This window comes from Paroedura picta, chromosome 13 (genome assembly GCF_049243985.1).
Source record: "Paroedura picta isolate Pp20150507F chromosome 13, Ppicta_v3.0, whole genome shotgun sequence".
Lineage (NCBI taxonomy): Eukaryota > Metazoa > Chordata > Lepidosauria > Squamata > Gekkonidae > Paroedura > Paroedura picta.
Window position 1 is genome coordinate 34,822,091 of NC_135381.1, and position 288,358 is coordinate 35,110,448.

A 288,358-nucleotide genomic window follows, 5' to 3' on the forward strand; every position below is an offset into this window, starting at 1 on the left:
GGCAGCGGCCCTCCCTCCGACTGGGACGGGGGCGGGGGCGGCAGTGGTGACAGCGGCGGCCCTCCCTCCTTTCCTCCCTCCGACTGGGTGAAAAGGGTGTCCCTTGGCATTCTTCTCTGCTAGGGGGCCACCCCTACTGATGCACCCCGTTTTCCCCCAGGCCTGGAGAAGGCGGTGGCCTTGCAACGGAGCCAAGCCAAAGCTGCAAGCCAGGCTTCCCCTTGAGCCCCACCATCGGCCCTCCGACTGCTTCCTGGTCCGGGGAGGGAGCTCCATTACTTCTGCCCCCCGCCACCCCTGCCCTGACCTGACCTTGGCCAAATGCTTATCGCTGCTGCCGCTGCTGCCGCTGCTGCCGCCACCTCCTCCTCCAGGCACCCCAGCGCTACCACCAGCCCACGGCTTGAGTCCTGGCCGATAAAGTGGGACTTTTAAAGACCTGGACGGGACGCAGGTCAATGTCCTCAAAGGCATGAGTATTCCACGGAAATCGGGATGGATGGGCAGCTTATCAATGAGGCTTACTCCTGGAAAAGTAGTTGCAGGATTGCAGCCTAACATGGCCACCCAATCTATAATTAAAGGAATAAGACACTCATGAGAAATGCCCTCAATAAAAGGATCTAGCTGAACGCGGCTACATCCCTTTTTTTATTTCCCTTTGAAGTTTGCATCCCAGTTGCTGCTTCTGTCTCGGACAACAAACTGCTAGGACCAATGGCTGGGCATACCTTTTATTCTTACTTGTAGGAAAACACCTTCTGAACTCCTTTGCATGCCACCGAAGATGTCAGCTGAGCCAAACCTCACAAAAGGAGCAGATCGATAAAAATGCAAAGGCCTGGCTGCTCTTGTTTCATGGCTTGGAATTCCTGGTTTAAATGAAAATGAGAAAGGAACGGGAAACCGAGGCAGCACAAATCTGCCCATTGAGTAGGCCAGCGGCATAGCAGAGCAATTCTGAACAGCACAAATTTGGCCTTGGGCATTTCAATCCAGCTGCTCCAGAATAGGCGACACATTCTGCAGATGAAGCTGCCACCGTGGGTGGGGGGGTGAGAATGGCAAAGCTGTCACAGAGCGCCATGCTAGCAATAGCAAACAACGCCAGGGTGCTTGGCTTCCAGAAAGGGTGCTCATGCAAGAGAACCCTGGATATTAAGCCCCTGGCAGACACCCCTGTGATGGTTGCTTGAAGCCAGGGGTTTGTTTTCTGCAGTGGGTGCTAAATGATACCAAACGACCTAACTATTGCAAAAGAGCTAATTTGGCAGGCATTATTTGTGGACTTCTATTATTTGTCAAGGTTTTTACTGTGTGCCTTGATGGTGTTTTTGTTTGTAAGCCATCTTGGGACATCTTACCACTCAGCACTCACCTCTGCCCATCAGTGGGCCTCTTTCCACTGCAGAGTCGAGCCCTTCTATGGCAGAGCCGGAATGAGGCACATGGTCACTCCTAGCATGACCACAGGCAGGATCATGTGGCCATGACTTCTACTTCTGTGTGATGCATATAGCGAGGGGTGCTGACCACCAGGCACCTCGTGGCGTGCTGGGGCATGGTCCCTCCTGGCCAGAGCAGCAGGTTGCATCCTCTGAGGTGTTGGTGGGATGTACTCTGGGAAAAAAAGGTGGTCAGACATCAGAAACAGTTCAGAGCAAGCAAGGAGGAGCACAGTTTAGGTTTTGTCAAGCCTTCCACTCAAATGGAAGGCGTCCCCTAAATACAGAATCCTGCCTTGTGAGCTTCCAACAGCTTTGTTGAGAGACCAGGAGAACCAAGACTTTCCCATCCCTCTCCCAATGATAGCCAGCGAACACCAGTACCTATCACTGCCCTGGAGGTCCTCCCTGCAAGGAGACATCTCCTGGAATCCAGGGGGTGCCAGATCAGGGTGAATTTAAAGCAGAGATTGGGGCCAGCAGTCCAGAAAAGTTCCCTGGGCTGCCAGCTGGACGCACGGAGGTGGGGAGAGGTAGGGAAGATGAGGGGGACTGTCTCAAGCGACCCAAAATGTGCCTGGGGATGGAGGTGCCTTGGATGGGGAGGGGCTTCTCTTTCAGACTGTCCCCTTTAAACGCAGCAACGCAGCCGCACAGGTGCACAGGGAACGTGTCGAAATGTCCGGCCAACGCAATCCCGACCCAGCAGCTCCCATCTAACCTGAGGTGAGAGGCATCAAGCACCAACATCCCTGGAGTTCCTCCTGCTGGATTGGCACTAGGGTGAGAAGATCAGCCCCTGGGTCCATCTCCAAGGCTACTGGACTCTGTGGCAGCTGATGGGACGTGGAAGGCTCTGCACACCTGCTGGTTGTATTCACAGCCAGGGACTTCTCTGGCTGCTGCTGAGTGCTCTCTTCCATGGTCGACTTCCTGCCCTTGAGTTTCAGGCTGCAAGCCATGTGCTTGGGGTGACCAGTGCCATCCCCCTTGCTGTAGACTCCCCACAGCTTCTTGTAGTTGGGGCAGGTCACTGGGGTGGCTCTGGAGACCTTGTTGTGGCTCACACAATGAAAGTATTTCTGCCGTAGGTTCTTCATTTTTGTCTGGCACTTGAGCCCTGTACGGTTGTGACCATCAAAGTGAAAGAAAAGCAATGTGTTCAAAGCATGGAAGAAATACCCATAGCATTGATGCCCGGTCTCCCACTTGAAATCCCCTCACACCTGTACATCACCACCCAACACAATAAAAATGAATAAAATGTTTCTCACAGGTTGCTGCCACCCACTACCACTATATACATGTGCCCTTTGATGAGAACATGCTTATAAATTAATTTTCTTTACAACATAATGTTGTAAATGTGCACTTTGTGTACCTGTGTAATATTATAATAAATTGATTTCTCGTCAAGTTGTGAGTACGCAGATGCGCGTACTCATTGCCCCATGTATGGCAGTATTTTAAATCTCCCCCTCCAATCCGGAAACAGGGAGAGGGAGGTGAGGACGGGACAAAGCTAATGAGACTATCACACCTTCCCTCCTCCATACGGGGTTGCTCCTTGATGATCCCCCATGGGATGCGCAATAGGAGGTGGCAAATCATGTTTTGGAGATTTCCCATATCTCAAGGCAAATCGGGTCAAAACTTGAGCCAGCCGCAGGACAGCCTCAGGTTGCAGATGACGTTGTGTGGAGGGGGCTCTGAAACCAGCCAGCAAACAGAGTCTGTCTTGGGACAGATTCCTTGTGCAGAAATGGTCTCTCTCTCTCTCAGCAAACATCAACCAGTTCCATACTTCAAAAAATCTCATTTTTAAATTTTCTGTAGGCTTGTACAACTGTTTCTGAACTGCAGACCTAAAGTCGTCAGGGGGTGAAAATCATACACACACGTTATCCTTGGGTGTGTTTAGAACTAGAATAGATAGTCTGAAGAGTACAGACTCTTCTAAAGCATTCCTAACAATGTACTTGGTGTACATTAGTCTATGAAGTCTTTTTCTTCTGGCAGAATGAGAAGAGCTTTGAAGCGGGGATGAATGTGCACCATTCAAGACTGACTATCATGAGGAAATATTCCCTGGCTCATTTACCATTTTAAAAATGTTCGTTAAAAATTGATTTCTTCTCCGTCTATCGTCCACAATTTACAATTTGCACTTCAAGCCAGTGAAATATTTAAATATATGATGGAATGGATTTAAATTATGCATTGGATCATTAAAATGTGCATAAAAATTATATCAGGCTGGGCAAACGATTCTACCACCCCTCCCTCTTTAATAACAAAGCTCCCTCAAATTAATTTGGACAAAGTTTTGTTTTTTTTAATCACTTTTGTCACTTGGAATGGCTTCCCCAGAAATGTTTGTTGCTCAGGTCTAATCATGGGATAACTAGTAGAGGGGTGTGTGAACTTGTGGGTGTTGACTTCCAGAAGATGGGGTGTGATTTGTCGAATTGTCAATTTATGGATGGTTTCAAATTTCTTATCCCTGGTGTTTTATCCCCATTTCAATTTTAGTTCTTCCTTGCATGAATGAAAACAGGATATTCTTTATTGTCGCAGCATGTTCTGATTTCTGGCCCCAATGTTTTCCAGTAAAATATACATTTTCTAGAATTATTTGTGCATCAATAATTTAGCATTAGACAAGATATGTATTTTCTATGTGTGAATTATGCACCTCTAAATAGTATCTAAGCTGCATATGAAAACTGGTTGGCATGTGCAAGTGAGAGAAATGAATCTATAAAACCAAACAAAAAGGCTGGAAGTCGAATAGGCTAAGAAATGAAAAAGGGAACCCCCACACACACAATTGTGATGAAAGATATGTGGTGACCCACTTTTCTATTTATTTATCTGTTTATTACTAAATTTATATACTGCTGACTCCCAGACCAGCCGGCTTGTGGCAGTTCACAAAAGCAGGATAAAAGCATAGGATGGCAAGATTACGATCTCGCCAACAGAAATACAATACAGTCCCAAACAGTTAAAAATGGTGAGGATGGCTCTCTGCAGCAGATTCCAGCTCTGATAGCCCTCCCAATTGAGGGCCCCCAGCATGGAAGATCAAGTTAATTCATACCTTAGTAATCCCCATTTCTATGTATCGGTGTGAAAGTTGAACAATGAAGACAGCTGGCAGGAAGAAAATAGATTCTTTTGAAATGTGGCAATGGATAATTTTACAAATACTGTGGACTGCCAACAAGACAAATAGGTGGGTTCTAGATCAACTCAAGCCTAAAGTCTCCCTCAAAGCTAAAATGACTAATCTGAGGTTATCATACATTGAGTACCTTATGAGAAGACTCACTAGAGAAGACAATAATATTAAGGAAAGCAGGCGGCAGCAGGAAAAGTGGAAGACCCAACATGAGTTGGGTTGACTCAATAAAGGAAACAGCAGGCCTGAGATTGCAAGACCTGAGCAAGGGTGTTCATGATAAAATGTTTCGGAGGTCATTAATTCACAGGATCACCATAAATTGGCAGCAACTTGATGGCACACACCAGGGCTGAATCCACACGGAGCTTTTATTCCAATCCCAGGTCGATTCAGTCCCTGCCATCTCCACTGAATGCGATTTCCATTTTGATATTATCTGATATAAATTTTCCCTCTGCAACAAGCATGATTGATCCGGAGTGACCCTGCCTTTATCCTGCAATATCCTATAGTGGATATAACCCTCAATATTTGAAGAATCTGATTGAGAAAGCATGAAAAAGCATGCGGAGCTCTGCTTGCTTTGAATTTGTTCCTGAACTCCGTGGTAGAGAAGCCCTGATTGGCCAGGGCATCTAACTTAAAAGGGAAGCCCTAACTTCTCTCAGCAAAAGCTCCAGAAGCCCACACTTCTCCAGGAGAGATGTTTTTTTCTCCCTCCTCTGCTGTCTCCAATCCTCCCACCCCTCTCATTCAAGAAAAGAAAGAAAGAGGCTCCTGCTGGGCCTGCCCCCTCCCCCGCCTTCTGAGCTTCCTTAACCATGTGCAGAACACTTTTCTGTTTCAGTGGGGAGGGGAGGGAGAAAGACCCGAGTTCAAATCGATCTGGATTCAGCAGGATCCACAACGGAATAAACAAAGTAAGTGCAGATTCAGCCCAGGGCTGCCACAAGGAATTTTAAATGACTGAGATTGGGTTAAAAACTGCCTGGGTCCAGCCCATTTGGTTAAAAAACATTTCTCTGAGTTGTGAGAGACTCTGTGCAGTTCTAAGCTTCCATTTCCTTCTACGCTCTGGCTTCTTTTTGGGTTTTTATTATCCCCTTAACTACAACTATATTTTAAATAGCGGTGGTAGTGACAATCCACATTTATCCAACAGCTTTTACTGCAACGTATTAAACTGCTGGGAACGTATTTCCTCACTTTTGGAAGTTAAAAAAATAATCTCATCTATTTCTGATAGGCTTATTGCCAAGAAATTGAATCTGAACTTGTACGTCTCTCCTCCCTGGCAATGGTGAATAATAAAACACTTCATGGGTCTCATTTGAAAAAGCCTTGGCTTGACAGCTCTCTGAAAATGCTTCTGGCTTTCTCTGGGATTGTTACTAGGTTGCGCGAACAAAGAAAACTAAACAGCGGCCTGTCCGCGTGAATATTTTGCTCTGCACCCCGCTGGTTTATCGAGCAGGTTCCGGGGTGGGGTGGGGGAGCCGAGAAAAATCACTCATGTGGTTTCAGAGCTTGCTCATCCCCCAAGGCTCTCTGCCTCCACACCCTTTGAGCTTCCCTGGGCCAGACTAGGAAGGCTGCCTTCCTCCTGCCCCTTCCTGCCCTGCCACTCCCAGCTTTCTTCCACTTTGCAGAAGCAGTTGTTTCAGAAGAGGCCAGAAGGCATCAGTGGTTGTGTCTGCACACACGGCATCCATTTGGAAACAGCTGCCCCTGCCACGGGACGACGTGTTATGTGAAACTTCCTACACCTTTTGTGGAACCTCCCTATGTGTTGTGATTGCTCCACCCACCTGTGGCAGCCATTTTGTAACTAGTCTTCTCCCACGGCTGCCATCTTGCCACCCTCAGAATGCCAGAAGTGGCCACAGGTTCGACACAGTTGGGCACCCCTGGTCTGAATCATATGGTTAGGTAGTGCGTGTGAATAAAGCTGCCTCGTGCTGAGACCACTAACCTCATTATTATCAGCAGGGTCTCCCAGCCTCTTGTGGCACAGAGTGGTAAGGCAGCAGACATGTAGTCTGAAAGCTTTGCCCATGAGGCTGGGAGTTCAATCCCAGCAGCCGGCTCAAGGTCGACTCAGCCTTCCATCCTTCCGAGGTTGGTAAAATGAGTACCCAGCTTGCTGGGGGGTAAACGGTAATGACTGGGGAAGGCACTGGCAAACCACCCCGTATTGAGTCTGCCATGAAAACGGTAGAGGGCGTCACCCCAAGGGTCAGACATGACCCGGTGCTTGCACAGGGGATACCTTTACCTTTAGTGTAGTATAGGGTCAGAGTTCCAGGCTTGGATCTGAGAGATCCAGGTTCAAATCCCCACGCTGCCATGGAAATTTGCTAGATGACCTTAGTCCAGTCATGCTCTCTCAGCCTAATCCGCCTCACAGAATTGTGGATATGCAAGGAGTCCAACTTGTCCTTGTGGCAGATGATTGTCTCACCTTTCAAGTTTTTTGTTTGTGACTCTCAGAAACTATTACTATGTTATGCCCTTATTAAGCAATGACTTACCACGTTACGCTCCAGAAGCTACTTACTCAGAGACTATGATCCAAAAAGTATATCAGGTGTGACTTGGTTGCAAACATGACATCTAGAAATGTCTTGATGTTTAAGATTATGCAGAGCTCCCAGCATGGAAGAGAAAGATAAGGAAAGATAACCTTTTTTTTGCAATAAGAAAACCTAAAACAGGATTAGAGCCAGTTTGGTGTAGTGGTTAGGAGTGCGGACTTCTAATCTGGCATGCCAGGTTCGATTCTGCGCTCCCCCACATGCAGCCAGTTGGGTGACCTTGGGCTCGCTACGGCACTGATAAAACTGTTCTGACTGAGCATGAATCTCAGTGCTCTCTCAGCCTCACCTCCCTCACAGGGTGTCTGTTGTGGGAAGAGGAATGGGAAGGCGACTGTAAGCCGCTTTGAGCCACCTTCTGGTAGATAAAAGCGGCATATAAGAACCAACTCTTCTTCTTCTTCTTCTTAAATATATAAAAATTCTAGGAAGGTGCTTGGTGCAATGTTTGGCTGTACCAGATCAATCTGTAGTTGAACACTATTTTGTATATGCTGCTTCTAGCTCTTTACAAAAATCAACAGCTCTTCTTAGCTATACCTTTGCCTTTTGCTTCTAAATTCCAGGTGAGAGATCATGGAAACCTCTTCCTTTTTATTTTCAATAGTTCATGTAAATTAGTTGGCAGAAGGTGGAATAATTAATTTATAATGCAATCCTATGCAAAGTCACTTCAGCCTATGCCCCTGTGCTCTGAGTTGATTCCCGAGGCTGTATCACTTGAGTCTGCAGGTGTAAGACATACCATTTTTGTACACTCCCTGGTTTCAGGAAGAAAAAACAGCTGAACATGGGAGAGGTTCTAGCTCCACCTGTATCCTAGTGCCCTCATTTTATACTTGTATGGAGCTATTCAGACTGCTGCCATTTCAGGGTCAAATTAGATATGACCACTGATATGATATCCTCCTGGCTTTGGAAGATAATGTCTTTAACAGTCATAGTGGGAGATCTGGATCAGGGCCCTGGGAAGAGATCTTGATCAGACCTTCCATGTCAAGAGAAGAGGAGGGGGAGTGTTCCATTCCTTATGCCATTTTCGCAAACTTAATCTCTGCCTCCGCGTGGCGCTATCGGCCCTGTTGGATTAAACACCAAACCTCCCATAAGGGTCTATGCATTTTCACCATGGCACATGAAGAAGTCCTGTTTGGGGGCCAACACTGCAGAAATGGCATGGGTGATGGCCTGGTTGTAAAGAAAATGATTGCAACCTTCTGAGTGATCATACAGTTATTAGAGATTGGCTATAATTTCTACATCCTGTCCTGGTTCAAGTCTTTGGTTATGACCCGGCAGAGAAAACGGCTTGCTCCTCTCTGGAATGTAGTTTTTGATAAGCTCTCTCACAAGACCAAAGTTTACGCTATAGCTGAGATAGTCATTCTCAAGGCTAGAGAAATGGAAGAAGAGTGTGTCACTACCATTTATGTAAACAATTGGAGGTTGGGGGGGGGAAGGATGCAAGCAGCTTTTTGGACCTGCCAGCAGTCCCTGGAAGGCTGGCGTAAGAGCTGTAGGGAGGTGGAATGGGGTGGCAGAAGCCCCAGGCTATTGGCTCATCCTGCAAGGCATCATCTCTTCCTGCCTCCAAGGAAATTGTATTTAACACTATGCAATCCTACTGTTCTCTGCACAGATTTGAGAATCCCCCTGTGTCTATTTCTTCTGCAGTAAAAATAAAGGTTTTTCTCTCAGTGTGCAGTAAAGGTTTTTCTCTCCGTGTGATTCATTGGGGATGAGCAAAAGAACCCTAATTTGGCTGTTTAGCTATCATGGGGGTGGAAGGGATATCTCCTCTTCTCCGCTATATTTGGCACTGACCTATACCAGGTCTTCAGAGTTTCCTATTTACCCCTAAGAGAAGAGAGGGGCCACCTGGTTGTACTTCATCCCACTGCATTCTCCTGCGTGTGTTGTCAAGATTCAGCATGTACAATACGACTGGCTTCATGTAAGACATTGGGGTTGCAATCCTGCAAACAGCAAATTCAGTAAAATGTAAGGAGTCAGTATGTAGGACTGCGTCAGGAAAGCCAGTCATGCGGACACCCAGCGTTGAAATTGCTGTTTGCTTTTCATGAATTGGGAGGGGAATTCCGCAACATTCTCTTCAGAGGACTGCACCCAAGCAAGTGTTCCTGAAATACAAAAATGCCACAACTTCAGGGAAGTACACAAAGGCAAGGATGTTTTGCATTGGCTCGTTCCAATGGGCTGGCTTCCCTTGAAGTCCCTAGTACCTGCAAAATAAAAACAAACCTTAATTACAAAAGAAAGAGGGTTACATTTCTAGGTGATGAGAATTTTTGTTCCTATTGCCAAAGTGCTGCCAGGTGTGGAAAGCCCAATTTCCCATCCTGAATGAATATTTTGACTTTGTTTGCTAATTTCTTCTTTACCTTTGTGCTTATGTTTTCTTTTCTATTTTCTTAGGTCCTCAAAGACAACAGAATTAATCAGAAAGACAAGAGTAAGATACTTAAAAGCCAATTTTTTGTGGTTTTTGATATGGGACACATCTTCTGGCGTGGCCTCTGGAATGGAAATGGTACCGACGACATCAAGTCCGTAGCCCTTTCCCAGGGAGAATGCCAGAAGAGGCTGGGGCAGCTGTGGGGCACTGCAGCAAGAGGCCGCCCGGGGCAGCACAGGACACTGGGCCACCGCAACACTGCCCAGGGAGGCCTGGGCAGTTGCAGGGCAGTGCCACCCTGCTCCGCCAGGGGACATTGTGAGGCACCGCTGAGGCTGGGTGGGCCCGCACGGCTGCGAAGGTGAGGATAGGGGGGAGGGAGCAAGAAGTCTTGGTGGTGGGTCGGCCTTTGGGGGCTGGGGCGGAGGCCATGCAGCTCCCAGGGGTGGGGCAGCTGCCCTCCAGGCCTTTGGTGCGCAGGCCACAATGCCAATGGAGGCCCAGGCGCTGCCTTCCTGGCTGGAGGAAGTCAGGGCCCTTCTAGGAGAAAACGTGAGGGAGGCGGGAGGACACTTTGTGTGCATTTGTTTGTGTGTATGTGGGTGGGAGGGACAGGGAAGGAAGAGGGAAGGAGAGAGAGGAGGGGTTTGCGTGCGTTTGTGTGTGTGTGTTTGTGTGTGAGAGAGAGGGAGGGAAGGAGGGGGATGGATTAAAGAGCTCCAGAGCAGATATGCGTCCCGCATACTTGTGAGAGCCTGGGTGTCACTACTTTAATTTTTTTTTGGTCGCATTATGCTGCGTAATTGTGATAATTAGACAGGAGCAGTCTGCCAGACCTGGTTTTAACAGTGCAGTATGATTTCAGAGTTAAAATCCCTTATTAAGTAGCAATAAAGGCCTGGGGCAATGAAAACGTCAAGGTTAGTGACTAATGGGAGACGATTTCCGAGGTGTGAAAAGAAGTCATTAAAAGCGACTTGTTGCTAGCCCCATCCGTCTCCACCCAAGCGTGGAGGCACCCCCACAAATGGCAAGCCCTGGTGAGTCTGTTATGGCCCCAACGTTTTTGTGAACGACAACTGAACCCAAAGTACTGTTTTGCTTTTCTGGCAAAGAATGATCATACTGTGTATTTTGGACAATGTGATGAGAATGACTTTTCTGGGGTACAGGAAGAAACGGGTATGTTAAGGCCTATCCTGATAAGTTTAGCTAATTCTGGTAGTCGTTTATGCAGACATTTTGTTTTCCGCTGAACAGATCTTTTTCAAAGCACAGATTCAACTTCCTATAATTTGAATCCACCGACTGTAAGGAAGCTGGCGGAAGAGCTCCGTTTTGCAGTCCCCTTGCAGTCCCGTTTAAGTTCCATTATGACCCTGATCTCATTGGGCAGCTTGTTCCTGAGGGTCTAAGTCCCCCGCCCAACCAACCCCGTGGGGGGGCGGGGGCTTGAGCTCCTCAGTCCCCCAAGTTTACACCTCTGCCCGAGACCTACTGCAAATCAGTGTAGAGCCCCAATCTTGACGAATCATGTTTTGACTCAGTATAAGGCAACATAATGCATTTCATGTGCTAATTGCTCCAGGTTAGACTGCTAAGAAAAGTGTTGACATGGAAGGAAAACAGAGCAGGACTTCTGAAGATCTTAACCAATGGGCAGGAACACACGGGAGTAGGAGGGAGTAATTAGGCCTGATTCAATATGAGGCAGGTCCATGTGATCTGGTTCCTTCTGCAAAGCCACAGCAGTTACAGGCTGGTAACCCAGACCGGAGTCCCTAGCATTCTTTGTAATTGGGTTCTCAGCCTAAGGCTAAATTCACGCAGGCTCTTCTACTGCTGGGAATCAATGCATGTGTAAAACCCAGAAAGGCAGATCTCAAATACACTGGTGACAGGCATTGACAGGTTGTCGGCTCCTGGTTGAGAAATACCTGGAGGTTTTCAAGTTAGAGCCTGAGGAAGGTGGGGTTTGGGGAGGGAATGCGGTATAATGCCATAGAGCCCCCCCCCCCCAGCAGCCATTTGTTCTTGGTTTTGTTCTTGTTCTTGATCTCTGCCACCTGGAGATGTCATAATCCCAGAGGATGCCCAGCCGCCACCTGGAGGTTATGAGAAAAAAAGGAAGGCAAACATCCTCAGCAAAAGTATCACCAGCAAAAGCAAAATAAAAGTCGAACAAGCTGGCCAGGCTGTTTCGGGCTGCAGGAGTCCATCCTCAGTTTTGCCTGTGACAAGATTTTCCTGCTATCAACTAAGGTGTATATTGAGATCAAAGTCAACTTTTATTTTGCTTTTTGCCATATTAGCTGACCATGTGATTTTTTTCCTTGTTAATATTGTTTATATATACCTGATGTCTATTACAGTGTACTGCTTTCCTGAAAGCTTCAAGTGGGTAGCATAGTCTGACGAAGAGTGCTTGCACTCGAAAGCTCACAACTTGAATAAATCTTTGTTGGTCTTAAAGGTGCTCCTGGACTCTTGATTTTGTTTTGTTGTGCTTTCCTGAAAGCTCCAGTGTAAACCGTCCTGAGCCGCAAGGAAGGGTGGTATATAAAACAGATAGATAGCAGATTAAAATCGCCATTGCATAGATGGAGATTTTTGGGTGCCATTACATGGTTTCTCTTTGTTCGTTTTCCACTTGGAGATTGGCAGCTCTAAAGATGGACCAGGCACTGTGCTTCCTTACAACAGCATCCTAATTTGCCTGTCCTTTGCAAGGCATGTGTTGTTTTGACCTCTGGGGCTGTAAGCAACAGAATTAAGACCTGCAGCCCTGTTCACATGGGCAGGATACTGAAGTGGCAATGAAGTGGTTGAATGGCTTGCTCCAGACTGCAAGCGGAGGATCATGATGAATCCCAATTTGGAATGCTCCCCTATATTGAAAATGTTCTGCCGCTAGAATATTTATGCAGCCAGCAAAAGAGGAAGAGTAGAACCTCTCATTCTGTTTCTTACTTTGTTTCATTTGAAGGCGGACTCCCCTACTCTAGATGAAGTCTGAAAGTGGTATAGTCCATTCTGCCATCACAGGGCTCTACCACCCTCATTCTCCTAGCCCTGAGAACCAGGCTCTGGTCTGCTAAAATACCAATAACAGTAAAATGCTTATTGCAGAAGAGGAAGGGGAATGCAAAAAACAAAAAACAAAAAAACCCGAACCACTGCATTATGATTGATTCAAATGAGTAGCCGTGTTGGTCTAAAGTAGCACTATAAAATCAGAGTCCAGGAGCACCTTTAAGACCAACAAAGATGTATTCAAGGCGTGAGCTTTCGAGTGCAAGCACTCGAAAGCTCACGCCCTGAATAAATCTTTGTGGGTCTTAAAGGTGCCACTGGACTCTGATTTTATTGTGCATTATGATCGGTTTCTGAAAGTTTAGCCGTTGCGCAGATGGCCGCAGCCCGCGGCGCGCTTCTCCGGTTCCTCCACGAGCAGTTCAGGAAACAAGATGACCGGCATTCGTACGAGAAGACGCGTCCTTCTGCAGTTCGCCCCCAGGAATAGAGGTCACCCAGGTCAAAGGGAGTCATTTCTACAAAACATCTGCATGAGCCGTAAGATGTCACTTTGTCACGCGCGGTGGGCGGCCGAGAAGGATCGGCGCTCCTCCGGGGCAAGGCGCCCGGGCCCCGCCGCCGCTGCTTCCCCGCCTCTCGCACCGGCCCTGGGAAGCCGCCCCTGAGCTCCGGCCTCCTTCCCGGCCCTGCCGCCGCCCGAGCACGTGGAGGGCGGCCCCCTCGGCCGGCTCCCGGGCCCTGGCCATTGTCCGTCTGTCCGTGCGCGCTCGGCCCGGGCCGCTCCGCTCCGCTTCGCGCTGCCACCCCGCCGGAAGGAGGCGCCGGGCCGGAGGAGGGAGCCGAGGAGGTGGGCGGGCGCGGCTGTGGCTCCGGCTTCCTTCCCTCCCTTTCTCCTCCCCTCGGCCGGGCCAGCCTCGGCTCCCTCCCTCCTTCCTTCCCTCCCTCTCTCCCCGCCCGCCCGCATACGCGCCTCGGCCGGCAGCTCCGCGTTCTCCGCGCCCGGCTCCTCCTCTCCGCGCCTCCAGCAAGATGACAGCCGGGCGGCGGCGGTGGCGGCGGAGGCGGCGCGGAGGCTCCTCGCACCGGCTGGTAGGTCGGGGGGACGATGTCGCCGCCAACGCCGCCTGGCTGGCAGGCTGGCTGGCGGGAAGGAAGGAATCCTGGACGGGTGGGGAAGGCGGCGGCTCCTGCCTCCACCGGAGGGCCCGCGGTTGGCGCAGCAGAGGCGGCCTGAGAGCGCACCCTCCCCCCCGGTCTCGGCCAGCCCGACGGCGTCCTCTTCCAGCAGGGCAGAGAGAGAGCGAGATGACACCCAACCGGGGCGGGGTGTGGGTGCGCACGTAGAGGGGGAGGCGGCCTGCGGGGCATGCTCCTCGCCTTCTCTCGGTCGGAGTCGGGAAGGGGGAAGGGGTCTGCACCAATGGGGAAGGGGGGCGCCTTGGGGACCGTGTCCGCTTGCGCCGTCGGGAAGGACGCGACGTGCGGGAGAAGCCAGAGGAATGTGGGGCCGGAGTGGCCTTGCTTGCTTGCATCCCTCCCTCCGCCGGCCCTGGCCCTTCGCCTCGCTGTTTGTGCTGTGCCGAGTTTGCTGGCACAGAGCTCAGGTGGAAGGCGGCTGCTTCCGTGGGCAGCGCTAAGCCCCTCTTTTCCCAGGGCCTGGGCTTGGCTACGCCCCCACCCCACCTAGACTCCCCCCTGCCGGCCCCGATCCCCCCTCCCCGGTCGATCAAGCGCCCCTCTCCCGTCTGCCAAGCGGCGTCTGGAGTGCAGCGTCCCGCCTTGCCAGGGGATTAGGCGAGCTGGGAGCTGGAGCCCGGCAGGCGCAGCAGTAGCAGCAGCAGCAGCCGGGCAGGTGTGGAGCCAGGTAGCACCAGTTGAAACAAGTTTTCTTTCCCAGGTGGTACCGCCGGCCAGGAAGGCTACAGTCGGCGCCGTTGCTCCATCCGCGCTCTGGCTGTTGCGCGCCGCGTTCCCTTGCCTCTTTCCCCAGCCGGCCCGGCCGGCACATGTCGGGGGAGGGAAGGGGGAGGCCGCCGCGTTCTTGCTCCGCCGCCGGAGCCTCCAGATCGGAGCCCGTTTGCAAATCCCCACGTTGCGTCAGCCGGGGAGCTCGGTGCGCCGGGTCAGCCGGACGCGCTGGCAAAAAAAGCCAGCCTGGCTGTTAACCACCCTGGACGGCTTCTGCAGATCAGAGCTTTCCATCGCCCTGTTGAAGTTAAGGCAGCTATAAGTTTTTTTTTGGAAGGAGGCTTGAAGAAATGGCGGTACAAATCTGAGGCTTCTGCATGGAGCAATCTGTCCCCTCCCCCCAGCTCCTGCCTCTTGGGGTGCTCTGGGGACTTTGCTAGGTCTGTTGGCATTTGCTCTCCCTTGTGTGTTATCTGGCTATACAAGCCCCTCTAATGTAGAAGGTACCTGAGATCTTGCAATCCCCCAAATGCTTCTGGGGAGCCACTCAGGACATAGGAGGCTTATCCACCCCCTGTCTCATTTTCATTTTTGCATTTGCCAGCAGACATTCTTACAGTGGCCCAGAGATGTTGCTGGATTAGCTAGACTTGGCTTCATGGAGTTTCTCCATGTTCTGGCTACTGCAGGTAAGGCCATGGTTGATAATCGGGTGACTTCAAAACAGTCCCTCCTGTCTTTTGTCTGGCTGGCTGTCGCCTGTGTGAAGTTCTCTGTCCTTGCATTTGTGACGTGCACTGCCAATGCTGCATCCCCAGCTCAGTGTCTTGAGAAGCATTGTCCTTTGGGCTGGACCTAAGATGTCTCTGCATTTGTTTGTTCGTGGCATTGTTGTGGGGGGGAATCTCACTCTGTGGGGCACCTTTATTTATTTAGATTTAGATTTCTATACCGCCCTTCCCTACAGCTCTGGGCGGTTTACATAGAACGTTGCTGAATGCTTACATGGAATATTATAACAATGCAATAACAGTCATAACACAAGGTGGTATAACATTGTTGTAAAATAACATGACAGCCTGAGCAGTATTATTAACAGAACAACCATGACAATCCCTGGGCAGGAAAGATTGGTCAATCATGGGAGGGTGTCTGGGGGGGGGAACACCAGCAGATGTTTGAGTTGGTTGGCCTCATGCAAATGCCTGGTGGAGGAGCTCCCCTTTGCAGGCCCTGTGGAACTGTTTGAGTTCTGTCAGGGCCCTGATCTCTTCAGGGAGCTCATTCCACCAGGTGGGGGCCAGGACCGAGAAGGCTCTGGCCCTTATTGAGGCCTGACGTGCCTCTTTAGGGCCAGGGATCCGTAGCCAGTTGGAGGTGGCAGAGCGTAAGGTTCTTTGGGGGGGGGGTATAGGCAGGGAGGCCCAAACCACGTGTGGCCTTAAAGGTGATTACCAAAACCTTAAGCTTAATCTGGAATTCAACTGGAAGCCAGCCAAGTTGTGTTGCAGGTTAGAAATTCTCTTGAGGGCCCGTGGGCAGCTTGCAGCTTCCCTTCTGGCCTAACTGCAAAGGATTCCTCCTTGAACCTTTCCCTGCAGCCACAAAGATCTGAAAGCATTTCTGAGTGTGGGTGGATGAGAATTACTCTAGAAAGTTGCTGCCGTATAAAAATGGCTTGTGATCATGCACAGGTGTGGAGGACGGTTAATGGTCTTCCACTGAGCTGTTTTATTAGGAGCCCATGAGGAGAGCAGAGTTCTTGATGAGATTTATTTATTCTGTTATGGTTCAAAATAATGAGGAAATGAAAACAAGTGGTGCAGAATGTTCCTGGGCGTTTAAGAACAGTTGAGGCCACAACCCAAAAGAAAACACCACCTTGCAGAAAGGAGAATAGTAGAAATCAAAGTGCTGGTTGGAGAAAAACCAGGGGCAGTGAATAGAGGAGATAAAAGAAAGTCCTTTGGCTTGTAGATCCTCTCATTATGGTTGATCACTCACTAAAGAAGCTGTTCTGTAGGTGTTGATACCTGTAGGTGTTCAGACTAAAGGTTCTGGTAATTACCTTTAAGGCCATGTGTGGTCAGGGCCCAGTGTACCTGAGGGACTGCCTCCCAGCCTATGCCCCTCAAAGAGCTCTACACTTGGCCACTACCAACCAGATAATGATCCCTGACCCTAAAGAACCCCGCCTGGCCTCAACCAGGGCCAGAGCCTTCTCTGTCCTGGCCCCCACCTGGTGGAATGAGCTCCTGGAGGAGATCAGGGTCCTGACGGAACTAAAACAGTTCTGCAGGGCCTGCAAAAAGGAGCTCTTCTGCCAGGCATTTGGTTGAGATCGAGCGAAGCCAGCAACAACCACATGGCCCCTGCTCCCTCCCTCCCTCCCTCCCAGAAATCCATTTATGCATTTTGCCCCTGGACCTGTTTGCACTATTATAGCCCGTTAACTCTGTTATAATTATTAACTAGAAATTAAGCCCGCTGTAGCTAAAATACAGCGGGTGCTAGTGGATAGGGGGGAATAAGGGGAGAAAGGAAGGTAGAAGAGGGAAGGAGGGATGCGAGTGAGAAAGGAGGAGAAGGGGTGGGTGAAGGGAGAAAGAAAGGAAGGGAGAAAGGGAGAAAGTCAGGCAGGTCGAAAGAGAGGAAGTGAGAGGGAGAGAGAGACAGGCAGGAAGTAGATAGAGAAATAGAGGAAGAAAGGAATGCATGAAGTAAGGAAGCAAGAAGGAAAGAAGGAGGGAGGGAGGTGGACTCGGAGGGGAGGGGGGAAAGAAGGAGGGGTCACCAGCGAGAAAGGAGCAGGGCCGCCGCATTGAAGATGCAGTGGCCCTGCTTCTTTCCCTGCGGTGAACCCCCAGAATGGCCAGTCCAGGGCGGGGCAAGTGGCCAATGGGGAGCCGCGCGAAGCACGGCTCCTTATTGGCCACTTGGCCCCCGAGTGGCACTCGGAGGGGCCAGTCAGGAGCTGCAGAGATTGGCCCCTTCGAGTTTTTATCACGGACAGGCCCCGCCCCTTTCTCCTCCCACCTACCCCTTAGGGCTTCATTATTACCGCAGTTACAGATGTTCATATTATAATTATTGTTGTAGTTATTTATATGTTATGGAAAAACTATGTTCCATGTAAACTGCCCTGAGCCTCCGGGTATGGTGGTATCTAAATAAAGAAATTAAATAAATGAATAAAATTACATTCATACATATATACACACATACAAACCCCATATTCAGTGCTTGACATCTTCAGTCGCAAGGATTAGACAGCGGGTGAGGGCGAGCACCTCCACTTGAAAACCTGGAGCATGGGTAGTCAAACTGCGGTCCTTCTGATGTCCATGGACTCCAATCCCCATGAGCCCCTGCCAGCATTTGCTGGCAGGGGCTCATGGGAATTGTAGTCCATGGACATCTGGAGGGCCACAGTTTGACTACCCCTGAGCTGGAGCGCTGATGCCAGTCTGAGAAGGCAGTACCAGCCTCGGTGGACTGATGGTCAGATTCCGTATAAGGCAACTTCACAAGGCTAGCTGGGGCTGTCTGGCGAACTGGCAGTCTTGTCTGCCCACTATGCACACCTGTGCTTTGGAGTGGTGATACCTGCTTTCTGCGCTTGCGTTGGTGATCCTGGGCTGTCAAAAGACCCAGGCCTGCAGAACAAATGGTGCAATTTGGTGCACACCGGGAGCTGGGGACCTGCTCATTCTGGCGGGATTGTAATATTTCTATCCTTTGTGGGGACTTTTGCCCAGTTCTGAAGGGGGAAGATTGGAATTAGTACAGGGAAAAGAGCCCAATATTAACAAGTCTAAAAGCAACGCTTGTTCTGGGTTGTTTTTCTATGTTGTTTTGCATGTCCTGTTTATTTCTCCCTTGACTGCAGATGTTTCTGACGTGGGGAGGGGAGACGTGCTGACAAATTGAGGATCTCAGTTCTGGCTGGGGATGCCATGGCACCCTAAGAATCCCCCTGCTTGGGGAGGTCCCGGATCAGTGGCTTTCTTTGCCGGGGAAACGTAAACCTCTGACATTGTTGGCTTCTGCCAATTCCACAGAAGCAACTCTGCGGCTGACAGCTTTGAAGGCACAGCTAAAGATGAATCCTTATAGACGCCTGGATCTGTGCTAGAAGCATAGGCCAGCTCATTCAAACTGCAGTTCCCTCTCAGTGGCTGCCAGGTGCCTGTCCCCTGAGGCCTTGTTAGAGACACAGAAATCTGAAATGATATTCCTAGGACAGCAGCAGGAGCAAAGATGCTAACTGGGTTCAAGGTAGTCTTTAAAAAAGGATTCTAATTCTATCTTGAGCCCTCCCTCCAAATGCCATTAGTTATCCCTTTGGGAGTCTCCGAGGTTGTTCTCTCTGCCTTGGATAGGCTGCTCGGTTTCAGTGTCTTCTCCATCTTCCGTTATGAGCATTAGGAGCTGCAGCAATTAGCAAAATGAAATTGCCTTTTCACTGGCGAGAGCAGATGGAACTCCAGACTTTGGGGGTCTGGGATTAAATCCTTGCTTAACCAAGAAGCTGCCTCGCAGAAGCTGCCTCCCTTGTTATAGGGAGCCGTGCATTTTGACTGACCAGTATTTTTGCTTCCCCATTGAGGACCTGAACTGCGATCTGTCTGGAGAACGTAAGAAGAGCCCTGCTGGTCACCTCAGTAGTTCATCTAGTCCAGCGTCTTGCTTCTTGTGGAAAGTGCACCAGCCAAGCAAGAACGTGGTAGCTACTGTGGTCTTTTATTATCTGCTCTTTAGTAGAAGTGCTGCCTCTGGAACCTGCTGAATTCTGGAAGCTTTCTTGAGGAGGGCTAAGGTCTTTCACAGTTGCAGGCTCCTGTTTGTGCTGGGCCTCATGGATTCGTGGGAAACGGTGCCACCTGTCCTATCCAAGCTCAGGAGACGGGCTGGGGTGGATCTTAATAGACATCCTTGCTTGGGCATTAGAATGGTATTAGAATGACCTGATGATCCACTGTTTTGACTGGCCGTTGGTAAGGCAGGTGGTGGGACACATAAATGTTAGCAGGGTAAAAAAATCATAGATATGCACATGCTGTTTTTTAGGTTAAAGGAGGTAAAAGAAGGTTTATTTATGGAAGGACAATTGCGATAGTGGAGAGAGAGATAGGATAGCGTTTGCTCTACATGGCTACCTAAGCAGGAGAGACTGAGAACTTCCGAGAAGAAGCCGGATATTGCCCTAAGAGTAGCAATCTAGGGACAGACAAGAAAGCACACTTAACAGGGTAGAAAGGTCCTGAACTCTCTGATCTATCTAACAGCCTTCTTGCTGCCCCCTTCAGGGTCTTCTTCTCTTCTTAACTTTGTACACCAGACATTGCCTATCCTTATCCATTGTTGCTCCTCTATATATTTATGAAACAGCCTGGGGGGGGGAATGCGTCCGGCTGTCTAAGTTAGAATAGGGCCAATTAGGGTGCAGCCAGCTTTGCCCTGATTGGCTGTGCCCCTGCAGCTCCCGCCCTCCGTCCCTGGACTCTAGCCTTTTTGCTCTAAGATGCCTCAGTGCCTGGAGCCAGCAGTAGGTAAGGGGAAACAGCCCTGGGCAAAGGGTCGTGGTGGAGGGCCTTCTAACGAGGGCCTCCTGGCCTGCTAGGCTGCTCTTGCTAACGAGGGCCTCCTGGCCTGCTGGCTGCCTGCTAAGGAGCGCTGTCCTGGCCACCGCCTGCCCCACTTGATCTGGCTGCGAGCTGCAGTCCAAAGCTACCTTAAGCTACCTGGGCAGGGGGCAGGGGAGGGAACCCTTTCTTATGAACGGGCTTTGAAGCTAGTTCCAACAATAAACAGGGAGTTCAGGTGGATAGTCTTTCTCACTTCTTACTGCAATGATTCTTTGGACCTATGCTCCTGAACTGTCTCTGCATTTGGTGAGGAAGGGTTATTCTTCAACAAAAGTCCTTTTGGATTTTCTGCTTTTCCCGGGCCAGAAATGCATGCCTCATTCTGGAGGTGCTTTGCAGTGGAGCAGGCCTTGTCTCCATTTTGGTTTGACCACACTGGATGACGTTGGGTTCCCTGCAGTACTCTGAACAGTAGAGGTGCTCAGGTGTGGGCGGGCGGCAGCTGCCTCTTTCTACTCTGCACCTGGAGGTTTGTGTTTTTGTAGACTTGACTACGGCACAAGTTAGCGGCTGTTGCTTTTCCTCCCAGAAAGCACTTGTGTGCTTCTGCCTAATGAGGGCTGTGGCTTATTCTGTTTGAACGAACAGCTCCATTAAGCTGTGCTGATTAATGAGCAGAAACCCAGTAGGAGAGGCAAAAGGTCTGAGCCTCCCATATGTGGCGTTTCTGCGTCTTCCGCAAGCAGCATGAAAATGTAGGTTTGGGACTTGAAGCCCACAGAAAACTGGGAAAATAGACTGATGTCAGCAGGGGGGGAACGTGAAGCTCTGTTGGCATTGCAATAATTTGTAGATGCCGATAAATAGGGTTCATTCACCTAGCTTTTCTGAGCTAGATCTTTCTGATTGCATGTCATGGTAGCTGTGGGAAAATGCATGCCCACGCCAAGTCCCCCGGAGAGGCTGTTGTGTGCACTTTGTGCCATGTGCTGGTGGAGGATTTGACAGACTATTGCTTATCTTCCTTTTAATGTGCTTTGCAGTGGTGTGCCTTAAGCCGGTTCCCGTGCACACAAGCTGCTTTTCATGGGCTGGGATTGTCTTGTGGCTGCCGTCCTTGGAAACGGTGGTGTGAAATGGTGGTGTGATGGGAGATCCACGCTGCTCAGATCTCGGCTGTGGACTGTCCGCTTCTGCTTAGTTACACGTGGCTGTGGCAGAGCATCAAATCAGCTGCCCCTTGACGGCATCAGATGTTTCCATGCTGTTATTCTAGATCTGCGGTAAAATGGAAAACGAGAGGGAGATTCTGTACCCAGACGATTCAGATTTCGGTGACCATATTCTTTATGCAGGTTGGGAATTTGCATGATTTATGATTGATAATTATTTTACATAATTCTGCTTTCAGTAGTCTTGGGGCAAGGGCCGAGGAACTTGGTGCGGAGCGAATGGAAATCTTATTGAGCTTCTCATTGGTGGTTGGTATTTCCAGCATATTTTTGCAGCCATAAACACTAGAGATGTTTTTTTAAAGAAGCGAAATTTTGATTCTCAGTAAGCTGAAGGTTACATCCAGACTCTACTTAACTTCATGGTATATCTGCAGCCCTGATCTTCTACATATATGAACATGCTTTATCATCAAGAGATCATAACTTTGTCTGTCCTGCACTGTCCTTTCTTGACTGGCAGAGGCCAGATGGTTTGTTAAAGCAAGGGGCCCTTTCTTTTGAACCGAGATCCTTTCAACTAAGCAGGTTGGGAATCGAACCTGGGACCTGCGTGTAAATGAGTGCTCAGCCATGGTTATGGCGGTGAGGAGGATTACTGAAGGCTGTGCTTACGACCACAGGCCATATGGTTTCTGGGGGCAAACATTTGGTACAAGGCCATACGTTGAGTCTTGCACATGGTGTGTGTTTGAGCGGCAATTAAAATGTTTTTCCTGCTCCCTCTGTGCCTCTGCCCAAGTGAGAAGCAAAGTAATTCAACAGACTGCAGGCATCCAGCGCCTTTTCTCTTGCATCTGAAGTCCTCTGTTTGCTTATGAGAGGTGCTCAGCTTCTGTAATCAGCAAGCCCAGTTCATAGTGCTTTGAACTGGGGTATTTATCCCTTCCCTATTATAACAGCGCAGTGTACTTATTTCCCTATCGTAATAACGGTGGTCCTTAATATTCACGTAGTGTTATTCCTCTGTGTTGAAAGCAGTTCACGTACATAAATCTGACAGTAAAAGTGGCGATATGCAGGTAGCAGAGCAGCAACCGTGAACCCTTCCGGGAAAACTGGTTCCCCTTCTCCAGCAAAATCCTTCAAAGAGAGATTCCAGCACAAAACTGCTGAATTAGGATTAATCTGGAAGCTTGACATCAGCTTATGAGGATTGTAGCAAAGATTTGGGATTCCTCAGCCATTACACTTGGGGAGGGGCTGTGACTCAGGGGCCAAGCATCTTCTTTTCATGCAGAAGGTCCCAGGCACCACCAGTTAAGTGAATCAGGCAGCTGGGGACAAAAGAGAGTGTTACCTGACATCTTGGAGTTGCCAGTCAGCATGGAGGATCCTGACATTGATAGACCAAGAATCCAGAAGCTTCATGGGTTTGTAACAGGCGTGAACTAGCTTAATAAAATGAAGGCGAATGCATTTGCCACCAACTACTCCTACTGGAGAAGACTCTTGCGAGTCCCTTGGACTCCAAGGCGAACAAACTGGTCAGTCCTAGAGGAGAGCAGCCCTGACTGCTCCTCAGAAGGCCAGATCCTGAAGATGAAACTCAAATACTTTGGCCACCTAAAGAGAAGGAAGGACTCCCTGGAGAAGAGCCTAATGCTGGGAGCGATGGAGGGCAAAAGAAGAAGGGGACGACAGAGAATGAGGTGGCTGGATGGAGTCACTGAAGCAGTAGGTGCAAACTTAAATGGACTCCGGGGAATGGTAGAGAACAGGAAGGCCTGGAGGATCATTGTCCATGGGGTCGCGATGGGTCAGACACGACTTCGCAACTAACAACAACTTCTACTGTGAAACTGACCTCTCTGTTCATTCTTCAATTACTTTTCCCTTGTGTTTCCTGCATTTCATGGCCTGGCTTTGACTTTGGCGTTAACAACACCCCCCTCCCCGTAATCTCATATAGAACATGTCTACTGAGGACCCATCTGATGAAGTGCCTTTTAGTCCATGAAAGCTTACACAAGAATAAAAGCTTGACAGCTTTTAAGCTAGTGTAGAACTCCTGTTTATTACATCTCAAGAATCCTTGCATAACTCTGCAATGTTTTAATGTCTGTGTTATTAAACCCGTATTGCAGATTGGGACAGGGGGAGCGTACAGGGCGTGCCTTGCCTAAGGCAGCCTTGCGAATCTGTGGCAGAGGTGAAATTTCACCCGGCACTTTATATGTTAAGGTGCTTCCAGGTTCATTGAAACAAAAGTCGCATCTATTATTTACAGCTGAATTGTTGCTTGCCAGCCGGAGCCCCCCCAAAGGACATTACTCTACAGACCATAAACAGCCAGAGGAAATGGCTGCTGTTCTCTTGCCCGTTGTTGTCTTTGCGGGGAGGGGAGGCACTGAAAAAGTCACTCTAGCGGAAGTAGCAGTCTCTTTTTCTTATGTGGAGTTGTAAGTCATCAGCAAATCCTGGGCAGCCAGTTGACCTGGTGTCCAAAAAATGGGAGTTTCAGAGCTGTTCTTCCAGCCTGAGGTGAGATCAGGGACTCTGATGCTTCCGTTGATTTGTAGGATCCTTTCTACTGAGTCAGGCTGGTCCACGGTCCGTGTTTTTCTACTTAATACTTCAATTGCCTGACCAGATGAGCTACCGGAGAGCCAATGAGCAATGATTACATCGTCCATCTTTTCCTCTTTCTTTTAAAAGCTGAAGCAAGTTGCATCAGGATCACCATATGGAGAGGGAGAGATCATTTCCCCTGATGCACATCATATGGTTTCCCTCCACTAAGTGGTTATCTCTCCCAGGAGAACTCACAGGCAAGAACTATCCTATGCCTTTGCCCTTATGCAAAGGTTTGGGGGGTTGGTTGGGGACATTTTGAACCATAAGGAAGCATTTGATAAGTGACCCCTCACCTACGTTCATGTGGGACAATCCCAGGAGAGCCCTGCATGCTTCATTGTTTTTGGAATTCCTAGATGGAGCTCCTAGATCAGGGGTAGTCAAATTGCGGCCCTCCAAATTGCGGCTTTTGGGAATTGTAGTCCATGGACATCTGGAGGGCTGCAGCGTCCCTTGGAAGTAAAACTCTCTCTCAGAAATTATTCCACCCATTAGCAGGCCATTGCCAACTTCCTCTGCAATTTCTCTCTGGTCATCAGCAAGTACCCTGTATTACTTGCATATAAGCCGAGGCACCTAGTTTTACCGCAAAATCTGTGCAAACGTATTGACTTGCATATAAGCCGATGGTGGGAAATGCTCCATCATCACAGGCTCTCCCATCCAGCCTTGCCATCTGAGTCCCTCAGTCAAACCGTTGATGTCCTACAAGCTGCCAGAGCAAGCTCAGCTTGCAGTACACATTTGCAAAAGAATGCAACAATTGGCTGGCTGGAGCACCTTTTATTTCAATTACCATATATACCCACGTATAAGCTGAGAAGGGCTTTTTCAGTGTGAAAAAGGGGCTGAAAAGCTAGGCTTATATGTGAGTATATAGGGGAATTCTTGCTTGCCATAAGTTTCCTGCTATTTATGAGCTGGTTTAATTTTTTCCTTTTTCTGTCTTGAAGCTGGTAGGAAAAAGAATCATAGAATCATAGAGTTGGAAGGGGCCATCCAGGCCATCTAGTCCAACCCCCTGCTCAACGCAGGATCAGCCCTAAGCACCCTAAAGCAAACTTCCTATTAAACTGATAGGACTTCCTATTAAACTGATAACATTGATACATGCTTAGGGCTGATCCTGCGTTGAGCAGGGGGTTGGACTAGATGGCCTGGATGGCCCCTTCCAATTCTATGATTGCTGATAAGCCAGTGCTGTAAAGCTCTGGTAGGCCAGCATCCAGAGCAGTGGAATTAGTGGCTGGCTCATGAAGATTTGGTATCTTGGATGGATGTGCCATCTACCTACTGAATAGTTGTGCGTAAGTTCTTCTCCTGGCGGCCCTACGAGCAGGGTCAGCAGTGAGTTTGCTCTGTTTAGCCTGGAGAGGAGACGATTGAGAGGGGATCTGATAAGCATCTTCAAGTATTTAACAGGCTGCCATATGGAGGATGGAGCAGAATTGTTCTCTCTTGCCCCGGAGGGACAGACCAGAACGAATGGGATGAAATTAATTCAAAAGAAATTCCATCTAAACATCCGGAAGAAGTTCCTGACAGTTAGAGCAATTTCCCAGTGGAACAGGCTTCCTCGGGAAGTGGTGGGTTCTCCATCTTTAGAAATTTTTAAACAGAGGCTGGAGAGCCATCTGACGGAGAGGCTGATTCTGTGAAGGCAAAGGGGTGGCAGGTGACAGTAGATGGGATGTGAGTGTCCGGGGATGTGAGTTGGGATGTGAGTGCCCTGCGTAGTGCAGGGGGTTGGACTAGATGACCCATGAGGTCCCTTCCAACTCTATGATTCTATGAGTTCTCCTTAGTACAGAGACTACCTCCTGCATCCCCCTGTAGCTGCAAAGGGTTAAATCTACCTGGCTGGGTTTTCATAAGGAGCCCTGTAAATGGCTGTAATGGACTGAAATTCATTTTTACCAGCAGTTAATCGCCGAGTCTCCTCATTGATTCTCTGTTTTACAGCTATATTAGCTAGGCGCTGCTAGTGCTAATGGCCTAGAAAATCTCCTTTTAATAAAGCAAAGCTGTTTTTTGAGATTGTTAGGCCTTGGAAGGGAGGGGACGGAGAATGCAGGCAGAATATGTTTAAGGGAGGGATGTTTCAGGTGGCAGAAGAGGAGCCTGGCAATGGGTTTACATTGGAATAAGGAGTAAATATACCCAGGCTGAGTTTTCATAACTGCAGTATCAAGAGATACTTTCTGCTTGATACGGTATTTGGCTTTCTCGGTTGGATAGAGTGAATTTGTACCCTGCTGAGTAATTGGAGAAGATAGTGCTTTGTTTGTACCTTGAAGCTTGGGGAAGAAAGTCCAATTAGCAAAAGGAATGGCTGGTGAGAGATTGCTCCCTTTGGTGGGGCGTTTGGAATTTCATCAAATGCCAACATAAACTCTGGCAAAATATTTGGCTGCTAGGGCTGGGTGAAATGCAGTTTGTTGTCATCTGGTTCAGTGATGAGCTGATTGCATGATGACTTTTAAGTGCTCACATCATCCTGTTTAGCTCTGCAACTCTGTTCTGGGCTACCATTCAATACACACACACACACACACACACACTAGGGGCCAAGCCCGGTTGCATTCAAGAATACAACGGGCGCTAGATTGGGAGGGGGGGTAGAAGAACTCTGCAGACAGCCTCCCCTTCACCCCCAGGACCTGGAAGGGCTCCAGGCAGCTGTTAGGGAACTCACCAGCAGGAGCAGCTCTCATGCAGAAGGGATCTGCAGCCTCCGAGCCTCAGAGAGAAGTGGAAGGAGGAGGGGCGTGGTCAGGGGTGGGGATGGAAGGCGATTGGCTGGCTGCTGGACAGACAGTCAAGCCAGTTGGAGGATGAGGCACTCAGGGGTGGGACAGCAGCCCTGAGTAGGCGTTAAGTGCTGAGTGACACTGAAGCCAGGAGACACGCTCCTCCTCCAAGCCCTTACCAGAAATATTAAATGGAACAGATATACACATTTTTATAGTGATGTAGTAAATCTGGTTCTGGGAATGCAGGAAAGTATGCAAGGTATGTATAATGTATGCAAGGTAGCATTTCCCCTCCTGTCCGCTCTGCTGTCATTTTGCTGCTTAAAAATGATAATGCGAATTGGCTTTACCTTGTCCCAGTACAAAGACCATACTCTGCTCCCAAAGGAAATGAGATGGTAGCTTTCCCATTCCCAAGCTATGAGTGCAACAAATATTCATAGAATTGCATCACAAGAAGATTTTGCTGATGTTTAAAAGCCAGCAATGCAAAAGTTTCTTACTCTTTGTATGCAGCAAAGACTTACTTGTACTGTCTTGGAGATGATGGAATTTGACTTATTTTTATCCCGTCAGAACTGCTTAATATGCGCAGGGCTGTCAAGCTTTTACTTGGGCTGGTGGCAAGCAGCCATGCTGAATGGCTCCCAAACCCTTACATAGTCATGCCTTATGTGTGGGTTGTAACCATGGGTTTGTGGTTAAAACAGCCTGCTGGAGGGTTTTGTGCTGCTTGTCATCAGGAGTAAACAGCAGTGACCACAAGTGGGAAGAGAAGAACGTCTGTCAAAAATCTCACAAAAGGGGTGGGGAGAATTGGGGGTTACCAAGTATTCCCTGAGTCTTTGATGGAACGCCAGATTTATTTGTGGATGTTCTATCATTTTGAATTATGGTGTTGGAGACGAATGCTGCAAATACCATGGACAGCTAAAGTTACCAACAAGATAGTTTTAGAGAGGAGCAAACCAACTATGTCATTAGAAGGGAAGATATTAAGGGTAAAGCTCACTTACTTTGGACACATCGTGCGATCAAACTCGCTAGAAAAATCATTAATGCTCGGCATGGTCAGCGGCAAAAGGAAACGTGGTCGCCAAAGGATCCGCTGGTTCGACACGATCCAAGCCGATACAGAGATGACCACGAACCAACTAAAAGAAGCAGTCAGAGACAGGGGCGCATGGCAATGAGTTTCCTATAGAATCGCTGAGGGTCGGACATGACTGAACGGATAACATCATCATAGCATCTGTGTTCTGACCTGAGAGCCAGTTTGGTGTAGTGGTTAGGAGTGCGGACTTCTAATCTGGCATGCCAGGTTTGATTCTCCGCTCCCCCACATGCAGCCAGCTGGGTGACCTTGGGTTCGCCACGGCACTGAGAAAACTGCTCTGACCGGGCAGTAATATCAGGGCTCTCTCAGTCTCACCCATCCCACAGGGTGTCTGTTGTGGGGAGAGGAAAAGGAAGGCAACTGTAAGCCACTTTGAGCCTCCTTCGGGTAGGGAAAAGAGGCATATAAGAACCAACTCTTCTTCTTCTTCTACTGGTGATTATTTGATAATCTGAAAATGCTAACTAAACAGAACAGCAATATTTTCAAGGACACTTCTCTCTGCAGAAGTATATTCCCAACCTGTTCTCCACAAAGAGGATTATGTTTGGGGAAGATTTGGGGAAGACAAGTGAATAGAGCTGTGGTCTGGAGCATGTCTTGGCTGACTTTACTCTCGCATTGTCTGTTTTTATTAAAAAACTGTCTTCCGTGTGATGCACCAATGTCCGTTATCCTTTACAAAGCAAGCCTGCATGTAGTCATAGAATCATAGAATCATGGAGTTGGAAGGGGCCATACAGGCCATCTAGTTCAACCCCCTGCTCAATGCAGGATCAGCCCAGAGCATCCTAAAGCATCCAAGAAAAGTATATATCCAACCTTTGCTTGAAGACTGCCAGTGAGGGGGAGCTCACCACCTCCTTAGGCAGCCTATTCCACTGCTGAACTACTCTGACTGTAAAAAGTTCTCTTAACAAGGGAGGCATAACTGATCTGGAGTCTTGCTTTTTGTTTGTTTGTTTTTTAAGTGCTTTAATGGTTCATATCAGGGCTGTCAACTTCAGAGTAGAAACATGAAGAGATTTTGGGGTGGACCCTGGATTTGGGGAAGTAGAGAACCTCGGTAGGAAGTTTGGCACCTGGCGGGACGAGGGGGTGAGACAGTAGATTTTTTTCCGCCTGCCACCTTAGTGGTTGCAATAGTATTTATTAAGATATGTTATGGGGTTTTATTGTGTGATATCTGTTTATTATTGTAAACCGCCGTGAGCCCACTAGGGAAAGGCAGTATATAAAACCAATGGATGTCATCCGTTCAGTCGTGTCTCTGAAAACCGTTTAAGGTTATTTGTAGTTTGTTGGAGTAGAATCAGAAAATCCCAATTTTGGGGAAATCAAATCTCCTTTTGTCTGCGAAGCGAAAATAGGATGAACTTGTGCTAGTCACTATGTCTTATCCTAGTCTACCTTGCTTAGTTTTTGTGAGTAATAAAGCAGGGGGGTAGTCCAAGTGCGGCCCTCCAGATGTCCATGGACTACAATTCCCATAAGCCCCTGCCAGCGAATGCTGGCAGGGGCTCATGGGAATTGTAGTCCATGTGCATCTGGAGGGCCGCACTTGGACTACCTCTGGTATAAAGTGTGGGGCAGGGGGCAGCATACCTTGAGCTACATGACACATGAGAAAGAAGTAAATCAAACCAAGGGCTTGTTACGGATGGGAATGTTGATCAAGAGGGGTGTGCTAGACCAGTGGTAACGGTGGCCTTAATCAGTGGGCTTTTTAGGATCAGTGGGAGCAACTTGCTACGGTCCTTTGGGAGAAGGAAGCCCGAGACTGCAAGCCGTTACGGGAGATTTACGGTCTCAGTCTGTGTAAAAGTATTTTGTTTACGTTGGAGGCATCTGACACATACTTAACGCTGCCAGCTTAAAGACTGGGGGATTCTTCCCAGGCGGCAGCGTTCCCTGGAGTCGCATTGGCTCGCATCTTCTCACTCCTAAACGTCCTCCGCAAACACTGAAAGCTGATTGAAGAAACTGCTGCAGGAAGACCTTCTGCCGTTTATTGGCTCCTTTGAAGTGCTGGCATGCTGCGGTCCCTGCCCTTGCACCGTTTGGTTTTGCATCTGCAGTTCAAGCTTGCCCCCCTTTCCCCCCGGGCCCTGAGCTCCTTCCTCCGGAGCGAGGACACGTCTTTGTTCCCCTGGAAGTTGGAACTCGCTGGTGGAAGGTGTTTGGGGCCTGCCTGAGAGTGCCTCATGCTGACGCATCGCTCAGAAACTTCTCCTTCTGCCTGTTGCTTTGAACAAGCTGGGGCCTGCCCTGTGCGAAAGAACGGGCAAACGAGCCATGAGGAATTTCATTTACAGTGCCAAGTTGGCCCCGAATCTTTGGGGAGGGAATGTCTCGCAGCCGGGATTGACTGCTACAGGCTTTTGTTCGGCCGGCTTGTTTTTCTCCAGAAACGTCTTTTGACTTCATTTGGGAAGCTCTGCTCCCCTATTGAGGGAAACTAGTTCCCCCCCTGTTTTTGCTCCTCGGTGAATTGGGTGCTTTATTCTACTCCCCCCCCCCCCCCCAATGTGGGTCTGGAAATCAGGATGCCTGTGCTTCTGAGAAAGTGCATATGTGAAGAGTCCTTGGAAAGTCTGATAAAAGGACCCAGTTTAGGTCTTGGCCTAAAGCAGTGGTTCTCAACCTGGGGTTCGGGACCCCTTTGGGGGTTGAATGACCCTTTCACCGGGGTCGTGGCAGGGCAAGCAGCTTGGCTGGGGGAGGGGGGTGCCATCCACACAACAGCCTTGTGGGGTAGATCGAGATAGAGTGTTCGTCTGTCTGGAGCAGCGGAAAAGAGTGAGATCGGCATGGTGGGAGAAGAGGCAGAACTGAACTGAGAAACCCCGGAAGAAAACCAATTTATATACAGTCCTGAACCAGGGATCTTCACGCCATTGGTCAGTTTCGGTTTAATTTCTGTGCAAGAACACTGGCATAATTCTATGGTTGGGGGTCACCACAACAGGAGGAACTGTATTAAAGGGTCGTGGCATTAGGAAGGTTGAGAACCACTGGCCTAAAGGGTAACACACGAAATTTTACTTTCCCGACTGACACATTGCCAGGATCTATCTCCTGGTTGTGTGGGGACGGGAACGTCCAGGTTGGCCAGGCTCCAGGGGGTGACTGGAGCTCACCTGGAAATACAAACAGCGACAGAGATCTGTTCCCCGGGAGAAAATGGCTAATTTGGAAGTTGATCTCTGTGGCGTTCTACCCGGCTGAAGTTCCTTTCTTCTCCATACCCCAACTTCCCCAGGCTTCACCCCATTCCCCATATCTCCCAGTTCACCCTATGGGGAAGGCTCCCTGCCTCCAGGCCTGGCAATCTACCTGAGTGAACCAACAGGACTTTGCCAGCAGAGGGCTTCTTTTAGCTCCCAAGCCTGATGGTTGGATCTTGTCCTGAAGGCCTCACTGAGAACAGAAGCTCCTGGTTTCAGCGGAATGCCAGCTGCCCTTGTGGCTGAGAGTCTGTGTTTGCTCCTTTGCTTTTTCTGAGGCCTGTGCTGCTGGCCTTTCCCCAAATCCTTGCCTGGGGCTGCCTCGGGTTGTGAGGTTGTTCAGCCTCCAGCAGCCCACAATACCAAACTGGTGGGTTATGCTTGACTTGGAGGGTCACAGGTTGTGCAGGTCTGGTTTAATTATTTCTCAATAACCATTACTCCTAATGTCCTAAGAGTCCACGGCCAAAGGGATGTTTGCCATTTCCCCCAAGATACCAGTTCATTAAATTCTTCCCCTCCCACCCTGGTTTTTTACAAAAACAAAAACTGACAACACGAGAGTGACCTTGTTGCATTATTTACAAGCCACCAATGCCCGAAAGCTCTGGGATGGACAGAGCATTAATCACGTCCTTCCTGTACAAGCCTAAATGCTTGCCGGCAGAAAGGAACCGGGAAGCACTTTGAGAGAAGAAGCCACTAAAAGGTTCTTCTACAAAACAGATTTCTCTTTCCCTCTAAATCTCACATTCTAAATTGTGTGTGTAGCTAAGGAGAGGGAAACAAATAGATGGTAAAGAGTTCTCATTATGTGCCTTCCCCCTTGGATTTATGGGCAAGATTGTTAATGGTGGGGTTATGGATCGGTTTGCAGAGCCAGGCCTCAGATTCATCACTCTCCCAGGGACCAATGAAGTTATACCATCCTTTCTTGTTAAGAACTATTATAAAGATTCCACAGCATTTTTCTTAAGAAAGAGATGATGTTCAGAACCTCTTTGGTATTTCTCCACTCTCTGCATAGTATTCAAGTCTAGAATCTTAAGGAGCAGGTCTTACATTGGGGTTCCTACTTTTCCGGGTCTGGGTTAGCACAAGGTTGATAATTTTCTCTGTCTTTCTTGAATCCTTCCTTTCTTTCAAGGCATTTAAACCAATAGCACCTTTAAAACCAATAACAGTTTATTCAAGGCATGAGCTTTTGAGTGCATGGACTCTTCCTCATGCAATATGGAGCAAGGATCATAAGAATACAGATATAACGCCAAGGTAAATTAGCGGCAAATTAGTAAACTGTGTCATAATATCCAAATTTTGCCATATGATATTTGCTAATTCTTTGCTAAGCTTGGTGTAGTGGTTAGGAATGCAGACTTCTAATCTGACAGGCTGGGTTCGATTCCCCACTCCCCCACGTGCAACCAGCTCGGGCTCGGCACAGCACTGATAGAGCTGTTCTGGCCGAGCGGGAATATCAGGGTCTCAGCCTCACCTCCCTCACAGGATGTCTGTGGTGGGAGAGGACCCAGGAGGTCTCTCCCAACTCCATTATTCTATGATTCTCCATTATTCTATGATTCTGTTCTCCTATGCCCCCCGCAGGGATTTACGCTCTGTTGGCACCAACTTACTGCTTATTCCTGGCCCCAGGTAAGTTCACCTGCCCTTGACCAGGGTCATGGCCTTGTCTGTTCTGGCCCTTACTGGTGGAATGAGCTCCCAGGTGAGCTGAGGGTCTTGTGGAAACTTCCTGCATTCCGCAGGGCCTGCACGATGGAGCTTTTCTGCCAGGTCTATGGTTGAGGGCAGGGCATGGAAGATCAACTGGGCCCCCCTGGAAGATACTGCCACCACATTCTGGATCATCTTGGTGGTGGATATTGGGCTGGAGAAGGCCCCCTGGTGTACCGAGTAGCAGCCTCATAGGTTGGGGGGAGGGGATGGTAATTTTGCTGCCTGAAATTGATTTGATGTAACTTTTAATGGTTTTTTTAAATAGGGATCTATGTGTTTTATGTGGGTTTTTATTTTGTAACCCTCCACGAGACAGCTTTCACATTGCATTCACATTGCTGTGAATGGCAGGATAGAAATCTAAATAATAATTATTATAATATAATAATTGGCATATGTAGGTAAGTGTTTGTGTGCTTTTTTATAAGTGTGCCTTTTTACGAGATTGTGCTGCCAACGGATCGGGTCCCGTGATCTCTCACCAGAAGGTTCTGATCCTCACCAGTCTTTTTGGTTTTCCCTTCCCTCTCCACAGCCCTTTCCAAACCTGGAAAGTTTATTCCTGTGGCTGAGAGACCTGATTCAGGTAATAATTATACAGGTCTCGAGAAGGAGAGAGGTGAAGTGGTTCCTTCCTTTCTCCTCCATCCATTGACAGGAGGAGGGAGTGACTTTTTCCCGCTGCAGTTTTCTGACTGTGTGGCTGTTACTCCGTGTAGGTCCCGTGTTCTCAGGAATAAACTTTAACTGGGATTGGAACTGGCTACTCGAAGGAGTAGGGCAGGGGTAGTCAAACTGCGGCCCTCCAGATGTCCATGGACTACAATTCCCATGAGCCCCTGCCAGCGTTTGCTGGCAGGGGCTCCTGGGAACTGTAGTCCATGGACATCTGGAGGGCCGCAGTTTGACTACCCCTGGAGTAGGGGAATGCTGGGGAAAGTAGTGGTCTTTGTCAGGCTTCATACAGTCTTTGTGTGAAGTCCTGATGCAGGGCATGAAGCCAACAGCTATTTCATGTACTCTGAACATGGAGGTTCTCCTTAGATGTCTTGTCCAATAGCTGTTGGTAGTCCTACCCACTCTGAATGTTCTTGACCCGTTTTAAAAGCCAGCGGAGCCATGACTGCATCCTTGCACAGACTATGGTTTTACAGCCTCCTCCCACCCAAGGGAGAGATGCTTCTTACCTCTAATAGGTTGGCTTCCCTTGCTCATGTTTACCAGCACTGAGAGGCAGAAAGAGTGGACAAGCCCGTCTCTGGGCAGACGCTGGGAAGCTGCAGGAGCATCTGTGTCTCTGCTTCCATCTGCCCTCTGGAGCCCTTGGCCATATAATTTCTTCCTTCCCTGTGCGTCATTGTTCTGCCTCTGTATAATAATATTTTTATAATGCAGTTTCTAAGCCCATTTCAAATGCCAGTGTCCTGGCTCACCGCTGGATGATTTACAGACCTGTTTATAAGCCTCTCTCCTTTTGTCGGAAAGGCATTTAGAGAACAGCTATTTGTTTCTGTCACTTTTCCATCCTGAAGACGAATGGCTGATGTAAAAACAAGGAAATAAAACTAATAATGCTAATAATACTAATAATACTACTACTAATAAGTTGCTGTTGTTGGTTGTTGTTGTTGTTTTTGTTTGTGACTGTCGGGAAGCGACCAGTTTCTCCTGGCATGTGAATACTTCATCCTGCGGGTAATGCTGTGCAGAAATAAGGCACTTGGGTCACAGCTCTAATCTGTGCTCCACACTACCATAAAGGTGTGGCTATTGCTTCATTTCTTCCCCGTGTTCACATCTCCCTAGTAATATTTTAGATGAAAATAAGGTGTGCTGGGGCAGTGGTCCCCAACCTTTTTATCACTGGGGACCACTCAACGCCTTTTACTGAGGCCCGGCGTTTAAACATCCCTTCAAAATGTTTAAACATCCCTTTAATGTTTAAACATCCCTTCAAAATAAGATACAGACACGCCACAACAATGAAGTGTGTTGTAAAGGGCTGGGGGGGATGAAGTAAAGGGCCAGGGGGGGGGAGAAGGCGTCCTTCGGGGCCCACCGCCAATTAGTCGAAGGACCACATGTGGTCCGCGGCCCACAGGTTGGGGATCGCTATGCTGGGGTGTCAAAAAGCTGGGGAGGGGCTTGCCCACATTCCACACTTCTCAAAAAACCTTTCCAGTTTACAAATTTGCCCCCCACGCAATAACACTAAAACCATTTGTTGTCTTTTACTGTAATTGCGGATTAATTAGTAAAGCATTTTTAAGCAGAGGCCTGTAGAGTTACTGATCAGGAGCAGTTACATATTTATGGTATCATATGTAATTTAGGGTGATATGTTGTAGTATCTTATTTAGCCACCAGAAGCTGGAGATTTTATTTTTCAAAAAAAGGAAGCTTATTTATATTTTGAATGCTATGTTACATTATGACTGTGTTTTATGCCTATGACGTTCTGTGTAATCTCCCACGAAATTTTATGTAAACCAATCTGAACCCTAGGGGAGGGTGGTATAAAAATGTAATAAATAAATAATAAATAAGTCCATGTTTCTTAAGGTTACAAAAATAAGCTTTGGAGTTTGCAGGTGATACTTAAGGAATCTTGGAAACCTGAAGGGTTAAACAGAACGTTGTATGGTAAACAGAGCCTTGACCTGGATCGCCAGAATGGAGCAATCTCATCATATCACAGAAACTAAGGAAGGTTAGCCCTGATTGGTGTTTGGATGGGAAACTAACAAGGAAATCTAGAGTCATTAAGTCTGCTTAATGGCAAAGCAGTGGCAAACCAACCCTAACATCTCTTGCCTTAAAAACCCTAGGGCAGGGGTAGTCAACCTGTGGTCTTCCAGATGTTCATGGACTACAATTCCCATGAGCCCCTGCCAGCAAATGGAGGACCACAGGTTGACTACCCCTGCCCTACCCCTGCAACCTCAGCCAAAAATATGTCAAAGGAAGGAGGAGGTTCATTTCTCTGCCCCATGCCTAGCAGAATCTTCTTAGAATCATAGAATCATAGAGTTGGAAGGGGCCATACAGGCCACCTAGTCCAACCCCCTGCTCAACACAGGATTAGCCCTAAGCATCCTAAAGCATCCTAAATCTTAATTAATGCAAGGTGATAGTGGTTCTTGTCTTTATGCTGTGCTCCTCCTCCTTAGGTATGGTTCTTGGATGGCCTGCCATTTGGGTATTATTCAGAATACATTGACTGAACTGTGTTACACGCCTTTCAACTATTCTATGGGTGGGGGTGTGCTTGCATGCTTTTTGCACATTGACTGAATACATTTTTTTCCTAGCTTGTAATTTGGGTTGCCTGAGTACAAAACTGAACTTTTTTTTAGTACATAGTATGCATTATTGGCACTATGAAAGGCCTGGGGCTATGTCTGGTCCATCAAACCGTTATCTCTTACTCTCTTGTGCCATTGGCTGCAGTTGACGGTGGTGTTTTTCCAGTGCTGCTTGTACTGTCTGTTGGTACCCTGCCATGTTTGTGTATGCGACTGCGCATTCTTGAGCAAGAATAGAATAGTAAGGGTTGCACAGCAGCCAAGACTGGGTATATTTTGTCCTTGGAGATCACTGATTGCAGTACTGAAAGTATCTCGAGGTGGATGTCACTCTCAAACAAGAGAGTTGAGGATCTTGGCCATAGAGACAATTGATGACAATTCTACCCATTGTGATTATTGAGGTTGAGGGACTTGGGAATGTTCAGCCTGGAGAAAAGGAGGTTGAGAGGGGACATGATAGCCCTCTTTAAGTATTTGAAAGGTTGTCACTTGGAGGAGGGCAGGATGCTGTTTCTGTTGGCTGCAGAGGAGAGGACACGCAGTAATGGGTTTAAACTTCAAGTACAACGATATAGGCTAGATATCAGGAAAAAAATCAGAGTAGATGTCAGATATCAGAGTAGTTGAGCAGTGGAATAGGCTGCCTAAGGAGGTGGTGAGCTCCCCCTCACTGGCAGTCTTCAAGCAAAGGTTGGATACACACTTTTCTTGGATGCTTTAGGATGCTTTGGGCTGATCCTGCGTTGAGCAGGGGGTTGGACTAGATGGCCTGTATGGCCCCTTCCAACTCTAGGATTCTATGATTCTATGATATGAGGGAGTGTTGAGTTGCAGCTGACATAAAAGGTAAAGGTATCCCCTGTGCAAGCACCGAGTCATGTCTGACCCTTGGAGTGACGCCCTCTAGCGTTTTCATGGCAGACTCAATACGGGGTGGTTTGCCAGTGCCTTCCCCAGTCATTACTGTTTACCCCCCAGCAAGCTGGGTACTCATTTTACCGACCTCGGAAGGATGGAAAGTCAACCTTGAGCCGGCTGCTGGGATTGAACTCCCAGCCTCATGGGCAAAGCTTTCAGACAGCTGCCTTACCACTCTGCGCCACAAGAGGCTCTGCAGCTGACATAGTCCTCCCATAATGTTTTCAAGGCAAGAGCCTTTTAGAGGGAGTTTGCCATTGCCTACCTCTCTATAGAATCTCTAGACCTCCTGGGTGGGCTCCCATCAAAGTGCTAACCAGGACTGGCTCTGAATTTTTTATTTATTTATTTATAGTTGGATTTATATATCACCGTTCGCCAAAAGGTCTCACGGCGGTTCACAATAAAATATAAAATCACAGTAAAATCCCATAAAATCCCATAAATACCCCATTATTACAATAAAAGGATGGCATTCTATTCCATAACTCACCCCACTTTCCCCGCTTGTTCAGAGAGAGGTTGGGCGTTAATTCTGTAGAGAGAGAGGAGAGAAAGACTGGCCGATGGATTAGGGATCTTGGATGGAACCCGGGCTCTGCCCTGGCCTCAACCATATGCCTGGCGGAAGAGCTCTGTCTTACAGGCCCTGCGGAAAGATGGTAGTTCCGACCATCTTTAATTTGCAAACCTTTTTATTTGTGCTTTATGAATGATAGAAGATATAACGATGTCCTGGAATGTATTTTTGTTGATTTGATGTCTATTTATAAATGCACTTCAGATAGATTAAAAACACACATGCAAGACTGCAGAAAATATTCCTAAATGCTGTCTCAATAAAAACTGATTTTACATGGCGTGTCTCTGGAATGGAAGTATATTGGTATCAACAGGATTGTGTAAGTGTTCTGCACCAAGGGATTCCCACCGTTGTTGAACCATTGGTTGTTTTCGGAATCTAGAGAACAGATATTGAGCGCTGCAGCCAAATGGCTGCCATGCGGTGCTGGGTCCAGTCACATGACATTGGGAGTATCGACCATGGAGGCAGCTGCTTCTAAATTGGTATGCTCTGCAGGCACAGAGGGAAGGCTTTATGAGCAATTCTGGAACACTCTCCTACACCAATGCACTGGAGAAAAGTCAGGTTTGGCTTTTAGCTTTGGGCAAAAGATGGAGAAGAAGCAAGTGGGCACCAGGAAGTTAACTTTGGCAAATACAAAACATTTTCATTTCTACACTGATAATTTTGAGAAGGTGGGAGGTTTGTTGTTAAATGGGACGGAGGATAGCCGTGCTGGGAGAGACTTGTTGAGCCTGGCCATTCCTGCAGTACAGATTTATTGACTAAAATTATATGGTCCTTCTCTTTTACTGTGGAACTCAAGGTGGTTTCTGCAGGGGTTCTCCAGAGTTCTCTTATCCAGGCACTGGCCTTACCCAGACCTGCCTACGATTAGTGGGGTTGTATCTGCTGTGTGATGTGTATCCTTCTTCCATCTGTATTTAGTGGTGGCTCTGGCCATCAACTGGATTTCCAGAGAGCTGCTGATGGAAAAGGAGCGAGAGGCTATACTCTTCCCTCTTCCCTTCAGAAGTAACTTATGGGCAGGTTTGGTTTTCCTAGGCACTGTTACGTCTCCACTTTCTTGCTGCTGGGGTAGCAACTGTTATTATGGAGGCGGCTTGCAGGTTCCTTGGGGGATGGAGGTGTTCCAGAGGCCATCAGTTGTTGGCCCATTGGGTTAGGAGCTTCAGCTGATGTGGCTGGCTTTTTTGCAAATTTTTATTGGCAACATTCCAGTGTGCTCTTGATGGCAGAGTCAAATTAGTGCTTTAAGCAAAGGTTGAAACAAGGTGCTTTCTGCAAGTATTTGAAGAGGGAAGAAACCATATTCTCCTCTCACCATTTCCCCCATAAATCTTTCATGTGCAGGTAACTGCTGTCAAGTACCATTTTGTTCTCTGTCTGAGAGATGCCACTTGTGGATGTTGCTTTCTTTGGACATTTACAGATTTTTCTTGAAATTCTGACAAATGTACTGCAGATTTTACCACCTGAGACTGTAAAAAAAAAGCAATTTTTTTTTTGGGGGGGGGGGTTTAACCGCACATGATTGTGCATTGCTCTTGGGACTTGTTAAGTGGCATATCTTGTATACCGAGTGGTATGACCTACTTAAAAATAAATGCCAACGTCTTCTGCTTTCCCAGCAAGCAGTAATCCAATCAGGCTACCAAACAAAACATTAGCAGTGGGTGCTTAAACATTAGGCAAAACATTGTATTGATGGAAGCCCCCCCCCCCCCAGCAGATTTTCCAAACCAAAGGAGTATTTCATTTCACACCAGGATGGATACAAAACAAGATGGCCACCAAGGGAAATGTTTGATGTCATTGGAACAAATGACTTAATCGATTTTGCTTTGCTTTCTGAGCGGTAAAAGAAAGGAAGGAAATGGCACAAAATGTTTAACTCTTAACCTGGTGGGCAGAAGGGGGCCTGCTAACTGTGACCTTCCATTTCAAGAGTTTGTACGTGTGAATGGGTTTGTTTGTGCATCCTTTCGCCATTCTGTAAATGAAAGGACCCCCAATAGATTAAACAGACGCTTCTGTCCTCTGACTGGTTTTCTCCTGTCTTCCTTGCTAGAGGATATAGAATAATAGATTCTGAGGTAAATGTTCACATGTAATGCTCTTAAGCTTGTGATATAGAGCTGCAGAATTTGAACAGTAATACCTCCTATAGAACGGCTTCATTTAACTGTCATCATAGGAATATATTACAAAAAAATAAAATGTGTGCGTATTGAGGTGGTGGTGGTGCTGGGTAACAGTTCCACAGCACAATCAGTCCAACCAGAAGAAAACAGTAATGAGTTATCAGTGACCCTACCTTTCCCCCACGATATCCTGGAGTGGATATAACCCTAAATATTTGAAAAATCGGCATGAGTAAGCTGCAGCTGTCTGCTTTCCCCAAAATAACTTGCTGCCGAGCCTCCAATGCTGTAGAAAAGCCCTGATTGGCCAAGGCGTCAGTTCCTAGTTCCCAGGATGCAAGGCTTCCCTTAAAGGGGAAGCCCTAACTTCTCTCACCAGAAGCTCCAGAAGCCCTAACTTCTCTTGGCAGAGATTTGCCTCTTGGATTTATTCCCCCTCCTCTGCTCTCTCCAATCCTTCCCTACCCACCCCCGCCCCCTGGTTCAAGAAAAGGAAGAAAGAGGCTCCTGCTGCGCTTTGTCCCCCTCATTCTGAGCTTTCCTAATTACATGCAAAACACTTTTGAATGGGGGGGGGGGGGGATAGAGAAAGATGTGAGTTCAAATTGATCTGAATTCAGCAGGATCCACACAGAATAACCAACGTAAGTGCAGAATCAGCCCAGTTTGTTTCCAGCCCCAAAGTCCTACATCTCTGTGCTGTGCACATAGGGAAGGGAATGTAGGGATCCAAGAACTTTTGGCTCCATGATTAAATTGAGGTTTGTTTGTGACATAATACAGCTACCAGCTTTCTTGGCTTAATGGAGTACAATAGCTGGTCAGTTGGCCATCCTGGATCAGGTTAAATGACAAGTATACCGGTGTCTTACTTTAGGCCAGGTGTAGTCAAACTGCGGCCCTCCAGATGTCCATGGACTACAATTCCCAGAAGCCCCTGCCAGCATTTGCTGGCAGGGGCTTCTGGGAATTATAGTCCATGGACATCTGGAGGGCCGCAGTTTGACTACCCTTGCTTTAGGCAATAAAGGATGATGGGCCAGGTGATAGTGAGGCAGAAGAAAAGACAGCATCTGTCATTTAGCACCAGTTGTCTCTTGAATATGAATGAATTAATGTGCTTTCCATGGGCTCGGGTGGTGGTGGGGTCACTGCCGTGGCATACATGGAAAACACGTGACTTCATAAACCTCCTTTGGGTGACTGATGCACAAAAAGGGTGAGAATGGAGAAATGGAAAAACCATGGTGTTGGGTTAAGTGCAAAGACTTGTGAAGTGTAAATGGGACACAGCTGGACCATAACTACCACTCTGTGATTTGCTACGTCTGGTTTGCTGGAAATACCCAGAATCATGACCCTTGCTCCTATACAAGTGTCAACATGCTGGGAATCCAGGCTGAAATTTTAGTCTATCTCAGAGTTGGAATATTTCCTGGCTAGAAACAAACTGGGGCAATTGAGATGGTTATATAAGAGCCTGGTTTGAAGAAAAAGTAATCAACAAAATAGGATAAGACAAGTAGTAGTAGTCTTATGGGAAAGCTTCGTTGGTGCTGTGCAATTGCTGTTTATCCCTTCTGGTAGGCTCCAGAGCCTCTCAAGAATGTTGTTGTTTCTAAAGCTAAATTTCTAGCAGCCTGAGTTATATTGAGGGATTTGAAATATGACAACTGTATGTGCTGAATGTTCAAGAGATCAGAAGGCAAGCCAAGCAAGGCTGATATTCCTTTATGTTTTTGCAGACTGTAATTTTGTGCTCTTTTCTTATAGTGGGCTAATGTAGGGGGTTTGTTGGTGAAATATACACATCACAGAATTGTTGGCGTATGCAATGTCTGGTGTACAAAGTTAAGAGGAAGAAGAAGACCCTGAAGGGGGCAGCAAGAAGACTGTTAGATAGATCAGAGAGTTCAGGACCTTTCTATCTTTTAAGTGTGCCTTTTTTCTGTCCCTAGACTGATACTCTCAGGGTAATTTCCTGCTTTTTCTAGGAATCTTCTCTCTCATTCTCCTCCTCCTCGAGCTAGGATGTAGATCAACATCTATCCTCTTCTCTGCACTACCCCAAATGTCCTTCTATAAACTTCTTCCTCCTTTAACCTAAAGTTAGCATGTGCATATCAATGACTTACCCGCTCTGCTTATCCGCCCCAAGAATGAGGACCAGGATTCTATCTTTGGATTATGACCTCTCACAGCACATTCATGAAAATTGCATTTGTGTAAATCTGTGATTGACCGCTGGTCCTTGGTAATTTTTTTTTTTTAGAATTCTGTTTTCTCTTTGAGGTTTTGGATGACACTACAATTGATGGTGTTTTGACCTTCCCACGACCATCTGTGACCTTGCTGCTGCTGTTATCTCCGGTATTTTTTCAGGGTGTTAGAACTTTTATACTTCGACAACCAAGCCATGGTTGTCAGCTTTAAAATATGCAGGGAAACTTTGGTTTACAGCCGTGTGTTTGATCTTGCGGCTGCCGCCACTGGCAACAGCTTGCTGCTGCTGCAGCGGCGGCAACCAACCTGGGGACCCCCGAGAAGGGGCTGGGCGACCCCAAATGGGGTCCCGACCCACAGGTTGAAAACCACTGCTCAAGAGAATTCATGGCAGAGGTTACCAGAACAGGAAGATAGTTTCAGAGGGTAGCCTTAGAAACAGGGTTCTGGGATGTCAAAAGAAACTGAGTCTTACGTTCATCCGAATGCAGTTCTCTTTTACACAGCAGTGAGTTAAGAAATTTAGCTCGGGTCGAGGAATAAAATGGACAATGTGTGTAATTGATTCTATACAGCAGGGGTAGTCAACCTGTGGTCCTCCAGATGTTCATGGACTACAATTCCCATGAGCCCCTGCCAGCAAACGCTGGCAGGGGCCCATGGGAATTGTAGTCCATGGACATCTGGAGGACCACAGGCTGACTACCCCTGCTATACAGCATTGTCCACATGGGCACAACCTAGCTGAATACGGGTTCTGTTGAAATCTCCCAGAATTTATGATAGGTCCCTTGAGAGGAGGGGGCGGGAGGGGGGGGGGAGGATAAAAAGCACACAGCCTTTGCAGCAGATGCTGAGTTGATTCAGCGATTGCTCTGACGAGCTGTCTGTGCTCTGCGATGGCAACTGTTGATAATTATTTACGTCTTCGGTGTGTTTGTCAATTCCTCTAGAGAAGGCTGCACTGTTCATTTGTTGGTGAGGGATGAAACGGCGTTGGTACTTACAGACCGTAAGTGAAAAAATCTCTGTCCTAGTTTCCCTCCCCAGAGGCTGGCTTGGTGAGGTCAGGGAAAGGCCTGTGCCTGCCAGAAGGATAGTTAAAAGCCAAAGAGCCAGTGCGTGGGAAGTGATCTTGCCAGTTCTGCAAGGAAGGCATTTCTGAGTAGGGTAGGCTGACTGCTAAGAGAAACGGGGAGGGGGTGCAGCTCTGTGGTGCAAGCACATGATTTGCATGTGCAAGGTCCCAGGTTCAGTCCCTGATGTGTTGGGGGGAAAGGATCACAGGCCTCAGAAATGCTTTGGAGACTTGCCTATCTCAGTAGCTTTCACTGGGCTGTAAGGACTACTGGTTTGACTCTGGTTTGTGTATGCACATAGCATATGCCGTTGAATGCAGGTGGGGGGGGGATTCTGTCAGACTAGGACTATTTACTTGCAAAATGAAACTGGGTGCCCAGTGTGGCATCTTGCCCAGAGTGCTGCCACTTGAGTTAGGCATGGCACAAAAAGATGCTGGCAGCTTGCGATGGTGACACTGAACAGAAGAGATCAAGTAATCATCTCCCCCCCACCCTTCTGCTTTTCCTGCCATCGTTTGGCTGCTGCTTTTAATATGCATCTGACAAAGTGGAGTGCAGCTCACAGAAAGCTGCCGCCGCTGTAATAAATTCCCTTGTCTTTTAGGTGCCACAAGCCTCTTCATTGCTTTAGCTTTAATATACTTCCCTGGGAAAGGTTTCCACGCAGGAGTTGATCTTGGCTGTATACTACGTCCTGTTGCCGTATAGGCCTTGTTAATATTTTATCATTTTGATATATGGGGAATTAATTACTGTCAACAGAGCAGGTTTTAATCTAATCAGCTATTCCGTACACCACATCAGTTGAAAACATCAAAGTGAGCATCAAAGCGCCGGGAATGAAAGCGTTGGGTGAGCTTTCTGAGCACGAGCAGTGGCTGTAGAAAGGCCTCTCTGCTTGGCTGCTGGCCCTGGGTCTGCCCTCCTCCTGTTCGCTCTTCTTTGGTTTATGATTGTTTTCTGGTGTTTCTGGTGCAAATGGGGACTCCAGTGTCTGGCAGAGAAAACCCAAGCACCCTTGCTTCCTTTTAAGGCCACTGATTTGAATGGGTTTAGCAGGGCTTCAGTCTGTTCAGGATTACTCTGTCAGAGAGGTGAAACTCCTGGAAATTTTGAAGCTTTTGGGTGGGAGTTGGAAATAATTGCAGTACGTACTTTCGTATCAAAGAAACTTATTTTACTGCTTTAACAATAGAAAATGCGTCATTTCCAAACTGGACCACAGAGGATATATATATAAGATCAATAAAAGAGTAAAGTGAAACTCAGGACAGATGAAATGGATTTCTCTATAAAATCTAAGGGATCACAGGAAAATCAGAAATGTGAAGGGAAAAAAATGGGGCAGTGGTTCCCAGTATGGGGGTCTGGGACAGGGAGAGGAGGGGAACATGGTTCTATTGCAAGATGTCTGTGAATCCCTCTGCACTCATAGGATTATCACTAAACTTTTTGACTTTGTACATTTCCTCAGTGAATGGCACTAAAAGCACAACTACTATTATGACAGTGGGTTGGGAAATCTTTTGGTGATAAAGGGGTCTGTTCTGCATACTCAAAAAGGCTGAAATCCAAAGTCAACAAAACAATGGCTGCAGTTTTAAGAAAAGTGCCCACTGAGCTCTCAATGACTGTTTAGGGCTGCTAGGCAACTACAACAATATTGCCAAGCCTTTCCAGCCTTGTTTTTTGCAAGGGAAATCCATGGGGCTGAGGGAGAAGGAATGGACTCAATGGGGACAGACCCAGCTGCACTTCCTGGGCACTCACTACCCGTATCACTTGGCCTGGTGGTGGCCACCGTACAACTAAGCCTGGCCTGGTACTGCCTGTCATGCAGCTGTCAAGACTTCTCCTGGGAGTGGTTGACAAGGGTAGGGGAGGAGGGAAAACTGAAGATGGGTCAGAAAAAGGCAGATTGGCTGATGAAATAGAAAAAGAAGGAAGCAGATCTGACATTGGCGGCAGCCACTTTCCTGGGCCTGGCTTGGCTCAGAGGTGGAGGTGGATACTCGTTGGTTGGTTGGTTGGTTCATTCATAGAATCGTAGAGTTGGAAGGGACCTCATGGGTCATCTTGTCCAACCCCCTGCGCTATGCAAGACACTCACATCCCAATCGCTCATCTACTGTAACCTGCCACTCCTTTGCCTTCACAGAATCAGCCTCTCCATCAGATGGCTATCTAGCCTCTGTTTAAAAATTTCCAAAGATGGAGAACCCACCACCTCCCGAGGAAGCCTGTTCCACTGAGAAACTGCTCTAACTGTCAAGAACTTCTTCCAGATGTTTAGATGGAATTTCTTTTGAATTAATGTCTTCCATCCATCCATCCATCCATCCATCCATCCATCCATCCATCCATCCATCCATCCATCCATCCATCCATCCATCCATCCATCCATCCATCCATCCATCCATCCATTCATTCATTCATTCATTCATTCATTCATTCATTCATTCATTCCCTTTATTATCATTCCAAAGCATTACAACATATAAAACAGAAGGATCAAGCAGTTGGATATATGTATAAACAGTAGCAACAAAAGAAATTGCAATAAAAAGGTAAAGGTAAAGGTATCCCCTGTGCAAGCACTGGGTCATGTCTGACCCTTGGGGTGACGCCCTCTATCATTTTAATGGCACACTCAATATGGGGTGGTTTTCCAGTGCCTTCCCCAGTCATTACCGTTTACCCCCCAGCAAGCTGGGTACTCCTTTTACCGACCTCGGAAGGATGGAAGGCTGAGTCAACCTTGAGCCGGCTGCTGGGATTGAACTCCCAGCCTCATGGGCAGAGCTTTCAGACTGCATGTCTGCTGCCTTACCACTCTGCGCCACAAGAGGCTCTTAAAAATGCTTAGATCTAACTTTTAAAACTTCCACCAAAAATTTTGCAACTGTAGATGAAATTTCAGGTGAAAAGGCACTTAATAAGTATTGAAATGCACTTTTCCCTTTTACAAATCCCTTAGAATGCAGCAGAGGGATAAGAAATTCTTCATGAGGAACCTCATGCATCTGGAAATCAAGAATGATGTGTTGTATTGAATCTGGTGAATTTGCAGAGCCTAAACATAACGGCCCTTGAAATGAAATGGAATCTTCAGATATTGGCCAGGGAGCACCTTAGAGGGGACAACATTCATCCTAGCCATCATGAAAGCTCCACACCAGGGGTAGTCAACCTGTGGTCCTCCAGATGTTCATGGACTACAATTCCCATGAGCCCCTGCCAGCAAATGCTGGCAGGGGCTCATGGGAATTGTAGTCCATGAACATCTGGAGGACCACAGGTTGACTACCCCTGCTCTACACTGTTAAGGGTTATCAAGGTCATAGAAATAATGAGCCATCTTTCCATGATGGATTTGTAAACCAAATTTGATAGGAGAAACATATAGGAGAGGTTGAGCAGGAATTTTTCTTTGAAGATTCAAGATCTGATAGTCTTAGTTTTAAAGCACGAAGTATGGCTGATTCATTTGACAGTAGAAAAAAATCTACTGAAAATCCAATTTGGGTGATTTTGGAGGTGCATGCTTGAGCAGACTGTTACAGGTAGGGAGAGAGGGTAAGTTCAAAATAGTGGGACAGATAAAAGTAAGTGTTGTGATGTTCAAGAATGAGAAAAGGAAACATGAAAAGGGAAAAAGCTACTAGGAGGGTTATTGGGAAGTAGTAGCTTGGGTGGGGGAAGAAGTACAGGTGAGTAGTGGGATGCCCCAGGAAGTCCCTACTTGTATTAAAAAAAAAAAACAAATGCCTTAGTTTTCAAAATGCAAAACTGCAAATATACCGGGGGATAGCACAGGACAACCCAATCTCAGAATCTAAACAGGATTGGCCCTGATTAGTATTTGTCCAGGGTTGTTAACACAGAGACAGGGAAAAGGCAAAGCACCCTTGAATGTCTCTCGCCTTGAAACCCCCACAGCAGCGGTTCTCAACCTTACCTGCTCGGCAACCCCAACTTCGGTGGCAGTGTGCGCATGCATGGTGTGTGCGCGCGCACAACACTAGAGGCAGCGTGGAGGTGGCCAGTGCCATGCCACCGGCCTCTGCCTGCCGCTGCCACCACCCACCGTTGTCGTCTGCCGCTGCGGCAGCCAGCAACCTGGGGACCCCAGGGAAGGGGCCAAGTGACCCCAAATGGGGTCCCGACCCACAGGTTGAGAACCACAATAATTCATTGGTGACTTTAGTGCCAGAGAGAGAGGAAGGGGAGGATATGCAAACCACTGTATCCTGTGCTTCCTTAGTATACAGGCATTCGTATCTATCTATCTACCTATCTACCTATCTACCTATCTACCTATCTACCTATCTACCTATCTATCTCATACTTCTATACCGCCCTCCCCGGAGGCTCAGGGCGGTTTACATTATGACAGAGAACCATACATAAAACAGTCTGTAGAACATGTACATCGATAACCAACAATTGCAACCAAACACAACACAGTATAACAGAAAACAATCGTAATACAAACAGGTCCAGGGCTTGTTGATGGGATTCTGAGGGGGGTGGGGGGGGAGCAGGGGCCTTTGGTCGCTGTAGATTACGTCTGGTCTCGGCCAAATGCCTGGTGGAGGAGCTCCTTTTTGCAGGCCCTGCGGAACTGTTTAAGCTCCGTCAGGGCCCTGATCTCCTCTGGGAGCTCGTTCCACCAGGTAGGGGCCAGAACAGAGAATGCTCTGGCCCTGGTCGAGACCAGACGGACTTCTTTAGGGCCAGGGATCCTTAGCTGAGTAGAGCGTAGAGCTCTTTTGGGGGCATAGGCGGGGAGGCGGTCCCTCAGGTACACTGGGCCCTGATCATGTATGGCCTTATCACTTTATCACATGAGAGTAGAAGACCATATGAAGTTGAAAATAGCACACAAACAATTCGTAGAAAACAATAACAACAAAGGGTGCTGTTGGATTTGAAACAGTTTGATCCATTCACAATAGCCCTAGCAGCAAATTTGGAGGTAAGAGATCCATTTTATCACATCAAAATCAATGAACTCTTCAAAAGTGTGCTATACATATTACAGCATATTAACTGTAGACAAAGCTTATTTCCTGTGGCAATGGCCGTATGCACTCAACCTGATTTTCTTACAATTAAAGGTTATAAACCTGCTTTGTTTAAGCATGAAAGAGAGTTTGTCAGAATATGGATTTCGGCCCCCAGTTCCCAAACTTGTGTGAGCTAAAAGATTGTGATAAAGGCAGCTGATGCACAGCTGACGGGAAAGGGGATGAAAAGAGACCTGCTGAATGTTTGGAACCATTTTGAAAGAAAGCTGAAAGGTTAGATTCTCTCTCCCAACCGATTGAAGACGAAGTGAGAATGTAAAGACTTTGAAATTACAGGAGGGTAGGTTCCGGCTGAATAGCATCCCAGCAGCGGGATGACTAAAGTGCACAAGACGTGAGTTTTCAAGGCAGGTTTCCATAACTGGTTGCCAGTGTGAGGTGATTAGTAAAGGGGTAGAGTGTATAGCAGCGGTCCCCAACCTTTTTATGGTTGAGGACCAGCTCCAAGGGTGAGGAAGAGCCGGTGGCCCGGGCACCGTGCATGTGCGTTAGCGCCCCCTGGTGCTGAAAATGTGCATTCGCGGTAGCTATGTGCATGTGTGTTTCCAACACCAGGGGGCACTAACGTGCATGCGCGGCAGGTCTGCGCATGCGTGTTTGAGTCCGCCAGCATGCCGGCGGCCATGCCTGCCTCTTCCCCACCCCCTCTTGCAGCAAGAAGCTAGTCGGGCCGTGAGCGAAGCGGCTGCTCCTATCGCAGCCTAGTGAGCTTCTTGCTGTGGGGGTGGGGGAGAGCCAGGCATGGCTGCCGGCGGCCCGTTAACGGGCCGTGGACCGGGGGTTGATGACCCCTGGTGTATAGGTATCAAGCTAATGTCAAGTGGAGAGACCCAAGTTCAAACACTCTAGAATTATAGATTTGGAAGGGATCTCCAGGGTCATCTAGTCCAGGGGTAATCAACCTGTGGTCCTCCAGATGTCCATGGACTACAATTCCCACGAGCCCCTGCCAGCGTTTGCTGGCAGGGGCTCATGGGAATTGTAGTCCGTGAACATCTGGAGGACCACAGGTTGACTACCCCTGATCTAGTCCAACCCACTGCACAGTGCAGGAACTCACAACTACCAGCACGGTGACCCCAATTTCATGCCCAAGTGATCCCTCTATCAAAAATCTACAGAATCCAGCCTGGCCTGGAGGAAATTCACCTACCATCCCACAGGGGAGATCAGCAAGGTATGCAAGGATGAAATGGAAGAGTAATGATGTTCAAGAAATGATCCGCATTGTGATACAATTGGTCGTCCCACTCTCCCTCTTCCAACCTAACTTACCTCACAGGGCTGGTGTAAGGGCAAAGATGTTGGATTGCTGCTTGGTACTTGTGGAAGTTTTGAGAATGGGGGAAAGGCAGCAGGCCCTTAGACTGAGATACTTTGTTGGATGGGCAAATTCCTAACGCAGTAAGGGGATTTTTGCACCTGGAGTTGCCAACCTCCAGGTGAGGGCTGGAGACCTCTGCCTACATCTGGGTCCATAGCTGGAGAACCTGGGCCCCTGGGATCCCCATCCAACATGGCATGGCATCTTTGCCTTAGCCTTGGCTTCCATCATGCACCTTTCAGCTGACACCACCCGGGGAAAGGTGGAGTAATAGTTGGTCTTGTGCCCTGTGCTGCTGCTGCTGCTGCCTGGCTCCATTTATTGCCTAGCCTCCATCATCGCCTCTTGGGCCTCTCCCAGCTCCGCCCCTGCCGCACCTATGACAAGCCTATATATGAAGAGGGCCAGCCTATTAGGACCTGTCATCATGGAGACTGCCTTTGCCCGGTGTTTTAAACCCTAGGAGGGAGGAATGGCACTGCCTCTGGCCCTCTCAACAGCCACCACAGCACCTGCCTTGGGTCGTGACTCAGACAACCTTTATTGGCATACACCATCGCAATCCAAGGAAACAAGATGGATCAGACAAGACTATGTTCCCGCACTAGCAAACATAAGTAATTTATTTGGACCATGCTTCCAAGGGCATCGGCTACCCTGGCAAGTTTAATGGGATAGAATCATAGAGTTGGAAGGGGCCATACAGGCCATCTAGTCCAACCCCCTGCTCAATGCAGGATTAGCCCTAAGCATCCTAAAGCATCCAAGAAAAGTGTGTATCCAACCTTTGCTTGAAGACTTCCAGTGAGGGGGAGCTCACCACTTCCTTAGGCAGCCTATTCCACTGCTGAACTACTCTGTGAAAAACTTTTTCCTGATATCTAGCCTATATCGTTGTACTTGAAGTTTAAACCCATTACTGCGTGTCCTCTCCTCTGCAGCCAACAGAAACAGCATCCTGCCCTCCTTCAAGTGACAACCTTTCAAATACTTAAAGAGGGCTATCATGTCCCCTCTCAACCTCCTTTTCTCCAGGCTGAACGTTCCCAAGTCCCTCAACCTATCTTCATAGGGCTTGGTCCGTTGGATCCTTTTCTGAAAGCATTAATTTGTCCTGGGTCATGGATAGCTCAGCTTACCAGGCATCCTGCCCTTCTTCTAGCACGTGTGAGCAACGGCTGAGAAGAGCCATTGGGAGACGGAGAAGGCTGAGCTCCAGGTGCCCTATGGGGGTGGGTGGGAGGGGGGCATGCTGGAGACCCTCACCAGAGGTGAGTGGTCCATGTGCAATTGCATCTGTGGTTGAGCACAAATTGAGAAGACCCTCTCCTCTAAGTCCTCTGGCTTCTTTTACTTAGTGTTGGGTGGGAGAGATCCATGTCTTCCGTCGTGGGTGGTTGGGGGGCACACACAGGACCAGAGAAATAGGATTGACTCATCTTGAACACAGCAGAGAGATGCAGAAAAGTTAGCTCTTTGGGTGCCTCAAAATCCCAGTTGCCAGGAACTTGCTGGGGAGTGGTCATTCTCCCATTTCACACTGGTTCTGGTGAGAAGAAGCTAAAGATTCTGTTCCTTCCATGTCTCCTGCCTAGGGAGAAGTAGATCCCTGACAACTTAAGCCCTTTGCAGAAATGCTAATTTCTTTCAAGCTTGTATGCAGGCTTCTTTTGAGGGGGAGGAGCTGTGCTTTGTAGTTACAACCTTTGCCAAGTGCCCTGCTTGTACCCATGTAGGTTTCAATACAGAAAATTATTTGAACCTGGGTGCTCTGCTGGAACAGCCATTCTGTTTTGCAACAACAGCCCTTGAGGCCAATGCCAGCTGCCCACATTGACAACAAGATTGGAGTCATGCAAGGTCGCTCTGGACTGGAGGTGTGTGTTCCTGCAGCCAATCTCTTGGAAGGCAAATAAGTCCTTGGGGCTTTCTGGCATCAGGCAGTCTCCTGAGAGGTCCCCCCCCCCCCGCCTCCTCTGTCATGCTTGAGAAGAGAAGGGAGTGCAAAATCTGAGTGTCTGTTGAGACTGCAGAGACTCCTCTTGAGGAATTGAGGCAGAGATGCTGATGGGAAGGCAGCGGGAATCTTTCCAGTTCATCCTGAGGTCTTTGTTCTTTTTAATCCCTTGTTAGCATTACTGGGAAGTCAGGCATGGAGTACTTGGGCCTGTAGTTGACCTTGCTTAGCAACAAGCTGTGATGAAAAGGGCTGTTGGGTTAGATTCTTTGGGGGCAGCGCCTCTGTTGCTAGCCAGCTCTTTGTGGTGTTTTGAGAGGATGTGGAAGTAAGAATTTAATTAGCGCCGGGTTCTTAAAACAAAAGGCTGTCTGGTCCAATTAGGCTTTTCCAGCAAGGGTGCATGTGGAAAGGTCAGGGTCAAATGGCACTCACAGCCCGTGTCGGAAGGTTGTGGTCTCTGGAGGGGTTACTTGTGGCAGTGAAAGTGTGGAAACTTTTGTTTTGCACACCAGTTTGTCAAGTCTCAGACTGTACTCTTCGCTGCTTGGCTAACGCAAATCGCTCTGCAGAAGAGGCACATTCAAGACAGGAGCATGTGGTTCTGGGATTCCTAAGGATGGAAAAAGGAGGTAGATTTGAGTGGGTAGCCGTGTTGGTCTGAAGCAGCAGAACAAATTTAGAGTCCAGTGGCACCTTTAAGGCCAACAAAGGTGAAAGGTATGGGCTTTTGTATGCCTGCACACTTCCTCAGATACAATATGATGGAATGGAAGGAATCCTTACAGACTTATAGGTAGAGTGTGAGAATAAATTAACATGCAGCATAATGAAAATTAGATTCAAATGGGTCGCTGTGTTAGTCTGAAGTAGCACAATAGAATCAGAGTCCAGTAGCACCTTTATGACCAACAAAGGTTTATTCAGGGTGTGAGCTTTCGTGGGCAAGCAGTCTTCCTCAGACTAAGAACTCCTTACATGACCGTGGGAATATATAGCAAAAATTCATTCTGTTACATTAGTAAACTGTGTCACACATCCAAACACAGCCAATGATAATTCTTTGCCAAAACAGCCAATCAATCCCCTTGAAATTCAGTTGTTGTTCACACAAACATGGGAGAAATAAAACTGTCTGTGAAAGTGATCAAAGGCTATCACATCACCATATGTTGCTTGCCCCACCTGTCTCCATACCAGTGTGAAACTTTCTTACAAGGTAATAGCCGGTAACTATCTTATCCCAAGGCCAGGGAGGAAACTCAACATACCATAACATTACCATTACTTTACAGTCACATGAAGAGCCTCTTGTGGCGCAGAGTGATAAGGCAGCATACATGCAGTCTGAAAGTTCTGCCCATGAGGCTGGGAGTTCAATCCCAGCAGCCGGCTCAAGGTCAACTCAGCCTTCCATCCTTCCGAGGTCGGTAAAATGAGTCCTCAGCTTGCTGGGGGGTAAACGGTAATGACTGGGGAAGGCACTGGCAAACCAACCCGTACTGAGTCTGCCATGAAGGCGTCACCCCATGGGTCAGACATGACTCGGTGCTTGCACAGGGGACACCTTTACCTTTACCTTACAGTCACATTATCACAGTATGACAAATAAAATAAGTTGTGAGGAATATGGATACACAAGTTGAACAAGGTTAGCATGAATAGTGAGATAAAAAAAACCTTTGTCCCTATTGAGTCCTGGATACGTTGTAGCATTGACTGTTGTAATAACTTGCATTTCTGAGATTTGTCACCGAACCTCATCGGGTTAGTCTTTTGTAAGTCTTTTTCTCAGCCTCCTGCGATGGTTTTGAGGTAAAAATTGCTGCCTGGAGCTCCCCAGAGGAAGGGTGGGAAATGTAGGTAATAAATAATTCTCCCCCTCTCCTTTACAGGTGGCTGAACTGCCTCCCTCGTTTTCAATGCTGAAGCCAGATTGTTTTATCTAAAGATGGAAACACTGGAGTCCGAACTGACTTGTCCAATTTGCTTGGAGTTATTTGAAGACCCCTTGCTTCTCCCGTGCGCCCACAGCCTGTGCTTCAGCTGTGCCCACCGCATCCTGGTCTCCAGCTGCCCCTCGGGCGAACCCCTGGAACCTATCACCGCCTTTCAGTGCCCCACTTGCCGCTATGTCATCTCCCTCAATCACAGGGGCCTGGAGGGCCTCAAGCGCAATGTGACCCTGCAGAACATCATCGACCGCTTCCAGAAGGCCTCGCTGAGCGGCCCCAACTCTCCCAGTGAGAACTGCCGTGAGCGGCTGTACCGCCAGAGCCCGACCATGTCTGCCGGTGACAGGATATCCTGCCAGTTCTGTGAGCAGGACCCTCCTCGGGATGCTGTCAAGACCTGCATCACTTGCGAGGTGTCCTACTGTGATCGCTGCTTGCGGGCCACCCACCCCAACAAGAAGCCGTTCACCAGCCACCGGCTGGTGGAACCTGTGCCCGATGCGCACTTCCGTGGCCTCACTTGTCTGGAGCACGAGAACGAGAAAGTGAACATGTATTGCGTGGCTGACGACCAGCTCATTTGTGCCTTATGCAAACTGGTGGGGCGGCATCGAGACCACCAGGTGGCATCCCTCAGTGACCGGTTCGAGAAGCTCAAGGTAAGGATTGAGGGCTTGGCTTGGTCTTTTGTATCTTCACGACTTCCAACTGGTCTTCGGTATTCAGAGATTTATCACTGTAGAACGGGGGTAGTCAAACTGCGGTCCTCCAGATGTCCATGGACTACAATTCCCAGGAGCCCCTGCCAGCGAATGCTGGCAGGGGCTCCTGGGAATTGTAGTCCATGGACATCTGGAGGGCCGCAGTTTGACATTTCCCATGAGGGTCTTGAAGGAAAATGGAGGAGACAGAAGGGTAAGGACTGTAAGGAAATACCTGTTTTAAATTCTCCCAGATATGTCTTCTCTTGCTTGTGGAAAGGCATGAAAACTCGGTGTTTTTGCCCTACCGACATATTTGCAACTATTTGTTGGTCACTAGATCCCACAAGGTTTTGTCAACCAGGAGAGAACGTGAGTCTGCCTTATTTGGGCAGTAGCTGTTTTACCTAGGTTGCATCTTGTGTGTGTGTCTACCATTGGTCCATTTCCTTTGGGCAGCTTTTACAGGTGAGCAGTAGACGTGGACGTAATTTTGCATGTACAGAGCGGTTTCTTTGCTACGTTTCTGCTATGTGTTATGTGAATCGGCTGTCGACCTAAGTAGGAAACTGGGATCCTAGGTTTTATGGCATGATGCGTACCTGGTGTTCTCAGCTGTTTCTGTGGGCGTAATATTGCTTGTAGCAGTAGGGGCCATGAAATTGTAGGCAGGCGAAAGGATTAGGTAGAGAGAGTCAATTGGATAGGAAGGCACTTGTCTCTTAGGAATTAATCTGCAGAATTCTGGTTATGTGAAAACTGGGTTATGTGAAAACTTGGCCAAGGGGAAGACTCCAAGCATAATAGGAAGGAAGAGTTGGTTTTTATACCCTGCTTTTTTCTACCTTAAAGAGTCCCTTGCAATCTCCTTCCCTTCCTCTCCCCACAACAGGCACCCTGTGAGGTTAGTGAGGCTGAGGGAGCCCTGATATTACTGCTCAGTCAGCTTTATCAGGAGTCTCAAAGGGGCTTCCAATCGCCTTCCCTTCCTCTCCCCACCACAGACACCCTGTGAGGTAGGTGGGGCAAAGAGAGCTCTGAGAGAACTGAAACTGGCCCAAGGTCTCTCAGCTGACTGCATGTGTGTGGGGGTGGGGAGTCAAACCCAGTTCTCCAGATTAGAGTCTGCCATTTTTAAACACGACTCTGGCTCACAGTGTGTAGTGTGGTGTTCATCACGCCAGGCTAAGTTCTGGAAAACCCAGATTCATGGAAACTTCTGAGGGAACCAGTCCCATGTCCCCAGCCACACCCTACCTCAAAGGGTTGTTGTAAGGATCAAACGGTGGAGAGGAAAATGACATAAACCGTTTTGGGTCTCTATTGAGAAGAAAAGGGAGGCATTAATGAAATATATAAATCTGGAAGGGGATTATAAAGGTGTGAGATTATATAGGTGTAACTGCCCTGTGGGAGTTAAACAAAACCGCAGAACAAGCTGGTGAAACAATTCTGAGCTTACTCATTCCCTTTCCAGCGCACCCAGCCCTCGGCTGTTTTTGCGAGATCCGAGACCACAGAACGCTGTAAGCCTTCAGGCTCTCTTCTAGGCAGCTTGTCTCATTTGAGCCCGAGATTTCGGCTGAGGGAGGCAGCGGAGATATTGAAGTTGGAGAATGTGGTGTCCTTGGGGGGGGGGGGGAGGGACAGGAGGTGGTCGCTGCACACTGCCAAGGAAGGCCAGAGAGGGTGCTGGGGTGGATGGGAAAAAAGTGGTGGTAAACAGGTATAAATACAGACAAATTGAAGGTCTGTCCTGAATTGCAGGACAATGGGGGGGGGGGGGGGAAGCAATTCGGAAATCCCAGCACCCTATTCTCCTCCTTCAGGATACAAATTCTCAGGGCGTTGAACAGCACTCCTTACACACCGCCCCCCTCCCTTGCCTATTTAAATGGATTATCAGCTGTTGTCGATGTTCCATGATCAGGAAGCTTAATCATTCGTCCTCAGGCTGGTTTTTGTCTGCCTGTAATTTTGTACAATAAAAGTCCAGTAGCACCTTTAAGACCAACAAAGATTTATTCAGGGTGTGAGCTTTCAAGTGCAAGCCCTCTTTGTCAGACTATGAACTCCTTACACATGTAGTTAAATAAATCTTTGTTGGTCTTAAAGGTGCTACTGGACTCTGATTTTATTGTGCTACTTCAGACCAACAGGGCTACCCATTTGAATCTGTAATTTTGTGTGAGTATAGTCATAATTTTCTGCATGCTTGCAAAGTGTCCCAAATACACAGATCTCCTTAGCTTTGCTGCTGGTAGCCAGACCCGCTGTTATATGGTGATGGGCTAGTGGGGGAAAATTTATAGGGGTTGGGGAACCTGGAGAAGTTCATATCGTCACAAGCGGCGTGAAGAGACTGAACAGGGGGGAAAACCCCCTGTCTCTCTCAAAATGGTTAAACTGACAGTAGCTAATCTACCCTGTCGTGTAGTAGATAAAGCTATGGACTAATCATTGCCACAGGATATTTTAGTGACTGTGGCCAAAGACAGCTTTAAACTGAAGAATCGCGGTGCTGCACTGCCTTGTGACAAATTGGAAGCCAGTGTAGATGGACCAAGACTCCCTATGACCCTCTCTGGTCAACACTCTGGCTAAAGCATTCTATACCGGTTGTAGCTTCCAGGCAGTCTTCAAAGGCAGCCCCAGGTAGAGTGCATTGCAGTAATCTAATTTAGATGTTACCACAGCATGCAGCACAGTGGCGAGATCTTTTCTTCCCAGGAAGGGCTGCAACTGATTCACCAGGTAAAGCTGATAAAAAGCACCTGTGTCCACCCCTGCAACCTGTTTTTTCCGACCAGAGGCCCTTGTCTAGGGGTATCCCAGGGCTATGAACCTGTGCCTTTGGGAGAGAGCAGCCTTATCCAAAACAAGGGATAACTCATCAGGCTCCTGTTTGTGGTTTCTACAGCCTCCCTGGGATCTGCTGGTAGCACAAGATAGACCTGAGTGTCGTGTGTATTAGTGGCAGTTCAGTCCAGATCTCTGGTTGACCTTTCCTATTGGCTTTACGTAGATCAGTGGTTCCCAACATGGGGGTCGGGACCCCCTTTGGGGTCGAACAGCCTTTTCGCAGGTGTTGCGGCAGGGTGAGCAGCTTGGCGAGGGGTGGTGGTGGTGCAGAACTGAACTGGGAAACCCCAGGAAAAAAACCAGTTTACATACAATCATGAACCATGGATCTTCATACCATTGGTCAGTTTCGGTTCAATTTCAGTGAAAGAACACTTGCATAATCTTATGGTTGGGGGTCACCACAACATGAGGAACTGTATTAAAGGGCCACGGCATTAGGAAGGTTGAGAATCACTGATGTAGATGTAGAAAAACATGGGAGTTGAAGAAACCTCAAAGGCCAAGGGGCAGACCAACAGTCCCCAAGTATTCTGAAACCTACCTGCAGCGTAGGACCAGGAGTACCACAGAACGTTACCTTCCAGTCCCAAAAGGAAAACCAAAAGGATAGCATGATAGATTGAGAGGTCCAAGTAGAATTAACAAGGTCATGTTCCCCCTGTCCCATCTCCTGGTGCATATCATCCACCAAGGTAACCAGGGCCCTTTCCGTCCTATGATCAGGCCCGAAACCAGATTGAAATAGATCTAAACAAGCTGCTTTAATTCAAGAATCTTTGAAGCTGGCCAGCCACAGGTGCTGTTCAGTCACGTTGCTTAAAAATGAGACTCAACTGTATTTATCCAACTCTACTTCTATCAGGGTGGGAGACAGGGAAACAGGAAATTATAGGGGTTTGATCCTTCCAGAGGGTTTTGATTCATGAAATCTTTATTGGATTCTCTGAGTGGTGAACCTTCTCCCTGGCCTAGAGAATGATCTTCTAGTTTGAGTGTTGGGAAATCATTGCCTTCCTCCCAGTCCATGCTGCATATTTATTATTAGTTTATTATTGTATTTGTATACCGTCCTCCCCTAAGGCTCAGGCCGGTTCACATAGAATGTAACAGAACAATACATCAAACTCACTGATTATAGTGAATGAAAGGTAACAGTAATAACAATAATAACAGAGAAATAACATTCAGCATAATGAACAGTCTAACAGGCCCATGGTTGGACAGATCTGTCGCATGGGTTCAGGGAGTGAGGATTGGGGCTCAGTTGCTGTTAGTTAGTTTTGGACAACCTCAACCAAATGCCTGGTCTAGGAGTTCCCTTTTGCAGGCCCCGAGGAACTGTTTTAGTTCCATTAGGGCCCTGATCTCCTCTGGGAGCTCATTCCACCAGGTCAGGGCCAGGACAGAAAAGGCTCTGGCCCTGGTCGAGGTCAAGCGGACTTCCTTGAGGCCAGGGATCACTAGCCAGTTGGAGGTGGTGGAGTGTAGAGCTCCTTGAAGAGTGTAGGCAAAAGAGGCAGTCCTTTGGGCACACTGGGCCTAGACCGCGTATGGCCTTGAAGGTAATTACCAAGACCTTAAGCCTGATCCAGAATTCAAACAGAAGCCAGCGCAGTTGTTGGAGAATGGGCCAGATGTGGGACCTCCACAGTGTTGCTGTGAGGACCCTGGCAGCCACATCCTGAACCAGTTTCAGTTCCTGGATCAAAGTTAAGGGTAGGCCTGCGTAGAGTGAGTTGCAGAAGTCTAGCCTGGAGGTAACCATCACGTGGATCACTGTGACTAGATGTTCCGGGGCCAAGTAGGGCGCTAGTAGTTCGCCTTGGTGAAGGTGCTAGAAGGCCAGCCACGCTACCCTTGTGGCCTGGGCCTCCATGTAAAGGGAAGCATCCAGGATCACGCCCAGGTTCTGGCAGAGTAAGCCACTGATAGTTGGTCTCCGTCCAGGCTGGGCAGATGTACTTCCTCAGTTGGACCCTTCCTGCCCAACCACAGGAGTCTTTGTCCACTTTATGTTCCACAAAGTGGGTTTTTAGTGTAGAGGATTTGTTGTCTGTTGACCTGGTGTTGCATAGCATCAGTGTCAGAGGCCGGTTGTTCACCTTTGCCTCCACCCTGGTACCCTGAGGAATGGGACGGAGATTGGAAGGGGCCCGGGTATGATAGTATTTCGAGTCCCTTATCTTGTCCCAACTCCTCCCACTGCTGTCTCTGCCTCTTCCCCTTATAATTGGGATCCCTTGACCCGCTTGGGTCCCCCCTTGTTCTTCCTCCCGCGGTTCCCCTTGATTAAAATGAGGCATCCATGTTTGGTAGTTGTCTTTGACTGAGAGGGGTGATGAGAAATCTCAGCGTACTTTCCAGGCTCCCTCCGGAGTGCTTTGAAGCTTGGCTTTTATGCCATTACTGAGGCTCGGCTGCATCTGACAGGAATTGGAATGTCTGGTTTTGACCTATATAAAGAAAGGCATTTCTTTCCTATGCATTGTATAGAGAAATTGGTAAAATAATATTCAATCCAGAAAGTGTTGGGAAATATCCCCCAAGCTGAATTTCAAATTTCGGTCTTGTACAACTAGGGCTCTGAGGAAGCCAGGCAGACCCATTGAAATTAGGAAGTAGACCAGAGGTAGTCAAACTGCGGCCCTCCAGATGTCCGTGGACTACAATTCCCATGAGCCCCTGCCAGCATTTGCTGGCAGGGGCTCATGGGAATTGTAGTCCACAGACATCTGGAGGGCCGCAGTTTGACTACCCCTGCTGTAGACTCTTTGGAGCCGAGTTGTCCTAGAAATAACCATTTGTTAAGGAAGCATTGTACATCAATATGCCGGAGTGTAGCTGTACAATCAGGCTGCCTGCTATTATTTTAGCTACTTGTGAATGTTTGCAAGTCAGATTTAAGTGGCGCGGTGTGACAAGCGTTTGTTGAGCCATCCGCCTTGAGGAAAGCTGATACCTGATCATCAGATGCCGTTCCAGATCCTGAGGCAGCGGCTGCTCTGGACTGGTTTCATTTTCCTTTTTTTTTGCAGGGAATGCTTGCGTTTCTTCTGGCTGTCGGCGCCCATAATCCGGGCTTTGTCTTGAACTGTTACTGGATTCCCCTGCCTTAGCTTGTTGACCTTTGGTATGGTGTGAATTCACTTGTTGGGGCATTTCTAAAAGGGGAGAGGCTGGGTCGTAAGTCGGTTTGGGCGCTTGGAAGCGGCTGTTCCAGCCTGCAGCAGCCAGCCCTGGAAAAGGAAAAAGATAGATAGATAGATAGATAGATAGATAGATAGATAGATAGATAGATAGATAGATAGATAGATAGATAGATAGATAGATAGATAGATAGATAGATAGATAGATTATCTTTATTGTCACCTTGTGCAGTGGTTGGCAGTGCTGGACTTCTGACTTCATCATCCTACAAGGGGTATCTTTGCCGTATTGGGCAAGTGCCTGAATATCGTGTCTCTCATACTGATCTGTGAGACTTTCAGTTAACTAGGGTAGCCAAAGATTTAGGACTGATCTTTGTTAATGTAGATTAACTGTTGGTTTTATCGGGGTTTTTAGGCATTGGGATTTTATGTATCGGGGTTCTGTTGTGAGCCGCCGCGAGCCCTTGTGGGAGCGGCGGGATAGAAATGTAAAGATAAATAAATAAAATAAAAAATAAAGACAACTGGGCAAAATTACCTTGCCCCTTGTCACTGTGATCCTCAGGAGGGGATACGAAAACACTGGAATAGAGTGCTGGTTTACCGATTCTCTGTGTGCAAAGACTGAGAGATTTCTTTGTCCTCTAGGTTGGGACAAGGACACGGGAAATCTCCCAGGCTTTGGGAAGATCTGACTTTGGAAAGAGCTTTCCAACACTGACATGCCTGTCAGTTTTTTGAATGTCTCCCAGGCGGTGTGAGATTCCTGATAGCCTGAATTTGGCAAATGGTGGGTGGATCTCCCAGACAGTGTCCCCCAGATGTCTCGTAGCTTTATACGATGTCAGGAAGATTTCCCACCATTCTTCAGGCATGGGGTAAGTGTGGGTAATCTAGATGGAATGAAAATACATTTACTAGTTGCAAATTCTGGACCATATTAGAGAGTCAGTGTTATGTAGGAGCTGGTGGCCCATCTGAATTGGGCCAGGGTCATTTGGCAGGGATTTGTTTATTACTCCTCGAGATATATGTTGGGTTGTAGTGCTGCCGCCGCTTGGATTGGTTGGGTTAGGTTGGGGTTGCTGGTTTTAGATGGGTTTTATTGTATTAGGGGTTTTTAAGGGGGTTTTATTGACTGTGACCCGCCATGAGCCTTGAGGGATTGGCGGGATATAAACCCAATAGATAGGTAGGTAGGTAGGTAGGTAGATAGATAGATAGATAGATAGATAGATAGATAGATAGATAGATAGATAGATAGATAGATAGATAGATAGATAGATAGATAGATAGATTGATTGATTGATTGATTGATTGATTGATTCTTATGGCTCCAGTCTTGGTGGTGCCTGAAAAACGAGGATCTCATGCCTTGAAGTCTATTGGGATCCAGGAAGATTTAATTTGACTTGGATGGTCAGTTCATAGTCTGAGGAAGAGGGCTTGCACTCGAAAGCTCACGCCTTGAATAAATCTTTGTTGGTCTTAAAGGTGCCACTGGACTGCGATTTAGTCCTGTTTGCTCTTTGGGAAATGGGTCTGAGGCCAAGCAGACTCGAGAGACTCCTGTGTGAACCAGAGAGTCTGGATCCCTGAAATCTTTCCCAATTTTTTCTGCAGGAGTTGAGCCACTGTGAATTGCCTGTGCTTCCTATCTCTGGAAGCAGCTGCGCGCTGGTGCTTTTTATGGATCATTTGAAGTGCTGCTGCTTTGAGCTCTGAAGAGTCCTCTCTTTGTTTTAAGGGGCAGTGTGAACGGGGGGGGGGGGGAACGCTGAGCCTTCCACTTGGCACCCCCTGCAAAACGGCCCGGGGAAGGCGCAGTGTTCCAGCTGCCTTGGCTTGCTCCGTGTAAGAGGAATGTTTTGCAACCCTCTTGTGTTGACTGCCAGATGCTGTCTTCAGATGGGCCTCAAAAAGCCATTAAGGTTTGGGAATGCTGTCCAAGGCAGAACTTCTATTATTTAAAATGATGATGATGGTGGAAATGAACAGAACACACCTGAGCTATTTACAGTGGTGGCTTATTTCAGCTCACTCATCCAAACAAACAGCAACATGGTCTGCAAACATGTGATTGCAAATCTGTTACCTTATGAATAAATTTGGAATTGCTTTTTAAGGACCGGACAGGTTTGAAAGCTTTTGGGGATAGAATTAAACAGCAGTGGCCTTGTTGTATCTTTTTTTTGGGGGGTGGGGGATACTTCTGTATTGATAGAAATTCAGACAGTCCTTATTCAGGGTCAATAGCTTGAATATCCAAAGTTTAATAGCGTAGCTCAAGTACAGCATGCATGAGGGCTCTGGTCTAGTAATTAATAGTGGAATTTATTGCCACAAGAAGTGGTGTTGGCTATAATCATAGGCAGAACAGGCTTCCTCGGGAGGTGGTGGGTTCTCCATCTTTGGACATTTTTAATCAGAGGCTGGATAGCCATCTGACGGAGAGGCTGATTCTGTGAAGGTTCAAGGGGGTGGCAGGTGACAGTGGATCAGCGACAGGGTTGGGAGTGTCCTGCATAGTGCAGGGGCTTGGACTAGATGACCCAGGAGGTCCCTTCCAACTCTGTTATTCTATGATACAGATTCAAGAGAGAGTTGGATAAAGATACGGAGCAGAGATCCGTCAGTGGATATTAGCCACATGATTTCTGGGGCAGGGCTGTTCTGTATTCTTGGTGCTTGGGCAGGGTACAGTGGGAGAGCTTCTGGCCCTACTGGAAGATCTCCTGATGGGACCTGGCTTTTGGTCACTGTGTGACACAACGGAATGGACCATTGGCCTGATCCAACATGGCTTGTCTAGTCCTAGGCATCTCAGATCAGATAGTGACTGATCTTTCTCTGGCTGAGTCCTCAGAGATCCATAGCAACTGAAAATCAGACTCAATGGGAGAAACCTGGGGGGAGGGGTTGTCAGTATAAGGCAACTTAATATATGTATGGCATTTTGTTCTTTAGAAGAAGAAGAAGAAGAAGAAGAAGTGTTGGTTCTTATATGCCGCTTTTCTCTACCCGAAGGAGGCTCAAAGCGGCTTACAATTGCCTTCCCTTCCTCTCCCCACAACAGACGCCCTGTGGGGTGGGTGAGGCTAAGAGAGCCCTGATATTCCTGCTTGGTCTGAACAGTTTTATCAGTGCTGTGGTGAGCCCAAGGTCACCCAGCTGGCTGCATGTGGGGGAGTGCAGAATCGAAACCGGCTTGCCAGATTAGAAGTCTGCACTCCTAACCACTCCACCAAACTGGTGTTTGAAGATTTCTTTTTTTGGAAGGAAGGAACTCCGTATACACTGAGTTTGCCATCCTGAGGTGCCATAATTTTTTACATAATCAAAGTTGACAGTTTTCCTCCTTGGGTCACATTTTAAATACAGCCAAAGCGGGGAATCATCTTTTTGAGTTGTAGATTTGGGTGAAATGAAAAAGCTTGCAGGAAAGTCAGCTGATTTTTTTGGGGGGTGGGTGATATTTTCTTTTGTGCAGAAAAATCCTTGAACTGTGGATTTTCAAGGAATTTCCTTAACAGCTTCTACTTCTCTCCACACGAAGTCAATACTGTGGCTTCATTTACAGATGGAAAATACAAAGAACGATATATGTTGTAGCATTTCCTGGAAGGCATTCTTGTCAAAATCAAAATTGGGTCGAGGTTTCTTTTCCCCACCTCATCCTTGCTTTTCAAAGGTGTTCGGTAAGTTCCAATTTCAAAGAATTTTTCATTGAACGAAGCCTTAAGTGGTGAAATGCACTGCAATATTCATGTTGGGTTTTGCGGTGACAGGCATGTCATTTTAAACATAAAATGAGCTTTCTATCTGGACTCTCATATCAAATAGTGGTGTGTCCATGAGAGTCAGAGGAAAATACTTGCCCGGCCTCTTTCACATCAAATAAAATTCACATCGCTCCATTTGTGTGTTAAATTGTCCAGCAAATGTGAATGTTGCAAGGGGGGGGGGGAGTATAAGGCTGTGCACGGGCATTAAAGACAGGATGTTAAGGCCACGGAAGAAATCTTTCTGGTTTTTGCAGAATTGATTTAACAAACCGGTTTTACTAGTCTGGGCTCAGCTGCATTTTGCCAAGTGCTTTGGCAGGAAAAATTGATGGGTTTGTGCTCCATTTTGTGACAGATTGAAAGGATCAGCAGCCATAGTGTGCATTTGTATGTGTGTTTCCACATGCCTCCCTTATTCAAGAAATGCTAGGAGATTTGCAGAATCAGGCCAAGCTTCCAAATGAGCAACGCTAACTGACATTTGGCTTGCCTTCTTTGAGCTCTGCCTGCGTCTTAAACCCAAGGGCAGTCTTAGCCAATGAGTAACAGGGGCAGTGGCCCCAGAACCCCATGCTTGGGGAGTGGCTACTGGCCATAGCCCCATCCCCTTGAAGGATGAGGGAAGAAGAAGAGCAGTCACCTGCTACTCCTTGCATCTGCCCCATCTGGAGCACGGGAACTTGGCTTACAGTGTCTGTGGTGGCATTTGCCCTCCTCACCTTGCTCGGTTGCAGCAGTTATGGGGGGGGAGGGATTCTGGGACCCCATTCTGGATTTTTGCTCAAGGCCCCCAGAATCACTAAGACTAACCTGTGCTTAGAGGTTTCTACCCGAATTCTCAACATCCTCAGAATTTCCTCCTCCAGTTCCCAGGAATCTTTGTGACACAACAAGACAGCCGTACACATTTGTAATGTAGACAAGTTGTTCTGTATTCTTGACGGAATTTCCAGGATAGTTGGGAGAAAATTGGATGAAGGTTTCCAGCTTATTGGAGCTTTCCTGCATTCCATGGAAACAACAACAGTATCAAGTCCAACAAGTTGTACTTAGAATCATAGAATCATAGAGTTGGAAGGGGCCATACAGGCCATCTAGTCCAACCCCCTGCTCAACGCAGGATCAGCCCAAAGCATCCTAAAGCATCCAAGAAAAGTGTGTATCCAACCTTTGCTTGAAGACTGCCAGTGAGGGGGAGCTCACCACCTCTTTAGGCAGCCTATTCCACTGCTGAACTACTCTTGACTGTGAATTTTTTTTCCTGATATCTAACCTATATCGTTGTACTACTTTGAGACCACCTCCTTCTTTCTTGAAGTAATACCATCATATTTTCCTTCTGAGTGGTTGAGAAGTTAGAAATGCATTATCAACTGTGTATAATTTGCTGTGGTTTATTATATCTGGATTTTTTTTTGGTTCTGCTCCAAAAAAACCATGATACTAAAACGATACAGCTTATTTAGAGTTGTTGTATGTTCCTATTGGGAAAGCATTTTTCATTAACTGCTTCATCCTCCTGGAGGGAGGTTTTGTGACTTGGAGCTCAACAATAGAACTCTTTTATAATCTAATTAACTATGCCTTGCAGTAACTAAGTTCCTGCTTGTCTGTCCTTCTGATTTGGCAGGAATGGCTAGGTAAGCATCAGCTTAACAATGCATTGATTTTCTCCCTTTTTCCCTGTGTGGAATCCATCAGTCTAGGGATGGGCTCTCTGCGATTTAAAAATGAAGTGTCATCTCCTGCTCCCCAGGGGGACCTGATGGGCAGCCTGATGTGTCAGCTCACATTTGCAATCAGTTCCATGTCTGACTCTTCAGTCTGGGTGGCATTTAGCAAACACGAAATGGAATTGTTAAAAATATTGAACTAAAATCATCTAATGCTCAGGCCATTCGAAGCATAGGTGAAAAATAGTTTTACGTGGCTTAAGGAAGCCACTTAAGACTCCTGCCAGCCTCGTGTACATTCTGTGATCCTCCTGTGGGAATGGAATACCGAGTTCATCACCCCTAAAGTCAAGTTTCTAGGTTGTACAGATAGGTTTGAAAGAGTAAAATATCTGAACGTAAACAATGCAGGATACTGCTGCAGGCAAGATTGCCCCTGATCGGAGGGCAGCACGATGTTCCCCGTGTAGTTCTCTGTCCTGGTTCAGAAGCATTGTCCCCCTGTCCTGTTTCGCTCTGCTTCAAACCTGTTTTTTTTGAAAAAGTGTTTTTTGAAAAACACTTTTAATGTGTAATATGGCAGTTTCTATATAACGAATGAGAGCCGGTTCTTAGAACCAGGGATGTGTCTGGTTTCTGAAAATTCTCCCTTGGACCACTTTAATCTCCCCTTGGCCTCTGAGCCATTAGAGTCATGCATAACCTCACTCCCTGACCTTTCATGCTTGGCTGTGCCTCCCATGGGAAGCGTTTTGTGGTGGCCCCATCCACCCTTGGGTCAGAAGTCCAGAGATGCCTGCAGGCTCAAAACAGTTGGGTAGTGAAGCTTGGGCTGTGAAGATAAAATGGAGGGTGGCGGGAGAGAGGTATGCTGCCCCGAGCCCTTTGCACGAGGGGCAGGATACTCCCCCCCCTTCTATTTTATCTTCGCAGCAACCCTGCAAAGTAGGTTAGACAGAGAAAATAACTGGCCCAAAGTCACACGGGAGACCTAACTGCCCAGATCCTAGCTTGACACTCTGACCTCTGTACAACATTGGCTCAGTTTGCTTCATGAGTAGTTTAGAGTCTGGTCTCCTCGATTCCAGTTCACACTCTACCCTTTACATCAGGGGTAGTCAAACTGCGGCCCTCCAGATGTCCATGGACTACAATTCCCAGGAGCCCCTGACTGCATTCGCTGGCAGGGGGCTCCTGGGAATTGTAGTCCATGGACATCTGGAGGGCCGCAGTTTGACTACCCCTGCTTTACATCGTAAGCTCCCAGTCTTGATGAGAAAAAAAGCAGAACAAGTGACCAGCATCTCTCCCCCCCCCCCACTCCAGCTCTCTTGTTTTTTTTTGCTTGCTCAGCTGTTTTGTTTTTGAGAGCCAGACAGCCTCAAGGAAGAAAAACCGGTTACTTTTAGGAGTCACTACAAATTAGGATTAAAGGCGCAATTAAAATTTAATGTCGGTTATGAGTAAAAGTAATAGCTTGACCTAGGCTTACAAAAAAAAAAAGCACAAAAGTGCAGGGCGTGCGTGGGAGATCTGTGCTTGTGGAAACAGCTGGGTAACTTGAAACCCTTTGCTGCTGGGTCTTTATGCAAAATGTCGGCCCGTCTCTGAATGCAACAGGTGGAGGCCTACTGATGCCTTTAACCAGCCTCTCCCCCCCCCCCCCCCGCTGTCTCCCCTTTCTTCGGGTCTTTCTTTTGTAAGATTTTAAAATAGAGTTGCATCTTCCTTGCTGAGTTCCGTGGCTTTTCGTGGTCTCGCAGGATGCCCTTTCAAACTACAACAGTGGGAACCCTGTGCTTTTTGCCACACTGCGACTGAGGCAGGGTCTGAGATGTTTTTGGAAGGGTGACGCAGAGAACTCAAACGACAAGGCGGTGTGATGAGCATTAGGCTATGACCAGCGATGTGGTGAGACAAGAATATTTGGTGAGACAAGAAGTTCATTATGTGACCTTTGGCCACCTGATGTGTCTCCCCCACCACGCAAGGTGGTTGTGAGGATGAAGAAGAAGAAGAGTTGGTTCTTATATGCCGCTTTTGTCTACCAGAAGGAGTTCCAAAGCGGCTTACAATCACCTTCCCTTTCCTCTCCCCACCACAGATACCCTGAGTGGGAGGAGAGGCTGAGAAGAGCCCTGATATTCCTGCTTGGTCAGAACAGCTCTATCAGGAGTCTCAAAGCGGCTTACAATCCCCTTCCCTTCCTCTCCCCACAACAGACACCCTGTGGGGTAGGTGAGGCTGAGAGAGCCCTGATATCACTGCCCGGTCAGATCAGCTGTATCGGGAGTCTCAAAGCGGCATCCAATCGCCTTCCCTTCCTCTCCCCACAACAGACACCTTGTGGGGTAGGTGAGGCTGAGAGAGCCCTGATATTCCTGCTCGGTCAGAACAGCTTTATCAGTGCTGTGGCGAGCCCAGGGTCAGTCAGAACAGTTTTATCAGCACCGTGGCGAGCCCAAGGTCACCCAGCTGGTTGCATGTGGGGGAGTGCAGAATTGAACCTGGCTCGCCAGATTAGAAGTCCGCACTCCTAACCACTACACCAAACTGGCCAAACCACTACACCAAACCACTACTTTTTGGCTGAACTTTTTGGCTGAACTTTTTGGCTGAACTGAGTATGTGTTCTCAGTTCAGATGCTATATTGGTTTTGGATGGGGGAGGAAAGACAGAGCAGTATGTGCTTCCTTAACTTTTTTGAAAGAAGGGCAAGATACAGCAGTGATGATTTATTCCCTTTCATGATGAACATCTAGAAGCTGAGTCCATATGCTTAATGCTCCTGCATAGTTCGTATCCATTTCCCTGGGGCTTCCCCTGGAGAATTTCTTCAGGTGCACAAGTTGGCTTGTTTGAAGCTGCTTCAGTTCTGGGCAGCCAGCTGTGATGATCTGCATGGCTCTGAGTCATGGGGAGTGGGGAATTCTGATATGGAGCATGAATCATATCAAGAAAGCTCTTTTTGGTGAGGGATGGGACACAGATTAGGTGCCAGGGCCTCGAATGGAACAGCGATACCCTGCATGTCGAATGGGAGTGACAAATAGGGACGGTTTTGATAAGCCAAAAAGTATCTGAATCAGTGCTGATTCGGGTACTTCTTTTTGGACGCATCTCAGCTGAATCACCCATCACTAGATTTTAAATGTCTAATCAGCGGCATCTGAATCGCTATCTGTAGGCAATTCGGGCACTCCATTACAGCCCATAATGCCATCAAAGTCAGTGGGAAATTTTGCCTTTTCATTGGTTACATAGTTTTTTTGGGGGGGGGGTGTTGAGGTAGAGCCCCCAGATTTGCGGCGTAGCTGGTGCAGACTCTTCTCAAAAGAACTCTCAAGTTTTAACAAGATCAGATCATGTAAGGATTGTCCCCCCGTAGACACCAACAAGACTCGTGATTGTAAAATCAGACTTCTTTATTAGGTAGTGTTGGAGCAGCCATGTACACATTTTTGGCTGAACTGAGTAGGTTTCCTCAGTTCAGATGCTATATTGGTTTTGGAGTTTTACCCCCACTCCTCCCATAAGGCAATGCTTCACCTTGTGGTGCAGATGGCCGGCATGGTAGCAGTGGGGGTTGATCACTATTAGAAGAGATCGTAAAGAAGATGGGAGGAACAGCCCAGGTGCTGGGCTGACCCAAAGGGACAGGAATTACAAAGGGTGTGAAAGGCAAGGAGCCCAGTGGGGTGTGTGTGGGGGGGGGAGGTAACTGGCCAGGAGATGTGAGCTGCATGTGAGAATCCCAGGACAAAATGGCTGCCGGCTGACTCTAAACCAGGGGTAGTCAAACTGCGGCCCTCCAGATGTCCATGGACTACAATTCCCAGGAGCTCCCTGCCAGCGAATGCTGGCAGGGGACTCCTGGGAATTGTAGTCCATGGACATCTGGAGGGCCGCAGTTTGACTACCCCTGCTCTAAACAAAAGGGGGTTGAACAATTCAACAAAAATTGCAACATCGTGCCATCTCAGAGGCGAGGAATCAAACCAAGCAATCACATTAAACTTGACGAATCCCACAGAGTTCTGAGAGATCCAATTCTATGGGCACCCAAAGTGGATGCTAGCATCCAACCTCCATTGTTTCCTATAGTTGGAAAAAAGAACGAGTCCAGAGAATCACAATGAGGGTCAGATGGGAGCACCCTCTTTGGGTACCCATAGAATTGGACCCCCTGGTTCACACTTGCACATCTGTTGCATGATGGTTGATCACTGGGGGGGGGGGAGATATCAAGTTGGAAAGAGCTTTTTAAATCTGCCATGATTTCATTCTACTTATTGCACTTGCTTGTGTGAAATGGCTGCAGAATCACAGTAGCTCCAGCTGTTTGCAAATAAGAAACTAGGACGGAATACATGCCCTCCCCACTTTCTTATTGTTGTGGATTCTCCCCTTTCATTGTTTTGTTGGCTTGAAGCAAGATTCTCTCTACACATTATGCTAACCGGGTTCTCTCTGATCTCTGACTTGGGCATCTTCTTCACACATTGGTTAACACACACATTCTTCACACATGGGTTAATACACTTTTAATGCACTTTAGAAGTAGATTTTCCTGTTCCGCACAGACAAATCCAGCTGCAAAAACACATTGAAAGTACATTATCCTGCATGTGTGGGATACGCCCCTGGTGACCCAAGCTATCCTGATCTTGACAGGTCTCAGCAGCTGTGCAGAATGAGTCTGACCAGTATTTGGATGGCAGACCACGAAGGAATACCAGAGTCCTCATGATGCAGAGACAGACAATGGTAAACCAGCTCTGAACATCTCTTGCCTTCAAAACCCTGCAGGGTCATAGAATCATAGAGTTGGAAGGGGCCATACAGGCCATCTAGTCCAACCCCCTGCTCAACGCAGGATCAGCCCTAAGCATCCTGAAGCATCCTCACCACAAGTCAGCTGTGACTTGACAGCAATAACAAGATTCTTTCTTCAGTAGAGCCCAAATCTGGGATTTTTAAGAGTAGGCAAACTTTAGGTAAGAGGGAGCCTGGTTTCGTGGTGATCTGTGGTTAAATCTCGACTGAATTTTCCACTCATGCAAGGCACTTCTGTCAGTAGGACACCAGCTTCCTGGCTCCCCATTCTGGCCGCAACCTGAAATGCCGTTCCTGGGGAGCATTGTGAGAGTCAAACTGGGGATCTACAGCAGTAAGAAAGAATTGGCGGAAATGACCTCATTTGTTCAATTAGCATAAAACGTAGCCTGGTTCCAACCCGTAATATTGAACTGTGATGAAGTGTACGGAGAGAGGGAGTTGTGATGGGACGGGTAATGTGCGCATGCATGAGCATGCATTCTCAGGCTTCTGTTTTGTAAGGGAGCCAGCATTACGTCTATACCAGCTGAATTTGAAACACAGATTTGGGAAGCTGAGCAAACCACCAGGCTCCACACACCAAGCATGACCGAATGGGTGGAAGAATGCAGACACCAATTATCTTAGTTCAGTAGCATAAAACATGAGCAATGTTGAGCTTGATTGTCTCTTCCAGGCACAGCAACGATTTTGTGTTTTTTACTTTTATTTTAGCCAGTGGGCTAACGTGGCAGAGTAGACGCAGCCTCCAAAGAACGTTCCAAATCCGGCCTTTGAAGTTCTGACATTAAGCAACAAATGCTGGAAAAGTTGTTGGCATGGACCCCCCTCGGCTTTAATTTATTTAACATCGTGAGTCATATTCAAATGAGAATTATGCTGGCCTAGATAACCGAAGGGTTAGGGCTAGAAATGAATCTAGGACATGATTTAATATGTCCGCAGCCTGTAAAAAAACTTGTCTTTGGTTCCTTCAAGTATTGAAAAGGGTGCCATATAGAGGGTGGAGCAGAGTTGTTCTCTCTTAATTCATAAGAAATTCCGTCTAAAAACATCCGGAAGAAGTTCCTGACAGTCAGAGCGGTTCCTCAGTGGAACAGGCTTCCTCGGGAGGTGGTGGGTTCTCCATCTTTGGAAATTTTTAAACAGAGGCTGGATAGCCATCTGATGGAGAGGCTGATTCTGTGAAGGCAAAGGGGTGGCAGGTTACAGTGGATGAGCTATAAGGTTGTGAGTGTCCTGCATGGTGCAGGCGGCTAGACTGGATGACCCAGGAGGTCCCTTCCAACTCCATGATTCTATACTGTCTCATGCCTAATTGAATAGGGTTGTTTGCAAGGCCCAGGGCTTGGAAGCAGGAGTCTGGTTGTCCACAGGGCAAAAGCCCTTTGGTGTTCCTTCCACGGCAGATCCTTCCCATGGGGATGGGGGCTTTGAGAAATGGCAGACAGGCTGTTGGTATGCTGCCATGCGCAGACGCTGTTTCATGTGACCACAGTCTCTACATCTTTCCACAGATAAGTACATGGAAGCCTCTGATAATTAAAATCCTCACACAGGTGTTTATGGACTGAGTGTGTGCCTGGATTGGCCCTGCATCTTTTCCTGTTCTACTCAGCAGTAGTGTCAGGGGTGCTGAAATAACTCATTTATTCCAAGTGATGATCTTTGGCATGCATTACAGCAGATGCAGCCTTAAAGATGCTTAGTACTTGCCTGCCGTTTTTAGGATTCAAAGTGCTTCACACAAATTACTCTGTTCCTAATTTCAAATCCTGGGTAATCTTTATGACAGTCCTGTGAAGTAGGACGTATTATTATCCTCATATTGCAGGTGGTGGTGTTTGCTTAAGACCACCTAGGAAGTTTCTGCTTGATATGAGATAAGAACTAGTGATCTCCTGGATTACAGCTCTTCCTTTTGGTCCCTGGTAAAGGATGCCAATGACACGGTGCTTGCACAGGGGATACCTTTACCTTTTTAAAGGATGCCAAATTTATTTTAAGAAGCCTAGCTCTTTTCCTTGCAGTGGGCTAGTTCTCTGTGATGTGTGAGTACATACAGGCTTTGTCCCCTTCTCCTCGGTTTTCCTTTGGTTCGCCCAGCTGGAACTTCTGAAAAAGTTTTCATCCCCCCTTTCTTTTTAATTTCTCTTTGGCTCGCCCAGCTTGAGAGTTGCACAAAATTTTCAAAGTCATACGCAGCCTTGCAGTAGCAAAGAAGGGTCATCCCTTCTGCTGCAGGGCACAGGCCTTGAGACGCGAGAAGAGAGTGTTTAGTGTGGGAAGGGTGAATGGCAGCTTCTGTTGGATTTTGAGCCATTGGTCCCTGCTGGGTGATTGCTGCTGCCAGCTGAGGATAAACTGGACCTAACGCTCCCTAAACTTTGACGCTCTTCAGGTGTTGTACAGACCTCTATATATTCCTCCCTGCCTTCCTCTGGTTTAAACAGAAATTGTAACCAAGACATCCAGTTTATTGGTTTCTGGGATGCTCCCTTTAAGAGCAGCCCTTAAAAATCCCTGTGCGAGTGATTAGGAGGTAGAGTTGTGTTGACTTTTCTGCTCTTCTCTTTCTCTCCCTCTCTTTTTAATTGTGGCATAACTCATTCGGTGTCTAAGCTTTGCTGCCCCCAGTCAGAAGGAATTTCCCTTCCCATAAAAATGTCAACAATCTCTCTGTGTGTGTTGGGATGGGGGAAGGGGCGGGAGTTGCCTGACTTAAAAAGAAATAGCCGGCAAGAGGAAACTGTGGCTGAGCTGTCAGTTACAGAGTTTTTAGATCCAGGTTTTTAGGTATTTCATCTGGCAGGAGCCTCTTGGATCTGTATGTGTCAATCTTGCTAAACCTCAGACGTCCCAAATAACAAGATTGACACAAAGTCCTGAAATGGCTTTACGACTTGTAATCTTGTGGATTTTTTCATGTCTCTACAGCAGGGGTAGTCAACCTGTGGTTCTCCAGACGCTGGCAGGGGCTCATGGGAATTGTAGTCCATGAACATCTGGAGAACCACAGGTTGACTACCCCTGCTTTACAGTTCATATGGGCTTCTTGATCAATATCCAAGCTGTTAGGTCTTAGATTTCCCCCAGTATCTGAATCGTATGACTTTATGAGAATCAAAACTACATCTGCCATTGGAGTCCTGGGACTCCTGATGTGACTTTTGGCCCTACAAAGCAGCTGGGGGGGGTGGATGACCACAGCACTGGGAATGGTGCTGAACTGAGGGTTGAATGACCTTCCCCGTGTGGCTCCCCTGATCAGAATTGCCTTCCTCAGCTGCTTTTATTCCCAGTAAAGAAAAAGGCATTGCAATACACACCCCTGTCTTTTCTCTCCACTGGTATTAAAAGCAGCTCTTGGGAGCTGTTTTGGGGGAAAGAATGTAGAGGAAGAGTTAAATTCCCTCTTTGGCCCATGCTGGGGCACTTGGCCAGTAGTAAATGTCCCTTAGAGTTGCTTTTAAAGGGCAAACACGGGGTTGAGAATTCAAAACATACAATCCCAACCTAACCCTAAGGCAGGGGTAGTCAAACTGCGGCCCTCCAGATGTCCATGGACTACAATTCCCATGAGCCCCTGCCAGCATTCGCTGGCAGGGGGCTCTTGGGAATTGTAGTCCATGGACATCTGGAGGGCCGCAGTTGGACTACCCCTGCCCTAGTTGCTTGTAGATGTCATTTTGCTGGCTACAAAATCCCTCCCTCAGAGCTGTGCGGTTTGTTTGCTTCTTATCTCGTAGCCTGTGATGTGGCAGATTCCTTAAAAGACCTAAGAGGGGAGGGTGAGAACATTTGCAGCCATGAGGTTCACATTGCACAGGAATGCGTGCAACAAAGCCTCGGATATATATATATATATTTAAAGCAGCCATGAAAGTCTGCAATTGGGAGCCAGAGAAAGGCTGGGGAAGGAGTGCTTATCTCTTCCTGTGCTGTTGCGATGCTGTCTCAGTGGCTCAGGGGCTACCCCTGGCTCTTCTGAGCGCACGCTTCAGAAAAATCAGCAAGGCAGTTGTGGTGGGTGGGTGATTTTCCACTTTGAACCAGCTGCTCTCAGAATCCTGGGTATTCTGCCATTTGTTTCTAATGGGTTTCTGTGATTGATGGTTGGAATTGTCTGCTTTGCCTGACATCCCCAGTGCTGGTTCCCTTCACACCTCAAGGCCACATTCCCTAGTTTGTGCCTTATGGCCTCTGCTTCCCACAACAATGTTATGCTGAGATACTACACTCCCTTGGACTTAGTTAGCCCTCCTGCGCCCGGTACCCTGATTAGAAGAATGTTTGGTCTTCCCTTGAAACCCGTGTCATCACCTTCCCATGGGAGGGAGGGCAGGGGATGTTCCTGTATGTTCTCCATCTTTGAAGATTCTTAAACAGAGGCTGGAGAGCCATCTGACGGAGAGGCTGATTCTGTGAAGGCTCAAGGGGGTGGCAGGTGACAGTGGATGAGCGATAGAGTTGTGAGTGTCCTGCATGGTGCAGGGGGTTGGACTAGATGACTCATGAGGTCCCTTCCAACTCTATGATTTTATGTGTGAATCCCTACGTGTACCTTTAGTTCTGCCTATTTGCTCGTTGGATGCTTTTGCTTGAGAATAAAGAAGCTTTTCAAAAAAGAAGTTTTCTTGTCTACAAGTCTAGCATTCTGACAGCTGCCGCCACCACAGGGACTTGAGGACAGTTGAGCTGCAGGGAGGAGAGAGGAAATCCACTACACTGGCCTGTGAGAAGAACAAGCGGGCCTGGGTTGCAAACCACCCCTGCGCTTCTTTTGCCTTGAAAGCTGGATTGGTAGCAAAAAAATTGGATTGGTAGCAATTGGATTGGTAGCAAAAAAAGTTTACTGCTGTTGAACCCTACTGGATTGCTGTCAAAGTCTACTGGACTGACAGCCAAAAAAAAAAAAAAAGTTTGGTAGTCAAACTGCGGCCCTCCAGATGTCCATGGACTACATTTCCCATGAGCCCCTGCCAGCATTCGCTGGCAGGGGCTAATGGGAATTGTAGTCCATGGACATCTGGAGGGCCGCAGTTTGACTACCCCTGAGCTATATGATTGTAGGTGTGTGTTTGATGGGTGTGTGGGGCATATGCTAGTCACCAGGCTCTTTCGGTTGATGCTAACTGCAAATTTGGTTCTCCCTCAGTCACAGACTGAGTATTGTGGCCCTACTGGCTATTGGTTTCTAAAATTAGTTCCAGATACATATTTACCCTTCCTTGTAAAAACGACACTAAAGTTACACCCTGTTGATGTTGTTTTGCATTGGGGGCGGGGAAGAAATGCCATTGGAGCTTTTACATGCATTTGTGTGCAATGTGCAGCTTGCCCTTTAAAGTGGATTGAGGATTTCCCACATCTTGAATGCAAATCTAAGGCTCTCTGCTGTTTTCTCCCTTGCCTTAACAGTATTTGCGTGCATGCATAAGCAGGTAGGGAATCAGCAATGTGTGACATGCGCAAAAACCAGTACCCACTGCTTCTTCCTCAGCATGTGCAGGCTGCGTGGATGTGGTGTAAGATCTTGAGCTCTTCTTTCTCAGGGGGAGGGCTGCTTTGGGGAAAGAGTTGTAGGAGAGCTGAAGGGCCCCGGGAAGTGTGCCTGACCTCGACCAGGGCCAGGGCCTTCTTGGTCCTGGCCCCTATCTGGTGGAATCAGCTCCCGGAAGAGCTACAGGCTCTACAGGAGCTTTCAGCGTTCCGCAGGGCCTGCAAGACGGACCTCTTTATTTGTTTGTTTGTTTATTTATTTAGATTTCTATACCCCCCATTTCTTTGCAGCTCTGGGCGGTTTACATTGAACATTATATAATACAAATTACATGGAACGATATATAGTAACAACAGTATGTAACATCAGCTTTCAAATAAGGCATCAGAACATTGCAAAACCACAGTGTAATATAAATAACAATTAACAGTAACATTGGGGGTTGGTTCTTTCAGTCATGGGTTGGTTCTTCCACCAGGCCTATGGTTGAGGCTGGCGCACTAAGGAAGATCTTGACCCTCCCCTGTTAGACTTTCTAGGTTATTCTTATGTCATTCCGCTAGCGGCGTACCCCCCTCCCCCCGGTGACCCACCTCTGGAGGTGATAGTGAGTGGGGTTTTAGTTGTTTTTCCACCATGGTATTTTCTGATATTGTATTTTATATTTTTAGGGGTAATTTTATTGGGGATTTTATGTATACTGTAACCTGCCACGAGCCTCCGTGGAAGTGGCAAGCTAGGAATTAAAATAAAATAAAATAAAATAAAATAAAATAAAATAAAATAAAATAAAATAAAATAAAATAAAATAAAATAAAATAAAATAAAATAAAATAAAATAAAATAAAATAAAATAAAATAAAATAGATGATGATGATGATGATGAAAGCTCTTGCTTATTCCTACATGGCAGTGTTGTGTTTTTAGGGCTCTGCTTCAGATATTTGGTGCCTATTTAGCACCGTGCTTTTAAAAAGACGGAATCCTCCGTGGGTTTCAGTGCTTATGTTTGAAGGCCTGGCAGTCTGGCACCTGGAATATGTGCAGCCCTGATGTCAGGCACCGTATCAGCATTGCTTTCCAAAGGGCACCGTGAGGTGGCCGCTAGAGCGGCTGTGCATGCTTTGAGTGCAGCCAACCCGCTTCTCGTTATGCAGCTAATTTTCTCTGGAGATCACAATGCTATTTCCTGTTATATTTTTCCAGCCCCTTGCAGTGCTTGTGTAGTAAAGCTTTCCAACTTCTCTCTGAAGGGGTGCTATTTTGGGTCTGCTTAGACTAAAGCATTAATGCTGGTTGTGCCAAAGCTCATCAACCTCTAGGGGAGGGATTACTTTTGGGTGGAATTTCAGAGTCCCTAATTTCCAGGTCAAGTCCGGGGGAAGTGCTTTCCTGTCAGGATGGGGCATGAGAGAGGAATTAGCTGGCACTTTCTCTTTGAAGCGAAGATGAGAGCAAACCCCTTCAGGAATGCAGGCGGGGTGGGCAGAAGCCAGGTGGAAAGGCAGCTGGGTTTACTAGGAGGGCTTTGGGGAATCTGCTGTTCCAGCAAATGAAGGGGAGGAAGAATGAAAGGCAAGAGAATGTTAATGTTTGCAGCTTTCTTCCACCATTTCATGAACTGTTAAATTCCTGGCAACGTTTTTTGCATCTTCTGACAATTGCATTTTTCCTGCTGTTTTTTTTGGGGGGTGGGGAGCAGCTTGTGTATTAATTGCTTCTTTTACTCTTCTCCATTCTAATTTTCTGTCTTTAAACTCTTGACAGAGTTGTGGGGGAGAGGGAGATAAGCATCTTACCTTCCCTTTCTTGGGAAAGCTGCCTGCAACCGCTGAAGGTAAACAATTTCCTCCCCTGCAGAGTTTGTGGCAAATAATGAAGTTGTGGAGGAACATATGCTCTCTCCTGCACTGTTTCACGTCTTTCTTTGCCAGGTAAACAGGAAGTTTTTTTTAGTCTTCATTTTGCATGATAATGTCTTTTGGCAGGACCTGAACTTTTCTGAATGGTGAGATTCAGAACTCAAGGTAGTTACAGAGAATAAACATCTCTTATTTTACTTTCTGTGTGAGAGGAGTCACAACCTTTTCAGCGTAGTAAAAATGGTTTGAAAGCACTTCCATTTTCTTGAAACATGCATTTTTCTGGTTTGGAGTGAGTTCTGGGGAATTTTTTTTTCGTGCAGGTTTTTGACGTATCCAGAAAAAGCCAACTGGTGGCATATCGGCTGCTACTGTGACATCATCTATATACCTTTTCCTCCCAGTCATGGAGCAGTTTTTTATATTTTTTAAATCTTTTTTGTATTTTTTGGTGGTAAAGTGAAAGATAGCACATACATATGTATAAATTCCATCACTATATGTATAAATTCCATCACCTTCCTCACTGAGAATCCAGGTGGGTTAACACAGTTCAAGTTAGTGGAATTGATAGAGTGTGATTTATAAGGAGTATAATAAGGTAAAGGTATCCCCTGTGCAAGCACCGAGTCATGTCTGACCCTTGGGGTGACGCCCTCCAGCGTTTTCATGGCAGACTCAATACGGGGTGGTTTGCCAGTGCCTTCCCCAGTCATGACCGTTTACCCCCCAGCAAGCTGGGTACTCATTTTACCGACCTCGAAGGATGGAAGGCTGAATCAACCTTGAGCCGGCTGCTGGGATTGAACTCCCAACCTCATGGGCAAAGCTTTCAGACGGTTGCCATACCACTCTGCACCACAAGAGGCTCTTAGCAGTATAATAGGACTAGGAATACCAGCAGTCTGAGACAAAGCACAGAGCATTAGGTATAATACGCTGTACAAAATAAGTATTGAATGAGTGTAAAACAAAACAGTGAGTAGGATAATACTCCTTAAATTCTTGGCAGAGTTGTGGGGGAGGGGGAGCACATAGATATGGAGGGCCCACATCAGACCAGTACTGTGGCAGCTATATTGGCTCACAGTGGAGTTCTGGGTTTGCTTCAAGGTTTTTTGGTTCTTACCTTAAAGGCCATACGTGGCCTGGGCCCAGTGATTCTGAATATGACCCCTGGAGGGCACTGTGCTCCGTAACAGCAAAAGGGCTGGTTATCCCCAGCCCAAAAGAGACCCAGCTGGCCTTGACCAGGGCCAGGGCCTTTGTGGCCCTGGCCTGGTGGAATGAGCTCCCTGAGAACATCAGAGCCCTAATGAGCTCTGGCAGTCTTCAAGCAAAGGTTGGATACACACTTTTCTTGGATGCTTTAAGATGCTTTAGGCTGATCCTGCGTTGAGCAGGGGGTTGGACTAGATGGCCTTTATGGCACCTTCGAATTCTATGATTCTATGATTTTAATGGAACTAACTCTGTTCTGTAGGGCCTGAAAGGTGGATTTCATCTGCCAGGCCTATGGTTGAGGCCAGTTCAGAAAAATAAATATATGAACAATAAAGGGCCTTCTCTGTTGCAACCTGAAAGGTCATGGCCTGCCCCAATCCGAAGAACCTGTTGGGGATATCACCAATTGTTTGGCAGACTGTCTAACCTATTTTAATTGTTTTTAATGATTTTAACTGTTGTTGTATTTTTAACAATGTTGTAAACTGCCCTGAGACAGTTGTGCTGATAGGAGTGGCCTAGAAATTAAATAAACACACACACACAAACACACACACACTATACTGAGTAGTATAATTCATTGTCCTGTTCCTTTTATAAAGTGCCCTGCTGAAACATTTCAGTATGGTATAGCCCTATTTTTCCACTATCATATTTTGTTAAGGGGTAAGTGGGCGGAGAGTGGGATGGCCGGTCCAGGTGAGGGGCAAAGCGCCTTCCAATTGGCCCCCTCACCCGGATGGACAAGAGTTCTAACCAGTCAGGTGAATATGCCTTCCAATTGGGCCCTCACCAGGACAGGCCAGAAAGCGGCAGGACACCATGAATAAAGAAGGAGGCCTTCCCCCTGGCCCCAGAGGCACACCCTCCCTGGGCCGCTGGGTGTGCTTGCTGCCGGGGTTGGGGCCTTTCAAAGCCCGTTCTTACAAACTTTGAGTCTAGTTACCTTCATAAAACTGCCTTGCTGAACAACATTAAGGTAAAGGTAAAGGTATCCCCTGTGCAAGCACCGGGTCATGTCTGACCCTTGGGGTGACGCCCTCCAGCGTTTTCTTGGCAGACTCAATACGGGGTGGTTTGCCAGTGCCTTCCCCAGTCATTACCGTTTACCCCCCAGCAAGCTGGGTACTCATTTTACTGACCTCGGAAAGTTGGAAGGCTGAGTCAACCTTGGGCTGGCGGCTGGGATTGAACTCCCAGCCTCATGGGCAGAGCTTCAGACTGCATTTCTGCTGCCTTACCACTCAGCGCCACAAGAGGCTCTTGCTGAATGACATAGTGGGTGGAAATAAAGAGTTTTTGGGAGCCTTCCTGACCATCTCAGGCATGCCAATTCATGAGTTGGGAGCCACAACAATGAATGCACATGTATGGGCAGTTGTCGATCTTGCCCACTTATAGGGTGGCACCTGCAGAGGAGTCTGCTCAGATGGGCAAAGCTGCTGTGGGAGAGCCTAGAAGGAGAGCTAGTCCTGTTGATATGAGGGTCCAAGGCCATTAAGGGCCCTGTATGTCATAGCCAGTACTTTGAATTGAACCTGACAACTGATGGCATAGCTGCACAGTGGGTATAATACGACACTCTAGCTACTGCCTAATGATAGCAGAGTTGTGGCATTAACTTGAGTCTCTGAGATGACTTCCAAGGGCAGACCCCTGAAAAGTGTATTCCGGTATTCTAGTCTCTGTGTAATTAGGGCATGGGTCCATTTGGGCACATTAGCCAAGACAAGGTCGGGGGCCATCTTTCTAGGCTGCTCTAAAGTATTACATACTAAAGACCGACAACCCAAACTGACCCCAGTATGTTACATGAAGATAGATCAGTGGCTCTCAACCTGGGGGGGTCGAACGACCCTTTCACAGGGGTTACGGCAGGGCAAGCAGCTTGGCCAGGGGAGCACCGCCACTGTTGCTGCTCTTCCTGCAGGTGCTACACAACAGCTTTGCGGGGTAGATCGAGATAGAGCATTCGTCTGTGTGGAGCAGCAGAAAAGAGCGAGATCAACATGGTGGGACAAGAGGCAGAACTGAACTGAGAAACCCTGGGGAGAAAAAACAATTTATGTACAATCATGAACAATGGATCTTCACAGCATTGGTCAGTTTCGGTTTAATCTCTGTGAAAGAACACTTGCATAATCTTATGGTTGGGGGTCACCACAACATGACAAACTGTATTAAAGGGTCGCGGCATTAGGAAGGTTGAGAACCACTGGGATAGATTAAGGTGGATAGCAGTGTTGAACTGAAACTCTTTTGAAATAGGCAGAATCTTAGTCGGCACATAAGGGTGCCAGGCCTCACTCATGGGCTGCTGGCGACCCCTTTGACTTTCGATAAAGCATTTCATATGTTTTATTCTGTGAATAGATTACATTTAATATTCAAGGGATTATTTCTGACATGATCAGTATTCAGTGCAGGGATTAGCATATTGCAGCTACTTCTGCGTGGGGTGCAACATGGAGTGTTCAAGAACTCTTCCTGGATTGTGGAATGCCCAAGGCTACAGCGCAATTGTGAGTGGGGGGGGGCGCATTGCTCAGCAACCTGTTTCCACCCCCTCTGCTTGTTCATACAGGGCAGTTTCCCTGTGCAGGCTTTGAGAACCTAGCAAAGGCTCTTATTCTTCCATCGCAGTTTCGCAGGTGTCGTTGAGGGATTTGTCTGACAGTGACACGCATTTTTAAAAAGTGTAATTTGAATGTCATTTTGACAGCTTTTGACATGCTTTTAAAAGAATTTCCCGTGCGGCTCAGAAGGAGGTAAAGCCTCTGCTCCCCGTTCACCCGTCTCCCCCCCTTTTCATGTATGGAGTTTTATATTCACTACTGATTTAACCTCTAGAGGCAAGATCACGTGGATATGGGACCAATATATTTTGCTTCTGTCCTTTCCCCCTGAAGTGTAAAACTTGGTTCCCTTGTTTGTAGAGGTGGTGGTTGAACTTTAACCTCTCTGAGGCTTGGGTTATGTCATCTGATCTTGCCCAAGTGGTGGGTGGGATAGGCAGGAGCTACGGGGAAGAGTTTGGTTCTGTCACAAGTTAGGATCAAGAATGGCATTTTGATCTCCAGTAATGTGGAGCAGGCTTCCTCGGGAGGTGGTGGGTTATCCATCTTTGGAGATTCTTAAACAGAGGCTTGATGATAGCCATCTGACGGAGAGGCTGATTCTGTGAAGGCTCAAAGGGGTGGCAGGTTACAGTGGATGAGCGATTGGGATGTGAGTGTCCTGCATAGTGCAGGGGGTTGGATTAGATGACCCATGAGATCCCTTCCAACTCTATGATTCTATGAAAATGTCTTTATTTATTTGTGGTATTTGTATGCCCCTTTTCAAAACAACAGTTTCCAAAGCAGACGTGCAAAAATCAATAAAGAAAACAAAACTTATGCTTGAAACATAAAGGCACTCAGGATGAGTGGCATTTCATCCAGGGGTGATGGGAGGAGTGTCTGGCTGCTTCCTGTTCTACCTCTGATGTTCCCATTGATTGGGGAAAGGTAGGTATGTTTAACATACCCACATTTATGTGTGAATTGTACCTGTGTGCATTGACTGACAAGAAAACGGAGCTCTTCCACCAGGCGTTTGGTTGAGGCTGGGGTGGACTCCTGGTGTTTCCGCCAAGGACCCCTTCCCAAAGTCTGTTAGAGCAGGGGTAGTCAACCTGTGGTCCTGCAGATGTCCATGGACTACAATTCCCATGAGCCCCTGCCAGCAAATGCTGGCAGGGGCTCTTGGGAATTGTAGTCCATGGACATATGGAGGACCACAGGTTGACTACCCCTGTATTAGAGTTTATTAGATCTGCACCCACTCACTCCTAGTGGAAAAAGACTTGGCCTCTGTCTGAATGAGGCAGGATGGGATAGATTATTGAAATACGTTTTGACCACTTGCTTGTTTACTGTAAATTGGGGTTTTACAAGGCTTTAACTGGGCCTTGTGTTTTCACAGCTCGTTCTGGCACATTGGTGGCACTTGTGAAGACCAAAAAGAGGTCTGGAGGGGAGGGAAGAAAAAGTGTGGTATTAATAACCAGAATGGTAGTGTATTCAAAACACTTTACGTATCTCAATAAACTCCACATGACACCTCCAGACCATTTTTATCCTTATCTTGGGGGCAGAGCCAAGAGCAGAGGGCACTGAGGCACTGCTCCTAACCCAAGGTGAGATTTGAACCACTTATTGAAGGTTTTATTTCTCTGCGCTTGTACAGAAATGCAAGAATATCCTCCCTTTCCCTAGTTGTATGTCATGAAAGCAGAAAAACAAAGGACTGCCTCCTTTCATTTTCGAAGAGAAATAAACAGATCATACCAGAGTAAAAGGCTTGTAACTATACCACTCCCCTGGTAAAGTGCACGCCATTATCCATCCAGCTCAGGGGCTGTTTTTGTGTATCTGCTGCTATACCAGTTTTCAACAGAAAAAAAGGTTGGAATGATACACATGAACATGGAGCTTGTCCAGCAGACTCTGACTCCCGATTTCCTTGAGAGCTTGATTTTTTTATTGGAACATAAAAATTACCATTGCACATGTGCATAGTTAGATAAAGCTGCTTTTTGTGCAGCTGTATGCTGATACATTGCTAAGGATACATTGTTAGCTACAAGCCCCTGTTGTCTAATGTTTGAAGGTTAAACTCTCATGGTAACCACATCACGTGCCGTGCTGGACACGGGCCAGGAAGGTGTGCCCTGACTGTAGCCTGGTCAGCACAAACACAAATGAACCCCACAAAAAGCTTGCTGGGTGGTTGAACAGACTTGTTGGGTCCTCAGGCCTCTTTCTGGAAGGCTAGGGGGCACAGCAGAGTAGACAGTGTGGACTTTCTATCTCCAGGTTCGATTCTGTGCTCCCCCACATGCAACCAGCTGGGTGACCTTGGACTCGCCACGGCAGTGATAAAACGGTTCTGACTGGGCAGTGATATCTGGGCTCTCTCAGCCTCACCCACCCCACAGGGTGTCTGTTGTGGGGAGAGGAATGAGAAGGCGACTGTAAGCCGCTTTGAGCCTCCTTCGGGTAGGGAAAAGCGGCATATAAGAACCAACTCTTCTTCTTCTTCTTCCTGTTCATCAAGCTTTCATTCCCCTGCCACACTTTAACAGGCAGGTAAGCGTGCCCAGGATATGTCTCCTTGTGATGGCCATGTTGCTTCAGTTCTCTGGAACCCATGCTACACTGTCCAGCTTTGCTCCCAGCTGCAATATAAGGCTGTCCAGTCAGAAGCTCTCCAGAGATCATCCTGCGCAGTTTGGTGTGCAATGTGCCACAATCGGAGAAGAGAGGAATTAGTCTATAGCTGTAGCTTTGCAAAGCTTCCCCTTTAAACTGTAATCTGCAGTGCATTCCTGCTCCATCTCCCCCTTCCTGCTTTCTGATATTGGATGCTTTACCTTGCTTGTTCTTCTTTGTTAGAACGAATTGATCTTAAGGAATCGATCTGTTATGGAACCTAATGAAAAGAGCCCAGCTAAATTTGGTTTTGTTTAGAGTCTGAGATTTTCCAAAAAGTTAAGGGCTGCTGGATGCTCCCATGGTGACATGATTTTCAATTACATCAATAGAAGACAGGAGATGCAAGCATATCTTATTGCAGGTTATCTGAGCAGTGAACATTTAATCTTAGCTTCAGATTCGGTGCACCATTTTTCCCCTTTGGTGCATTTATTCCGCAGCTAAATTTTTTAAAAATATACTTTTCTAAATCAGGATGGAATGTCACCGGTGACATGTGAAGGGTGGTATTCAAAGCTTTAAAAAAAAAATCATGCACTTGCCCTAATCATAGTTGAGTACCATCCAGCAAGCACTTTCTGTTCTCCAGTTTTGGCTTATGGCTCCAGTTTTGTAAACACATTTTAGCCTTAGTTGGTTGAATGAAAGGGAATAGAAAGGCAGGCATAGGAGGGGGCGGGAACCTAATATTGAAACTGACCAGACATTTTTGAAACTAACAAGCTGCTGTGAAGTCCTAGGGATTCTCTACACCAGGGGTGGTCAAACTGTGGCCCTCCAGATGTCCATGGACTACAATTCCCATGAGCCCCTGCCAGCATTCGCTGGCAGGGGCTCATGGGAATTGTAGTCCATGGACATCTGGAGGGCCGCAGTTTGACTACCCCTGCTCTACACAGTGAAAAAATGAGAGTGACATGATCTCATAATACAGGGGAACATGATGAGTGTATAGAATGCCTGGGAGAACCCAATGACATTGGCGTAGCAGGCTGTGATAATTAACCATATGAGCCTGTATACTTGTGCATCTCCCCCACGCTTTCCAAAGTTTATATGGGGGAGGAATCCTGGCAGAAGTTCCGGAAAGGTTTTTTTTAAGACTTGTGCCACTAAATTGGGGAAAAAAATATTTTTGGTATTTTTGCTGATGCTGTAGCACAGCTGCATAGTAATGCTAATTGCCTGCCTTTCCGTGCTGATTTCTGTGGTTTTATCCTTTTTTTATTTGGTCCTGCACACTGACCCTGATCTTGGCAGCTTATTTATAGATTGTCCTGTGTGGCTTGCACTCCATCCTCCAAACGGATTGATCCCAGGCGATCCTTAAGTTCGGCTGTTTGCAGAAGGTCCATGTGGCTCAGCGGCCATTTTAATTAGGCTTCTGGGGACTGCCAAAATGACCCTCCCCCTGCAAACTGTATACTAAGCATTAAAGGGAACAATATTTTCAAAGCTTTAGGCTTCCCATCCCAGTGTCTCTCTCCCTTTATATCTCATACCAATTTCATTCTGTGCTGATGATCACCCCCCCCCCTTGATTTGTTCACGTAGTGCTGAAATCTTTTAAATTTTTTTGTCCTGGTGTTGCTACCATTTGCCTCCTTTCTGAGGAACTAAGCGTATACCAGCAGTGAACTAAACTTTGTGCAGCTCCTTTTAAAGTCCCCCCTCCCCCCATCATTTTAATACTTTATTTCAGCGATCTGAGACTAGCAATAGTTTCATATTGATAGCTGCTTGTAAATTTTAAAAGGTAAGTATCTAGGGGGAAATGGAACTTATACACCGATAAAGGAGGCGGAAGATGACAGAAGAAGCAGAGGGAGCAGAACTGTCTTCGAAGGGCAGCGAAAAGAGGAGGAAACCCGAGGGAACCTGTACACTTTTGAATTACTTTCCGCTTGGAAGCAAAACAAGGGAAAATCAGCACAAAAGCATTCTCAGAAAACGTGGGCAAACAGCAACCAACTGAGCACTGAAGGGTGTCAAATTAATGCAGATGACAAAGAAAACCTAACTGACGTACACAGTGAAAGTTAGGAAAAATACTTGTGCATAATCAGCTACAAATCACAGGTGTCATAATTATTCCCAGGATCTCTCTGTTAGATGGGTATACAGTTTTGTCTTATTTTATTGTTTATAAACTTGTCTCTTATATTTTATATAAAGGCCTATAGGTAAAGGTATGCCCCTGTGCAAGCACCGAGTCATGTCTGACCCTTGGGGTGACGCCCTCCAGCGTTTTCATGGCAGACTCAATACGGGGTGGTTTGCCAGTGCCTTCCCCAGTCATGACCGTTGACCCCCCAGCAAGCTGGGTACTCATTTTACCGACCTCGGAAGGATGGAAGGCTGAGTCAACCTTGAGCCGGCTGCTGGGATCGAACTCCCAGCCTCATAGGCAGAGCTTCAGACGGCATGTCTGCTGCCTTACCACTCTGCGCCACAAGAGGCTCATATAACGGCCTATGGCTTCAGATAAATAAAGTCTACAACTATTAGATGGGAGCCCTGGTTCTGATACGCACATCTTCAGTGAGGGAGAGTTCGTAGCGAAGACTTTCAAGAGAATGAGCGAGAAGCTTGGTGCTTATTTCAAAAGGGATAGTTGGATTCTTGATTATGACAAGTGCCTCTTTGAGGAAGAAAAACCTGCTCAGCGGTTAAGGTCATTCATCTGTGAGAGAAATGGAACAACTTCAGGCGATACAAAGCTATTAGTAATACAGCCCATTCTCCTTACTAGGGAAAGAGATCAAGGTTTCACGTGGAAGGATCGACTTTAATAATAATAAATACACTTTTATTTTTGTATCCCATCCTTCCTATGAAGCTCGGGGCAGGTAACAATACAATAATGTACACAATAACAGAAAACACAAAAAAAATCTAAAAAATGTCCCCGAGATAATTTACAGTTAAGTGTGTGTGTGTTTTTGTCAGAGCTTCTGATACCATCTTCCTCAGTTCCCAGCAGTAGGGCTAGCACTTTTTGTTGACTGTTTTAGGCATCGATAATATGAGTTCCATCAGGGCTCACAGATCTTCAGGGAGCTCATTCCACCAGGTAGGGGCCAGGACCAAAAAGGCCCTGGCCCTGGCCGAGGCCAGGAGTGCCTCCTGGTGGCCCAGGATCGTCAGCAAATTCATACCCTCAAAATGAAGTGCCCTACAGTGGGCATAAGGAGCTAAGCAGTCCCGTAGGTAAGTAGGGCCCTAGCCGTGCATAATCTTAAAGGTCAAAACCAGAACCTTGAACTTGATCCAAAAGCAAACTTAACCAGTGAAGCTGCCTCAGCAGTGGCTGGCTATGGGTCCTCCAGGATGACTTAATAAGGACCTGTGCAGCTGCATTTTGTACCAGTTGCATTATTCAGATCAGGGGCAAGGGAAGGCCCGTGTTAAACAAGTTGCAGAAGTCTAGCCTAGAAGTGACCTTTGCATGGATCACAGTGGCCAGGTGTTCCGAGGACAGGTAGGGCGCTAGTAGCCGTGCCTGGCGCAGATAGAAAAATGCTGTTTGGGCTATCAACGTGACCTGGGCCTTCATAGATATTGAAACATCCAGGATGAAACTCAAGTTCCTGACTAGGGGCACAGATGTCACTTGCACCCCATCCAGGCAGGTGAGGTACGTTTCCTGATCCTGCCCTCTTTGACCCAGGATAACCAGCTCAATGATGCTTTATGCTGGTAAACTATTTGCTTCAAATGTGATGGTTTCCTTTCTGTTACCATCTTCCTCCTGGCAGCGGGGTGGACTTTGTCAGCTGTTTGAAAAAGAGGATTTGGAAGAGTGTAACTTTGCAGAACAGCAGTCGGATCAAGACAGGTGATCTTTTGGCTGAAGTTGTATATCTCCTGCACACCACTGAGGAGAGCATGCACATGGGGGAAGAGAGGAAGGGAATTCATTTGGAAAGAGTGGGGGGGGGGGGAGATAAAAGGTCTCTTGTGTTAACGGAAGTCTTAAAAGTGCCACTGGACTCAGGCTTTATTCTTTTGCTTTGGACCAACACAGGTACTGGAGAGAATAGTTAATATTATCTGATCCATTTTGGTGTGCATTTCCTTTTGCGTGGTACAATTAGTAAACCCAGCTGGAAAACCAGCCTATGCAGATGTGGACGGTGGTCCCATTACATCCTTGTTTCAGTTACTGGACCAATCTTTGCCTACCTTTCCTGCATTGATACAATCTAAAAAATAATTACTTCACTGGAGTGCTGGGTGGAGGAGACAGAGAGAAAGGGATGTGGAGTCATAGAATAAATCCAAACAGACGTATTATAAAGGGAGTAAGCACACATGACATGAGAGTGCCAGAAATAATGCAGCCTGTTCCTGGCAACCCCTTTTGTATATTCAGTGAGTTTCATTATGGAAACCTTATGCATTTGATTCCCTCCCTGCTCATGGCCTGTAGTGTTATAGACCAGCAGCAGATGACTGTCTAGAGCAGGGGTAGTCAAACTGCGGCCCTCCAGATGTCCATGGACTACAATTCCCAAGAGCCCCTGCATGGACATCTGGAGGGCCGCAGTTTGACTGCCCCTGGACTAGAGGAACTGGTTATGCCAGGGGTAGTCAAACTGCGGCCCTCCAGATGTCTATGGACTACAATTCCCATGAGTGCAGAATCAAACCCAGCATGGCAGATTAGAAGTCCGCACTCCTAACCACTACACCAAATTGCATCGGTATGCTGATGCCCCTGGGATGGTGGGGTTAACCAAACTGTTTCATCTATTAGGACAGTTGCCTGGATGGTGTGATGGAGGCAGAATCTAGAAATGCTGATTTTCTTTTCCTTTTTGTACTGCTCCGTTTCCTATAATAGCTGTGCGAAGAACGGGGAGGGAAAAAAGGAAGGAAGAGGAATTAGCAGCTGCAGCTATGGAAATAAAATAATGGGCAAAGCATGGCTTGTTTTATTTCAACATGTCTAAGTAGTAGAAGGCACCAGTGAAAAGTTGTCAACACTTGCAGCGTTCTTTGTTGCTGTTGTTATTAATATATTCATTAAATTTGTTACATTTATATCCTACCACTCCCAGTGACCCGGCTCTTGGCGGATAACAACAACAATAAAATCCCCCAAACCCCCAATAAAACCCTAATAAAACATTACAAAACATCATATCACATGGCAGCAAAATCACTTGCTCCCCATACCAGTAAGAGCCTCTTGTGGCGCAGAGTGGTAAGGCAGCTGTCTGAAAGCTTTGCCCATGAGGCTGGGAGTTCAATCCCAGCAGCCGGCTCAAGGTTGACTCAGCCTTCCATCCTTCCGAGGTCGGTAAAATGAGTACCCAGCTTGCTGGGGGGTAAACGGTAATGACTGGGGAAGGCACTGGCAAACCACCCCATATTGAGTCTGCCATGAAAACGCTAGAGGGCGTCACCCCAAGGGTCAGACATGACTCGGTGCTTGCACAGGGGATACCTTTACCTTTACCTTTTTACCATACCAGTACATCTGCTGGTGGAGCAGTAGGGGGCTATGTCAATAAAACCTCCCACACATATCCTGACAGATGGCATGTCCTAAAGCAGTGGTCCCCAACCACTTATGCGCCACCCCTGCCAAACACCTAGACCTATTCTGCACATGCTGAATTATGTGCTTTCAATGTACTGAAAGTGCATTATCTGACATGTGCAGAATGGGCCCTAGAATCCCTGGGCAGTCTGGCCTGGAGGAAATTCACCTCTTGACCCCAAAGTGGCAATTAGCATTTCCTTAGGCATACAAGAAAGGACCACAAGAGCCGAGCACTGACACCCACCCGCAATCTGCCTATATTCACAGAATCATAAAGGAAGATTGGTGTGTGTGTGTGTGTGTGACATGTTGCTATACAGAAAACCAAAGAGGCAAACTCTGTCCTAAGCAGCTTTCTTCCTTGGTGGGTCCCTGATATTGGAGACCCCCCTCCCCAGGGCAGCAGCTGGTCAACCGGTATTTAAATTGCCATTATGGTGGCTGCCAGCAATCCTTCAAGAGGCAATGTGCCAGTTACCATGAATCCTTCACCCAGGGTGATTCTGAGTAATTAGACCACAATTTATCCCACCATTAATTACAGGGACGGGCTTGCGCTAAATACACAATGGACAAGTCCGCCGAAGTCAGCAAGTTTTTATCTACACAGCAGTCCGGGATTAGTGTGGAGACATTTATGGCCAGAGCATGCCAGCGATCTTGTCCGCCAAAACCTTCCACCTCTCCTTTCCTCCCCCCCCCCGTCCGTGTTTTTTTCCCCCCAGCCACAAAGTTGGAGAAAGAGATGGGCGGTAACTAGCCAGGAGGGAAAAGAGTAAGAATCTGTTAATACTGTAAAGACTAACAGAATTTGTGAGCTTTCGTGAATCACTTCTCACTTCATCAGATACAGCTACAATGTGAGTTTATCCATCATATCTTGGAGAATGGAGTGATTTCAGATGCTGAATGACAATAGCAAGTGAAGGAGAGTTGGATTAGGTGTGTTATGCAGAGGTGTGATTGGATTAGGTGTGATATGCAAAGTAAGCATGGAGAAATCAGCATTGGTCACGAGACAGGAAACCTGGGTCTTGATTCAGTCCTGGAGGATACATTGTCTTGAGTTTCATTATCATCTACAACTCAGCAGTCTCTCTTTCTAATCTCCCTTTGGAATTTCTTTGTAATAGAACTACTACTCTGAGGTCAGTAACTGAATGTCCTGTAAGGTTAAAATGTTCCCCTACTGTTTTTTGAATACTGGATGACCTAAAAAGATACCTTTCTACCATGGGGGATAACTCAAAGTTGAAGGAAAGGTGATTGTAAGCCGCTTTGAGACTCCTGATAGAGCTGTTCTGAGTAGGGTTGTGTGTGACGGTGTCCAGATTGGCCGTTCCAGGCCGACGTAGCCAGCGCCATGCCGCGTGGGGGGAGGGGAGGCGTGGGGGCCGGTGCATAACTTGGCGCACACACCAATATCAGTCCACCCCTGAGGCTTGTTCACAAAACAAACAAACAGGCAAATAAACATGGATTGTTATGTGAGAAAGTTTAGACCTGAAGAAAATATTTTAAGACGCCTGAGAACGGCAAATGGCAGAATCTCGAGGAAGCTAGTGAGTCATGCGACTTTGTGTAGGGAGCTATTTAAATGCAGCATGGCTAATAGCAGAAATTGTATTTTGAGATCTTCTATTTTGTGGCCATTCTTTTCACCCCCATGATTCATATCCTAATGAGTGTGATCCCTTGGCTTCATTAGGACCCTGCAGTGAGGGTTTCATGGCAAAAGAAAGTCAGTCGCTCCCTCCCCTCCAAGTCGACCAGTCTTAGTGAGTCTAAGAGCACTTAAGTGTGTGATTCATGGCTGGAGTTAGACAATACATATTGTCTTTAGCAATACATTCTGATGATAAATTATATGGAATATATTGGCTCTATAAATAAGAGAAACAGGCTCCAGGGTGGAGCGTGTCCGGGCCTGTCCAGGCTTGGAATATGGGCCAATCCAGAGTCCAGATTGGGCCAGCCCCTACCACCCAGCCACGCACGGCTCGCCTGTCCTTGTGCCCACACAGGTGTTGGCCATGGAGGACAACTGACCTACCCCCACCTACCCAGCCCTGTGTGTGGCAGCTGTACTGCTGAGGTGGTAGCGCTGGAGGTGGTGACCACATGACAGTGGTGCTGCCACCGCTGACAGAGGCTACAGCTGGGACCAGGCTATTAGTAATGACAAGTAGATGGAAGATCCATGTTCAAGGTGCCTCTCAGCGCAAGATGGCTGGCACCAACTACAGGATGCCCTTCTTGTGAGATTCTAGGCGGATCTGATAGGCTTTTGCTGGAGGAAACATATTTCTGAAATCAACAGATCTTGATCTGATCCACCAATGCAATTTTTTCCATGTCCTTAATACTATGGGTTGGTGAAGGAAGCTGGAGAAGGTTGCATTAACACCTCTATGGAGCTGAATTTATGAACAAAGTAACCAAGCTACAGCTTGCAAGGGTCCGAAATTTCAGTATTGGAATAGTACACCTTTGTTTGATAACACAACTCTTAAACCGAACTAAGGGCTGGGCTGGATGCTGTCAACATACCAAGCTGTTCCCAAGCCCTGCGTTACGAACTGCCTCTGAGGGCACACTCTGTTCCCTGCCTACCATATGGAGGGGTTGAGCTGTTCTCTGATTACTTCCCTGGGGCCATTACCCTGGGTAATTCACTTTCAGTGTGCTTTTGCAGCTGGATTTTCCTGTGCAAAACAGGAAAATCTCCTCCTAGAGTGCATTGAAAGTGCATTATCCAACATGTGCGGAATGTGTCCTGGTTCCTTTTTCATGAGGTTCTTCCCTCATTTGGCCGTCGGGTATAGTGGGTGTGGTTTTCTCTAGAGCAGGGGTAGTCAAACTGCGGCCCTCCAGATGTCCATGGACTACAATTCCCAGAAGCCCCTGCCAGCATTCGCTGGCAGGGGCTTCTGGGACTTGTGGTCCATGGACATCTGGAGGGCCGCAGTGATTACCCCTGCTCTAGAGGATAGAACCCTCTGCTGTGCAGTCCTTTGCACAGCATCCATGTGAGAGTTGAAACTGCCTTGCCAAAGCTCTGAGTTCCTGACATTCCCTGTCTTTGTGTATCGAGTAGGGCAGCTGAGAAGAAACAGCGGTCCTTGGGGGTATGTGGGTGTTGTAAAGAGTCATTGATCTGCCTGGCAAATCAAAAGGTTGTGACATGGGCTTTCTGTAGACATCCATTTCAGGCTTACAGACTTCTGAGCCTGATTCTTCAGGCAGATCAGGACGTGCATGAATTCCTCTGAGTGGGTGGGGTTTGGAGCATTAAATCTGAAGCCTTCCGTTTCTGGGAGAACCAGTGTATCTACTTAGGAGGCTGTTCTGATGACTTGCTGCCCGTATTCCGGGTGCTTCTTCACCGATTCCCAGCCAGCACTTCACTCGGTGTACTTCTTCCGTAATGCTCTGACTAAGACAAGTGACTTATTTAGTGCATGCAGGTCCCTAAGGCTGCAGCCAGACTTCCACGTATTTTCAGAGGCTTGCATTGTTGCAAGGTTAGGTTCAGGTGGGTGCCTACGTTGGTCTGGAGTAGCAGAACAAAATTTGAGGCCAGCGGCACATTTAAGACCATTCGTTTTATCCAAGGAGTGAGCTTTTGTGTGCACATATCAAACTTTGTTGATCTTAATGATGTCATTGGAGTCGCATATTGTTGCAAAGAATATCTGTGTTGGCTAGCTTACCATGGAATAGTGTTTCTCCGGTGTTTTGAAGTAGGATCCACTGCTAAACTTAAGTGATCACTTCCAAATTTCACATTTAATTTGAGGTTAGTAGCGCTGTATTTGCTGAGTCTGTTGGTTTTGAACATTTCACCGCATCAGTTGTGCTATGCACAGAATTGTTTTGCTTTGTGTTCTATCAACATTTTGCTGTTTGTCTTGCGATGGATACATCCTTCAGATCCTGTTGTTCACCCTGCTTATCAGAGGGATGTTTAGTCCAGGACAGGATGTGACGATATTTGTTTCATTGTCTTGCTTTGTATTTTGATCCTCTCGCACTCTTGTGCAAAGAGAATCAGGGAATCTTATTCATCCCAGTTCTTCCAATATTATGACTTGGTAACTTGCAATTGTCTCTTTGTCTCTCTTCTCAATTACCGGTGTCCTCAGTCACCCAATGACACTGGAATTAAATGGATGCCCAGTATTTCCTGCCTCAAGGTTTTTGCTACTGAGTGTAGTTTGGGGGCAGGTTCTCCTGACCCTTCTAAAATGTCCTACAGGCTTGCAACCTAATTTAAGCCTCCTGTCCACCCCATTTCAAAGCACAGTTCATGTTACAACATTGATCTATTGTTGGACATTTTATCCTCACAACGACCTGTGAGGTAGATTAGGCTTAGAGTGAGTAATTGACCTAAGGTCAGATTGTGCACTTGGAATCATAGAATCACAGATTTGGAAGGGACCTCCAGGGTCATCTAGTCCATCCCCCTGCACAATAAAGGAACTCACAACTACCAGCCTACCCACAGTGACCTCAATTTCATGCCCAAATGTTCCCCCGACCAACAGTCTTCAGAATCCATCCTGGCCTGGAGGAAATTCCCCTACCATCCCACCGTGGCGATCAGCAATTCCCTGGGTATGCAAGGAAGGGCCACAAGAAACAAACACTGGCACATTCCTTCCTGTTCACCCACTCACAGGCTGCCTAAGTACATAAAATCAGCATTTCTGTCAGATGATTATTTAGCCTCTGTTTAAAAACTACCAAAGAAGATCAACTCACCACTTCCAGAGGAAGCCTGTTCCACTGAAGAACTACTCAAACTGTAAGGAACTACTTCCGGATGTTTAGCCAAAAACTCTTTTGAATTAATTTCAACCCATTGGTTCTGGTCCAACCCTCTGGGGCAGCAGAAAACAGCTCTGCTCCATCTTCTATATCAGTGGTCCGCAACCTTCTTGAGGCTGCGGACCGGCGGCGGCAGGGAGGGCGATCGCCCAGCCGCGCATGCGCGGCTGCAAATGTGCATGCGAGGCCCTGCTTCCCTCTCCCCCCCACAAAAAGAAGCTTGCCAGGCCACAAGCTAATTGGCCGCTTTTGCAGCTGATTTGCTTGCGGCTTGTGAAGTTTCTTACTGAGGGGGGCGGGGAGAGGGAGCCATGGCCCGGTGCCAGGGTCTTCGTGGCCTGGTACCGGGGCACGGCCCGGTGGTTGAGGACCACCGTTCTATATGACAGCCCTTCAAGTATTTAAAGATGGTTATCATATTGCCTCTTAGTCGTCTTCTCTCCAGGCTAAACAGACTAAGCTCCTTCAACCTTTCCTCATATGACTTTGTCTCCAACCCCCTCACCATCTTCTTTGCCCTCCTCTGGACATGCTCCAGTTTGACTACATCTTTCTTCATTTGTGGTGTCCAAAACTGAACACAGGACTCCAAGTGAGGCTGGACCAGAGCGGAGTAAAGTGGTAACATCATCTCGCATGATCTGGACACTATACTTCTTTTAATACAGCCCTAGATCCCGTTTGCCATTTTAGCCACCACGTCACACCTCTGAATCATGTTCAGTATATGATCTACTAAGACTCCCAGATCCATTTCACACATACTACTGCCAAGACCCGTCTCACCCATCCTATAGTGATGCATTAGATTTCTCGTACCTAAATGCAGAACTTGACATTTTTGCTATTAAAATTCATTTAATTCATTTTAGCCCAGTTTTCCAGCCTGTCAAGATCATCCTGTATCCTGATTCCGTCTTCCGTCTTCTTCCATGAGAGATAAGGGGCTTGAACTAGGTCTCCTGGATACTATGCCAAAATTTGCACCATTGTGCTAAAGTCTCCCTCCCCTTCTTTTGTTTTCACAAAAGTTATCTAGGACAGGGGTAGTCAACTTGTGGTCCTCCAGATGTCCATGGACTACAATTCCCATGAGCCCCTGCCAGCAAATGCTGGCAGGGGATCATGGGAATTGTAGTCCATGGACACCTGGAGGACCACAGGTTGACTACCCCTGTTCTAGGAGACGCCTACCAAGGGCAAATAGGTGAGCTAATGTTTTCCTCCCTGTCATTTTCTCACTGGAAAAAGCCAGTTTGGAGTTGTGTTTACTCCTCCTGGGGATAAATTACACGTGCTTGTAATTCACCCGGTCCCCCAGCAGGGCTTAAAATATCTCAGAAATTGCTTTGTTCTGTCTTGTCCCTTCCCTCATTCCTGCAGTATTGTCAGTTCTCTTCCTCGATAAAGCAGTTCTGGAGACTGCTGTCCCAAGAAGACAGCCGCAATCTCTACAGTATGCCCTCAGGTGGAAGACTTCCAACTTTCACACTGTTCATACATAACGTACTCCAGGCCCTAACTAAAGGACCATTCGAAGCTGTGGCAATGATTCCTTTAAAATGTCTGTTCATGAAGACAATCTTCCTAGTACTGATTACGTTGGCAAGATGAGTATCATTTAGGAGCCTTACCAGTGAAGTCAGAACTCTGCATTTTCCACAAGGAAGAAGAAGAAGGAGGAGGAGGAGGAGGAGGGGGGGGTTGGTTCTTATATGCCGCATTTCCCTACCCGAAGGAGGCTCAAAGCAGCTTACAGTCGCCTTCCCATTCCTCTCCCCACAACAGACACCCTGTGGGGTGGGTGAGGCTGAGAGAGCCCTGATATCACTGCCCGGTCAGAACAGTTTTCTCAGTGCCATGGCGAGCCCAAGGTCACCCAGCTGGCTGCATGTGGGGGAGTGCAGAATCGAACCCGGCAAGCCAGATTAGAAGTCCGCACTCCTAACCACTACACCAATTGGGTCATACTATGTCCCGATCCCACCTTTCAGCCCAAAATGGATTCCATGTTTCATAAATCACAGGAGATCATCCTTCCTTCATTTTGCCCACATCCCAAGTATCCCAAGGAGCTGGAGTGGCACAATCTGGATGTTAGATGAACACTTAAGGCACATCTCATCTGCACTGAGACTATCAGAAAGTCAGACGGCCTCTTCATCTTGGTAACTTTTCCCAACCTGGGATGCAAGATGTTCAAGGTAGCAATAAGTAGGTATCTATGGACTTGCGTATGGACTGCTCTGGGAGGTCCCAGAGATATTTTCCACCTCTAAAGGAGAATGACCATTGGTCTTACCTGTGAAGGGTCCTTCTCTCCAAAGGGATAGGAAGACATCTTCATCCCTCCCTCTTTGTTTCCTTATACTTCTTTGCCTGTTATCCGGTATGTAAGTAACTCTAATTTTAAGCTTGTGTTACTCACGTTTTCCTCTTCCATTCATCTTCCAGTCTGTTGAGATTTAAGACTTACCTGTTGAGTTCTTTAGTTGGTTTGCAGGTATTTTTTTGGCTATTGGAATACCTGAACTGGGGAATTTGGTGACACCCACTCCTGGAAGCAGGAAGGGGAAAAGTTAGTTACTGCCTCCCTAAAGCGAGGGGTGGAAATCACCCAAAGTTGTCTTCCTGTACCTCTGGGGAGAAGGACCCTTCACAGGTAAGACCTATGGTCATTTTGTTCGATTGATTTATCTGTCTTTCCTCATGCTGCTGAGGGATCCCCAGTGCGTGTGAGATGGCATGATCTCCAAGTTGCAAACTCCTGAGTGTTTGAGGCTTCTGCAAACTGGCTAGAACTATATTGCTTAGCTGTTAGCTCTATTGGTGGGCTTTGTTTCCATAAACACTCTCTGAGGCCAATTTCATGGATATTCTGTATTTTCAGATTCCTCTCCCTGGAGAGTTCATATTTTCACATTCCTCTCAGTCTTTAGGAGGAGCACGTTGCTAAAATTTTGCCACAGTGTGTTGCCTTTGTTGTTTTTCAGTTTTCAGCCCCCTCCAAGAGTCTCTAGAAGTTAAGTCTCCCGGTGGGCGGACGGATGGATCCCTCTTGCCTTGACTGCCCCCATCTAGGTGAATGCCCACGTGTAAGCGCCAGGGTGCCACACAGTGCACAGCTGGGAGCTTCATACACTGTAGCCGCTGTTGTATATTTTTGCATTATGTTTTCTCAAGTGACTCTTTAAGCGAAGAAACACACAGCCTCTTAGCTTTTAAATCAGTGGCGGGTTGGTTGTTGTGGAGTAAATAAATACAGCAGGTGGAGCAGAGCCTTTATGCATGTGTCACGGGCTGCGGGGCTCATGCTTGATCAGTGGTCCTCGACATGAGGATTCAAGTACTGCAACTACGTCTTCCTGTTTTTGTACGAAACGAAAGGCTAGGTGCTTTCATGGTGTAGGAGCTGTTTCAAATCAAACCCATGTGATTCTTCGTGCGTGCAAGCCAGGGGAGTGTGGTGATTCAGAGTGCTGTATTATTATGCTCAGTTCAAATCTCAACTTTGCCATGAAAATAATAGAATCATAGAGTTGGAAGGGTCCTCGTGGGTCATCTAGTCCAACCCCCTGCACTATGCAGGACACTCACATCCCAATCGCTCATCTACTGTAACCTGGCACCCCTTTGCCTTCACAGAATCATGGGGAAAGAATGCCAGCTTCAGGCTGGCAAATTCTTGGGGATCTGAGGGGTGCAGTTCAGGAGGGTGGGGTTTGGAGTGGCTTAGGACCAAACAATGCCTTATCGCTCGGCTATTTCCTCCAGCCCTCATGACCATCTGCACTCTGGGCTGGCAAAGAGCTTGCTGTTCTTCACCAAGGGGAGGTTGCAGCAGTCTCTTCTGGGTGTCCCTGTGGGAGGTCTCCAGTTGGATCCTGGGTGTGCTGCAAGGACATCTCTGGATCCTGTCAGTGCATAGAGAGCTATAAGAGCACATCTGCTTTACTGGCTATGCTGAGTGCTGTAATGGGCAGCAACCTCAGTGGAGTGGAACTTACCTCTTTAATGTTAAACCTTGCTTGTTTCTGGCTGCACAAATACTGTATCCGTGGGCACACTTTGAACAGGCAGATGTGGAATTCACTGTCAAGGGACAGGAGACAATTTATTTTCTCGCTTTTGATGCTTGTTACTACGTCACTATTCTTTTTAACTACATCATGGGTGATGTGCATAGTCCTTGGACATCATTTTCTTTCCGTCCTACATCAGGCTTCAATTAAAATAACTGAAGCCAAGTTCAGGAAGGAAGGAAGAAAGGAACAAAGAAAGAAAGAGAGAAAGGGAGGGAGAAAGGGAGAAAGGGAGAAAAAGGAGAAAGAAAGAAAGAGGGAGGGAGAGAGAGAGAAAGAAAGAAAGAGGGAGGGAGGGAGGGAGAAAGAAGGAAAGAAGGAAGGAAGGAAGGAAGGAAGGAAGGGAGAGAGAAAGAGGGAGGGAGAGAGAGAGAAAGAAAGAAAGAGTGAGTGAGGGAGGGAGGGAGGGAGGGAGAAAGAAGGAAAGAAGGAAGGAAGGAAGGGAGAGAGAAGGAGGGAGGGAGGGAGAGAGAGAGAGAAAGAGAGAGAGAGAAAGAGAGAAAGAGAGAAAGGCATCTAGCTGTGAATTCTTTGTCCTGAAATGGACTCTCGTGCACCTGGAGTTCTTCTGATGGAAACCATTCCAACGTTGTTTGCAGAGCCTGCAGATTAGGAGATTCCTAGAAGATCCTCCATTCGGTTTCACTCTCTTTCTAAAATAGCTTTAGGCCAGTCTTTGTTATTATACAAATATGGAGAAGGTGTAGAAAATATGCCTTGACCTCAATTCCCTAGGCTAGGCTGCTCTCTTCAGATTTTGGAAACTAAACAGGGTTGATCCTGATTGGTGCTTTGATGGGAGATCATCAAGTAAGCCTTGCGTCGCAGCACAGAGACAGGCAGTGGCAAACCACATCTGATTCTCACTTGCTTTGCAAACCCTACGGTCTTCGACTTGATGGCTCTTTCCTCCATCACATAGGAAATGTAAGATCCCTTTAGCAAGAGGGCTTGTCTTGGAACATTTAGCATTCATTTTATTTATTTATTTGGATTTTTATACCATGCATTTTTTACAGCTCTTTACAGCCCCTTTGGGGCTGAGAACGCACTACTACAAGCACAATGATATAGGCCAGATATCAGGAAAAAGTTTTTCACAGTCAGAGTAGTTCAGCAGTGGAATAGGCTGCCTAAGGAGGTGGTGAGCTCCCCCTCACTGGCAGTCTTCAAGCAAAGGCTGGATACACACTTTTCTTGGATGCTTTAGGATGCTTTGGGCTGATCCTGCGCTGATCAGGGGGTTGGACTAGATGGCCTGTATGGCCCCTTCCATCTCTATGATTCTATGATTCTATACTCTGGCAGTTCTGCAGCCTGCCTTTTCAGGACCTCTTCCTCTTAAAGGTTTGGTGGCGTTTAGCGACATAACATTTTAAAATAAATCCGCTGTCATTCTGATGCAGACCCAGCAGGGAGATGCAGGTTAGACGTTCCCTAAAGACTTGTCGAGCTTTGATCTGTATTTGTATATGTTTGCGTGCCGCATAGTGCGGGAACAATGGAACCGGAGTATTTTCAGCCGTGCTTTCCCTCTCTACTTCTAGCGGAGAACACAGCCAAAGGAAACTGCAGTACAGTGAGGTTTAATCAAATATTTTGCTTTTTTGTGATCTCTGTTCCGAAAGCTGCTGAATGAGAAAAAAATTCATACATTTGTTAAGGCTGTAGTATGTCAACCAATTGCTATGCTGATAAATAATCAAGTTGCTGGTTGTTGGCATGCAATCTTGCAACTGATACGAAAGTCTGCCAAAAAGAAAATTGCAAACCCACATTCCCCTCTGTGTGCCTAAGCAGCAGGCTGCCTGGTTGTAGCATTACCTTCTCTAATGGCTGAATACCAGCTTGCTTGCAGTTTCCTTTAATGTGTCCCCAAAATGCTGGCAGGGGCTCATGGGAATTGTAGTCCATGAACATCTGGAGGACCACAGGACCACCTGCTCTAAGGGGTGAGGATATCTTCTGGGTGATTTCCACCAATTGGTCACGGAGGCAGGACTTTCAAAGTTCTTCCTGTCATCATCAGGTGGAAGTCGACTAGAGATTCAGTTCGTTTCCTGCCTCCATGGGGAGAGAAGTGTGCAGGCAGTGGAGCAGGCCTTTACTTATTCTTCGATATTTCTCAACTAATTCTATAATTACTGATTCTAAAGGATCATCCTGGTGGCAAGCAGCGGCCATTTTATGGATGGCTTTCACCATCCAGCACAGAGAGTAATATGGAGCTTAGAGAAGATGTGCACCTTTCTGAAGGAGAACGGGAGGCTCCAATTGTCGGAGGCGAACTTGGCGCAACAATGAGGGCGGATACACTTAATCAGGCCATCCCCGACGTAGAGGATTTTTTCCAGGTCCTGATGGGCCTGTGGTAGGAATGCAGTCCTATGGGCTTTTGCCTGAGGAAGAGGGAGAAACGGTAAAGGATCACTTAGATAGAAAAGCAGACTATGCATTATGCAAGACATTTGAAGCAGTGTCAATCACCTCAATCGCTGTCGGGGCTTCAATCATCTGGATGTGTAAGATGGCACAGTTGATTCCAGAAAATGATAAATGGTTGGCAGAAGGTCTTTCAAAAGCGCTAGTGTTCAGGACAGATGCTTCACTCGACGCAGGGATCTGGCAACTAGTCCAGCGGCTAGGAGAACCTTATGGTTTCAGACCTAGCAAGCTGATATGAGAGCTAAGGCAATTGTAACTGCATACCCGTTTTTAGGGCAGAAGCTGTTTGGAAAAATGTTAGAAAGAATTCTGATCAAAAAAGTGTTACCCAGATCTGTATGAGGAACAGGCAGAGGTAATTACTATAGTACTAACGCTCCTTTTCATATGTTGCATACATTGCCTCGTTTCCATCAATATGGCAGAAGAGTCCTGGGCGCAACAAAGGCACTCCTTTCAAGGAGGATATGGTAACAGTGGCCAACGATTTAACAGTAGTAACACCGGATCTGACAAACAGAATAAGGACAAATAGTTCAAAACATGACTGGCAGTCAGCACCAGTGGGACACTGACTATCTGTCAGGAAGACAGACTTTAAAACAACGACTTCTTGAGAAAAGTAAGCGTTTATTTCGAATGCATGCTATCCAGGACGATTCAAAGCCGAAACTAAACATGCCAACTCAAAAACTCAGTTCTTAATCACAATTTTCCCGCGCAACTCTGTTCTCACACAATTAGACAAAATAGGCATTCATGTGCAGGTGCTGTCTGGGAAGGCGTCCAAGCATGATAACATGTACAGCTTTGACCTTGTACCATCCAGTGTTACTACTTACAATGATAATACCTCTTGTTACAATACAGAATGCAAGCAGGCAGTTCAGGGCTAAGTTACAAACATCAAGATGGCTACATGCAGGCTAAGACACATTAAATCATGGCAGTAATCAGGGGATTCTGACACTATCCTTGTTCAAGAGAGATGGGAAGGCCCACAAGTTGATTGATGGATCAAGGAGATAGTACAACAGGGCTATTCAATTAGAATTTGAAAGGCTCCCACCAGAAAAAATTCCAAAAGCAAAATCCAAAGTAAAGAGAGAGGCCACTCATTTGAAAATTTAATACCTGTTATAAAGGCTATAGAAAAGGTATCAAATATAAAAAAGGAGCAAGGAACAAACTCAATCCTTTTTCCTAGTTCCAAAGGTGACTGGAGAGAGGTGCTGGGCTTAAAATACCTAAACCGCCTCGTAAAGTTAAAACATTTTCAAATGGAAACACTGAAAACCATTATAGAAGTCTTGTGGTTAGGGAATTACTTAAATTCGTTGGATTTCAAAGAAGCCTATTTGCATGTACCAGTAATACCAGCTTGCAGAAAAATCCTCCAGTTTTGCATGCAAAATGTACATTACCAGTACAAGGCTCTTCCTTTTGGACTGACGACAGCACCAGGAACATTCTTCAAGCTGGTACTTCTGCCAGTAGTGACACTAAGGAGTATGAGTATTCATGTATACCCATCCTTAAATGTTCTCCTGATCCAGACAGTCACCAGAGAGCTCCATAAAACACACACTGAAGACCATGGAGGTCTTTCAGGAATTTGGATTTGTCATTAATGTGGCTAAGAGTTCAATGACTCTGAGTCAAAAGATAGAGCATTTGGGTGTCATCATCGACGCTACACATTAATGTTACTAATGTGTAATATTATTAAGTTAATAATGACAGCCAAAAGGTCAACAAAAGTAGTGTTGGCAACCAGGAAAATCATAAAGGGCCAAAGTTCATAGCTTAGGGAATTGGCCAGAATGATGGGCATAAGGATAGCCAGGCTGGACACAGTTATCTGGGGATGGTGGCACTTCAGAAGTTTGCAAGCATACCTAAAGCCATTTCAGAATCAAATTCTAAACAAGTGTTTAAGATGTTGCTACTAACACTGGTAGGAGTCAGCCTACAATGGTGTACTGTGGAATCCAATTTGACGCTGGGGAAGTGTTGGCATGCAGAACGAGAAACAAGTTGTTCACAGATACAAGCCTGAGAGGTTGGGGGCATCATTGGACAACGCTCCAGTGCAAGAGCTGTGGACCATAGCAGAAACAAAGATGCCAATGAAAGTGGTATCTTTAGTGGTATTAGCAGGTTTTACAAGATATCCCCTTGAGCCATTGAAGCAGATGTTTCTTAAATGGCTGAGCCATATGGAAGGGCGGCATAAAAATCTAAATAAATAATAAGGGAAGTTTTTTTTCATAGTTACAGTAAGTTCAGCTAGAGGAGTGTCTGAGCTGCAGCATTGTCGGTCAGAAAGGACCTGTGTATGCTACACAAGAACAAGTTAATTCTATGTTTCGACGCAATGTTCCAACCAAAAGTCAGCTCAAAACTTCGTAGAGAACAAGAGATTGCATTACCTACATTCTTTCAAGAAGCCGAAGACTGACAAAGACGGATCTTGGCATCTGTTAAATGTGCAAAGAGCAGTCAAAATATTCATTAAGAGAACGGGAGCTGAAAGCAGGACAGAGTCAATGTGCTTTGCCATTTCTACACCTAACATAGGTGGAGATATCTGCATCAGCAATTAGCTAATGCCTCAGGACTAGTATAGCCAAGGCTTGTAAATACCAGGAGTAGCTAGTGTAAATATACAGTATCTGGAAGTCCTGTGTTTTGGCTCACTATAAGACAACTTCATATTTTCACATGAAGTATTCAAGCCTAATTTAGACAAATTAATTTCCACAAGGTAAACAGATGTATAGAAATAGAGGTCCCACCATTTAATGCTTCATTCTCTTTCTGTTGGTTTATATTATCTCGATGAAGAGATCTAGCCTAGCCTTCTCCGTGGGATGCTGGTTTCCTTTGTATAAGGAGGTTATTTAATTCCCCTCTCCCACTGTATGTGAAGGCTGGTTATTTCACTGTGTCTGTAGTACAGGGGCTGCCTAAATTTCCCCTTTACCACTCAGTTAATATGGCAAGACCCAGTCCGTCTGAACAGCCTGCACGGTGACCTTCTTGTGCTGTGAGTACATCAGCTTCAGGGAAGGTGATGCTGGATAAACAGGGAGCTTCTGGTATTATCTAAACCAGGGGTAGTCAAGCTGTGTTCCTCCAGACGTCCATGGACTACAATTCCCATGAGCCCCAGCCAGCGAATGCTGGCAGGGGCTCATGGGAATTGTAGTCCATGGACATCTGGAGGAACACAGCTTGACTACCCCTGATCTAAACAGCATGAAGAAGAGTTGAGCTGAATGGTTTTGATGGTAAGAGAAGGGCCTCTGAAGTGATAGTCCAAGAATGGTTTTTCCGCATAACAATTATTTTATGGCTTCAGTCAGCCAAATGAGTGATGCTTAAAAATTTATGCCAGTGCTTATGAAACAAGTCGATGCTGGTGCCTTCTAGCCATCCATTGGAATAGATACGTATGGGCATGTATTGATCTTCTCATAAGCTCTCTGGCAGCACCCTTAATAGTGCAGTTGTAGTTAAAATTCAGAAACATGCAAGATCTCAAAGTGTAAGGAAGTGTCATTAGGGACCAAGATCGAGATTATGCATATGCTAATCCTCATTACTGGGCATAGCTGTGGAATATGGGCAGTGAAGAAAACTAATCAACTTGAAATGAGTTATTGAAGCAAAGCTTTGTGGATACCGTGGACATCCAAGCAGACAAGGAAATGAATTCTAGATCAAATCAAGCCTGAATTTCCCCTAGAGACTTAAATTAACTATCATACTTGGGTCACATGGGGAGAAGGCAATGCCCACTGGAATGCTCACTAATACTAGGAAAAGGGAATTCAGTAGGAAAATAAGATGACTAAAGATGAGATAAAGGTGTAGGATATTTTAGAGGTCTTTCATTCATATGTTGCCATATGTTGCAAACAACTGGACAGCACATAGCACAGTCAGTTAAAATTCCTCTTCCTCATCTTCGCTTGGTGTGAGCTAATGAGTTTATTTATTTCACTTGTAGACCACCTCTCTTGATGGGGCTCAGAGTGGCTTGCAGCTAAAAACAGTGCAGTGAGAACAGTACAATGACACAGCATTGCACACACACAAAAAAAAACCCTCCACGGTATGATACAGATGGTAAAGCAGAAATTACACACTGGGAGAACAATGCATTGAAAAATTCATACAATAAGCAGAGTAATTAAGATGGATTACAGAATTAGAGAAGAATGCAAAACACTCACTAGCACACCCACTAGACATGAGTATAGCCTTATTCACTTTCTAAGAATGCCCTGCTGAACAGTTCTGTTTTATGCGTTCTGTGGGATGATGGCAACCCATGAGCCTGCCTGTCCTCATAAAGCATGACCTTTCCGCCAGGTGGGAGTCACAACAGAGAATGCTCAGGCAGCTGTTGATCTCACCCATTTGCTGTGTTGCGTATTTTTTATTTTTATTTAGGAATGCATTTCTTTAGAAATTTATACCCTTCCTTTGCCGAGAGACCTCTGAAGCAGTTCACAAGCGGGAGAACGCAGCTGTACAGAGCATAAAATGATCAGTTTTAAAAACAAGCCATTGCTCCTTGCCCATCATCTAGCTTATCCCTGAGTGAATCTGCCCTGCCAGTTGACTTTCAGCCTTCCTTTTGCTATAAAGTCATTCTTTACTGCCTTGTCTGTGCTTGGAAAAGCACCCAGCTATTGTGATTTAAAATGTTTCCTTGTGGGTGACTTCAACAAACCAGACCTAAAGCCTTTCGTCTGAAAAATTATTGGGACAGCAAATCAATACTGCTGGGGCTTTGTTTGGCTGGGATTCTCCCGGGCCCCAGCCAGATAAATAGAAAGATCAGCCCAAACTCTATTGACTTAGCTCCAAAACAGATGTAGTGGAGCAGAGAGACTCACAGCAATTGTTCAGGGTTTGTTATGGTTGCGTGGCAGGGCCTTGAGATTTGGGAGAATCATATATACAGGGGCGTCTTTAATGAAGGTGACTTTGATTGCTATTTGTCACAGAGCCACATCATTCTCCTCTGAGTCGTTCTCTTATTCATAGTGTATTTTGCTAACCTGGTACAGATCGTGATAGATAAGGGGAGATTTGTATTGTGTCAATACAGCATTGCTCCTTCTGTGGCCCCTGGGAGAAGCGCGTGAACAGGCACTCCACCTGTAGCAACACTCTTTGCCCGAAGGCAGCTTCAGTCAAGGCTGCGTGGTTGATGCTGTAGTACCGTACGAAGGTGGAGAATGATAACCGTGTAGCTGCTCTGCAGATCTCTGCTACCAAGGCCCTGGTGGAGAAGGGTGCCGAGGTGTCCTCTGCTCTCATAGAGTGTGCTGGGATCCTTCCAGGCAGAATCTTAACTTGTACCTCATAGGCCTTGACGATGCATTGCTTGACCCAGAACGCTATGGTTGCGGAAGAGACCTTCCCACTCAAGTTCTGAGTACCATGTGACACGAACAGGGTGTCCGAGCAGCTGAAGGGTGCTGTTCTGGTGAGGTGAATTCGGAATGCTCTGCAAACGTATAGTTTGCGACACACCTTGTCCTGGCTCTGGGGCCTGGGGCAGTGAACTGGTAAGATCACTGGTTGTTCCAGGTGGAAGCAGGAAAATACCTCGGGAATGAAACTAGGGTTGGTCCGCAGGGTGACCGCATCCTTCTGGAAAGTGCAGGGTTTCTTTTTGGAAGATAACGCTGCCAACTCTGATGCACGCCTGTCCAAGGTGATGGCTATCAGAAAGGCTAGCTTCCAGGATGGGAACTTGAGCTCCGCCTGCCTGCAAGTCCTGAGCATGACAGGTAAACTTCAGGTTGGAAATCTGTGTTGTACTGGGGGGGGGGGGGTGTCAAAACTTTACGAATTCCCTTATGTAAAACAGCAACAATAAAACGTGACTAGGTGTGTTTTCTTTTGTGTTGGCTTAGTTTTTTCCCTACTTGCAGGATTTTTGTCTGCTTGTCTTTTGGCGTTTAAGCAAGAGAGCATTCTGACATAATTTCCACACTTATAGGCCTTAGGTGGTACAGTCAGGAAGGGACTGTTAGACACTTTCTAAGTCTCTGGGGTACAGGGTTGTTGAGCTTTGGAGGTGATGCAAGAGCAAAATGCTCTCCTTTCCCCTCAAAAAAATTCCCCGAAGAATTTGTGGACAATTCCACCTTTGGTTTCTTTCCTTTCCCCTGCACTCAAGTGATCTCTTAGGAGCAGAGTGCATTTCTTGAGTGCATCTCTGTTGCGTCTCCCGTGTGCCCAGCACACTATATACCTGCCTGTGATGGAAACTGACAAGCCAGGAGCACCTGCTGACCTCTAACTCATGGGTGAGACTCCCACCGCAGCCTTGCTTGAGAGCAGAATTTTGCCCTTGCAGTGTGCTACTCCTCTCTTGTTAGCTCTGGAGTGCATTCAGTTGAACTGGCAAAGCAGATGAAAGCACTGTGCTGCAGAGAGACCCTCTGAGGACAAACATGGGGGTCACAGAGGCCTGTTGCCTTTGGTATCGAGCCAGCAGTTGGCTGGCACCTGTTGGTCTTGGCAGGGATCCATGCGCTGGCATCTGCTGCCAGCAAGTGACTGCCTGCTTGACTCACAGAATTTGGTGGGAGCTTGACTGGGGTAATTTAGGACCTTGTTTGACCTGAATCTCTTAATGTTTGTTTGGAGAAAATCTTTCAAGACGGCTCTAGGTTCCAGTTGACTGGAATGGTGAACCTTTGTTATGTGCAGAATGAAAAAAAAATGTTTAAGGGCTTGTAGCTTTAGAATGATCCCCTGCATTTCTGGGGCAGGAAGAAGAAACCGGAGGCGGCCTCCTCTCTTATTGTGTCTTAATGTGCCAGTACTGGGAAGTGAGAAGGAGGAGGAGGAGAAGAAGAAGAAGAGTTGGTTCTTATATGCCGCTTTTCTCTACCCGAAGGAGGCTCAAAGCAGCTTACAGTCGCTTTCCCTTTCCTCTCCCCACCACAGACACCCTGTGAGGTAGGTGGGGCTGAAAGAGCCCTGGTTACTGCTCGGTCAGAACAGCTGTATCAGGAGTCTCAAAGCCACTTCCAGTCGCCTTCCTGTCAAGATCTTTTGCCCTGACTCCTGCCATGAGTTGTATTTGACCTCTGTGACTCCATCTTGGACTTATGTGTGCTGTTTTGAGAACCTTTGTGTAACCCTGAGCTGTCTGCTTTGCTTAGCCATGATTCAGACTCTGTGCATATTTTTGTAACTATGTTATCTGTAGGAGAGGAACTGCTTCCAACACCCAAGGCCGAGATGGCCTGGCTATCGTTTGGAGAGATGCCCGGACTGGCACCTGTGGGAGAGGGGCTCCTACTCCCTGGGAACTGTGTAACTTTGGGCGGGAAAGGGAAAGTGTAAAAGTGCTTGTCTGACTTGTGTCGAACAGAATCGACTATGATCGTTGAGGTGTGCTGATCTGCTATCAATAAAGCTTTCTATTAATCCAGAAGCAAGTTGTTAGTCTGTCTGCCCTTGGCAGTTAGTCGATTCTCCCATTTCCTTTCTACTTCGAAATGCCCGACCAGGAGGGGGATCCCCGACCCGACACACAGATGGTGGCAGTCGCGGTTGGGACCCAGGCTGGTACCGGGATGGGGACGGGAACCACAGCCACAGTTGTCACAGGGGCGACTGGTGGTCTCGGTGAAGGCGCCCGATTGGGGGCCCGTCCCCGCAGGTCTGGAATGGCTCGGGCACTGAAGAGTCCGAGTCAGGATTACTACCTGGAGAGGCACGTCACCGATCACCGGAGACACTCCAAGTACGATGACCATCGCAGCGCGGCCTGGGGCCATGAATTGTGGCGTGGGGTCCCTGACTAGGAGACCGCCTGGTCCCTCCCCACAACAGACACCCTGTGGGGTGGGTGAGGCTGAGAGAGCCCTGATATTCCTGCTCGGTCAAAACAGTTTTCTCAGTGCTGTGGCAAGCCCAAGGTTACCCAGCTGGTTGCATGTGGGGGAGCGCAGAATCAAACTCAGCTCCCCAGATTAGAAGTCTGCACTCCTATGTGCAGGTATTGGCCCCCCCCCCATATTGTGACAGCCTTCTTTTCTTGTCAAGCTGCACCCAGCAGAGAAGGTGGCTCCTGGCTTAGCTGCCTCTGAGCACACCTGACGGGTGTGGCCAGAACGTTGCCCTAGCCCCTCACAGAGCAGCTGGCACAGGGCCTTCTATACCCCTCCACCTCTCCTGCTGTAGATGGTTGTCTAGATATGCCTAATGGAGGCACCAAATCTCATCTCAGGAAATGACAATTTAGCACCCTGGTATGTGCTATCCGTTCCTTTGTATGTACCAGCTGTCCCTTTTAAAAAGTGGGTTGGGGAGCATTAAAAGGTGCCATTGTCTACCCACAGTCTTGAAAAGCTGCAAGGCCAGCAAGAACTATACCAAGCAGTTCCTCAATTACATGTTTCTGCTCTCGGCAGGGGACAGCAGCGCCATGATGGGTTTTGCCCTTGGCTGATTACAGCTAGCAATGCATTTGTGCTAGCAGCATCCTGCCACTATCATTTACGCAGAGTTCTGTGCAAACCTTGGGTTTCTCGGGAGGAGGGATTTGCTCTGCTGACAGAGGAAGAGGAGGAGGAGGAGGAGGGGGTGGTGGTTCTTACATGCTGCTTTTCTTTACCTGAAGGAGTCTCAAAGCGGCTTCCAATCGCCTTCCCTTCCTCTCCCCACAATAGACACCCTGTGATGGAGGTGAGGTTGAGAGAGCCCTGATATTACTGCTCAGTCAGAACAGCTCTATCAGGAGTCTCAAAGGGGCTTACAATCGCCTTCCCTTCCTCTCCCCACTGCAGACACCCTGTGAGGGAGGTGAGGCTGAGAGAGCCCTGATATCACTGCACGGTCAGAACAGCTCTCTCAGGAGTCTCAAAGGGGCTTCCAATCGCCTTCCCTTCCTCTCCCCACTGCAGACACCCTGTGGGGTAGGTGAGGCTGAGAGAGCCCTGATATTCCTGCTCAGTCAGAACAGCTTTATCAGTGCTGTGGCGATCCCAAGGTCACCCAGCTGGTTGCATATAGGGGAGCGCAGAATCAAACTCAGCTCCCCAGATTAGAAGTCAGGACTCCTAACCACTACACCAAGCTGTCTCTATACCAAGCAGTTGCCACTGGGGCTGTGCTTCTATCAAGGAGACCTTGATAGATAAAGGGATGAGTCCCCTGGTTGCACTTTGGTTGCCTTTACTATATGATTGCTCATGTTAGGGTTGTGATCCTCCTTCCCCTCTCTTTGCATGTGTTTTATAGGCAGTGGCAGCTGGCCTGCCCTAGAATTCTTCTTGGTTATCACCTGCTTTCCAGGTGGCATAATGGAAGCCCACTATAATGGTGCTTTTTAAAATTGTGCTAGAAGAGGGCCTTTTTAATTGCACTTCCAGGAGGCAGTGCTTCTGTGCTCTGATTTTCCTGTTTGTTTTCTGCAGCATTTGTGCTGTCTCTCCATATCTTCCTCAAGGAGTGACTCTCCGGAGTATAAACCTTGAGCAGTCCTAGGAAAATGGAAAAAAGCACAGGACTTTGTGGAAGCACCTCCAGAACGTAAAGGGAAGGGAAGATCCTTTGGAGGTTCAGATTTTAGCAGTCATGATTTAACATTTCATCTTCGTATCTGTGATTTCAAAAGGGGAGATTTCTGTTCTAGAACGTTCCCAAATCAACTTATGTCTATCATGCAAATTTCAAGTGCTTTTACTTGTTCAGAATGGAGCACTCTGAGAGTGTCTGTAGTATGCAAAGTGTGAATTTTCCCAGGGGTCCCTCTTTGCAGTTGTCCAGCTGTTGCTCATACATTCCAAGCCTCATCCAGATGTGCATGTGGCAAAGCTCTCAGAGTTCTTTCTCAGGTTTGTCATTTGATAGCCTGTTTAAACTGAGAGGAATCTTTTCTACTAAAAGCTTGTGTTGTGTAGTTATGACCCCTTCCCGACAAAGCGGATTTGCAGGGCCCCTTTTACTGCAAACATCAGGTGCCTTTGAAACCACACGTCCTGTGACTCCTTGTCCTTTGAATGCAATTGTGCGCATTTCACAACTGGGTTTGAAATATAAAATCAACTACATTACAATTGTGAGTATTTTAAAACTAATGGCGTAGTAACAGAGTGGACTTTGCTCATCATTAGTAGAAATGGCCTTACAGGTAGATGTAGCCCCTTAGAGATCAGCGCCTCTGTCTTGAAAAGGTGGTGAGGAGCTGAGATGCTTCCAGGCCTGAAGGAGATGTAATCAGTTTTTGGTAGGTTAGATCAGGGGTAGTCAACCTGTGGTCCTCATGAGCCCCTGACTCATGGGAATTGTAGTCCATGGACATCTGGAGGACCACAGGTTGACTACCCCTGGGTTCAATAATCCTTTTGCCGCTTGCACAATGCACTCTTCTGAAGACGAGCAATTCCCACTGCAAGCTAATCTGGGTTTTCCTTTTAAGAGGCTGGAACTTCCTATTCTCATTTTAGCGCATCAGAACAAGCTGAGCCATGCAGCCTCTTGGCCACTTCTGGGCTGCTCTCTTATTCTACACAACAGCCTTTATATTTCCTTGGCTGTGAGTTTTTACAGCCGGCTTGGCATTTCTTTGCCTGCTGAGAGCTAAGCCCTCTGTGAGGTGTTGCAGTCGAGCGCACCACTGGGATAAATTGGCTCATAAATTATCAACGGAATCTGCTCTTCTGTCTGTCTGTGGCATCGTTGAGGCTGGCCAAGGAGCAAAGTCATGGTAAGCCTCAGGATGGAGTCTTCTGAGGACTGAGGAGTTGGCTTTCACATTCTCCTTGCGTCAAGAGACAGCCAACTCTCAAACTTCACCTTGGCCCTTAAAGTGTTGTAAAGGTAAAGGTAAAGGTATCCCCTGTGCAAGCACCGGGTCATGTCTGATCCTTGGGGTGACGCCCTCTAGTGTTTTCATGGCAGACTCAATACGGGGTGGTTTGCCAGTACCTTCCCCAGTCATTACTGTTTACCCCCCAGCAAGCTGGGTACTCATTTTACCGACCTCGGAAGGATGAAAGGCTGAGTCAACTTTGAGCCGGCTGCTGGGATCGAACTCCCAGCCTCATGGGCAAAACTTTCAGATTGCTGCCTTACCACCCTGCGCCACAAGAGGCTCTTTAAAGTGTTTTAAGGATGCTCAAATAACGGTGATGTTATAAAAGTCAGACTCCATCTCTTGTTTTGGCTGGGCCTCTGTTTCTCTGGCACCACACCTGAAGAAAGTGCACGTTACTCCTAGCACATGGCAATAGATTGGTTTTGCAAAAAGTGGGGTTGATGTAGGAAGATTACAGAATTTCCAAACCCAACATTTAACCCGCACATGAATTTATCAGGCTGCCTGGAAGCAAAGAACAAAGTTTGTTGAAACTTTGTAGGCTGTATTAAGGTTTCCCCTTAGATGTCTGCAGGGTGTTCCCCGTTTATTCCCGCTGTTTCACTCTTCTCCTATAATGATGAGCTTTTGTTTAAGCATTAAGCATTGGCTGCCTGACTGCTGGGTTTTCAATGGCATGTGCTCTTTGGTCCTTTATGAAGAAGGTACTGGCTAAGGTCCTTGGCAGGTGGCAGGCAGGCAGTGTGCATCGCCAGGCACCACAGGCCTTTCAGGGGGTTACTGTTTCCTTCCTCATCTCCCCCCCCCCCGGTCCCTGAAGGCATCTGCAAAAAAGAGGATGCAGCATCCTCAGGATATAGCCCAGCCTTTCTGCACTTCTCTCAAAATTGCTGTTTTGGCTGTGTACGCTTCTCGGGGAGACAAGAGTGTGCATAGCCAAGCAGAGAGGTAATACAAAATTCAGCTGTTATAGTCGTGTCCTTGCAACATGCTGTTAAGCCTGCGTAGACGTGTTTTAAATAAATAACTTGGGAGTCTGCAGAGATGTAAATGTTTTAAATAAATAATTTCAAAACTCGGTGAAAATCATTAACGGAGATAAATAACCACAACGGAAGGGGAAGTTAAATTATTTAGATTCAGGGACAAACATTTCCCCCACTTCCTCTATGAGATAAGCTATTAGGAGCTTCAGTAGGCAATTTCCCCAGGCCCCTCTGTTATCTTTCTTCCCCCTCTCGGTTAAATATCAGCCAGAGTTGGTAACAGCATGCCTTGAGGTGGGGCAGCTGTCAGGACTGCTAGCATACTGCTACAGAGCCCCCCAACCACATGCTTCCCCTAAAGGACCTACAGGGCGTATACAATGGCTGCTCTTATCTGGACACATCACCCAGCACCACTGGGGAAATAACATACCATCATTGGGGAGACTGATGGGCATTTTCAAACCACCTTGGTATTCTGTTTTAGTAACTCGTTGCTAATAGATTTTTCTCTGTCATTTCAGACAGGCCCACTTTAGTAACTGTTTTAGTGACCTGCTGCTGGTGAAATTTATTTACTGTTCATACAAACACACTTGTGTTGGGTTACAAAGCACGGTTCAGCTGCTTTTGAGAGAAACGGCTTCCTTCTTTTTTTTGTACCCACTCCTTACACTTCTGAATCACTGTGGCGTGATGTTTAAAATGTCCATAGCACTTCCAACAATGCTGCTCCCCTTTGGCTATGTGATTTTTCTGCAGACTCAGTGGAATCAATGCATTTGAATGTTGCTGCTATAGCCCTGGCTATATTGCTATGGTGCTATAGAGCTCAGCTGAGAATGTTTAAGAAATCCATCACTGAGGAAGATCACCTGGCAAAAAGGAGTGGGGGTAGGGGATAAAAGTGGCACTATTAGCAGTAAAATAGTATAACATCAACAAGATGGTGGCCGAAAATCAGAATACCTCCCAATAACTCCCCAACCCCCGCTGCCCACAGAGTGGCATACAATGTTATATATAGGCTGTCAGATGTACTTGGCCATACATCTAAACTTGGCAGCTGACGTAGGGCGGGACCTGCAGATCGTTTTAGAAAGATAATGTGAAAATCTTCAAATAAGTGGGTGAGGGAAGGAAAGACACAGAGGAAGTTGGGGATGTGGGTTGGCTTGAAAGGATAGTATTAGTGGGTATCCTGTTTGTGGTCAGAGGAAGAGTAATCTCTTCACAGGCCCCCCTAAAACTTGGAACCCGCCTGGGTATCAACATTCTGAGGGGGATGTGCATGCTCAATCTTCACCTTGCCCTGGGTAGGGTCTTGGGGTGACTTGGGCTGTTTTGTGTGTGTGCCCCTAAAGTCAACCATTCCCTGCAAGCAAGCCAAAACTCTGACCTTGTCTGTGGATGGCCCAGTTTCTCTGCCTTTCTCATAGGTGCCTGCAATGAAGATTACTATGAAATGGAACAAATCATTCCAGTCATCAGGCCCATCATGGATGCTGGAGATCTTTTGCCTGTTCCATTCTGGTTTCCGGCAGCCAGGTCTTAGTCTGATCTCCACAGTAATAAAATTGTAGTGGAGCAAGAAGGGAGAGCGTTAAGTACCGTATTTGCCGGCGTATAAGACGACTGGGCGTATAAGACGACCCCCCAACATTTCCACTCAAAATACAGTACTATGGGCCACTATGGGCAGCTATGTCTATCCCAACTGAAGTGCACCCGGCGTATAAGACGACCTCCCCACTTAGAGCCATGTTTTTCAGGGGGGAAAAGTAGTCTTATACGCCAGCAAATACTGTATGTTTTAACACTGTGAGCAATTTGCCGAATGTCGGAGAATTAATTGGTTGGCTGTTTTCCTTTGCCTGGCATGCAAAACCAAGGATGCTTTTGCAAAGAGCTGATGCAGATTGCTGGCAGGGTAGGGAGGGCAAAGTGGGTTTGGAGATGCAAATTTTCTCCCACTTTACCACTTTGATCAGAGCCTGAAAGGATGTCAAAACCCCATGTCTAGTAATGGCCAAATGGATGCCTTCCAGCTCTTCATGTAGCAAAGGAAGTCCATTAAATGGTTTTCAGCTGGAATAGACCTAGCAATGAGTAGCTCTTGTTTTGTTGTGTTCTACAAACACCATGTTGTAGAACTGGAAAGAGCAGAATGAGAGGCTGTCTGAGAGCTCATTGTGTGAGACTAGGCTGTTGGGTAAAGGGCCTTGGTCCATCCGTGGTCTTTGGGGGAGAGGGATTTTCCCTAACGCTTGCTGATAGGAACGCCAGGGAGTCGACTTGCTGCAATCACCGCAGATGCTGTCTGGAGAAGAGAGTTTAGTCGAAAGGCAGACCATGGACTTCAGATCTTTCATACCTTGGATGGGGCGATACTCCCCTTCAGAAACCAAGTTCACAGCTCAGGAGTGTCGCTTAACAGTCACCTTAGGCAGCCAGGTAGCTACCGTGGCTCAGAGTACTTTTGCCCAGTTTTGGTTGTGGCCTCAGCTGCATTCTTTCCCGGTTTAGTTGTGTCTAGCTAAAGTGATGTATACCTGACTACATCTAGAATTGACTGTTGCTGTGTGCTATCTACTTAGAGCGACCCTTGAAGAGTGTTTGGGGGCTGTAACTATTAGAGAGTGCTGTGGCTAGGCTACCAGTCAGAGTTAGCTTTCAGCAGCATTTTACCCTGATATTCCAGCAATCACCCTGGATGCCGTTCCACTCCTGAGTACAACTCAAGGTATTGATTTTGGCCAAGACTTAGCATGGTGTAGTGGAGGAAAGGCCAAACTCTAGCTCTCTGCTGTCCATGGACTACAATTCCCATGAGCTGTGTGTGTACTGGCAGTGGCTCATGGGGATTGTAGTCCGTGGATGTCTGGATTGCTACAGTTTTTGCCACCCCTGGTGTAGTGATTAAGAGTGGCGGCCTCTAATCTGGAGAACCAGGTTTGATTCCCCATTCCTCCTCCATGCACAGCCAGCTGGGTGACCTTGGGTCAGTCACAGTTCTTTCAGAGCTCTCTTAGCTCCACCTACCTCACAGGACTTTTGTTGTTGGAAGAGTAAGGGAAGGCAATTGTAAGTTACTTCAGGACTCCTTTGGGTAGTTAAAAAGTGACCTTGGGCCAGTCACAGTTCTCTCAGAGCTCTCTTAGCTCCACCTACCTCACAGGACTTCTGTTGTCGGAAGAGTAAGGGAAGGCAATTGTAAGTTGCTTTAAGACTCCTTTGGGTAGTTAAAAAGTAGGGTTCAAAAACTCAGCTCCTCTTCTTTAAAGCTTTACATCAGTGGTCCCCAACCTTTTTGAGGCTGGGGACCGGCAGGGCAACTGCCCGCCTGCGCATGCTGCGCAAGCGCGCCCGGGCCGCACATGCGCGCCCGGGCCACGCATGCGCACATGAGCACATGCGCGCCCGGGTGATGCATGTGCACATGCGCAATGTGTGCCCGAAATCGTGCATGCGTGACACTTCTGTGCATGCGCGAATGTGCCATGCATGCGTGGTTTTGGCCACGCATGCGCGATGCGCGGGCGCAGCCATGATTCCCTCTCCCCCCTCTCCCGCAGTAAGAAGCTTCCCGGGCCGCAAGGTTGCGGCCTGGGAAGTTTTTACTGAGGGGGGGGGCGGGGAGAGGGAGCCGCGGCCCGGCGCCAAGGCCTCCCGCGGGTTGGGGACCACTGCTTTACATGTCTTAGGACCAGGGTTTCAGAATGACCATCTTATATAGGGTCCTGCCTGTGAAACTTGCTATCCTAACAATCAAAAAAGCTTGTTTGGTGGATGTATAGAGAGATCTGGCAGGTCTGTGATTGTGGAACAATCTCCCCAGGGAGGTGTGCCTGTCCCCCTTGCTTTTGGTTTTCAGGGGATGGTTGAAGACAGTTTTATTTAAGACTGCATTTGATAAATTTACTAGCGGTTCTAAATTGTGGTTTGAATTGTGGGTTTTATGTAATTCATATATGTGTCTGTGTGTGTGGGTGTATTCTGTTTCATGGATTTTATCTACATTTGTCCTTGAGTTCCATATGGAAGAAAGGCAGCCAATAAATGATTTAAATCTATAGACACTGTACTTGTTGAGCTTCATCTCCTCTCAAAGGGGGACTGTGTTTTGTCTATGGAGTTGAATGGGAATGTGGAAGTAGGCTGCATGGACAAACTGAAGGGACATCCCAGGTATATATTTTATATAAATGTTAAATAGGCTTGTTTGTGATGAAACCCTTGCTTTTGATGAGATCCTTTGATAAGGATCCTTTCCAGGAGATGCTTTTTTATAAACAGGAAGGCAGCTGCTTCTTTTTGTTTTTTTACTTGCTGACCCATTAACTCATTTTATTTGCAAATAAATGGTGTTACTAGTAGATTATTTGTATAAAAAACAGAAGAAAAATAAGAGATGTAAGTTTCCAGCTCTAAATAAAAAATCTAGCATTGCTCACAGGAGGGGCTGTGTATAAACCGTGTGAGATCAGAGTGGGGTCTGCGTACATTGCACAAATGATTTTTAAAAGGAATATTTGCTTGCTGGGAGAAAGCCATGGCATGGGAGGTCTGTCAGGTTCAACTAGCCTCTCAGATTTTGCTAGCAATAGCTCTCATGGTTTCTCCACTGCCATAGGACTAGAATTTTTGAAAAGCAAAAATTCTGAATGTATTTTGTCACAGGAGCCAGGAATAAGTAAACAGATCTGTGACTAGCTTAAGTAGAAGATTATTAACAGGTTTCCCAAAGGGGTAAGTGAGAATCTTGGGGTCAGAGGCCTGTGGATCAAGCTCTTGGTCCAGGGAAGCAGGTCTGTGTTCTTGGGAAGGCTATAGAAGGGTCTGCTTGTCACCTTCTTGGTAAAGGATGCTTGGTATTCTCCCCCCCCTTCTTAACCCCATGCTGTTCTCTTGTCCTTTCTTGTGGCAGTCTAGTCCTTGCTGGGCCCTGCAAACTTGCCTGGTGAGCAAAGCTGACGTTTCCCCTACAGAAAGGGACTAAGCTGGTTTGCCTGGGGCCATCTTGAATGAGCAAACAAGAGGGGTTCCTTGCTTCTGTAGAATGACTGGATGCTTCCGCCTCAGGCTGGGCTGCGTTGTCATGCTGATCCATTGGATTCCGTCATTGTATCACAAGGAGGCTGAGAACCTAGTGCGCAGCTTAGAAGATGGCTTTCAAAGATCCACAGCTCCCTGTAGAGTGGCAGTGTTGCCTGCCAGCCCAGCTTTGCAAAAATAAAACCAACAGAAACTTATAACATGCTTTGAAAAAACTAAGAAAAGGAGAACTGGATATATATATGGGTGACAAAACCTCTTGCACTGATCGGCCTCTAGGCCAGGCGTAGTCAACCTGTGGTCCTCCAGATGTCCATGGACTACATTTACTGGCAGAGGCTCATGGGAATTGTAGTCCATGAACATCTGGAGGACCACAGGTTGACTACCCCTGCTCTAGGCTACGCGGAAACACTGAGAGGCTGGTGAATGGGAAGTATCCGCACCCACAAGGGACCCAGTAGATCTCATGCTGTGAATTGAGACCACTCTAGGGCAAGGGTAGTCAAACTGCGGCCCTCCAGATGTCCATGGACTACAATTCCCAGGAGCCCCTGCCAGCAAACGTTGGTAGAGCCTCATGGGAATTGTAGTCCATGGACATCTGGAGGACCACAGGTTGACTACCCCTGCTCTAGGGCTACCTTTCTCAGATGAGGAAGAGGCAAGATTCAGTCATGTGAGCCACCCACATTCAGACCAGGCTCTAACAATAAGCCCACAATGACTTCACTTCAGGCTCTGTGCTGTTAGCAATGCTCAGCCCTCCACTGCTGTATCAGAGGCACCTGCGGACAACGAAGAAGGAGACGGGAAGCCACTTATACCCCAGATACTTCCCCTAAGCTTTTTCAGGCAGAGCATCTGCACCGCCTATTATTCAAGGTCACTTCCACTCTGAGATATGAAATGGAAGTATAGGATAAGCCAAGGATAAGTACAGGATCAGATTCTGTTTACCTGGAATCCAGTGGTTTTTAGAACCTGGTTTCTGTGCACTTGTCCACCCATTTCCGGATAAATTTGTCAATGCCCTGAAAGCTGAAGCTAGACTGTGTACACCAGGGGTAGTCAAACTGCGGCCCTCCAGATGTCCATGGACTACAATTCCCTGGGAATTGTAGTCCACGGACATCTGGAGGGCCGCAGTTTGACTACCCCTGGTGTACACGTATTGTGCAGGGGGTTGGACTAGATGACCCAGGAGGTCTCTTCCAACTCTGTGATTCTGTGATTCTATGATTCTAATCAAGCAAAAAACAAACTAACAGGAGAACAGAGGAAGACGTGGTAAGCTAAAGAATCAATGACAGTCCTACACAGACATGAACATAGCCTGGCAGTAAGAGATAGATGCAGCAGGGCTTGGGCAGGACTGTAAGGTCAGGCTCCGGTCACCAGATAGGTGGCTGCAAAAATTTACATTATAATTGCCATACCTGAGTGTGGCAGAGATGTGTCCTAACCACTCTGGATGACTTCACCTCACTGAAGTCTTATGGATGACTTCACCTCACCTCACCTTAGTGTGAGTCCAGTGTTTCGTTTTACAAAAATAAAACCAACAGAAACGTATATTATTATTATTAATTTTTATTATTTGTTATATTTATATAACATCCTCCCCGAAGGCTCAGGGTGGTTCACAATAAAACAGAACAATACAGATAACTTAGATTAACAGTAATGAATGAAGGTAAACAACTAACAACATGGAACAGTAGAAAAATGTGGGAAACATTAAATTAACTAATACTGATAGCCCAGTGGGTTGGGCGGAGTTATGGTGGGTGCCATAGGAGGGAGGCTCAGGAGGAGGGCCCTTGGGAAGTGGTGGCTCAGGTTGACCTCAACCAAATACCTGGCAGAAGAGCTCCTTTTTGCTGGTCCTGCGGAACTGTCCAAGTTCCGTCAGGGTCCTGATCTCCTCTGGGAGCTCGTTCCACCAGGACAGGGGTAGTCAAACTGCGGCCCTCCAGATGTCCATGGACTATAATTCCCAGAAGCCCCTGCCAGCGAATGCTGGCAGGGGCTTCTGGGAATTGTAGACCATGGACATCTGGAGGGCCGCAGTTTGACTACCCCTGCACCAGGATATGCTTTTAAAATATGCTTTTAAAAAACTAAGCAAAAGAGATCCGGGTATGTATGGGTGACAAAATCTCTGGCACTGATTGGCAGAACTTGAGTAATGGCATAGAATGATCACAGACATTCCCACGGTGAGGATGTTTACAGTTTATTAAGGAAGGATGTATTATGCTACATTCACCTAGTCGGTTTCTTTCTTTCTTGCTTGCTATAGACTTCTCATACAGTAGAATCATAATAAGTAGGGATAAAGATGGAAATGTGAAAACAGCGTGGTTTGAATTTTAATTCCTTTTTATTACCTTGATTTGCTCGAGGGTTTTTTGCTGGGAAGGTTACCAATCGTGTGTGGCAATTAAGGAAAAAGACTTGGAATGGGGCGTTCTGTGCAGAAGAATGACGTTAGTTTCTGGGGTCAGTATGCTGTCCCTGTGAATATATTGACAATTCCTGGGAAGTTTTGGGAAACTGGGGCTGCTGTTTCACATGCCCCCCTCCTCCTTCTGTTATACTTCCATGGAAATTATCCAGTCCTTGGGTTTCAGCAGAAGTGTACTGCTCTTCTCATAAGTGACTGTGTCGGAGAAGAAATAATTCCCATCCTTCAGAAATGCAGGTGGGGGAGAGCTGACAGCCCCTTTATGTGCCATGACCTATGTCTGCGTAAAAACACCTGCAAGTACCCTCCCACATACCACAAATGAACTGGAAAGGCCCCTGCCAATATTGATTGCCCATAAAGGGGGAAAATTGCTGACCCTAAGCAGAACCATTGACCTGAGCCAGTCTGCTGTTGATAGTTGCCTTAACTCTTTTGGGGTTCAAAACAGGTAGAATTTTACAGTGGGCCTGTCATCCGTCAGAGAAAAGCTTGGCGTGCTTTTAAAGTAGCTGGAAGGCCTTTAGTCTTTGTCCAACGAAAATAAAAAGCTTCCTTTTCTCCTGTGCTCTGGTAGGTGTCAGGAATCGAGTGGTTGAGAACCAGCAGACATTACTCCTGGGCTTTGGGCTGAAGCTTTAAGTAGAAGCCTTTATTTGGAGAATCAGGACATAGGTCAGCTCTTTGCAAACAGCTCACAGACAGAATTCTTGACAGAGACGTTAGGGAAGGGGCTTACAAAGCTTATATCCCTTGAAGGGGGAGAGGGGAGCAGAGGACTGCTTTTGGCTGGAACACCATTCACACAGAAAGGGCAATACAGTTTCATCTGATCTACAATAAAATCAGAGTCCGGTAGCACTCTGATTTTATTGTGCTACTTCAGACCAACCCATTTGAATCTATCCTCTGATCTACAAGGTGCCAAAACAGCCCATCCAGCCATCTGGTATTTAGTCTGATTTCCCAGCAAGGCCATCCTTGGAAGAGGTGATAAAGGAGGGAACTTGGGAGGATGCTTTGAGATGCAAAAGGGGGATGGGAGGGATACTTTTGAGTGGGCCCAGGAAGGTGCCACAGCTTCACAGGAGATCCAGGAGCACAAAGGAAAAAAACAAATATCAAAAGGGACGAAACTAAGGGTCAGGAACCTACCTGACAGTAGGAAGAAGACTTCAATTGCTTCTGCTTCCCAAGGAATATCTGTGTTCCTTTTGTAGCTGCTGCAAATGTATAGAGCAGGGGTAGTCACTGCGGCCCTCCAGATGTCCATGGACTATAATTCCCATGAGCCCCTGCCAGCATTCGCTGGCAGGGGCTCATGGGAATTATAGTCCATGGACATCTGGAGGAACGCAGTTTGACTACCCCTGGTATAGAGGTATGTACACTGGCAACTGAGCAGCCATTTGGGAGTCTTCTACACAGATTCTCTGCGGGGCCTTTGCTGTCAGCTGTCCTGCTGCTATATGAAGAGATTTTCCCCCAAAGCAATTGCTATAAGCATCTGCGGTTAATGTTTTAATAAAGGTAGATTCAAGTGGGTAGCCGTGCTGGTCTGAAGCAGCACAACAAAACAAAACCAGAGTCCAGTGGCACCTTTAAGACCAACAGAGATTTATTCACTGGACTCTGATTTTGTTTTGTTTTAATGAAGTCCTCCAGTGGTTTATTGGGAAGAATGGCAATTGAGGCTGTGCGGGACTTTGGGGAAGGTATACCTTCCTGCCTAGAAAGCATGATAATCCACTTGGACTGCAGTCTTTCCAGAATGACCTGTGCAAAACAAGTTTGGGAAAGAGAGCGCAGAGGATGGGAAAAGAATGGTCAAAATATGACATAAGGAGGCTTGGTAGCCAAAACAGAGAGAAACCTCCATGTGAAAGCAGCCAGAGAGGGAATAAGGGGTTACTTAACAAGTTTAAATATTTCAAAATGCCTGGCGCATCTATCCAGCTATTTCTCTGTCCTCTCTGCTGTTTGTGTCCCTTCCCCCCCTCACACATACACTCACAGTTAGGACACAATGCCTCACTTAGCGTAGGTTTTAAGTCAACTGTTTGCCTTTCTGTTGATGTAGAACAGACTTTGACTAATGAATTGGATGTGACTGATTGATAAGATCAAGTAACAGCTCCATAATTTATAACTGCACAGTTTTGCAGAAATTGCCTTTCTTGTTTTGTAAAGAGGTGTTTGTGTGGTTGAAATGCTTTTCTTTCCTGCATAAAAACAAGAATTCCGTGAGGGTGTCGGTGTGGCCTGTTTGAATTATCTTGGTACCCTTTAAAAATATTTAGTTTGTTCCTTGTTTTTAAAGCTCTTTATAAAACTGCTCTGGAAGGAACTCAGCTAGCATTGGGAAGGATCGCTATTTCTGTCCAGTGGCAAAATAACATACCTTTAATGAGGAATTGACGAGAAGCACAGTCCCAGGATTTCTGTATTTTAGGAGGTTTGGCTTGACAGGTGTATTCTACTTCAGTGGGGGAAGTCATCCATAGATAGTTAGGTCACATCTCTGCTCACTCAGATAGGGCTAAGCACCGGGTCATGTCTGACCCTTGGGGTGACGCCCTCCAGCGTTTTCATGGCAGACTCAATACGGGGTGGTTTGCCAGTGCCTTACCCAGTCATTACCGTTTACCCCCCAGCAAGCTGGGTACTCATTTTACCGACCTCGGAAGGATGGAAGGCTGAGTCAACCTTGAGCCGGCTGCTGGGATTGAACTCCCAGCCTCATGGGCAGAGCTTTCAGACTGCATGTCTGCTGCCTTACCACTCATGTTCAAATTATTTTGAGTGGCCTTAATGGGTGACCGAGGGCTGGCCTTCCAGTTTTGAATAGCTCTCCACTCAGTAGCTCTACTCACCCACTGGTAAGAAACCGTTGGACTAAAGTGTCTGTTTTGGAAGGTGACCTTCCTTTTATGTCGACTTGTTCCATGTATCCCCCTATGATGTTGTATGTAAACTGCCCTGAGCCATATGGAAGGGCGGTATAGAAATCAAATCAATCAATCAATAAATAGTGACAGTGATTTCGGTGAGGAGAATGTCAGAGATTGCACCGTCCTCATGGAAAGAGCTGTGCATCATCTGAAAATATTCTGTGACACTATTGATGGATTTTTCATTGATCCCGAAAGGCAGCTCCGTTTTCCTCATGAGTCAGAGCCTGGTTTCTGTCCCAAACACATATAGTTGAACAGGACAGCATCCCATAGGGTGTCTGATGTCCTGTTCATCTCCCATAATACCCAGAAGTTGGGGAGGCCAGTGTCGTGTTCTGGCTGCAACAGTGCATCTACAAGGCATATGAGACTGATTATTCCAAGAGAGCAGCGACTACATCAGCTGCTGTTACCACAAGGGACCTGATGGGAGAAATCAGTAGAGCTGTGACATGGTGGTCTCTTTTGACCCTTGTTAGACACTACAAGATAGACCAATCCACCTTGGAGGAAGCAGCCTTTGGCAGAAGAGTACTCCAACAGGTGGCAGAATATCAAATGGCGCCCATGTGCTGTTTGTTTTCCCACCCTAAAGAGCATAGCTTGGACATAGCTAACCATCTGCAGGTGACACCCCCCCCCCCCGAAGTAGAATGAAACATTGGTATTACCTGAAGGTTTCTTCTCTTCAGTGGGGTGAAGTGATCCACTTCCCACCCCTAAATAACAGCAACAACAACACCTTGGACTTCAAGGCAAAATACGAATACAGATCAGAACCGGATGGCGGACCCCCCCCCCTCCCGCAAAGCTTCTTGCCCTGCCACGCCCCCTGTGAAAGGGTCGTTCAATCCCCAAGGGGGTCCTGCCCCCAGGTTGAGAACCACTGCATTAAGGCCATTCAAAATAATTTGAATATGTATAGCCCTGAGTGAGCAGAGGGGTGACTTAGCCATTTGTGAATTATCTGTGAGAGGAATGGGAAGGCGATTGTAAGCCGCTTTGAGCCTCCTTCTGGTAGGGAAAAGCGGCATATAAGAACCAATTATTCTTCTTCTTCTCCACCCCACTGTAGAGAAGAAACCTTCAGGTAAGACCAATGTTCCATCTCTGCCCTCCCTTCCTTCACCAGTCTTGTGAACAGATCCCCCCAGGACTGATTATATGTTGAAGGTGGCTTAATTAAAAACCCACTTACAATGTCTCTTTTAAGGAGAACTTTTATCAGAGGGTGAGGGGTATTTTGGCCATCTTTCTGATTAGTCAGCAGTCTTGAGAACAGCCCATTTCAGAGAGATCCAGTTTCGTGTTGCTTTTAGTTAAGGTTCACTAGTGTTGGCTTGCCAAACTCCCCTCCAGGCTACAGAGATCGGTTCCCTGGAGAAAAATTATCTGTGGCATTGTAACCCACTTTCCCCAGGCTCTACTCCCAAATCTCCAGGAATTTTTCCATTCAGAAGTTGGCAACCCTGTGGGAAGCCAAGAGCAGTCCAGTATTAACAGGCATGTGGTGAGTGGCGCAGAAGCAGAATTATTTCACAAATGAAAATTATTTCATTTTTTGTAGCATACATCTCTCCCAGTTTTAATTCTTAGAGTTCTCTAGAAGAAGCTGTGCTGATAAGACTGAGAGATATAGGGCCTCAATGGCAAGAGCTGTATTCCACGCTCTTACACATCCACTTAAAAAAAAATCCAAAGTATTTCTCAAAGGAAGAGGGAAAAGAAACCTGAAAAAAAGCAACTTCTGAACAGAGAGTGTTTGCTTTCTTCAAGCACTGTTGGACTTTTCTACAAAAGACAGATAACTCACAATACCTGCTTGCCAAGATGCACATTAGTGGAGTCTTGCTCCTGAGAACAAAAAGATCCCTGTTAGCGGAGATTAGTTCCCTGAACAAATGAGGAGGTGGAGAGAAGTCCGAGGTAAAGGATTTCGGATCAAGTGACTCCTTTGATGGAGTTCCCTGCCAGGAGGATCATAGTATCATTATGTGGCAGCGTGGGTCAGTCAAGAGAACAGCGCCTTCCAAACGGTTCTTGTCCTGCGGTGTTTCAGGAGGCAGACTGTCTACCTGTCCCACAGGGGTTTTTTCTGTCGGTGCTCCCAGACGCAATGCAAACAGAAAGCGACCTTTAAAGAAATCTCACACTAGCAAGTTGTAGCAAATAATTGTGGGTGTACATGTTCAACTATTACAAATCCTTACGAATAAAACTGCTCCTTTAAGGTTGCTCTAAATACTTGAAAAGGCTTGTTCTTCATTGCTGTCATTTAAGAGATACTCAATATTCTGTGTCTCCTGGAGCAGGGGTAGTCAACCTGTGGTCCTCCAGTCAACCTGTGGTCCTCCAGATGTTCAGTCAACCTGTGGTCCTCCAGTCAACCTGTGGTCCTCCAGCAAACACTGGCAGGGGCTCATGGAAATTGTAGTCCATGAACATCTGGAGGACCACAGGTTGACTACCCCTGTCCTAGAGAACAGTGACTATACTCTCTTCTCATTAGTCTTAAAAGATTTTTTGAAATAGTGTGGCAGTATGGACCTGTTTAAGCTTGCTATCAGAAACTAAAGAAGGCCTAGAACAGTTTACAAAGTCAGCAAGAAGTTTCGCCTTTTCTTAAACATTAAAAAGACAAAAATAATAACCACTGCAAAAAAAAAAAAAAACCCAGCCATTTCACAATAACAATTGATGGTGAAGAGATCAAACGCGTTCAAGAATTCATTTTTCCTAGATCACAAATTGATGAGAGTGGCGATTGCAGTATGGAAATAAAACATTGAATTGCTCTGGGCTGAATAATGATAAACTTGAACTGAACATGGAAAAACAAGAACATAAACTTGACTATCAAATGTAGATCTTTCTTGTTTCTAGTAGCCACTTACAGTTGTGAAAGTTGGACTATTAAAAAATCGGACAAGAGAAGAATCATTTATTTTGAACTCTGGTGTTGGAAAGGGTTTCTGTGGGTTCCATGGACAGCAGAAGTCACGGACAAGGAAATACTACAGGGCATAAAGCCTAATCTATCACTGGTAGGCAAAATGACAAAACTCTGGCTCACTTATTTTGATCATATCATGTGATCCAACTCATTGGAGAGAGCAATTACACTAGGATTGGTCCGTGGATAAAGGAAACCAGGCCGACAAAGAACACAGTGGTTAGATTCAATCAAAATCGACACCGGCCAGAACATTACACAACTAAAAGAAGCGGTGCAAGATCAGAAATTGTGGTATCACTTGTGCCATAGGATTGCTAAGTATTGGATTCATCAGAATGGCTAACATCATGATATTTCGTCAGGGTTGCCAGCTCCAGGTTGGGAAATTTCTGGAGATTTTGGAAGTGGAGTCTGGGATGAGAGGGATTCAGAGTGGGCAGGGACCACACTGTGCTGTAATGCCATAGAAAACACCTCCCAAAGCTGCCATTTTCTCCAGGGGAACTGATCTGTGTTGCTGGGAGATTGGCTAGAATCCCAGGTCTTTAGCTACTACCTGGTGGTTTGGAACCCTACATTTCACTGCCTTATTGATAAGCAAGTGTGCCCAGTTTGGTATTAGAGCCAGTTATTTGGTTTACATAATGCACCGCCTTGCTTTCTCCATCTGAGCATATAGCTTTGGGGTAGGGTTTCCTTTAACTCAGCCCCATCCATGTTTTGACTGGTACCAAAGCTCCAAGATCCCTGTCCTGCCACCTGAGAGGCTGATGAATTGCATCTCCTATATGTATTTTGTGGCCGCCCCCTTCCCTCGATGCCGATTCCCTTTCTGCTTGCAGTTTCTATGAGTGGCAAGATTCACAGCAGTGCTAAGCACAGCTCTCTGCTATGACAGTCCGTCCCCTGACACTGGAACAAGGAGGCCAGAGAAGCAGGCTGAGCCGACCTTTAGCAAGTCCATTGTAATTTTGCTTTGCAGCTCACAAGGAAAGAAAGGACAAAAAAGTATTGTTGGGAGTATTGTTCCCTTTCCCCTCGCCAGTGGTCTCGTACCGTGCGTGTGTGGGAGTGGACCTGCCGCTTTATTGTAGTCACCCTTAAATGGAAGCTTTGTGTTGCTGTGTCATGCTCGGGTGCGTCACACCTTTCTCCAACAATAGTCACATTGCTGCTGGTGGTTGCTCAGAAGCAGGGCCTGAAGACTATGGCATGTGTACGCCCAGCATCTGCTATTCATTCGCCAAAATCGTGAGTCTGTTTAACCCTATCCCTTGTTTGTTCTTATTGGTGAAATAATGTAGAACAACATTTAGAAGAGTTCTGAACCCCAAAATAAGGCTCAGACCACCACATGTCAAATACCCCCCTATTCAGGGGACATATTCAGGAGAGGATATGTGCCATTTCCTGGTCCAAAGCCTGGTTCTTGTGCCCCCAGGAGAATCACACAGTCTGACACCGGGCCAAAATAGTCTTTGAACCACCCAAATAGACAGATTCACTTGTCACTCATCTACAAGAGAATGACAAATCGTTAACTAGCTTTCCCAAACTCCCTTGTAATTTAGGGCTCTTGCCGGGGGCTGGTGGTGGTCTGGTGGTGTCCAAACAAGTGCTCCTAGCATCACCATTTGTTTGCTTGCAGGGAACGCTCTCCTGAGTGTGAGGATGTGTCGTTTGGGGTGGGTGGTCCAAAGACTCTTTTGCAATTCAGCCTGGCCTCGTTGTCCAGCTAAGAGATTGTCCTGGGGGCATGCCACTTTGGAGCTGCTAGCACAGAACTAAGCTTTGGACCAGGAAACCAAACATGTCCACTGAAAGGAGGATGTCCCCTGAATATTGGGGTTTATGACATGTGATGGTCCAAACACTGTGTTGGGGCATTTCCTTGGGTGTCTGAAAAAATGCTTCTGGCAGGAGAACCAGTATTTGTAAGAGGCCCCACCATATGTGTGCTTGTAGGGGACAATCTCCCGAGTATGGGGTTGTGTCATTTGGGGTGGTCTAAAGGCTGTTTTGGGGTACAACCTGGCCCACTATTGGACTGCGTGATCTTCCTGGGGGCACCCCAGTTTGGAGCAGCTGGCACAAGAACCAGGCTTTGGACCAGGAAACAGCACATGTCCTCTCGAAGGGGGAAATCCCCTGAATATGGGGTTGCATGACACATGGTGGTCCTCATCCTGTTTCGGAGCTCTTCTAAATATCATTGGTTGAATGATTTCCCCCAATAAGAATGAATAGGGAATAAGGAATAAGTAACCAACTTCCTCCCTGTTTAATAAGTTCTTCCAGCTCTGCTGTCTTGCCCAGGTAAGGCCATGTATACTTCCCTGCCCATTTCCTGCTCCTGAAAAAAAATCTCTCTTCAGTGATTGAATGAGGAACACATGCAGCTTTTCTTCATGTGCTGTTTCTTCGGTCCCTTTTGCTGTTGCTTTCCTTCCCAGGTCTCTGATATTTGCAACTTCTGGACTCTTGGTATATGTTACCCCAAGGGACAGCTTCCGATAGATCCTATTCCTTGAATGGAATGAGGCCCCTGTATGATCATGGTCATTGCTCAGGCATTTTTCACCGTTGACCCTGGAAGGTTGGGTTCTGCATTAGAAACCCCATTTTCCTCCTTTTGCTGGTTCCTTCTTCATTTTGTTGTTGTCAGCCATTCATGTGTGTCTGACTTTTGGCATTCCCATGGCACAGCTGTCGCCACGATCCCGGATCCTACACTGCCTCCCTCAGCTGTGCAATCTTCTGGCCCAGGGGTAGTCAAACTGTGGCTCTCCAGATGTCCATGGACTACAATTCCCAGGAGCCCCTGCCAGCGAAAGCTGGCAGGGGCTCATGGGAATTGTAGTCCATGGACATCTGGAGGGCCGCAGTTTGACTACCTCTGGCCGGAATCCACGTGGATTGTGTCTAACCACCGCACCCTCTGTCGGCCTGGTTTCCCTTTTTAACTGACCAATCCTAGCATAATTGCTTTCTCCATTGAGTTGGATTGCATGATATGGCAGTGGTCATTATTGTCTTTCTAGTGTTTCATTATACGCATGAGCAATTGATTAAAACTTGGATCATGTAAGACACTACATGAGTTAGAGGTCATTGTGCAATAAACTATGTTTTGGGGGATGTTAGCGAGATAAGTGGCTTCTGACTGAAGAGGGGCTGGGTAACGGGCCGATGCTACTGCAGCTAATATACCAATCCTTTGCTGTGAAAAGTTTATCTTTCCTGCTGCACATTCTGCTCTGCCTAGCTGAAGAACCAGGGTGGAGGCAGTGACTGTAGAGCCCATGGAGACGTCTCAAGCTCTGAAAGGTCTATCTGCCATGCCCAAAGGGGAATAGCTTCTAGGAGGCCATGGCGCCAGTAATCAGAGGTTTGGGGAGAGCTTCACGGAATTATCAGGTATTGCTGTAATAATGTCAGAGCTCAGTGACACACTGGGACTCTACTTGTGAAACTGTTTAGCAAAGTAGGCCACAGTAGTGTGACTACAGAAAACCAGAGGAGGAGATGTACTTCAGTCTGGGCACCAAGGTCTTGTGCATTTCCCCCTTTTATACAGAGTTACAATATACATCTCGGATGTCGTTAAAGGTGAACAGAGACTCTGGAATTATGTGATTACAAGGAGGAGACCCATGAGGACTTGCAGGGGACATTTCATTTTCTGGTCTCCCACTATTTAATCGTTCTCTTTCCTGAAAGTGACTCTCCTTTACCTGTTTCATTCACACCCACCAGCCAGCCTACCTCTGTGTAAGGGGGGCCCCATCTTCAGTTTTCTCTCCTTCTCTTTCCTTAGGAAAATTTTGTTTCTGTTTTATAGTGCCAGCTCAGTGACCCAGTTGCACACTGGGGAACCTGCAAAAATGTGTACCTAACTTTCAACTGTTTCACCTGTTTTCTCCTGCCTTCGATATGTCCCCTTTCTCTTTTCTCTCTAGTTCAGGAGGATAGCTTGGTGGGTGTTTCCCATCTCTCCTTGAGGGAGGCAGGACTAAATTGAATCCTGTCTCCCAGCTGGGAACGCTCTCCTTCTTCAGTCTTCTTCCTGCCCCAAGAAGGACTGCAGTTTTAGACTTAGGTCCCTTTGCTTTTTGATACTTTTTCTTCCTATTTTCTTCTTCGTTTCTAATCTTATCCCTTCTTCCCTCTGCCTGTTTCTGCCTCTTATCTTGTTTTTTTCAGGCTGTGCTCTGATTGAGCAGCAAAAGGGGGAAGTGTTAAGTGTTCTAGGTCCAGCATCTCCTTCTTGATCAATCTACACCTTGCAGACAAACCCAAGGCAGGTGTCCAGCCAAGGCGGCACAAAAGAGACCACATTATACTAGCTGACACTCTGATACCATGGAGGAGGAACTGGAGGCTATAGAGCATGAAGAGTGGGAATTTATTATCGCTGAGGTGAAACCTGTTAAAGTATCCAAACAAACGGAATGTTTCTTTAGCGCAGAGGATTTTCAGTTCCTTTTAAATAAATCCATTTCTATTCTGGACTTAAAACAGTAAGATTCACTTCTTGCTAAGGTGGCAAGGAAGTTTTATGGTCCCAACAGCAGTGGGAAATTTTCTTCTAAGCCAGAAGCTATGCTGAAGAACTTTCTCATACCTGCGTTTTTTGAAAGAAAAATTAGAACCGAATGGGAAAAGCCGATGCCTCCCTAGATACAGTGGTGTTCACAGCTCAGTCCATGGCCTCCACTACAGTAGCCAGAGGGAGAGCACTTTCAGTAGAGGGTCATACCCTTTGGCCTGTCCATGACTCCAAGGGTCTTCACAAAGATGTTTGTGAACATGGTGATTCTCCTAAGATGGGAAGGAATTTATATTTATCCCTACTTGGATGACCTACTTCTCAAGGCACCCTCCAGGGAAAGATCCAAGGTGTACACATAGAGAGTCATCCAGGTGCTAGAGCAATTTGGATTCCTTATCAACAGGAACATCTGGGTGTGGTGATAAGACACTGCTTGTCTGTCTCTCTCTCATCAGTCTCTCTTTTTCAAGACAATGCAGTTAGCAGCGGCGTTCCTTGATCCTTCAGTTGGCAAACCTAGTGGGACTCGGAAGCAGTCTAGTGGGGAAGAGCTCGTGCTCAACTCCTGCAGCAGGCACTGAGGCCTTTTCATCTAAGAGTAGCAAACAAAACTGATATGCTGGCGGTTCTCAACTCCCAGGTAAAGACCATCCTGGGCTGGTGGACAATCAAGAGCATCAGAGTAAGCAGTTTCTCATCACACAGTTCCAACAGATATACATGGATGCAAGCCTGACCAGCTGGGGGGTACTACTGAACTGCTCTGGGATGATTCACAGACAAGTAGCAGCCTTATTGAGAGTCCTAAGCCTAGAGGGTGGAATGCCGCTCTCACATCATCTTCACATCATCTTCACATCTTAGGGGTGCAGCCATGTCAGAGTCTCCATCTAAACCAGGGGTAGTCAACCTGTGGTCCTCCAGATGTCCATGGACTACAATTCCCATGAGCCCCTGCCACAGGTTGACTACCCCTGATCTAGACATCATACTCCTACTGGGAAATTAAGTGTTCTGTTGATGGCACCGACGTAAGCACCCTTTGAGCTGCTAAAGTTAATTCCCTTGAACAGACTGGCCATGAAGACACTCTTTCTGGTAACCAGAAATTTCAATATCAGGGTGTCAGAGTTGGGGGCATTGTCTCTAGAAAGGACTTGTGCATCTTCCATAAGTGTAGAGGTGCTGTGGGCGAAGGCCAGTAAGGGTAGCCCGTTGAGAACAAGGATAGGAGACATTAAGGGTGGGTGAATTCAGAAAGAGTGTGTGTTCTGTGCAGCTAGGCAAGCTGCCTGCCTGGACAGAACAGAGTGGGTGAAAAGACATAGAGAGTCAATTCAGGTAGAGAAGCAGAATGGAGAAGGCAAAGTGCCTGTCTGTCCCTGCCTGTCTTGAAGAGAAGGTCGGCAATGAATTCATTGTCAGCAATGATACAAGAAGTTTCAGGAGCAGAGCCATCTACAAGAATAGGGGACTTGTCATGCCCTGTTTATACCTCTGGAATTATCTGGGCATAAATCTGGGAGGAAGTGTTGTTGATCAAAACTAGTGAAGTCTAGGGTCTATAATGCCAATTGAGCAAAAACTTTTAGATCCAGCTGCCTTTGGTGACATTTGGGTTGTATGATGATAGGTGCAACTTTAGAATCTTAGATCCATTTGGCAAAAGGGTCAGGATCCAAGCTGCCATGGGACAGTTCCGACATTTTCTTGCAAAAGAAAACGAGAGAGAGAGTGGTGTAATAGGAAAAGCGGATCCATTTGCCTGCGGGTGATTATAATAACTGGGGTGGCAGATGTGACTCAGACCAGTTGACAATGACTAGGAGATGGGCTGATGATGGACTCTTGATAGAATTACCAGGGAAGTCTATATTCTGAGGAAGATTACGAGAGCCTTAGTTATTATTCTGAAAAGCTGACGACCTTGGGTGTGAGGAGCTCTAAAAAACCTCATAGCAGGTCCTTCATGAATTTGCACCTGGAGTTCTCAAGCAGGCAGCCTACTTCCTCTTGAAAGCTCTTGGAGAAATGCATGCTCAGTGGAGAGATCAGTGGTTGCAGTTGCTTGCTGTGGTAGGCAACCGTAGCACCACAGCACCAGCCTGACCAGCTAGATGCAATCCTCACTTGGCTTCTGACACTTGGAATACTTGCAGAAGTTGGCAGACTACCAAGAGCATTTTCCAAGTCGCAGCCTGGGAGCCTTTTTGCACTTCTGAGACTGAAAGAGTTTCTGGGGGTGTTTGCCGAGGGAGTTGCTTGCTGCGCAGAGGTGGAACAAGGCAAAGCTGTGCCTGAATGACGTGCAGCCCAAGGGCAGCTCTCAATGGACTCGCTGCTCTTGTGCTGACACGGCCCTTCTGCAGCAGCAAAAAGCGCCACGAGCGTGCGCCTGGATGAGCAGGCACACTTGGTTTCATCTCATGCCAGCGGCAGACCTGTCCTCTTGCACCCATCACTGTTTCGGTGTACGTGGATGGAAGGCGCCACTGGAGCAGAGCAGCCACGCTGCCTGGACTTGCATGGATTTTCAAGCATGACATCCAGGAGGTGCAGCATTCGACCTGCAGCCCTGATGCAATGGAAGCAAGAAGTGGGTATGTCCAGATGGCCAGCTCCTGACTTGGGGTGCTGCAGGAGCCCTGGAATTTGAGCTACATGCCCAATGCTCTGGGTTGCATCCAAAAGTCAGGCGCCTTTATTTCCCTCTGCATTTTCTACACTATGTAGGAAGACCTGTAAAGCTCTGCTCAGGAGGGGGGGAAAGTTGTACAAAAAGACACAGGAGTTGCATGCAACTCTCCTGTGCCAGCTGTGTGAATCTGCCTTTCTTCCCCCAACCCACTGGTCTGCCATGTAGATCACCAGTCTCCATCTGGCTGGCACACGTTCAGTGCCTATTCTGTGTCTTTCCTCCTGCTCAGTACTAGCTTGGCAGCTGAGTTTACTGAGTCAAAGCCAGTGGTGTCTGAATCTGTTAGATCTGAGGGGTCTCAAGTGGTTAGGAAAGGAGCTTCAAGGGTCCCCACCTCCTGCTCTCCAGCAGTGCGGAGGGAGGAGAGAGAAGCCGGTGTTGAAACAAATACAGACTCTCAATCTAGTGAGATAATTTTGCTCGGCTTCTTGGAAAAGAAATCCAGGAGGGCTGAGATGGCAATCTATCTCTCACGGCAGTAGCAAATTAAGGCAAAAGCACATAGGGTCAGGTTCTGTGGCAACCTGTTGGGCTGCCTCTGAGGCTCAAGAGGTGTGGGTTTTTCACTTTCCGTCTGACAACGTTCGGCATGAAGTCGCCTTTAAAAACGCTACCTGCAAAGTGAGTTGGTCTTCTGAGCAGTCGACTGGCAGTTCTACTGTTTCTGATCCAGTGAAGATGCCCAGCTCTGCCTTCATGGGGCAAGCCGGCCTTTGCCATCGAAGGTATGCCAACCGCTGCCACTGGTGAGACTTTGTGCCACCCTCCCGTGAGCCAATGCCCGAGTTTCTTGCAAACCACAACATCCTGCAACCCCAAAGGTCAGATAAAGCAGAGAAGAAATTATGCAAGTATGTACTATTATTCAATCTGATGTGCTCTAGTTGAGCGGGTCAGATATGCTTTATTAAAAAGCAGGCTGTGACATCTATGGCTGTTGCAACGGTTTATTTGAGATTTTATCTCTGGTGACATTCTGTTTTTAATGAAATATCCTGTAAGAGTAAAAGATATTAGATCTTATTTTATGTGAGTTCTGTTCTGCCCATTTATCAGCAGTTGGAAGTTTTCGCCCTCTTAAAATGGATTGATTTCTCTTTGGTCATTGTTTCACACTGGTCTCTCTTTGTAACATCTCAAAACTCTTGCTTTTCTGTTTCCTGTAACTTTAAGGATAAAGGAGGGGCTGTGGCCAGGTGCAAGGATATCTGCTTGACATGTAGAGCAGGGGTAGTCAACCTGTGGTCCTCCAGATGTTCATTGACTACAATTCACGGCAGAGGCTCATGGGAATTGTAGTCCATGAACATCTGGAGGACCACAGGTTGACTGCCCCTGATGTAGAGGACCCCAGAAGACTGACATCTCCAGTTAAGATCACCTGAGACCTGGGAATTGTAGTCCATGAACATCTGGAGGACCACAGGTTGACTACCCCTGATGTAGAGGACCCCAGAAGACTGACATCTCCAGTTAAGATCACCTGAGACCTGGGAATTGTAGTCCATGAACATCTGGAGGACCACAGGTTGACTACCCCTGATGTAGAGGACCCCAGAAGACTGACATCTCCAGTTAAGGTCACCTGCTACCTATCTGAGTAGGTCGGCTGACCTTGAAGGACCAATGGTCTCATTGAGAATTAGGCAGCTCCATGTGTAGTTTCATTTATGTATACTTCATTCAGGTGATGAAGTGAGCTCTAATTCATGAAAGTGTATGCTGGAATAATTTTTGTCAGTTTTTCGAAGTGCCAGATTAATTTTGGCTGCTGCTTAGTTTTGCTGAAACAAACTTCCTCTCTGGAAGTCGAAGACAAAAAACAAGAGATTTTGGCATATGTTCCTGATGTTTTCTGAGGGCCTCTTCAACTCTCCACATTATATTTTTGGGAGTATACCTAAATGTTTAGTGGGTGAATGCAGCAAGCGCATAGCTCCTAGCAGCTGGGATTAGCTGAAACTCCCCATGAAGTATATACTGTATAGCAGGGGTAGTCAACCTGTGGTCCTCCAGATGTCCGTGGACTACAATTCCCATGAGCCCCTGCCAGCGGTTGCTGGCAGGGGCTCATGGGAATTGTAGCCCACGAACATCTGGAGGACCACAGGTTGACCACCCCTGCTGTATAGCTTCCCTGAATTGGCTGTTGTACAGTGTCAGCATTAGAATTACTGTGGCACAGATGATGTGCACAGGTTGGGCAGATGTGCACCTTTGGACTAAAGCTCTTTCCCAGTCTGGGCAGACTGGGATGAACTTGTGGCTCCCGTCCCCTAGCAGGGCAGCATCGCAGAGACAGCAGCAGATGCAGAGCTGAACTCCCAGGAGGCTCTAATAGGGACTTGTGCTTAATGATCCCTGTTTGTCACAGTCTTGCCCCTTGTATGGCACTAACTAACAAGAATGCATCTTACTAATTCAGCCTCAGGGCTCTTCCGAGCCACTGTGTGGAACAAGAGGAGCAAATGGCCCCTGGGGACAGTGCATTTTTCTAACCGGGACCGTTTACACACTGGAGGTTTCATGCTGGGCTGTAGGCTGGAGTTTTAGTCGTGGCAGGTTGCCCCACCTCTTCCTGCACCCACACAGGGGAGCTTTTGGCCCGGTGTGCCTCATCTGCCCCCAATTTGTGTTCCTGCACGGGAGCTGGGGCAGTAAAGTTCCCAGTGCGTGAACGGTCCTGTGGGTGCTTGTGTGTGTGTGTGTGAATATTTTTGAATCTAAAAGCAGGCCGCCATAAGGAACAAAACAGAAGCATTTTCCTACACATTTCTATTTTCAGGTAATTGAAAGAGAGCCCTCTCAGCTTGATGGCCCTCAACTATGCCATTTGGTAACATGACATAACTCGGAAGCAAGCGCAGTGTGGAGGTGTCCAAGCTGTTAGTTGGGCACTCTGGCGTGTGCTGTTACTGTTCGGTGACACTCTTGAGCAAAAGCTGCCATCTGTCCATCTGACCCTCTCCATCCTTCCTGGTTGTCTGAGGGGCAGCTCTCTAATCTCATCATTAACCTGGGAATCAGCAGCTTCCCCTCCCCGGACAGCATGAAAAAGAATTAGCTTGGAAGAAGATTGAGAGAGGTATTAGAAAGAGATCAGAAGTCACGGCAGGGGTTGGGTGAACATTTTGGGTACGGTGACAGGGCGCTGGATGATACTTCTGAGCACAGAAGCATCTCTTTATCTTCTTCAAAGCATTTCTGTAAAGTGATGTTCCTTTATGGAACACATAATGATTTTATGGAACTCAGCGCCTTGAAGATTGGATTGATGGATTGTAATTCTGATGTTTTAAAGCAGGGGTAGTCAAACTGCGGCCCTCCAGATGTCCATGGACTACAATTCCCAGGAGCCCCCTGCCAGCGAACGCTCATGGGAATTGTAGTCCATAGACATCTGGAGGGCCGCAGTTTGACTACCCCTGCTTTAAAGGAAGCGGAAAATAAATACTGCTATAGCCCACCTTTCTCGCCGAGATTCAAGGCAAGTTACAGAATTAAATAATGTACTCATGCGGCCTAATTGGTCTGAAGTAGCACAATAAAATCAGAATCCAGGAGCACCTTTAAGACCAACAAAGATTTATTCAGGGCGTGAGCTTTCGGCACTGGCTGCCTGGAATGGCCGATTCAGACGCCACCGTGCACAACCGCGTTAGATGGAAGTAGGCTACCGGTGGCATTCAGGTCCAGATTACCTGGTACTACATCCGAGTCCATGGAGATTTTAGAATTTGCTTTTTGTTGAAATGGCATTGGGGGGGGGTCAGTTCCTGTGGGGGCCAACAATATCTTGGGGGGGGGGAGGTTTCTGCCCCCCATTTTAAAGAACTGAAATGGTTTTTGGGGCTCTTGAGAACTGCATTAGGTTAGCTCATTCCCCCACTGCTCATGAGAGCAATATCTGACCCTCACAGCATTTTTAAAAATTATAAAAGCAAACTCTGAAATGGCACTGCATCCCCTAGCAAGTTTTAGCATGTTCCAAAGTTCCTGTTGTGCAGGTTCAGAGCCAGTATGTGCTACTTCAGGAGTACCTGTTCCAGGTAAACAAGCCACCTGCCTTTCCCAAAATGACTGTATCTAAACTTGCATTTTTGGTTGTGACAGCATGGACTACAGACAGCTCAGGATATCATGTGTCCAAACATTTTTAGTTATTGTTGTCAATAGCAATTTGTCTCTCCCCCCCCCCCATCCTGGATGTATTTATGCTCTGATGGTTTGAAAAAGCTAGCAGGGGTTCATGGGAATTGTAGTCCACGAACATCTGGAGGGCTACAATTTGACTACTCCTGTTCTAGAGCATAAATTCTCAAGAGTCAAAACTCCCCTAGGGGAGCATGAAGTTTCAGGTGAGTATCTGTGTAGATCTGCAGTAGAAGAGCTGGAGATGCATCCCATACTACTTTAAAGACCTGCAGGATTTCCAGGGTTTTCAAGCGTAAAAGCTCCCTCTCTTCAGTCTAGCTCTTCTCCTGCAGACCAATATGGCTACTCACCTGAAACTTTAAAGGTGTGTCCTTTGTTAGCCAGTGATGAGGCCATCTGTATTGGCTGTACCTTGTAATAGCCTCTATTCCAGTGGTACCCAACCTTTTTATCACCGGGGTCCAGTCAACGCTTGACAATTTTACTGAGGCCCGGGGGGAGGGGTAGTCTTTTTCTGAGGGACGTCGCCACTGTCTGAGCCCCTGCTCCGCTTGCTTTCCCGCCGGCACCCCTGACTTCCCGCCGCACACTGGGGGGTGCTGCCAGCAGCAGCTGCGCAGTGCCACGCCGAGGGGGAGCCCCAGCCACCAGAGAGCACCAAAGGTGAGCCGGAGGCAGAGTGGCAGGGCAGCTTCCGAGGCAGCAGCCGGGGAGGACGAGGAGGAGCCATGGCCCGGTACCAACTGATCCACAGACCGGTCCTGGCCCCCAAACTGGTCCCAGTCCCCAGACCGGAGGTTGGGGACAGTTGCTCTATTTTACAGATGGTTGCAATGTATATAATGGATGAGTTTTTGTAGGAGTAGCAGCCAATACTGTTTCTGGGGATGAAAGCAGCTCTTACGTGGTGGAACCCTAAGAGGCATGGATGACACACTGACACTATCCTGGCTTCACAGCCCACTGGGCAGAATTCCTACTGTACATCATTGTCTGCATCATTACAGCTTCTGAGATTAGTTGAGTCTTGGGGTAGGGGGAGCCCCAGGGACACCCTGGCTCTGATTATTTTGTTTATTTGTTTTCTTGCTGCAAGAGAAAGTGATGATATTGAACTGGAACAGCACAAGCAAGCCTGTTTTTCCTGGAGGGCGTGATCACTGGCAGCGCGGACTTGATGCATTTCTCTTTCTAGAATGCAATGTTTTCTGGCCCTCGTAAGACACCACTGTTCTCAAACACCCCAGGACAGCTCCACATCCAAGGGGAGGTGTGCAGGTTGGAATGATCCCTCTTCCCACCAGGCTTCCCCGCCAGACTCCAACCATGCTATTTATATTGGCTTAATTAGCCCTGTTGTTCATTTGATAAAGGCACCACAGTTGTAATTAGATGCCTGCTTGTGCTTTCAGAGCTGTTTAAAAACCATTATTCCTTACGCATTATCTTTATTTGCTGTGTGCTGTACAGGAGAGTGCTTTGCCTCCCGGAAAGCTCTGTGGAGGAGCTGGACAAGGTTTCTTGCCAGATGTGGGAGCTTTGTTGCAGGACGCCACCCTGTGGCCAGACGTTCCCAGTGGATGCTTGGAGCTGCTTTTTCCTCCTGGATCCTGAGACCTGGGAGGCTACACCCTGCTGCATGTGCCTACCAGGAGTGTATATTGCCCAGATAAATAATGTTTTTGTGGTTATGATAACATTTTAGGGTTGCCAGCTTTGGGTTGGGAAAATCCTGGAGATTTTGTTGCATCCTGGGGAGGTATTTCAGCAGGGTATAATACCCTAGAAGTCAACGCTCAAAGCCACCGTGTTCTCCAGGGGAATTGATCTCTGACGCCTGGACACAAGTTGTAATTCTGCGATATCTCCAGCTACCGCCTGGAGGTTGGCAACTGCCTAACATATGCCCTTTTCCAAACAGTGGTGTTTCTAAGGGTTCCTAACAGAATGCACATCTGTGTTAAGTGCTTCAAAATACATTATTGTCATTGCTGCCTTCAATATATATAATAATTATATTATATATATAATAACCCCTTCAAGGATCGCTGCCTTGTTGTGGCGAAGGGGCTTACGTAGCTCAGTGAAGCTATGAGCTATGCTGTGCAGGGTCACCCAAGACGGACAGGTCATAGCTGAGAGCTCTGACAAAAGGTGATGCACTGGAGAAGGAAATGGCAAACCACTCCAGTATCTTTGCCATGAAAACCCAATGGACAAGTTCAAAAGGCAAAACGATATGACGCCGGAAGATGAGCCCCTCAGGTCGGAAGGTGTCCAATATGCTACTGGGGATGAGCAGACGTCTAGCACAAGTAGCTCCAGAATGAATGAAGCAACTGGGCCAAAGCTGAAAGCACGCTCAGTTGTGGAGGGAACTGGTGGCGAAAAGACAGTCCGATGCTGTAAAGATTTTTATTCCATAGGAACCTGGAACGTCAGATCTATGAATCAAGGCATGCTGGACATGGTCAAACAAGAGATGACAAGACTGAACATCGACATTTTAGGAATTAGTGAACTCGAATGGGTGAGTTTAATTCAGATGACCATCAGGTAGGGTTATACTGCTGTGGGCAAGAATCTCTGAGAAGAAATGGAGTAGAAATGGAGAAAAGAGTTCAGCAAGGCTGTATACTGTCTCCTTGCCTATTTAACTTGTATGTGGAGCACATCATGAGAAAGACGGGGTTAGATGAGTCACAAATTGGGATCAAGATTGCAGGGAGAAATATCAACAACTTCAGATATGCAGATGATACCACTCTAATGGCAGAAAGCAAAAAGGAACTAAAGAGCCTTTTGATGCGATTGAAGGAGGAGAGTGCAAAAGTTGGCTTGAAACTCAACATCAAGAAAACGAAGATCATGGCATCCAGCCCTCTCAATTCCTGGCAAATAGATGGAGAAGAAATGGAGGTGGTGACAGATTTTATTTTCCTGGGCTCCAAGATCACTGCAGATGGGGACTGCAGCAAAGAAATTAAAAGACGCTTGCTCCTGGGGAGATAAGCTATGGCAAATCTAGACAGCATCCTAAAAAGCAGAGACATCATTGTGCTAATGAAAGTGTATCTAGTCAAGGCTATGGTCTTCCCAGTTGCAATGTATGGCTGCGAAAGTTGGACCATAAGGAAGGCCAAGCGTCAAAGAATTGAGGCTTTTGAACTCTGGTGCTGGAGAAGACTCTTGCGAGACCTTTGGACTGCAAGGCGAACAAACCGGTCAGTCCTAGAGGAGATCAGCCCTGACTGCTCCTTAGAAGGCCAGATCCTGAAGATGAAACTCAAATACTTTGGCCACCTCATGAGAAGGAAGGACTCCCTGGAGAAGAGCCTAATGCTGGGAATGGTTGAGGGCAAAAGAAGAAGGGGACGACAGAGAATGAGGTGGCTGGATGGAGTCCCTGAAGCAGTCGGTACGAGCTTAAATGGACTCCAGGGAATGGTAGAGGACAGGAAGGCCTGGAGGATCATTGTCCATGGGGTCGCGATGGGTTTGTACCTAACAACAACAATGTTAGGGATAGTCAGCTGCTGACGATGATGGGGGTTGGGTATCATTTTGGATGTTAATTCCCCCCATACCCTTGCTTAGGGGGTGGCTACGAAGCCCATGCCTGGTGATAAAGGCCTTCCCCCTGGAAATGCACCCCAACAAAAGCGATGGGGTCGCGATGGGTCGGACACGACTTTGCACCTAACAACATAACAAAATATAATAAATATAAATATAATAGATATATTTATTATCTATCTATCAATCAATAAGTGCTTACTGTTAACACGTGGTGTAGCTTGAGAGTTAGTGTGGTGCGGTTCCAGTCCCTGCTCAACCAGTTAGCTCTTGGGCCATTCATTTGCCTGCCCTACTCCACAGGGGTGTTGTTAAAATAAAATGGGCAGGGATGCTGGTGACACACCGGGGCTCCTTGGAGAAAGGGCAGGACAAAAAGTGTCCTGCTGATATGTGCCCCCTTCCTGAAGCCCAGGAAATGGCGGACTGTCTCCCACAGCCTTTCCTGTGATGGGCTCACCCATTCTAAAGTGCTACTGTAAATCCAGCTGGCCTAGAGCTTCAGAGATCCTTCCCACATTCCAGCTGTGCAGCAATACTTTTTATTAGCACTGGCAAGACTCTTTTTTTAAATCCGGAATTAATGAGCGACATTAACACACACTCACGCAGAAGCAATCACAGTGCCATCAATTGCTAATTAGTCTATGAAAGGAGGTTCAAGGAGTCAATTTCTGAATCCAGAGATGATGAACTTAGGGGTTTGATCCTTGGGGGAACCAGGTCCCCTCCTCCTCCGCCAGGCAGCTCCTTTCAAAGCGTCTGTGATTGAGTTTTCTTTTCTTCTTTCTTTTCCTCTTTGTTGATTGCTGCTCAATCCAGTCTATTCAGTCTGCATGGGTTTTTTACATTTCTTCCATGCTAAATTTGTGCATTTAATTCAAAGTGACTTCCTATTGTTTAGGAGAGGATTGTACTTCTGAGTCATCTTCCGGTTTCAGTTTGCAGAAAGCGCCATCGGCATATTTTATGGTGACAAGCAAATGGGAGCTCAAATACATCTGTCACGGGGGGGGGGGGTTGCAGCTTAGGTTGTGTGTGTGTGAGAGTTGTGGCAGTGAGATGCGCAGACCTATATTTTCAGGTCATACTTGGTAAAAAGAAGCTAAATGTTGGCATACAATGCTGTGTGTGGCATTTCGAAGAGCATGCCTTAGTACTCAATATACTTGCGTATAAGCCTAGTTTTCAGCACCTTTTTTCACACTGAAAAAGCCCTCCTTGGCTTATACACGGGTATATACGGTCATTGAAATAAAATCCTGCTCCAGCCAGCCAATCGTTGCATTGCCCTTTGCAAATGTGTACTGCAAACTGAGCTTGCTCTGGCAGCTTGTAGGACATCAACGGTTTGACTGAGGGACTCTGATATTTTTTCCCTTTTGCCTTCACTTCTTCCTCTTCTTAATCACTTCTTCCAAACTATTATTTGGGTTTCTGTGGGTGAAAAGCAGGGTACAAAAACTAGCAGCTATCCATCCTCTTGACCTTTCTGTATTTGTTGGGGGGTGGGGAGGCTGGATGAGAGAGCCTGTGAGGATGGAGCATTCCCCCCCTTCGGCTTATATGCAAGTCAGCAAGTTTGCCCAGATTTTATGGTAAAATTAGGTGCCTTGGCTTATCTGCGGGTCGGTTTATGTGCCATTATACAGTAGCTGGATTTGATTATGATAATGATGATATTATTGTTGGTCTTCTGATTCTTCAGTTTTTATAATGTAATCCTGCTTTTATCAATTTATGTTATTTTAACCCACTTTTGTCCGCTTAACTGTTACTCAAAGCAGTTTACAATATAACTTCCCTACTTAGAGAACGTAACAGAAAACAAAAAATGTTTAAAGCCATGTTAACAAAAAAATCTACCAACAGCCTAAAGTACAAAGAACGGTGGGACACAACTGGTGGCAATGGTTCTGCCATGATGGCAATAGTATCTTTCCCCAGAAAAGCAGCCTATTAGCCTTCTTGCTGTAATGGTTAAGATTGTGGACTTCTAATCTGGCGAGCTGGGTTTTATTCTCTGCTCTCCCACATGTAGCTAGCTGGGTCACCTTGGGCACTGGTCACCACGGCACTGATAAAGCTGTTCTGACCGAGCAGTGATATCAGGGCTCCCTCAGCCTCACCCACCTCACAGGGTGTCTGTTGTGGGAGACGAAAGGGAAGGCGACTGTAAGCCGCTATGAAACTCCTTCGGGTAGAGAAAAGCGGCATATAAGAACTAATTCTTCTTCTTCTTCTTCTTCTTCTTCTTCTTCTTCTTCTTCTTCTTCTTCTTCTTCTTCTTCTTCTTCTTCTTCTTCTGTAATATCAGGGCTCTCTCAGCCTCACCCACCTCACAGGGTGTCTGTTGTGGGGAGAGGAAAGGGGAGGGGACTGTAAGCCGCTTTGAGACTTCTGATAGAGCTGTTCTGACCGAGCAGGAATCTCAGGGCTCTCTCAGCCTCACCCACCTCACAGGGTGTCTGTGGTGGGGAGAGGAATGGGAAGGCAACTGTAAGCCGCTTTGATACTTCTATGGGTAGAGAAAAGCAGCATATAAGAACCAGCTCTTCTGCTGTTGCTGCTGCTGCTGATTACCATTCCAAGGAAGAGAGCGTTTTAATCCAGCCAGAATAATTTTACCTTTAAACCTGCTCTCACGATGGAGCCAGGAAAAACAGCTCAGGGGGCATCCAGATGAGAACCGTGAGACTGGCTGCACTGTCTCCTGCTAATCCAAATGGATTTGCAAGAGCTGGATTCTGTGACCTGCATACATTTTGCAAATTGAGCAAAATGTGTGTAATTTTTTCCTCCCTGCATACTGTGTTCGGGCTTTGCTAATCAGAGAAGGGAGCAAGAAGCAAGAAATGAGGCAGGGCACTGGAAATCTATTTTGGTCACTGTTGGCATCTGAGATTCCATCAGAGGTTTACCTTGTACTCTGGAGGATATCCATCCAGCCCTAAGGCCTGGCAGTTTTGTTTGGCTTTGCTTTACCGCACAGCACCAGTAATAGGGGAGCAGCGCTTGAAAACTCATCTCTTTAAAATCTACAGATGGGGTGGGGACAAAAACATTTCTTTTTTTTACGTTTGAAGGGAGGATAAGCAATCTCGTTAACGGTTTGCAAGCAGCAGCGAAGGGAGCGACCCAAATGCAGAAGATGTTAAACCATGCAGTTGATTTGGTTGCATAACCTGCAACGATTAGTAAGCGTTCCATCAAAATGAGGTGGACAGCAGTAAAAAGAAATGGTTGAATATTCCTACCAAGCTTCTGTCTTCTAGTAAGCTTTGTAGTTCATTCATTTTTCAGGTCAATTGAGGAGTGCTTTATTGACAGTACTAGGAATAAAGCCCATTGTAGTGAGAATACAGTGGGCACTAGCAGGCGCTCCCCGTTGTCGGGGGGGGTGCGGGCAGGGGTCCGTGGAAGCGGCCCTGTACCCTGCAGCTGCGGCGGGGCCCCCAAGTGGGTAGAAAGGGAGAGGGGTGGCAAATGTGCCGCAGCGGCGCGTAGTCTGGGAGGGATCCCGGAGGCAGAGGGAGGAAGAGGCGAGGGCAACGTGAGGGAAGGAAGCTTACCGGTGCCAGCGGCCATTTTGGAGGGCGGGCGGCGGCTCGGCGTCGTCGTTGTTGTGGTGGCGGGCAGCAACAGGAGGTGAGAAGGGAGGCCGTGGGCTCCTGGGGCGGCTTGGTGGCGGCCTCCTCATGTCGGCGGCAAAGTTCGAGGGCGGGTGGCAGCTCGGCGACGGGTTGCTTGTTTTCGCGGCCATTTTGGAGGGCGGGCTGCTCCTTCCGCGGCTTGCCGCGGGCCTCCCCGTGTTGGCGGCAATGTTGGAGTGCGGTGGGCGGCTCGTCGGCGGGCTCTTCGGCTGCTCGGGTATGTTGGAGGGCGGGCCGCAGCGACGGCGAGCACGGATTGAGGCTGCGAGGCAGGAGTGAGGAGCATAGTCGGGGAAGGGCATTCGCTGGGCGGAGGGAAAGCGATTTTCCCCAAGCCCAGGGAAGTGGGGCAGCCTCCTCCCTGGCGGCCATCCGGGCAGGATGTCGGCTCGGAAGGACTGGAGTCTGTGGCTCGGCATTCAGGGAACGGGCCAAGTGTCCAATAGGGAGTGCCCTGGAGTGCCACTCGGAGGAGCGAATCAGGAGCCGTTTCACCAGAACGGTTTATTCCTTCTGCATTCCCTTTGCAGACTTGTTATCTTGGGAGTACCTGTTTGTAGAGTGAAATGTCCCCACCATTAAATCCTTTCTTTGTGAGTTGTTATAGTCAGGGCTTTCTCTTTTATGCACACGTGCCTTTGTCACAGATGGCTTTTAACGGATCTATTAGCGACTAGATAATGTGATGTCGCATAATCATAATGCACCACATTTTTTTGATGGTCTTGCGATCATTGTCTCTGGTGGAAACGCTTCTGTTTTGCAGTTGCCAAGTACCAGTATCTTTCTATCGAGGCAAACTTCTCAATAAACTGCTCTGCAACCTTGACTGTGCTTTAGCCTTTGCTGTAGAACGTTGCCCTAGCTTATGCACGAATTCCCTTTCAGGCCCAGGCTTCTCTGAAGTTGATTAACTAAGGTTACCAACCTCCAGGTGGCACCTGGCACTCTTCCACCATTACAGTTGATCTCCAGATGACCAGGATCAGTTCCTCTGGAGTAAATGGCTGCTTTGGAGGGCAGACTCCATGGCGTTATACCCTTCTGAGGTCCCTCCCTGTCCAAAACTGCCTTCCACAATCTCCACCTCCAAAATCTCCAGTTTTTTCACAATCCAAAGCTAGCAACCCTAGCAAATAACTCCAGTCTAACTGGGAACCCATCTTCCATGTACTGCTGATTCCCTGTTGTTCTCATCAGTGGCTGGAACTTCAAGGCCACATCTCTCCCTGTTTAGAGTAGCCCATGGTTTTCTGTTGCCATAGCAAACCTCCAAGCTTCCCTTGCCCTGTGTACGCCTCAAACAGTGAGCGTTCTGGCTTCTATTAATGAAGAAGGCACCCTTCTACTCTTGGAAGCATCCTGGTTTATACATGCAGGCAGGGTTCTGTTGGAAACCCATTAAACATTTCGTCGACTCTGTCTGCCAAGATGATTTCACTTTCATTACCAAAACCATTTCATCACTGGTTAGCTCCTTCTAGCTGTCTTCTTCCTGTCTTTGATTCCGTACTCTCCAATTCAGTCTGTGAGTTTTAAAAATACATGAATGTGGCTTTGATCTCTTTTACTACGTTTCTACGTTTTCTTTTTCTTTTTTTAACGCCTTTCAGTTTTTGGAGTCTCCTAGTATTCTTGATGCCAGTTTACATTTTTTTTTAAAAAATTCACAATGACCTTCCCTTCCACCCCTCCATTTCCTAGAATATTTTTAAATACACCAATTCTGGAAGGAATAAATATCCTTTCTGCTGCAGCTATACCCTGAAAGTAGCATGGTTTGAATCATTGGGTTTGTTGTGAAAGCTTGGCTGCCTTGGAAAAGATAGATAGGTCCAAAGCCCAGATAATCTGGGAGATTTAGCACTTAATATGCAATAGCTGATGGTAGACATCCAGTAACACTTTCTTTATCAAGTCCATTTGACCACTTTGCTGGAACAAATGAACATAATGCCAGCAATTGTGCTGTGGGCAAGACGAGTGGCTGAAAAGGGCATGCACATTGAATTCATCCTTTAAAAAAGAGAACTAAGAAGGACTTTAGTGAGAGATTTTATTTTCCCGGGCTCCAAGATCACTGCAGATGGGGACTGCAGCAAAGAAATTAAAAGACGCTTGCTCCTGGGGAGGAAAGCTATGGCAAATCTAGACAGCATCCTAAAAAGCAGAGACATCACCCTGCCAACAAAAGTGTGTTTAGTCAAGGCTATGGTCTTCCCAGTTGCAATGTATGGTTGCGAAAGTTGGACCATAAGGAAGGCCGAGCGTCAAAGAATTGAGGCTTTTGAACTCTGGTGCTGGAGAAGACTCTTGCGAGTCCCTTGGATTGCAAGGCGAACAAACCGGTCAGTCCTAGAGGAGATCAGCCCTGACTGCTCCTTAGAAGGCCAGATCCTGAAGATGAAACTCAAATACTTTGGCCACCTCGTGAGAAGGAAGGACTCCCTGGAGAAGAGCCTAATGCTGGGAGCGATCGAGGGCAAAAGAAGAAGGGGACGACAGAGAATGAGATGGATGGATGGAGTCACTGAAGCAGTAGGTGCAAACTTAAATGGACTCCAGGGAATGGTAGAGGACAGGAAGGTCTGGAGGATCATTGTCCATGGGGTCGCAATGGGTCGGACACGACTTCGCACATAACAACAACAACAAGAAGGACTTGCTGAGTTGGATCAGTGTCGTCTTCTTAACTTGTAGGGTGTAAGAAAACATGGTAGAATGGGATTCCTAGAAGTCTGACTGGGCTAGCCAATCCAAAAAGCTAGGATTCATGAATCCCTTTGTCTTGGGATTCATGGCAGCAGAAAACACCATTTGTATCTTCTGTATGATTAATTTATGCAACGGCACCAGCTGGCAGTCTGAGCTTCCTCTGGTCTTTGTGACAAGCTGAGCACTTTGTCAAGTTCTCCAGAACCTCAGGAGGGTTTTCTGGTGGTGGCTGAATTTCCATGCTTCTGCTTATCACGGCTCAACAGCCTGTTCTACTTGCAGCTATTATTGGCCTTGTGTTTGGGGGTTAAGCGAGCTAGTAACGTGCTGTTCCCAAAAATACAAAGAAAACAGCAACTGTCTGGGGAAAGCAGGTTGGAGGTCCTTGCTATCTGAACACCACACTTTGGGTAATGAGATTCTGCTCAGCGCCCCATGGGCATTCCCATTCTTGAAGAGTCGCCTAATAAACCAAAGTACAAGCAGTCTTTACAATGAATGTAATTGGTCCCTATGTGCTTCAGCCAGCCAGCGCTCTCTTAAGCTGATTGATGAAGCATTTCTTGCCCAGGACACCTTCTTAACTTCTGGGGAAAGCACCGCACTGTGCAGCTCTTTGCTGCCAGCCTAAGTCCTCTGTGCTGTGGACCAGGGTGAACTTTTTTTGTCAGCTGAAATTTGCAGAAAGTAGAAATGCAGCTTGAATTTTGTTCAGTTATTTACATTTTTACCTTTGGTGCCAAGGAGCCTGGAGGCAGCCCGCTTCATGGTATTGTCTGCTCATTGAAGCGGATCACAGAGCAGAAAGGTTAAAAATCCACTTGGAGAAACTTTTTTTTTCTTTTAATAAAGGAAAAATAGTTGGCACAACTTGAGTGGCAGTCTCTTGCTCTTGAAGATGTCGTTTTTTTCCTGCAACCATCTATCTTGAAAGTGTGAATAAATATCTCCTCAAAGAGCGGGACAGAATCACGGCCTTGGCTAAAAACAAAAAAAACTATGGTTTTTTTGTTTTCATGGCACAATTTTCACAGGCTGTCCGTGGTCATGAACCACATCTGTGTTAGTTGGACACAATTTCTGCTCTCTTCAACGGTGAAGTCTTCATATTCATCATCTATCTTCTTGTGTATATTGGGACTCCACATGTGCAGGCTTGCCATCTGGAACTTCCCTAGCTAAAAAGCTCCAAAGATGGCGATCGGATGCCCGACGGCTGAAGTGCGAGTTTTCCCTCCAGCAGCTCCCTCCTCCCGCAGTTCTCTTTTTGCTGCCACAATTAGCGGACATCCTAGTCTTCTGCTCTGTCGTTCGCCTTTCGTTTTTGTCTTTTGCCTTTGCTGTGATGTCATCCAAGGCTGTATTTTAAAAATATGGTCAGTGTTCTACAGAAATGTTAATGGCCAAAGAACATGACTGCTGCCTAATCTGTGGGTGAAGCCCACACGGTGAGCATGTGCACTACCTGCCAGAAGTTTACGCCAAAGGCAGCTCTGTGGGAGAAGGTCATCTCAGTGCAACCTCCTGCTAAGCTTCCAAACCAACTCTGTCCAGGGCAGCTTCGAAATTTCTCCAGTTCAAAGGTCAGGCCCACCCTCCAGTCCACAACAGCCTCCTCTAGAATCATAGAATCATAGAATCATAGAGTTGGAAGGGGCCATACAGGCCATCTAGTCCAACCCCCTGCTCAACGCAGAATCAGCCCTAAGCATCCTAAAGCATCCAAGAAAAGTGTGTATCCAACCTTTGCTTGAAGACTGCCAGTGAGGGGGAGCTCACCACCTCCTTAGGCAGCCTATTCCACTGCTGAACTACTCTGACTGTGAAAATTTTTTCCTGACATCTAGCCTATATCATTGTACCTGTAGTTTAAACCCATTACTGCGCGTCCTTTCCTCTGCAGCTAACGGAAACAGAGGAGTACATCCTATAATTGATTTGTGATGAATGTTTACATGTTTCTAAGTTCCGGATGGTCTCCCTGGCTTCTGTGTCTCGTCCCTCAATTCTTGGTTTGCTGTTCTTGATCTTAAAGATGCTTATTTTCATATAGCAATCCACAGGTCCCATAAGAGATTTCTCCGTTCCCGTTAAGGCAGCCACATCTATCAATATGTGGTCCTTCCGTTTGGTTTAGCAACAACACCACAGGTCTTTACAAAATGTATGGCTGTGGTGATCACCTTCCTTAGGGTTCAAGGCCTTAATTTATGGGTTAATCCCTCTCAGCTGTGTCGGAACTGAGGGAGGGGGGCGTTCCACCTAATGGTCATGTGACCTGGCTGGTGGGAAAACTCATGTTTGAGTGGTTGGGCAGGCAAGCACCCTCTTTGGAGCTTTTTAGCTAGGGAAGTTCAGAGCTGCAGGCCTGTGCATGCCCAGTCCCAGTGTGTGTCTACACACAAGACATGGATGAACAACAGTTGCAGAATAGCAACTGTTTCCTTGACGTTTTCCCCTCTGGGTTGCCCACAATTGCAGCTCATGAGAAACAGCAGGGATGGTGGTGTTTTGTGGAATGAATGGCTGAAGAAGCACATTCTTTATTGCAAGCCTTCTTGTGCTTCAATTGGATATTGAGCACAGGTTATTGAGGGGGAATTGATGTGTGCACAGAGGGAGGGGAAAGGCCCGAAGTCTGTTCACGGTCTGTACGCCTGCAAAATTGTGGAGCTTTTGCTCTCAAGTCAGCAAGTATCAGAATGATGTAACATTTAGGAGATCTGCTAGTGTCAGAAGAGGGGGTTAATTGGCCATACTCCAGATTTGTTGGTGTATTTAAGAACACATTTTATTTATTTACTAGTAGTAAAGCCCGTTGCGTTCTGCAATACTACCGGCGCTAGCTCATAGTTTGGTGTGGGTTTAATGCCTCACTTGGAAGCTGACAACCCTAAGAGAAGATCTCTCTGTGCACAGCAGTCTTGACCCCAGTCAGGTTTATGCACACCTGGGTAAGGTTGAATTCCAGAACATGAACCTACACCAATCTGGCAATCTTACTTCCTCTCTGCAATATTTTCTTGACCTGAGCTCAGTTTTTCAGATTCTGCAGAACCCAGTGATCTGTGACAGGACCCTGATCGATTCTGGGAGCTCACTCCAACAAGCCAGGGCCAGGGCTGAATGGGCCTTGGCCCAGGGCAAGGGCAGGTGTACCTCCTTGGGGCCGGGGACTCTCAGCTTGTTGGCATTTGAAGAATGGAGCATCCACCTTCTGACAGGTGGTCCCTCAAATACGGTGGTCCCAGACTGTATGGCGTTAAAGGTTAAAACCAAAACCATGAACTTTGGCAGCCAATTGATGTAATTGCTCATTGATGAAAGTGTCTACTCCCCTGTTTGAGTTCAGATATCCAGCTTGTGAGTGGCAACAGCAGCAGCATTACCACCAGACTGAGCAGAGCCTAAGCCTAAAGCCTAAAGAGATGTCAGCTGTGGGGCATCTTCATGAGCCTCTGGCTGTTCATTGGAAAAATTAGAAGGGTCAGTAAGGATATGTACTGACATACATGCAAATGGGAGTGAGCATGGGTGTATTCTGTGTGAGGTTGAACTTGTCTTCTCCCTAGCTTTTGCTCCTCAGACAGAAACGTACTTGCCTCTAGACTGAACACTGTTTCTTTCCCCCTCCTTCCATCACATGGACTCTCCAGTATTTGTTTTTGAAATGCCTTGCAACTTTATTGGATTAAATTTGTCACAGCCTTTTTCTTCTGAAAAGCTGCTTATTTATATGCTACATATATATCCCACCTTTTAACTAGAAAGTCCTCACACTCATTCAGCATATGATTATCTACCACTGCACTTTAGCAATGACTTTTCCTGTTTTGCACAGGAAATCCAGCTGCGGAACCAATTAAAAAAAAATTAAGTCTCCTTTCCTAAAGAGATTCAGATGGGTAGCCATGTTGGCCTGAAGCAGTAGAACACATTTAAGAACAACAGAGTTGTATTCAAGATTTATACCTTGCTTTTGTGATCTTAGAGGTATCACTGGACTCCAGAGTTGTTCTCCTCCCCAGCATATTCTAATATATTGGTCCCCGTTGCTACATGACTACTGAGTACCAAAGATAGTTTCAAATGAGTAGCCATGTTGGTCTGAAGTAGCACAATAAAATAAGTCAAGGAGCACCTTTAAGACCAACAAAGATTTATTCAAGGCGTGAGCTTTCAAGTGCAAGCACGCTTCCTCAGGCTTAGTCTGAGGAAATTGCACTCGAAAGCTCACACCTTGAATAAATCTCTGTTGGTCTTAAAGGTTCTACTGGACTCTGATTTTATTGAGTACCAAAGAGTTTCCATTGATTCCTAGAGATGCATGACATCACTTCCGGGTTTTCTCCGGAAGTGACACTATGCCTCAGCCACCATCGCCCTCCTCCGGTTGCAGTATCATGTCAGGCGACCCCGTTTTCTCCTCCCCTGCACTTTGACTAGTATTTTGCTACTGGGTACTGGTGTTTCTGTCCCTTTCCTCAGCCAGCCATAGAGCAAAGCAGCAGTTGTTTCTTAAACTGGAAATGAAGCCGATTACTGATGTGGAAGTTCTTCAGCAATTTGGCCTCCTTCCAAGACACTGGGAATATGACTAGGAAGTAAGCCTGCATCAAATTGACCCTACCGTCTGCGAAGCCAAGAGCAATATGTCATTTCCTCTGCTGCTAATTTGGGTGGGTGGATGGAGGGCGTGGGATTACGAAAAAAGGGGGGCAGTGGGGGAAGGGAAGGGAAGGGTGCCAGAGGGGACTCCTCTGTTTGCTGCCATAAGAGCAAGCGATAAATCTTGCTTTGGGCTTGGGGAACTGCTCTGTCAGGTTCTCCAAGCCCCATCTGCTCTGCTTGGCACAATTCGGAGGGCTGCGCGGTTAATTAGCCGAGGACCCCGTAGGAATGTGTGAAATGGACCTGGGGTCCTTTTGTTCCTTGCAAAGCTGCCGCAGATTCTGAGCAACAATGTGAACTTCATATTTCTCTTTAACAGCCAGACTGCATGAAGCTGGCAGGCTGGTGAATGGATCTTCATGCTTCTTTGGGCGGGGAGAGGAGGGGTTGGCTGCACGGGGCCTTGATTCAGACCTGGGCTGTGGTACAGGACGAAAGAAGGGTTAGCCTTCTTGTTCAGACTTCCCAATCAAAACCCTCCCCCTCCCCTAGAAACTTTTTCTCCCCCCTTCCAGAGAAAAGAACAGCCAAGGGCGCAAAAGTGCATTAGAGAGATCTGAAACCGTTCCCCTGCCCTATAGTGAGACCCTAATCCTACAGCTGTTTCTCAGTTTCAGAAATTATGGGGAGATCTATTCTTAGATTACTCTGGATTGAACCAATGGGGAAAACTTTCCACTGACAAATGGGGTGTATATAAGAGGAAGGAGAAATTGGCAGAGATTATCTCCCCCACCCCTTCTATTAGTGGAAAATTCATAGTCTGTCCCTAACTCAGCCTTTCTCAACTTTTTAACCTTTGAGAACCCCCTGAAACATTCTCCTGGCTTCGAGAAACCCCAGAAGTGTCACGACCGTGCAGAATGTTGTTGGAAAGCAGAGCCGTGTACTTGCCTACCTGGGGTCCTGCCCCCCCCCCCACTACTTCCAGGCCCAGCAGGGGATGAAGGGGTCCTTTCCAGGAGTGACACAAGGTGCTGATGTCACCTGGAAGTGATGTGGGCATGCTGGAGATGTCAGGAAACAACCCTCTGGCTTTTGGCCAAAACTTTACGGTACAATTTGCCATAGAGTTTTGCCTCAAAATCAGCCCCCCTCCCCATGCCAAACTCACTTCTGGGTGATGTCAGTATGTCATGTTGAAACGTCGTATTCTTCCGGTTTGGGAGGAGTTAGGGGGGCAAGGTGCATCCAGAGACTTGGGGACTAGGGTTGGGTGCTTCAGCTTCCAAAGCGGCCATTTGCACCTGAAGCAGCCAGAACCACAGCATGGGCGAGAGGGGCAGTGCAGGTGCCGGCGCGTCAGTTGCCGCACGGACACAGGTGCAGAGCTCCGCGCCTATGTGCATGCGCCGACTGGTGTGCCATCACCCACACCGCCCCTCCACCCCGTGGCGCTGGCTGCTTCAGGCACGTGTCTGCCTATTTGTTGCTCCAAGAATGTTGCCATTTTAAAAAAGAAATTCCCGGGAGAGGGAGGCGGGTGCGAGGATGGGATGAAGCAGGCGCATTTAGCACATTTGAGCCTCCATACCTTCCTTCTGCTGCTTGTCTGCTGGTTGTTCTCTGGCATCTATCGCTTTTTAAGTTGGGGAATCCACTTTATGGGATTCCCAAAGAAGCACTTTAAAATGGGGGATTTGGGCGACGTCATGTGCAGGGGCCAGAATATTCAGCTTGCAATCAACTGGCATGACACTACGTTTAACGGGTGCGGAAATGCCCCTGGTCATGCTTTACGTCTGAGCGACATCCCCCCATTTGGAGCTGGTGGTTCTAGATTTTCGCCTAGTGGTGAATCAGTTTGATAAAGGGTCCATCTGACTTGTCTGTGTCAAACGTCCTTATTCTCTGCAGGGAGGACCAATGCGGGCTTTCCTTTCTCGAATCCTCTGAATGACGAGGAGGACCAATTGCTTTTTGGTTGGCTCTCAAGTGAATTGATGTGATTCAAGAAGAAAAAAGAGGATCCTACCAGAGCTGTCTTGCAAATCTTTTGTTTTTGGTGTCTTGCTTCTTGGAGAATTCTCCCCGCTAATTTTCCTTCATTACCCTTCATTAGAACATTAAAGAAAGATCTGTTCCAATTTCAAAGCTGGGAACTTCTAAACCACCAAGCCTGTGTTAAGAGAGATAATTAGCAAGTGAAATGTTCGGTGTTTTTACTCAAATTATGCTCTTAATAGCACTGAGCTGTAAGAAAACATGATGGCAGAGAACTGTAACCAGCTGGCTTTTTATGATCAATATTTGTTTTGTTTTTAGAACACCAGCTTCAGTTTAATGAAAACAACAAACGTATTTTGTGTGTGTCCTAAAACATCACGAGCCTTTGGCTTTCGGGTCTCACCAGGGTAGGGAGGATATTTGATTTTTCAGAAAGCCCTTGCAAATGCAGTGCTGCCTGGCTAAATCAGTGTCTTCTCTCATCCCTGCAGCTTTGTTGATCTAACAAGTGCATAGATGTGATAGATTTACTGGTGATGCTTATGGCCATTGTTGTGAATTTAATGCCGTTTTGGGTTCAGATGCTTTCAGGTTTCCTGGTTTGGGCAGGATGCAAGAGGCAGGATTAATCTGTCTTGCTAATTGAACCTTACTTTTTAATATTTTAATCTTCTATGCCTGCTGTTTGGGCATTCCCTAAACATCAGGTGCTTTAGAGCTGCTTTGGCATTGACAAGGATAATCTTTTACTGCAATAGCAGAGCAGGGAATGACTTCTCTTAAAGGCGGAGTGTTCTCGTATGTGTAATGCTGACTCATACAGAGCCGTGGAGCTGGGAACACTTGACTTAGCCTCAGATGACCTCTCCAATGCAGTAAAAACAATAGGCAACACATAACACAAATATTTTTGGTGTCATGGAATATTTACTGTGAGGTGGGCCTGCTGAACAGCAGAGGATCTGCTCTGTAGTCACAGAGACCATTTCTGCATTAGGAGACATACCTTCTTTTAGCCTCACTTTGGATTTCTTTTGGATGTTTCAAATTGACTCTAGTGTTTCTGCATTTGGACATCCCTTCCCTTATATCCCAGGCTGAAATTTGTGACACGCTTTCCACACTGAGCCATTGGAGGCAGCCTCCCATCGTGCTTTGCTTCCTTCCCACTCTCAAAAAATAGTCCTCTTGCAAAATGTTGCCTGCTTGAACCTTTGAACTTAGAAATAGCTTTGTAATGTGATTTGTAAAATTCTTCTCAAGGCAGAATTTTCAGGATGGAGGAGTGGGACTAGAGGAAGGAAGGCTGAAGATGAGGAAAGGAGAGTTCCCAAAAGACTCAAAAGGGTGGGTGTGGGGGAAAACTGACTGCAGGCATCTTTGCATTGGGCAGCTCTGAATTAGACCCCCTTAGACCAGACTTGAAAAGATGAAATCTGGTTTTATAGGGATTCCTCTGCTGTTGGGCAAGTGAGGGGTAATTCAGGACTGCACCCGAAGAAGCAAATTTTAATGCAGAAACTGATGGAAAAGTTGATCCTTTAGAAATGCAAATCTGAATGATATCGCTAGTGTGGAAACAGTCTCAGTCCCGCATTCAGTTCCTGGCAACTTCACTTTAAAGGCCGTTGGGTACTAGAGCAAAAAAAAAAAAAAGATCTCCTGATTGAGCTCTGTAGAGCTAAGGCCACGGTATTTCCCTAGATGGGCCAATGCTCTGACTGTATAAGGGACCTTCCTATGTCAGGGGTCCTCAGCCATTTTGAGCCCTGGGGCATCTTTGGAATTCTGGCGGAGCGTGGTGGGCGCAGCCACAAAACAGCCGCCACAACTTACCTTCAACCACACAATGAAGATCCTTGTGCTGTGGTGGTAGCTACTAGGGATGTGCACTTCGGCTCAGCCACCTCGGTGATCACCAAAGGTTGAGTCAACTCTGGCCTCCTACGCTTCGGCTCAGCCACCTCGGTGATCACTGAAGCCCAAGGTAACTCTGGCCTCCTACGCACCGCCTCAGGCTTCAGTGGCCGAGCCGAAGCGCACATCCCTTGTAGCTCCTGCCAATGCAAATTTTTTAAAAATCTGCACAGCCAGTCACATCTCTGAGGGCCAATCATAAATTGCTGAGCAAAAGTTCCACCTCTCCCTACCCTCTTTCTAAAAACATTTGGTGGAGAGTAGGAAGGGTGTCAGCAAATGCTTTGGTGCCCATTGGGGTCTGCACCGGAACCTTAGAAATGAAAGGCCTGGTCATTATATATTACCGTCCATAGTTAGGTATAGGACCTTGTTTTGCGTTTCCCTGAAAGATTTGTGTTTGCGTTCCAGGCCAGACTGGAGTGAAAGCTCCACCAGGGATCCTCCCCCGCCTCTAGACTTGAAAGATTAATGAGAGATCATTTTCACGACAGGTCACCCTGCAGGATGTGAGCCATTTGTTATGAAACTTTCCCCCCGCCTCGGAGTGGAACCGCATATTTTTTTAATGGAAATACAGTGTCACTTTAATTATTGACAGCCAGAAATATAAGTACACCATGTGTTCATAGATATCTAAATTGTTTCAAATGGGGTTTTCCATGCCTCTCCTCCCTGGGTCGGGTTGCATTTTTGCTTATAAATGTTGCATAAAGGAGCGCATTGCGGCCGGGATGGCAGCAGACCAGCAGTTAACATAATAAGGCAGCCAGCAGAAACAGGCTCACAAAACCGCCAGTTCACCTGAAAGGAACCATTCCAGCCTAGCAGTTTTCATTAGCCACAAATGAGTTCTGTGCTCTTTTTGAAACCTTCTGACAATTATGCACCTTTGCCCAAGGTGCTGGTGCTTTGTAGCAGAGATGTGAGTAGATGCTAGCTCTCCATTCTGCTCTGTCAGGTGGACAACCTCAGTATGCTAGGATAGCCGGTAGGCTCAAGGGGCATTTTTATTTTTGACCATCAAGCTGCAGCCGACTTATGGTAAACCCCTGGGAGGGTGCTCAAGGCAAGAGATATTCTGAGCTGGTTTGCTATTGCCTGCCTCTACATCACGAACCTGCTATTCAGACCAACCAAGGTCAACCTTGTTAATTGCTGATATCTGCTCAGATTACCCTGTATACTTGTGTATAAACCTAGTTTTTCAGCACATTTTTTCACACTGAAAAGGCCCTCCACGTCTTAGAATCATAGAGTTGGAAGGGGCCACACAGGCCATCTAGTCCAACCCCCTGCTCAACGCAGGATCAGCCCAAAGCATCCTAAAGCATCCAAGAAAAGTGTGCATCCAGCCTTTGCTTGAAGACTGCCAGTGAGGGGGAGCTCACCACCTCCTTAGGCAGCCTATTCCACTGCTGAACTACTCTGACTGTGAAATTTTTTTTCATGATATCTAGCATATATCGTTGTACTTGTAGTTTAAACCCATTACTGCACGTCCTTTTCTCTGCAGCCAACGGGAACAGCTTCCTGCCCTCCTCCAAGTGACAACCTTTCAAATACTTAAAGAGGGCTATCATGTCCCCACTTAAACAAAAAAAGTCTTATACGAGGGTATATAAGGTGATTGAAATAAAAACCTGCTCCTGCCAGCAAATCGTTGCATTGCCTTTTGCAGAATGTGTCCTGCAATCTGAGCTTGCTCTGGCAGCTTGTAGGACATCAACGGTTTGTCTGAGGGACTCTGATCTTTTTTCCCTTTTGCCTTCAATGGCAGAAGGAATGGCAATGCTGGATGGGAGAGCCTGTGATGATGGAGCATTTCCCACCCGCGGCTTATATGCGAGTCAATAAGCTCGCCCAGATTTTGTGGTGAAATTAGGTGCCTCGGCTTATATGCGGATCAGCTTATATGCGAGTATATACGGAAGGCTAGCCTGGCTAGTTAGAACAGGGCTCAAAGAGCACAGGGGCTTCTAAAAACCATACACAAGAGAAAGGGGCAGGGGCTCATACTTTAATGACTTATTTTTTCAGGAGGTGGAAATTAAGCCTCAAATCTACCACAAATCATGTCTTCAAGCGTGAGCATTGTGATTGAGGGGGTAAGGAGCAGCTTAACGTGTTTTCCGTCTGTGCTCATTAAAGTTAACTGATGTTAATAATTCCCAAGATTCATAATTAAAGTTCAGACTTGGGCAAATTCTGAGTGGCTCCTAGTTTAGGCTCCTGATCAGCTGTCTCCAGCTCCTGAATGTGCATCCAGTAAAGGGTGGGCTCCCATAATGCATTGCTCTTGCTTCGTCTGTGCCACTAGCTGGCATTTGACACTTCAGTTGCTGGACCTGGATCCACTTTTTCTTTGCTCTGTGAGAGCTGCCCCCCCCCCTCCTTAATGATGTGACAATACCATTGGTCTCCTGAAAACGCTGTTGGGAAAGGCTGATCTCCTAAAACTGGCACATTCTCTTTTCCATTTCCTTGGCTTTCATTAACACTGACCCGCAGCAAAAAGTCATGTCAGCTTCCTTCTGCTGCTTGCAACACTTAAAGTATGCTGAAATGCCGTTGTTTTTTTCAAGAACAGTTTGCATCACGGAGAGCTGAGTCCAGCCATTTCATATCTTTGCTGACAGCAGATTTCTTGGCCCTTTCTGCAGCTCCTACAGCATCCCTCAAGTAAGCAGGAAAGGAGCTCTGTAGAACAAGGCGAAGCCAAGAGAGAACCTCTGTGGAGTCTGAGGATTATCTGTGTAGCTCAACTCTCACCTTCAGGCTTGAGGGATAACTCTCATCCCCAGTCTGGAGATGCGAAGGAGAAGTAAAATCTAAAAGTATTGGAGGAAGGAGGAGGTCCCCTTCATTTTGCAGATTTTAAAAATAATCTGTAACAGTGGGCTTGCGGTTAATAATAACACGCTAAGGGCTAAGTGGGCGGAGAGTGGGTGTGGCCGGTCACGTGTCCCGATTGGGCCCTGCCTTGCACTGGTCACTCCCGCCCGCCCAGTCAGTCAGGGGCTCTCTAACACCATTGGCGGCAGATTGCTGCTGGGCGCTCCCCAGGACACGTGTAAGTGCCCTGGTGGTGGGGGACAGCGGGGAGAGGGCGGCCTTTCCCTTCCCTTTTTTAATGGGCTTTGATACTAGTACCTCTTAAAAAGTGAAGCCAAGGAGGTAAGAAAGATATGATGCCTATGCAGGATTGTCCCCACTTCACGCTGTGTGTGTGTGTCCTGCAGTCAATGGAGAATTTGTGCTTGGTTGCAGAAATCATAACACCAACTTAGCTGTCAAGAATTGTGCTGCAATGAGACTGCCAGATTTCCTACTAGAGTTTGGAGCTGCACATGGTGTGAATATGTGGGACTGGTGAGGGCTGTTTTCTCCCAGCCTGGATCCAGGCAACCGGGATAGCATCGCTTCAGATCTCATGGCAAGATCCCAGATACTTCTTTGGCATCCTCTTGGTATGCGTCAAAGGGAGTGTATGAATGTATACAGGCACAGTTAACTGTCCGGGCTGCTGGGAACTAGAAGACAGTAGAGAGGGAAGGATATGTCACTGTTAGGGAATGAAGGTGAGGAAGAATGCTTGCAGCCATATTTGGTATGGTACCCACTTGATAAGATCCTGTTAGTTTGTAGAAGCTTCACACAGGTATAATCTGCTTTTGCCTTTATGGGATTCTGCAATTAAATCTGTAATACTTCCCCATGTCCTGTGAGGGGGGCATCAATTACATGATTTTTAATGAGGGAAATATATTCCATAATTCTTACTTTTAACGGGCGTGACAAAATGCCAACGTATAAAAAAATCATAAAACATATCTGATTGCATATATGATGTCCTTGGAACCAGAGTTCTTCCATCCCACCCCCCTAATTTACCACCCATTTTATTCCTGAATGCAACAGGCTTGGCCTTAATACAGTTAAAAAGAGCCATTTTCTGCAGGGGAACTGACCTCTGTAGTTGTAATTCCAGGAGGTCTCTCTGCCCCATCTGGAGGTGGGCCAGTCTAACAAACAGTGAGTTGTTTTTGTGGAAGATCAAAACTGCAAAAGGGAAGGGATGGAGAATGTGGAGATATTAAACTGTTTCAACATGCTTTTTGATGATTGACATGTTTGTATTAAAACTTGAATAATATTACAGGTTGTGTTGTTTTTTCTAAATAATACGCTAACAGGTGCATGTTGATGTGAAGTTTCACAGGTGCTAGTTAGCATCTCCAGGTTATTGATGCCGACTTGTATAAGTGGCAGATGAAAGTTCAGTAGAAGATAAACAAACCCAACAAGGTGAAAACCAAAAGCATGGGTTACTTTGGCCCAGAATATATTTATTTTCCTTTTATTGCTGAGTACAATAAATCTCTGACGGAGATAGTGGAGACGCAGAAACCACATCCTGGTAGCTGAGGGGCAAAAAGAAATAAAATGAATACTCTGAATATTTACCAGCCCAACAAAGCATGAATGCTAAGCGATGTCAGTAGCAACAAATAGGAGATGATTATATTTTTGTATGCGGGAAATTCCTTGGAGCTCCAGTTTAAAGAAATTTGGATGCTGAGAGAGAACTTTGCCTGCCTGAGGTACACCTACTGCCATTCAGACAATACTGTGCTAGATGGAACAACAAGGTTATGCAGGATGAAGTAACTTTGTTTTCATATGTTCAGCTCCATGTCCTTCAGCCTTTCCTATCCCAGTTGTATCCTGGCCTTTCTCTAAGGAGCTCAGGCTGACGTACGTACTTCTCATGCTGTCCTCAGAGCAACCCTGAAAAGTAGGTTATGCTGAGCAGACGACTAGCCCAAAGTTACCTACTGAGATTCGAGTGGGGATTTCAGCTGGAGTGCTCCCCCAGTCCCTAGATGCAGGTGTTACGTAACATCCATGAACATTTTAATATCCAGCTGAAAAGGCTCACTGGGTAGAGAGCGCCAGCTTGGTGTAGCGCAGGGGTAGTCAAACTGCGGCCCTCCAGATGTCCATGGACTACAATTCCCAGGAGCCCCTGCCAGCATTCGCTGGCAGGGGCTTCTGGGAATTGTAGTCCATGGACATCTGGAGGGCCGCAGTTTGACTACTCCTGGTGTAGCGGTTAAGAGTGTCAGCTTCTAATCTGGTGAGTCAGGTTTGATTGCTCACTCCTCCTACCCATGCAGCCAGCTGAGTGACCGTGGGCTCATCACAGCATTGATAGAGCTGTTCTGACCAAGCAGTCCTGTCAGGGCTCTCTCAGACTCCCCTACCTCGCAGGTAGATAAGTTCCACATAATGGCTGAGAAGCTGCTTGTTGGGAAAAAAATATATTTTTAAGAGTTCTAAACTGTTCAGATGTTTCAGTGTTTTTACAAAGACCACCTTGGGGACTCTGAGCATTCAAGAGACAGCATAACAGTGTCTTAGATAAATAAAGTATTCTAGTGAGCCAAGCTGAAAACAATTCCTGAGCTCTAGAAGAATCACTGCTAGCAAGGTAACGACAATATTAAACAAGAGTTTGATTCTATGTAAGAGCTTCATTTGCTCTTTATTGTTACATTCCTGTGCTGTCCGTTTTCCTTCAATCATCTTTCCATCTTCAGTTTTGTTACCTTTTCTCTTGGCTGTTTGAATGCTCCTAAGGGTCTTTTCCACTCAACCAATAGTAGGGAAGGACGAGAACTTGTAGACAATATATGCTTTTGCTCTCTACCCATCCATCCATAAATGTGATGAACTATAAACACATTTCCTTTGTTATGTAGAATGGGGACAATCTCATATTATTGTTACTGTTATACTGTTATATTATTATTATTGTTATACTGTTCACTATACTGTTTTCTGTTACAACCTCTGTTATTATTATTATTATGTATGAGTATTAATGAAGACTATTCCATGTATTATTTATATGTTTAATGTAAACCACCCTGAGCCTCTGGGGAGGGCGGTATAGAAATATAATAATAAAATAAATAAATAAATATAATTCAGTCCACGTGTAGAATGTAGGCCTGTGATGTTAGTGCCATTGACTTTCCGACCTGCCAGGGTTCACTGGTCTACGACTGCAAATAAGCTGAATTGAATTGTCTTGCCAGTATTTTGATACCCTGCACTAGGGTCACTGGGATTATTGGTTAGTTGATTTGCCTTCTATGGCTCATTGATGGATGCTTTTTAGGCTCTTGTCATTTTTTATTATTGGTTTGATTGATGATGTAACTTCGTTTATGTTATGTAAAAAATCTTTTCTCATGGTATGTTATTAAATGATATGATAGTGGTGGTGATGATGGATGCTTATTTTTAATTTTGACTTTTTTTTGTCTCCCCTCTCCTTTCTGTGCTGGTAGCAAACACTGGAGATGAACCTCACCAACCTGGTTAAGCGCAATAGTGAACTAGAAAACCAGATGGCCAAACTGATACAGATCTGCCAGCAGGTGGAGGTATGTGTGCCAACTGCAGTTTATCACTGGGTGGCTGAGGGTACCTTTGTGTGCAGTTGTTGCATGTGGGATGGAAGCAGTAGGCCCATTGCTAAATACTAGTTGCTAAATACCTGAACCTGTGTTAAGCAGGGGGTTGGACTAGATGGCCTGTGTGGCCCCTTCCAACTCTATGTTTCTATGTTTTAAATGGTCAGGAATTCCAGTTAAGGATTTGTGGCTGTTCCCAAACCAAACTGGAACTTCCTGAACTGACGAGTTCATTCTCTGCAGCGGAGAGAAAGGGGGGATAACCCAGGAAGCTTGCCGAGTCTGCTGTTAGGCTGAAATGGCTGCAAGCCATTTCACCAGTCCACTTAGCTTTCCTCCATTTGGCAGCAGGAAGGGGTGGGGGTGAAATGGATGGGTTAAACAGTTCACAGCCATTTAAGCCTATCAGCTGATGGACAAACGCACCATGCTCAGCTGTTAGGTTTAAAAGGCCCAAACAGCTGAATCAGACAAAAGAGACAGCTTGGTGTAGTGGTTAGGAGTGCGGACTTCTAATCTCGCGAGCTGAGTTTGATTCTGCACTCCCCCACATGCAGCCAGCTGTGTGACCTTGGGCTTGCCACAGCACTGAGAAAACTGCTCTGACCAGGCAGGAATATCAGGGCTCTCTCAACCTCACCTACCCCAGGGTGTCTGTTGTGGGGAGAGGAAAGGGAAGGTCAGCTACTTTGAGCCTCCTTCGAGTAGAGAAAAGTGGCATATAAGAACCAACTCTTCTTCTTCTAAATGTTGGGGGAAGCTGCCTTCTCCAAACATTGGTTTGGGGACTGTGAAGCAGGCCAAGTTCATGCTGAAATTCGGCTCAGGAACCACCTGGTTTGTGCCCATAACTACTAAATACCATGCAGTGTGTCATAGGAACATGTTATAGGGTCCTTCCAAGAGAAGGCAGAGAGCACTGAGAGCAGATCAGGACATTCTGATAAACCACCTATTAGAGCATTTAGAAGTTGTATCATTTCAGACTGCTGCCCAGGACTGTGTGTTATAACACTATAAAAATTTCCCAAGTTTTGAAAGGTATAATACGAGAGAGTAGCACCTTCCCTGATGGGACAGACAAAGTTTTACCCCAAAACAGGGAGATCTCACAGGAGCATTCACACAGTGCTCTGAAACAGCAATCTTGGGAATAATATATTCCATGGTTTTAATTTGCAGAATGCTTAGGTTGGATTGCCACCTTGAAGCTACATCCGCTGTTTTCTGTGCTTTGCTTTAAGATGGCATTTAATACTTTGGGCTACGTTTGCAAGCCACTAAGAGCCTGATTTTGTTGTTGAAAAGTTTGGCTGCACTAAGGAAACCCATCACACTTTTATTCCCACTTAGCCCTCGTAGGAGCACTGGGTGGCACACATGGTTAAGTCTGCCTTCATTTTATTCTCACAACAACCCTGCGAGATTGGCTATGCTGAGAGGCAGGGACTGGCTCAAGGAACAAGGATTTTAACCCTGGGACTCTTCAGCCATAGGCAGGCATTCTAGCCATCATGGTACACTGGGACAGAGTCTGCACTTACTTTGTTTATTCGATTGTCAATCCTGTTGAATTCAGATTGCTTTGAATTCGGATCTTCCTCTTCCCCCCCCCCCTCCCCATTGAAACAGGAAAGTGTTCTGCACGTGGTTACGGTAGTTCAGAAGGGGGGGAGCCAAGCCTCTTTCTTTCTTTTCTTGAAGGGGGGGGGGAGAGGAGCCAAGCAGGGAGCCTCTTCCTTTTCTTGGAGTGGGTGGGGGGGAGATGATCGAAAAAGGCAGAGAAGGGAGAATAAATCCAGGACCGACAGAAGTTGAGAAAAATTAGGGGCTTCTCCTTTAAGGCAAGTTTGTCACATGACCACCTGTGGCCAATCACGGGTCCTCTACCACAGAGGAGAGCCCAGATTCAAAACAGCCTTTAAATATTGAGCATTAAAAGCACTCTAAGATGTCGCACAATAAAAGTAGGGCCACTCCGGATCAATCCTTCTTGCTGCAGAAGGAAAATTTAAATCGCCCCAAATCGCATTCTGTGTAGAGGGTAGGGACTGAATCGATCTGGGGTTGTAATAAAAGCTCCGTGCAGTTTACACCCGGCTCAACGTATCTGGCCCCATCTACTCTCACCCCAGCCTCCCACACTCTTCGTCACATTCTTGTCTCTTACCCATCCATCGCTTGCGTCTACACCAGGGGTGGTCAAACTGCGGCCCTCCAAATGTCTGTGGACTACAATTCCCAGGAGCCCCTGCCAGCATTTGTTGGCAGGGGCTCCTGGGAATTGTAGTCCATGGACATCTGGAGGGCCGCAGTTTGACTACCCCTGGTCTACACACTGTGGGAAGTTGCACTGGAGCAGTCATTTGCAACTGGGTTGATTTCTCCACACATGATAATCCAGTGGCAAATAATTGTTGGAGCATGAGAGTAGTGCAGCATCCAGATCAGCTGTTCCTCGTAACTTTTACCCCTCTTGGACTTTTATTGGGGGGAGGGCCCTCTGTTTTCCATTCTGTTGTGCCCTCTTCCTTTATTACTCCAATCCATCTCCTGCCCAGCAGTTAAAGAGGACTTGTTCTGTGTAGCAGAAGGATACTGGCATTATCCTGTTACAGCAAAATGCATTTTAATACAAAATCTTGTGGCAGTTTTAAGACTGGCAGATTTATCATGGCATAAACTTCCATGGATTAGAGCCACCTATGCCTCAGATTTCATAGCCTTTTTTGACTTAATTTAATTAATTAAAGATTTAATTCCTGTGCCGATGTATGTGTGTGAGCCAAATGAGGATATACCATGCAAGCAGAAGAGGCGGGAGGCCCAAGATTTGGGTATAATTGGCCTCAACCATAGGCCTGGCGGCAAAACTCTCGTCTTACAAGCCTGGTGGAACTCAAGAGAGTTCGGGCAGGGCCCTGATTTCTCTCAGGTGTTCATTCCACCAGGAAGGAGCCAGGGCCTAAAAATGCTCTGGCTCTGGTTGAGGCCAAACATATCTCAGTGCCTTGCTGAGCACTACTTCGGGTTACATAGTCTGCTCCCTTTCTTTCTTTACCCTGTTGAGATTCCCTCCATCCTTTGCAAAAAAGGCCCTTGTTCTATCGTCCCAACTGTCCTTCACTTTGGAGTTATGAAAGACTGAGGAAAGAATTGTCACTGAGACCGTTTACGCACTGGAGGTTTCATGCCGGGCTGCAGGCTAGAGTTTTAGTCATGGCAGGTTGCCCCACATCTTTGTACACCCACATGGGGGAGCATTTGGCTTGGTGTACCTCATCCGCCCCTGATTTGTGCTCCTGCACAGGAGCTGGGGCAGCGAACTTCCCAGTGCGTAAACGGTCTGAGTCATGCCAGGTTTTTCTTTCTTTCTTTCTTTCTTTCTTTCTTTCTTTCTTTCTTTCTTTCTTTCTTTCTTTCTTTCTTTCTTTCTTTCTTTCTTTCTTTCTTTCTTTCTTTCTTTCTTTCCTTCCTTCCTTCCTTCTTTCTTTCTTTCTTTCTTTCTTTCTTTCTTTCTTTCTTTCTTTCTTTCTTTCTTTCTTTCTTTCTTTCTTTCTTTCTTTCTTTCTGGCACTGCAAACGGCAGGAAAGGAAATCCAGAGGAAATAAGCAGTTCACCTTTAAACCCATTGAGAAAAACTGCTCTTCCCCAGCCAGGCAGCGTTCTTTGTCTGGGCGATACCAATCAGGCGTCTTTTGTCTGGCTTTCCAAGGGAGCATTCTGTCCGCCACCCAGCCTCCCAAACCCTCTTATTATGACCCAGTAAAAACCAGATGCCACCAGATTAATGCTTCCCCCTGGCTATTAAACTACAAGAACCGTGACTTCATCAACTGTGCACTCTCAGCCAGCACATCTCAAGGCAAGGAGGAATTTAATGCCTCCTTCTTTCCAAATGCAGAACAATTAATAGTGAATTAGCTGGCTGCTTTGTTTACCAAGACGACGAAGCCGGAGCAATTAGTTTCATCTTAATGGGCTATTGATTTTCAGTTACTAAATTAAGAAGCGGTTCCTTGAACAAGGCAAGGTTTTTAGGTATATAATAGGAATAAAGATAACTGATCTATGACAGCAGAATCTAATTTGATGTGTTTATTTAGTTGAGTTGAGTTACCGTTTCCTGGTGGGGGGCCCACCTCTCCCTGGGCTTGTGTTCTAGCCCCCCCCCCCAGCTATTTTATGGGCAAATGGATGGGACACTGTATGTTCCTCCCACAATTTAAACAGTCTTCCATTCCCTTCAGTTTCAAATCTCTCTTGCCACCATATTGGACTTGGGGTGTGATTACAGATTATCCCAAGGAAAGGGTGCTTTTAGAGGGGGAAATTGGTGGGGAGGGTGCAGCATTCCTCCCCCCGCCCCCAATGCACAGAAAATAGATTTGTTTTGACATTTTGTTCATTTCCTGTTCTGGTTGTGGACAGAAAGAAGTTTACCTGTAAAACACTGGTCAGTTTCCAGTGTACTGCTTGTACTTTGCTGGGATTTATGCATGAAATGTCCATCTATTAATCTTTACCTGTAGGATGCTTTGTGTGTTCTTAAAGGCAAGGATGCATACGCAAAACGACTCAACTTCAATCACAACCATAGATAATGGTTGCCAATCTCCAGAAGGTGACTGAGCTCCAGGTGGCAGAGGTCAGTTCCCCTGGAGAAAATGACCTCTTTGGAAACTGAACTCTATGGCCATATATTCCAGCAAAACCTCTCTCCTCCCCCAAATGCCACTCTCCTCAAGCTCCACCCCACAAGCACCGGGTCATGTCTGACCCTTGGGGTGACGCCCTCCAGCGTTTTCATGGCAGACTCAATACGGGGTGGTTTGCCAGTGCCTTCCCCAGTCATTACCGTTTACCCCCCAGCAAGCTGGGTACTCATTTTACCGACCTCGGAAGGATGGAAGGCTGAGTCAACCTTGAGCTGGCTGCTGGTATCGAACTCCCAGCCTCATGGTCAGAGCTTCAGACAACGTGTTGACTGCCTTACCACCCTGTTGTCCATCTTACCATAGTTGTTTGTGGAAGAGAATTTGTCTTTTTCTTCTTTCTCTCCTCCCCCTTACCTCATCATGATGTGCCAAGCCTTTTAGGTAGGCTGTAAAGCTCACTAAGTGAAATGGTCATGAGCCACAGCCTGAAGCAAGAGAAGTGTCACGGCCCCCCCGCCCCTTTCAGCACTGAGAGTTACTCGGAGGAAGACTTGGTGGTGGCTGCAGACAAAGTGTTTTTATCTAGTGTTGCTGCTCAAGACTCATAGCTACTAGGAACTCGTGTAAAACATAATGGAAAGTTTGGGCCATACTCATTTAGCGTTCTGGGTTAACTAGAGTTCATGTCCTGACAATTACTGGGATTCTAAACTAGAGTATAATTCAAGTTTGATTATGATGATGTCATCCATTCAGTCGTGTGCGACCCTCGGCGATTCAATAGGAAAGTCTTCGCCATGCGCCCCTGTCTCAATTCAGGTTTAGAACCCCAGTTATTGTGTAGGGCAGTGGTCTTCGGCACAGGGCCGCGGACCCCTCTCCCCGCCCCCCCCGGCAGCGAGAAGCTCGTCAGGCTGATAGCAAATCAGCCGCCGAAGCGGCCGATTAGCTTGCGGCCCGGCAAGCATCTTTCTGCGGGAGTGGGGGGAGAGGGAAGCGTGGCCACTGGCATGGTGGCGGCGCAAATGTGCATGCGCGGACCTGCCGTGCAGGTGCGTTTGTGCCGGTGGGGCTGCAAACGCACACGTGTTGCAAACGCAGTTTCGCGCATACACGCATGCATGACAGGCCCACGCATGCGCGAAACTGCCACACACGGGCATTTGCAGCCCCGCTGGGCGCAAACGCGCACACGCAGCAGGTCCGCACATGCACGTTTGCACGGGGGCTGCCGCGCTTGCACGGGGCCCCGGGTCGCCCTCCCCCCACCTCTTGATAGTGGTCCGCAACAGAAAAAAGGTTGTGGACCGCTGGTGTAGGGAACACAACTTTCGGTTAAATTAGCCATGCCTGCTTTCCTACACCAACTAGGATTCTCCATGTGGGGTTAGGGGTAGGGGGATGAGGTGCTTGTGCAGACCATGCAAGAAGATTGATTCAGATATGATTCCCCTCTTTGTGGCTATGTGCAGCATCTAAGTCACATTGGAAACACTGGCCAGGCACAATTCAGAATGTGTCTCTGAATGTTTAGGGAAGCATTTCTTCCCTCTGCACATTTTACTCTTTACTTGTGTCCTGCCAGGAGCTCAAAGCAGCTTTCATGGGATTATTTTATTATCCCTCTGAGATAGGCTAAGCTATGGAGATGGTGGTCCAGGATCATCGGGGTGTGTACAGGTACAAAGAATTGTGTTAGGTGTGAGCCCCCTTGGAAGTGTGTAATCTACCATTTCCCCCTACAGCAAGTATCAAGACAAGTAGCCTTTATTGGCATTTAAAAAGAAAGCAGTAACACAATATACAATCAATAAAAGTGCTGCATAATTCAGAGATAAAAAGCACATAACTGATACTTGTCAGATTGAATAAGTATAGCATCATGAAGGTCCTAGACCAGTGGTTCTCAGCCTGGGGGTGGGGACCTTGCGGGGTAGATCGAGATAGAGCGTTCATCTGTCTGTAGCAGCGGAAAAGAGTGAGATTGGTATGGTGGGTTAAGAGGCAGAACTGAACTGAAAAACCCCAGGGGAAAAAACAATTTATATACAGTCCTGAACAATGGATCTCCACGCCATTGGTCAGTTTCGGTTTAATTTCTGTGAAAGAACACTTGCATGATTCTATGGTTGGGGGTCACCACAACAGGAGAAACTGTATTAAAGGGTCACGGCATTAGGAAGGTTGAGAACCACTGTCCTAGACCAAGGGTTGTTGTTTGGGTTTTTTTTTTTGGGGGGGGTATTCTGGTTTATATTTAGGTTGGAACAGCGGTATCTGGCCGGTCATTCAATTTTGCACACCGTTCTCTGGCCACTTGTTTCTCCTGATTTAGAGCAACTTTTAAAGTTCTAAAAAAAATTAAAAAATAATGAGGACTAACAAATGCTTGAGCTGATCGTCATGCAAAGTGCTTGCAAACAAAAGCAAAGCTGTCAACCCGACAGCATTGAGTGTTGGATTTATTTATTTGCTTCATTTGCTCCCTGCCTGTCTCCACAGTGGGGACCCAAAGTCAATAACTTCATTCCTCTTCCCTCCAGCTTGTCCTCAGAAATCCCGTGAAGTAACTGAGGCTGAGGGACAGGCCTTTTTCAAGCTTCCTTTGTGCTGTGTTTTTGTAACTGGCTGCTAATGGAATTTGTCTGTCTTTTCAGATAGACCCATTTTAGTAACCAGCTGCTATCGGAATTGATTTACCTGTTCATACAAACTCACTTGAGTTGGGTTAGCAAAGCATGGTTGAGCAGCTTTTGAGAGAAACGGCTTTCTTCCATTTTTCTACCCCGTCATTGTGCTTCTCGGTAGCTGTGGTGTGTTGTTTGAAATGTCCATAGTGCTTCTTACATTCTCCTTCCCCTTTCACTGTACGACCTTCTGTGAACTTTTTGATGTGGAAGCACATCTTCTGGCGCGCTTCCCAAAACAGAAGTGACTACAGACATGATGTGAGTTCATCCCCCCCTCCCCAACACGGACACCAACAGAGCGGGAGCTTGAGGCCAGATGGTGAAGGGAGGCAGGCAGGGGACCGACGCTGACTTGAGGCCAGACAAGAGAGGGCAGGCAGAGGAAGAAGAAACATGCAGACTTGTGGTTTGAGATTTTATTTTTGTAATTCAAAATAGTCAGAAGGCGACCTGGTATCAACCGTGTTTTCACATATTAATATCTTCTTCAGTGGCTTAATGTATGTCAAATTAGTCAGTGATTTTGAATTCCTTGTCTTTTTGGTCTTCCCTTCCAGTATCACTTAATCCAAAGGGACTAATGTTTAAAGAAGTGCAGAGGGAGTTGTGGTCAAAGTCTACTAGCATTCCCCCATTCCTACTAGTAGGGGAACACCAGTAAGCTTTGACCATGATTCTTCACACTTCTTTAAGCATTAGACCCTTTGGACTAAGTGATGCAGGAAGACTAAGAATTCAAAAACATTGACTGATCTGTTCCATATAATATATTTCTGGTAAGACCTTGGAGGAGGAGCTTGTCTCATGGTTTAAGTGCCACTCAGCGCTTAACACCCACTCAGGGTGGCTGTCCTGCCCCTGAGTGCCTCCTCTTCCAACCGGCTTGCCTGTCTGTCCAGCGGCCAGCCAATCGCCTTCCGTCCCTCACCCGGACTACCCCCTCCTTCTTCCACTACACTTTGAGGCTCGGAGGCTGCAGATCTCTGCCGCGTGAGAGCTGCCCCTGCCAGTGAGTTCCCTAACAGCTGCCTGCAGCCTTTCCAGGTCCCGGGGGGGGTGGAGGAGGCCATCCACAGAGTTCTTCCACCCAACCTCCAATCTAGCGCCCGTTGTAATCCTGAATGCAATGGACTTGGCCATTGACACATATTAAGCCACTGAGGAAGATATCAGTCTCTGAAACTGGATCTTGTTCTGGCTATTACAAAAATGAAATATCTAGCCACAAGTCAGCTTGTTTCTTCTTCCTCTGGTTGGGGAACAAGTGGGACTCAGTGTCAGGCCGGATCAGCCACCGCTGTATCCAGTCCTTCTGCACCCGTACCAGGCTTTGCCAGAGGCTGAGGCCCCCAGTCTCATTCTCCTGGCTTCTGTGCATGGAGAGACTCCAGCAGAGGCAGAAGCAGGCCTTTACCTGACCTTTCGGTGACTCCCAAAAGTCCTTTTTTAAAGATGATGTCAGCTGAAGCAAAAACACTCAGCCCGTGGATATTCTGCATTCTCACCATGTCTCATTTAAACTCGGCAGGCCCAAAGTCCTGCTATAAGAGGATGAATGCTTTTGTCTCAGCAGTTTCATGCTTCAAACAGACCAAAGGGGGTGGGGGGTGTCCTGAGGTGAAGGCCAAGTAAGAGATCCGGAAGATAATGCTGGAGCTATTTAAACTGTGAAAGGCCTCATTCAGCTTGCCTTGGGCTACTAAGACTTTGGGGTCTTTCTGCAGGACACAGAGATCAGTCAGAGAGAATTTATGCTGGGATTCGTTTTTATATTTTCCCTTTACCTTTGCAGAAAAGTGGTGTGTAAATACAGTGAGCAAAATATATCTAGGTGCCTCTCAAGCACAGGCACTGTGCCTCTTTTCTTGCTGAGGCAGGTATATTTAAGCCACACAACTTGGTCCTATTAATATCAAAGGTCCATGAAGGTAACTATCTTATAAGGCAGTGTATTGAAGACCTTGTTAGTATCCCTGAAAAAAAGCATTAAGAAATAAGTTCACCGCCGAAGTAAAATACAAAAACAAGGTTTTATACCTAGGAATTCGTTCTATTGTTTGAATAAAGTTTTTGCCATCGCCAGCTTGAAAATTTCTTTATCTACTCTTTTTTTGCTGAGGCAGCTTGTTGGCTGCATGTATCCAGGATTAAGGACCAGCGCTTTGCTTAATATGGACCATAGCCTTTTTGTTTTAAAAATTACCCCTTTGGTTTAAGAAACAAGGAGCGCATCTCAGCATACAAGCAAGCTTTTCTGAAAGGGAGTCCTGAAAGAGACAATGCTCTTCTTCTCCAGACTCCCCACATAATTCATTTTCCAGGTCATTAGCTGATACAAAGAGGCTTGCCAGGGCACATCTGGCTGTATCTCTTCTTGGTTTTCCACAGTGTCCTCTTGATGGAGGTTGGGTCCTGATTACAAGACACTTACTGGACACTGAAAGTACATGTCTTGACCAGGCCTGCTTTAAAAATATCCGAGACCTCAAATAGTTTTATCTGGCTTTTTGGCCCACATATTTGACTATAGGTCCATAGTGTCCTAAATATGTCTTTTTATGTAAAGGAGCCAACTGGCTATAACAATTATTGTATTTATTCTATATTTTATTTATGCTGGTTTTATTTGATGTCTGACCTTTGATAAAGGTGGTAATGCCGAAAGGCATCTGGTGAGTGGAAGCATTAGTATGTATTTATGTATGTACCTCAAAAGAGCCTCTTGTGGCGCAGAGTGGTAAGGCAGCTGTCTGAAAGCTTTGCCCATGAGGCTGGGAGTTCAATCCCAGCAGCCGGCTCAAGGTTGACTCAGCCTTCCATCCTTCCGAGGTTGGTAAAATGAGTACCCAGCTTGCTGGGGGGTAAACGGTAATGACTGGGGAAGGCACTGGCAAACCACCCCGTATTGAGTCTGCCATGAAAACGCTAGACGACGTCACCCCAAGGGTCAGACATGACCCGGTGCTTGCACAGGGGATACCTTTACCTTTACCTATGTATGTACCTATATATTGATTTTATTGAGACTATGCTAAAAGTCTTGGGGTTTTAACTTGATTAATAAATACTGGTATTATATTTCTAAAATTATGTTCCATGCTGTATAGGCTTACGTTCATTTCCCTTGTGATGACCTTTTCAGGTTCTTGCCTTTTAAGATCATCCATGGGATTCCTACCTACAAAAAAAATCAGTATTCAGGCTGAAAGGCTGGATACTTTGGAAAAAAGTGGTTTGCAGAATCCGCCCAAACTTGCAGGTCTTGACTTTGAGGGAAGGATTCTGGATTGCAGAATGCCTTCCCCTCCCTCCCCTTGTAGCTTTTGAAACGCTGCTTGGCTAGCTGGATCATTAAGCAATAGTGGGACAGATACAGAAGAGTCAATGGCCTTTATTTGGCCAAATAGGAAGAAGCAGGCGGACAAGCCACCTTGAATCTTCAGAGCTACCAGTATTTCAGACCCATCTTATGCACAGTTCTCACGCACAGAAAACACATTCCACCCTTGTTCCCACACGAAGGCGGATTACATTATTGATGACTTTTAGATGTTCTGTTGTTGTTAGGTGCAAAGTCGTGTCCGACCCATCGCGACCCCATGGACAATGATCCTCCAGGCCTTCCTGTCCTCTACCATTCCCCAGAGTCCATTTAAGTTTGCACCGACTGCTTCAGTGACTCCATCCAGCCACCTCATTCTCTGTCGTCCCCTTCTTCTCTTGCCCTCAGTTGCTCCCAGCATTAGGCTCTTCTCCAGGGAGTCCTTCCTCTCATGAGGGGGCCAAAGTATTTGAGTTTCATCTTCAGGATCTGGCCTTCTAAAGAGCAGTCAGGGCTGATCTCCTCTAGGACTGACCGGTTTGTTCGCCTTGCAGTCCAAGGGACTCGCAGGAGTCTTCTCCAGCACCAGAGTTCAAAAGCCTCAATTCTTAGATATTCTAACCACCTTCATATTCAAATGGTTAAATTCTTTGAACCCAAACATTCATTGCTCCTTCCTGTAATTATTCAAGCATTATGTACCCCCTTGTGCATGACTAGATATTTTCCACTCCAGTATTTTATATTTGTTTAGATCTAAGGTTTATTTGCTTACACATTAATCATTAACCATATTTCTACTTCTGATTATCAATAGATCTCTATGTTCATAATGGTTTACCAACTATATATTTCCTATTTCTCAAGGCCCATCTGTTTGGAATTTGACCTCCTAAGTTTACCTTTTTTCATGATCGATGTCACTTTGCCTGATTAGCCGAGTATTAATATTTGACAATAATAAGAACTGAGTGTTTTAGATCAAAGTGAAACATTTTTGCATACCCCCCTTCTGTGCACAAGTTAATTTAGCGCATTGCAACATCATTGCTGTCCTTTGTAAGCTAATTAGCTCAGGAAAAAGGTGGTGTTCTATTGCAGTACTTTTTCCTTTGAGGTCTTGGACCTTAATAAGCTCTCCAGAACCTGGTGGCCTGGATCAAAGAGTCACTCTTTACAAGACACTGGCTATTTAGCAAGTCTGTTAAAAATGAATGGTTTCATTTGATCTGGGTGAGCTCATATTGCTCAGATCTTGCATTGGGAGCTCCAAGCTTGTATTTGAAGTAGTTTTTAAATTTTTTATTCAGCCTGAAATCACGTCAGTATATATGTTTTTAACAGTGGCATATGCTTGGGAATAAGATCTCAACAGATGCAAACTTTAAAATATTTCTTCTGCTGTTTTATTTATATTCTTCTGCCTGTCATGAAACTTAAGGTGTTATCTATAAGGGTTTCAGAAAGTCTCCCATGATTCAAGCTCTGACCAGGCCCACAAGTGTTCTGCTTGATCAACATTGGAAGCTAATGTACTTTCTGACCAGAATACATAGCCTGGAGCCAGAAAATCTTCTCTAATTTTTTAGACTCATAGAATAATAGAAGAAGAAGAAGAAGAAGAAGAAGAAGAAGAAGAAGAAGAAGAAGAAGAAGAAGAAGAAGAAGAGTTGGTTCTTATATGCCGCTTTTCCCAACCCAAAGGAGGCTCAAAGCAGCTTACAGTTGCCTTCCCATTCCTCTCCCCACAACAGACACCCTGTGGGGTGGGGTGGGTGAGGCTGAGAGAGCCCTGATATTACTGCTTGGTCAGAACAGTTTTATCAGTGCCGTGGCGAGCCCAAGGTCACCCAGCTGGTTGCATGTGGGGGAGCGCAGAATTGAATCTGGCATGCCAGATTAGAAGTCTGCACTCCTAACCACTACACCAAACTGGCTCCTAACCAATACACCAAACTGGAGGTGGTGGTGGTGGAGGAGGAGGAGGAGGAGAAGAGTTGGTTCTTATATGCCGCTTTTCTCTACCCGAGGCAGACTAAAAGCGGCTTACATTCACATTCCCATTCCTCTCCCCACAACAGACACCCTGTGGGGTGGGTGAGGCTGAGAGAGCCCTGATATTACTGCTCAGTCAGAATAGAGTTCAATAGAGTTGGAAGGAACCTCCAAGGTCATCTAGTCCAACCCCTTGCACTATGCAGGAACTCACAGCTACCTGCCCATCCACAGTGACCCAGATTTCATGCTTAAGTGATTCCCCACTACCATCAAAGATCTCCAGGATCCAGCCTGACCTGGAGGAAATTCACCTACCACCTCACAGCGGTGATGAGCAGTTCCCTGGGTATGCAAAGAAGGGTCACAGGAGACAAACACTGGCACATCCCTTCCTGCCCACCCACTCACAACCTGCCTAAGAACATAAATTCAGCATTTCTGTCAAATGATCTAACTTCTGCTTAAAATTTTCAAAAGAAGGAGAACCCACCACCTTTAGAAAAAGGGTTAATTCTGTTTTCATCAAAATATCCCCAAGGCAGAGAACAGCACTACAATCCAGTAAAATAACAAATCACAAAGTCACTTTTTAAAAAGGAAGCAATAAATAGTATGGATAATTAACTAACAGTTTTCAAACCATAATGTCAAGGAGCAATTGCAGCTCTAATAGATGGCTCATCAGCCAAAAGTTAATCTGAACAGAAAGATTTTCAAGATGCACTTAAATGGCCTAAGCTTCCATACCTGATCTTGTTGTCACAAATAAAGACTATATCCACTAATTTTATGATAGCAATTATGCTATTTCAGGGGGAGGAGGTACATGGTGCAGATACCTGGAATCACCAGCACTAAAGAGCAGCTACAGCAGGGGTAGTCAAACTGCGGCCCTCCAGATGTCCATGGACTACAATTCCCAGGAGCCCCCTGCCAGCATTCGCTGGCAGGGGGCTCCTAGGAATTGTAGTCCATGGACATCTGGAGGGCCGCAGTTTGACTACCCCTGAGCTACAGAATGCTCATGTTCAGAAGGATGCATTCTAGAGTGGGTCTCCTGACTTTATCTGAACACTTGCCACTGCTTTAACTCCCTTGCCAGTTTGGTGTAGTGGTTAGGAGTCCGGACTTCTAATCTGGCATGCCGGGCTCAATTCTGCACTCCCCCACATGCAGCCAGCTGGGTGACCTTGGGCTCACCACAGCACTGATAAAACTGTTCTGACCAGGCAGTGATATCAGGGCTCTCTCAGCCTCACCTACACCACAGGTTGTCTGTTGTGGGGAGCGGAAGGGAAAGCCACTTTGAGACTCCTGATAGAGCTGTTCTGACTAAGCAGGAATATCAGGGCTGCAGCTACCTGGGCAGGCTCCCGTGCCCAGGTCCTCTTCCTTCCTTTTTTCCCCTTCCCAATCTTCACACAGCTATTATAGGAAACGGAGCAGTACAAAAAGGAAAGGAAAATTGGCATTTCTAGATGCTGCCTCCATCACACCATCCAGGCAACTGTCCAAATAGATTAAACTGTTTGGTTAGCTCCACCATCCCAGAGGCGTCAGCATATTGATGCAGTTTGGTGTAGTGGTTAGGAGTGCGGACTTCTAATCTGGCGAGCCATGTTCGATTCTGAACTCCCCCCACATGCAGCCAGCTGGGTGACCTTGGGCTCAACACAGCACTGATAAAGCTGTTCTGACCGAGCATGAATATCAGGGCTCTCTCAGCCTCACCCATCTCACAGGGTGTCTGTTGTGGGGAGAGGAAAGGGAAGGTGATTGGAAGCCGCTTTGAGACTCCTTTGGGTAGAGAAAAGCAGCATATAAGAACCAACAATTCCTCCAACTATTCCTCCTCCTCCTCCTCCTCCTTTTCTTCTTCTTCTTCTTCTTCTTCTTCTTCTTCTTCTTCTTCTTCTTCTTCTTCTTCTTCTTCTTCTTCTTCTTCTTCTTCTGCACAGCAGCAGAAGTGTCCTAGGTACAACACAATGACTGTTTATGCACTGGGAACTTCACTGCCCCACCTCGTGCAGGAACACAAATTGGGGGCAGATGAGGCACACAGCTCCTCTGTGTGGCTGCAGGAAGAGTTGGGGCAACCTGCCACGACTAAAACACCAGCCTGCAGCCTGGCATGAAACCTCTAGTGCGTAAACAGTCAATGTGATGAAGCATCCACACATCTATTCATTGCCTTTTATGACACCCTTCATCCAAGCTCAGAGCAGCATACAGTATTTTCTCCCCTTCCATCCTGTCCTCACAACAACCCTGTGAGGGAGGCCCAGAGAGATACTAGCCCAAGTTTACTCAGTAAACCTCATAGCAAAATGGGAATTTCCACCTGAGTCTTCCCAGGATTAGTCTAACACTTGAACTTCTGCACCAGACTTCCAACTACTGTCCAGCTGCCAACTGGTTAAAGTACACGAGCTTTGTGAATGCATCTGAAAGCTGGAATAGTGATGAAGGGGATGTTTGAGTTTTGAGAGATGAGCTTTGCACTGGATTGCTTTTTAAAATATAGACAGTGTGGCCTTTCTGAGGATATATGGAAGCCCTGAAGCACCTTTCCCTTAAAAGTCATTTCCAGTCATTGCACACTCTGCCTCTCTTTCTTTTCTTTAGTCCTTAGCAGTTCATGCCCCTTTTGCTTTTTCATGGCGAGCAATATGCATACGCATACGTCCCTTCTCACTTCCCTCCCCCTTGCACACAATTTCCCACCTTTTCCTTTTGCTCCCCCAGATACCACTCATCGCCCCAGGACCACTAGAGGACATATCAAATAGGATTTGCTGTTTTCTTTCAGTTGAGACATTTCAGGACACCCCCCCCCTCCCTTAGGGCTGCAGTTTTCCAGTTCATTTAGAAGTTTTAAGGTCTGTCAATTGCTCCTTCCAGCGCAGCTGATAAAATGCACTCCCCGCCCCCCCCCCCAACATCTTGGTGATCTTCCATTTCTCCAGTCTTTAAAGGAAAAGCCCTGAGAGCCAACATTAAACCAAACGGCAGGAAAGTTCTTTCGCACTTGAGATTTGCCCCTTCATCTTCCTTGAAAGGTAGTTCAGCTCCGGAGGGGCTTGAATGTACATTGCAAGCTCGCCAGCACCTGAATTCTGCAACCCTTTGTTTTTTAAAAATTGCATTTGGGAATGGCAAAGTTAATACCTAGTCTATTGTTTGTCTGTTGTATGTCAGCTGAATAATCCCCACCCCGGTGTAATTACGTGCAATACGTGAGTTCCAAGAGATTCTTCTAGGAGTCTTCAACAAATTCTAGGCTAAACTGGTTTCGTTGTAATGATTTTTCTCAAGTACCACAGAGAACAATATAGGACAAACTGAGCCATGGGTAGGGGGAGACGTGCAGCTATGTGAAAAGTACATCTCATACTTGAAATATGTCTCAAAATGGTGGACATAGAATCATAGAGTTGGAAGGGACATCCTGGGTCATCTAGTCCAACCCCCTGCAGTATGCAGGACACTCACAACCCTATCACTCATCCACTGGAACCTGCCACCTCCTTGAACCTTCACAGAATCAGCCTCTCCGTCAGACGGCTATCCAGCCTCTGTTTAAAAATCTCCAAAGATGGAGAACCCACCACCTCCCGAGGAAGCCTGTTCCACTGAGAAACTGCTGTCAGGAACTTCTTCCTGATGTTTAGATGTTTGGAAATGGGACCAGCCACATATACATGTGGGAACAGGTACATGTTTGCATTAGGGAAAGACTGTGAATTTGGTCAAAAATCGTCTTGAGATAAAACAAGGTTCCCTACATGACCTTGAGCCAGATACTGTCTCTTGTGGAGTTGTTGTAAGGATAAACAAGCTACCTTGAGTCCCCTGGAGGGAAAGGCAGAATAACCATATAATGATTGAATGAACTCTTCTTCCACCCCCATGACTCAACAAATCTCAGATGCCAAGTGGGATTTCCAGTAGCAGCCAGAAATACTATCCATCCAAGCTCTATGTCAGGGGTAGTCAAACTGCAGCCCTCCAGATGTCCATGGACTACAATTCCCAGGAGCCCCCTGCCAGCGAATGCTCCTGGGAATTGTAGTCCACGAACATCTGGAGGGCCGCAGTTTGACTACCCCTGCTCTATGTATTAGCTGTGCAAATTGACATGGATCCAGCATCGACTTCCTAGCCTTCTTGTCAAAAGTTAAGCAGGGATGGTTTGAGTCAGTATTTGGATGGGAGACCACCCAAAAATACCAGGGTCATGATGCAAAGGCAGGCAATGGCAAGCCACCCCTGGACTTCTCTTGCTTTGAAAACCCTACCAGGTCTCCATAACTCAACTGCAACTTGGATAACAAAAAGAAGAAACCGCTAGAGTAGAGGTACCTTAATCATTTGGGGGCATGTTTCGTGTTTCCCTGGTCAAAGGACAGATCTACCCATGACTGTTTTCTGTATTTTTGAGTAATTGGGTGTCTTGGTTGAGTATGTCACAAACTTCAACATTCTAGTCCAGGGGTAGTCAAACTGCGGCCCTCCAGATGTCCATGGACTACAATTCCCAGGAGCCCTTGCCAGCATTCGCCAGCGAATGCTGGCAAGGGCTCCTGGGAATTGTAGTCCATGGACATCTGGAGGGCCGCAGTTTGACTACCCCTGTTCTAGTCGGTTGGGAACTGGGAAGTACGTTGACATTTCTAACATCCCTGTAAACAAAGCATCTTTGCGCAAGAAATAAAAATACTCTTGCTTTCAAATAAAGAGGTTGTCCCTTCTTTCCCCCCCCTGAAACCTAGATTTGGATGAGGAGGCAGAGGGGCAAATTGCATGTTTATGAGCAGGGATGCATACTCCTTGGCTTTGCATTGAGAAGGGAGATGCATTCTCTCCTAAGCACCAACGCCTAAATACTGATGTGTTGTACCAATGCTGCTGCATCTCTTACGGTTTTCTGTGTTTTTTGGATAGGTGAACACAGCCATGCATGAGGCCAAACTAATGGAGGAGTGTGATGAATTGATGGAGATCATCCGGCAACGCAAGCAAGTGATAGCTGTGAAGATCAAAGAGACAAAGGTAGATCTTGCAAATACAATGCCTTGGCCTTCCATCAACCGGTATAGCCCTTTCTCATTCGTGTTGTCTGGGAACATGGAGTTGGTCTAGTTATTCCTTGGTTTTCTGTGACCTCTTCTCCCCCACACACAAGTGTGTTGCATAGTTGTTGTGTGTTTGCCAAACTCTACACCTGTGATGGCTTGAGGATGCACCAGCCGCTGTGAGCTCTGCTTGGAGACTTGTCCTGTGCTGTCCTACACTCACTCCTGCCCTTGCACTTTCAACCCAACAGGATTTTGCCTGCCCACCATCACCACCTTTTGTAGGGAGATCTGGGCGCCATGCCACTGCTCTCTTTGCTGTGCCAGGTGCTTGCAGCTGCTTCCCCCTGCTTGGAAGTTCCCCCTTTTCTCCCTCCCTTTTCCTTCCTTTCTTCAGATGATTTTCTTGATGAGTCTGGGCATAAACGAACCATCCATCAGCCCATTAAGTCCCAGCAGGAGAGTCATTTCCTTGTGCAAACAGCCATTCGAAGTTCAGTCTGCCCTGCTGCTTAGCTAGAAAGAGCCTCCCCCTCTCTTGCGCTTGGCATCGGCTTTGGCATTTTCCAGCAATGATGAATGAAGGTGAGCAATTAAAGATTGGCAGGAGCAAAGCCAGCGAGCTGAGCCTGGAAGCAAGGAGGAGAGGAAGTATTAATTGCCCTGTGCTGATGCACTTTAGTCTTTTCCTTCCACCTCCTCCGCTGCCCACTCCTTTGCCCTCCGGATCTTAGTGGTGGTGAGTTACTGGATATTCAAGCGGAGAGAAACCACCTTCATCTAGTGGGTTTTTCAGCTTAATGCGTTCTGCTCAGATGCAAACCTGTGTTCTCACAAAAGGTACAGGCTGAAAAAAGCAGAAATAATCAGCTATAGGTGGTCCTTCATGCAGGCTCTGAAGCTAGTTTTGAAACTTGCCTGTTTTCTTTTTGATCGAAGTGGCCTTTATGCCGTTGTTCATCCTTCATTTTGTAAACAATCAAAACAAACAAATTGGGGGGGGGGGTTCTAAAACCTGTTCCACAACTGCCCCAGTGATTAGCTGGGGAATGCGAACATTAGGGCATTAAGGAGTAGGGATGTGCACTGGGGGGAAATTGGTACTTTTTGAATTTGATGTTTCCTGATCTGGTATATCCCAAATCAACCGAATCAGTGATTCAGTATAAGCTTTGGGAAGCTCGTGAGACACCTGAACCTGGTGTGGAGAGAAACCTCTCCAGGAATCATCCGTTTAGCAGCTCTGGGTTCATTTAAAGGGACCTCTGCGCAGTGTGGAAGGCGTCTGGATGGGAGGCATTTAAAGAGCCTGTCATTTGATGGACTCTTCCTCCCCTAGACCCTTCCCAAACAGCCTGGGAGGGAAGCATTTAAAGAGCCCCCTAAATAGGATCATCTGTTGTGCAGGGTCTTTCTCAGTGAGCTGAATCTCAAATCGGCCAGATCAAGGCTGAGCCGATTCAGGCTTCTCTGATTTGTCTGATCTAAACTGATGGGAAATTTGATTCAACTCAGATAAGCCCAAATAACACTTGAATCAGCATTGAATGGAGTAATTTTTTGCTTATCCGAGACGAACTGCCAACTTCAGTAAGGGGTGGTAGCACTCTTTGGCAGCCTGGTTTCCTTTTACCACTGACCAGTCCTGGCGTAATTGCTCTCTCCATTGAGTTGGATCGTGTGATGTGTGATAAGTAAGTGAGCTGGAGTTTTGTGATTTTGCCTTCCAGTGATATAGCACTGTATTTATGCACTGTAGTATTTCTTTTTTTGTGTGACTTTTGCTATCCAAGGGATCCCCAGAAGCCTCTCCAACACCAGAGGTCAAACAAATCGATTTTCCTCTTGTCTGTCGTAATAAAACGGTGTAAACGAGACCAACAAGAAGTCCATGGTTTAATGAAGCTGATATACCTGCTGTTTCCAAAACCTTTGTTTGCGTGATTTGTAGTTTCCTAGCATCCGGAACAAAAAGTGCTACTCCTTATTGCTATGCTTTCTACGTCATGTCAGAATTCCAAATCTTGCTCTAACTGAAGGACATGGATAGGTAGATTTTGTGGTTAAGTCTTAATATCCTGAAAGTTGTCAGAGTGCTTGGTTTGGCTGATAAGTGCGGCGTGCAGCTGTGTGCGTGTAGTCAGAAAACAATAAAGAAAAACATTTTCCATGAAACCTGTAGGGTTAGAAGCCACATCCAGAAGTTGTTCCCTGGGAGTAACTGCTGGTGCAGATGCAGCTTTTGAGAGCACAGGAGGATGTATAGAATCATAGAAGAATAGAGTTGGAAGGGGCCTCCTGGGTCATCTAGTCCAACCCCCTGCACTATGCAGGATACTCACAACCCTGTCGCTCATTCACTGTAACCTGCTACCCCCCTGAATCGTCACAGAATCAGCCTCTCCGTCCGATGGCTCTCCAGCCTCTGTTTAAAAATTTCCAAAGATGGAGAACCCACCACCTCCCAAGGAAGCCTATTCCACTGAGAACAGGAAGAAGAGGAAGATGCGTCTTGGGAAAACTTTTTCAGGCAGCCGGTCTTCCTGTGAGATCCATCGCCATGCAAATTGTGTCTGAGCAGGAATGCACAACTATAGGGGAGTACTGTTGCAATTGGCAAATGGACCCTGTCATTTGCAGTCACCCTGAGAGAGAGAGAGACAGAGAGAGAGAGAGAGAGAGAGAGAACCTTTATTGGCATAATAGGAGAGGGGAGGGCTCTGCAGTGGGCCATTATGAATTCACGGTGCATTTGCCACCAGCGTTATTCAATCTCCAAGTTTGAATGAGACAGCTCTGACTTATAGCTGGTGACTGTGTATGTGTGTGTGTGTGAAGTTTGCGCTAGTTGTATTTGGCAGGGTCATTACTGGTAGCAGAGTTACCCCAGGCCAGAGTAATGGCAGAAATATCAGTCATAAATCAAACTGTCATTGGGTGTAAACACACAGCTCCATCCAAGAGCACATCTTCCATTAGTGTAGCCACACGGGCCTGCCCAGGCCCTCCTGTCTCAATGAAACAGGCTCAGTCAGGCAGTATGAGACGGGTTTTTAAAGTGAAGCTTGGAATCTTCTTGTTTCTGTAGTGCACACTCTAGCTTTGCCACCCTCGCAGGGGTGGTCAAACTGCGGCCCTCCAGATGTCCATGGACTACAATCCCCATGAGCCCCTGCCAGCGGTTGCTGGCAGGGGCTCCTGGGAATTGTAGTCCATGGACATCTGGAGGGCCGCAGTTTGACTACACCCTGCTCCATTGGGTCTTTTGCTTTTGTTGTTGTTCAAATTTAGTATGACCTCCCTGCTTCCTGCCCCAAATCAAACTAGACTGATCTTTTATTTTTCCTGAATCCCATCAGAACGTCAACAGTTACTTGAACATCTCTATTTAAACCCTGTTGACCCTGTGCTTTTGCAGAGCACAATCTAGGTAATACTTTTTATCCACACGATAAGCCACAGACATCTGAACTGATGAAGTGTTCTGTGAAACTCAAAAGCTTGCACATTGTTAGGAGGCATTGGATTGGTCCTCATAGATTGCATTCTTGGCTTTTGGGCTTTTTCTTGTGTCACAGAGTGGTAAGGCAGCAGACATGCAGTCTGAAGCTCTGCCCATGAGGTTGTGAGTTCGATCCCAGCAGCCGGCTCAAGGTCGGCTCAGCCTTCCATCCTTCCGAGGTCAGTAAAATGAGTACCTAGCTTGCTGGGGGGTAAATGGTAATGACTGGGGAAGGCACTGGCAAACCACCCCGTATTGAGTCTGCCATGAAAACGCTGGAGGGCATCACCCCAAGGGTCAGACATGATCCGGTGCTTGCACAGGGGATACCTTTACCTTTACCTTTGGTCTGAAAAGGTTGTAAACAACTTGTCTGCATAACCACAAGGCTAGCCAGTGAAAGGTATTCTCCTTCCGTGGGGCCAAAGTCATCCAAATGGTTAGGTCACACCTCTGCTCGCTCAGGCACGTCAGGTATGTGCCTAGATGGTTCAAAGCTGGAATGTGAATCACTGGAGCAGTGGAGTGAAATGGGAAGGGTGTGGCAGTGCTACTGCTGCAGCCACTGGAATCAGGGTGAGGGTTAATTGTGCCTTGCATGGAGGCAACAGGTATCCGCAGAGACGTGCTGCAGTATCTTGCCCATCTGTGGGGCAGGGCTCTGCCACTTTCTCTTCACTTGTCAGCAGAGGGGCTTCCAGCTGACAGGCTGCCTCTCAGCAGGAGCTTGGACTGTGATTTAAAAATTAGTAAGCAAAGACAGAGAAGAGCTTGGAGAGCTCCTGTCATACATGTTTGGACAGGATCTGTACAGTGCGCAGAAAGATCCAAATAAATCAGGGGTGTGGGAATTCAGCGGAGTTTTCCATGCATTGAGGAACAAGCAAATGTGCTCCAGTTCAAGAGTTAAGGATGTGGGTGTTGTTTGGGTGGAAGTGGCAAAGAGAGATGCTTTTGGCATTCTGAATCTTTAGCTCAGGGATTACCAACCAGGGTTCTGGGGAACACTAGGTTTACACCCAGGGGTTATGTGGCCTTTCCCAGAAGTTCGCATGGATTCGGACATCTGTAGACATTTCTAAGGCCCGCTTCCACAGGCCTAATCTCTCTCCAGATTGAAACAGTAAGGCCCATTCTGCACACTTTAGATAATGTAGTTTTAGTGCAATTCAGAATTAGATTTTCCTGCGCCCATTCCACATACATTGGATAATGCACTTTCAGTGTTCTTTTGCAGCTAGATTTTCCAGTGCAGAACAGGAAAATCTGCTTCTAAAGTACATTGGAAGTGCATTATCCAACATGTATGGAATGAGTTCTTCACAGGAAAATTCAGTTTCAAAAGCACATTGAAATTGCATTATCCAATGTGTGCAGAATGGGCCTAAATGATGAAATGATTGATTGCCTGGATCCCGCATCCTACTTCTGAGCCCACTTCTATAAAGAGGCATGCCACCACTTTTGGGGTAACTTGACACCTAAAAAATATTTCAGAGGTTCCTCCATGATTAAAAGGTTGACAAAGGCAGCTTTAGTTGACAATAGTAGTAATTCACTGTGTTGGCATTTGCCAGGACTGCAGCAGAATAATATTCAGCTTTTATATAGCGCTTTTCAGGTGGTTAAAATGCCTTCCATACTTGATTGATTTATTTTTATTTCTTATATTTATATACCACCCTCCCCTGTGGCTCAAGGCGGTTTACATAGAACATGGGGGAACAAATTACAATACAGTATAACTCGGTAACAATGTCAAATGAGTAACAGTATTAACAGAGAGAACACAGTTTTACAATATCAGCATTTTAACAGCCACGTGGTTGGTCAGTTCAGGGTGTTTGCTTCATGGGGAGGGGCTCAGGGGCCCCTGCAGATGTTGTTAGCTTCATTCAACCTCAACCAAATGCCTGGTAGAAAAGCTACGTTTTGCAGGCCCTGCGGAATTGATCTAGCTCTGGCAGGGCCCTGGGCCTATTCTGCACACAATAGATAATGCACTTTCAAAGCACTTTAGAAGTAGATTTTCCTGTTCTGCACAGGAAAATCCAGCTGCCAAAGCACATTGAAAGTGCATTATCCTATGTGTGCAGAATGGGCCCTGGTCTCCTCTAGGAGCTCAATCCAGCAGGTGAGGCCAGCACAAAGAAAGCTCTGGCCCTGGTTGAGGTCAAGTGAGCTTCCTTGGGGCCAGGGATCACCAGCCAGCTCTATGAGGGGTGTAGGCAGAGAGGCAGAGAGGCAGTCCCTCAGGTACACTGGGCCCAGTCCGCATATGGCCTTAAAAGTGATTACCAAAACCTTAAATCTAATCTGGAATTTGACTGGTAGCCAGTGCAGTTGTTGGAGAATGGGCCGAACGTGGGACCTCCATAGTGTTGCTGTGAGGACCCCGGCTGCTGCATTCTGGACCAGCTGTAGTTACGCAACAGCACTGGAAGTTAGAACTGTGCTTTTGTCCTCACACAATATAGATAAGAGCCTGAGGCTAAGAGAAGATGTCTAATGTATTTGTAACAGAAGTTAAAATTTTATCTGGGACATTCCCAGCTCAGCTCTCAGTCACCTTTCAGAAAATCATACAAAGTAAGGGAGCATGCCTCAAGCTGAAGCAGAGGTGGTTTGCCATCGCCTTCCTCTGCAGAGCCTTCCTGGGTGGCCGCTCTTCCAAATATTAACCCTGCTTAACTTCCAACAAGATTGGGCTTTACCATACCACCTTCCCTCCCTGACCTGGTTTAGGACTCTGATAATCCTCCATGTTCGATTTTATGTGGATGGCTGCAAAACCCACTGGCATTTCAGGGTTGTGTCATGGTTAAAGTGTTGGGCTCAAATTGTCGTGATTTGGATCCCACTCAGCCCACAATGCTTGGAGTAATTATACTGCCTTCACTCTCATCAGTAATAGTTCAAAGTTCAAACTTTATTACAGTCGTTCAGACCAAGTTATATGAAGTTAATACATAAAAGCCCAAAAGAATATGGTCATTTGATATAATACAATTTAAAACAGATCATAAAATAGAACTTAAAACTATGCTACTTTAGAGCATCGGATTTTTATGGCAGCGGCACAAAACTTAGCCAGGTGATTTGTCACCTGGGGGGACTCATCCTTTAGCAGCCTCTTTGCTCGATCTACATCATGATGTTCTGGCAACTTTTTAAGGAGTGGTCCAATCAAGTTGCCACGAATGTCTACATAAGCAGGGCAGTGGAACAATATATGCTCTCTTGCATCAGTTTCGCCACTCCCACAAAAACATTGTCTCAGTGTAAGGGGAATGTTCTTATAGCGACCCTCAACAAGAGCTGAAGGCAAGACGGATCATCTTGCAAGGGTAAATGCTCTTCTTTGTTTACTTATTGCCAGCTGAGACAGATAAGTGGCAGTAATAGGAGCAGAGTAAGATTAAAGACGATCCAAAAGCTACCCAGAACTGTTTGGAAGAAGTGACAGGATAAATCTGTAATGGTTCTCAGGAATTTGTAACTCTGTACAGTGCAAGTCCGTTGATTCATATCCCTCTGTATGTATGTTTCTGAAGGGGTGTCCATGTTATATGCTTGGTCAAGGAGTGTGTGGTACGTGTACACACATCTAGGCATGGTCCTTCAAGCCTGCACATTTGGGATTTTTGTCTTTTTCATCTTTCCCTCCTCTGGGCACATGTACATAATTGAATTGAGCGTAATGAATAATTAACACCAAGGATACAAGATAAAAGAGCAACATAAAAGCATGGAGATACAGGACTGATGTTCCAGTGCAAAGAAGCCAAGGAACTTGCAAGGTCAGACAGACAAAACGGGCCATTAATTAAGCAAGAAATCGGTATTGGAATCCAGTTTAGGAAGCAACGCATAAGAAGAACCCTGCTGGATCAGTTCATTGGTCCATCGAGTCCAGCATCCTGCCTCACAACTGACCAACCAGTTGCTCAGGAGTATCAGTGAATAGGATGTCAAGATGTCAAGGCCTATCACCGATATTGCCTCTGAGGTTTAGTGCCTCTGAATGCAGAGATTCCCTTGACATTCTTAAAGGGCATTGTGCATTCTCTCAAGTTGGTATTCAGCAGCTCCCCTCCTGGGTGCTGTTTTAAGTATAGAAGTAGCAGCGTGACTAAGTAAGGATTTGAACTAGCAGGCTACGCATTCAAGCCCAATACTCTGCAAACTGCACTGCCATGGCTCCTTCTGTGGGGAGGGCTGATGGTCTAATGCAGGGGTAGTCAAACTGCGGCCCTCCAGATGTCCATGGACTACAATTCCCAGAAGCCCCTGCCAGCATTCGCTGGCAGGGGCTCCTGGGAATTGTAGTCCATGGACATCTGGAGGGCCGCAGTTTGATTACCCCTGGTCTAATGGCTCCCTCTTAGCCTCTACTGTGTAACTCCAGCACTGTAATAGGGATGGGCAGTTCGGCTCAGATAGCTGAAAAGTACAGAAATCAGTGCTGAACCACTCATCCCCTGCAGGTGGCCAAATTGGGATTCGGCCACAATTCGGTTGTTTAAATGCGTCTCCCCCCACACTTTCTTAGGGCAGTGCCTGAGAAGGGAGGGTGGCGAGTCGAACAGTTAACAATGACAGGTTTGTCTGACTCCCTTTAAACCCCTTCCCAAGCTTTAAATGTTCCCCCCTGCCTTCTCAGGCAGCTTTGCCTACGAATGTGGGGAGGAGAGATTTAAAGGGAGCAGGCAGCCGCCTAACAGCCGACAATGACATCCATGCTGCCCACTACCTTTAAATCCCTCCCCAAATTTGGGCAGTAAGCTATCTTTAATTTAAAACTATCCCAAAAATGTTTTTGTGCACATCCCTACTTTGTAGCATGTCATGTCCAGTTAATGCTTCTGCTTTGTTTCTGTTTGATTCCAGCTTTGCTTTCAGATTTCGTGCTCATTTTAGGATGGCTCCAATCCATACCTATACTGAATTGTTGGGTGTCCCATTCCTGGTGAATTAAACTGTCTCCTGTGCTGTAATCCACTTTGAGTCTCAGTGAGAAAGGCGGACTGTAAACCCCATAAAATAAATAAATAAAGTTTCTATCTAGCCCAGGGGTAGCCAAACTGCAGCCCTCCAGATGTCCATGGACCACAATTCCCATGAGCCCCTGCCAGCATTTGCGAATGCTGGCAGGGGCTCATGGGAATTGTAGTCCATGGGCATCTGGAGGGCCGCAGTTTGACTACCCCTGGGCAAGCCCCTCTTCCAGGATGAGGACACACTGCTAGGCTATAGCTGATTTTTACGTGGTTGGAATTTACCCATGCAAAGAAGAAAGTCATTAAAATTCTAAAGAAAAAGTCTTCCAAGAGATCTAAGACAGATAGCATTCATGTTTTATCATTCCATGCAAGAGATCACATGATGCAAGTCTGTAGTGCAGTGTCCAGAATAATTTTTGTTTATTTATTTCACCAATGCTTCATTGTTTTGTTTTTAAAAGCAAGCTTGTAGCCCTTAGGCTCTAGGGGAACACTTGACAATGTGTATAGGAGGTGACTGGCAAAGGTGCCAGAGAGGGAGGGACCTCTGGTACCTTTTGTCCCTGTGGAACTCCCCACCCCCATACAGAAAAAAAAATGGATATAAATATACGGGAGTTTTGCATATTTGCATAATTATTGCTGGTCGTAGGACTCATTTTCTCTTTACAGAAAATGGGTTGCCTTGGCACAGAATTCAGTTTTGGTTTTTGTTTTGTTGCATGTGTTGCATACACACAGCTGTTGGAATATGCATCCCCCAGTACAATGCGGTGAGCCTGGCCATTAACTGTAGTATCTCTTTTCACACAGCTGTCTTCTCCCCATTGTCCAAGAAATTCATTAGCTATTCATTTGTTTGTTTTGCGGCTGGCAGCCAGATGAGCCAGATCGTAGCCTGCGGCTGTGGCCCACGAGCATTGCTGTCACACATTATTCACAAGTAGTACTGATGTACCTGTGGTTTTCCAAGGTAACCTCAAAAACAGAAACATCAGAGTCCAGGAGCACCTTTAAGACCAGCAAAGATTTATTCAAGGCGTGAGCTTTCGAGTGCAAACACTCTTGGTGAGACACTCGAAAGCTCACGCCTTGAATAAATCTTTGTTGGTCTTAAAGGTGCTTCTGGACTCTGATTTTATTGTGCTACTTCAGACCAACACGGCTACTTACTTGAATCTATCTCTGAAAACAGAGGGAGAAAGAGATAGAGATGGGCCCCTGACCCCAAGAACTTTTATTTATTACTTACTTAACTTACTTACTTACTTATTTTGAAATTTATTGGCCACCACTCTTGGTCAGGCTGGCTTGCAGTGGCTTACAGTCATAATAAGAAGAAAATACAGTATTCTAAAACAGTGGTCCCCAACCCCCAATTCGGGGACTGGTACCGGTCCTTCGATCAGTCGGTACCGGGCCGCAGCTCCTCCTCGTCCTCCTCCCCGGCTGCTGCCTCGGGGGCTGCCCTGCCACTCTGCTGCCGGCTCACCTTTGGTGCTCTCCAGCGGCCGGCATGGCTGGGGCTCCCCCTTGGCATGGCACTGTGCAGCTGCTGCTGGCAGCGCCCCCCAGCAGGTGGCGGGAAGTCAGGGGCGCTGGCAGGAAAGCAAGTGGAGCAGCGGCTCAGGCAGTGGCAACGTCCTTCGGCAAAAGACTACCCCCCCCCTCGGGTCTTAGTAAAATTGTCAAGCGTTGACCGGTCCCCGGTGATAAAAAGATTGGGGACCACTCGTCTAAAACACTAAAATCCCCAGTTTAATACCAACAATATAACAGTAATAGATTAAACAAAGACCGTGGCAAAACTACCAAGACAGATCTTCCCTTGGCAAATAGCGGGCTCCGTGTTGCAGGTAGAAAGGAAGATACAAACCCAGCCCCGACCAAACGCCCGGTGGAAGAGCTCCATCTTGCAGGCCCAGCAGACCTGTGTTAGCTCTGGCAGCCTTAATTTCAATTTAAGTTTAATTCTCAAGTAAAAATCAAAAACGGGAATTGCAGTTGTAAAGATTATAATTTTAAGCTGAGGAATGAGGAGAAGGCTGTCATATTTGCTGTTGCATGCTCCTTGAGGGGGGAAGGCTTGACTCCCATGCAGGAGGAGCAAAGCACAAACTCCAGGTCACTATAGAAACTGATCTTACCTTGATGGGGTTGGGGGATCTATTTCAAGCACCGGCTGAAGTTCCCTTGCAAAGCCAAGAGCCGTTGTTTCCTGCCGAACCCTACAGGACAGCCCAACTCCTGGATCTATACTTGGCTCTCCCAAGCATTTTTGATAGTTAAATAGCAGCTGCAGCTTGTGTGTGTGCATTTGCACGTGTGTCATAGAATCATAGAATCCTAGAGTTGGAAGGGGCCATACAGGCCATCTAGTCCAACCCCCTGCTCAACACAGGATCAGCCCAAAGCATCCTAAAGCATCCAAGAAAAGTGTGTATCCAACCTTTGCTTGAAGACTTCCAGTGAGGGGGAGCTCACCACCTCCTTAGGCAGCCTATTCCACTGCTGAACTACTCTGACTGTGAAAAACTTTTTCCTGATATCTAGCCTATATCATTGTACTTGAAGTTTAAACCCATTACTGCGTGTCCTCTCCTCTGCAGCCAGCAGAAACAGCATCCTGCCCTCCTCCAAGTGACAACCTTTTAAATACTTAAAGAGGGCTATCATATCCCCTCTCAACCTCCTTTTCTCCAGGCTGAACATTCCCAAGTCCCTCAACCTATCTTCATAGGGCTTGGTCCCTTGGCCCCAGATCATCCTCGTCGCTCTCCTCTGTACCCTTTCAATTTTATCAACATGTCAATCGGACAGAGACTGGGGAGAGAAGTGTTTAATTTCCATCCCTGCCATATCCCTGCCCACAAAAACCTAGATTTGTCTGAGCTCACCAGAGCTTGTAGTCTAAACTGGGTCAGTACTTGGGTGGGAATCCATCAAGGAAGACCGGATCTACAACACAGGAAGGCAATGGCCGGAGGTGGTTGTGACTCCAAGGCACACTTTACCTGCCCTTAAAAGCACGCGAGAATATCCCACTGGGAAGTCTGTAGGTTGGCTCCAGCAAGGCATATAGGTGGGTATTTGAGGCCAGGAAAATAGTTTGGTGCACCAGTTTAGAGCAGGAATATCAGGGCTCTCTCAGCCTCACCCACCTCACAGGGTGTCTGTGGAGGGGAGAGGAAGGGAAGGCGACTGTGTATCCAACCTTCACTGGCAGTCTTCAAGCAAAGGTTGGATACACACTTTTCTTGGATGCTTTAGGATGCTTTGGGCTGATCCTACATTGAGCAGGGGGTTGGACTAGATGGCCTGTATGGCCCCTTCCAACTCTAGGATTCTAGGACAGAACATCTATCGCTGATGTTCAGCAGTGGAATAGGCTGCCTAAGGAGGTGGTGAGCTCCCCCTCACTGGCAGTCTTCAAGCAAAGGTTGGATACACACTTTTCTTGGATGCTTTAGGATGCTTTGGGCTAATCCTGTGTTGAGCAGGGGGTTGGACTAGATGGCCTGGATGGCCCCTTCCAACTCTATGATTCTATGATTCTATGACTGTAAGCCGCTTTGAGACTCCTTTGGGGAGAGAAAAGAGGCATATAAGAACCAACTCTTCTTCTTCTCCTACCAGTTGGGGGAGAGCTGCCAGCTTCTTGCCTGCAGTTTCATCCTAAATTCCCTGCAGAGAAAGACCATACACACAGCTGCCAGAGAGTTTCTCCTTCTTCAGTCTCCATTAAGCAACGAGGGGGTTCCATGAGTAGAGGCCACTTCCACTATATTTTTTTCCCCGTTCACTTTGTGGACTTGGTGGTTGATTGTTCTTGCTGGTGCTATAGATTATTTTGAGTGAGATCTCCAATGCACTCAGTGCCTCTGGTTGGGCCAGCTGTTTCTTCTGAGCCATGGGTCACCTGCTAATAAGTTTTCTGGCGGTAGCATCTCACGTTTCTCTCCTGCCTCTTTCTCCAAGGTGATGAAGCTGCGGAAACTGGCCCAGCAGGTAGCCAACTGCCGACAGTGCCTGGAGCGCTCCACCGTCCTCATCAACCAAGCGGAGCACATTCTGAAGGAGAACGACCACGCTCGGTTCCTCCAAACAGCAAAGAACGTGGCAGAGAGGTATTACTTCGGAGACTTCTTGCCATCGGGGGAGGCACCATGGCCCAGTGGCATTCAGAATGTCCCAGGTTCAATCCCTAGCATCTCTAGTTTAGCTGTTATGAAAGACCTCTGCCAGTAGATGCCACTGACCAGTGTAAGGCAGCTTCTTCCATGTACTGGAAGAGACTGTGAAGGCTTCTTGACGGCTGTAATCTCCTAGGATTACAACTGATCTCCAGGTGACAGAGATCAGATCTCCTGGAGAAAACGGCTGCTTTCGAAGCTGGACTCTATGCCCCACAGATGTTCTTCCACTCCCCAAATGCACCCTTCTCAGGCTCCGCCCCAAAAATATCTGGGTATTTCCCAACCTGGAACTGGCAACCCTATGTTTACTGCAGGGACTTTTCTACAAAAAGAAAAAGAGGTGTTTTTTAATGCCCCACTGGGGAGTATGGGTTCTCCAGAGCTTTATACGGTCTGCTGGAGAGACATTTGAATGCCCCACCAAATAGTTAATCCTCAGGATGAGCTGTTTGGCAGGATCTTTCTCACTAGAACAGGGGTAGTCAACCTGTGGTCCTCCACATGTCCGTGGACTACGATTCCCATGAGCCCCTGCCAGCAGGGGCTCATTGGAATTGTAGTTGATGAACATCTGGAGGACCACAGGTTGACTACCCCTGCACTAGAAGACCCATATGTGGCTGCAGAGAGCCCACAGATTCAGATGGGTCTGCTAGGGAGACATTTAAAGACCCCACTAAATGGCCGCCAGAACTGGCTATAGGTTGGAATGGGGGCTTGGAGCTGACTTGTCTGCCCCCTGCCTACCCTCCCAGTTCCAACTGGGGATGATTCAGCAGCCTGCTGGAGACATTTAAAGGGACCTAGTCCTTGCTTGTTGTTGTTAGGTGCAAAGTCGTGTCTGACCCATCGCGACCCCATGGACAATGATCCTCCAGGCCTTCCTGTCCTCCACCATTCCCCGGAGTCCATTTAAGTTTGCACCGACTGCTTCAGTGACTCCATCCAGCCACCTCATTCTCTGTCTTCCCCTTCTTCTTTTGCCCTCGATCGCTCCCAGCATTAGGCTCTTCTCCAGGGAGTCCTTCCTTCTCATGAGGTGGCCAAAGTATTTGAGTTTCACCTTCAGGATCTGGCCTTCTAAGGAGCAGGCAGGGCTGATCTCCTCTAGGACTGACCGGTTTGTTCGCCTTGCAGTCCAAGGGACTCACAAGAGTCTTCTCCAGCACCAGAGTTCAAAAGTCCCTGCTACAGCCTGCCAAACAGCTGATACCCAGCGAGGCTTCTCTCTGCAGCAGGATCCGTTAACTGGTGGCTGATTCAGCCAAATTGGTTCAAGATTCCTGAATCGGCCAAACTCAAATCTATATCAATGCTTAGGTTGATCCAAGTTGTACTGAATCAGGAACATTCAAATCCGAAAAGTCCTGAATTTTTCCCCAGTGCACATCCCTACTCTTAACCACCTCATCCTGCTGGCTCTTCAAGGATGCCCCCTGTGGATTGTTTGTAAAAATTTTCGGTGGTAAGAGAAAGCACTTATTCTCCCAGGTGATTGTTTTTGTATTTCCCAGACCTCTTCATGCCCTCCCCTCCCCATGTATCTCTGATGGGCCCAAATAAGTGGTACTCATTTAGACCATTCCTAATACAATTGATTTTATGCTGCTCTCGTGGTTTTAGTTTTGCATTAATTGTTCAGGGCTTGGAGCAGGGGTGCTATTATTCTGTGTTTCAACTGTTTGCCAGAAACTGCTTTGAGAGCAGGAATAGAGAATGCTGTGTCTCTGTGTGTGTGTGACGAATAAGCAAGCGGATGTTCAGAGGGATGCTGATTTTGAGGAACACATTCAACTCCCCACCCTACCCCTGCATTGCATTGCTCTAATCCTCAACCAACTCTGATTCCAGAAATTGGGGGGGGGGGGCTGGATTAATGGAGCGAGTGGGCAGAGCCCTGAGGAGGGAACACAGTGCTCCCCTCCTGGGTGCTGTTTTAAGTATAGAAGGAAAGATTTCCTCCCCTTCCCCAATATATACCTGCCCAAGGCAAACGCATGAAAGGAACTGATATTGTGACATCTGATGTGGGCCTCTGTTAACAGAGTCGATACGCCTGAAGACTCTTGCAGAAACCATTGAGGTCCCGCACTTTAAACTCTGGCGTCGGCCCCCACCCCCCTTGTATCACTGCAAGGCCGTTTGCAGCTCTTTAATCAAAAATCAAAGCGCCGTCTGGGAGTTGCAACCACCGTCTAATGTATATTGATGCTCTCTTCTGTCTTTCAGGGTCGCCATGGCAACCGCATCCTCTCAAGTTTTGATACCCGATATCAATTTTAACGATGCCTTTGAAAACTTTGCTTTAGATTTTTCCAGAGAGAAGAAGCTGCTGGAGGGGTTGGATTATCTAACAGGTTTGTGCTGATTCTGCAGCCCCAGCCTCCCTCTGCTGCCCCCCCCCCCCCGGCTGCCTTTTGCCTGCTGGGCCATGTTTTGCCTTTCCTTCCGAGCTGATGAGTGCAGGAACAGTCGTTTCTCTTCCTTCTCGGCATGCAGAACAGTTAAGTACCTTAAGTGGTCCCAGCAAGGCGGTCTGCACACTCAGCACAGTAAAGGGATGGAATCCTAGAACAATAGAAGGAACCGTAGCACAGCCAGCAGAGAAAGCAATGTTTGATAACTCCTCCACATAAGCAGACCTTGCAGCTAGAAAATAAATATCCTTGGTGGATACAGTACTCACTTTTAGGGATGCCTCTCTTTTTACTCACACAGAAACACTTCTACCTAGTGAGAGCCAGTTTGGTGTCGTGGTTACGAGTGCAGACTTCTAATCTGGCATGCTGGGTTTGATTCTGCACTCCCCCACATGCAGCCAGCTGGGTGACCTTGGGCTTGCCACAGCACTGAGAAAACCGTTCTGATCAAGCAGTGATATCAGGGCTCTCTCAGCCTCACCCACCTCACAGGGTGTCTGTGGTGGGGAGAGGAAGGTAAGGCGATTGGAAGCTGCTTTAAGACTCCTGATAGAGCTGTTCTGACCGAACAGTGATATCAGGGCTCTCTCAGCCCCACCCACCTCACAGGGTGTCTGTTGTGGAGAGAGGAAAGGTAAGCCGCTTTGAGACTCCTTTAGGTAGAGAAAAGCAGCATATGAGAATCAACTCCCCTTCTTCTAGTGGATGCATGTGTTCTTCCCAAGCCTCAATACATCATCTGTGCTTGCTTTTACATCCTGCCTGTCAGAAACTTCCAAACCATTTTACAAGCAAATGCCGCCTCCCCAGTGTTGGGTTTGAAAAAGCTTTACTGTATCTTTTTCAACCTCTGAAGCAGAAGAAGAGCTGTTTTTTTATACCCTGCTCTTCTCTGCTCGAAGGAGTTCTAAAGCAGCTTACAAGTGCCTTTCCCTTTCTCTCCCCACAACAGGCACCCTGTAAGGTAGGAGAATCACTTTTTCAGAACAGAGTTGTTTTTCTAACCCAGGAATGACGGGTACAATAACTCTGGAAAGTTATTTGGAGTATGCGGAGGGGCATCTTGTGACGTTTTTACTGGGAGAGAGGATTAAGTCAGTCTCAAGTGCTGTAGCAAAATATTGCTTTTTAATTTCTAGGAAAAGGAAAGTTTTAGCTAATCAAATTTGTCAATTTTACTAGCATGCTGTACTAATTTGTCGTCAAATTTTCCTTTTTATTTGATTATCAATTGTATGTGTGTGTGTGTGTGTGTATACACATACATACACACACACACACACACACACATATTTTTGCTGTTATTGACCGTATTAATAAACTGAATACTGAATAGGTACTCTGGCTCACCTAGTTTTTGGATGCTGAAACTTCAACAAGGAGAGGAGGAGAAAGGTGGATTAAACTACTGTTGGAGAAGAATGAGCTTATAAATGTAAATCAAGATCTACCTTTTCTATTACGGGATGTGTATCCATATACTACTAGATCATTGGCCTCCAATCTCTTGGCAACTTAATATAAAATTAAAATTAATAAACTTTTATGATTTCCCTGCTTGATATAATGGCTTAAGGCTTAAAGTCAAAGAGCATTATAATGGAAAGGAAAAAGAATGTGCCTGCAAGGTAGGTTGGACTTAGAGAGCTCTAACAGAACTGCTCAGTGAGAACAGCCCGAAGAGAACTGTGACTAGCCCAAGGTCACCCAGCTGGTTGCATGTGGAGGAGTGAGGAATCAAATCTGGTCCTCCAAATTAGAGGCCACCACTCTTAAGCACTACGCCAAGCTAGCTGAGAAAAAGAGCAATGCCCAGGGGTCTTTCCTTGATGATTGCCCCACAAGACTTCAGCTCAGAGGACCCTCTCCAGTCAGTTGCTGCAAAAAGTGGCTCTGTGGATCAAAATGAGCATGTTCCTTTTAGGGGAAGGGAACAGCCATATCCACAGAGACTACGAAGCACATGAGGAAATTCTGGGAAACAGGCTTCATGAGGAAATTCTGCATCCAAAAGCAGGCTTCCCTCTTCCCTCATAGACCGTTTATGCACTGGGAACTTCGTTACCTCAGCTCCTGTGCAGGAGCACAAATCCGGGTCGGATGAGGTACACCAGGCCAAATGCTCCCCCATGTGGGTGCAGGAAGTGGTGGGGCAACCAACCACGACTGAAACTACAGCCTGCAGCCTGGAATGAAACCTCCAGTGCATAAACGGTCATAGTGGAGAATATGAGAAGAAACATCAAGTGAAGGGAGGGGAGACTAATTACCAGTGTTTCAACGTATTCTTACTTTGTTCTTGGTTGGTTGGATTTTTAAGTCAATGTGCTGATAGACAACTTGGTTTTAATTAGTTTGTTAACCTGATTATGTCAAAATGTGGATGTCAGATTCCATTATTAACACCCTTAATTTCCGAGTCTCTCCGTCTTCGGTGGATGGGCGGCTCTCCCAGCCATCTGTCGCTCTGCGCAAAGGGCCACGGTTTCACATTAGTGGAGTCTGTGGATGGGCTCAAGCTGCAGTGAGGGAGAATTAAGCACAGCATTAATATCATGAGTAATTTGGGGCTAGGAAAGGATCCAGGCAATTAAAGCAGTGACCAAGGACAGAACTACATGTTATCTGTAAGTCCATGATTGTTTTACAGGACTGTTTTCCCCTCTTCCAAATTCAGCCGCTGGGGCTACTTTTTCAAAGGTAAAAATAGCATTGGGAAATGAGATGAGGGAGTTCTTTAACCCTGTCTTCTTCTCCCCTTAACCCTATTGAAAAAAAAATCCACTCCTGAGAAATATTTACTGTCTCCTGCAGGAGTTAAAGCTGCACCAGAATAACTTTTTTTCACAGAGGTAAAATGGCAGGGGAAGAGTGGGTTAAAGCAGTCCCCCTCATTCATTCTATCTCCAAAAGCCGATTTTTTAATATGATCAAGGAACTAAACATTAGGTATAGTTGTGCTTTTGTAGGAAAAGTGTAAAAAAAGTATGGATCCGAATCAGGGATGACTGCAAAATCCAATTTAGATTAGGTTTTGCAATCAAAACTGCTCATCTAATCAAATTCCATTCAGAGGTAATTCCCATGAGCTGCTTAATCGTTGCATCTAGAATCCTAGAATCATAGAGGGGGAAGGGGCCATACAGGCCATCTAGTCCAACCCCCTGCTCAACGCAGGATCAGCCCTAAGCATCCTAAAGCATCCAAGAAAAGTGTGTATCCAACCTTTGCTTGAAGACTGCCAGTGAGGGGGAGCTCACCACCTCCTTAGGCTGTGTTGTAATGGTTCTGTGAAGTTCCTTTATTACTTCTCTAAGCCCATCCATGTCCTAGAGAACTTCTGGTAGCCGGGACATTGGCGAGGTAATCCAGAGTCTCTTTCTTACAGAAACACACACCACCCCTCCATACTGGGTAAAGATGGTTTGTGGGGGTGGGAAGGCAAAGGGTGGACCATTTCCTTTCTGCAGCATTAAAAGTCACAAACTACAACAGAGAATTTTTCAATCAAAGCCCTAGAAAGGAGAGGGATCAAACCCTAAGTGTGATGGAACCTTTTGACATAATCATCTGTGAAAGACTACAGTGACTGTCGCCAGACAATGTGTTCTAAAGTGAGGTTGGCCAGCTTTATTTTCAAGATTTGTATGCCACTTTTGCACCCAAGAAGGGCCACTGCTTATGTATACCCCTCACTTCCTTCATATTATTCTGTAATGCTTTAATATGTTTTTTCATGAGATGCTCCTTATGGAGCAGGGTGGTATTTGTTGTTGTACAGCTACATCTAAATAATACATGGCCCAGTGGGAAGGCCTATGTTCTGCATCCACAGGGTTCTCAGGTCTAGCATCTCTGATTAAACCACCTCTGGTGCCGGGAAAGAGGATCGGTTCTTCATACACTTTCAACACTGTGCTGCCCAACCCAAGACAGAATTATCAGGCTCAGATATAATTAGAATTATCTAAAGGTAAAGGTAAAGGTATCCCCTGTGCAAGCACCGGGTCATATCTGACCCTTGGGATGACGCCCTCCAGCGTTTTCATGGCAGACTCAATATGTGGTGGTTTGCCAGTGCCTTCCCCAGTCATTACTCATTTTACCGACCTCGGAAGGATGGAAGGCTGAGTCAACCTTGAGCCGGCTGCCAGAATCAAACTCCCAGCCTCATGGGCAAAGCTTTCAGACGGCTGCCTTACCACTCTGCACCACAAGAGGCTCTAGAATTATCTAGACACCTGAAATAAAGTTTTGCTAAATCAAAAAGTAACTTGGTTTTTCAGGTGCTGGCCTTAATTTTAATGTAATGTATGAGTGTAAAGTTAACTTTCTGATTGAAATAACTGGGACATTATGGGCTGCTCTTGAACTTCTTTTTTGTCCATTGAGCACCCATGTGACAAAATCTAATAGCTGGCATTACTCTATTTGATTTAGTCTTTGGTGTGGAGTTATATTGTCTTGTGAATAAAGCCATTGCAATCTGGAGGCTTGAACTTGCAATAGTCAGTTGTAAAAGGGTGTATACAAATATACTTCTTAATATTAATTATCACACAAACATTTATTCACTTAAGTGATGGTTAATTGGCATATTAGTGTTTTTTTAAGAGGGAGACCAGTTTTAACAAAGTTTCGAAAGTGCTCCAAGAGTTGGAAGGGGTACTAGCCAATCAGTGCTGTGCACCATTGGCTTATGTTTCAGACTGGCAGAACTAGTTTTCCCTGAACTGAACCTTAGAGAGGACATGTTTTTTTTATGCGCAGTACACAGCATAGTGAATATGATTTCATTGCAGGTGACTACCTCAACTAGTGTGCATTTACACACACTGAAAGAATCCACTTTATACCTATGGATGCTTTAGGATGCTTTGGGCTGATCCTGCGTTGAGCAGGGGGTTGGACTAGATGGCCTGTATGGCCCCTTCCAACTCTATGATTCTGTGATTCTATATTCCCATTGTTCAATTGTCACATTCATTTATCAGAAAAATTTTTTTCAAAGTCAGAGTAGTTCAGCAGTGGAATAAGCTGCCTCAGGAGGTGGTGAGCTCCCCCTCACTGGCAGACTTCAAGCAAAGGTTGGATACACACTTTTCTTGGATGCTTTAGGGTGCTTTGGGCTGATCCTGCGTTGAGCAGGGGGTTGGACTAGATGGCCTGTATGGCCCCTCCCAACTCTATGGTTCTATGATATGTGCAATTTCTGATCTGGGAGGCCACCGGTATGACTGCAGCATTTTCTTTACTGGGTTGCCAAAGGACACAGCGGAGGCATTTGTAAAGGCTCTGACATCCTGTCTTTATTGTCACCTGTTGCTCCCACAGCACCTAACCCACCATCGGTCCGTGAAGAACTTTGCACTGCCTCGCACGACACCATCACTGTCCACTGGATCTCAGACGACGAATTCAGCGTCAGCTCTTACGAACTCCAGTACACGATCTTCACCGGCCAGGCCAACTTCATCAGTAAGTAGCTTTGGGCTTGCCTTGACACCACCAGCAGCAGCAGCCGCCCAGTTCTAGGGGAAACTCAAGCATATTTCGTTCATATAATGCTTAGCTATAAGAGGGAATGGGGTAGTAAGGAGAATGATGGAACTACGCATAATGTATTGCCTCTCCTCTCACCCTTTTAATCTTCCCACCAAGGAACCCTTGATACGAAGAAGCCCTGCAGTTTGCAGGAAGACCGTTCGAAAGTCATAGCCTGTTTTTATTGACGTACGTTGATGCATGCAGTCCTTAGAAGATGATGGGGACAAAACAAGGAGCTTCAGCAAAAAAAAAAAAAAGGGGGGGGGTCCCAATCTCTAGATCAGGGGTAGTCAAACTGCGGCCCTCCAGATGTCCATGGACTACAATTCCCAGAAGCCCCTGCCAGCATTCGCTGGCAGGGGCTTCTGGGAATTGTAGTCCATGGACATCTGGAGGGCCGCAGTTTGACTACCCCTGCTCTAGATTAGCGATCCCCAACCTGTGGGCTGCGGACCACCTGTGGTCCTTCGACTAATTGGAGGTGGACCCCGAAGGATGCCTTCTCCCCCCCCCCCGGCCCTTTATTTCATCCCCCCCCAGCCCTTTACATTACAACACACTTCATTGTTGTGGCGTGTCTGTATCTTATTTTGAAGGGATGTTTAAACATTACCATAGAGATCAGAGAGCGTTAGGGCAGTGGTTGAGAGTAGAGGAGTAAAACTACCCCCCCCCCACCGGGCCTCAGTAAAAGGCGTTGAGTGGTCCCCGGTGATAAAAAGGTTGGGGACCACTGCTCTAGATGATCACTTTTAAAAGTAATTCTTCCTTCATTTATACCCCACATCTCTCCCTGTTGGGATCCAAAATGGTGTGCACTATTCTCCTTTCTGCCATTTTATCCTCACAACGACACTGTGAAGTGGGCTAGTGTGACTGATCCAAGCTTGTCCTCACCTGCTTCCATGGAAGAGTGAGGATTCGAACCAGGTCTCCCCTGATCCTAGTTTAACTGCTACATCACCCTCTATGTTCACTTTTATTTTCATGGCAGTAGTTGTATTTGATTGTTTGCAGTCATATCACAGCTTTACCCATGGAACACTCTAAGCCACAGTTCTCAGTCTCCCATCCAGTCTGGGATCAGATGTAAGCCCTACTTCGTTTCAGCAAAGGTTGCTGCATTTTGTTCCTTTAAAGGTAAAGGTAAAGGTAAAGGTCTCCCCTGTGCAAGCACTGGGTCATGTCTGACCATTGAGGTGATGCCTTCTAGCGTTTTCCTGGCAGACTCAATACGGGGTGGTTTGCCAGTGCCTTCCCCAGTCATTACCGTTTACCCCCCAGCAAGCAAGCTGGGTACTCATTTTACCGACCTCGGAAGGATGGAAGGCTGAGTCAACCTTGAGCCGGCTGCTGGGATCGAACTCCCAGCCTCATGGGCAGAGCTTTCAGACTGCATGTCTGCTGCCTTACCACTCTGTGCCACAGGAGGCTCTTTTTTGTTCCTTTAGGGGTGGCCAAACTTTAGCTCTCCAAATATACTTGAATTACAGCTCCCCTGGCAGGGGACTCATACTGGCAGGGACTCATGGGAATTGTAGTCCTCGGCCATCTGGAGAGCCACAGTTTAGCCACTCTTGCTTTAAACAAGGGTCCCCCAATGTGGTGCCTGTGAGGGCCATTGTGCCTGCCAAGTGTTTCTAGAAAGTGGGTGTGTTCTAGTGGGGCTTTTGCCTAACAAGGCTTCCGATTGGCCACTGGAGATTTGATTGGCTGTGCAGCTTTGGCAGCAGTTGCCATCACAGCATAAGGATGTTTACTGTGTGGCTGAAGGTGAGCTGCAGCAGCTCTTTTGTGCCTAGTTCTGCCTCCTGCGGCAGCAATATTTTGGCAGCCATTTTGTGACTGTACCCACCACGGTTAGTCAGAGTTCCAGAGGTACCTACAGACTCAAAGGCCTTAGGAACATCTGCTTTAAGCCATGGCCCAAGACCCTTGGCACAAAGGCCAAAGTGTCGTAGGGCTCTTGTATCTACAGCTTGCTTATTTTCTGTAAGTCAGAATAGATATTATTGGAAATGGCAGTATAAGAATGCAGCAATTTTGTTTTTGTTTTCTAAATTTGCTTCATGAAGATATTTTTCTCCTGCGTCACGTTCATATCAGATCCACGCATGTCGCAGAATGGATATAGTGTAGCCTCCAACCGGCCCGAGCTTTTCAGCTTGGCCCGATCTGCCATCCCAGCAGGATTGAAAACGGAGTGGCATCGCAGTAAATGCAGCTTGATTTGTGAGCCAGGTGCTTGGAGAAGCTGGCCCCATCCTGCCTCTTCCTCCACTCAACATCTTAAGCAGGCACAGTCATTGATTATGAATTGGTGCCCAGAAGCCCTAAGAAAATTAGTATTACCAGTGGGAGGAGAGAGATTTTGTTTGTAAGGATTTTAAGCGAGATTGTTCAGGCAAATCTCTTGAGTGGTTTTTGTACTTTGGGTCTGCAACAGCTTGTCGGAGAGATGACAGCCCTTCAACAAGGTAATAGAGTTAAGCTGCAGGGCAGGGAACTGTAATGACCACAGGCTAACTTGATGCGGAGGAGTGAGGGGTGGGAACGCTGACAGGCTGAGACAGTCTTACTTATCAGTAATGAAATAAACCCACAGAAAACACTATCTTCAAACTCTATCATTGCATGTCCCTTTTCTTTTTGTCAACCTCCCTCCCATTTCTGTATGTCTTCAGTTCCAACTCCTTTTTAATTTTTAAAAGAAGGGAAAATCCACCTCAAGTTATTTCTCTCACTAGCTGGAAGCTTAGGCATTATGTTTTTCTGTCTCTTCTTTAGATTTCTTCAGGAGTAAATTTGGGGGTGGCGAGTTTGGTGTAGTGGTTAGGAGTGTGGACTTCTAATCTGGCATGCCGGGTTCGATTCTGCACTCCCCCAGATGCAGCCAGCTGGGTGACCTTGGGCCAGTAACAGCACTGATAAAACTGGTCTGACCGAGCAGGAATATCAGAGCTCTCCCAGCCTCACCCACCTCACAGGGTGTCTGTTGTGGGGAGAGGAAGGGAAGGCGATTGTAAGCCGCTTTGAGATTCCTGATAGAGCTGGGCCAGTAACAGCACTGATAAAACTGGTCTGACCGAGCAGTGATATCAGGGCTCTCTCAGCCTCACCCACCTCACAGGGTGTCTGTTGTGGAGAGGGGAAAGGGAAGGTGACTGTAAGCCGCCTTGAGCCTTCTTTGGGTAGAGAAAAGTGACATATAAGAACCAACCTTTCTTCTAAAAAACATGATTGGTTTGCCCAGTACATCTGTTATGTTAGCTATATAGACATATTCTTTTAACACCCAGAGCTATGCAATGGGTATCTTTTGGCTGCTAGGAGCTGTTATCAGATCAGACTAAGGTAATGAATTACAAGGAATGATGAACTGATTAGAAAGATTCATCATCCTGCTTTCATATACCGTATTTACCTGCATATAAGCCAAGTTTTCCAGCACTGTTTTTAGCACTTAAAAGACCCCCTTGATAATTGATTACCAGCCTGCCCCCAGCCAGCCAATTGCAGCATTGCATCTGCAACCTGAGCTCTTTGCAAGTGAGCTAATTGCTTCCAGCTAACCATTGCCTTCTGCAAATATCTTGAAAGCTTACTCTGGCAGCTTGTAGAACATCAATGGTTTGACTGAGGGATTCTGATATTTCCCCCCCCCCCTTCTTTTCCTAATCACTTCTTCCAAACTATTCTTTTGGTTTCTGGGGGTAGGGTGGGTTTTGGGGGTGCTTTGGGATTTACTGTTTTTTCAGTGTTTCTTCTTTTATCTGAGGGGCAGCATTGTTCTTCTTGGGGTTGTGTTTCTTTTAAAAGTTGATTTTTACAGTTCTTTATTTCAGTGTTTTGTTCTGGGGGGCATTGTAGTCCCCAGTTTGATAGCTGTCGTACTTGTTGTAGTAGGTTGCCAACTTTGGGTACTATTGTTCTGCTCTGGTTTGCTGGCTTGAGGGGCACTATTTGATTCTTCTGTCAGAGCTGTTCTCACAGAGCAGTTCAGTCAGTGCTCTCTCAGGGTGTCTGCCATCAAGAGAGGAAGGGAAGACAATTGTAAGCCACTGAGACTCCTTTGGTTAGTGAAAAGTGGGGTACAAAAACCAGCAGCTATTCATCCTCTTGACTTTTCTGTATTTGTTGGAAGGGAGGCTGGATGGGAGAGCCTGTGATGATCGAGCATGGATTAAGCGCTTAGGCCACCCTGTAAATTTACCAGTAGCCTGCTGCATTTCCCACCCTCGGCTTATATGCGAGTCAATAAGTTTGCCCAGATCTTCTGGTAAAATTAAGCGCCTCGGCTTATATGCAGGTCGGCTTATATGCGAGTATATACGGTGATGGTTTTTATATTGCAAAGAAATGCACAGCAAACTGATTTTGAACAGCAAGGTAGTGTTGCTAGACCTTTTGTGATTATTTTCACTATAGACTACAGATAGAGGAAATAGGAAGGTGAAGATGCATCTTATGTAGGGACAGCTGACTTGTCAGGGAGAAAGGTTGTTGCTTGCCCTTGATGCACTGGCTTTCTACATTCAGTGAATTATTGACACAAGGGAAAACATTGCAATATGGAATTATCTGTTTTGCATTCTGAATTGGTATGGACGCAGGACAGATTTTTTCGAACTTTTGAATGATGCTTAATTTGCCTGTGGCTGATTTTAATTTGCTCCAAGGCAAGTTCATAGGCTCAGTACAATGGATCATGAGCTATGAGGTCTCAGTCAGTTTTGTGGCAATTGATTTTATTTGCTAACTTTTCTGATGTGGGCAGAGAGTACTTTTCAGATGCTTCCTGACCATAGATGTTGCCAACTAATCACAAACAACGTCTGGTTAATCAAAGTTCCTTTGGCCATGGTTTGGTATCACATCTTGATTGCGATTGTGAGTGCGAGAGATTTCCCACCTTCCATCCTTGTGGGGAAGGTGCAAAAGAGGGCCAGTCGAATCACAGATCCAAAAAGAAGACAACTTTATCTTGTTGGCTATCCTAATCTTTCTTCTATTATATTTTAGGAAATGTTAATTGATTGCTCCATTCTGATTAAAATAAAATATTAATACATTTTGATAAATATTTGCTTCATATCATTTATGCTGAAAGACTCGAAAATAACCCAAACGGATTCCAGATGTGATCTCGTTTTCTATCCTTTCTTCGTCAGTTGGCAAAATTTTTGAACCAAGATTCATTTCAATAGTCTTAATTATTCCATATGCGTTTTGGCTGTTTTTGAATCTTTCAACATAAAAGATACGATGCAAATATTTTTCAAAACATATTAATATTTCATTTTAATTAGAATGGAACAGTACATTGTCCTTGTTGGGAAGGCAGGAATGGGCCACAGCCTAAATAGGGACAGATTGCAGCAGCTGCACGTTCATCTAAATCTGCTGGAAGATCCGGGTAACTGAACAGTGGTGCATTTTGCTTGACAGTGTTAGTGAGGCAACCCTCAGTTTATGCAGTGTTGAAGCCTTCTGGGGTTCTTTGCAAGGAACTACAAGAAGGGCTGCATAGGGCATCTCTCCAGATCAGGGATAGTCACACTGCGGCCCTCCAGATGTCCATGGACTATATTCGCTGGCAGGGGCTCCTGGGAATTGTAGTCCATGGACATCTGGAGGGCCGCAGTTTGACTACCCCTGCTCCAGATGGTAAACCGAAGGATGAGGAGAAGAAAGAAGGAAATTTGAATGTTCTGATTGCCATTGTGTGCTTTTCAAAGGGTTGAGTCCTCGGGAATTGTTCTTGAGCTTGGGCAATTCAGCAAATCACTACTCATAATGAAACCAAGTCTTTCTGGAGACTAGCCTTCTCAGGTCTGCACTGGCAAGAGTGCATTCAAGAAAGAGGCTAGTGCTCCCGAGCAAGCTAATGGTGAAATTGGATTGATTTTTTTTCCTCTTCCCTCCCTGCCCTCAAATAATATCACAAAATGTCTCCAGGTAATTCTTTTAGAGAATGCCTGTCTTGTCTAATCATTCATCTAACACCACAGAGCCTTTGTTTGGCATGGATGGGATTAAAGGGACTCTGCAGGCCCCCTTGTGATTGACAGCTGCCACAGGGCCATCGTTTAGAATTTTGTGCAGTCTTGTAAGTAAGGAATTAGAGCTTATGGTTCAGTGCACAGGTCATTGCATCTTGTGTGTTCATGTCTGCGCAAGGAGATTGGCTGATGGTTCTACTCTGAAGGTAGCTTCATCTGCTGAACACAGCCCACTTTTCCAGACCAAAACCCTACCAGAAACTGGCTGCCATCTTTGGAGAGGACTCCAGGAGCAACAGAATATAAAGAGCTTTGAAAGCTCATATGCAATGACATGACCCTCTTTTAAATATTTATTGATTGATTGCTTGACTGACTGACTGACTGACTGACTTAAACCACCACTTCCTGAATAGGCTGCATGGGTGTAGCATATCAACAGATTGAATGCTGGGTATATCCTTTTGAACCTCCCTGCTGGCCGGTCATTCCAGTCACACCCTGCAGCCAGTTTGAGATGTGGGGAAGATGCACCATTTTCCATCTCAGGTATACAAGACTCTTTCTTTCTTGGCAGTAGGAATGAGGGCAGAAATATCAAGGGGGCAGGAATGCTTCCTAGAACAGAGTCCCTGAGGTAGAAGTATCTTACTTCCATCTCAGCCATAGGGTATTTTGTTAACCAATGAAGATGGAGGAAGAAAGAGAGGAGGTAGGATTGGCCACTAGGCCAGCCAATCCAAGGGAAACAACAAGATCATGAGTCAGTTAATGAGTATACCTTCTTCTGAGTCAGACCATTGATCTTTCAAGGTCAATATTGTCTGCCCTAGCTGGTTGGGTCAGGGATCCCTATAATAAAGGGAAGAGGAAGAGACAGCGGTGGGAGGAGGTGGGACAAGGGATTTGAGATATGGTCATGCTCAAACCCCTTTTAACCTCTGTCCCATCTCTCAGGTCACTAGGGTGGAGACAAAGGTCAAAAGTTCTGTGCAATATCAGGTCAATCAACAACAAAGCCTCCAGGATGGACCAGGTATGCCTGACAGAAACCTGGGCCAGGGAGGGTGAAACAGTTGCCATTAAAGAACTAGCCCCTGCTGGGTTCTCTGTCCATGGCTGTCTCCATCCTGACCCCCACTTGATGGAATGAGCTCTAAGAAGAGATCAGGGCCCTGCCAAAGCTAGCACAGTTCTGCAGAGCCTGCAAAATGAAGCTCTTCTGCCAGACATTTGGTTGAGACAGACCAAAACCAACATCTACTGAGCCCCCCAGAATCCCTCTTTCATGAGTTGAACTTGAACTGACCCACCATTGGATAGTTAACAATGTTATTCTACCAGTTATATACCAGTAATGTTACTGAAATGTTTTAGCAACCACTGTTATTCTGTTGTTATTCAACATTTACTGAATTATATTGTACCTTTTCTGTTTTGGATGCAAACTTCCCTGAGCCAAAAGGGAGAGTGGTATATAAATATAAGAAAATAAATAAAAATAAATAAAATGTCTCCCAGGCTGAAGGTGGAGTCTTCCACATCACCCCACTACCTTATCCCTTTAACTGGAAGTGCTAGAAATTGAACCAGGACCTTGCATATAAATAGCAGATGCTCTGCCACTGAACCCCATCCCAACTACACATGCATGTAAAAAGACACTCAGAGCACTTGGATTGTGCTTTGGGATGTTCAAAATGTTCAAAAGTTGTTCATTCTGGGTCCTGATGTTTCATCTAGGCAAGCCGTGTATTTGTTTTCTTCGATTAGAGCTGTACTTTGGCCTGCTAATGCACACGGGGAAGGCAATGCATCTTTCTGCACCAAATAATTGTGCTTATTCCAAGCACAATGTGGATTGCCTGAGATTTCCAGAATCATTAAGTAGTTAATTAGTATGCTAATTAATGAAAAAGCAGGTTGCGTAACAGAATTTGACATCTGCACCAACATTCTGTTTTCTCAATAATAAATCTTCATGAAAGAGTAGCCAACTCAAATCCTTTGTTGGGGAATGTTGAGATAAGCTGGTGCTTCCTGCAGTCCCCCCACCCCACCCCCCAGGATACTACTGTGCTGCAAAGACAACAGTCTTACGCCTTCTTGTTTGTGTGGGCCTCCCACTACAAATATGGCATCCCAGAAGGCTGTCCTCTTTCGGGCTGCAACAGAGCCACTGTGAGAGTTTGCAGGCGGGTCTGAAGCCCTCTCTTTGCACATCACCTTCCAGTACGGTTGGGTTTGAGGGCCAAATTAAATGTAATACCAGATATTCTGTGAATGGAACATGGTGATTCCGGAGAGAGCCTCAGCAGCTCGGGATAAAGAGAGGAAACGCTTCCCTTCTGCACTCAAGCAAATTCTCCCCACCCTGCTTCAGCGGCTCTTTCCTCTGGGGTTGAACATACAAGCATGCTTCTGCAAGGGAGGAGATGGAATGAGAAAACATTGGTGGTGGTGGGGTTTAAAACCCCTCTGCTTGTGTCAAGCCCCTGATGGAAACTTCATCACAGATGCTGGTTCCTGCTGCAGTTTCATGGCTGAAAAAACAGCTGTGTGAGGCCCTTTCTCAAATCTTCGGCCACCATGTTTCATTTGGCACTAACTTGCCCCTTGTTGATTTGGGCTTCACTCATTTAGTTTATGCAGCCCTGTGTGACTTCCCATAGCCAATTCTATGGCAAATAAGCAGCTATTCCACATTGCTGTGGCCTCACATAGAAGAGAAAGATTCTGGAATCCCCATATTCCCTAGCCTGGGAGAAGGAACGTGATTTTGAAAAGGATACTCTCCTGATCCCAATTACTTGCTCCCATGGAGGACAGAGAAAGTTATGCAACTTCTCCAGGCCATTCACACTTTCAGTGGGATACAATTAAGCTACTGCTGAGTCTTCTAGTAATACCTCAAGAGCCAACAGCCAGTGATCCAAAAATTGCTTTTAAAAATCAGTATCCTCAAAATCCAAGCACGTTGAAACTTTGGATTTGCACATACTGAACTCTCTGCCGGTTTCTGAAGAGCTACAGGTTTTGGCACTAAAACACAGCAGATGATCCAGTCCCACTCACAACTTGGACTGCTTCAGCATTGCTTGATCCTGTGCTCATTTTCCTTGCCTGCCCGGGGCTGTGAAGTGAAGGAGATACATGTAGTGCTGGACCCGGTGACCTGAACAGTAATAGTCTCCACTTAGCAGTTTTATCACCTTCCAACTCAGTGTAGGAGATTCTCTTAAGAACAGTCCTGGCATTCAGGACTAAGCCCTAGGGCAGGGGTAGTCAACCTGTGGTCCTCCAGATGTTAATGGGCTACAATTCCTAACCCCTAGGGCAGGGGTAGTCAACCTGTGGTCCTCCAGATGTTCATGGGCTACAATTCCCTAAGCCCTAGGGCAGGGGTAGTCAACTCCTAAGCCCTAGGGTAGGGGTAGTCAACCTGTGGTCCTCCAGATGTTCATGGGCTACAATTCCCATGAGCCCCTGCCAGCATTTGCTGGCAGGGGCTCATGGGAATTGTAGTCCATGAACACCTGGAGAACCACAGGTTGACTACCCCTGCCCTGGGTGATGAAGTGAACATCCATCTCTGAAATGCAGCAGATGTCTTTCCAGAGCTCTACCTTGCTCTGTTTTCTTCTGAAGGTCAAAGTTAGGACATGCATCCAATAAGGGGACCTTTAACCTTTTCGCCATGCAGGCGTTTCTCTCAGCTAGAGTGACTTTGCTTTATTGCACCTGGTTTCCTTAGCTTAATAAAAACGAGGCCAGCTTCTCTCACGCCGTTTCTTTCTAATTCCCACGCAGGCTCCTCTGGACTTGCCAGGCAAGAGATTAAATCAACTGGAAAGACGTGTGCTCCCAGCTGGCCTCACGCCTACTTCTTGGTTGCTTCCCACCCCCGTTACCAGACTGTAAATATTCTCTCTGCATTAGATAAAATTTATGGAGAGGGAGAGATCTATAAAGTACTGTGAACCCTGGCTGAACAGGGACCCTCTGTGTAAGGGGAAAGCACCATGCTGAGTCCATACAAAGGTGTCCATGGAGAGAACAGTGTAATCATTAAGAGCAATGGACTGTGATTTGGAGAACCGAGGCTGAATCTGCACAGAGCTTTTATTCCAATCCCAGGTTGATTTAATCCCTGCCATCTACGCTGAATATGATTTCCATTTTGATTTTGGGTGATTTAAATTTTTCATTTGCAACAAGCATGAGTGACCCTGAGTGACCCTACCTTTCCCCCGCGATATCCTGGAGTGGATATAACCCTCGATATTTGAAAAACCGGCATGAATAAGTGTCTCTGCTTTCCCCGAAATAACTTGTTGCTGCCTCATGTCTCCAACGCTGTAACAAGGCAGTCTGTTCCTGATTGGCTGGGTGCCAGTTCAAAGAATTCCTAGTTCCTGGTTGCAAGATTAATTTTTTTAAAGGTTAAGGTGACTGTGCTCCAGAATCCACACTTCTTGCAGCAGCGATTTGCCTAATTCTGTGAGAGGCTGCTGCTGTCTCGGCTCTGCTTGTCTCAGCAGAGACCGCTGCAGGTGGGATAAGGATGGCAAGGTTAACCTTATCAGGGTTTAGCTAAGGGCTTGGAACTGGGCCAAATTGCACACACGCACACACATCCCACAAGAGAATGGGGTGCCTGTGAATGTCCATTTCACCACATGTTTGAAGACATGGTCACTGGTCCCCAAAGGTTTGTGCTGGAATGAAATTCACTAGTCTTTCAGGGGCCACCTCTCCTGTTGGAAAGGGCCATAAATTGGCATCTGACTTATGGCAACCCATAAAGCAGGAGACATCCAGAGGTGGGTAGCCATGGCCTGCCTCTGCGTAGCAACCCTGAATCTCCTTGGTAGTCTCCCTTCCAGGTATTACCTAGGCCAGCCCTGCTTAGCTTCTGAGGTCTGAGAAGCTCAGGGCGTTCGCTGGCAGGGGCTCATAGGAATTGTACTCCATGGGCATCTGGAGGGCCGCAGTTTGATTACCCATGAGTTAAGGTGTTCTGAGGTCCTTTGATTGGCTCCTCTAGGAAACAGGATGCTGGGCTCAACGGAATCCCTGGTTAGATCCAGCCAGGCTCTTCTAATGTTTATGCTCCTCTCCTTTCCATGGCAGGCCTGTACAACTCCATGGACAGCTGGATGATCGTCCCCAACATCAAGCAGAACCACTACACGGTGCACGGGCTGCAGAGTGGCACACGATACATCTTTCTCGTCAAGGCAATAAACCAGGCCGGCAGCCGGAACAGCGAACCTGCCAGACTCAAAACAAACAGTAGGTTGTCTTAGGGCACACGGGTGGTCTTGGTAGCTGGCAGGGAGGGAGCTGGTGCCGCAGAGTCAAAAACATCAATAAAGATCACCAGAGTGCTCCACATCACCAGAGCTTCTTTTAGGAAAGGCGCTTTCGTGCATGTAGTGCCTGGAGATCCTGTGATGGTTTAGCGGCCAAATGACACCCCAGATACTGTTGTTTAAATGGGGTGACATGTCAGGTCCCAATTGTGATTGTGGTGCAGCCTGCCAAATTATTTTCTGTCTGCCACAGACAGAAATGTGGGCATTGTGCTTTCCAGGGAGTTGTGATGGAGCCCTTTGTCCCGTCCGCCGTTGCAGTTGAGTGGGCTGAAAACTTAGATGTTTAGGGGGAATTGCCCAATCTGTCTGCATATCTGTTGTACCTTCTTGGCCCCTTCCCTTCCATCCTATTCCATTCCATTATGTTATGTTATGTTATGTTATATTCTATATTCTATATTCTAGTCTAGTCTAGTCTATATTCTATATTCTATTCTATTCTATATTCTATTCTATTCTATTCTATATTCTATTCTATTCTATTCTATATTCTATTCTATTCTTCCTGTATGTAACTCTTCCATACAATAATACATGTATATAATAATAATAAAAGGGAGAGATGCCAGATTTTCAGAGTCAGCAGTGAGGCTTCCTCAAGAGCTTTGGAACTCACCCTAGGAACAGATAACCCTCTCCCAGGCTCTTGAGTGCTGTTGGGGATCCATAGGCTTCATGTATTCTGCTTCACTCTGCTCATCTCTCTGGTCCCACGCCATTGAGGTCATGTAGGACCCTCCTGCATTTGGCAAAATTACTTCCTGTTTATTTGGTTCCAAAATGCTGCCTTGCTACTTTTCTGTGAGAGTTGAAAGTGAGATTTGATTCATACGTGTAGAAGAGTGAAGTGGCAGAAACACTGAGGGTGGCAGAGGGGATTGTATCACTTCAGATGGCATCCCCAGCAAAGGATTTTGTAATGATCCCTGTATTTAAAAGGGGAGGGGGGGGAGAAAGCTCTTTGCAAATAGAAAGCTAGCAGAGCAAGATGATACAACCGCTACCTTTCTGTGTATATGGAATCTTCGAGCAAAAGGGCATCTAACTCTGAATCTTCAGTCTTAAGTGAAGCAGTCCGTTTTGCCCTTTCAATAGTCCACTGCCTCTTTCTTATGTCAACCCAGACAAGGAATTTGTGCTGACCGCAGAAGGGGACAGAAAACCAGTCTCAGGTCTGAGAAGGTGGACATGGAAGAGGGGGAAAGATCCACTGTAACATCGGAGGACTTGAAATACTGGCACCAGCATGAGTTTGGGCTTGGCACAAACAAAAGAGAAAAACTGCACAGGCCATATTCACTCAAACCAGGATTCAGCCTCTATTCCAGGGGTGGGCAAACTGGCAGGGGCTCATGGGAACTGTAGTCTATGGACATCTGGAGGGCCGCAGTTTGCCCACCCCTGCTCTAGTCTAACCATTGCATGGATGTGGCACACAGTACTGAAGAAGCTGGCAGAAAGCTTTAGACACTGAGACTGAAAAGATCCTACCGACAAGCAGCCATTTGGATGCAGCTGGTTGTGAATAGATCCAGCCTTCCCACAATGGAGCTGTTTGGATTCCTGCAGATCCAACGTGGACTTTGAGCCCAGTAAGTGGAACCAGTAATATAATGGCAGCAGGACATCAAGAGGTCAGACCATTGGGTCCGGCTTCTCAATACCATCCCCCTTCCAATAGCAGCTCTCTGAGATCTTTCAAAACGAAGCATATTTCTGATACCAGAAACTCTTTTGTCAGATATGCTGAACATGCCTGCTAACCCTGCGTTCTGTCACTGGGTCACAGCTTTTCCCTTTGGTCACTGGTGTCTCTTGGACCGTTTATGCACTGGAGGTTTCATGCCGGGCTGCAGGCTGGAGTTTTACTTGTGGCAGGTTGCCCCACCTCTTCCTGCACCCACATGGGGGAGCATTTGGCCTGGTGCAACTCATCCACCCCTGATCTGTGCTCCTGACAGGGCGGTGGGGCACTGAAGGTCCCAGTGCATAAACGGTCTTGGAGAATCGTATCAATGTCACCCTCCTAAGCAAACCCTGTCACCTCCAGTGGATGTCCATAATGGATGGATAAATAGTGAAACACAGCCCAGGCCTGTCATAGGATGTTCTTGAATGTAAGATAATTGCCTTAAAGAGAACTAGATCATTAATCCACCCAGATTGGTGTCTCTGTGCTCACTAGTAGTGGCTTTCCAAGGACTTGTGCAGGCAAAGGTCTTTTGGACCACACGCTGCCTTGGCATCCTCTCCTTGGGAGTTGTAGCCTCTCCAGTTCTGGTCTGGGAGTAAGTTCTAGGTCTGCTACCTGGAATAACTGATCCTGGCTTAGTCGCGACCTTACCTGGCTTTGGAAGCTGAATTTCCAGATGTCTCTCCGGTTGAGCCTGACGATCTAGGACAGGGGTAGTCAAACTGCGGCCCTCCAGATGTCCATGGACTACAGTTCCCAGGAGCCCCCTGCCAGCATTCGCTGGCAGGGGGCTCCTGGGAATTGTAGTCCATGGACATCTGGAGGGCCGCAGTTTGACTACCCCTGATCTAGGAGCTCTTCCTTTCCCCCCCTCTTTGCATGATATTTCATTCCATCTTCCACCTGCACTCCACTGGGCATTTAAAATGATTTATTGCCTCTGCTGCTCCTATTACTCCCTGGGAACTGCTATGGCTTAAAGTAAAAAAAAAAAAACCCAAATCAAATCTAGTCTGTGTGTCGGAAAGACCGGCTGGGCACTGATGAAAACCAAGCTCCAGACTTGCTCTTTTATTAAAAATGTATCACTTGACTATTTGGCGTTTCGGTGCAGGCCTCCGAAAGAATGGATTGTTGGCTTGACAGATGAGGCAAGTGCTAACGGGGATAGGGGGTGGGAGCAGGCTTGTGTCAAGGATATGATGGGCACAAGGGGTGGGGGGAAATATAAGGTAGGCAGGCCAGCTGCCTATTCCATGTCAGGCGATGGGAGAGATTAGAATGCAGCTAAGTGCTCTGCATTGTCGAAGTCTCCATTTGCTAGATTAATAGAGCACCCAGTCAAAGACTTGTGTTATCCTTTGCAAATGGTTTGTGAGCGTTTGGCCCAATGGCAGAAAGGGAGCACAGGTTTCACAGAACGGACCCTGAAATTCTGACACTGGTGGTTATATTGCAGATTGTAATAAGAGTAATGAGAGACTGTTGTTGTTGTTTTTTAATCTACCCTTTTAAAAAGTATTGGATTATTGCCTGACTATTAAAATTGTTATCTTGCAGCCTTGTGCAGCGAACAAAAGGGCCCTCAAATTTAAATATGCACAGTTGGTGGCGTGATACTCTGATAAAACTCAGCCTTCTAATTAAAGTTTCCCAGAGGCTTCTGGAGGAGACGTGCAGAAAAAGCTCCAGGAGCTAGAAGGGTCCTGTGCGGATTGCAGGGTCCTTGGACAGCACCATGGTCTCCCTTCCCTATTCCGGAATCAAAACCCTTTTGTTTTTTTTTTCTATCTGAACATATAAATAAAAATGGAAGAGGGGGTTGGGAGTAGTTGGGACTCATCGCCTGCTGATCAGGAAGGTTGTCCCGGCAGTCCCATTCCTGATTGGCCATCCGTCCAACAAATAGCCAATAAGAAGGGATGTCCTGCCCCTGGCTTTATCCCCCTCCCAACTGCTTCCATATGGAAGAAATGCTATCCCGGTAAGCAGGAGCTGGGAAAGTGAAGGGCCTGGGACTAGAGTTGGGTGCTTTGGCATCTGAAGCAGCCATTCCCACCCAAAGCAGCCAGTTGCATGGGGGGGGGGAGGCGCGGGTGCTGGCATGCTAGTCAGTGCACACGCAGGCATAGAGCTGCACCTCCCCTCCGCCCCCGCCCCCCGTGTTGCAGCGTTGGCTGCTTCGGGCAGGAACGGCCATTTCTGATGCTTAAGCGCACAACACTAGGCCCATTCCGCACACATAGGACAATGCACTTTCAATGTGCTTTGGCAGCTGGATTTTCCTGTGCGGAGCAGGAAAATCTACTTCTAGAGTGCATTGAAAGTGAATTATCTATTGTGTGCAGAATAGGCCCTAGTCCCAGGCCCTTGTATGAAGTATAATAGAATAGAAAGTCTCAAGTTGTAGAAGTCTTCAGGAATCTCTTTAGAGCAGCTTTGATGCTTTCTCTTGGTGGCATTTTTCCAGTTGCCATTGGAATGTAGAACAATGGCATGCAAAGGCCCTAAGAATTTCAGAAATAGGTTTGCTTGACCGTACAGGAAAACATTTAGTCCTTCTGTTTCTAATAACAGCTAGCCAATTGCCTCTAGAAGACCGTTTATGCACTGGAGGTTTCATGCCGGGCTGCAGGCTGGAGTTTTAGTCGTGGCAAGTTGCCCCACCTCTTCCCGCACCCACTTGAGGGAGCATTTGGCCCGGTGTGCCTCATCCGCCCCCAATCTGTGCTCCTACAAGAGAGCTGGGGCAGTGAAGTTCCCAGTGCGTAAACGGTCAAAGTTTGGAAACAGAACTTGGAGGGGATTTCCATTTCTGGTGTTTGTTTCCTGCCCCTGTGAGTGGAGACTTTTAGCTGTCATGGCTTATATAGTTGCAGGCACCCACTGGATAGCGCCTGTGACCTGCCTAACCACAGATACAATATTCCTCATTCTTCACCTCTTGTGCCATTGTATGGACTTTTTCTCCCCACTTCAAAGAGAACATTGTGAGTATCTACAGTCAGAAAGGGGAGGCAAAACACAGCAGGGCTATTCTCCTTGGCAAGGTCTAGTTCCCAGTGGCAGGGAAGACGACTGAACCTTGGTTATCGCATGCAGTGCAGTGCAGTGGCTGAGTGGGCTGTACCAGGGGTAGTCAACCTGTGGTCCTCCAGATGTTCATGGACTACAATTCCCATGAGCCCCTGCCAGCGTTTGCTGGCAGGGGCTCATGGGAATTGTAGTCCATGAACATCTGGAGGACTACAGGTTGACTACCCTTGAGCTATACCGCATTAGACTGTAGGTGAGGAATTACGTATTGCAAACATTTTCATATTTTAATAATTACCTGCCACTAGAAAAAAAACACATATCGAGTGCTAGGACAGTCTTCAAGCAAAGGTTGGATACACACTTTTCTTGGATGCTTTAGGGTGCTTTGGGCTGATCCTGCGTTGAGCAGGGGGTTGGACTAGATGGCCTGTATGGCCACTTCCAACTCTATGATTCTATGATTCTAGGACAGAACCTCTATCGCTGATGTGATAGTTTTTCTGCTTGCAGGGAGTTTCTAGAAGAGGGAGCACTGAAAATATATGGCTGCCAAATCATATTTTTGTTCCCTTGAACATACCTAAGGCCAGAGGAGTTGACAGGCAGGCAGCAGGGGAAGAGTCTGGAAGCAAAGGCTCATAGCTTCTCCCATCAAGGAATTGCCAGTGGTGTGAGAACACAGTAGAACACAGTAGAGCTACGCAACAGGCAGCAGTGAAGGACTGGCTCTCCCAAATGGCTTGATTCCAAAGCCGGGAGGATTTTATTCTGGTATTAGCAGACCATGCTGTTCTCTTCTCCAGCCTGCAGGGATTAAGGACGATGTTCCTGGCCCATCTAGGTTTGCTGCTCATCTAATATTTCCTCCCCAACCTCCCGTCCAAAACAGGAGGTTTGAAGAAGAGTTGGTTCTTATATGCCGCTTTTCTCTACCCAAAGAAGGCTCAAAGCGGCTTACAGTCGCCTTCCCTTTCCTCTCCCCACAACAGACACCCTGTGAGGGAGGTGAGGCTGAGAGAGCCCTGATATTCCTGCTCGGTCAGAACAGCTTTCTCAGTGCCGTGGCGAGCCCAAGGTCACCCAACTGGCTGCATGTGGGGGAACGCAGAATCAAACCCAGCTCACCAGATTAGAAGTCCACACTCCTAACCACTACACCAAGCTGGCTGGATTGGATAGAGTTCTATTAGCAGAGTGGGAGATCATTATGTAATGGAGACAGTTCAGATGGGACACACATAGATTGACTGTCTGGAACAGCAGGAAGTGTATTTTTCTCCCTTCTCCCTTTTCTGCACGGTCTAGGGAGGCATGTGCTTTGACGGAGGAGGGGCTAAGTCTCGCCTCGGTAGCCTGGCGGGGGCCAAACCTCATTTTCTGCCTTTGATTGGTTTCTACAGCCTGAGCCATTTGCAAGGGAAAGGCCCTTGAAGCTGAGATTTCTTCCATCACTGGTGAAAAAAATTACTGTGAAGCCACGAGGGCGTGCTTCCTGCATCATGTAATAACAGAGAGTCTGAGGTGGGGAGTGACTGGCGCTGATTTTGGAAGGGGGGAAGAGACTAAATGATGCACCAAGAGTTTCCGCTGCTCCATGAGACTATTATACGGGCACTTAAGGAGGCCATTCTCCCCTGCAACGTGCCTTTATCACTCCCATTAATGCTAATAGAGAATAAAACGGTTAAGGAATTCAGACCACTTAGATTTGATTTCCCCTGCTTTTCTGTGTCTTCAGCTCCATTTCCACCTTCTTGAAAAGACAACTGCCCCCCGCCACGAGCCTGCCCAGGGAGTGGAGGGTAATAAATCAAATAATAATAATAATAAAATTATAATTATAATGATTATAATTATAATAATAACAACGACATCTCCCCAATTGTCTTTTAACAACCCCAGAGCAGATGCAACTTTCCTGTTTTATGGAAATGCAGTTTTAGTTCCTGGTGGCTTTTAAGACGTTTGTGTTCCCCTTCCTTGCATTCTTTAAAATGCAGGTAGGGAAGTGTGAAGATCAATGTCTGAAGACATCTTGGGCGTTTTCATGCAAGACACGGGAAGAACCCTTGAGCCTTGTATGTTCACTGTCCACGTGTGGCCAGATCTTGTGATGTGGTTTTTCTGGGCCGTGTTGGTAACAGAGCTTAATGTTTTACAGCAGGGGTAGTCAACCTGTGGTCCTCCAGATGACCACGGACTGCAATTCCCATGAGCCCCTGCCAGCAGATGCTGGCAGGGGCTCATGGGAATTGCAGTCCATGGTCATCTGGAGGACCACAGGTTGACTACCCCTGTTTTACAGTGTAGATTCAAATGAGTAGCCATGTTGGTCTGAAGTAGCACAATGAAATCAGAGTCCAGTGGCACCTTTAAGAGCAACAAAGATTTATTCAGGGCATGAGCTTTTGAGTGCAAGCACTCTTCACAAAATGTACTTGGTTTTGTTGTTGTGGGGGAATGTTGTTTGCCCTTTCCTTTGATGATTTGTACCACCCCTGTCAGGTGCTCTTTGCCCCTATGGGGCAGTAACAGCTTTTGGAGGCACAGTTTTAGATCAAGAAAGTCTTGTACAGGAGAAGAAATTTAACATCCCTCAAGCTTGACTTCTCCAGCCTGATTCTTTCACTACCCTTTTTCCGGCCGCTGTTTTGTTGTGTTTTTTTTTAAGAAACAAAAAAACATCGTCGCAGTCTTAAATTTCCTTTGCCATGTCTCCAAACCCCTCACCATCTTTGTTGCCCTCCTCTGGACAGATGTTCATGGACTACAATTCCAATATGCCCCTGCAACCCCGTTCTAGCGCAATATTCTCTAATGTGGTAAACTGCTTGTAGGGCCAATGAGAAGACGGGGGGGAGGAGAACTTTGGGGTTTCCTTTGCCCTGCAGTACATTTTGCTTATTCTACCCTTTTAGGCCAGCCCTTCAAACTGGACCCTAAAATGGCCCACAAGAAGCTGAAGATCTCCAACGATGGGCTGCAGATGGAGAAAGACGAGAGCTCTCTTAAGAAGAGCCACACGCCAGAGAGGTTCAGCGGGACAGGTTGTTACGGTGCAGCGGGCAACGTCTTCATCGACAGCGGGTGCCATTACTGGGAGGTGACAGTGGGCTCCTCCACCTGGTAAGCAGCTCTGGGGAAGCAATGTAGGCCAACCGAGCAGAGAACGTGCTGAATTAAGATCTCAAGGGAGCCCAACCCATCTAGCCCAACCTTTGGTTTCCAGCCTGTGGCCAGTTAGTTGCTTGTGGTACTCGAGCACACTGGGCAATGTTGCTTGCCTCCAGCCCTTGGTACCAGAAGGTATGCTACTTCTGAAATTGAAAGTTCCATGTGAGTAACTGATCCAAGGTTAGCAAGTGAAATTCATGGCTAAGCTTCCAGTTCACGTCCAACAATTGTAACAGCTCTACTGCACTAGCAAGTAACCACTCACACGTCTAGTGTTCATGAACCTTCTCAAGAACCCCTTGAACTTCCGGCCCTGGACCCCCTTGAAAGGCAAGGCCTTGTAGAGTAGTGATCCCCAACCTGTGGGCCACGGACCACATGTGGTCCTTCGACTAATTGGAGGTGGGCCCCGAAGGACGCCTTCTCCCCCCCCCCCACACCGGCCTTTTACTTCATCCCCCCCCAGCCCTTTACAACACACTTCATTGTTGTGGCATGTCTGTATCTTATTGTGAAGGGATGTTTAAACATTACCATAGCGATCAGAGAGCGTTAGGGCAGTGGTTGAGAGTAGAGGAGTAAACTACCCCCCCCCCACCGGGCCTCAGTAAAAGGTGTTGAGTGTTCCCTGGCGTTGAGTGGTCCCCGGTGATAAAAAGGTTGGGGACCACTGTTGTAGAGGAGTCCGGAGACTCTGACCCCTCCTGGGACACCCCGTCCCAACTCCCCATTTGGCACCCTGTATGAGGAGGACCCCACCCTCCGGTTGGGGTACCAGACGCAGGGGCTGTTCTAAGGGCCAATCATGGGCGGGCCCACCACAGCAGTGTAGAAATTTAATAAATGAAACTGAACTAAACTTAAGATTCCATGGAACCAATAGTAGTGGAGAAGAATACTGCTAATGGCTTGTATAGCAGGTTTGGACTGATTTAGTGCCAACAGCGCTCAAACTACTGCAAATCTGCCAGCTTCTTGGTGCACAGCAGATAAGACACAGGGGAGTAAACCCATCTGTTGCCCCAATTAGCCCGGAATTCCAGGTGGAGATGCTCGGGCTTCTGAGTTAGTCTGACAGAGGGAGAGACTAGTTATTTCTCACTTAGACAGTGATGTGACAATGACAATGCATTTGCTTTGGTCTCCTTAAAATTGGATCCCTAGAAATCGAATGGATGCAGAAAAACAGCCAGTCTAGCTAAGGGCCTCCTCTCTTCCTGTGTCTTTTAATATACCCTGGGTTGTAAGCCATCTTGAATGTTAGGGCAGAAAAGGAGCCTTTGAATGTTGTAAATAAATAAATATGACTTAGGTTGGAGCCAAAACATCCTGCGACAGTATCATGGTTACCATGATGGCCATGGAGACCTGATCTGAACAACCAAGGCAAATTCTGCATGAATATTTGAAGTGTCCCATTCCCCCCAAGTGATCTCCCTATGGGTCTTCAACACAACACTGAGACCCATCCCTACCAGCTCAGCATAGCTCCACCTGCTCATCCCTCTGGACTCAAACACAAGGCACATAAAAACCAGCCACTGCCTACAGCATGGAATCTGCAGAAGAACAGGGACTTGTAGAAGAACACAGACTCAAGTCAAGGGTGATGGCCTGCATACCCAGCTGGGACCAAATTTACTTAGCTATTTCTTTTATGCCCTGTAGGATATACCCCTTTATGGCTTGGGAGGAACACGCCTGAAGGATTGCATCTCAACAGATGGCCTCCAACCAGGCCTTGCATTTGGATCCCTCTTAGAAAGAGATCAGGACCGTTACAGCTCAATATTCTCTGTCAGCCCTGTGTAGTGAAGGCTAATAGTACTATAAAAGCTGGCGGAGGAGCTCTCTTTTGCAGGCTTTGCAGAACAGTTCAGATTCCCTCAGGGCCCTGATGTCCTCTGGGGGCTCATTCCACCAGGTTGGGGCAGGGATGGAGAATGCCCTGGCCCTGGTTGGGCCCAGACCATGTATGGCCTTAAAGATGATTACCAGAACCTTAAGCCTGATCCGGAACTCAACTGGAAGCCAGCACAACTGTTGGAGAATGGGCCAAATGCGGCCCCTCCATGATGTTGCTGCAAGGTCGGGCTGCTGCATTCTGTACCAGCTGTAGTTTCCGGGTTAAGGGGAAGCCTGCATCGAGCAAGTTGCAGGAGTCCAGTCTAGGAGTGACCGTTGCGTGAATCACTGTAGCTAGGTGTTCTGGGGCCGAGTAGGGCGCTAGTATTTTGGCTTAGAGCTCTTCTCACAGGTATTATTAAGAGTGAAAGAGGCAGTGATAATGTCTCTATCAAATAAACTATTTTTAGGCAAGAATGATTCAGATAATTATTGGTCGGTATCCAGTCCTCCATTCTTAATCAAGGTGATGGGGCATGTGATGGCACAGAAGCTCCTGGAATACCTGAATGGCAGCTTTGTTACTCACCTGTTTCATTCTGGCTTCACATCCGGATGTGGAATGAAGACAAAGAAGAATTGAGTTTTTTATACCCTGCTTTTTACTACCTGAAGGAATCTCAAAGTGGCTTGCAATCGCCTTCCCTTCCTCTCCTCACAACAGACCTCCTATGAGATAGGTGAGGCTGAGAGAGCTCTGAGAGAACTGTGACTGACTCAAGGTCACCCAACTGGCTGCATGTGGAGGAGGAGTGGGGTCTCAAACCTGGCTCACCAGATGATAGTTTGCCCCTATTAACCACTATGCTAAGCAGCCACACGGATGGATGGTTTGTTCTACATATATGAGTAGGTAGGGTGTGTTTTTTCCTACTAATTCTGTTTCATTTGTCAGCATCCCACAGTAGAGTTGATCATTCTGGGTCAAGGCGGTCAGATGCCAGGAATGATTCTCAGATCATGTCTGTCCAGAAATATGCAGTATGTTTTTCAGTGTTTATCACTGAAAGGTATGACTTTAGCAGAGTTCATGAGAAGCTGTGGAGCTGGTTGTCAATATTCTGGGGACTCAATATTCTGGGGCTGATTCTGTGAAGGCTCAACAGGGTGGCAGGGTACAGTAGATGAGCGATAGGGTTGTGAGTGTCCTGCATAGTGCAGGGGGCTGGACTAGATGACCCATGAGGTCCCTTCCAACTCTATTATTCTATGATTCTATGACTTGAGAGTCTCCTTTTTTTAAGCCTCCATAATCAGTGGCGGGATGCTGTGGGCGAAGGGAAAACAAGCAGAATGCAGAGGAGGCAGGGCTGGTTGGGAAACAGGATTGACATGAGTTTCTCTTTGTCTGGTCAGAGTTGCAAGCATCCCTGGACCCATCTCTTTAATTGAAATTGCATGTTGGAATTGCTGCAAAGAATGCTTCTTTGTCATTAGAGTTTAATTCAAAAATTCCCTTCTCTCTGGACTCTGCTCACCAAACTATGCTAATCCATGTTTTTGTAACCTCTAAATTGGATTGCTGATTACTGGGACTGCTGTGGAAGACAGTCCAGAAGTTTCAATTAGTGTAGCCCACTTTTTAATGGGTCTGGACCGCTATGAAGAAGAAGAAGAAGAACAGTTGGTTCTTATATGCCGCTTTTCCCTACCCGAAAGAGGCTCAAAGCGGCTTACAGTCACCTCCCCATTCTTCTTTATGCTCTTGTAACACTGGAAATAGCCTTATTGCCTGCCTGCTTGCTTCTGGGCTGGTTCATACTCTTAAAGACCTTCTGAGTACGCAGTACTGACCTTGATGAACCAGTGGTCTGGTCCAGGATGAAGCTACTTAATATTCGATTCTCCTCTTTAGCTGTTATGCAGAAATCCCTTTTTTCAGAGGACTTCCCCCATTTGATCTGTTGGGCTTTTTTGGCTTGCTGTGCTGGCTTTTGCCGTGTGTACCAATAAGTATTATTTAATGCTGAATGATTGATTACAGCTATATTTTAGGCATAAAAACCAATGTTCCATCTGGTCCAGCATCCTGCCTCACGCAGTGGCCAAACCAGTTCCTGCATAGAAGCCAAGGCCTTGCCCTGATGTTACCTTCTGGCTTTTGGATTCAGAGGTTTAGTGCCTCTGAATGAAGAGGTCCCCTAAAATAGCACAGCTAGTAGTAGATCTGTCCTTCATTGATCTGTTGGATTCCTTTCCAAAGCCATTTATTCCTGTGGTCATCCCTACATTCTCAGGCAGCCGATTCCACATTATAATCACTCTCTGTGTTAAGAAGCGTTTCCTTTTGCCCATCCTGCATGAACTGCCCATCAGCTGCACTGGAAGCCCTTGAGTTCTAATATTCTCGGTGAAAAGGTTCTCTTTGCCAGCTCTCTCTACTGCATACATAATTTTATAATCCCTTAGAATAATAGAATCATAGATTTGGAAGGACCTCTTGGGTCATCTAGTCCAACCCCCTGCACTATGCAGGATGCTCACAACCCTTATCATGTCCCCCCTTGGTCATCTCTTTTCTCAACTGAAAACTCCAGGCTATTCAGCCTTTCCTCCTAGAGAAGGTGCTCCAACCCTCTAATCATCTTGGTTGATCTCCTCTGTATATTTTTCTGCTCTGCAATGTCCTCCACTGGGACTGGAACAATATCTCAAATAAGGTCTCCCAACGGATTTATTCAGGGGCATTACAATTTCGGCCATTTTATTCTCAGTCACTTTCTAACATTGAGTTTGCCTTTTTCACCCCAGTAGCACCTGGTTTGATACTTTCATTGATCTATCCACTATGACCCCAAGATCTTTTTCTTTCTTGGTTTCAGCAAGTTCAGAACCCATTAGCCTACCCTTGAAGCTGGTATATAAATGTGAATGAATGAATGAATGAATGAATGAATGAATGAATGAATGAATGAATGAATGAATGAATGAATGAATGAATGAATGAATGAATGAGGAACTGAGTAAATGTAAGTTAGGAAAATTGGTTCATCTAGTACAGGAGCTGCTACAATCTAGGATAGAAGATAATTGTACCAGACCCCCAAGAGCAGCCCTCTGCCAGCCCTGTCCTCTCTGGAGGAGGGCCAGGCAGGTTCCCAACATGCACTGAAACCTCAGAATCATGAAACCCAAGTGCCAGGCAGGTAACACAGAGGATGGACTTCTTTCATTAATTCGTACTTCTGCAGGAAGCTCTCTCTTGCTTTGGAAACGCGCTTCTCAGAAAGCCCATTTTCATCCCTCCTCTTTTGCTGAAGGGTTTCATTTAAAAATGTACAGTGTCAGCAGGAACAGAGAAGACTGAGTGTACCTTTCTGGGTACGTGAGAAAAAGACCTTGCGTTCTGCTCTACGGGGAGGTAGGGCGTGAATAATTGAGCTCAGGTACGGCTGCTGCAATTCAAAGTGAGCCTCTGGCCGTGTGTCACGCAGAAATCCATGGATCAAAAGCACAGTGGGGGCTCACAGCTTCCAGCTGTGGTGATTGAAACATCACCCTCCCCCCCCCAGTGAGGTTACCCAGTTGAATTGCCCTCCTCCAAGCCAGCATCTCTTTCCCTTTTGTCTCCCAGCACAACCACAGGGTTCCTTTGTGCGGGAGCAGGTCCGCCTGGCAGCTCAGCAGCCAGAAAGCCACTTGGAGCTCTGTGCTGGGCTGTTTTGCTGGCCTTTGCTACACCTTGATCATCTGGTTGGTAGCACGTTTGATCGATAGACTCAATTTGTGGCCTTCCCCCTAAGGTTTGCTATGGATGACAATGGGACAAAAGCACAAAGCATTTAGGAATATTAAAACTTACCCTCCTGTCCCTTGCCAGCCTGTTATATCTGGCTGTCAGATCCTCACCTAGATAAAAGCAAGACCTCACATGGCTTGTGTTCTATATATATTCTAATGGGCCTCTTTAATAAGCATTTGAATTTTTGCATACCTTTATCTCATTTTGCTCATCAGTGGGCACTCACAATGGCTTCCAACAGCCTTTTTCAACCTTTTGAGCATGGACGAGCCCCTGAAATAATTTTTCAGGCTTCAAGGAACCTCAGGAATTGTGTCAGCTGGCCACGCCTCCTTGCCACACCCTCCCGGAAGTAACCTGTCACCAGAAATGGCATCATCACCCACGTTAACAGGCAGCTTCAGGAAGGACTGGGCGGGGTGGGGGGTGTGAGACAGGGTGGGATTTAAGGCTGGAATCTCTCCTGCTCAGAAGCAGGATTAATGGAAGCAGCCAGCTCCCTAACTTGTGGCTGAGTCCATTAAGACAGGAGAGGAATTGCCACAGACCACCTCCAGAGCTCCTGAAGACCCATGGTTGGGAATCCTTGGCTTAGAACATTATTTTCCTCTCCTCCTTTCTCTTACAACACTAACCCTGTGAGTCAAGTTAATCTGAGGGACGGTTACTGGCCCAAAGTCACCCACCAAGCTTCCGTGGCCGGAGGGGGGATTTGGCCCCAGGACCCGAGCCCCGAACCCTTCTATTCACCAAGACCCCGCTGGCTCTCACGCCCTGCTCTCTCTCCTCTTCAGGTACGCCATTGGCATTGCCTACAAATCAGCCCCCAAGAACGAGTGGATCGGCAAGAATTCCTCCTCCTGGGTCTTCTCCCGCTGCAACAACAACTTTGTGGTGCGTCACAACAACAAGGAAATGCTGGTGGATGTGCACCCCCAGATGAAGCGCCTGGGCATCCTCCTGGACTACGACAACAACATCCTGTCCTTCTACGACCCGGCCAACTCCCTGCACCTCCATACGTTTGAGATTTCCTTTATTCTCCCTGTCTGCCCCACCTTCACAATTTGGAACAAATCCTTAATGGTCGCCTCGGGCCTGCCCGCCCCAGACTTCATAGATTACCCCGAGCAACAGGAGTGCAACTGTCGCCCTCATGAGTCCCCGTACGTATCAGGGATGAAGGCCTGTCATTGAGGCACCAGGAGCCCCCTCCCTTCCGGCCAAGCCTCAGGAACTTCGACTGGAAGGCAGCCGGAGTGTCCTGCAGAGGCCAGCAGCGACCTGCCGCGTCAGGCTAGTTGGCATCTCGAGGGGTACCCACGTCTCCAGCACACGTCCTTTGGGTGGAAGGGTGTGGGTGGCATTTCACTGACTAGTTTTGTTTTTTGGGTCGCACTACTGAATTTTCCTCCAATGGAGTTGGCGCGTCTGGTTTCGGTTTCCTAATGGGGGAAAGGTGTTGCTGGCAGGGTGTGGGTGAAGCCTCCTCCGCTGCTGGGGTGTTGTTGAATGAAAGTTCGCTTCTGTACGAAAAGAAGTCCCTCGGGAGGCCGGAATTCTCCCTACTCCTGCCGCGTTGAGGGAGCTCAGCAGAATTTTGGAACCCAAGCCATTAATTCGAAACGATAGGGCTGTTCCACATGTGGCAGTCACATGTGACCATTTCACGCGCGGGTTTTTTTGTTTTGTGCAGACACAGCCCACATGCACGGGGAAGCTGTGGCCTGTCTCGGCTTCCATTCATTTGCAACAAAAAAATCCAGAGCTGCGGCTGTCCCATGCAGCGGTATTGCTGCAGATTGCATCTTGTTTCCTATGTGGGAGGGCCTTCCGTGTAGGAGTGCTTTTCAGCACGTGAAATAGCCCATATATTACAAGAACCACTGCGCTTAGTGCAGAAAGGAGGGGAGCAGCAGAAGTCTTTGACTACTGAAATGCATCTGGTTTTGGAAGGGAGGGTGGTTTGCGCTGTGGCCACAGAGACAATTCCCAGTGAGTTTCTTGAGTTTACCAGAACCCTTGTTCAAGGAGCGAGATGAGACGGGGAAAATAAGAAGCTGAGTCAAGGATAGAATGAGTCCAAATTTTAAAGCAGGGATAGTCAAACTGTGTCCCTCCAGATGTCCATGGACTACAATTCCCTTGAGCCCCTGCCAGCGAATGCTGGCAGGGGCTCATGGGAATTGTAGTCCGTGGACATCTGGAGGGCCGCAATTTGACTACCCCTGTTTCAGAGCATGTGGCAGATTTCTAAAATGGCTATTCCGGTCAAAATGGCCCACAGAACAATCCTCATCTACTGCTTCTGCCCAGTCTCTTGGCTCTGATGTTTTGGTTTGAGCCTGGACAGCCGAGGTTCAGTTGAAAGCTCGTCCTGGCCAAAGCAGGCCTGCTGCTTCCTGGTCCCTGCATAAGGGCTTTCGTACAATGTGCGTCATCTCTGGCTCTGGTCTGCAAAGGCGGATGGAGGAATCAGGGAGCCTTGAGAGAAATGACAAGGAAAATCTGCCAACCTAGAAAATGTTGTACATCCCGGCACAGCAAGCCAGGGAGGAGGAGGGTCTCCGGAGGAATTTGCCGGCACGCCCAAAGCATACAGTACACTGAATTAGGAATGCAGATAGCCTGGAATTGCAAGGCAAACTGTAAACACATAGAAAAGGTTAGGAGTTCTCCTGGCTTTGTGTCTCTGTTTTCAGCAGCAAAAAGAAATTGAGGTGTGGGAGTGGAATGTATAGTCAGGCAAGGCAATGAGGACTCTGGGAGTTTTTGACGGGGTATCTTGCTACCCTGCCCTGACCTAGATCTCACCAGATCTCAGGAACTGAGCAGGGTCAGCCCTGGCCAGGTGGAGACTTGAGCGCACTTTCTGCCACCACCGTGCTATCTAATGATAACTGCCAAAGCCTGGCATTTAGATGCCCAACATTGATTGGCAGGGCGTGAGAGGCGTCCCTCTGCAGTGACAGACACGTTATTGCTAGCTACTCAATTGTCTGCAAAATGACCACAGGCAAGACCGCTTCCTGCATTTTCCAAGATTTGGTTGACTGGGGGGAGCCTGAGCTTCCAAATAGAGAGCCTCCAGCCATGCCTGTGCTGCAGACAATATCTAGGGGGCGGGGCAGCCGAGCATTAGAAACATGCATGTACCTGAAAGGAGTTTGGATGTGGGCAGCCGGGGCATGTCGATGCTGAAACACAGCATCTTTTGTCATCTGTTATAGGCCTGTTGTTTGCAACCTCAGGTCTGACAAAGACTCCTGAAATAGCAGGCTTAGTTTGTTTTTTTTTTTAAATGCAAAAGTTTCTAGCCCTCATTGATGGCACTGGAAAGCACGGAGATAAAAATCTAGTGAAGGCTCCCTAGGTTGAGAAGTGGGACATCTGTGTTCTGCATAGGTTTCCTTTCTCTTTCAAAGTGGTGGTGCAACACACTAAATTTGGAAGGGTTCTCTCTTATCCATGTGTTCCTTTCTGGCAGCTTAACCCTTCCTCGCAAGACTCCCTTCCCCTCTCACCTCCCCTCAGTCTGCCAAGCTGCAGTGTGCCAGATGAGTTAGCATGGGCTCCAAGTTTTTAAATGTGCCTCAGGACAAGGATATAAAAATGCAACAAAGTGCATAATCTGCTCAAGTATCTGGAGTTTGCTTGATGCAGAATAGGTTCGGGGGGGGGGGGACAACGACAAGGGTATGGAACATGATCAGAGTCCGTTTTGTTCTGGCTGCTCATTGGGCACAGATACTCAGCCCTTGCTCCCAACTGAAGCACTAGAAATTCTTCCTTCCATAGAACTACAACCTTTTCCATTTTGAAAGGTGATGCTGCTGCTCACAGCTTCTTCTCTTTTGATTGTCAGGGGCTGCAAGATGTACCAAGAAGAACACTGGTCCTGTTACAGGGTTTTCTGGTTTAACGCACACACCCCTTCTGACTGTACACAATGGCACATTTCCAGAGAGGGAGAGAGGTGAAGCTCTTTGGCAGTGCACTGATGGGAGTCTGGATTTTTGCCTGGAAAGGGATGGCCGATGCAAGAGAAACATCAGATTGTCCGGTCTATCAATCAGGAGCCCCTATCTGGGAGTGGTGCTGGTGCCCTTTAAGAATGCAGGCAGCTTTCCTGCAGGCTTCGCAATTAGCTCATTGAGTTTCTTCCCCCCACCTCTCTTTGCTCTCACTTGGTGCCAGTATCCATGCTTCCTCAACATTGCTCATGTTCCCTATTATATAAATGCATTTCTCACTGGACCCCTGGAACATTAGATAGAATGCCAAGGGGACTGATCAGGCACTGGGATCCACCTTGGCTGACAAATTCCATCTTCATTCATTGGCCTGTATCCTACCACAGAGTTAGATAGCTTGCATGCTGAAGTTTTTTTTTTAATGAGCAGTGGTTTCTTGCTGCTCACACACACACCCTGCTGCAGCGTATTGAGCCCTCCAAAAGTTTGTTCCCAAGGGTCAGTGGACTTTCAGCAACAGGGTGGGGAGCTGCATGGGGAAGAGGAAACGGGCAAAAACGATCACCTCTCTTTAAGGAAGTTCAAATCTCTTGAGCTGTAAGACTGTTGTTCTTGCCTGCTGGAACCAAAGTGAATGTCAAGGCCATACATTTAGGGGTCAGCACCTGGCAGTCCATGTGTCAAATCTAGCCCTCCAATGAGTGCTATTTAAGAGAGGTTCAGAAAGAGCAGTGGTTGGTTTGCTGGTGGGCCCCTTTGAAGGTCACAGGAATGGCTTGGCCCCCTCTTCAGAATGTCCTCCTTGGAACAGGGGTTTCCCACCCTTTCGGTAAGGTGTCATTTGGTACAGTGACCCATGAGAGTTTTGGATCCTGGGTCTTTGGCAGTCATAGGTTTTATTTTATTTTATATATTTATTAATTAGTCTTATATACTGCCACTCTCAGACCAGCCAGCTGGAGGCGGGTTACTATAAAAGCAATGGATGTCGGCAGCAAATTTATCCTCTACTTCAGGGGTAGTCAATCTGTGGTCCTCCAGATGTTCATGGACTACAATTCCCATGAGCCCCGTCTGCTGGCAGGGGCTCATGGGAATTGTAGTCCATGGACATCTGGAGGACCACAGGTTGACTACCCCTGCTCTACTTAACCCCTCAACACCTTGACTCTTCTGTTCACAGGCATTTTATGTCTATTGGTATTATAATTATTATTTTACTTAATAGAACTGCAATTTCACAAGCTTCATGACCCACGTTTGGATTTAGACCTACCAGCTGGGAAACAATGTCTAGAAAACTGACCCCTGTGCTCTTTCTCTGTGAAGTCCAGAACAGAAAAGTAATAGCCCTCTCCAGAATCCTCCCTATAGAAAAATGTTAGGGAGAAGAGTTCTAACCCAACCCTTCTCCCTAACATGCTAACATTTCTCTATGCAGGGGACACCTCCCTCCCTCCTTTCCTTTTGCCCGCATGTGTGAGTGTGTGTCATGCAGTCAATGTGCAATTCCATACCCAAGTCTCCCATCTCAGTGAGGACTAGGCCTAATTCTCAGCGCCATAAAATCCACACCATCGACATACCATGCAGTTGCTCAAAAGTCTTCCCAAAATCAGATGTTTCACAAACTTTGCTCCCAGTCCAAATCATGAATAGGGAGTTCCACAGAACCAGGGAGCTCCCCAATGGATCCTGCTTGCTATTTCTCATTTCACATTAATTATTAGGCAACCTCAAGCTGCTTCATGTGACCCAAACCAGGGTGGGGCTGCATAACAAAATTCTCCCAGTGCTATCCAGGGCCATGCCTATAATTAGCCCAGTGCTGGAATCGAGGCCATTTCCGAAGTTTGCGTCCCAGCATCACCCTTGCTGGCCTGCCTGGCTACTGAAACGCTGCCTGTCTTCCTGTCCCCATTGGAGGAGCTCTCATTGTATCTGACAGACGCTCTTTGCTTTGGGGCCCCTGTTCGCAAGCTGCCTGTCTCCTTCCCACGCCTATCGCATCCGGCAGCCTACGCTTCTGCTCCCAGCCTGGGCTACGTTCTCCTCTGGGCTTTCGGGGGTGATGGGGGTGACACGTGCTGCTGCTGCTGCTGGAACAGTGGTCCAGCTGAGGTCCTTGGCTAATTTGAGCCCAGGTGAAGACAGATGCATTCTGGAGCAGATTTTTCCACCCGCAAAGGAGGATGCTTTTTCATCAGCTCTGCATTGCCTCAGCTAACAGCATCAGGGGTGATGATTGCTTCTCTTCGCAGGGGAAGGGGATTGGAAGGAGCTGAGCCCTTTCCCTGCACGGTGCTCTTCCCCTTTGTTTACCTAACACACTCAGAGGCCGGTTGCTTTAATGGAAGTCATTGCAGCTGCAAACAAATGATGCCTCTGTGGTCAGGGGCTAGAGCAGGGGTGTGCAAACTGCGGCCCTCCAGATGTCCATGGGCTACAATTCCCATGAGCCCCTGCCAGCGAATGCTGGCAGGGGCTCATGGGAATTGTAGCCCATGGACATCTGGAGGGCCACAGTTTGGCCACCCCTGGGCTAGAGGATTGTGGGTGAGGGGAAGTATCAGAACTTTGGCACGGAGGGACCATCTCAGAGAGCACCTTGTGCCAGCCATGCAGCGTTTGGTCACTTTCTGCCTTCCTCCACAATTCAAGCCAATTCAAACTGATAAATTGTCACTTGGCTGAGGATTTCGGTTCCCTGTTCTAAATGTCGTCTGCCCCCTTTCCTGGCCAGGGTAGCAGAGAGGCAAACGGGCTTGTCCTCTGCTCCCTGCCATTTCTTCGGGGGCCCGCGTGGCATCCATTAGCTCTGCGCATGTGAGCCGTTGAACATGATGCGTGATGGATTTACGGTGATTAAAGTGGCACTGATTAAAGTTGCCCCCATGGCAACCGAGGGGAAGGAGCAGTGGGCAGTAGAGGCCGGGTGGTACGATGCTGACAGCTGTGGTCCAGGTAGTGGAGAATTTCTGTTGTTCCCTCCATACACACTGCTGGTTTGCAAAGTTGCAAGTCAGGCATCCTGTTTTTTGTACTCACAGTGGAGAGGGGAAAGAGTATCAGGGCCCACATCAAAAAGGTCCCCACTGCTTCTACCTCTCTCTCTCTCTCTCTCTCTCTCTCTCTCTCTCTCTCTCTCTCAAATGTGTCTTCAGCAGATATCTTCTCTAGCTGTGTTGCAGCCTCTGACCTCTCTCCCTAAAATCCAGCCTCCACGTTACCCCCCCCCTCCGCACTTTCTTGAATCTTTATCCCCCTCTTCATGTGGAAAGCTCCCAGTGGGGTTCTGCGTGGGAAAGATGGACCTCCCATAACTGTGTGACGTTGGCATGTTAACAGAAGTCTCTGCATGACAGGCAGAAACCTTGAGGGCGCAGAGTCAGCACAGGAAGGCCAGTGACCCTTTGGATCCAATAATGCATAAACCCAGCCCTTGGCGAGCAATCTGATTGGTAGAAACAGCTTGATATTAAAAGCAAAATTGCAGTCTTCTTGGCCAATAGGCCTTCAGCGCTTCTTGTAGTTGATAAGACAAAATGGCGGCAATTCCTACGTCCTCCTCCCAACAGTGCGGAAGGCTCAGAGAGGGCCCGGGGCTGTCGGCTCAAGCCCTTGCGAGGGCTTCTGGTCCCTTTGGAGTTGTACACTGCCTCTTCCGTACCCCGATGCCGTGCCTGGCTACGTGTATTATAATAGCTGCATTGTATCTGATTTTCTGGGATGTGGTGAAATTTTTGGTTACCGTGAAACCTGTCGGATTTTCTTTTCATATGTAACATAATCGGGATTTTGCAACTTCTTTGTTAATGTGTGTATATATATACATATATATATATATATACATAAAAAAATATAATATATATGTATACATTCCAGCGATGCCTCGTGTGTGGAATATGTCATCTGATGTTTGCACGTTCCTCCTCCATTGGTAGTGACAACGAGGTCTGTTCGGTGGCCCAGGACATCCATTTTCTCTTGTTTAGGGCTAGGCTCTTTGGAACTTACATAGGGAGCAGATACGACATCATTGCATGGGCATCCTTGGTGACAATAACTGCAGCAGTTTTCTGTGGATATTCCTCTTGATAAGTGAACAAATATGACAGAAGCATCCTTGGTCTCCCCCTCCTGGTACCCACTTCTTCATAGTTAACATTAGCCTGACCTGGGCTGAATCTGCAGAGAGCTTTTGTTCCAATCCCAGGTTGATTCAATCCCTGCCATCTACACTGAATGCAATTTCCACTTTGATTTTGGCCAAATTACATTTTCCTTCTACAAGAAGTAGGATTGATCCTGAGTGACCCTACCTTTCCCCCACAATATCCTGGAGTGGATATAACCCTCGATATTTGAAAAATCGGCAGGAGAAAGCTTATCCCAAATTAACTTGCTGCCAAGCCTCCAAAGCTGTAGAAAAGCCCTGATTGACCAGGGCATCAGTTCAAAGGCTTCCTCGTTCCCAGGTTGCAAGGCTTCCCTTAAAGGGGAAGCCCTAACTTGTCTCACCAGATGCTCCAGAAGTGTTAACTTCTCTCGGCAGAGATTCGCCTCTTGGATTTACTCCACTTCCTCTGCTGTCTCCAATCCTCTCCCCCCACCCTTCAAGGAAAGAAAGAGGCCCCTGCTGCACTTGGCTCCCCCCCCCTTCTGAGCTTCTCTAATCACATGCAGAACACTTTTCTGTATCAATGGGGGAGGGGGGATAGGCGAAGACGCGAGTTCAAATTGATCTGAATTCAGCAGGATCCACAACAGAATAAACAAAGTAAGTGCAAAATCAGCCCTGGATAGCCCGGGCAAGCCCGATCCCATCTGATCTTAGAAGCTAAGCAGGGCCAGCCTGGGTTAACACGTGGAAGGGCAACCTCCAAGCAGTACCAGGGTTGTGACACAGGGGCAGGCAATGGCAAACCACCTCTGAATGTCTCTTGCCTGGCTGCCAAACGATCCTTGCATCTCCTGGCTATATTACATACATGCCATGCAATAAATAAATGAACAGCATACAGTATAGCATTTGCCCATCAGTTGCTTTATATAGAGGGAGCTCAGAAGGACCAAACGGTGGTAGGAACAAAGCACATTTATCCAAGGGGCTCAGAACAGCATGGGTTTTATCTTCACCTGTGATGGGGGTTAGACTGAGTCACCTGGTAAGGTTCATGGCAACATGCAAGCTTTGAACCCAAGGCGTTTCCCTAAGGACAGCTGCTTAGGCCCCTGTCTGCACCATGTTCAGTGTTTGGGATATCTTAGATGTACTTGGGAGTGGTCCAATAAAGCTGTCCTCATTGTGGTCTGGCAGCTTGAAACCTGGGCCAGCTGGCTAAAAGTCCACATTCACAATGGTAGAGATTAGTGTCTGCAAAGCCCTGTTTTTTCCACTGGCAGTCTTCAAACAAAGATTGGATACACACTTTTCTTGGATGCTTTGGGCTGATCCTGCGTTGAGCAGGGGGTTGGACTAGGAAGGACCTGGGATGTCATCAGGTCACATGAGGTGATGTTACCACTTAACCCCACTCAGGTTAGACCTCACTTGGAGTACTGTGTTCGGTTTTGGGCACCACAACTGAAGAAAGATGTAGAGAAACTGGAGCATGTCCAGAGGAGGGCTACAAAGATGGTGAGGGACTTGGAGACCAAGTCATATGAGGAAAGGTTGGGGGAACGTGGTCTGTTTAGCCTGGGTTGAGTCTTCATGGGGCTTTTTACACAGCCTGAAGAAATCCCTCCTGTCTACACTGAATTTGATTTCCATTTTGATTTTGGGCACCTTAAATTTTCCTTCTGCAACATGCATGTTTGATCCGCAGTGACACTACCTCCCCCCCCTCCTCGCGATATCCAGGAATAGATATAACCCTTGATATTTGGGGGGGGAACCCACCAGTATAAGTGTAGATTTCTCCTTGAGAATTAACTTGCAATGCTGACTTAGCAAAGCAGTCTTCCCTGATTGGACAAGGCATCAGTTCAAAGACTTCCTGGTTCTTGGTTGCAAGGCTCCCCTCTGTTTTAAAGTGACTGCGCTCCAGAAGCCCACACTTAATAGAGATTTCCCTCTTTCTCTGAAAGGCTGCTGCTGGCTCAGGAGTCAAAAGAGAATGAATAAAGCACTAGTGCTTGCTGGACTTCACCCAACATCCTCCCTCGCCAGTTCAGGAAACATAGTACAGCTTTGTGACCACCACTCCCCTCCCTGCTCTGAGCTTCCCCAATCAAAAGCAGAAGGATTTCTGTTTCAATTCAGGGGCGGAGGAAGGATAGACCCAGGTTCTAATCCATCTGAATTCAGCAGGATCGACAGCAGGGGAGGAAAGGTAAGTGCAGAATCAGCCCTGGAGAGAAGATGACTAAGAACTGATATGATAACCAAATACTTGAGGGGCTGTCATGTAGATGATGGAGCAGAGTTGATTTCTGCTGCCCCAGAGGGTCGGACCAGAACCAATGGGTTGAAATTAATTCAAAAGAATTTTTGGCTAAATATTTGGAAGTGGTTCCTGACATAGCCGTTCCTCAGTGGACCAGGCTTCCTCAGGAGGTGGTGGGTTCTCCTCCTTTGGAAGTTTTTAAGGAGAGGCTAAATAGTGATCTCACAGAAATGCTAATTCTGTGAATTTTGGCAGATTGTGAGTGGGTGGGCAGAAGGGATTGTGTCTCAGCTTGGCTCTTGTGGCCCTTCCTTGTATACTCATTGCCACTGTGGGATGGTAAGTGAATTTCCTGCAGGCCAGCCTGGATTCTGGAGATTTTTGGTGGGCTGATCACTTAGGCATGAAATTGGGGTCACTGTGGGTGGGCAGGTAGTTGTGAGTTCCTGCATTATGCAGGGGTTGGTCTAGATGACCCTCTAGGTTCCTTCCAACTCTATGTTTCTATGAAATTAGATTTCTCCAGGGAAGGAAATATCAACTGGTAGGGAGGGAGTTGCAAGAGCTGGGGAGGGGGCCAAAGGAATTGCTCAGATGCTGCCCGAGTTTGGTTGAACATAAGTTTGTAAAATATAAGTCGGAGAACATATGGTGCAAGCCAACACTGTAAAATTAAACATTTCTTTCTCTTTTATTCTTTTGCTCAGGGCTTTCTCCCATTAAACATTCATCTCAGAGAAGGGACCCAAGGACTGCAGAGCAGCTGCCGTTATCGGGATGAATCCACAGTAGTTGCACTGTATGAAAACATGCTTGCAGGAGTGAATTTCCCATGCACTGCCTCAAAGAGCTCTTTTGCTCAGCACGGGGCCAGAGCAAACACCCCATTTCGTACCACAATAGACCCAAGCTGCACATTTAGGGGGAGGGGGACGGCAGCCTTCAGCCCCTGTTGCGCACATAATGGGAAGGAAGGAGTGATGTGGGCCAATGCTGGAAAACAGTAGCCTTCTAAAAATTGCAATGCTTAGATTCGAGCGAAGTCATCCTGTAAAAACGTGAATGTGTTTTGCCCCGACCCCGAAACACCCATTCTGTCTTGCTGCATTTTTATTTTCCCCTCCAAGATATATAGGGGTATCCTTTCCCCTTTGCAGGCCCAATAAAGGTTGGCTCTGGCCATTTTTTTCACACCATCTTGCCCCAGCCTCCTCTTTCTGCAGTCTTTGTCTCACTTGGCTTTCGTGGTTCACAACCCATAATGGGACCAGAACCAACGGGATGAAATTAATTCAAAAGAAATTCCGCCTAAACATCCGGAAGAAGTTCCTGACAGTTAGAGCGGTTCCTCAGTGGAACAGGCTTCCTTGGGAGGTGGTGGGTTCTCCATCTTTGGAAGTTTTTAAACGGATGCTAGATAGCCACCTCACAGAAATGCTGATTGCATGAACTTGGGCAGATTGGGTGGGTAGAAGGGACTGTGTCTGAGATTTGCACTTGTGGCCCTTTCCTGCACGCCAATCTCCACTTTGGGGTCAGGAGGTGAGTTTCCTCCAGGCCTAACTGGGTAGAGATTCGAGGGGGGGGGGGGGAGGTTGGAGCGGCCATCATCTGGACATAGAATTGGGGTGGGGAGGGTGAGTCCTTCGCTTTTTTCTACCTGAAGGAGTCTCAAAGCAGCTTACAATCGCCTTCCCTTCCTCTCCCCACCACAGACACCCTGTGAGGGAGGTGGGGCTGAGAGAGCCCTGATATTCCTGCTCAGTCAGAACAGCTTTATCAGAGTCTCAAAGCAGCTTCCAATCGCCTTCCCTACCTCTCCCCACAACAGACACCCTGTGAAGTAGGTGAGGCCGAGAGAGTTCTGAAAGAACTGTGACTGGCTCAAGGTCACCCAGGTGGTGGATTGGGGAATTGAACCCAGTTCTCCAGATCAGCAGCCACTGTTCTTAACCACTGCCCCAGGCTGCCTCTCACCACTTGTGTCCTTTGGGGGTCCCTCCCAGGTACAGCGTGTTTCTGTCTGGCAAGGGCTTTGCTGCATCTGTGGAGCAACCTTGGCAAGAATCGCTCGGCTCCTGCCATCTGGCTGTGCCCTACTGGGAACAGGGAGCTTGTTGGGGTTGTGTTGTTGTTATTGCTTTGAAGTGACATGTTCTAGCGATCGACAGCTGTCTTGCGGGCTCCGAGGCCACGTGGGCTGCGGTACTCCGAACAATCACTGCAGGAGCTTCGACAAACACTTTCCTTGCTCACCGATCGCTCCTCGGGCAAATTGGATCCAGTCGAGCAGCCAGCAACATGCTGACGAGAAGCTTCCTGCTTCAAGTGTTTGAGCATGTTCATTACATATAGAACATCTTGGGTTCAATTCCTGCTGTCGGTTTGAATAGATGCTCTCTGGCAATGGTGTATTTAGGGCAGGGGGTAGCCAAACTGCGGCCCTCCAGCTGTCCATGGACCACAATTCCCATGAGCCCCTGCCAGCAAATGCTGGCAGGGGCTCATGGGAATTGTAGTCCATGGACAGCTGGAGGGCCGCAGTTTGATGACCCCTGATTTAGGGTATGGGAACTGGGGCTCGCTCCCTGGGTGCCATACTTGATGGCCGTGCATCAGACCCCATCCAGCCCCCATGGCTGCAGAGGAGAGGACGCGCAGTAATGGGTTTAAACTACAACGATATAGGCTAGATATCAGGAAAAAAATTTTCACAGTCAGAGTAGTTCAGCAGTGGAATAGGCTGCCTAAGGAGGTGGTGAGCTCCCCCTCACTGGCAGTCTTCAAGCAAAGGTTGGATACACACTTTTCTTGGATGCTTTAGGCTGATCCTGCATTGAGCAGGGGGTTGGACTAGATGGCCTTTGTGGCCCCTTCCAACTCTATGATTCTATGTGCACCCTGACCAGACTGTGTCCAGCGACACCTGTCCTAGCAGGTGGCAGATGGTCCGGAGGCACAGACTTGAATTTCCCAAGTTTGTATAAAAATCTGTTTAGTATCTGTGGCCCTGGTCACAGGTTTAGATATCGAAAGATGGAGGCCACCTTTGGCTATTAGACCCATGTTCTAGAGCAGTGGCCATTACTGGTGCTCTTTTAAAGTTATCAGAAATTATGCAAAAGGTGGCTATGAGGGGGTGATGGAAGGAGAATGGCGCTACTGTGGTGGGGCCGTCAAAAACATGCACTTTCCAATCCAGACAGCATGCAAACACACTTGAACCGCACTCTTTCGAACTAGGCCGTTGTTTGGGAAAGGTGGGAGAAAAGATGGCGTGTGAATGCTCAGAGAGAGAGAGAGAGAGAGAGAGAGAGAGAGAGAGAGCAAACACCTTATGACTGACAAGATTTCCAGGGGATTAGCTTTCAAGAATCCAAGCTCCCCTGGTCATTATCCATCTTACACCCTGGTCTTTAACTTGTCTGTGGACTGGTGCCTTGCTCTTTTGCCACAGACCAGCACAACGACCCACCTGAAACTACTCAAAAAAAAGGAAGAAATGGAAACAATCGTTCTGCATGACATCCCTGTGGGAGAAGCCTCTGCCCCCCTCCGTAAAAGCTGCTAATTTGTCAGTTCTAATTCTCTGGACTTGAAGCGGATGCCTTCACTTTTGGTGGATGGCGGAGGAAGAATCCCCTGCATCTCTGCTGTGTCCCTGCTCTCCCCCGCACCCCTTCCCCTCCTCCTACTTTTAACATCTTCCCTTTCTCTGACTCTCCTCTTGACAAATGCCCCCAACCAGCCTCATCATTTCGCGGCGGAACGGAAGGATCGGCCTGACAGTTTGTTAGCAGCAATTTATGTGAAAAGCCTTGTTGAGGTTTATTGTCCTGACAGAAGCGGGCCCTTATCCGTCTTGGAGGGCAGCAGCTTGGGCTCTTTTTGTGTGTGTGGGCACAGATGTTCTGCCTGTGAGGGGAAGGGGTTGGGAGCACAGGGCCTGAGGAGCGGCAAACCTCCATCTGGCAGAAAGTATTACAGCCCATAAGTGCACAATTTGCCTTTAATTTGGAGGGGGAAATGCTTCTGCACCCATTGGCTCCCAGTGGGAATGCCTCGTCTTCTTTTTACCCCCTTTGCCCAGTCATACGTTCCCTTGTGCTTATAGAATCATAGAATCATAGAGTTGGAAGGGACCTCCTTGGTCATCTAGTCCAGGGGTAGTCAACCTGTGGTCCTCCAGATGTGCATGGACTACAATTCCCATGAGCCCCTGCCAGCAAACGCTGGCAGGGGCTCATGGGAATTGTAGTCCGTGCACATCTGGAGGACCACAGGTTGACTACCCCTGATCTAGTCCACTCCCCCACACCATGCAGGACACCCACAACCTTATTGCTGACAGTGTAACCTGCCACCCCCTTGAGCCTTCACAGAATCAGCCTCTCCGTCAGATGGCTATCCAGCCTCTGTTTAAAGAAGAAAAGATCATGCCACTGAGCTGCATGCTGTGGTAACATCTAAATTAGATTGCTGAAATTCACTCTGTGATGCTTCATGATGCTGAGGCCACATTCTCCGTGAACTAACACAGGATCTAGGACAGAACAGCGCATCTGGGAGCCCTCCTCTTGCATTCCTGAAAATGCTGGCCATAGACAACATAGTGTGGCAGTCAGAGTGCTGAGCTGGGGTCTAAGAGAGCTGGTTCAAATCCTCACTCCACTGTGGAAGTGTGGGGGTGATTTAGGCCTCAGTTGCACTCTCTCAGACTGCTGAACAGGGTGGTTATGGAGAGGATAAAAGGAATAGAATGATGTGGGATTTCCGCACCCATTAAAAATAGTGAAATGCTTACCTTTTGTTGTCGTTATATTCCGGCTCCTCCATACGATATCGCCAACATGCAGCATCTGGGCAGTAACTAGCCGGCTACATCCTCCATTTTAAAGTTCTAGTTGGGGAATCCCCAAAAGTAGATTCACCAACCTTTGTAGCAATAACTAATGGAGAGCAATCAGCAAACAACCAGTGGAGGAAAGTTATGAAGGCTAAAATGTGTTGAAGAAGAAGAAGAAGAAGAAGAAGAAGAAGAAGAAGAAGAAGAAGAAGAAGAAGAAGAAGAAGAAGAAGAAGAAGAAGAAGAAGAAGAAGAAGAAGAAGAGTTGGTTCTTATATGCCGCTTTTCCCTACCCGAAGAAGGCTCAAAGCGGCTTACAGTCGCCTTCCCATTCCCATTCCTCTCCCTGTGGGGTGGGTGAGGCTGAGAGAGCCCTGATATCACTGCTCGGTCAGAACAGTTTTATCAGTGCCGTGGCGAGCCCAAGGTCACCCAGATGGTTGCATGTGGGGGAGTGCAGAATCGAACCTGGCATGCCAGATTAGAAGTCCGCACTCCTAACCACTACACCAAACTGGCACCTAAAAGGCTCCTGCCTCGTCCTGCCCTTGCTCCCAGCCCCCTTTCCCGGGGACGGGGATGTCTTTTTAAAAATGTCTGAAATCCTGGAGCAACAAATAGGCAGACAAGCGTGCAGGCAATGCCAGAAATAATTCTTTCCCAACTTTTTAGCACAAAGCATGCCTCTCTAAAGCTCGCCCCCCCCCCCCCCGCAAAATCGGGAACAAGATTAATTTTTTAAAATATCAAGACTCATGATTCAATAAGGCCTAGCATTCAAAAAGTGTTATGCATCTATGATTAGATGCATAGACATAGCAATGGAGAAGTATGCATTAAAAAATAGCGGGCATTGTGGGACCTTTAAAGCATGGAGAAAGGGGATTGGCTGCCTGGCTTGATTGACAGGTGGTAGAGAGTTGTGTATAAACCATGTTGCTCTCTTCTGCCATATCAAGCAGGTGATGTGGAGGGTGAGAAGCACGAAAAGGCAGCAGAGAAGAGTGAGACATCAAAAAGTTGAGGAGGGGCTGGGAGGCATGATTTTATTTAGCATTATGCCATTTGGCTGACATAACGCTATTTTTACAGATGTGCGGAAATGCCCACATTCTGAGCTGCTTTGTGTTCTCACTAGGGAGAAAAAATGGGTATAAGTTGCTAAACGGATTAGTTAAATATATGCAATACTGACTCAATAAATATCTATTCTATCATTTAATATATAATCACATTAATTATATAATCAATGCAGTGCTGACCTAACATGTGTAGAGTCTTTCATTTCATATGCCCTGGTCTGGATAGTTCAAGCTGGCCTGATCTTGTGAGACCTCAGAAGCTAAGCAGGGACTGCCCTGGTGAGTTCTTGGATGGAAGCCCAGGTTATAAGCTGCACCCAGGCTGGCAGTGAGAACAACCTCTGAGGTCTCCGTAAGTCGGCTGTGACTTGCGGGCACTTTCTGCTGTCATAGTTTAATATGGAGTATTTAACAGTCTTTATAAAGGCCTTTGGCTATATGCAATAAATATCTATCTATTTAACAATGCAGAGAGTAAGAATCCAGCAGCACCTTAAAGATGAACAAAATTTGTGGCAGGGTCTGAGCTTTCATGTGTCACACTGAAGAAGTATGCAGGTGCACAAAATTAATACCCAGAATTAAACTTGGTTGGTTTAAACCGTGCCACCAGATTAGAGCCAAAGTAGAGTTTTAAATTTGTTTGCAAATGAACTGTCCTCCCCAGAAAAGACTATTGCATGTTCTTCAGCCTTCACTCTATCTCCCAGCTGGACAGGGATGTCCAGCTGGGGAGCTGTGTAACTGCAGTGGGATAATAGAATGCCAGAATTTCATTAGTCTAAAACGTATGGAACATCCATAAGTAACCTCACCTGGTTATTAGTAACCTCACCTGACACATTCTTCCAATAGGAGTTTCATTCAAGGATGTTCATCCCCACTCCATCGTTTTAGATCACCTTATCAGGGAAGTGGTACTGTGGTGGCATTTTTGAGCGCTTGAAAGAGGGACTTGTGATCGATCTAACAGCCTGAGCACCACCTAAGCCAGGGGTAGTCAAACTGCGACCCTCCAGATGTCCATGGACTACAATTCCCAGGAGCCCCTGCCAGCGAACGCTGGCAGGGGCTCCTGGGAATTGTAGCCCATGGACATCTGGAGGGCCGCAGTTTGACTACCCCTGACCTAAGCCATGGACCTGGGGGCTCCACCAGCAGCCGAGGCCGGTCTCAGATATTAGACCTACCGTCAGGTGGGGTAGCAGTCTCATCAGCCCACCCAGGCCGCAGCCCGGGGCAGCCAGAAACAAAGGTAGAGATGGGATCGTAATTAAATTGCCATTAGATGGCTAGCAGATTGCTTGGCAGCTGACAGTGAGTGGAAATGTTCTGTTCTGTCATGTTTTATCAGCATGAAAACCATTTGCAAATGCTCTAATTGCAGACCTAATTGCCAATGTGATTAGGGGTCCCCGCAGCTGTTCATTAAACGCATGTCACCCTCAGCCAGCCGCCTGTGAAGGGAGTATTTACTTAATGGAATCGCACGCAAGGTGAGGGTGAGGAGGCCACGCCAAGAGCAAAGCTGTTTAACCGTCCAGATTTTGCCATCAAGCTTTCCAAGGGAGGAGCTCACGGCTCTGGAGATTGAGTCACTGCAAAGCCAGCTGGGTGCAGTGGTTAGGAGCACGGACTTCTAATCTGGTGAGCTGGGTTTAATCTGGCGAGCTGGGCTCCCCCACAAGCAGCCACCTGGGTGACCACACAGCACTGAGAAAGCCATTCTGACCGAGCAGTAAGATCAGGGCTCTCTCAGTCTCACCTCCCTTACAGGGTGTCTGTGGTGGGGAGAGGAAGGGAAGGGGATTGGAAGCCGCTTTGAGACTCCTGATAGAGCTGTTCTGACTGAGCAGTAATATCAGGGCTCTCTCAGTCTCACCTCCCTTACAGGGTGTCTGTGGTGGGGAGAGGAAGGGAAGGGGATTGGAAGCCGCTTTGAGACTCCTGATAGAGCTGTTCTGACCGAGCAGGAATATCAGGGCTCCCTCAGCCTCACCTACCTCACAGGGTGTCTGTTGTGGGGAGAGGAAGGGAAGGTGATTGGAAGCCACTTTGAGACTCTTGATAGAGCTGTTCTGACCGAGCAGGAATATCAGGGCTCCCTCAGCCTCACCTACCTCACAGGGTGTCTGTTGTGGGGAGAGGAAGGGAAGGTGATTGGAAGCCGCTTTGAGACTCCTGGTAGAGTTGTTCTGACCAAGCAGTGATCTCAGGGCTCTCTCAGCCCCACCTACCTCACAGGGTGTCTGTGGTGGGGAGAGGAAAGGGAAGGCACCTCCTGGAAAATGTTAAGCTAGAAAAGAACACAAGAACATAAGAAGAGCCCTACTGGTTCAGACCAGCAGTCCGTCTAGTCCAGCATCTCATCTCACACAATGGCATAAAATGGCCAACAACAGAGTATAAAGTCTGAGGCCTTCCCCTGATAAGCACATAAGAAGTGAGTCAGCCCAGAGGGCCACCTGGTCCAGCATCCTATCTCACACAGTGGCTCCTCTGGAGGGTCAACAACAGAACATAGTGTCTGAGACCTTCCCCTGACATCACCTGTTGGCTTTGGGATCCTGAGGTTTACTGCCTCTGAACGGGGAGGTTCCTTTTAGTCCTTGTGGCTAGTAGCCGTTGATAGACTTACCCTCCAAAACAGAGTAAGGGGGAGAATCCTTCATTTCCCCCACTGGTGTTTAAAAGGTTGGGGCAAATTGTCTATTTATGTAAAATGTTGATCCTCCTCCATCAATATAGGTGCCCAAGGGAGAGTTCTGCAGGGACTATTCCTGAGCCCTGGTTATTCAGGGGAGAACAAAATCCAGACTGTGGGGCCAGATCAAAATGTTGAATGCTGCAGCTCTGCTGGAAAATCTTTTTCAGGGACTGACCCACTGACTTGTTTGCACCAACCCTTTTCAGACCTTCTAAAGGAGGGGCAGGTAGGAAGAGCAAAGCTATAGCCAGAAACTCCCCACCCTCACCTCAGTCCTGTGTCTACCTGGCTCTCTGTTTGGACAGGAATCCAGTAAGAGAATTCCCAGTTCCACAGACATCCAGATCATTGGGTTTGCAAACCTTAGGGGATTTTTTGTGATATATTGTACTAATTGTTACAAATTAGTCAGGGTGGAGTAGGGAAAAGTTTACTCTCTAGGGCTATGAAGTTGGGGCATATAAACATTACCTAGAACATGTTGACCCTGTTTTGTCCAGGCTCAATGGGCCTTACAACAGGGGTAGTCAACCTGTGGTCCTCCAGATGTCCATGGACTGCAATTCCCATGAGCCCCTGCCAGCAAACAAGACTGCACTGCAATGACAAAGGCCACCAGTCATGTGAAAGAATACTTTAAATTCTTCATATCCTCTGGCTAATACGTGGACAATTCTCCTTTTCTGGATTCTAGTTCTATTTGCTTCGTGGTTGCTCCCTGGGTGCCTCCTCTCGGTCAGATGTCCATTTATCTTAAACGCTGGCTGGCCACCCTTAGGGACCCCAAATCCCATGAGAAAAATCAGGGCTATACACAGCTTTGCTTCCTAGAGGGGGCTGCCATGTTTCTCAGTGGGTGTCTAGTGCAGTGTAATGGTCAGACTGGGTCTCTTCTGTTCTGCCACTGAGCTCCTGTGGTGAACCTGGGCTCCTCACTTTGCCTCCACTTAACCTACCTTGCAGGATCATGGCAGTGATTAAAAGGGGAAGTGAGAAGCAGGTAAGCTGCCCTGAGCTCCTCAGAGGCAAAGCAGGATAAAAAATGGGATTGAGAGAATAAATAATTAGAAAACCAGTTATTTCCTCCTAACTCACAGAAACTTTCCTAATCTTGTTACTATCCCCAGATCCCAGTCTCTCTCTCTCTCTCTTTCTCTTTTGCTGTCTCTGAAATGTTAGTGCTGGAAACATGTAATTAGAATAAGAGCATTTATTTTTGAGCTCAGAAGCTTTTACCTACTTATAATGACCACCATCCTTTAATAAATAGCCAGCTCCTTAAATCCTGCCTCCCACATTCTTACCCACACAGTGTCTTGGATCACTTAAGCACTATGCAAGTGATAATGCACTTTAAAAACCCACCCTGGACCCCAGGAGATTGTGGCTGGACAGGAAGCTGAAGTCTGGAACGGCAGCATCTTTCTAATTAATGGAATGTCTCAAGAACTGTTTCCCACCCAAAGGAACCAGCATTCTTTGTCTCTACCTGGACACAGTTATCCCACAGGGTTAATATGCGGCATACTATGATATGTGCAGTTCAGCAGGGAGCTATTCTCTCTCCAATGGTATGGCAGGTGACAGTGGATGAGCAATAGGGTTGTGAGTGTCCTGCATAGTGGACTAGATGACCCAGGAGGTCCCTTCCACCTCTGATTCTGTGATTCTATGATATCTGAGGGACCGTCTAACTCTTTATACCCCCCTCCGCCCCCAAAGAGCTCTCTGCTCTGTAAACTGAAGGAAGGAAGGAAGGAAGGAAGGAAGGAAGGAAGGAAGGAAGGAAGGAAGGAAGGAAGGAAGGAAGGAAGGAAGGAAGGAAGGAAGGAAGGAAGGAAGGAAGGAAGGAAGGAAGGAAGGAGGTGAATCACCTTCCTACCTTGTTCAGACATGTCTCTCTGGCAAAAACAAGAGAGGTTAAGAATACAAATGTAAGACATACCCTGTTAGATCAGATCAGTGGCCCATCTAGTCGAACATGTTGAATCACACGAGAAACAAGCTGTTGCCATGGAGGACCAACAAACAAGGGCATAAAAGCCAAGGCCGTATCCTGATATTGCTTCCTAGCACTGGCATTCAAAGGTTTCCTGCCTCTGAACTTGGGAAGTTTCCTTTGTTCACCATGGGTAGTAGCCACTGATGGGCCTCTCCTCCATGGGGAGGGACTGTCACTCAGGTTCAATTCCTGGCATGGCCAATTAAAAATTCTAGAAGAAGAAGCACATGCAAAACTCCAAAATATTGTTCTTTAACGGTCTCCTGTTAGCCAAAACAAATACCAGTGATAACCTCATTTTCGGAACACAATTTCTTCCTCTATTGCTTAAAGATCTGTGAATAATTTTCTTTACTATATATAGCAGTAGATGATTCTCTCTGAAAATGTCTGAGCCTACAACAATTACATAGCTGTATGGGGTCATAAATTCAGCCGTAGTTAATGGAGACTGTGGACATAGCCTGCAGTCGCCTACATAGTGATATGGTGAAGAAAATGATTGCAACCTTCTGAGTGATCATACAGTTATTAGAGATTGGCTATAATTTCTACATCCTGTCCTGGTTCAAGTCTTTGGTTCTGACCCGGCAGAGAAAACGGCTTGCTCCTCTCTGGAATGTAGTTTTTGATAAGCTCTCTCACAAGACCAAAGTTTATGCAATAGCTGAGATAGTCCTTCTCAAGGCTAGAGAAATGGAAGAAGAGTGTGTCACTACCATTTATGTAAACAATTGGAGGTTGGGGGGGGGGGGGAGGAAGGATGCAAGCAGCTTTTTGGACCTGCCAGCAGTCCCTGGAAGGCTGGCGTAAGAGCTGTAGGGAGGTGGAGTGGGGTGGCAGAAGCCCCAGGCTATTGGCTCATCCTGCAAGGCATCATCTCTTCCTGCCTCCAAGGAAATTGTATTTAACACTATGCAATCCTATTGTTCTCTGCACAGATTTGAGAATCCCCCTGTGTCTCTATTACTTCTGCAGTAAAAATATTAAAAGGTTTATATATATAAAAGGTTTATATATATAAAGAGAGAGACAGTCTGGTGTAGTGGTTAGCAGTGTGGACTTCTTATCTGGCATGCCGGGTTCGATTCTGCACTCCCCCACATGCAGCCAGCTGGGTGACCTTGGGCTCGCCACAGCACTGATAAAGCTGTTCTGACCAAGCAGGAATATCAGGGCTCTCTCAGCCTCACCCACCCCACAGGGTGTCTGTGGTGGGGAGAGGAAGGGTAGGCAACTGTAAGCCGCTTTGAGCCTTCTTCGGGTAGAGAAAAGCAGCATATAAGAACCAGCTCTTCTTCTTCTTCTCTCAGTGTGATTCATTGAGGCTGGGCAAAAAGAACCCTAATTTGGCCATTTGGCTATCAATATGATCAATGATCATATAAGGTTGTAAGTCAGCTTCAGCTGACTGGTCATCTTTTCAGTTAAAAATATCTGCTAACAAAGATTCTCACCCCTTATGTGGAACACATCCACATGAGGAGGGGAGGAGTGGCTGGCACAGACTCCTTCTGCCCCCCTCCCTCCTCCCTTTTCCTCTCCCTTTACCACTCACTTTCCCAATGTCCTTCCTGATCCCTCCCTTTACCTCTTTCTCACACACACAGAGACACAGACTCTTCCCCCCACTCCCCCCTGCCCTTCCCCCCTTAAATATTGCTTCCCCGACCACGTCCTTGGTCCCTCTCCCCTCTCAGACACACACACACACACACACACACACACAGAGAGAGAGAGAGAGAGAGAGAGAGAGAGAGAGAGAGAGAGAGAGAGAGAGTCCTTCCCCCAACTCCCCCTTCTCTCTTCCTTTTCACCCTTCATGGCAGGAGGGCCACCGTGTTCGGTGCTCCTCTGCCACCTCAGCTGAGTGACCTGCAGCTGGCTGCTGTGGGGTTCCTTTGGGACTTCTGCAGTGCTGCAGCTGGGTCAGCCTCCCTGGGCGGCAGTGCCATGGCTGCCCTGGCTTCCATGAGCACAGCTACCATGGCTGGGCTGGCCTATACCACTGTGGCTGTCCCGGCCTCCACAGGCACTGCCTCTATGGCTTGGCCAGCGTGCAGTGCCACGGCTGCTTCAGCCTCTGCAGGTGCAACCACCATGGCTGCATTGGTCTGCGCTGCCGCAGCTTGACCTCCATTGGTGCTGCCTCTGTGGCTGGGCCAGCCTGCCATGCTGCAGCTGCCCCAGCCTCTGTGGACAGCACTGCCACAGCTGGGCTGGCCTCCATGCCAGCTGCCTCTCAGGATCTTTTGGTGAGCTTGGGGGGGGGGGTAACCTCCTTCTGATGTCACATCCACAAGAACTTCCGTTTCACCGAGTGTACCAGATGTGTTCCACATCAAGAATTCCAGACAGTAGGTGATGTGCTATATAATTAGTGGATTTTTGAGAACATGGGGGATTTGAACCCTGTTGTTTTCAGTTGATGCTGAATTGTCCCATTGTAATGAACAGGGACAACTTATTTATTTTATCATATGGCATGTGTAGTGTCGTCAGGAGATCTAAAGATTGTCTGGCGGCCAGGCAAGGGATGTACAGAGATCGTTTGCCATTGCCCACCTCCACAACATGACCTTTAGTGGTTCCTGGAAGAACTCCATCCAAATCCTTGGAGGTCTCCCATCCATACTAGCCAGGGATGTGTGGAGGTGGGTTGCTTGCCTCCACATCTTGACCCCAGTGTTCCTTGGAGGAACTGCCACCCAAATATTTGGAGATTCCCATTCCGCATACTATCCAGGGTTGGTTCTGCTTAGTGTCTGAGACTGGACAGGATCAGGCTTTCCTGGGCCATCCAAGACAGGACAAAAGGACTTTCCACTGGCTGGATTGTGCTCTTGGTTTTGAATTGACTTGCAAGGAGAGCTACATGTTTGCCTCCCACCCAAACAAGCCTCTAGCACAGGCCATTGATCCCAAATCTGCATAATCCCATTTTGGTTTGCAGTTAGCATGCAGCCCTGAGAGGATTCCTCAGTTTCTCCTGGAGTCACCTTGGGGTGTCTTTGGAATCATTTTGAAAGTGTAAAAAAAAAACAATGAAGATGTTAATGACAGGCCTTGCGCAGAATACATTTGTGGCAGAAGCAGAGTGTTTGGTATGCAGAGACGCTGCTGTGGGAAGAAGAGTGCCTGCGGTGGAATATGAGTGCAGCTCAGCTTTGGCACGTCGCATTGGTGCCTGGCGTTCCAGATGCTGCTGGTCCCTGCTCTGGTGGTGGCTGAATGGTGCCATGCAGTGAGTCAAGTATGTGACCACCTGAGAGCCTTTGGGGAAAGGCTTTGGTGCCAACCAGCTGGACTTGACATGTGTAGGGAAAGAGAATTGTAGCAAAAGAGGCTAAAAATCTGAGAAGGAAAGCCAAGCAAGCAGGCATACTGATACTCTCAGTGTTGTTTTCTGGGAACCAGAATCTTGGCTCCCCTTCCAGCAACCCAGGAAGAGTCATTTTGTGAGGATTCTGGGTTGCCTGACACAGATTGCCTCCTGAATACAGATGGGAGAATCTGAGGGTTCTATGAGATGGAGCGAGGGGGATAATGAATAGGACCTCTACCAATGTTTATGAGGTGTTCCCTTCAGAAAACTCTCACAGAAACCAAATTGAAAATAAATGATCTTTATTGAAAAACACATTTAAAACTGGAACATGCTTTCACACAAATTCTCTCACAAAAATAAAAGAAAGTGTTGGGGTGGTGCAATAGGGTATGCAATTGCAAGGCAAACGAAAATTATAGCTACCTTCCCAGATGCAGAGAAGTCCCGTGTAGAAGAAAGAGCATATTAGGTGCGCATATTAGGTGCGCATACGAATCCAACTGGCATATTAGGTGCGCATACAGACCCAAGAACACAAGTGGCAAATGACCAAATGTGTCTCTTCAATACCCAGATATGTGTTTGGAGGCTAAGGTTGGACTGTTAGCCCCTAAAACAAAGAACTTGAATTAATTGCCGATGTGAGGCAAAGAAATGGAAAACAGATCATGGTCCTGGTATGGTTGAGACAAGAAAACCCTGGTAATTCCCAGGTCAAGGAGGTCATGGATGATGGCTCCAGGTGGACCCTGAATAGTGTAAAGTAGGGGTAGTCAACCTGTGGTCCTTCAGATGTCCATGGACCACAATTCCCATGAGCCCCTGCCAGCATTTGACTACCCCTGGTGTAAAGGTTTTCTTGCTGATCTGGTGATTAAGGATGGAAAATGGCTGAGGTGGTATAAACAAATGAATTAAGGTAAAGAAGGCCCACAGTTGGTTCTTATATGCCTCTTTTCTCTACCTGAAGGAGTTCTCAAAGTGGCTTATAGTCGCCTTCCCTTCCTCTCCCCACAACAGACACCCTGTGAGGTAGGTGGGGCTGGGAGAGCAGTGGGGGCCATGGAGAAGGGTGGAAGCTGGTTGGCAGGTTGCAGGGAACAGAAAGAGCTGCCTGACGAATGGATGAAGGCAGCAAGTCCGGTTGGTAGTAGTCACCCAGGGATGGCCAAATCGTGGCTCTCCAGAAATCTATGGACTACAATTCCTATGAGCCCCTGCCATCAGCATCATGCGAGGCTGTACTTACTTGTTTAACAAATTTTAAAATATATAAATTTAACTCCCACTCCTTGGGGAAACCCTTCCAGGGCTGTCAGGAAACCTCAGGGTTTCACAAAATCCTGGTGGAGGAAGCCTGATTTAACGTGCCATGTGTAAACGCTTATGCCTTCTTCCAGCTTTGGGCCAGATGTCTGCTTGCTTCCCCATTTTAGTCACCCAAGCCTTGTTTATAGCAGGGGCCTGTATGAATGGCAGCTGGCATCCTCTTAGAAGAGGCATTCTCTCCTGGTAAGAGAAACGGGAGGAGGCTATATTTAAGACCCGCATTTGCTTTAAAAACCACTGTATGATTCCTTTAAAAATCTGCCACCCAATTAAGAGAGCCACCTTTTCTGTTGATCGGGAGAGAGTGAATTGACTCACCTATAAAGCCCAGGGATCATTAATTGGGGAGGCATATTTGAGGCAGGCTAATGAGGGGGCATTCAAGATTTCAGACAGCCCTTGTTCCAACTCGTAATATCTGCCAACAGCAGGCAAGAGAGCATTATTTTATTCTACTTAGCCTGCACTGGGGATATAAATCCCAAATCCCTCCCTGGTGGAGACACCAGCAAATAGGATTCCAGCCTCAAATTAAGGAAGGTGACTGATGGCTATCAGAACTCACAAATCTCATTGAACATATGCCTGAGCGATGTGGATATTATGCATGCATCATAAGTCTATCAAAATAAAGGTGAATTGCCTAGAAGCCCTACTGGATATTCTGTGAGAGTGGTATGTACTTCAGGGCAGTAGTGATCTAAAGCAGGGGTAGTCAGCCTGTGGTCCTCCAGATGTCCATGGACTACAATTCCCATGAGCCCCTGCCAGCAACTGGCAGGGGCTCATGGGAATTGTAGTCCATGGACATCTGGAGGACCACAGGTTGACTGCCCCTGATCTAAAGGTGAAGAACCACAGATACCTTTGAGGAGGTGTTAGTGACTCCTGGAGAGAGATCTTTGAAGCTGGCTCTTGTGCTTTAGAAACAAAAGGTTGGCACTGACTGTTTAGGATTAATTTAATTTTCCGGGCTGCCTGGACAGCTGCTTTTGCATCCCTGATTCGGAACATCAAAGAGCTGTTGACAATATGCAAGGAGTGTGTGAGGCGGAAGGCTCTTGTAAATGGAGGAATCACGCCAAGCTCCAGGCCACTTTCATAAGGACGATGCAGATGTTCTAATTTTGCATACCAGATGAGCACCCATGGGAAAGCAGGACTATCCCCCCCCCCCCCGGACCCATTAGCTCTACCTCCTCAGAATGGGTATTCTGGAAGAGGAGTTTTGTTTTCAGGGGCTCTGAAGAGAGCCAGTTTGGTGTAGTGGTTAGGAGTGCGGACTTCTAATCTGGCGAGCTGGGTTCGATTCCCCACTCCTCCTCCAAACGCAACCAGCTGGGTGACCTTGGGCTCGCCACAACACTGATAAAGCTGTTCTGATTAAGCAGTAATATCAGGGCTCTCTCGCCTCATAGGATGTCTGTGGTGAAGAGACGAAAAGGGAAGGCAATTTAGACTCCTGATAGACCTGCTCTGACTGAGCATTAATATCAGGGCTCCCTCGGCCTCATCTACCTCACGGGGTGTCTGTTGTGAAGAGAGGAAAGGGAAGACGATTGTAAACCACTTTGAGACTCCTGATAGAGCTGTTCTGACTTAGCAGGAATATCAGGGCTGTCTCAGCCTCACCTCCCTCACAGGGTGTCTGTTGTGGGGAGAGGAAAAGGAAGGAGATTGTAAACTGCTTTGAGACTCCTTTGGGTAGAGAAAAATGGCATATAAGAACCAACTCTTCTTCTCTTCTTCTGATCACATGTATGGAGCCAAAATGCATAGGCAGGTTCAGAAATCACAGTGAAAGTGCCCAGAGAGGGGCCCAGTCACTAGGCACAATCTTACTCACCAATCACACTAGGGTTGCCAACCTCCAGGCAGTAGCTGGAGATCTCCAGAGACTACAACTTATCTCCAGGCAACAGTTCACCTGAAGAAAATGGCCACTTTGTGCTTATAGCCCATTGAAGTCCTTCCCATCCCCAAACCCCAGCCTCTACCAGCTGCACCCCAAAATCTCCAGGTATTTCCCAACCCACAGCTGGCAAGCCCACCTCTTACTCCCATCTGATATAATGACTAGAACATCTGCACAGTCCCTTAGAGACAATGAACTTTGTTTTTAAATCTTAAGTGCCCCCAGAAAGATACCCTGGCTGTGCCAGTCCTGGTGAGATTATGCAATCGTAGGCGTGCCATTCCCACCTTTTTATGGCGCAAGGGGGAAAATGAATATCTGAATGAAAGAGGATAGCTGTGAAGAGCAGGGTTCTTGAATGGACCCTACAAAGAGAGCAGGGTGGAGGTCAAAGGTCATTCAATTCAATGGGAAGTCCCCAGTTCTTTCTGACTACAGCACAAGAGTGCGTAATGTGGAGAGAAGCGTAAGAAGTTAATTAAGCCAAGTCAGGGAAAGGTGCTAATTACCCCCAAGAACAAGCTGCAAACACACAGCCCCGCTTAATTGGAAAAAGGAGTGACAAGGAGTGACTCATTGCGGGCAAAGACATGTTTCAATTACTGCTGGACACTTGTGTGCTAATGATGCGGAGAGGAGAAGGTCGAGTTTGTTCTGCTTCCTCCGGAGCCTTCTGCTACATGTGTTGGGCTTTTAGTGCTGGCTGTGGAAACCCCAGGGGCTGAGCCAAGATGGCAGCCTGCTGGCTTATGGGAAGCAGAATTGTTTTGCCTGCAGGTCACTGGCTTGTCAACAGATTCTGGAGCCATGGGACCTGTGATTTGCAGGGGACAGAGGGCTGAAATAAACCTCCCCCTGCATTCTGGTTCTGAGACACATCTCCTTCCACGTGAGGCCTTTGGAATGGGTGCACATTTGCTTGGCTTGGCTTAGAGTTGCTCACTCTTTGGGAAATTTCTGGAGATTTGGGGGGGAGGGCTGGGGAGGGCAGGGTTTGGGGGAGGGAGGGACTTCAGGTGGGAGTAATGCCGTCCAGTTTGTCTGCCAAAGCAGCCTTTTCCTCCAGGGGAACAAAACTCTAGCCTAGAGATTAGTTGTCATTCCAGGAGTTCTCCTGCCCCACCTGGAAGTTTAAACCCAGGAAAAACAACATGGCGCTGGGGCTCCCAAATCCTCTGTGATAACTATCACTGTTTATTCAAAGCAACAGAAGAAAACCATACCAGTTGGATTAGTTTTTGAAACACTTCCTCAGCAGCCAATATCTGTACTAAATTAATAACATATACGTGAAATATCTCAAACAACCCAAACCAATTACATCCCGATATTACATTTGAAAGCCGCATAAATAACGTACCGTAAGGAGCTACAAAAAACAAATATATAGTTTCTCTGAGAAAACATATCATGCATGCCAAATTCAGCACAAAACCTTATAAATTGTATATTATAAAAAGAGAGACTTGCCCAAAAATTATAAAGGCAAATTTCAAAGTAAGATCAAATCCTGTAGTATCTTATGGGGGACCTGGCCTACTAACAGAACATAGTCTATAAAGTGACTTTTGGCCAATCTAAATTCCCAGTATGGTCCAGACAAATTTAACTTGGAGCTTCTATGTGTGTGTTTGTGGGCGGGGGCGGGGGCGGGGGCGGGGGGGGAATTACAAAGGAAAGAAGAAGAGTTGTTTTTTTTATATCCTGCTTTTCTCTACCAGAAGGAGTCTCAATGGGGCTTACCATCTCCTTCTATTCCTCTCTCCAAAACAGACACCCAGTGAGTGAAACTGAGAGAGCTCTGAAAGAACTGTGACTGGCCCATCGTCAGCCAGCTGGCTGCATGTGGAATGAGGAATGAAGTCCTGTTCTCCAAATTAGAGGCTGCTGCTCTCAGCCTGTTCACCATGCTGGCTCTCATGGACAGAAAGGAGGGCAAAGCTGTGGTATCTTATGACCTTGGACTGCAAGGGAACCAACCGGTCAGTCCTAGAGGAGATCAGCCCTGCCTGCTCCTTAGAAGGCCGGATCCTGAAGATGAAACTCAAATACTTTGGCCACCTCATGAGAAGGAACGACTCCCTGGAGAAGAGCCTGATGCTGGGAGCGATTGAGGGCAAAAGAAGAAGGCGACTACAGTAGGGTTGGGCGATTCGGCCGCTTTGGAAGGCGACTGTAAGCCGCTTTGAGCCTCCTTCGGGTAGAGAAAAGCGGCATATAAGAACCAACTCTTCTTCTTCCTCTTCTTCTTCCTACCAGGTTCTTGTGCCAGCCATTCTTTCTCAGATTAATGAACTTCACAGAGTCATTGTGAGCATAATACGACAACAACAACAAGGGCCTCTAAAACAGAGCTCATCAGCTGGGTTTTTGGTTAAGGTTAGGACAAGGAAGATCTGGACCCCCCAAAAGATACCTGAGATCTTGGCTCCCCCTGAGATAATTGCTTATAGTCACTTATTCCAGGAGATCTGTTGAGCCAGGGATGGGAAGGAGAGGTTGCTGTCAGAGGATGGTTGTAACTGGGGTTTTTAAAATGATTTTAACTGGAGGATAAAAGAGCCTCTCGTGGCACAGAGTGGTAAGGCAGCAGACATGCAGTCTGAAAGCTCTGCCAATGAGGCTGGGAGTTCAATCCCAGCAGCCGGCTCAAGGTTGACTCAGCCTTCCATCCTTCCGAGGTCGGTAAAATGAGTACCCAGCTTGCTGGGGGGTAAACAGTAATGACTGGGGAAGGCACTGGCAAACCACCCCGTATTGAGTCTGCCATGAAAACGCTGGAGGGCGTCACCCCAAGGGTCAGACATGACCTGGTGCTTGCACAGGGGATACCTTTACCTTTACCTTTTTAACTGGAGGATTTATGATTATTATGGGATTTTATTGTGGGGAAACCTTTTGTGAACCACCATGAGCCATTTGGGGAAGTAAATTCCAAAAGAAAGAGGTCCCAGGGCTCAGCCTTTTGTGAGCTCCCTGTCATCTACCCTAGAAAGGGGCCCTGCTCCTTAAACCTTTTGGGGAGGGGAGGATAGATAACAGAAGCTTGATAGTGAGCAAAAAACACTTTGTGTATGCTCAGATACACTTCATTGAACATCATACCTGCGACAGACCACCTGGATGGTAACCCTCTCAAAAAGTTCCTTGACTAGCAAGACAATTACGCAGTAGAGCAACAGTTAGATACAGCAGAGTCAATCAAGACCCGTCTTATATACAATTTTCTTACAGGAAAAGCACATTCCACCCTCGTTCCCACACGCAGGAAGGATTACATTATTTATAACTTTTAGATGTCCCAACCTCATTCATATTCAAACAGTTCAATTCTTTGAACTTACAAACCTTCCTTGCTGCTTCCTGTGATTATTCAAGCATTATGTACTCCCTTGTACACATTCAATATATTACTACTGATGACTACATATTTTTCATTTGCTCACGCATTAATCATTCATTCTAGTTCTATTTCTGATTATCAATAGATCTCTACTTATACGTCCATCATAGTTTCCCTAACTATGTCGGCATCTTTTCTGTTTAGCAAGGCCCATTGGTCCCAAGGCCCATCACTCTTCAGCAAGTCTCTTTTTAGATGAATTTTTAAATGGGGCTTGTGCAAAAGAATACCCTGTCGGGAGTCATCCGGCAAGTCCACATTGTCTCCTTCTCTGTTGCCCTTAGTAGTATGCATGTCTGTACAGAGTGAGCCAAGGCAATCAGCCAGATGGACATTCAAGAAACAACAAAACAGGAGTTTGGTTGCAGAATCGACCAGAAGTCTAAGAAGCAGAACTGCAGCAAAAGTTAAGTGTTAACTTTGAAAGGCAGTGTGGTGTAGTGGTTAAGAGCAGCAGCCTCTAATCTGGAGAACTGGCCTGGACTCAACCATATTTCTGGAGGAAGACCTCCATTTTGCAGGCCCTGCAGAACCCTAACCCTAACCCTGCAGACCCTTGTAAGTTCTGTCCCTCAGCTCTCCCAGGAGCTCATTCCAACAGGTCTAGGGCAGGACTGAAAATATAAATGTAAATGTTCTGATGGTCTACATGTCAGTTTTTCCAACTAGGTGGCTTCCTGGAGCTATTTCAGGTTGAAGAAAAGGTACTGGGAGGAAGGGCTGAAACCATCTTGTTGCATGAAACCACCTTGTTGCTTTAGGATGCTTAGGGCTGATCCTGCATTGAGCAGGGGGTTGGAATAGATGGCCTGTATGGCCCCTTCCAACTCTATGATTCTAGGATTCTATGATTCATGTCGTGGTTGTAATATGAACTGAGCTCTCAGCAGGGAATTCCAGGTCCACATCTGACCCAAATTCCTAGTGTCCACCACATGAACTTTCTAAATGCAATGTCTACCTTCCTTTTCTTGCCGTGGTCACTAGAATGGGTGCATTTTTAAAGCCTCTTTGGGCTAGGATAAGAGGGATGGGGAAGAGCCCAGTACACATGTGCATGGGATCAGGGTTAATGTAGTAAGCTGAAGTCAGGATGCCCACAGAGTTCTGCAGGCTCATTGGAGAGATAAGGGACATTGCAAGACTCACCACCAGCCCTGAAACTGCAAACTGGAGGAAGGCCAGCTTGGCAGTTCCTGGCTAGAAAATTCATGAATTGCAGTAAACACATGAAGTTTCCTTATACTCTGGTCCATCAGGGTCAGGTCTGTCTGCTCAGTCAGGCAGTTCTCCAGGGTCTCAGGCAGAGGGTCTTTCACATCACCTACAGCCTAGTCCTTTTTAAACGGAGGCACTGGGGATTGAACCCAGGACCTTCTGCATGCAAAGCAGATCCTCTACCACTGAGCCACAGCTCTCAAAATCCCAATGCCTGAGAAATTTTTGTACTACCTGCAATCAAAGCAGGAAATTTTTGTACTACCTGGAATAATCAAAGCAAGCAGAAATGATGCAGAGAAATGGATACATTCCTGCATATTTTTCATTAACTTCATTTATATCCCCACCTTTTCTCCCCAACGGAAACCCAAAGCAGCGTGGGTCATTCTCCTCTCCATTTTATCCTCATAATTGTGCATGACTGGCCCAAGGCTACCCAATTAGCTTCCGCGGCAGAGTAGGGATTTGAACCAGGAGCCTCCCAGGTCCTAGTCTGACACGAAACGCCACACTGCACGAGCTTTCCACCACACTGCACGATGTTGCAAAAAGTGGGACAGTTGTTGCAGTGCTCACCTGGGAGAAGCATGTGGAGAGCATGTTTCCAAATTAAGCAGTGGGGAAGGATGCTGGGGAGAAGGGGCCCTGCTGATTCGCACTGGCCCCTTGGCAGCCTCTGCCCGTGGCTACAGCGGCATCCATCTCTCATCAGGGTTTGGTTGAAACGCAGGCTCTTCCACAACCCATGGTCCCTGGACAATACTCTCTGTTAACAGTGACATGCGAAGGCATCTGTGAGATTTAACAAGACAGCACCTGATAAATTCCTCAGGATAATACATTAGCAGATCAGGGCAGCGGGTGGATGAGCTGCCTCTCAGCATTAGCCTAACGGAGCAAGACATGGAAATGACATTGTTTGGCTGACTCTCTTCTCTGAATTCCCGATCAGAAAAGCGGCAGGAGTGGACGATTGCTTTGGGGTTGTGGCTTGCTGGTGCTCCGGCCTCTCTGGAAGCTGGGGCCTGTCAACAGCACTACCTAGACGAAACATTTATGAAAGACGTGATGCCTGGATCTCTGGTATTTTCTGTTCTCCAGTCCCCTAAGCCAGGGGTAGTCAACCTGTGGTCCTCCAGAGGTCCATGGACTACAATTCCCATGAGCCCCTGCCAGCATTCGCTGGCAGGGGCTCATGGGAATTGTAGTCCATGGACCTCTGGAGGACCACAGGTTGACTACCCCTGCCCTAAGCAATAGGAGATGCCAAGAAAACTCTTTACAGGATCCACTTCCCTGTGTGGAAGTAGAATGTTCATCAACATTCTAACCACTGAAAGAGGAAGAATAATTACTGAATTCTGACAAATTGTGTAGGGGGTGTGAGGTCAGCAGATGCTGGTTTGTCTGGAAGAAATACAGGCAGTGCTGTGCTCACTCAAGGCTCCTTACAGCATCAGCCTTAGAGAGCCGGTGCAGCCTAGCGCTTTAAGACCTGGGAGATTCCTGGGTCAAATCCCTACTCTGCCATGGAAGTTTATTGGAGAACCGTGGCCAGTTGCACACACTGAGCTAAGCCCACGTCACAGGTTTCTTATGAGAATAAAACTGAAATTCTTCTTGTATGCTGAAAGTCCCAGGTTCAATCCCCAGCACCTCGAGGAGGCAACACTTACCTTGAAAGCTGGATGATCTGATTTCGTTAGGGGAAGTTTGACATGGACCAGTGACTTTACGGTACCTTTTGTCATAAATGGAAATGCATTAGCAGAGCAGGTGGGAAGCAAGTCTGTACGCAAGCTGCACTTTAAAAATTATATTTTATCCCGCTTTCCCATCCAAGAAGCACAAGGGTTATTCAAACCTCGCCCCTCTCCCAGTATCACAACAGCCCTGTGAGGTAAGCTAGTGTAAATCCCCCTCCCCCTCTTCCAAAGAGCTATCAACCATTTTGAGTCCTGTGTTGTTGGATATGTGCTCAAAATAGTTTATAGTTCTTTGGAAGAGGGGGAAGGTGATTTATGCCCATTTCTCCCACTTCTTCTGCAGATCCCCATTTAGCCCCGTATGCTATTCCTGAGATTCCATTCGTCCAAAACTTTCAGCAGCTTCAGTGGGCTAAAGTGAAAGGGGCAAAGTGGAACATCCCTGCTGTGTGAAGTCCACAGGCTAGATTCATACAGTTGTCTCCACATGAGGCTGGGATTTGAGCCCTGGTGTCCCTAACCCTGGTCTTACACACCAACTGTTGGTTCACACAAGCTCTGTTTGTCCCCTCAGAGGCATTAGCTGAATGCCCAAGCCCCTTCTGATGGCCGTAATTCTCCTAGCAGTCTTTCCCAGTGGGATTGCTTCTCTCTTCTGCCCACATCCAAATGGCAGAACCTTGCTCCTGTCAGCCCTGCCCAGGCGGTTGCAAAGAGGTACCAAGGCCAGCTTCAGGGCTGATGATGAAGGGATGGAAATGGATTCCACCATCCCCCCAAGGGGAGACTGAACCCAAGAAATCAGGAGTCTGAGACTGGGAATGCCAGCCACGAAGGAGCTAGAACAGATCCTTAAGTGTAGGGCTGTGTCACTGGTGATCCGGATAAAGGTAAGTCATGCTCGAGTATTTTCCATTCCTATTCATGGGTGGGAAAGTTGGACCATGAAAAAAATTGAAAGGAAAATAAGTTGATTCATGGTGCTGGGGGAGAGTTTGACGGACAAATAAGCGGGCTTTAGATCACATGACTCAATTGTGACTATTGTATTGTGGTCATGTCATGAGAAGACAAGAGCCCTTGGAATAGATAATGATGCTAAGAGAAGTTGACGGCAACAGGAAAAGAGAAAGACCCAACAGGAGATGGATGGACTCAATAAAGGAAGTTACAGTTCTCAGTTGGTGAGACCTGAGAGTAGGATGTGAGCAACAGGATATTTGGGAGGTCATTCACTCATTCTGCCATGAGTCGAAAGTGACTTGGCACCACTTAACACACAAGCACCATCCTCAAGGGCCAGTGGGTTGGCCATTAAGGCGGCCCTTCTCAACTTCTTTATCGTTGAGTACCCCCTGAAACCTTCAGGCTGCAAGAAACACAAGAAATGGCACAATCGTGCAGAACATAGTTAGAAAGCATAGCTGTGTACACACCCACCTGGGGTCCCCCCTCTTCCCACCCCCTCCAGGCACATCATTGGCCATTTTGGGAGGGGTGGATGGGTGGGTGGGTCAACATGACTATATATGTCCATAAAAGGTAAAGGTAAAGTTATCCCCTGTGCAAGTACCGAGTCATGTCTGACCCTTGTGGTGACGCCCTCTAGCGTTTTCTTGGCAGACTCAATACGGGGTGGTTTGCCAGTGCCTTCCCCAGTCATTACCGTTTACCCCCCAGCAAGCTGGGTACTCATTTTACCGACCTCGGAAGGATGGAAGGCTGAGTCAACCTTGAGCCGGCTGCTGGGATCGAACTCCCAGGCTCATGGTCAGAGCTTCAGACAGGATGTCGGCTGCCTTGCCACCCTGTGCCACAAGAGGCTCTTATATATGGCCATATCACCCGATAAATATTTAACAAATTCCAAAAATATATAAACATTTAATTAACTCCCACCCATTTGGGAAACCCTTCCAGGGCCACTAAGAAACCCCAGGGCTTCATGAAACCCTGGTTAAGAAAGCCAGTATTAAACACTGCATTCCTTCTCGCAGACCTGTGGGCTCTATCGCTTATACCTGTAAACTGTGAACTCTTTCATGTTGCTCCCCCACCCTCCAGCAGACTCCAGCAGGGTTTGAGAGGCCGAAGATCCTGCCAGGGATAAGCAGCAAACCTCCCACGAAAGCTGTTTTGTACTCGAGATTCGGCAACGGGAAGCAGAGTCGAAACTAGGTCAGCCGGTGTTCTTTGGCCCACTCGTTGCAAGGCTGGAGAATTGTCTTTGACACCCTTCATTAACTCGAACTTGGTACAATTTGCAGCTCCTTCATGTGAGGCTTCCTTCCTGCAGGGCCTAAGATCAAAGGTGCCCTCCATGCACCAACCCAATGAAATCAAGCGAGGGAAGTGTGTGAGTGGTGAGGGGGAGAATAGTTGGCTGCTGACAAGCTGCTGATCAGTCTAACAGCTGCTGTAACTGGAGCAATGGAAATGCACAGCCCCAGAAGCCATCCTTCAACAATAATAACCACACCTACGAGCTGCCAGGTACAACTTAGATACAATTGCCTTAGCATCTTCCCCTAAATGAGCCTCTTGTGGCGCAGAGTGGCAAGGCAGCAGACATGCAGCCTGAAAGCTCTCCCCATGAGGCTGGGAGTTTGATCCCAGCAGCCAGCTCAAGGTTGATTCAGCCTTCCAGCCTTCCGAGGTGGGTAAAATGAGTACCCAGCTTGCTGGGGGGTAATTGGTAACGACTAGGGAAGGCACTGGCAAACCACCCCGTATTGAGTCTGCCATGAAAATGCTAGAGGGCATCACCCCAAGGGTCAGACATGACCCGGTGCTTGCACAGGGGATACCTTTACCTTTACCTTCCCCTAAAGAGGGGCATTCTCCAAAACAATGATTCCGTAGGACGGTATTGTTTTGCACCCATTGTCCCTTAAGCATCCTGAAATTTAGGACAACCTTCACAAAGCAAGCCGCATGTGCAAGAAAGAACACCAGGGACCAGCCCTCATTTCTTGGCAGTCTGTGTTGTTACAAGTGTATGCATTCCAGCAATTAGACTAGGTTCTAGATACCTGGGTTCAACACCACCTCTTGCCATGCTGGGTGTCCCCGTGCCAATCATTCTCTGGCCACCTAACCTACCTCATAGGCTTGTGGGAGTAGTATGAGAAAGGGGTGGCTAACAATGCAGGAGCCAGACCATTCTCAGTTAGGGCTGCCAATTCCGGTTGAGAAATTTCCTGGAGATTTCAGTGTGGTCCCTGGAGAAGGCAGAGTTTGGAGTCAGGAAGGAACTCAGTGGTGATGTGATGCCCTAGGCAGGAGTTGCTAAACTGTGGCTCTCCAGATGTCCATGGTCTATAATTTCTACGAGCCCCTGAGCCCACCTGCTGAAGGTGCCTTTACTTTCAGGGGGGCTATAGAATGAAGACTTCCTATAAGTCTAGAAAACGTCAGGCAGGTCCCACCTTGAGGTTAGTAAATCCATTCTAGGTCCATTGAAGCCAGCAGGTTTTGAAGAAGATAAACCTAGTTAGGGTTGCACTCCAGGTGTTACCTGGAGATCTTCTGCTACATTTGTCTCCAATTGTACGATCACTTGCCCTGGAGAAAATGGCTGCTTTGGAGAGTGGTTTGTAGCGCAATATACCTTGCTGGAGGATGCAGCCGTGAAATCAGACGGCGAATAACGATGGGCCGGAATGCAACGTTAGGCATGAACCGAATATGGAAGAGTACGGATATCAGCCTAAATACAAAGTGCCGGCTAGTCAACGCCGTTGTCTTCCCCATAACAACCTATGGATGCGAAAGCTGGACCCTGAAGAAGGAAGACAGGAGGGGAATAGATGCTTTTGAATTATCGTGTTGGAGACGAATGCTGCGAATACCACGGACAGCCAAAGTTACCAACAAGACAGTTTTAGAGAGGAGCACACCAACTATGTCATTAGAAGGGAAGATATTACAGCTAAAGCTTTGGACACATCCTGCGATGAAACTTGGTAGAAAAATCATTAATACTCAGCATGGTCAGTGGCAAAAGGTCACCAAAGGATCCACTGGCTCGACACGATCAAAGCCGATACAGGGATGACCATGAACCAACTAAAAGGAGCAGTCAGAGACAGGGATGCACGGCGAAGACTTTCCTATAGAATCGCCGAGGGTCGAACACGACTGAACAGATGATATCATCATCATACCTTGCTGAGGTCCTCAACCCCACCCTCCCCAGCTTTTTCCCAAGCCAGGCCTGGCAACCCTAACTATATGCCACTAGAAGGAAGGGAGAGATGAAATATCTTCCACTATTCCTCCTGCCAGTCAAAAGCAGTTCTTGCCTAAAATTACCCCAAGTGGCTGCTTCCTTCCCTACTTGTCCATGTGCTGTCAGACAGGAATGGCTTTGATTCTCTCCTAGCTGCTGGGATTTGCATTCCATGATGCATTTGAAGCAGGCTAATTGCTCATTAGTGACCATTGTTCCCCCTCAATGACCAGGAAGGGTCTCTTTTGCATAGCAGAACTCCATGGAAGATGTATAATAGAACCTACGCTCCAAGTCAATCTTTGTTGCCTTTTTTGTGAGTTTTACAGCCAGGGAAGGAAGGTGGGTCTGTTTCAGAGCTTAATTGGGGCTGGATCTGGCCAGGATTCCCTGTGTTCTCACCACAGCCTGATTTTGCTGTTGACGTGGCCATTAAAGACAATTCAAGAGACTGCAGTCAGTGCAAAATTCAGCAGTGAGATTGCTGACGGACACAAGTGACCAAGGACAGCTCATTCTGGATGGGAAAGAATAGCTCCACTCCGATTGGCTGCAGGGCCCAGTTTGAAAGGCTCAGTGTCACCATGAAAGCCCTAAAGGGGCTCTGACCAGAGTACACAACAGTTTGCCTGCCAGTTGAGATTATCTGCTGCTCTGTGTTAGGTTGGCAGTTGTGTTCTGGCAACCCCTAGGAACCTGTGGTTGGCAGAGAGGATCAAAGCACCAGCCTGCTTAAAAGAATGAAATGGTTTTATTTAGAAGAAAAACAACTTTGTATAGTAAGAGAGAGAGAAAGAGATATTCTTAACTGGATAACTGCCTTGTCTGTTCAGGAGGCAAGCTGTTCGTGCTGTTTGTTCAGGAGGCAAGCAGGGAGGAAGTGACCTCAAAGAAGCAGGAAGTCTCCCGCTGTGCAAGTCAGCACGGTCCTGGTGGGGCCACAAACACGCATGCACGGCACTTTTGTGCATGTGTGCATGCACAAAACTGCCGCGCATGTGCATTTGCAGCCACGCATGGCGCAAACGCTCATGTTCGGACCTGCCACGCATGCACGCATGCACAAAATTGCCATGCATGGCACAAACGTGCATGTGCTTCCCTCTCCCCCCCCCTCCCGCAGAAAGAAGCTTGCCAGGCTGCAAGCTAATCGGCCACTTTGGCGGCCAATTTGCTTGTGGCCAAGGAAGTTTCTCACTGCAGGAGGGGGCGGGGAGAGGGAGACGCTGCCCAGTGCCGAGGCCTTCGTGGCCCAGCGCCGGGCTGCGGCCTGGTGGCAAGTGACAACCTTTCAAATACTTAAAGAGGGCAATCATCTTCCCCCCTTCAACCTCCTCTTCTCCAGGATGGACATTCCCAAGTCCCTCAGCCTTTCCTCATAGTCCACAGGACCCAAATCATCCTCGACGTTCTCCTCTGAACCCTCTTAATTTTGTTCACAACCTTTTTTGCAGTAATGCCGTACAGGGACAGGTTTCATACAACGAATTTCCTTCTGCCAATGAGCTGGCTCTGAAGCGCTGTGGCTATTTCAAACAGTGCCACTTTGTGCCCCCCCCCCTCTGGAATCTTCTTCAGAGTTTTCCTCCATGAAGTTTCCTGGGAGAGTGTCCAGAGATGTAACCCACACTCTTGCTTAGCTGGGCCTGCCTCGCAGGGTTGGTATGGGGATAAAATGAAAAAAACTGCAAGACGGTGGCTTCGAGCTCTTGTGCAAAAGGCAAATTACCCTTGCAGTAATAGATCAAATACATGGTAAAATGGCTTATCTGCAATTATTCTGGGTCTTGGGGGGGGGGGGGAGGCAGTAGACCCTGGTGTGAAGCCTTGCAAATTGTCTCAAATTTGGAAGGACCAATGCTCATATCTGAGACATTTTTTTCATGAGCCCTATTTATTAATCTTTTTTGCAAGAAGGCTTGGGAAAATGTATTTGATGAAGACTGGGGAAGCATGGCATTAATGCGGAGCTGAGATGTGAAGCCCAGGAAACTGCATGCTGTAACTCGTTGCTTGTTGACAAAAGCCAGACCTGGATGCAACAGCCCTTCAGTTCCTTAATGGGGATCAAGAGGTCTACATGTCTGCTGAAAGGAACTGAGATCCAAGCTTCTAAGCAGCACAAAGGAGAAGCCCAACTGCTGTCAGATAATTATTCTGGGTGAAAATACCTTTCTAGAATGCGGCATCACACAGGCTTTTAAAAATTATTATTATTTGGGTGCTATTTCGGGTGTCACATTCACCCTTTCCTTCCCTAACAAGTAAAGGCGTACACAAAGGCTTGCAGGGGAGGGGAAATGGTTCCTCTAATGCAGGGGTAGTCAAACTGCGGCCCTCCAGATGTCCATGGACTACAATTCCCAAGAGCCCCCTGCCAGCGAATGCTGGCAGGGGCTTGTGGGAATTGTAGTCCATGGACATCTGGAGGGCCGCAGTTTGACTACCCCTCATGCCCTCTTGCTCTAACTCTGATTCCATTTTAGCTAACAAGGAAAATCCAGGCCAGCAGCTGGCCAAGGGGGCACCTCTGCTGAGCCCCCCTCTCAGAAGGGAGGTTAAGCAGGCTAGCAAGGATGGGATACCTAGGGATACCAACCTCCAGGTGAGACCTGGGGATCCCCTGGTTTTACGGCTCATCTCCAGGCAACAGAGATCAGCTCTCCTGGAAAAGATGGCTGCTCTGGAGGGTGGACTCCTTAACATTATACTCCACTGGCCCTCCCTGCCCCCAAATCCCACCCAATCATGGCTCCACCCCCAAAGTCTCCAAAGGTGGTGGAGAGGGCAGCCGTGGACCAGCTCCTAGCATACTTGGAAGAAACTTGGGCTCTTGACCCATACCAGTCTCGCTTCCGTCCTGGCCACAGAGTGGAGACTGCGCTGGTCGCCTTAATGGATGATCTCTGGTGCTAGCTGGATAGAGGCCATTCAACTATCCTCGCACAAGTTGCTCGCCCACCGCCTCACTGGAACGGGGATCAGAGGCCTTGTAATGCTAATCTCCTTTCTCCATTGCCTTGTAATGCTGATCTCCTTTCTCCAGAACTGGACACAGAGGGTTGCAGTGGGTGAAGAGCTGTCAGAACCCTTCACGTTCCCTTGTGGCATGCTTTTTAACATCTATATGCATCCTCGAGCACAGCTGGTCTGGGGCTTTTGGACTGGGCTGTTATCAATATGCAGATGATACCCAGATCTATCTCCTGATGGAAGGCCGGCTAGATTCCCCCCCAGGAACATTTGCCAATTGTTTGGAAGCTGTATCTGGATGGCTCAGGAAGAGTCGCTGGAAACTGAACCTCTCCAAGACGGAGGTCCTGTGGCTGGACAGAAGGGGGCAGGACCAGGAAGCAGGCCTGTTCAGAAAGAGCCCTCATTAGGAGACCTGCCAGCCTCTTGCCATTCTTCAGCAGTAGACGGGTCCTCAGGGGCCATCGGAGGGGACCGGTGAGGGGCCGTGGCATGGAGCAGGAGCAGTCTTGTGGCTCTGCACACACGCCTTTTTCCTCGCCCCCTTTCTCTGCTGATCAGCCTTGCAGCTGCCGAGCTTTGAGATGGATCTCATTTCCCAATTATTTTCTGGCAAGAACAAGCACTGCTGCCCTGCTCTGTGACCGTCACTCCCCTGATATATTTTTCCTGTAAATTTTCCAGGGGTTGTTACGCCTGTGCATTTTTTTTGCCTAGGGGCATTCGCCACTGCTTGCAAAGTAGCTCATTAATATGGGGATCAGAATTGCCTTGCAAAGGTGAAGTAACAGTTTACAGTGTTAATTCTTCAGATTTTTTCACACTCTTGGTTTTGTTAGTTCCTCTGCTGTTTGCTTTTGCAATGGATCGAATCGATATATGGAGATGCCAGCTCATCCTAGTGCAACCAGGCATTGAGACTCCCAAGGGGGATCCCGGCTGTAGTTAATTTCACAAAATGGCTCTCAGCAGGTCATTGGCGCTTCAGATCAGCAAGAGGGCAAAGAGCCAAGAGGTAAAAATACTCTGTTTTGCTAGCCATCTTTTCGCCATTTTGTGTCTGAAAAATCATGGATTCGTGTCCATATTAATGCATGCACAATAGCCACACTGGCCTCCTTGACAAATGCTACACTGCAAATTAGGGATGCCGATCCCCTAAGGCAAGGGTAGTCAACCTGTGGTCCTCCAGATGTTCATGGACTACAATTCCCATGAGCCCCTGCCAGCGAACATCTGGAAGACCACAGGTTGACTACCCCTGCCCTAGGGAGCTCCTGGAATTGTGACACATCTCCAGACTAAAGAGATCATTTCCCCTGGAGGGAATGGCTGCTTTGGAAGATGGACTCCATAACATTAGGCTCCATAACATTAGGCTCCACTGAGGACCCTTCCCACCCGAATGTCTCCAGGTATTTCCCAACTAGGAACTGGCAACTCTACTGCAAACACATGTAAAGTCTTCCTAACGTCTTTTCCTTTTTCCATTGTGAAATTGAGGGTTGCTTGGACCTTTCCTGCCCAGCCTCCGTCTTTGAAGGGTTGAACTTCAGACGACTCTGCTTGAGCCACCTCATCACTACCTCCAGACACCTGGCTAAAACTTCTGGAGGAGAATCAAGGCAACCATCCATCAGGAGAAAGAGCTGGGTGTCATCTGCCTATTGGTGACATCCCAACCCAAACCTCTGCACCAGCTGAGGAAGAGGACGCATGAAGACATTAAACAGGATAGGAGAGAGGACCACTCCCTGTGGGACCCCACGTGTGAGCTGGTGGCAGCTGCTTGATTTATCTCCTATTGCTACTCTCTGTCCGTGACCCCGGTGAAAAGAGATCGATCCTTTGAGGGCTGTCCCCGTATCCTGCCGCCAGTCAGCAAGGCAATGAGCTAAAAGCTCATGACTGACTGTGTCAAATGCTGCGGAGAAGTCTAATAGCACAAGCAATGCTGACTCACCTCGGTTCAGCTGACGGTGGAGGTCATCCATCAGGGTGACTAGTGTTGTCTCTAGCCCTTGGCCAGGTCGGAAGCCTGACTTGGATGGATCTAGGACTGAGGCTTCTTCCAGGAATGCTGGTAATTGGGTTGCAACAGCCCTTTCTACCATTTCCCTCCGAAATGCTAAATGCAAGACAGGTCGATAGTTATCAGGCTCATGCGGTTCCAGAGATGTTTTTTTTCAGCAATGGGTATGCCGCTGCCTCTTTTAGCCCTTCCAGGAATTCTCCCCTTGAGAGGGAGAAGTTGATTATTTCCCAGAGGGGGCCCCTATTCTTACATCGATTATTTTTAGTAGCCACAATGGGCAGAGGTCTAGTGGGCATGTGGTCGGCCTCGCTGCTGTTAGCATCCTGTCCACCTCAGCCTGGGTGAGTCATCTGAAATTACTCAGTGTTCTCTCCAGAGACGGCCAAAGGGCCTCTAGTTCACTTTCTGTGTCTAAGATTGGAGGGAGATCATGGTGGAGAGTTGAGATTTTGTCTGCACGGTAGCTTGCAAATGCCCCATAGATTGACTATTGTTTTGGTGCCCTTCCTACAGGGATGTGAGAGATTGAACTATCCTAAACAATTGTGCTAGGCGTGTGCATGCAGACGCGATGGAAGTTGAGTAAAAATTTCATTTTATTGTCTTTACCGCCATCTTATAGGCTTTCACCTGCTTTCTGTGAGATGTTCTCCGTAATTCATTGTGAGCCAGTTTGGTGTAGTGGTTAGGAGTGCAGACTTCTAATCTGGCGAGCCGGGTTCGATTCTGCACTCCCCCACATGCAGCCAGCTGGGTGACCTTGGGTTTGCTGATCAAGTTGTTCTGGGCCTCCGGGATATATGCCTGGTTTCGACCAGGGCCAGGGCTTTTTCAGCCTTGGCCCCAACCTGGTGGAATGAGCTCCTGGAAGAGCTACAGGCCCTGCAGGATTTGTCAGCTTTCTCTAGGGCCTGCAAGATGGAGCTCTTCCGCCAGGCATATGGTGGAGACCAGATCAGGTGTTGTCAACTGTGTATCTCTAGCCGAAACCAACTAAGTTCCTCACTCACAGATAGAGAGGGATAGACCCATGCTGAACGGGGGGGGGGGGGTTATATATTTATTATTCTGCCACTTGATATTTTGCTTTAATTATGTTTTAAGGTTTTTTTCTGGGATTTTATTGTATTCATGAATTTTGTAAACCGCTGCAAGACATTCAAGTGCAGCGGTATATAAATATAAAAATGAATGAATGAATGAATGAATGAATGAATGAATGAATGAATGAATGAATGAATGAATGAATGAATTGGAGACCCTCATTTTTGCTGTTGCAGCATTCAGATGTTTCCCCTTTTAAAATCTCTTCTTCGCCAATAGAACTTGGACAGCTTTGGAGTTGTGTGTGTTTTTTTTAAGTGCCAAGGACACCCACAGTCCTGCTAGGGAGGGATTTCTATTAAGAGCAAGAGCTGGACTTGGCTGACTGCAGTCCCTGTGAATGTGCTTGAGTGGTTGGCTGGATTTAACTTGGACACAAACCACACGCTCACGATGAAGGCGTTTGTATGTGTTGGATTTAACAGATGCTTCTCCCCATTCAGAGATTTGGGGGGATTTGCTGGCAAAAGGCTTACTGTGCTTAATCTGGACAAAATAATCCACTGGAATCTGTTAAACCATCTAAATCTTCTTCCCTCTGATCTTCTTTGAAAGCTAGGAGATATCTTTTTCCCCTTTTATGTTTTGAGGGCATTCACTGTGGACATCACATATCTCTCCTAGTCTGAAGACATTGATCCTATTGAGCTAATTTTGAGGTTTTGAGGCAAAAGGATGACACGGGCAAGTTCTGGGCTTGCACCTGATTTCCGTAGATGGCTAATGGATGATCTGGGTGACATGTTCATATCTGGGAGGATATGGAATAAAAGCTGACCTGGAGCTTGAGGTCTGAGGCAGATTTGTAATTCCACAACTACCAAGAGACGAAGCCCTATGAAGATAGGTTGAGGGACTTGGGAATGTTCAGCCTGGAGAAAAGGAGGTTGAGAGGGGACATGATAGCCCTCTTTAAGTATCTGAAAGGTTGTCACTTGGAGGAGGGCAGGATGCTGTTTCCGTTGGCTGCAGAGGAAAGGACACGCAGTAATGGGTTTAAACTACAAGTACAACGATATAGGCTAGATATCAGGAAAAAGTTTTTCACAGTCAGAGTAGTTCAGCAGTGGAATAGGCTGCCTAAGGAGGTGGTGAGCTCCCCCTCACTGGCAGTCTTCAAGCAAAGGTTGGATACACATTTTTCTTGGATGCTTTAGGATGCTTAGGGCTGATCCTGCGTTGAGCAGGGGGTTGGACTAGATGGACTGTATGGCCCCTTCCAACTCTATGATTCTATGATTCGATGAATGGCCAGTGGGATCCAATCAGTTTAAAGTGAAAGCTACTTATAGCGTGCCGGCTTTATATACCTATCCAACTGGTTCAGGCCACACCCCCTTAGACACATTATTGGTTGTTAACGCACCCTTACGATTGGCCACAAAACTGGCAATTGAAATATTCTAGTAAATCGCAATTGAGGACCGAGGAGCCAGGCCCTGGCACAAGCTCAGATACATGAACAAATATCCACATAGATAACAACTAGTGTTGGAAAAGGCAATGTCTGGTGTACGAGGAAAAAAGACCCTGAAGGGGGCAGCAAGAAGGCAAATAGGATACGGAGGTTAGCACCTGCTCTGTTGTCACCTGTCATTCCCTGCCTGCTTTCAGATTGCTACTGTTAGAGGAATCCACCCCACCTTCTTAGAAACGCCACGCTCCATCTTACTCTCTCTCAGCTAAAGATGTAGATAGAAACCTATCTCTGCCTCTCCTCTTCCCCATCCAGTTTGTTAGTTCCTAAATAAACCTTTAATTAATCTTTAATCGGGTTGTGCACAGTAGCTGTGTTGATTACTCTGCCAGCAACGAGGACCAGGTGAATTTGAGCCCATCCAATCTCTCAGCCCAGCCTACACTCACAAAGTTGTTCTCGTGACTATTAAATAAAAAGGGGATGGGGAATATGAAAAACTGCTCTGATTCCAGGTCAAAGAGGAAAGCAGGAAATAAGTAAGAAGTGAGTGAGTATGGATCATCTTAAGAGAGGGCACCAAAGGAGAAGACTGTCTGGAGAACATAGCTCAGGGGTAGTCAAACTGCGGCCCTCCAGATGTCCATGGACTACAATTCCCAGGAGCCCCCTGCCAGCGAATGCTGGCAGGGGGCTCCTGGGAATTGTAGTCCATGGACATTTGGAGGGCCGCAGTTTGACTACCCCTGACATAGCTGGTGCAAGGAGTGTACCAGAGGACTTCTGGCTCTAGGCAGGTCGCATTGTATCAAATGGCATAGCACAGGGATAGGCAACTGTTTGGCCCTTGCTGCCAGGATCCTGCAATATCTATCTGAATAATGGCCATTTCCATATGAGTTATCTCCTCCAGTTTCCATGCTCTTGGGATGCATGCTGTCAAATGTTGACCGGTCCCCGGTGATAAAAAGGTTGGTGGCCACTGTTGTAGAACATTCATGCATCTCTTATTTTGTCTGGCTTTTCCCCAAATCTGCATTGCTCTGAAGTTTTGGGAAAGATCAGGTGGAAAAATTCAGAACTTCTGATCCACACGGCAGCCGTTTTCCTGTTGGGATATGCAAGATTTGCTGTGTGCATGATTCAAATGCATAGGAAGAATACAGGTGACATCAGGGGAAATATATAGTCAGCATATTGAGATTAGGAACTTCCTGGTACTTTCAGGTAATCTCCTCCTGTGTTCTGATTGGCCCAATTGGAGACTTCCTGCTCCTCTGAGCACACTTTTCCCCTAATTCCTTCCACAACAGTTAGTTAGTTAGACTGTTAGGACTCTCTCTCTCCTCACTTCTTTACAACGTTGTTTCTCTTCTCAATAAAACTATTATTTAAGCAGCCAGTGTTACACCCCTCCTTTGCATATGTAAACCCTGCCAACATTTCCCTGATTCTGCCATTTCCTTCTTTGCCGTTAGGGTTTTTTAAAAAAATCAACACTAGTATAGGCCATTGTAACACAAGGTGGATCAGGTTCTCTGAATTTCTAGCTTTCATTTTTTCCCTCAAGTCGTTAATCCTCTTCTTGTGGAGATATAAAGGGAAAGGCATAACTGCAATGGAAGAAGTCAGAGACTTTTAAAAAATGATATCTGGAAAATTATACATACTGCTACCATGCTATATGTTGTATATGCAGATAGTTTGGTGCTTAAGAGACATATGCAAATGAACGATCGTAAATCAACCAATCAGGGACTATCGTTCACAGAGACTTATGGACCAATGAGGACCGTCTGTTAAGGTCCAATCAGGGCTCGTGGAGGGATGGTTTGACTGTATATAAGTTCTTGCCGTTCCCTTGTTCAGTGTTCAGTGTATCTTGTTTTTGAAGAGCTGTGTCTGTATCTACTGGACCCAAAGTCTTAATAGTATAGAACTATACCAATAAAAAGGTAAAAGGTAAAGGTATTCCCTGTGCAAGCACCGGGTCATGTCTGACCCTTGGGTTGACGCCCAAGGGTCATGGCAGACTCAATACGGGGTGGTTTGCCAGTGCCTTCCCCAGTCATTACCGTTTACCTCCCAGCAAGCTGGGTACTCATTTGACTGACCTCAGAAGGATGGAAGGCTGAGTCAACCTTGAGCCGGCTGCTGGGATTGAACTCCCAACCTCATGGGAAAAGCTTTCAGACTGCATGTCTGCTGCCTTACCACTCTGCGCCACAAGAGGCTCTTATAACTATAACAATATTCTTCTACAAAACCTCATGGGAAAGAGTGGCCTGCTGTTAAGGGACCGAAACAGAAAAATGCATGTGGAAGAACCATTACAGCTGAGCTTTATCAACAGCCACACCAGTAACAGGGAAAATGCAGTAGAAAAGAGCAATGGTCCAGTAACACCCTAAAGACCTTCAGAATAGTGGCAGGGCATGAGCTTTCATGAATCACCGCCCATTTCTGGAAGGGAAGGAAGGAAGGAAGGAAGGAAGGAAGGAAGGAAGGAAGGAAGGAAGGAAGGAAGGAAAGGGAGTAAAAGGCAGGGAGGGAGGGATGGAGGAAGAAAGAAAGAAAGAAAGAAAGAAAGAAAGAAAGAAAGAAAGAAAGAAAGAAAGAAAGAAAGAAAGAAAGAAAGAAAGAAAGAAAGAAAGAAAGAAAGAAAGAAAGATTTCTGCATGATTAGCAAAATGGTCTGGCTGTTTGGCCTACATTCTGGGGATTGTTTATCCTTGTCTAGTCTGAGCCAAAAAGGCTCATCATTCTGTTAAAAAACCTGATAAAACTGACCAAGTTATATTATCATCTGTGCTGTTCTGTTGGGTGAAATGAAGAGACAGCCGTTTCTCTCCTAGACTTTTGCAGAGCCTGATGGCTGAAAGTGCTGGTTTATGGAGCCTCCGTTTATTCCCCAAGGATCTGGAATGCAAGTCAAACAGAACTCATCTGCCGGGTTAGATGCGGAGGCCAGCATTCTGGCCAAGATCGCCTATGCCAAGGAGAGGCAATTCGAGGGAATACATTATGCATTTCCCCAAACCCGCATTTGTAAGATAATGTAAATATCAGTGCCAAGAAGGGGAAGTAAGGGGGGATTTTCAGGACAAAATTGCTTGGTGGGGACTGGGCAAGAAAGCCATTGCAAAATAGCCAAACGACACATCTCAAGCTGCAGAAGGATTGTGTGTTTATGCGTGTTTATGTCAGCTTTATTTTCACTTTTCTGTCCCCTTTCCTTCACTCAGTTGCTGCCCTGCTGACACCTGCCTAGTTTTGCTCCTTATCCATCTTTCCTTCATGCTTTTGAGGAAGAGAATCAAAGGGGTGACAAGAGCAGCTTTTCAAGACGGCAGTGGAGGACCGATCTTCTCCCTGACAGTTAATCCCATTAGGGGCTGTCAGGCAAGGCCTGCTGTGAAGGAAATAATAAAGAGAAGCCAGAAAGAGAGGAATATTTTAAGAAACTGATTTCTCCCAGCATTTTGTTCGATCTGCACAATGCCTGGTCCTTTCTATCACACCTCTTTAAAAATTCTTCAAACGTTACTGGTAAAGAGTTATTTTTTTAGTATTGATGGCAATATGTTTACTCTTCAAATATGTTGTTTGAAACATTATTAGCTATCGTTATGTAGTTATTATTAATTACAATACTACTCAGCTATGTTCCTGCTGACCAATAGCGGAGGACGGGGGGGGGGGAAGGGGGTACTCTTGTCGTTCTAGAGTGGAAATTCCTGGAGATCTGTGGTTGTAGCTTGGGGAGGACAAGGACCTCAGTGGGCTGTGCAACCATAAAATCCATCCCCCAAAGCATTTATCTTCTCCAGAGGAGCTGATCTCTATAGTCTAGTGATGAGCTTTAATTCCAGGGGATCCCTAGCTCCCACCTGGAGGCCGGCAACCCTATACCCAGCTTGCCCTGACTTTAAAAATGCAGATTGGCCTGATCCCATCGGATCTTGGAAGCTAATCAGGGTTGGCCCTGGTCAGTATTTGAATGGGAGACCTCCAAGGAAGAACAGGGTGGCCAAGCAGAGGTAGGTAATGGCACCTGCTTGCCTCAAAATCCCTACAGGATCGCCCTAAGTCAGCTGTGACTTGACGGCACTTTCCACCACCACCACCGCCGCCCAACAAAGAAAATTCTCCTCAGAGAATTTGAGGAGAATTTGTGACCCAACCTGGAGCGATGAGTCAGAGAAAGGACTGCTGACAGAGGGTGGCTGTGGGGATCAAATTTGGGGGGGGGGGGCAAAGTCAGCCGCATTAGGCCCACTTTCTCCCTTTATTTGTAACTAGGGGCGAAGCCTGCATTAAAATTGGGCCATGAGCCAGTGCAGTCCCCCCCCACCCACAACCAGCTTATGCTGTGGGAAGCTGCAGTGGTTGTTGCCATGTGGGGCTGGGAGCCAACGACATCTTCCCCCAGCAGCTCTGGTGACAGGTGCCTGCAGGGGAGGCTGGTGGCGGTCCTCACCCCATGCGGAGGTGAGGAGACCAGCCAGAGTAGTGGACAGCCACAGCAGAGACTGGCAGCGCTCCTCCCCCGCGCAGAGGTGGAGAGCCCTGTGGGAGATGAGAGCCAGTTTGGTGTAGTGGCTAGGAGTGCGGACTTATAATCTGGCATGCCCACCTCACAGGGTGTCTGTTGTGGGGAGAGGAAGGGAAGGCGACTGTAAGCCGCTTTGAGACTCCTTTGGGTAGTGAAAAGCGGCATATAAGAACCAACTCTTCTTCTTCTTCTTCTTCTTCTTCTTCTTCTTCTTCATTTTATCCTCACAGCAGTCTTGTTGTCATGGACCGTGGCTCTAGACATAGGTAGTCTTTATGGAAAGGATCCATGAGGTGATGTGAAACATAGCAATGGTGGGTGATGGGAATGCATTGACTGAGACAGGGATGGGTCACCCCTGCATGGGTTTCTATAAGGGCATAGTTCAGGTGGGAAGAAGGGTTCACAGAGGAAGGCACTTATGAAATGGAGATGTTTATTTGCAGGCTACGCAACTTGTGCCTCTTGGTCCAAACCGCAGCCACTCCAGCAGCCGTATCACAACATCTGTCTCTGATTCTTCTTCTCAGACTGTAGCAGGAAGCAAATGGCTTTTCCTCCAAACAGTGTAATACTTTGGAATATTCTTTACCACAGGGAAAAATTCCCGTTTTGCCCAGGGAGAAGCATTCCCTGTTAGATAAGGCTATTAGAATGGATCAACGGTCCTGGTGCAACAGAGCTTTATATGTTCCTTGTTGTAGTACAATCAGTGAGATTTTTTAAACTTCATTTGTTGTTGTCAGTCTCTTGGGAATCCCATGGTAACGCTGTTGCCACAATCGCCAACCCTGTACCACCTCCCTCAGTCATGCAATGTTCTGTCCCGTGTCCATTTTGATTGTTTCCAACCACCAAGCCCTTTGACAGCCTTGTTTTCTTTTTCCACTGACCAGTCCTAGCATAATTGCTTTCTCCATTAGAAGAAGAAGAAGAGTTGGTTCTTATATGCCACTTTCCCCTACCCAAAGGAGGCTCAAAGTGGCTTACAGTCGCCTTCCCATTCCTCTCCCCACAACAGACACCCTGTGGGGTGGGTGAGGTTGAGAGAGACCTGATATTCCTGCTTGGTCAGAGCAGTTTTCTCAGCGCTGTGGCTAGCCCAAGGTCACCCAGCTGGTTGCATGTGGAGGAAAGCAGATTCAAACCTGGCTCGCCAGATTAGAAGTCCGGACTCCTAACCACTACACCAAGCTGGCTCTCATTGGATTGCATGATATGGCTAAAGTAAATTGGATTGCATGATATGGCCAAAGTAAGTGAGCCAGAGTTCCATGATTTTTCCTACCAATGATATATCAGACTTTATGTGCTGTAGTATTTCCTTGTTTGTGATTTTTGCTGTCCATGGAACCCACAGAAGCCTTCCCCAACACCAGAGTTCAAATGAATAGATTCTTTTCTTCAGAGTTTTCCTTTATTACTTCCATTTCAGCAACAGATCTAGTTGAACTACAACTCAAGAATGGACACTTGAGGAAAGATAAGTTGCTACTGGTCAGAACAAAGTGGAGTTGGCAAAACTACAGGGAGCAGGGCTTGTTTCATGCAGACAGCATTGCAATGTAGTTTTTCAACAGACTATATTCAATGCAGAACAATGATTGTGCTATAATAAAGCAGCCTAAGCTGGCTCAGAGGACCACTTATGTGATTTACATCAGTGTAAGGTAGTCCCTTCTAGCCAGGGCTAATTCTCTGACCAGATACAGGGTTGCCTGATGACAGGAGATGGGGAAAGGGATGTGCCATTGGGGGATCAGCATCCTCCTTCTGGCTTGACTTTATCTGAGGGTGCTGCTATAAAATCACCCAATGTGACAATGTTGTTTCTGGGTCACATGTGAAGTAGTATCTTTGTGCTGAGCATCTCAGTCACCCACTCACACATTTCACTCAGAAATTTCTTCCAGATACCCTGCTCTTGACTTCTCTTGCCCACTCTCAACCAATTGAGCATCAGGAGAAAACGAGCAGGAAATATAGTAGGCGCAATGATGTCACATCCGGTTGCAGCACCCACCACACTCTAGGAATTCAACATCTATGGTCTCTCTGGGGAATTCCTAGAGCGCTGCTGATGTGTTGGCATCACGTCCAGACCTGGAAGTTAGGGTTTCCTCAACCCCTCTCAACACTGCCCTCAAAAGCTCCCGAGGGTTGTCAGCACAAAATATCTTGAGAAGGCTCTTCTTATCGCCTTGGCAAGAAAAAATAGTAAAGGGAACCGAAGCTGTAAGTAAATAAGGCCAAAAACTCCACAGGACAAACAGGGTTTTGGAGGGGCTAATTTACAACTAAACACCTTAGAGAGAGCTGCGTCTTTCATTCTGCCCATAAAAGAGGGTAATATTTCAGTCGTTTGGCCTTCTGTAAATGACTGCGCGTTGTAATCAAACTGCCAAAGCACAAATGGGCTGGTAATTAATTTTAATATTAGTATTAAATTATTACCTCTTCTCAGCCTTCGGGAAGGATCATTAATAATATTGATTTAGTGGCTTCCTCTGAGCCTATCAGGGGCCAGAAAAAAGAGCCGATCTCTCTGCAGCCAAAGCAGGTGCACAAAGGAAACAGCTCTGGGTGAGCTCTGCATGCCAGCTGGTGTTGGTGTCAGGAAAGGGACTTGGGAAGCAATATGGAATATGGCCAGATTTTGGGCTTTCTGGTCCATCCTGCTGCTGAAGGAGAGGTTACCACTTGGTGGCTTCCAAGCTGAGGGTCGCAGTTGCTTGGCAACAGCGAAGAGCTTCATTCTGTTTTCACTGGAACTGAGTCAATCATAGGAGCACCACAGTGTCAAGATATAAGCCCAAAGCCCATCACTTGGTGTTACACATACTTAGGGTTGCCAGTCCAGACTGGGAAATACCTGGAGTTTTTGTGGGTGGAGCCTAGGGAGGGCAGGGTTTGGGAGGGGAGCGATTTCAATGGGGCATAATGCCATAGAGTCCACCTCCCTAGGTGGCCATTTTCTCCAGGGGAACTCATCTCTATTGTCTGGAGATCAGTTGTAAACCCAGATCTCCGGCCCTCACCTGGATGTTGGCAACCCTACAAACTTTGTATGCAGGTCTTCAGTTCTCTCCCAGGTAGCTCCATATATCATCCTTTTGGCCAGAGAAGGCAAAATTGGAGCTAGTATATTTTGAAGGATAAACCTACTGCCTTTCTGACTGACAATTGTGAGTTTTTGATTACTCCCAATTAGTAGGCATCGTTTTAATAAAGAAAGTTTTTATTGGAAGAATAGTGAGTACATCATCACAGGGCCCTTGCTAAGACTGTCATCCCTTGATCTACCTCCTTATCCCAAGCACCGCCTTATCTACTCTTTGCTCACGACCTCTCCAGGCATCAAACAGTTTGGGCAGAAGATTCTTCTGTCAGACTCTAGTGCTCAAGGTTTCTGAGAAGATAACAGGCTGGGGAGGAGAGGCAGAAGAGCAGGCCCTTTAGATTCACACCTAAAACCTAAAGCAAGGTGGCTTACTCTAAGATCAAAGAGGATTACAGGAAACACAGCAATACACCAGTGACAGGTTACAGAGTACAGCAAAAGCATAAACCAACCTCTGATTCAGTATGAAGCAATGGCGTATGTCCAGAATGCTGAGCTTAACCTTTTCCTGGTTTGGGACCTAAGGAAAACAGTGTTCTGCAAGCTGCCACTCAGGACTAAGTCATGTTTCTTAAAAAAATATCTAGGAGAACTTATCCTTAGAGGAGTTCCATACTTCCCAACCACACTGGAACCCTCATTGATTCAGGACCATGACACATGACACCCTCCACCAAAACACACCATGTTTCTTACGTAGGAGCTGCTTATGGTCGCCAGCTCTGGGACAGGAAATATCTGGAAATATCTGGAAAATATCTGGGGAGTGAAGCTTGGGGAGGCCAGGTTTTGGGGAGCAGAGGGACTTCATCAGGGTGCAATGTCATGGAATGCCCCCTCCAAAGCAGTCACTCTCTCCAGGGGAGCTGCTCTCTGTCTTCGCTCTGCCACAGTGAGAGATCTTCAGGTGCCAAACATGAGTAAGTCTGCCTCTAAGCCAGGGGTCCAAAACACCCAATGTGGAGTTGAAGATAACAAAACCGGATATGAAGCAGCCCCAATTAGACCAGAAATTGTAGTCCATGGACATCTGGAGAGCCACTGTTTGTCTACCCCAGCTCTAGCCCTTCTTATTGCAGAGGTCTGTGAAGGGATAATTCAGTAACCAAAAGGGCTAGAGACTGCGGTTTTTTTAACATGGAAGTTGGGGATTCACAGACTAGCACTGTGGTAGAATTGACTGTGATGGTGCTCTAGCAATCTAGCTATTACTGCTTTTGCAAAAGCCTAAACATTGTCCTCTAGTGGCACGGCAAAGAAAAAAATGGCCACAAGGGGTAGAGGGAAGGAACATGGTGATGAGGTGGGTGAGACCTGGGACCATGGACACCTTGCCAACCAGGTCACCTGTTCTCGGATTGTGGTGTTCCCTGCAAAATCATAGGGGAGTGGGTTTGGAAAAGAACATGCTGAAGATGGAGCAAGGATGGATGGTGGAATGTGCTGTCAAGTTGTAGGCAGCTTACAGTAACCCCCATGGCAAGAAGTGAACTGAGTTATTGCCCAACTCAGCCAAGCAACCATGGATGTCTCTCACCTAAGGACTAGCCAGGCTGGCATGATATAGGGATAAGCTCACCAGCTTCTAGGTGGCACCAGTGAGCTCTCCTGCTATTAAAACTGATCTCCAGATAACGAAGATCCCTTACCATGGACAACAAAGATTACTTTGGAGCAGGGGTAGTCAAACTGCGGCCCTCCAGATGTTCGTGGACTACAATTCCCATGAGCCCCTGCCAGGGGCTCATGGGAATTGTAGTCCATGAACATCTGGAGGGCCGCAGTTTGACTACCCCTGCTTTGGAGGATGGATTCTATGGCATTATATTGGCTGAGCCTTCTTGCCTAGTTCCATCCACAAAATCTACAGGGTTTTATCAGCCCCAAGCTGGCAACCCTATGAAATGTACGTGGGGAAGAAGCTAATCTGTATACCGAATCCTGCTGCATTGAGAGACTGAAAAAAGTAGATTCTCTCTCTTTGAGGCCTGGAGTCCGACGAGTCCACTGACAAAATTCATTTGGTTGCGCTCAGTGTTGTGCTTCGATTCATTAAAAACTCGAAAATGATCAATCCTTGGAAGATAATAAGGAATAATGGGATAAAAATAGATTGTGGAAACAATACACATTTTGCCATTCGTTTCCAGAGGGGGGGGGGAGAAAAGAAAGGGGAAATTGCAGTCTTTGTTAGGTAAGTCGAGAGCTTGCATAATCTCTCATTACAGAACTTTAATGAGGATTGACAGAGTCCCATTCAATTCCGAAGATAAGCAAAAAAATGCTTCCGTGTTCTGCTCCCCCCTCCTCGCCTCCCAAGGCAGCTCAGACAACATTAATGCTGAGTGAAAAGGAAAAAAAGGAAAAGGAAAGAAAACCCAGTTCAGTTCCCCAGTTATTTTCAGGGATGTCATATGTTTTGCTTTCCTGCTTTCACCAATGCAGCAGAAATGGCTTGCCAACGTCATAAAAGATACATCCCCTCCGCCATGAGCTGACCTGCAGATGATCCTTACGTGTCTTGTCTCATCTTTGGCAAATTTGTCAGCCAAAATGGTATAAATGAAACCTGAACGCTTAAAAATGGGCACTAAAAGCCAAAAATCATGTCCTTCCATGATCTAACAGTATTTAAGAGTGGTCTGCCTGCTCCAGCATCCGATCTTACCCAGAGGCCAACCAGCTGCCTAGTAGTCCAACCAATGAAGCATAAACCCTAAAATCTTCCCCTGATGCTGGGATTGAGATTTAGCACTGGGATGCCTCCTAGTATGTGTTAGCAGGGTAAATAAGTCATAGATATGCACACACTGTATTTAAGGATAAAGGAGATAAAACGATTTATTTATGGAAAGACATACTGTGATAATGCAGAGGAGAGATAGGGGCAGGTGTCTGTCTACATGGCTACCTAAGAAGAGAGACAGAGAAGCTTCCGAGTAGGGGGATATTGCCCTAAGAGTAGCAATCTAGGGACAGACAAGAAAGCACACTTAACAGGGTAGAAAGATCCTGAACTCTCTGACCTGTCTAACAGTCTTCTTGCTGCCCTCTTCAGGGTCTTCTTCTCGTCTTCTCTTTGTACACCAGACGTTGCCTATTCCAACAGCATGGAAGTTCCAACTGGTCATCATCTTGTTTTGTACTCACTGGTAGACCTCTTCTCTATGAATCGGGAAAATATGGGAAATGGCTCCAGAAAATAACATCTCCTGACTCAAGACGGACTGTTTTATCTATTTTATTTATCCCGTTTATATGCCGCCCTTTCCTGAGGGCTCAGGGCGGCCTACAACTTTCCTAATAACAGATTTTAAACATTTGCACAGTAACATTTAGAAACAAACCTTAAACATTTAAATAGTATCAAAAACTTAGGGGCTCATCAAATTAGTTCCCATTTCTTATGCCAGTGAGGTACGGGAATAAAGTGGTGCGTAGCTGTCAGTAGGTGACATCAAGATGTTATGTATGCATGTTCCTGTTTGGTTTGCTTGTTTTTAGGTACATTTGTAGGTCTCGATCCTAGCCTGGTGGAACAGCTCTGTGGAACTATTTTACAGACCTGCAGAACTATTTTAGGTCCTGCAGGGCCCTGATCTTACTTGGGTATCAGGGCCAAGATATCCCTGGCCTTGATTGAGGCCAGTTTAATTTCTCTGGGACCAGGGATCTTGAGCATGTTTTGTGTGCTGGATCTTAAAACTTCTTTGAGGGAAATAGGGAGGAGGCAATCCTGCATATATCAAGGTCACGGATGGGTTAGGGCCTTAAAGGCATGATGTTGCTTCTGGATCGTCATAATCCCTCCCCCCTTCATGTCCACATACCCTTGGTATGCAGCAGACATTTCTCAGAAAGAGGTTTGGATGAAAGTGAGGGAAAGGAGGGCCTTTGGCCTTGATGGTTAACACTGGAGCCTCCCTATTCAAGAACAGTATATCACTGAAACAGAAGCTCTACCCATCATGCCTTGCATTTGAGTGTTCAGGAAGGGGGGGTGTTATTGGCCTGACTGGGTCCTGTTGGAGACATGGATGAACATGTGTGCCCATGACAATTTTTTGCGTTTAGGGAAGGGGTATGGCTCAATGGCAGAGTTCCTGCTTAGCATGCACAAGGTTCCAGGCATCTCCCATTAAAATCATCAGGTGGTAGATGATGGGAAAGACGTCCACCTGAGATCCTGGAGAGCTAGTTTGAGTTGTCAGTTAGACCAGGGATAGACAACCTATGGTCCTCCAGATGTCCATGGACTACAATTCCCATGAGCCCCTGCCAGCGTTTGCTGGCAGGGGCTCATGGGAATTGTAGTCCATGGACATCTGGAGGGCCGCAGTTTGACTACCCCTGAGTTAGACAATACTGATAATGGACCCAAAGGTTTGATTCTGTATACAGCAGCTTCCTATATTCAACCAAATGACTCCTCTCTTGCCAGCTGAAGGAAACACCATGGCACTGCTGAACATGATGTAGTAGGGCACTGTCAAGATAAATGATTAGACAAATCACCCTTGGATGTTTTGGTGCAGCCTGGAAGTTTTTATGTTGATCACGTAATATTATTGTTAGTCAACATCATCCTCTCCAGGCTAAAGGGTGCCTGCCTCGATTATTCCATGAATGGGCTTCTGGTGACCCCTACTGGGTGCCGTAGGGATATCCAGTCAGACATTAAGCAGAGTTTGTGGTTAGCATGTAGAGTTGGAAGGGGCCCTATAGGCCATCTCGTCCAACCCCCTGCTCAATGCAGGATCAGGCTAAGGGAGACTTTGTCAACCAGGGTTTCATGAACAGGATAACAATAAGACTAAAACTCAGTATTGAACGTTTAAATTCCACTATGAATCCATTTAAGCTTAGGCCAGCCAAATTTAATAATTTGAAGAGACAAAAACATGAAAAGTAGCCTGATGAACTGTCTAGAACTGTTTGAATAGTCCAACTGATAGAGCCCAAACTGCCCTCTGTTTATGACTTGCAAACAGACTGTGAGTTAAACTATGGGTGCAAAGTGTCCAACCCTGAAACATATTCATCACATTTTAAGATGTTTTCAGAACCCAAGTGCTGTCTTACAAATCCTTTTGACCAAGGTTCTGGTTCTAAGACTGCCAAAGTGGCTGCCGCTCTAGTAGAGTGGGCCATAACTTTTTTAGGTTGGCCTAAGCCTTAAGACTCATACGCCCATATGATGCACAACCTGATCCAATTCCCAATAGTGGACTTAGACACCTTGCTGCCTCAACTTTTTGTACCTTGCAAAACAAACAAGGCATCCGATAATCCGAACCCCTGGGTTCTCTTGATGTAAATTCACAGCGCTCTCTTGACATCCAATTTATGCCTTTTTTTTTTCTTTTTCTAGCAGTGGCTTGGAATAGAAAGAGGGTAACACTATCTTCTGGCTCAGATGGAAGTGAGAGTTAACTTTTAGAACAAGGGGTCTGTTCTCAACACCACTAAGTTTTTACAAAATGCACACAATTCTTTACTAATAGACAGGACACCCAGTTCAAAAACTCTCCATGCTTTGGTTATGGCAATTAGAAAGGCCACTTTCCAAGTTAAGAACTTTAACTCCACTGGCTTCCGTGGTTCAAAAGGCTGCTTAACTGGTGCCTGAAGCACCTCTGACAAACTCCAAGTTGGGGACCTGTGTTGCACTGGGGTAGTCAGCTCATTTCTTGATCAACCTCTTGTGAGAAAAACCTCTCAACTAGGGTTGTGCAATGCGGCAGGCGAAGCGGCCGTTCCTGCCCGTAGCAGCTAGCGCCGTGCCAGCAAAATGGGAATAAGGGAAAACTTCACCTGTGCTCCTGCAGACGGCGACAGTAGATAAGCAGTGGGCTTTTTTGCAGACCCCAATCTGGGAGCTTCCAACTCCTTTGGCACCTCACGTGCCTTTACAACCCCCGGGTGTCTTTCTTTAGCTCTTTTCTTTGAAGATGCGGCCTCCGCCACCTTCTTTGTCTTTGGAGAAATCTCCATTCCTTTCACTTTCAAAAGCCTCCCACCTGGAGTGCCTCGGAGCTCAGCTTTTAAATGCCTGCTGGAGTGCAGAGCAAACAAAACTGGAGGGGCCAGCCTGCCTCAATCCCAGATAGGTGTGCAAGTTTGCATAAGGCCTGCATGGTGTGATTGGAGACATGTCCTATTTTTGTGGTTTTCCTTGTTTCTTTATTCTTTAGGACTTCTGTCAAAACGGAATCCAGGTAATCTCAGTTTTCAGTTCTTTCATCAGTGACAAGTGACAAGTCCTTATATATTAATAGTATAATACTGGCCACAGGCTCACATAGGTATGGGGATGTTGTTGTTGTTATGTGCGAAGTCGTGTCCGACCCATCGCGACCCCATGGACAATGATCCTCCAGGCCTTCCTGTCCTCTACCATTCCCCGGAGTCCATTTAAGTTTGCACCTACTGCTTCAGTGACTCCATCCATCCACCTCATTCTCTGTCGTCCCCTTCTTCTTTTGCCCTCGATCTCTCCCAGCATTAGGCTCTTCTCCAGGGAGTCCTTCCTTCTCATGAGGTGGCCAAAATATTTGAGTTTCATCTTCAGGATCTGGCCTTCTAAAGAGCAGTCAGGGCTGATCTCCTCTAGGACTGACTGGTTTGTTCGCCTTGCAGTCCAAGGGACTCGCAAGAGTCTTCTCCAGCACCAGAGTTCAAAAGCCTCAATTCTTTGACGCTCGGCCTTCCTTATGGTCCAACTTTCGCAGCCATACATTGCAACTGGGAAGACCATAGCCTTGACTAAACGCACTTTTGTTGGCAGGGTGATGTCTCTGCTTTTTAGGATGCTGTCTAGATTTGCCATAGCTTTCCTCCCCAGGAGCAAGCGTCTTTTAATTTCTTTGCTGCAGTCCCCATCTGCAGTGATCTTGGAGCCCAGGAAAATAAAATCTGTCACTATCTCCATTTCTTCCCCTTCTATTTGCCAGGAATTGAGAGGGCCGGATGCCATGATCTTTGTTTTCTTGATGTTGAGTTTCAAGCCAACTTTGGCACTCTCCTCCTTCACCCGCATCAACAGGCTCTTTAGTTCCTCTTCACTTTCTGCCATTAGAGTGGTATCATCTGCATATCTGAGGTTGTTGATATTTCTCCCTGCAATCTTGATCCCAATTTGTGACTCCTCTAATCCCGCAATTCTCATGATGTGCTCTGCATACAAGTTAAATAGGCAAGGCGACAGTATACAGCCTTGCCGAACTCCTTTCTCAATTTTGAACCAGTCAGTGATTCCATGTTCAGTTCTCACTGTTGCTTCTTGACCTGCATATAAATTTCTCAAGAGACAAATAAGATGCTCTGGTATTCCCATCTCTTTAAGAACTTGCCACAATTTGTTGTGTTCCACACAATCAAAGGCTTTAGCATAGTCAATGAAGCAGAAGTAGACGTTCTTCTGGTACTCCCTAGCTTTCTCCATGATCCAGCGTATGTTGGCAATTTGATCTCTAGTTCCTCTGCCTCTTCGAAATCCTGCCTGTACTTCTGGAAGTTCTCGGTCCACATATTGCTGGAGCCTAGCTTGTAGGATTTTGAGCATAACTTTGCTAGCATGAGAAATTAGTGCGATGGTGCGGTAGTTTGAACATTCTTTGGCATTGCCCTTCTTTGGGATTGGAATGTAAACTGACCTTTTCCAATCCTGTGGCCATTGTTGAGTTTTCCAAATTTGCTGGCATATTGAGTGTAGCACTTTTACTGCATCGTCCTTTAAGATTTTGAATAGTTCAACTGGAATGCTGTCACTACCACTAGCTTTATTGTTGCTCAGACTTCCTAAGGCCCATTTGACTTCACATTCCAGGATGTCTGGCTCCAGGTCAGTAACTACCCCATTGTGGTCATCAGGGATGTTAAGCTCGCTCTTGTATAGTTCTTCTGTATAATTTTGCCACCTTTGTTTGATCTCTTCTGCTTCTGTGAGGTCCCTACCATTTTGGTCCCTTATCATACCCATCTTTGCATGAAACGTTCTCTTCATATCTCCAATTTTCTTGAAAAGGTCTCTGGTCCTCCCCATTCTATTGTTTTCTTCTATTTGTTTGCACTGTTCATTTAAGAAGGCATTCTTATCTCTTCTAGCTTTTCTCTGGAATTCTGCATTCAATTGGGTGTATCTTTCTCTTTCTCCCTTGCCTTTCACTTCCCTTCTCTCCTTAGCTATTTGTAAAGCTTCCTCAGACAGCCATTTTGATTTCTTGCATTTCTTTTTCTTTGGGATGGTTTTAGTTGCTACCTCTTGTACAATGTTGCGAACCTCCGTCCATAGTTCTTCAGGCACTCTGTCTATCAGATCTAATTCCTTAAATCTATTTGTCACCTCCACTGTGTATTCGTCAGGGATATGATTTAGTTCATACCTGAGTGGCCTAGTGCTTTTCCCTACTTTCTTCAATTTAAGCCTAAATTTTGCAACAAGAAGCTCATGATCTGAACCACAATCAGCTCCTGGTCTTGTTTTTATTGACTGGATAGAACTTTTCCATCTTTGGCTGCAGAGCACATAGTCAATCTGATTTCTGTGTTGACCGTCTGGTGATGTCCATGTGTAGAGTCGTCTCTTGGGTTGCTGGAAAAGAGTGTTTGCTATGACCATTGTATTCTCTTGACAAAATTCTACCAGCCTGTGCCCTGCTTCATTTTGTACTCCAAGGCCAAACTTGCCTGTTATCCCGGTTATCTTTTGGCTTCCTACTTTAGCATTCCAATCCCCCATGATGATAAGCACATCATTTTTGGGCGTTGCTTCTAGAAGGTGTTGTAGGGCTTCATAGAACTGATCAACTTCATCCTCTTCAGCAGCAGTGGTTGGGGCGTAG

The 288,358-nt window shown here is 47.0% G+C and overlaps 1 protein-coding gene and 1 non-coding gene across 2 annotated transcripts; one reads left to right on the forward strand and one right to left on the reverse strand.

Moving 5' to 3' along the window:
- Positions 1-13,502: 13,502 nt before the first annotated feature.
- On the forward strand, positions 13,503-234,032 carry MID2 (midline 2). Its single transcript, XM_077307324.1, has 10 exons — positions 13,503-13,767; positions 53,345-54,063; positions 162,704-162,799; positions 180,443-180,550; positions 193,057-193,205; positions 195,504-195,631; positions 201,029-201,172; positions 212,377-212,538; positions 220,272-220,479; positions 226,969-234,032. Exons 2-10 carry the CDS (start codon positions 53,401-53,403, stop codon positions 227,369-227,371), a joined length of 2,061 nt encoding a protein of 686 aa, XP_077163439.1. The 5' UTR covers positions 13,503-13,767; positions 53,345-53,400; the 3' UTR covers positions 227,372-234,032.
- Positions 234,033-258,498: 24,466 nt separating this feature from the next.
- Positions 258,499-258,570, reverse strand: TRNAA-UGC (transfer RNA alanine (anticodon UGC)). Its single transcript has one exon. It is a non-coding gene; the product is annotated as a tRNA-Ala (tRNA).
- Positions 258,571-288,358: the final 29,788 nt, after the last annotated feature.

What these genes read in the sequence shown, in the direction of transcription:
- MID2 (XM_077307324.1), top strand. Translation starts at nt 53,401, where the DNA reads ATGGAAACACTGGAGTCCGAACTGACTTGTCCAATTTGCTTGGAGTTA. An exon ending in TGAAGATCAAAGAGACAAAG is followed by an intron (nt 180,551 to 193,056) that starts GTAGATCTTGCA and finishes TCTTTCTCCAAG; the next exon opens with GTGATGAAGCTGCGGAAACT. An exon ending in GGGGTTGGATTATCTAACAG is followed by an intron (nt 195,632 to 201,028) that starts GTTTGTGCTGAT and finishes TTGCTCCCACAG; the next exon opens with CACCTAACCCACCATCGGTC.